The sequence below is a fragment of the Myotis myotis genome, unplaced genomic scaffold (genome assembly GCF_014108235.1).
Source record: "Myotis myotis isolate mMyoMyo1 unplaced genomic scaffold, mMyoMyo1.p scaffold_m19_p_3, whole genome shotgun sequence".
NCBI lineage: Eukaryota > Metazoa > Chordata > Mammalia > Chiroptera > Vespertilionidae > Myotis > Myotis myotis.
Window position 1 is genome coordinate 46,164,551 of NW_023416335.1, and position 288,358 is coordinate 46,452,908.

A 288,358-nucleotide genomic window follows, 5' to 3' on the forward strand; every position below is an offset into this window, starting at 1 on the left:
AGAAGACGGGGGGGGGGGGGGAGGGTCCACATTCCCAACATGTCATATCCTTTCAAAGAATACTCAATATTCATTTTTATTACAATTCTCCATATAGTCACTATCAAATGATAGCACTTAAAAAATATTTAGCTTTTTCATCTAAATACTTTTGTCCATACCTTATCTCATGTGGTATTTTACACAAATCAATAGAAAGATATTATAAACTGAAGGGAATAAAAAAGAGTAAAAATCAGGTACAATGTACATACATAGTAAATAAAATAAATATATTTGGATAAGTCCAAGTTGATTAGATTTGAATGTTTTAAAGAGTACTTTTCCAGTAGAAGGCCTAGAAAATGTTCTCTTTAAATAAATAACATAGCTCTTTTTGTTTGTTTGTTTTTTAATCCTTACCCGAGGTTATTTTTCTATTGATTTTTAGAGAGAGTGGAAGAGAGAGGGACAGAGAGAAACATCGATGTAAGAGAAACACACCAATTGGTTGCCTCCTGCTGTAGCCCTGACCAGGGTCCGAGCCAGGGAGGAGCCTGCAACCAAAGTATGTGCCCTTGACCAGAATCCAACCTGAGACCCTTTTGTCCACAGGCTGCCATTCTATCCACTGAGCCAAACTGGCCAGGGCTAAAAAATATAACAACTCTTCTCAGCATTCTTCTTCTATTCTCCACCAACACCAACACCTTCTAATACTATGGATTAAATTTTTAGGTCAGATGTTCTATAAAAATATAGCCATGAGAAAGATAAAATAGCAGCAATATCATCACTACCATTAATTAACTTTGAGCTGCACAAAGATGACAAAGTAATTTCTCATCTAAAACTCAATTTTAATTTATTAAAAATTGTTTCAACAGCTGATAAAATATTTTGTAAAATAACTCAAAAGGAAATTATAATAATACTAATAATGTTTAAAATGACATATTCTTTGGTTTCCAGAAACAAGATATAGAACATAGACACTGGATTGTCAATAGACTCCTCCAATAAAAACACCAAACCAATCTGTTGATTTAGGAAAAATCAGTAAGAAAGAAATTAGAAAGAAGAATACTAATAGGCTGAGTAATTTTACAGTGGCACTGCAAGGTGGGCAACTAGTTGGTATTGGGCTGTTATGGCATGCTAGCTTTGGATTCCTGGAAACAAGGAAGACTGTTGATGGACAAGCTCTAAGTCTTGACAAAGCATGTATTTCAGTTGATTCACAGTCTTCCAGGAACAAGCACATTCTAGAGCTAACAGCTAACTTATTTTTGCTTGTTCTTAGCTCTCTGTAGCTCCTGTTGTGTGGTCCCAGGCAGTGGCTGACTTTGTACCTCCTTGGAGATCCAAGAGCCAGTGTACCCAGTGGTCAGTGTGAGACCATGCCAGATTACAACTCTTCACATCCATAAGCGACACACTCAAGCGGCAGACTCAGTGACCACCAAAGCCCTACTGAAGCAAGTCCTGTACCATAAAAGGTGTCTCCTGCACAGCAGCTCTTCCATTAAAGACACAGCTGGTTCTCACAGCCAATTGGCTTGGAGGTCAATTCCTCCCAGTGATAACAATAGCAATCAAGGCTTAACTACAACAAGACTGCACACAACCCACAAAGGGATGCACCAAGAGTGTCCACCTCAGGTGATTGGGGAGGCTGAGTCACTGGGCCCTATAGGACACCTACCACACAAGGACTCTCTATCATCACAGGTAAGCAGCCAAAATGCGGAGACAAAGAAACATGTCACAAATGAAAGAAATGGAAGAAAGCAAAATACTGGATATAGAGGTCAAAACCACAGTTATACGGTTACTCAAGAATCTTCTAGAAACCTCTGAGGAACTTAGTGAGACCTTCAAGGATCTTAGTGAGAATGCCAAACAAATGGAAAAGGACCAGTCAGAAATTAAGCATACACTGACTGAAATAAAGAATTCAACAGTAGACTAGAGGATCCCAAGAATCAAGTCAAAGATTTAAAATACAAAGAAGAAAAAAACACCCAACTGGAAAACCAAAAAGCAAAAAGAATCCAAAAATATGAAGATAGTGTAAGGAGCCTCTGGGACAGCTTCAAGCGTATCCACATCTGAATTATAGGGGGAGGGGGGGACACAAGAAGAAAGAGAGCAAGATATTGAAAACCTATTTGAAGAAATAATGACAGAAAACTTCCCCTACCTGGTGAAAGAAATAGACTTACAAGTCCAGGAAGTACAGAGAACCCCAAACAAGAGGAATCCAAAGAGGACCACACCAACACATATCATAATTAAAATGCCAAGGGCAAAAGACAAAGAGAGAATCTTAAAAGCAGCAAGAGAAAAACAGTTAGTTACCTATAAGGGAGTACCCATACGAATGTCAGCTGATTTCTCAACAGAAACTATACAGGCCAGAAGGGAGTGGCAAGAAATATTTAAAGTGATCAATAGCAAGAACCTACAACCAAGATTACTCTACCCAGCAAAGTTATCATTTAGAATTGAAGGTCAGATAAAGAGCTTCACAGACAAGAAAAAGCTAAAGGAGTTCATCACCACCAAACCAGTATTATATGAAATGCTGACGGGTATTCTTTATGAAGAGGAAGAAGAAGAAAAAGGTAAAGATAAAAAAATTATGAACAAAGTGACAACAAATACATATCTATCAACAAGTGAATCTAAAAACCAAATGAATAAAAAATCTGATGAACAGAATAAACTGGTGAATGTAATAGAATCAGGGGCATGGAAAGGGAGCAGACTGAAATTCTCCGGGGGACAGAGATGTGTGGATGTGGGAAGAGATTGGGCAAAAATCTTACACCTATGGAAGAGGACAGTATAGGGCGAGGGCCTGGGGTGGGTGGGAACCAGGTGGAAGAGAGCTATGGGGGGAAAAAAGAGGAACATCTGTAATAATCAGCACAATGAAGATTAAAAAAAACAACTTATGTGCATATATTCATAACCCATGGTCATAGATAATAGTGTGGTGAAAGCCTAGGGCAGGAGATGGGTGGCTAGGAGGGGTCAATGGAGGGAAAAAAAGGGCCATATGTAATACTTTCAACAATATAGATAAATTTAAAAATAAATAAATCAAAGTTATGGAAGGCAGATGGCAAAATGTGGCAGGTAGACTGAGGAAAGAGGTGAAAGTAACTGACAAATTAGTTCATAGTTTATTGTATAGTGATTGTAAAATCATTAAAACCTTAAACTTAACATACTCTACAGATGTGTTATCAAAATTCAGTGTCTTCTCACAATGTTATACCTATATTATTTCTCATTGATTTCAAGGTAAATAATTTAAAAACTTAAAATGGCATCCCACTGGATATCTTTCCAAATAAAAGGAAGCTCTTTATCTTATCTAACCTAAATATCACTTCCAATGATTCAGTCAACTCCTTTGTACTTTGTTGGTGAGAGAGTTGAATAACAGATCACTATCTTTCTATAAAGTAATTGGAACTGAAGTTAGATATGATCTTAAGATTGTTCTGAAGTTGAGAGGTTGAAAATGATGAAATTCTCACTGACATATATTGAAGCTAGAGTTCCTGCATCAATATAGATTTATTTGAAGATATAACAACAGAGAAATATGAAGTAAATGAAAGGGCAGCAGATGTCTGATACAGTGCAAAGATCTTTGAGAAACTTTTTCTGGTTAGCAATTTTTTCGTTTTAAATATTCACTTTTAAAATTAATAGTAATAAACTAATTCTGTGGTTTAATGATAATATCACTTTTGACCACAAAGTGTTCATAAGTCATGCATGGGTAGACTTATTCTCAATTATGTTTCTGTTTAATATTAAAAAATATAAAATTAACCATTTATAAATGATGATTTGCTATAGAAAATTTGACAACTGAACCAATTAATTTTTCAAAGCTGGAGTTAGTATTTTCCATGTTGTTAAAAAGCATTGACAAAGGGTGAGGTCTCAGTACAGAACTATCAACCCCATAGATTAATCTATTAATCCCATTAAACAATAATGAGGTCTATGTGATAATATGGTTGTAACATTGGATTTTTAGATGTCAAGGAAAAAACATTATCTTAGTCTTTTTTTAAACCCTTCTAAACAATAAATTTATTTTAGCTGCTGAGGGAAGACTCTTCCATCTCTTTACTGCTAAACTGCTCCTCCATGTAGAAGAAGGTGTGAATTCATTTGGTCCTTTGGTAGGTCAGTATCTTGTTGATATTGTTCAAAACCGTCTGTCATCAGGAGGTGCATTCATTTTTCCCCTCTCCTTTTTGAATGAAGCCCAATGAACCTTGAAGAGCAGATGTGTGAATGAGGGAATAGGTTCATTTCACTGGCTGTAGAGTAGGAAGGTTGCCTTTGCCCTCCATCAAAGTTGTATTCTCCAAACCAGTCTTTATAATGATAATATTTTAAATATTTTATCCCACACATGTAAAGCACTCACATTCTATGGAATGTTAGTCAGGCAGAATAAACATGCCCCAAATGGCCTCTGTATAATCTCCTTCCCTGTGTAACTTTCTTCTAACCAGTAGAACATGGTAATGTTGTGGGAATATGATTTACATGTTAGATTACAAAAGACTGATTTCCATCTTGCTAGCCAGCACTCTCTAAAGAACAATTTCATAATTAATATTGATTATATACTTTGAGTAATTACTTGAAGAATGTGCAGGTTCTAAAGGAATCTAACATGCTGTATATGATGTTGCGGTTTCTAGCTTGGGTCACTGGGTTGTTTTTGGTGGAATTTTCAGAGATGTGGGATGCAAAACGTAGTTCAAATTTGGGGAAACTTTAACAATTTTGGCTTTATAATTATTGAGTGTGATGTAGCTTCAGGATTTTTAAGTATACACATTAACATTAGAGACATGTATTTGTAAGGTAACTGTATGTTAAAATGATAAGAATATGCAGGATTTCTGCAGGAGAGTGAAAGGAAGCATGAGAATAAATTTGCAAGTGTTGGTACTAGAAAATAGACTCACGTAGGTACTTAATATGTTGAGGTAAAAAAGAGAAAGAAGGAAGAAAGAAAGACAGAAAGACAGAAAGACGAAAGAAAGAAAGAAAGAAAGAAAGAAAGAAAGAAAGAAAGAAAGAAGGAAGGAAGGAAGGAAGGAAGGAAGGAAGGAGGAGGAGGGAGGGAGGGAGGGAGGGAGGGAGGGAGGGAGGAGGAAGGAAGGAAGGAAGGAAGGAAGAAAGAAGGAAAAAAGAAAGAAAGAAAGAAGAAAGAAAGAAAAGAAAGAAAGAAAAGAAAGAAAGAAAGAACGAAAGAAGAAACAAAAAGACAGAAAGAAAGAAAAAGAAAAGAGAAAGAAAAAGACAAGAACGAAAGAAAAACGAAAGAGAAAGAACGAAAGAAGAAAAAAGAAAAACGAAAACTCAGAAAACCTCCAAAGAACCCTTCCTCCCTCCCAAAGACGGATATAGCTCCCCCTCGAAGCACCTCCCTAACTCCCATCCGATACAGGAAGAATGAAAGCTGAAAGAAAACCCATCTCCGATCCCGACCTCACTCACTCGCACTCCATACCTCCCTCCCTCCCTCCCTCCAACTCCGCGGATACGCGACTCTCTCTCACTCGCCCTCTTACTCCCTCCCTCCGCCCCTCCTCCCCCCTCCATCTCCCTCCTCCCTCCCTCCTCCCTCCGCCCTATCCCCTCCCTCCCTACTCTGCCCTCCCTCTTCTCCCGCCTCCCTCCACTCCCTCCTCCCGCATCATCCCTCGCTCGCCCTCTCTCCTTCTCGCTCCTCTCATTCCCTCTATCTCTCTCTTTGCTCCCTTCCTTCCTCCTCTGCCCTCCGCCCTCACCATGCCCGCACTCCCTCCACCCCCTCCCGCCCTCCCTGCACCTCGCCTTCTCACCTCTCGCTCTCTCTCTCCTCTCGTCGTCTCTCATCATCTCTACTCCTCTCCTCCGTTTCCGGCCTCCCGCCTCCCGTCCCTCACAGCCCTCCAGTCCCCTCCCTCCCAGAATCGCTCACTCCCCTCCCTCCCTCGCCTCCTCCCCTACCCTCCCATCCCCTCCCTCCCTCCCTCCGGCCCTCACTCTACTTCCGCCCTCATCTCGAGTCATCGCTCTATCGACCTCCCTCAGCCCTCCCTCTCTTCTGCACTCTCGCTCGCTATCGCTCTCTACATTACCTTCCTCCCATCCCTCATGCCCCTCCCTCCCTCCCTCCGCGTCCCTCCCTCCCGTCCCGTCCCTCCCTCCCTGCGCTCTCTCCTCTCTCTGCTCTCTCCTCTCTCTCTCTGCCTCACTCCTCTCTCCCGCTCTACAATCTCCCTCCCTCCTCTATCCACAACTCCCTCCCTCACACTCCCCTCCCTCCGCTCACCTACCTCCCCCATCCCTCGCGCCTACCCTCCGACTACTACCCTCCCTGCCCTCCCTACCTCCCGCCCTCCCTCCCTCCTCGCTCCTCTCATCGCTCTCGTCTCCCTCTCGCCTCTCTCTTCTCTTCTGCCTCCTCTCTCTCCTCTGCTCTCTCTCGCTACTCTCTCCGCTATCTCTCCTTCCATCAGCCTTCACCTTCCATCCCTCCATCCTCCCTCCCTCCCCTACCCTTCTTCTCTCTCTCTCCCTTACTTCGTCCTTCCATGGTGCCTTAGTCAGCCTGACTCAAATTGTGGAAACAAGATAGTACCATGTATCTTTCAAAAATCCATATAATAAAAGCCCAGTGACCTTTACGGTGGAACGACCAGAATGACCAGTTGCTATGACACACCAGTCACAAGGGCCACCACCAGTGCCGCTGCCGAGCCCGAGGCCCCCGTGGCCAATTGCACGATCACTGCTCAGGCATTGGTAAAACAGGTGGCCAGCATGAGCGTGCAGCTTGAGATGAAGGCTCTGTGGGATGAATTCAATCAGCTGGGCACTGAGATGATCGTCACCAAGCCTGGCAGGTCAGGGCACCCCTCTCCCTGCTGCGACCCTCCCCACATGGCACCAGTCTCGGGCAGCAGGCTTTGGCCCGATCCACGCGAGCAAGACTGAGAAGCGGGGTGGGGGGTGCGGCCTGGCCATCTGCGGGCAAGCTCCTTCACTCTCAGAGTCCCGGCTCTTGCAACAGCCGCCTGGCACGCCAGGCCAGAGGGTGCTGCTCCCGAGGTCAGGAAGGCGGCGGAGGGAAACCCTGTGGACCTGCCGCCTGACCAGAAGCCCAGGACCTGGCACCGCTAGAAACATACCAGCTCCGAGCACACTGAGCTTGGGGGGAAGGCAGCTGCCTGTGAGGGGCCTTGCCCCAGCCAGCTCCGGGTGGCTCCCACCTCAAAGGAAACTTGGTCTTTGGTTCCTCAGTTCAGTCTATCCCACCTAAAGAGCAGCTGGGCACATTTTAGGGGAGAATTAAGACTCTAAAACAGTGTGTTCTGTTCCGTGGCAATTGCTATCCTGTTGTCTTAGGCCTAAATTCCAGGTGATTGTGGGGCCTAGCTCTGCCACTGGGGCCTGCGTCCTCCAATTGGCCTGTATTTGTTGTAAGGGCCCAAAGAGAAGAAGGGGAACCAGTTTTGTTTTGTTTTTTTATGCAATGGATTTGATCAACAGACAAAGGCGAGTGCCGGTCTGTGTCTAATGTACACACAGAGACAACAGCTCTGAGTCCGCCTGGCCAAAGGGAGCTCAGGGCCTGTTTGCAGGGCCTTCTGGTGGTTTCTGTTTCCTTGCTGAGGCCGTCCTCTCTGGGAAGCCTGAGGGCCATGCTCAGCTCCAGCTCAGTGGGTCTTCTCCAGGCCCCTCCCCCTGGCCGGCCCAGCCAATCGCCCCAATCAGGGTGGACAGACCCCACCCATGCACGAATTCATGCACCAGGCCTCTAGTTATTTTATAATTCTTGTCTGAGTTTCTGCATGATATATTACTGTCTGTATTTGTTTTTAAGATTTTTTTATATGAAAATTGACCTAAGTTTATTTTATAAATGATCTCCAATTTACTTGAGCATGATACTGAGTTAATAAATACAGTCTGAAAAGTAGCATCCTTTGAAACAATATTACCTTGGCAACATATAAGACTGAACATGTAATATGCTCAATAGAGCATAAATGTCTAATTATAAGAGGATTTTATATATATATATATATGTACATATATATTTAATTTCATAATATATATGAAAGATGTTGGCTTCCTTTAACTAGAAACTTTCACTAAAGAAAGAAGGCACAGTTTAGATTACACAAAACCAAGGAGCTAACTAGAAGGTAGTAAATAATGGCATCAGGAAAAATTGAGTTCCATAACCCACAATTTAAAGAAGATTGCAAAGATATAAAAGCTAATGAATGGTCATGTAGGGTTTTTATAAAATAGGAGAAACTTGAGCTGTTTATTCAGATGGAAAGGATCACAGACACTAAACACAATTAAAAAAAATCCACAGAAAAAGAATCCAATAGATGTAGAAAATACATCGGATAACAGAGACAACAGACTCCAGAAATTAATGGCAAGGATATTTTCAAGGTCACTGGCAGAGGGCATTGATTTGACAAAGTGAAGGAAACTGAAGAAAATGCAATAAACACACTGAAACTGAAGGAAAAATAATAAGCACAGTTAGTGATGCTGGACAGAGACAAATTCATTCTTCTTAAACCTAAGGCAAATTCATAAACATGCTGTAATTAATTAAATTTCTTGCACAAACAAAATATGCGTATAATACATTTTAAGCCACAGAGTATATAGTATAAGCAAAAATTAGATAAACAAGTGCTAAACATTTAGGCAGAAGGTTAATGTAAGAGCCCATAGGAATAAACCATTTTAAGTCTGATTTATCTGATTTATAGTAGGAGACACACCAGTCTCCTTTTTTCAGTGAAGGGGGAAAAACAAAAGCCGTGAAAGTTCCTAATTACCTGTCAACAGAGAGAAGAGAATATAAAGATAAGAAAGAAAATGTAACTTTATTTTCAACCTTATTTTCTCCTTCTGTTGGCAAGAGGCTGTTGACAATTATTTGATTTCAGTGGAAACTGCTTTGTCACTATTGATTCAAATGAACCGCGCCCCCCCCCCCATGTTTGAAGATAAAGCAGTATTATTCATCAAGAGCTAAATGTCCTCCAATAGTCATATTAGCCATACGTTCGTATCTGTGTTATCTATAGAAATTTTCTGGAACATTAAACATAATAAACCCTTCAAGCAAATTTGTGGTTATTCCATATTGATTTAGTAGAAAAATGAAAATAATAGTGCCTAACTCAGAAAAATTGACATAAGTACTCGATAATTGTTAAACTTCAGCTTTTGGCCAAAAATTAGAAACAGGGACAACATATAGTCTTCCACCTGAATAAAATAAAAACGTAAACAAAATAAGTAAGATAGTTTTCTGTTGATGATGCTTAAGATATTAAGCATCAGGCAATAACATCCAATTATTCCTGATAAACAGGAAACAAGTGAGATAAGCTCTATAATGACATCAGCACGTTGCCAGGAAAGAGTATGTAGGCCACGGCTAAGGCATGAGAAACTAAAGAGGAGTCCTATGTGAGGTTGATGTTGAGAGAACCAGGCCCAGTGAACCAAAATGAAAAGTGAGCCTGGTGGATGGTGCACACAGGCAGGCTAAATAGCCATCTCAGGCAGTGATTAAAGAAAATTGAATTTATTTAAGAGAAGGGGATGGGGATGGAATATCCAAAAGGAAGGGCTGCACAGCACTGAGCCAAGGGGACATTGGGTCGATGATGGCAGTACCCAGGAGCTTGAGTTTCATCCTGATATGCAGTCGCTGGCGGGAAACTTGTCCTTAGTGGGTTTGGGGCTGAGTCACTGGGCTTGGAATGCAGATGGGATGCAGGTGTGTGGTCAGGTGCCTTCAGGACAGTTACCATTCCTTGTATGGTCTGACTCCTGCTGTTCAGGGAATTGATCCTGGTCTTTCATTTTCCTATGGCAGGAAGCTTATAAATGACAGTTAAGAATTGTCTTGTCCTACAGTCCTAGACTTTTGAATTAGATGGTTATATACACAATTAATCTTAAATATCCCCTCCCTAACTAACAAAACAAAAGGTTACACTAATAAGTAAAAATAAAAAAAATAGAATAATAAAATAGCAAATATTAGAGTGATAGATTGAAACCAATATCAATAATCATATTAACTGCAAATGATTAAAAAACCATCATTAAACATAGGTTTTTTAAAAAAAGACAAAGAAAAAAATCTAACCATATATTTTCTACAAGAGATATATGTTCATTATAATGGCACAAATAAATTCAAGTAAAAGGATATTAAAAGATGCACCATAGCAATGAAACGTGGGGTGCGGGGAGCGGATCTCCCCCTTGCAGGTTCTTGCCTCATGAAGTTTGAAGAATAAAATTTATAGACTAAAAGGACTTGCTAGTAAAAGGGTGGAAATTTATTGGAAGCAAATACAGACTCCCACATATGGGGTGATCCACTAAGCTCCTTTTTTCTAAGGCTTATAAATGCTATAGTTATTTGTCTTTTCATGCCCCCTTCTAATTGGACCCTTTCCCCATTTTATGACCCTGTGCTTTGCTAATTGGTTACTCTTTTGCAGAATATCAGCTTCAATATCCAAAACCCAGGTGGTGTCCCCTTTCTCTCTCCCCTTTATCTTGCAACATTCCTCTGTCTCCTGTGAACATATGCTTCCCTCTTTCCAGCATCTGTCAACATTTCTCTGTCCTCTGTGAAAGTATGTTTCCTTCGTCCTCATACTCTGTGATTTTTCTTTATCCTCTGTGAATGTATGCCTTCCTCTCCCCTTACCCTGTGGCACTTTTCTATTCTCTGTGAATGTATGCCTTCTGGCAGCTCCAAGCTTCACCTATGCATTCCTCCTCAATGGACCTTATTTATTCCTAAGACTCCCTTAACCTGCCCATTTTTTCCCTAAAATTCCTTTCAGTAACACCAGTAAAAATATATCTGTGAAGCAAAAGTGATTCAAAAACAAGGAATACTTCCGGATACAAAAATGAAAATTTCTTAAAAACAAAGATGTCAATTAATTAATAATATAATAATCCCAAGCAATATGTACCTAACAAGAGAGTTTTAAGATGCATGGTGCAAAAACTGATAGCATTTCTAGGAGAGTAAATAAAGAATTGCATTAGGAATTTCAACATTTTTCTGTCAATAATTGAGAGGGCAAATAGGAATATTAACTAAGATGTAATAGATCTGAACAACATTATTAACACCAACATAATATTTATATAACACTCCACCCAACATTAGAAAATATATGTTGTTTTGTTTTGAATATATATGTAATTAATTGTTAAGCAAGTAGACTAAATTCTGGATCATAAATAAACTCTGAATAAATGAAAAAGGATTGAAGCAAAATAAATGATATTGTCTGACCACATGAAATTACATTAGAAACCAATAAAATAAAATCCTTTGAAATGATCCCCTTCCCTGCCCACCCTCAATATGTGGAAACTGAATATCCTATTTTTACATAACACATGGTCAAAAATAAATTAAAGGGAAATTGTAAAGTATTTTGAAATAGACTCAAATTAAAACATGGTATATCAGAATGTATGGGATACTGCTAAAATAGTAAGTAGTGGGAAATCTATAGATCTAAATGCCTATATGAAAAAATAAGGAAAACTCTAAATCAGTGATGCATGCTCCATTTTTAGAAACTAGAAACTGAAAAACAACATATAGACATAGTAATCAGAAGAAAAGAATAAATAAAGATCTAAGAGGAAATCTATGAATTAGAAAACAAAAACAATAAAGATGAACTAAACAAGAACCTGGATCTTTGAGAAGACCAATCAAATTAATTAATAAATTAGGAAAAACAGAAGGTGACTATGTATAATTTACCAGAAATCAGAGACAAATCATTCCTACGGAGTTGATAGATAGTAAAGGGATAATAAGAATTCCTTCTGAACAACATTATTTCTAACAATTTGACAACTTAGATGAAATAGATTCCTTGATGATAAAAATACCAAATCTCACTAAGGAGGACTATATTTAAAAAGACAAATAAAATAATAAAAGGCACCTCAGACACTGGGGAACAATATGTGTAAGTCATATGTCTGATAAGGGGCTTGAATATAGAATATATAAAGAACACTTACAACTGAAAATAAAGAAGACAAACACACCAATTTTAAATATGGGCAAGTAATTTTAACAGACACTTCTCCAAGGAGGTTGTACAGATGGCCAGTACGTACATGAATAAATGTTCAATGTCATTAGTCATTAGAACAGTGCAAGAAAAACCATTTCACATCTGCTAGAATTGCTCTGCTCAAAATAACAGACAATAGCATGTATTGGTGAGGATGTGGAGAAACTGGAATGCTTATATTGCTGGTAGAAATATAAAATGGTGTAGTAGCTTGGGAAAATTAGTTGGGCAGTTTTGAAAAATGTTAAACATAGAGTAACTATATAACCCAGAAATATATTGGCAGGTTTATACCTAAGAATAATGAAAACATATACCCGTACAAAAACTGGTACATGGATGTTCATAGCAGCATTACTTGTGATAGACAAATGTGGAACCAATCCAAATGTCAATCAACTGCTTAATGCATAAAAAATGATATCCTATCTAATAAAAGAGAAACATGGTAATTGGCGTATGACCACTACCCTTCCCATTGGCTAATCAGGGCGATATGCAAATTAACTGCCAGCCAAGATGGCGGCCAGCAGCCAGGCAGCTTAAACTGAACATGAGGCTTGCTTGCTTCAGTGGCGGAGGAAACCAACGTTCCCCGCCTGCCTTGCCAGCCTCTGAGCTTGCAGTTTAAAAAACATTGTAACAAATATAGAACCTAAACAAAACCCCAGAAACCAGCTTTCAGAGAGCTGGGATCTCAGAGCTGGAGTTGATAAAGAGTTTCGATTATAGAACTGAAACAAACCAGATACCTGTTTTCAACAGCTGAGGCCTCAGAGCTGGAGCCAAGCCTCAGAGCTAAAGCTGGCCCAGAATAAAAAAAAGAAAAAAGAAAAAAAGGAGCAGTTGGGAGCTTCAGTCACCCACAGCCTGAAAACAGCCCTCAGCCCCTCACCCAGACTGGCCAGGCACCCCAGTGAGGACCCCCACCCTGAAGGGTGTGTGACCAGCTGCAAACAGCCATCATCCCCTCATCCAGGCTGGCCAGGCACCCCAGTGGGGACCCCCACCCTGATCCAGGACACCCTTCAGGGCAAACCAGTTGCCCCCCACCCATGCACCAGGCCTCTATTCTATATAGTAAAAGGGTAATATGCCTCCCAGCACCGGGATCAGCGGAGCTGAGAGGCCTCCTGGCACCAGGATCAGCGTGACAGGGGGCAGAGCCCAAACCCCCTCATCGCCCTGCGGCTCTGTGTGTGACAGGGGGCGGGGCCACAACCTCCCTATCAGCCCTGCTCTGTTCGTGACAGGGGAAGGCGCCCCAACCCCCTGATCGGCCCTGCTCTGTGCCTGATAGGGGGGAGCTCCCCAACCCCCTGATCACCTTGTGGCTCTGTGTGTGACAGGGTGCGGCGCCCCAACCCCCCCCACCCCACGGACCCTGCTCTGTGTGTGACAGGGTAGAGCCATAACCTCCGCATCAGCCCTGCCCTGAGTGTGAGAGTGGTGGCACCCCAAACCCCTGATCGGCCCTGCTCTGTGGGTGATAGAGGCCGGTCACCTCTGCCCCTCCTGCCCCATGGGCCCTGCTCTGTGTTTGATGGGGTGGAGCCATAACCTCCCCATCGGCCCTGCCCTGAGTGTGACAGTGATGGCGCCCCAACCCCATGATTGGCCCTGCTCTGTGCTTGACAGGGGGGAGCTCCCCAACCCCCCAATCGGCCCTACCCTGAGCATGACTGAGGGTAGAATCACAACCTCCCGATCCACCCTGCTCTGTGCATGACAGGGGGCAGCGTCCCAACTCCCCAATCGGCCCTGCTCTGAGCCCGACCAGGGGCTGCACCTAGGGATTGGGCCTGCCCTCTGCCACCCGGGAGCAGGCCTAAGCCATCAGGTTGTTATCTCCCGAGGGGTCCCAGACTGGGAGAGGGCACAGGCCCGGCTCCCCCCGAGTGCACACATTTTTGTGCACCGGGCCTCTAGTACTCATATAATGAACTATTACTCAACAAGAAGAAAAGTAAAGTACCAATTTATGCTAAAACACAATACACCTCAAGAGTATCATAAGTGAAAAATATTATACAGAAAAGATAAAAAATGCCCAAGACCCTCACCATTACAAGATCCAATGATTCCACTCTAAGAGCTGTTCAACATTAGTTTACATGCTTACAACATATTTCTTATGTGTGGATTTCCCTTAGTTTCTGTAAGTTTAGTTCTGTATTAAATATTTTATCTTTTTTATACAATATACTATTAACTAATTAGAAAAAACCATAATCTTGCTTATCCAATTTGCCAGAGCTAGAAGTGAAAGTACTTTAAATTTCTCAGCATTTAGTCTCTGTAAAAAGATATCTTGTATTTGAAATCTGCCATGACAGATCTCTGAACGTTGGCTTCTTCCTGTCTGTGCCTTGTAGGCACTGGGGCACCAGCTACCTGCCTTTCCTCATAGGATATTCAGTTTCCAACTTTGTTTTTTTGCATATTTTTGTGAGCATTTGGTTAGACTATTAATATACCAGTCTTAAAAGATCATTTAGAGTAAAAAACTGTTCCCACCTATGAAGATTTTACTTTGCATCTGCATCTACCAGGTGTGGTATCTTTTTTTTCCTCTTCCACCAGGTGAGGAATAGGTCTTGATTTTTACCGGATACCTTTGTTATTCAAAAATAGCAAGTGATCCAGATGGTAATGAAATAAATGCATGAATCAGGTTACAAAACACTAGCTTCCCCTTGCGGGGGTGAACCACTTCTAATTGGCTCCAATAAGACAACTTGCACTGTGGCTTTCCATCTTATGCGAGAGACCTATAAGAGATTGTTTCATGGACTAAATTCGGGCTGTTATTGTTCAATTATATTTAGAATGAAGTTTCAATGTTTCCCACCACTGTAAGTAATGAAAAACTTTCAATAAAATATCTCATTTTCTGTAGTCTCTTTGATTTAGGTTATAACACTTAAATGACTGGTCTAGAGAGAGTGAGCAACATACTGAAGTCTTAGGACATCCTGTTCCCTTTAATTTCCTGTATTTGGGACCAATTTTCAACTAATTCCAATGCAAGATAGCTAGCCCCACTAATTGTCTCCTTTCCTATCAATGTGTGGGAAAAGTTTTGACCTTCATTAAGATCATGCTATTGGCAATGGTTCTGGGAAACAGTTTAACAGGATTCAACTCTATTTCGAGGATCCTGGAAGGACAAAATTACCTTCTCAAGCCTGATTTTCATAGACTTTTATTTTAAATGGCTCAAAAACACTTGACCTCTGCTTCCTACTTTCTTATTTATAACATAAATTTAATGTTTGTTTTATATTCTCTGCAACTTTCCAAGTTTGTTTTGGTTCCAGGGCAATTGATCCACTCTTTTTCTTTACTAACGCACAGAAGATGACAAATTGATTTTATGGTGGTGCCTGAATATAGTGAAAGTCAAGACTGCTGATTCCAAGAAAAGCTGTCACTACTTTTGTTTCCTCAAACTATCTCCATAATTTACCCTTATATAACTTTCATCCAGTTTATTTTTTCTTTTTTTAGAATGAGAGTCACTAGACTTAAAGTCTTAATTCTCATCTTTTGGGATAGGGATGGATTTTTCTAACAGTACAAACTGAATTAAAACATTGTGGGGTCTTGTATAGGTCTTCTCTTGTTTTTCCCTTTGAAGAATGTAATGAAGAGGCCGATTCATAATGCATCTTGTTCTTAAAGGAGGGTTCTGTGTAAACCCACCTTCCACTTGACTATGTGAAATTCTTTTAGTCAGGATGAATTTTAAATTGTAAGCAAGGCATTCTATAATTCTTCCATCCGCAGCACTTTTAGAGAGTGAGTTAAAAAGTCACTGACCTTTTGAGCTCAGGGTAGGACTATCATGGCTCTGATTACTTAATTATGCACTAAAGGAGAAGTGACTCCTGTGCTCTTTAAAAAAACACACACCACAAATGGGAAATGTTTTAAAAAGCCACTCTTTCGAAATAAAGCATATTATCGTTTGATAAAGTAACTACATGAAAAGTTCAGATTTGCATTTATTATTAAAGTGAGGGGATTATTATTCTACCACCTGATGGTGTCATAGGCAGAAATATCTACCTCCCTGTGAAGACCATTTCGATCAGCTCCAAAATGCAAACTTGGACTAGTTCAGTGTTGTTTGTCAGAAGCACGTACATGACTTAAACCTACTTTTTTTTTTTTTGAGAAGTATTCAGCCCCTGTCCCCTCTGTTAACTAATCTATTGTATCAATGTTATCTGAAATTGTCAGGTCTTTTTAAGGCATCTAATGAACTATGACTTAGGTTCAGTCCTTTCTTCAGAGAATTATTTGTAGATCCTTGGGAGAGAGAAACAGAATATGTTATAAATGAACTTTTACATGTTTTGGAATTTGGTTCTTTTTGAGGAGTTGATTCTTATTTTAATATTAGACATACAGTTTTAGTTCTTGATATGCCAGTCACCTGTAGTTTGTCATTTAGTTGGCTATATGCTATAACTTGGGAAACAATTTTAATAAATAATGAATTGCTTCCCATTTTTGAAACTGGGACTATTGTCCCCTTCTTCCTCTGGTCTAATAGCAAAGTCAGTGATAGGGTACGTGGTAGTAACCTCATTTTCTCAAGGATGGTAAATTTCATGAGCTACATGTGAGTCACATATTGCAGCACGAAACGTGAGAATACAAATGGAGTCAGAGTCTATGAATCCGGTATGTCACCATGAAAGAGCTATGATCAATTCTATAATCCAGGCTCCCACTTAATAAAACAGCTGTTAATTCACATAGGAAAGAAACTCCCGAAAGACCTAGCTTGAGTGTTAGGAAATCATTTTGGCTTCATTGTAGAGCTCTCATTACCATTTCTCATGTTATGGAGCATGATAGGCTTGTAGTAGTTATTATGGGTCCTAGGAAGTTTAGTGCCTTTGTGAAATTCACCATAGAGATTCAAACTTCCCTCTGAGCCAAATTGTGAGCACCACAGTTTTAGTACTTCTAGTAGAGGACCTCCACATTGTTGAGCAAGACGTCAAACTTTCTAAACTACATTCACATACTCAATGGAAGAGATGGCCTTAATACAGCTCTGTGGTTTTGATGTGGATTTATTTATTCCAGAGGAAGGCACAATTTCTAACATCAGACTTGGAGCATAACTGGGAGTAATTTTAAGCCTGTGCTTTTAGTTGGTGTGAAAAGTAGCATGTAAAAATACTACTTCCTAATGCCTGTCGTCTCTGTGAATAGCATGAACTTGTTTCAGCACTGCCTTCTTTAATATGTTCCGCTAACAAGACAGAATGCATGTCAACATCTTTACTTTAAAAGGTATCATGCGTATGAACATGCTCACGGAGAGCAACTGACAGCCCTGCTCTCCCTCAGCAACAGTTCTTCCCATATTCTTCATTTCATTTAAAACAATCAAACGTGGTCACGGATAAGGCCAGAATCATCTCTCCCAATATTCTTGTGGATATGACACAAAAGCAATCAGATAGTTCACTCTTTACTGTCTCTAAAATCACCTAGAATATTTTTAAACATCTCTATTATTCGGAAGAAAATAAATGCCCAGACAAATTTCAGTGGTCATAATGAGGAGGTTTATTTATTTTGATCTTTTAGAAAAATGTTTGATTCCTTATTTATAGTTTCAGAATGTCTAGGGAAAATATGTTTGGAAGTGACATCATTTAGTACAATGCATCAGAATAAGAGGTTGGTACAGGTACGAAATAACTTGATATCCTTTGTTTTCCTTTACTATTCTCTGTGACTGCAGCTACGTAACTTAGAGAAGTGAAAACTTCATAGACTCTTTCAGGGTTCTGGCTCAGGTACCTGAGAAAGTAGAGCTCTTCAGAAATTGTTCTGAAGTATAAACATCAGTCCTATCAGCCCGATCGCTGCTCCAAGTAATTTCCCGCCGGAACTTGAGGCATATTGTTTTAGAGGCGGCCAGGTGCCTCTTTTGACTACGGTTGTCACCATTATCTTTGAACCATCAAGTTGCGAATAGCCTCAGTAACCTTATAATTACATAGTTGGGGGGGGGGGGGGGAAGCACCTTTATTTTTGCAGATTTGGGTGAAATATTTTAATAGCTCTTAGTTTCTCTGGCTCTTTTAAAGCCTTTATTTTTCTTGCCATTAGTAGTGCTTTTAAAATATGACTCAAGCTCTCAAATTTTATTTTTAGTTGTATAAAGAAGCTATTGAGTTCAAAGATTGTATAAAAATTAAAATATGCTAGTTTTTTAGTTATATTTAAATTATTTCAGGTCTCTTAGATGCCAGTTTAATTGTGTGTTTTTTCTAAAATGTATATTTATTGTGCTAATCTGATATAAAATTGATCTTACTTTATATATGAGTGAAGAATATTTAAAAAAATTCAAGACACACTTTTTGGGCACTATTTAAATTTAAATAATGACAAAACCATAGTAACTTCATGAAAAAAATCCTATAGTGTAGTGAGAAAGATAAACACATGAATGAATGGGAAAAAATGTAGTAAGAACAAAGATAAAGTAAGAAAGAATTGCACCATTGTATCCAAGTAATTATAGACAGAATTGTTTTTAGATTTACTAATTACTCATAGCAAAGGTCATAACACTTGCTGTCCTGCTGAATAAATAATGGTATGAAATACATCAAATCCTATTTCTAGGAGTAAAACATTATTTGCATATAGAAACATTTAATTACTAATATTAGTTGTCTCTGGGTGACAGAATTAAGTGCTATAACTTTTTTTTATTTTTCACTCAAACATTACTTTTGAGGGGAAAAAAACCTACTCTTCCTTAGAAATATGTTTAAATTAATGATTCTTTATTAGTGAACACATTTGTTAGAAATGAATTAATTCCTCAATCAGAGAACTAACATATGCATAATATCCTCAAAATGAAGAGTATTCACTGGATTATGGGCAGATATTTTCATCACAGTATCATTTATAACAATAAAAAACTGAAAAATAATTTAGGATTTACTACCAGAAGACTAAGTAAATAAAAAAATAAATTTATAACATGAAAAATTGACCATCTATTAAAATTATTTTAAAAATAATGTTGTGAAGAATATTTATAAGATAATGTTCAATTAAAATTTATAAGCAAGTATAACTTCAGCTAAATATTATAGGCCACCTTTTGTTAGTGAGATTAAGAATACATTTGATTTTGTTACTTAAATCTTTGTTTTTCTTGTCAATTCATTATATTTTTAATAAGAAATGAAAAGTATTTTAGTTGCAAAAGTAAATGATTAAATAATCCAGGATCCAGGTGATTTTCTGTTATTGAAAAGTAATGCGCTTTTCTTTTCCTTCCCTGCTCCCTCCCTGCCCCCCTCCAATAATTTATTTGATTCACAACTGGCCATACTGTGATATATAAAATTATCCAGAATTACCATAATAGAAATATTTAAAAGGGGAGCAGTGTGGTAATCACATTATAAATTTTAAGACACAATATTAAAATTAGATTTTATCAAGAAAATGTAGTGATTTACAATTAGTTAAGAAATTTGATGTGTGAGCATATGTTGCTTTTCACAAGGCATCCTCAATAATGATTCACTGAATTATAAAATGCAATTTCCGTTCTTGAAATGGGAAATTTTTATGGACAAAAGCATTACCATTAATACCTTATTTTCTCTCACCATGTCCTTACATAATAGATATAAAAAAATAAAGAAAACACCTTTTTTCAGCATATTTGGTGTTTTGTTATCAAAATTGGAGGAATTTACTGTTCTCTCAATCCATATTTCTAACCTATTTTTCCATTCTTTATTGAGAATGCACTTGTTTTTGTGTGTGAAACTTTTACTTTTATTCATTGTATGCTTAGATTATTTTAAATTGCTCTTTTAAACTGGCTTCAAACATTAAATGAGCAAAAATTACAGGATTATTACTTGTTTTCATTAAATGACTATTTTATTTTCTATAGCAAGAGACAAATAACTAAATCCTATAGTTGTCATTACTATATAATTTTCTAGCAAAAAATAAAAACTCTATTTTTATATACTTGGGTGCAAAAATTTAATACAATGATTAAGATAGAATGCACCAGAAAGCAAATTCATCTCCTTCATTTTTCACAGTATTTTAATTATGCTGATAAAACATCCCTAGTGTTTGCAAATATATGGCACACTTCCCCAGCTCCTCATCCATTTCTTACCATGTAACTTGAAAACTCTTATCTTCAGAATGTTTTGGCAATCCCAATCAATATGTGAGTTGGCTTCTAAATGAACATTAACACATGGTTGTCCAAAAGTAGGTTTACAGTTGTGAGTACGCTAAACAAAGAGTTTATTCTTGTATTGTTATTTATTAATTATTGTATTATTTCCCATATGAACAACTGTAAACCTACTTTTGCCCCACCCTGAGCAATCCTATTGCTTCTCATAGAAAGGATGTTGAATTTAGTGTCTTTTTCTTTTATTCAGCTTGGAAATCAAATTTTAAGGAGGTGTTATGATCACTTCACTAGAATGCACTTTCTCTGTGATCCTCCCTAACTTTGGTAAGTGACAAGTGCTTCCTTAGTACTGACAAGATCCAGGCTATGCAAAATAGTGTTAATTGCTTGTTCAACTGCTCTCTCAGCAACTATAAAGATTAGTAAACAAAGGGATTTAGAAACATTTACAGTACATTAATATTGGGACTTTTTTCATCTCAGGTCAAGCTATGAAATTGTAGATATAACCTTGTTAAGCTTGTGTTCAATAAATATTTACTGAGCATCTGCAATGTATCAGGACACTTTCCTAGGCTTTGAGGACTCAGCAGTCAATAAGAAAGACAAGATTCAAGATTTCAGGTCTATATTGCTTATATAATGAGAGAGAGAGAGAGAAAGAGAGAGAGAGAGAGAGAGAGAGAGAGAGAGAGAGAGAGAGAGAGAGAGAGAAAGAAAGAGAGAGAGAGAGAAGTACAGGTCTTTTTTTTTTTCTTTTGCTTGTTTTTTGTTGTTGTTAATCCTCATCAGATATGAGACACATCACTTGGTTGCCTTCCACATGTGCCCCAACCAAGGCCAGGGATCAAGCCTGCAACCCAGGTGTGTGCCCTTGACCAGAATCAAACTTGGGACTCTTCAGTCCGTGGGGCCAATGCTCTATCCACTGAGCCAAACCAGCTAGAGCAAAAGAAGTAAGGTTTGAATATTATTATATATTAAATAATAGGGTGATAAGCAATGCTTTACTTTAGATAGAGATAGAGATGCTGCTTTTTAAAATGGTTGATAGAGAAGCCTGTCCAAGAAGAAAACATTTGAGTTGAAACCTGAGCAAGATGAGGAAGCAGCCATGTAAATAGAGAAAAGTATTTTTCTTACAATTATACTGCCAATAACACTGTCAATAACAAGACCAACAGCAGCATTTCAAGAACTTTTTGTATTTAATACATTATTTAAATTATCGTTATTACTAGAGGCCCCATGCATGAATTCATGCAAGGGTGGGATCTGGCTAGCCAGCCCTGATCAGGGCCAATGGGGCCAGGCCAGCCAGGATGATGGCCCAAAGGCAGTGGGCGGGCCAGTCCCACTCACAATTAGGGTGGGGGGCTGACTGGGGGTGGGACCAACCAGGGGGAGGGGCCGAGGGCTGTTTGCTGGCTGGCCTCGCTCCCTGGTCGAACTCTGGGTCGAGGGGACAATTTGCATATTAGCCTTTTATTAGATAGGACTAGTGGCCCTGCGCATGAATCCGTAGCTTGCTGCTGCTTGCCTCAGCTGGCCGCCACACCCACCGCCGCTGGTAGCTCTGCACTCCATGTAGCTTGCTGTCCCCCCTCCTGTAGCTCTCTTCCACTCATAGCTCGCTGCCCTGTCCTCATGCTGTTCGGCCATTATGTGATGGCGTCCTGGACCAATTTGTGTATTATCCTATTATAAGTATAGATTATTTTGCATTTAATACATTATGTTGTGACTGTAGAATGAGTTTCAGAAAACTTGACTTCTGTATGCCATACATTAGGTAAAAGGCATATTTGAGAAAATAAGCACAGATCTAATTGCGTTGAAAGCTCAAATTCCTAATTGCTCCTTCTCAACTCTGAATAGAAATTGGAATCCCCCAGAGAATTAAAATAAAACACTAATGCTCTTTTTTTCATCCCACACAACTGACTTACAAATGGGCAATTGAATCTCAGAGGGTTCTGGGCAATAGTATACTATAAAAATTTCCCAAGTAATTATTATACACCATCAAAATGGAAAAACCACTGCTTTACTCATTACCTTATTTTAGCATTACATTGGAAATTAATAAAAAATACTTATTGATCTTAAATCACATATATAATCTAGCACAAAGAACTTTAAAATCAACACAGAATTTATAACTTTATTCATTCTTGAATATTTATTAAGCATGATCTATTTTTCTGATTCTGGTGTAATCTGGGAATAAATGTATAAATAATAGATGTTCCTAATTATTTCCCCATCTTTAATGAAAACTCTTGCTCATGAGCATGAATCAATGATTCATTTTCAAGTATTATAACTGACAATAATTTCGGTTAAATGGATAATAATTATATCAAACACTTTTGGAAATGCAATCTGTAGGTCTATCATTTCTGTATATGCAACTGCTTAAAGTTAAGGTAGATGAAGTATGTTTCTAATTGCCTCGACAATACTGTCTTCCTCATAAAAAATCTGATATAATTTTATGTTTTGTCTTATTACAAGAATACCTATAAAAACTGAGTAGTTCTAAGAAATGACTTTGAAGTTTACTGGAAGTGTTCCTCGCATAAATCCCTATATTAGTACTTTAATTAAGAAGAGACACAAAGCACACAACCTTGTGTGGGGGGTATATTTCCCTTAATCCTCTTACTTTTACCCCCCTCTAGATGCTATTTTCTCGGATATTTATATCTAGTTTCAAATATTATTGATTTTGTCAGACTTCCCTTTTGGGTTTCAAGATGTAATTTATTTTCTGTATTTAGTGCTTCCAACTTAACACCTTCCAGTCTTAAGTGATTAACTATTTCAGAATAAAATACTCTCTCAGCAACATTAATTTTTAAACAAAAAATGAATTGGAATTTTATTCAATAATAATTATACTTTAAAATTATTTTGAGTAATTATACACTTCATACCAAAACCACGGCCTATTATTAACCTTATATCCATTGCGAAGAATTAAGAATTAATGACACTGGTTTTCAATCCATGGGCTATATTAGGCATTGAATATAAAATGGCCCAATATTTTTCTGACCAAGAACACATTTTAAAACAATATTATGCATCTCCTGGAGTACATAGAAATATAGTTATTGGAAAGTAATTTTATTACATGTGAGAACTCACAAGCCATGAGACCACATAGGAAAGTTTTAACTATTTGATATTTGTTAATTAATCATGATGTAGTAGTAGATCAATTAACATATCCAAACCTTAGTTTACCCTTCAGTGTATAGGGAATTCTAATTCTTACCTTTTTTTTTGGGGGGGGGGGAAGGTTGATATGTTACATTTTTATTCTTACTCTAGATTCTATTTGGCAATCACATAATTAAATGATTTATCTGCTACACATGTATAAATTTTAACTTTAGACAATCATCTCTGAAGTTCCAGATGTTGTACAGAACACACACTACATGGCAACTAGCTAGCAATCTACCCAAAAAGGCAAGGAGAATGATTGCATATTATGTAAAAACGGTTGAAGGGAATTTTACACACATCTCTCCCCCAAGATAATCTAGAATGCATATATGTAATTATTTTTTAAATGTATTGTCGAATACAGAACTTATTCAATTATATTTTTATTTGGATCATTTTTGGTTGCAAATGACAGAAAGTAATCTCAAGCTATCATAGAAAAAGAAAAAAAGTTTAAAAAGCGAAACCATGGAAAAAGATTATTCATTTTGAATTTAAGGACAACAGGAAGCAGACCTTTCTCAATTTGCTAATCTCTGTTATGATCTTTTGTTTGCTTGTTTGTTTGTTTGATCTTCCCATAATGGCTTCATTTTCATTTTCCTTTCATGCTGATATGCTTTCATTTTATATCTTGAGGCGCAAGAGAGCAATTTCCCTCTAGCTCTTTCTGTCTGGAAAAGATGAAGGAACTTCATCTAACTTGTATCAGAAGCCAAAAAGTTGAGGATTATGGTAAGCCACATATTTATAGGCAAATCATACATTCACTTTCACCTGAGATAATTGAGGTCTATGCCTATTTCATCATGTATTCATTAATGGCATCCCTTACACTCTCAAAAATATCAGGTTTGAACAATTAAATATAAAGTCACTCTACATATTTACCATGTGCTTAGGAAGAGAAAACAGGAAAAGAGGCACACTTCAAACCCACTGGGATAACCTAATGTAACGAGCAATTGTTAAGCAGCTACTGTATTCAATACTTTAAAAATTCCTTTTGACTTTTCTCTCTCAATTGGGATGAATTACCTATATTTTACTTTGCAGAGCCTTTTAATTGCCATCCTTCACCTTACCCCACTTTGCCTATCACACTCAATGCTTCGAAGAGTACTGAAATCATCCAATGTCAGGGAGTGGCAAAGCTTCTACTTTGACTAATGAGACGTACCAGATGCCACAGAACTTCTTTTTCTAACAGTGTTGTCATCCTTTACCATAACTTAGAACAGGAAATGGCATTATTCTACATAATTGTGCTGCAGCTCATTGGACTAAGGCTTACTGAAAAAAAATAATAAAATATAAATATTGCCATAAAGAGTACTGGCTTACATGAGTATGGAATAAGAAAAGCAACACTTGAACAGTAAGTTTCATTTTAAGGGCATTACAATGACAGACTTGCTTAGGAGTTCTTGATATTTGACTGGAATACTGGCTGAAACTCTATTCTCCAGCTACAAATCACTCACCCTAATTTCCTCCCCATTTATACTTGCCGTTCATTTCCTGCAAGGGCTATTGTAATTACAGTTCTAAGTGTCTCTAAGTGGCATGAATGTGCAGCCATGCATGGAAAAGCTCTTTGGAAGGGTCAGTAACTGTGGCTTATTTATCAGTTGTGATGGCTGAAAGAGAAGCAATGGAAGCCATGCAGGAAAAATGACTAGAAAATAGATCTGCTTTCTTGTAGGGATGAATCTACATTGCAGCCACTCAAGGCTGACTTCAAAAGTGTCTAAAGAGCAATTGGATAACAAGGAGTAATTGTAGATTAACATTGCCAGTATCATTCTGCCATCATGAACATCTCAACAAGCAAAATATACAAAGAGCAAACATACTGCCAAATAGCAAGCAGACAGCTTTTAACCCAAGTTGCAGCTCCTGGGAGATTTTTTTTTTTTTTTTTTTTTTTAGCAGGATATAGGAATACTTTTCAAGTTACAAAATAAAATCCTATGAGAGGGTTACATAATTCTGTGTTGATTGCTGGGCATCAGACAAGTGATTACTAGTAGCTTAATGAAAAAATGCTGTTAGAACTTTCTTTAACACATAATATATCATTTGTGATAGATTGTAAAATGGCTACAAAGCCTTCTCATCTTTTTGCATCCTCCTTTGCATTGTGACTTTGCATCTCCCCTCATCAAGAGATGGAGTAGCCTGCCAACCCCCTTGAGTCTATTTTGTGGAATGGAATATTTGGGATGTAACATAAGCTGAGACTAGACAATGCTTGTGCATTGAGGCTCTCCACCTTCCATTGAGTTTGAAATATGAGGCCACCTTCTGTACTACACTGGCTAAAATGCTGAAAAATTAGAGGTGAGATGGAGAAGAATCAAACTCTCAAGATGACAGTTTCTGACCCCAGACATACAAGTGGGGCTATCCTAGAAGTGATGAGAGACTCTAGACTAGAATGCTGAGCTAAATAATAACTGTTGTTTCCAGCCAATGAAACTAGAGGCATTTGTTGAATAGCAAAATTAACATATACATCATTTCTTATTAATTATTAGTAAGCCTCAAGCTTTTTAACTGAACCTTGATTTGTACATTTGAAATGTAATGTCAAATAATCTGTTACTTACCTTCGAATGATATATGTATTTTTGCATTGATTGATTAATTCAATATTAAAATTTAATCAAATGTGATTTACATATTCTTTTGAACACTGTAAAAAAAGTTTCCTGAGCCACCATAAATCACAGTACAGGTTATTGTCTGAATCTTATAGCACATAATAAGCAGATTATATGTGCTATATAACAACCAGAGGTCCGGTGCATGAAATTCACGCATGGGAGGGAGGGTCCCTCAGCCCAGTCTGCACTCTCTCCAATCTGGGACCCTTCGGGGATGCCCTGTGGCATCGGGATTAAACTGGCAGTAGGACATCCCTCTCACAATCCTGGACCACTGGCTCCTAACCACTTACTTGCCTGCCTGCCTGATCACCCATAACTCCCTCTGCCTGCTGGCCTGATGACCCCCAACTGCCCCCCTGCTGGCCTGGTCATCCCCTACTGAACCCCTTCTGGCCTGGTCACCCCAAACTGCTCCCCTGCCAGCCTGGTCACCCCTAACTGCTCCCCTGCCAGCCTGTTTGGGCCTAACTGCCCCCCCCCCCGGCCAACCTGATTATCCCTTATTGCCCCCCGCAGCCAACCTGGTCGCCCACAACGGCTCCCCTCTGTTGGCCTGGTCGCTCCTCACTGCCACCCCTGATGATGGCCTGGTCGCCTCACGCAGCCTGTTCTGTTGTCCATCCAGTTGTTTTGGTCATGACGGCCCCTGGCTTTTTATATATATGGACTAGTGGTCTGGTGCATGAAATTCATGCACAGGGGGGTTGGTGTCCCTCTGCCCGGCCTGCACCCTCTCCAATCTGGGACCCCCCACAGGGATTGGGCCTAAACCAGCGGTCGGACATCCCTATCGCAATCTGGGACACTGGCTCCTAACCGCTCACCTGCCTGCCTGGTTGCCTGATCAACCCCCCTTCTGGCCTGATCACCCCTAATTGTTCCCCCTGCTGGCCTGGTCGCCCCCAACTTACCCCCCTGCCAGCCTGCTTTCCCCCAACTGCCCCCCTGCCACCTGCTCACCCCTAATCACCTCTGCCTCGGCCCCACCACCGTGGCTTTGTCCAGAAGAACATCCGGAAGGTCTCCTAGAAGGTTTCCCAATCTAATTTGCATATTACCCTTTTATTAGTATAGATTACCTAGTAGAGTTTATTCTTGTTTTTATATTGCCAAGAAATAAGTAATCTTTAAGCAGTATATAACACATAGGAATATAGTATTAATGCTATGATTTATATTATTATCGTTGTTCCTCTTCTTTTCTTAGAAATTAAAATAAAAGTAAGATTCTCAAGATTCTGATATTAGAGATAAACCACATAAGTTACAGATGCTTTCTTGAAATATGTACTTTTAATAAAATATCTGAATGACCACATGACAAAGTTTTAGGGAAAAATAAGGGAAATACTGAGTTGTACCAGCCATGATCTCAAGAACTTTAGCGATAACAAATACGGTTTTCAAATGAGAGTTGAACTTTAAACTATACACATTTTGGATCAGAATGGTAATCTGTCCAGCCAGTATAAACCTTATGACTTGACTATAACCTAAAGTGAAGGTATTAATACTTTTTTTCAAATCTCACTCAGAAAAAGGGCTGCTCTCCTGCAGAGAAGGAAAATAGAGCCACACAGGGAAATATCAAGCATGTCTATGCAGACATTCAAAGGGGCCAGTGTACCTTGGCCTAAGAATAAAGACTTTCGTGCTACAGTGGCAGATGTGTTGATAATGTGGAGATGGATGTGCGAGGCTGCCTTGGCCTAATGCCAGAATACAGTATAGCACTCTAACACTGCTAGTTTTCATATCATGCTGACATAGCTCTGATGATCATCTGACTTCCCATGTAACATAATCACAGCAGGCTATGCTACTCTACAAATGGTGTGAGTGTCCAGGCTTTTGAGCAGTATTATTTATCCTTTAAACTAAAAAAAAAAATGGTTGTTCTGATGAGAACTGAACTTTTGATAGAAATCTTCTGTTATTTATATGACAGAATACTAATTTGACAGGTTTATCTCTCATTGGTTTATGTTGATATTGTGACTTTATACTTGATATTGCTATTATGACCCCCCGGGAGATGAGTAAATACTGAGTTTGCAGTCACATTGTGTTTCTGACCATATATGATTGACATTTTGAGCTGTACTGATTTGCCACAGTAATTTCCCACCAGGAGATGAGCATCCTACTCTCTGTAACATCCCATAGTCTGTTTTTGCCTAGTCCCTCCAAATTCTTTTATAAGTGAATTAAGATAATTCCGAACTTGGAGTTTTAAGAAATAATTTTGCTGTTTACTTCAGAAACTCTTTAAATGTCTACCTAGGGAGCCTCTCTGATTCAGAAGCAGGGTTAAGGAGGCATTTAAAATTTTAAATGCTTCACAGTTTGTTCTAATAGGAAAAAGACTAGTTGTTTGTATGGAATAAAGTAATTAAGAACTATCAGAAGTTTTAGCATGAATGTCTCATTAAAAATTTGCAAACTGATCTACATGGACAGGCAAATCCTCTGAACTCTTATGAGGATGAGGATGACAAGCTAGAAATCAAATACAGACTTCAGGGGAGAGGGAAGTAGCTTATGCTGACACTTTGGTTTCTTTTAAATATTACTTTCACAGCATGTTTACCAAGATTCTGTATCCAATGCTCCAAGTGGCTGTATCTCCTGGGAGACATTCTCAGTATAAGAAACATTAAATTTATCAGGATGTTGCTTCTTTGTTTGCCTGAGAAGCAACAGCAGCAAAGCTAGATGTCTACTTAAAATAAGAAATAGCTACAGGGAACCTTCAGGGAGAGGTGAACTTTGGGGGCAAAGCAATTTTGTTGTTTTATCTGGAATTTTACCTTTGTTCTAATTTAAAACGCAGGCTTCTAAAATGCAGCTTCAAATGTACCCAAACCTTTACAATAGCTTCTTTTTATTTTGTTTAAGAATCAGAGATCCTGTCTCTCTTTTAAATTCAATCTTGTAAAGGACTATAATCTTAAGAAAATTATTTTTACTGTTTAATTATAAAATAATTTTCTATTTTAGGTATTTAAGATATTAAAGTTCCAATGTATGAAAACCAATAGATACTGATGTAAAGTAATATCTAAGCACCTTTCCTTATTATGTATGTGAGTTTATAAATCACTAAATACAATGTGGCCATGCTATGTCTGGATGTGCAGAAGTGCATGGGGGGGATTCACAGGGACTTGGGGTATTACTGTAATGTACAGGGTAAAGATCTTTGACTTTGAGGTCATTTAGTGTGTGTCCAAATTATAGATTTCACATCTCCAGCTTGTATGACATTGAGTAATTTACTTAACCTCACAACTTTCATTTTTCTTACTTGTAATTTGGAAATAATACAATACATCTACATATATAAAAGGCTAAGCGACCATCTGACCATCCCACTGTCCAACTGGCTGGGAGGTATGATACACACTGACCACCAGGAGGCAGACGCTCAACACAGGAACTGCCAAGCTGTGGTGACTGAGCAGCAGCAGTTCTCAGGTGATGCAGCCAGGAACCAGAAAGGAGGGAGCCTGATTCCTTGTGGGGCCATGCGATCCCACCTTCGACTGTGGGTTATACTGTTGCTGGGGCACTGTCAACCCTGAATCTGGTTTACTACTGAGCTGCGGTGACTGCAGACGCCCTTCGAGCCACCGCGCTGCCCAGGTTGGTTCCAGGGCTTGTCTGGCCATCACGCCCAGTTCCACCCCCCTGGCCAATTTCTAATTAATTTCCCTTCAATGTGCACGAATCCATGCACCGGGCCACTAGTATATCCATAATATTTTGTGATAATTAAATGAGGTAATTTACATTAAAATCAACAGTGGGTTTTCTATTGCTTCATCATGATTAAATTAAGGTTATTTAGCAAACTCAGCATTTACTCATCTCCCGGGGGGGGGGGGGGGGGGTCATAATAGCAATATCAAGTATAAAGTCACAATATCAACATAAACCAATGAAAAATAAACCTGTAAAATCAATATTCTGTCATATGAATAACAGAATATTTCTATCAAAAGTTCAGTTCTCATCAGAACAAGCATTTTTTTTTTTTTTTTAAATTTAAAGGATAAATAATACTGCCCAAAAGCCTGGACACACACCCTTTGTAGAATAGCATTGCCTGCTGTGATAATGTTACATGGGAAGTCAGATGATCATCAAACATTTATTTATTTGCCAGTTCTACAACACTCAGAAAATTGCAGTATTGGTGAACCAATACAACTAGAAATAACAGACCCAATACTAATTGGATTTGCATCTCATTTTTCTTCTGAGCCATTATTTTATTTACTTAAAAGCAAGTTCATTTTATTCTTTCTCTTTTGAATATAAATGTTATGCTTAATAATTTTAATTTGAAATAAAACATTAGGATGTTTAACATATAATTTAAAATAACTTTATATACATATGCAAATATCTCATTATTTTAAAACATATTTATATATGTGTTATGAACAGTCAAATGTGACAAAAATTTAGTACAACTTTCTAAGATCGGTTTTTATAGTTCTCTGGAATGAACTATTATACAAATAATAGACTCTTAATTTTAAAATTTGTTACTCTTTGATCCTACCACACATTTCAGGAAAAGAAATTTTACTTGTACCAAACTGATTTTTGCAACATTTTGTTCTTACAAAATACAGATATTTTAAATTAAGACAAAATACTTCCATATAGCTGAATATGAACAGATGCATCTGATGAATATAACAAAAACAGAAAACAGATGGTATACTTCATATATCACATCTTAATTCATCCTTTTTTTTTAATATAACACAGCACATATACTATATTTATCTGGTTTTCTTAGAATATGCCAGGTCCCTAGAGAAATAAAATAGCCTTTTAAATGTACCACATACATATAAATATATACAATGTTTTGTTGCTATTGTTATTGGGATATACTAGCTTCCTCAAAAACACACACACATTATATTTTTTAAATTTAGATGAGGCAATACAGTTACTGATCTTCAACCGATGCAGGGGTCCTCAAACTATGGCCCGCAGGCCCCATGCAAATACAAATATTGTATTTGTTCCCGTTTTGTTTTTTTACTTCAAAATAAGATATGTGCAGTATGCATAGGAATTTGTCCATAGTTTTTCTTTTAAACTATAGTCCGGCCCTCCAACTGTCTGAGGGACAGTGAACTGACCCCCTGTTTAAAAAGTTTGAGGACCCCTGGTTAATGCAAGTGTTAAACAAAGTTTCATGGAAAAATGTTCTAATGCAAGTTTTAAAAGAGATTTATCTCCCTATCATTCTAAAAGGAACAGAAAATCCCTTCGCTTTTTTACTTCCTGCCTTCATGTACATGAACACCTTTTTATTTCTTAAATATCTTTTTATTGATTTTATGGAGAAAAGAAGGAAGAGGGAAAGAGAAACATCGATCTGCTGCCTCACGTACGCACCCCAACCAGAGATCAAACCTGCAACCTGGGTATATGCCTTGACTGGGTATAGAACTGGGGACCTTTTGGTGCATGAGACAACACTCAACCAACTGAGCCACGTTGGCAAGGGCTTATGCATATGATTTAAAAGTATTAATTTTACCACTTATTCCATGTCAGAACACCTTGTTACATACATTTAAAGAGCAGATTTCCATGCAGGATAATTTTGGCTTTGAATATGAAGAAAAAGTTAAAGAATTAAGGCAATCATGTAAAAAATGCAGATATTAAAAATCCTCTCAGGCTATTGAAGATCAAGAAGGATTTAGTCTTGGATCATCCAGATTGATGAAATTGACTAAATAATTCCTTTATTCTTGATTTGATTATTATTGTGTGACTAGAGACTTAAGTCAGTGTTCATGCCAAGGCTGGATAATTTGGGTTGCCAAATCCTCTTTTCATCCATTTACATTTTGTCAGTTTCTTCAAGTTGATTTTTCACATTTCTTGTTCTAAAGTATAAACATATGGATCACTTTGTAATATAGTCAAATGACTTTTTCCTACACAATATAAAGTACGTGTAGCCTTGAGAAAACCTAAATTATTTTCAACTTTTCATTAAGTTCACTGTCACATTATTGAGTAACTTATAGTCCCTACATTTAAGTAAAATTAACCTGTCTGCATTTAAACTTAAAGAATATAGATACTTTCAGCGGTATCATGCTTATAGAATCTCACTAAGGTAAATATTGTGAAAACATGCTCTTCAAACCCCTCTATGTATCTATTTATAGATCTATGTGAAAAATATCATTCATGACCTGGCCTGTGTTGCTAAGTGTTTAGAGCATTGGCTTGCTCACCTAAGAGTCCATGATTTGATTCCCTGTCAGAAGCATGTAACTGGTTTGCAGGTTCAATCCCTGCCATGATCAGGGCATGTGTGGGAGGCAGCCAGTCGATGTTTCTCCCCCCGCCCTCCCTCAATCTCTCTCTTCTCCCTCCTTTCCACTCTCTCTAAAAGTCAATGAAAAACATATCCTTGGGTGAGGGTTAACAACAGAAACAAACAAACAAACAAAAAATATGTATATATATATTTCATTCTTCTTACTATGAGGAGATTAAAATTTATAAGTAATATATATATATATATATATATATATGAATATATAAGAAAATATCATTTAGTACAAAGTAGTATTATATTTTCCTGATAGTATTATAATTTGGGTTATTAAAAGAAAAAAAAATTGAGTAGTAAGATTTTTTTTACATGGAGAGACATATAAAATTATTGCAATTATAAAATAATATCTGGGGAAATTTTTATGTAGTTAGATTTAATGCTTGGGAAATATGTTTAGTTTTTGGTCATTTTAATTAAAGTTTACCATAAAAATTTAAATTATGATATGTGCCGAGGCAGAAGGCTGTTGAGCCAGATTAAAAAGCAATCTAACTAATAATTAAATTATCTGCCTAACATTATCTGTTTCAATAAGAGTATTTCTTTAAATGTTCACTGACTAGTGTTAATAGCTCTCCCACTACACTGACACTTGCAATTACAGATATGCTCTGCAAACAGGATTGTACTCCAGTAAGGTCTTTAACCAGAAATAACGTGTAACTATCATTTTGCTTAAGAATATGGGTGCCATTAATTTAGTATTAATTTTAAGATATAGAAGTGATTAAAGTTATGACAACCTAGTAAATGAAACATAATTATAAAGACATCTATGCCGAAACCGGTTTGGCTCAGTGGATAGAGCGTCGGCCTGCGGACTGAAGGGTCCCAGGTTCGATTCTGGTCAAGGGCATGTACCTGGGTTGTGGGCACATCCCCAGTAGGAGATGTGCAGGAGGCAGCTGATCGATATTTCTCTCTCATCGATGTTTCTAACTCTCTATCTCTCTCCCTTCCTCTCTGTAAAAAATCAATAAAATATATATGAAAAAAAAAAAGACATCTAGCAAGCTAGTCTTTATCATGTTTGTATAACGCTTTCCTAAATTTAAGTACAGGGTGGGGCAAACATAGGTTTACAGTTGTGAGTATGCAAAACAGTTTATTCTTGTATTATTATTTATTAATCATTGTCTTATTTTCCATATAGAAATCTGTAAACCTACTTTTGCCCCACCCTGCATAATGGTTTTTGGAATGTGATTAAGATAACACAGGGAAAATAACAAACACACACGCACAAATGGTATTATTTGTGGATAAAGAATTCTCAATTTTAAAATGACAAAATGTAATTGTTTATAGAAACACTTTATTTAAGATAAAATGTTATGTCTGGTATGCTGTCTGCACTCATGGCAGAGTTGGAGATGAAGCAACACAAAATAAATTTCTCTGAGATATAAAATGTATGTGTTTGAATAAATTATTTAATCATACAAATTCAAATCAAATTATATTTTGTTTTGAGAACTAACTAGTACAAGGAAGTATGCTGGAGCTCTGATATACATTATCTAATTAAACGGGGGAATTCAGTCAGAGCCGGGAATTCAAATAAGCATAACAGTTGGAAAGACAATAATTATATTCCTTTACTCATCAAATATTTATTGGGCCCTGCTTGGTGCATGGCACTGAGCTCCACGCCATGGACGTTATAGTGAGATTCAGAGATAATTAAAACTGAACCTGTCACTGGGAAAGAATTTCATAGGTGACTGAAATGAGGCACATGTGAAGCAATTTGGGACAACAGAGGAGATAACTATAATTAAGGATTGGAAAGGACGAAGTGAAGCCAGAGGGGAGGCAAGCAGGAAAACCTGTACTAAGGCAAGAACATTTTGCTACTTGAAGACTGGAGGTATTAGTACATTTGAATGAAGATGAAGGAGAAATGGGGATACATGCAAAAGGAAATATAAAAGTTAAGATGCAGAGGTAAAATAGAAAGTATAAAATTAATAAAAATAAAGAATATTTTGTATTATTATTGATTAAAGTTTGTTTTAAAAATATGGGGTTTTGTCCTGGCCAGTGTATCTTAATGGTTAGAGCATCTGACCTCACACCGAAGGGTTGCAGGTTTAATCCCCAGCCCAGATTGGTTGTATGCAGCTAATTGATGTGTTTCTCTTCTCTCTCTCTCTCTCTCTCTCTCTCTCTCTCTCTCTCTCTCTCTCCCCCACCCCCGCCCCCTACTCTCTTGATCTAAAGAAAAAAAAGGGAAAAAAATCTTCAGGTGAGCATTAACAAAAAATTTTTAAATAAAAAATAAATATAGTTTTATGAGCACATGGCCTGAGTAGCACAAGGTCCCATGCTTAAAAGAGCCTTGTGCTTGGTTTAATGCTCTGTTGTCGCTGTCTTGAAATCCTTCATATTTTTTGAACAAGGGATCCTGCAATTTCATTTTGCAATGGATAGTACTAACTGTTAACTATTCCTGACAGGACACGACTTTTGAGCAGGCCCTGACTTAACTCGGGCTGCCAGCACAGTCATATTCCCTCTGAATTGGGGGTTCACAGGAACGTCAGCCTGAGCCATGGCAGTGAAAGTCAGGCCCCAGACGGTTGTCAAACCGTTCAGTGTTCTGAGGCCTCTGAGGTTTCTCTTCTCCGTTGAATGAGACGCTAAGGGGATGTTAGTAGAACCCGTTGTCTTGAAGTCATTGTGAAAAAGCCTGTCCGAGGTGCAGGCTGGCCCAAAAAGGAGAGGAGAGCTTAGCTGGATCTTGCGCTGCTTCCTGATGCAGCCTTTGAGACCTGAAGGTGCTGCATTTGAAGCCTGTCAAATTCCTGTACAGTTTAAATTGAGGTAATGAACTTTCTTTTCTCTTCAGCCAAGTTTGATTGAAATTCTCTGTCTCTTGCAATGGTAAGAATCCTAAAAATGCATGAAACAGAAATATGATAGACCAAAGTTCCTTTTTTAATGTTATTTTTTTACAAAAAATTTAACCTACACATTAGAATCACAGCCACTCAAATAATAATAATAATAATAATAATAATAATAATAATAATAATAGAAATCCCAGTGATTAAAATACAACATGAAAAAGAACTGCTGTGGTTGGAACAGGTAGTGGCCCCGTTACCCATTCCACATTGTATCTTCTCACTCACTGGTCCCAAGACTATACCTTGGCTATGTTAGGCAACCACAGAGCACAGTTATGAAAATCTCCATTCATCCATGATGTTTGTATCAAGTAAGGTACATGAAATTTTATAAGCTGAAAATCTATTCAAAATTTCTCTTTACCTTTCTTTCTCTATATTTTAAAATATTGTTTATTTTCTCTTCTGATAGGTATAAAGATTCTGTTTTTAATTGTTTAATCATCTGCGTTCTTCCTTCCTTACAAAATGCATTTATTACATCCCTGCTAGATTGACAGTGATTTATTGTGACCATTTATAAGTATAGCATTACAGTTTGGACACCTATTTAATAATTGTCTTTACTAGACTAAACATAATTGATTTGTTGATTGATTAACATCATAAAAATATAAGAGAAAAAATGTTTTACTACAGTGGAGGGATAACATGCATCACTTTTAAATAGATGTCAATCATTCCTGAAAGGCAGGTATTTTTTATTTCCATGTCATGCCTGTAGTTATCTTATTCTATTTTTACTAATATGACTATTGTAGTTTGTCAAAAATGGCATGTGCTAGTAAAAAGTTTTAAGTAAGCCTTGAAAGTGGAAGAAAAAATACTGTGACTTAAAATTCACATATCTTCAAATTTATTGCCAAATTAGGACTTCCAGTATTACGTTGAATAAGAGTTGTGAAAGCAGACATTGTTCCTGTTCTTAGGGGAAATGGTTTTCGTTCTTCTTCTTCAATATTGTGTTGGTTATTCTGGATCATTTCCCCCTCCATATAAACTTTAGAATCAGATTGTCAATATCCATTAAATAACTTGGTGATATTTTGATTAGGATTGCATAGAAAAACAGGTTTTTCATATTAATATAACTAAATTTGTTCATCTTTTTTTTTTTAAATCTTCACCTGAGGATTTTTCCTATTGATTTTTAGACAAAATGGAAGGGAGGGGAAGAAATAGACAGAGAGAAACAACAATGTGAGAGAGACACAGGGATTGGTTGCCTCCCACAAGCACCCATATCATGGCTAGGGATATAGCCTACAACTAAGGTACATGTCCTTGACTAAAATTGAACTCAGGACCTGTCAGACCTCAGGCTGATGCTCTAAACCGGCCAGGGAAATCTTTTATTTATGGTTTTACTTCTGTGTTCTATTTAATAAATGCTTCCTTATTCTAATGATATTAAAACATTCTCTTAAATAAAAATATTTAATGTATTTGAATTTAAGTAATTAATCTATCTTTTATTATTTTGTGTTTATATGTGTGTGATGTGATGTGGGGATTTATTTCTTTTCCTATATGAATATATCAGTCATCCTATAGCCATTTGTTGATTGAATTATCATTCTCCATTAGTATGCCACTCACCACTGTTATAAAATAAAGTATTTATTACATTTATGGATCTGCTATTTGCCTTCTACCTATTCCATTACATCAATTATTATTTTCTATTTCAAAAGGTATTTTGGTAGCTTTATAGTAATCTTATGTAGTAGGGAAAGTTTCTTCATGTCGGTTCATTACAGAATTAGATTTTGGAGCTTCTTGGCTCTTGTACTTTCCTGTATGTATCAAGTACATAATCAGCAATTGTGGATTTTTTTTATTTACTTTTTTTTTTAGTTAGCAGATCAACCTGGAAAGAATAGATATCTTTTTAAGATATTGAGTTTTATTTTTCATTAATTTTATAACCACATTGATTTAATATGTTTTAATAAAATTTATATTTCTCTTAAAATAAGGTATTTATAAATATCGTTTCTACATACCTTGAAAGTTTTAATGTATACATTTTTAAGTGTAAATATTTGTAAAAAATGTTTGAGCAATTGTTTAAAATATTTTATTTCTAGTGTGTAGAAATTTAATGGATTTATGCATGATCTTATAACCATCCATCATGCAAAATTATATTAATGTTAATCGTTTAAAAATTCTTTTTTGATTTTGTATGTGAACAATATTATTTTATAAGAAAAAAACATGCAAGGATTATATTTTCAGTATTTTACAACTAACCATACATGTGGCTTCAAGCCTCAAGTCTAATTAGTGGGGAAATATATCTTAGCCATTCCTGCGGTCCACATGCTCTCCATCAAAGCCCAGGAAGTTTAAATATTTTTTAGAAAAAGAAGGGTCTTAAATTCCTAGTCCATTATAAATGCCACTTTTACTGTCCCAGCACATATGAATCCTTGAAATCTGTTTCTGTGCCAGGGTGGTTTGCAAACTGCCAAGCCTCAAAAGTTCTAGCACTGGATCGCAGCCTTCCCAGGGATGCCAGAGCCTTTCCCTGAGGACAGCTGTTTAATTCTCAAGACGCTTCCGGGAACCATGTGAGTGCTTTCAACATCTTCAGACACCTTTCTTCTCTGTTGGATCCCACAATCTTTCCTCTTTGCTGTCCTCAGGCCCTATATTTCCTATTCCACACAGTATCCCCAATGCTGTTTGTACTAGCACAATCACATTAATGAACTCAGGTTTTATGGAAGAATTTTCTAAACTACCTATTTCAAGTAACTGCTGTTTTGTTTTTGTCTTTGCCAAAAGTACAGTAGGGAAGGAGGGGCTTGAAAGAAAACGTATTTCTTATAAATCATATGGTTTTTAAGGAACTTAAATTTGTATCTAAAACTGTACTAGTCCATTTGTAATAATTTTTTTTTTTTTTTTTTTTTTTTTTTTTTTTGTAAAGGGACAAAGGGATTGAGATGTGAATCACCTGTATCTCCCAGTTGCCAAGACATGTGCTCAGGTTCACACATATATATTCATCTGCTGAATTAGTTTCCTATTTCTTGCTGTAACAAATGACCACAAACATATTGACTCAAAATGTTTTACCTTATATTTCTAGAGGTCAACAAGCCACAATCAGTCTCACTGGGTTAAAATCAAGCTGGTGGTAGAGCTGGCTCCTTCTGGAACAATTTTTAGAAGCTTTCTGTATTCCCTGGTTCATGGCTCCTTCCTTGCCTCACACTAACCTTTGCTTCTATTGTCACAACTTTTTCTACTCCTCTGATATCCTGTCTCACTCTTATAAGAATACTGTGGCAACATCAGGGTTACCCAGATAATATGAAATAATATACCCATCTTAAGATCTTTAACATGATCCCATCTGCAAATTCTCTTTTATGGTATAAATTATCTTTCACATGTGCTGAGGGGTTAGGGCATAGATATTTTTGGAGGGTCATAATTTGGCTTACCACAATTGACTATTAAATATAACTATTTGTATAACACATTGGAATTAGAAAAAATTCAATGTTTAATTTTAATATTCTTGTGGATTCTCTTTTCATATAGCTCAGTTGATGGAAGCAGTTTGCTCAATTACATGCCTATTAATCATTCTATATTCTTCTGTTTTCCCTACATCCAATAATTTTCTAAATCAGTTGTTATTTTTAATTAAATATTTTCTGAATCCACCCCTTATTTTAATTCTTGAGTTTTATTTTTAATTTTTGTCTCATCTCTCAATCATTTCCCATATTTTTTTTTAGTCTTTCTGCTATCATATTTACTTTCCCCAATCATTTAACCCTACTGCCATCCAAGAGCCTTCTCTAAAGTCTCATAATCTGATCACTTCACTTCTCTTCCCAACACAAAATCTTAAGATATAAAGTTGAATTATGTGATAGCTTCCTGTTGTTTACAGGATAAAAACTAAGTCCCTGTAATTGGTTGGCAAGGCCTTGCCTAGACTCCATAGGCTATAATAATACTTACCACAGGGATGGTGTGATTAAACTTCAGGTTCCCCGCAGGACTAAATGCTCCACAACACAGATACCACAGCTTTTTTTGCTTACTATTAAATTTCTCGTGTCTGGCACAGTATGTGACAAGCACATGCTCAATTTGTTGGCTAAAGGATTGAAGGCCTTTTACATTTTGGGATTTCTCTTTTAAGTTTTTGCTCGCACACACACACACACATCCAAAAGTCATGTTGTACTGAATTGATTGTTGTTTCGCCAAAAAATTTCCCATTGCTTTTCTTATTCTTCGGTTTCTTTTCCTCCTTTACTGGAGGTTTCTAGTGATTTCAGTCTGAAGTGTCACTTCTTTGTAAAAATTAAATTAAAAATGAGTATTTTTTAAAAATGTACATCAATTGTCTTCAAACTATTCTGTTTCATCTGCCCACAATCTCCCATCTTGTTGAGTGAATGAACAATTATATTTACATCTACAAATATTAAGTTTAGTAGACATGGCTTAGGGGCTCAAATAGTTTCCAGAGAGTAACTGTAGAAATTTGATTCCTGCATTGAATTTACATTGCCACCATAAAAAAATGACCCCTAACTTAGTGCCTTCAGATAACAAGTATATTATCTACTAATTCTGTAAGTCAGATGTACAGGTTGGCAAACCGGTTTCTTGCTCTGGGTTTCACAAAGCTGGAATCAAGGTAGCAGCGGCTGTGCTTTTACCAGAAGACGCTGGAGAGAATCTGTTCCTGAGCTCATTCAGGTTGTGGACCAGATTGTTGTTGACCTTGCATTTATCGGTGAGGTTTCCATTTTCAGCTGAGGCTTGCTACAAAAGACTGGCTGCTTTTCTTCTCATGGTTTCCATGTGTCTACTGTCACCAACTGTAGCTGCCCTTCTAAACCATCTCCAGATGTCTTCAATGGCCCCACTTCCAACTGACTCTCCGGACCTGCTGCTCTGCTTTTCAAAGGCACTTCTGGTTACAGTAAGTCCACCCAGATTATCTATTAATAATAAAAGCATAATATGCTAATTAGACCAGGCAGCCAAACGACCTTCCAGATGTCCTTCCAGATGATCTTCCAGATGAAGCCGGGGCTTCGAGCGAAGCCCAGGTTCCCGGTGCCAGAGGGAAGCCGGTTCTGGCAGCCGGGGAAAAGAAGGCCTACTCTTGCATGAATTTTGTGCATCGGGCCTCCAGTTTGAAATTATATCCCTATTTCATTGTCAGCTGACTAATAAACTTAATTCCATCTGCACAGTCACTAACAGCATTTAGATTAGTGTTTGCTTGAATAACAAAGACACAGCAATCTTGTAAAGTGGGGGATATCTTTATAATTCTGCTTACATAGTACTGAAGAGGGAGAAAGAAATTCTAACCTATTTTTAAGGAATGGTCTCAGGAAATATTTTAAACTTTCAGGTTACTGTCTATCAAGGGAGGGAAGGACTAGAAGCTACAGAAAGAAGCAGGTTGTGTTATATATTAGGGATTTTTAAAATGTCCTTTTATACTTTTTATACTTCAAGCTAATTTATCTCCTCTCGGGAATTAATAGTAAACTAGTTTTAACTAAAAGTGTCTGTGTGTTATCTTTACAAACCAACAAGAAATAGAAAAGCTGAAGATACAGCATTCTAGTCTGCTGTAGGCTTAAGCAAAACAGGAAGCCAGGTGGGAGCAGCATGGTTCGTGGGCTAGGGAGAAAGAAGAGAGCAGATGTGTGCCTGAGGCCTGCAGGAACCAAGTGAGAGCCTCACTGGCAGGCCAGCCATTAGAAAAATATTCAAGGGTAGGAGCAATATTTTCTTTTTAAGATTTAATTACTTCTAACCAAAAATTTCAAGTTGTGATATCGGTTCTTTAATATATAATATATAATATATATATTTATATTCTGATTTATTTCTTCACAAGCCCACTGTATAGATTATCCAAAGAAATTTGAAGCTTGCTTGATTTTTATATAGATGAATGGATTTACTAGTAGATATAAATATGGAGTATAACATATTTTTTAAGTATTATCTGAAATTTGGTATTTATATGTGAAAAGAAAACAGAAGTTTTAAAGTTTCTTTTTATATTTGTTTGAAATTTCTAAATTTTCATAATTAGGATTTTTATAATAAATATTAAAAGAAAGATGGATTTACATTAATAGTTAACTACTAAAATGTTACCTTTTTGCATTATTGGTAGAGTCTATTATTATTTTTCCTTTTCCTACTTCATTTTGTACTTTATTCTCTCATTCAATGAAAATTATATCTGGAGGTCCTAAAATTTGCCACATGCTGCAATATAAAAATGAATGAGGCAGTCCCAGTCTTTGAAAAGATCAATCTGCTCTGAAAAGACAGGCAAAAAAAAAAAAATCAATTCACTGAGTACAAAAAAAAATGCTACAAATGGAGAAGCTTCTAAAAGAGGAGTGTTTTAGAATGTGAAGTAACTGCCCCGCAGCTGGACTGGCTTGTGGAGAAGGTTTATTTTATAGATCACCCTTTGAAGGGTAATTTATACATTTTTGAGGTTGAATTTTGACACATTCTCTTTGGAGAGATTCATTCTGATTAGCTACTTAATTCCTGCAATATTAACATAGGTTTGCACCAGCAGAGGAAGTGCTCACTCCTTGATGCAGGTTATTTATCCACCTGATCAGGACCATCCTATTGTCCAAAAATACTCTCTCTTGGTGTTTATTCTATTTCTCTGCTCCTGGTAAGAATAGCCCAAAATACCTTAGATTAGTGCCAACCCCTCCTCTCTAGTAACCTGAATCTACACTCTTTGAAATAAGTAATGTAAATAAAAGCATTGTGATTGTTATGCAAAAATGGATTCAATGTAATCTTCTCTCCCCATCATAACACACCAACATGCAAAGTCCAAAGTAAAATAAGGATTTCATGCAAACATCTCCCCTACCCCTCCTGCTCCTTTTAATCATAATACTTTCATAGAGAAGTTGTGGAGCAGCCACTACTATTACAAAAGATTGAACAATATTCCTAGACCTAAGTGGGATGACCCTGAATTTATTTTGGTTGAGGGTGCCGATTTGGGGTGATTCTGATATACAAAGTGCTAAACTCTTAGTGCTTTTATGTGTTCTTTTACTTTTTTTCTTAAATGGTGAAAGAGGAGGATGCAGAGAAATATACAAAGAAATTCATCTTCTAAAAAATGTTCCTAGTTAACTGTAGTGATGGGTTTTATCCATTAAATGGTTTTGAAACATGCATCTATTATCAAAATGATAAAGTTTGACCGATCACTCACAGTGAGATTTTTGAATAAGATAGTTCTGAGTGATGTTGCCTTAAGAACACTGTAGTTAAACCCATAATAATTTATGATATAAATTCTACAATTTAAATGATACCTTGTCAAATGAATTGTTCCATTATGAATTTAAGGGATTTTATCATAAAAAAATACAAATTAGACACATAGCTCAAAGATAAGCTCAACCAAAACCAGCATCAGTGCATATTGAATAACTGTGGTTGTTGCCTAAGTAATAGATATATGACAGAAGTGAATTTGTAATAGTCTTTTGAGGTTAATGACAGTAGGAAGAATGAGTGGCATTTCCTTAGTTTTACTTTTCCTTTGAACTAATTCTTACCTGTTTATTCAGATTTTAAAGGTAGTACATATTCTGAGCTGCAGAATGGTTGCTTAACCTATCAGTTTTTAGGAGTAAAAACAAATATTTAGCCATTCATGAACGAGTTAAGAAACATAATTTTCTCTTTATCACCATATGACAATGTGGTCTGAAAGGGAATGTGTATCTAGATAAGGAGGAATATGTTGAAGTACCTGAAATCTGAAACACTATTTGTATAAATATGAAATGGCCTGATGGAAAATTTTCCTGACTTTGTCTCTTGCTCTGTGTCTGATCCTGGGATTGAAGTCATTTTTTTTACTTGTCTGAAGGGTAGAATGGCCCTGATCTATGTTTTCCATTTGCATTCTGAGACACTATGCATCTCCTTTGTATATAGGGCTATTGTAATCTTATAATTACGATGCTTTGAAAAGGGAAAGAAGAAAATTCCATTTCTCACTTAACTCTTCAAAACTTTCATGTGTGGGTAAATAGATACGATGAGGAGTATCACAAACACTTAAAATGTCATTCTGACCATTCCAGAACTCCATAAATAACTGGAAGTTTCATGAATTTTATAATCAGACAGAGATCATGTCACACTTGTTAGAGAGCGTGGTGTATACCAAATAGAAATTATTTTGAGAAAACATTAAAAATCATTATAAGAAACAGCATGACTGTTTTGAGTGCTTTGTCTCTCAGAATCACACTGAAGGTGGCTGTTTCAAAATCATACTATTAAGCATTATTCAGATATCATAATATAACTGATTACAGATCTTAGCCATTTGTCAATATGAGGCAGAAAAATAGGAATGGGGAACAAAGGCCTCAAGCTGTCCCTCTCCCCTCTCCATCTTGGCTGGAACATCACAGAAATGACCTTCACTCAACACCCTTGTTTTCCCATCCCCAATTTCCTATAAAAATTTCCAGAAAATAGTAGCTATCTGGAGAGGGGAGACATAGGCAAGCCACTTTGACACTCACTCCACCAGGGTCAGAAGCAGAGGCCCTTGCCCATGTGGTTAATAAAAACCGTCCACCCAGACCCCACTGACACATCTCATTCTCCCAGGTCATCTGCTCTCACTTCTTAAGTGGTTACTATCACTTTAATAGACATACTGTGCTTAGCAAAATTGAATTCCTTCTTGTTCTGTGAAGAGGGCATGGTTGGGGTTTAGGCCTCCCATGGCCTTCTCAGTACTGCTCAACATCAAGTTCTTGAGAATTTGGTTTTTTATATATTCCTTAGAGGTCTGTAGTAGTTCATAAACACAAGCAGATGTAAACTATTAAATGACTCATGATTTGATGTTAGTTACTAAACTATCTGAGCCTCATTTTACTCTTCTGTGAAACAGAGATAATAAGAATTGAATATTCCAAAGTTTAACACAATGATACATCACAAAACTTAGCAAATGACTTGTGTGTGGTATTTGAACATTATTAGCCATAATGATGAGAAGATGGCCATGATTATCATTGATATAGAAAGCACAAGAGAGACTCTCACTGATATATCTCTAGCATTTGTGCACAAAAAATGTATTTTCTTCTTATTCCTATGTATGAACAATATATTGATTAGGTTATTATTTATTGATATTAATATTTCTTCTCTATAACTCTTAAGACTTTATTACCATAAAGGAGATAATTTGCGTCATTGCTCCTTCTAGGCTCTGTCAGCAAATAGGTCTTGGAAGTATATGTAAATAAATATACAGGCTTCCCCCACTTTCCAAGAGGTCACACACCAGGCCATTTTGCTTTTACAAAAGACCTACATTTGTACCTGTTTTAAAAACTGAAAGAAATCCAAAGGGCACTTTTCACCATTATGAAATAAAGGCACAAAGTGAAAATAGCATTTGGCACCTGCTTTGCAGCGAGCCTTTACAGAAGCGGAATGCAGCTCATGTAGGCAGAGTGGCACCACCACGCTCTCCCTCAAGCACTGCACTGGGCATCTCAGCATCAAGCAACCACAGCTCTGAACTGTGTGTGAGCTTCTGTGCTTTATCTCTGTTTATTTTGTGCACTCCTGCTTTTACTATGTGTTAGTCTCATTTTAGATTTTATGTGACGTGGTATGATTTGTAGGCTATTTTTTTTTTTTTGGTCTGGGAACACTCCAGTTCTCCTACATACATTAATAGTAATTGCTTCTTTGCTTTACACCATTTTGACTTGTGGAAGTTTGCATAGGAACACTGGTTTTGTATAGCATGGGAAACACACTAATATGTGTGTGTATTAATATATATAAGTATATTAAATATATTAAACTCTACTCATGTTCCCAACTGTTCACCCTATGTGTTGCTGCTGCCATATTATTAATGAATGTATACTAGATAGGAAATGCTACTACTTATTTATTCTATTACCGATGAATATCTCTACTGCCTCTACAACCACACATCCAACAAATAGGGCAATGGTGAATATTCTAGTAAGTATTCCTTTATTTAGCTGTGTAAAATTTATTTTGGATATTTACCTAGGGTAAGAATTGCTAGCTATGGAACTTATTTAATTTTACTTATTACCAACATTCTGTTCTCCAGAATATCTACATCAATCTACACTTATTTCAGTAACCCATGGGGATTCAGCATCCTATATTCTCACCAAAAATTATTTACCCTGTGAAATTGTACTTCTGTCCATTGTGATGTGCATTAAAGCTTCTATAATTTATACTAAGCATTCTTTTCCCTAACAATAAGAAAAGTGCGAATATTCAAACTATATTCCAAAAAAAGAGAGACCAGTATGGATAAAAGCAACCATATAAAATCCACATAGCCTACTGAAACATTATTGTAATTAAATTTAAAAAGGATCCAAACCATATTTAATGATTTATGAGCACAGAAAACAAATTAGAAAGTTTCTATATACTGAGGAATTGTAGTAATAACAATGACAAACAAAACAAAAACTTGTTATGAACCTATAACAATAAGCATTCATATTGCTCATGAGTCTATGGATCATCTGGGTAGCTTTTCCAATTTGGGCCGGACTCACCCATATGTTTGCATTTGGCTATGGATCAAGTAAACAATTCTGCTAAATTTGTTTGGGTGTTTTGCTTGTTTATTTATTTTTTATCCATTTGAGACTTGGCTGGCAGTAGGCTGGCCTAGACGGTCCTCGGCTGAAACAAATGGGCTCTTCTCCAAAGGGTCTCTCATTTTCCTTCAGACTAGATTACTTTCTTCCCAGTAGGGAGACAGGTACCAATGAGAGATAACAGAAGTGAGCAGTGCACTGAGGCATAGCCTCAAAGTTCCACACCACCACTTCAGACATATTTTAAGGTAAAGGAAATCCTAGGACCTGTCCAGATGCAAAGTGTGGAGAAATAGTGATTCTTCCCAGAGAGAGAAGCTGCAGTCACATTGCAAAGAGTATGAAGGCAGGGCTTGAGTACAAAGTGTGGAGAAATAGTGATTCTTCCCAGAGAGAGAAGCTGCAGTCACATTGCAAAGAGTATGAAGGCAGGGCTTGAGTACAAAGTGTGGATCACTTTTGCTGTCAAGACAAACCTAAGCTCATGTGTGTGTTTAAGATACATATATATATATATACACACACTGTGTCCCATAAAAGGTATACATACTTTAATTTCAAAATTTCAATTTTGAAAATGAAATGTATTTTAGTAAACACTGCCTTTATAATTATTCAGTGTTTGTATACATTTTTGGGGGGATACCCTTTATATGAAAGACCATAGGTTATGGTATAAAGAGCAGGGAAAAGTTCAAAAGATAACAGAAGCCTAATGGCACAGAATTTGTGGGCTGTTGTCATACTTCAGGGCTTTTAATTGGAGTAAAAAGAAAAACCATTGGAGGATTTTTAATAAAAGAGTGATAACTACCTGGAATAAATAGGAGGCAATTAAGAACACAAATTTGAAGTCAAAGGAAAGGTCTGAACTGGAATAGACATATAATATAATCTTTAAAATTATAAACTTATATTTATATTACATGGAAATATAATAAATATAATTAAATTATGTATAGGTACATATATACTATTATTATAAATCATTAAATAATATGGAATCTGATTTTTGTAAAAATATGGGAGGAAGTTATACCATTTACAAATTTGGTAAATATGGTTTTTACATCTATACCCAAGTTTAGCATGCAAAAAAAGGAGCTCAATTATTTGTTTTTTTCATCTCCTAATCAGTGGTTATTTGAAAATGAATAAGTTTGTAATCTTGATGATTTTTTCTATGTTATTATATAGCTTAAGTGTTATCTCTTTCCTTTTGGCATTTCCATGATTCTCCTCTAGATTGGTCCATTTCTCACTCTCCTAAATGGTAATGGCACCAATCAATAATTTTTTTGTCTTTTACAAAAGAACATTTTCAAATTAGTAATTAAATAAATTCATGCAATTCAGGGAGAGTCAATGTAGAACTAAAAAAAAAAAAAAAAAAGCTATGACTTCCAAAAGAAAAGGCACATGGTTGTGGTCTTTCTTATTTATAGGAAGCCAGCACAATCGACCAAACTCAGAAATTCCAATGAACTAGACATCTGTTGAAAATACAGCAGAACAGAATACAATCTGTTTCAAATGTTTTTGCATAACGTGTCTGACAGTTTAGAAAAGCAAACAATAAGAAGAATAAGGTTAATATTTATTACCAATTAAGTATGAGTAGTTGATACTTGTAAGTAAAGGCAATTCAAGAAATCATGAAAAACAGAGAGTAGGAATTTAGAATTTTAATGAAAAAATAAAAAAATAATAATTTACTTCAGGGAAATATAGCATTTGATTAATGACATTACAAAATATTTATTAATATATCTTATAAGAGAGTTACAAAAATGAGTCAATATGATTATTTAAAATGATTATATATTCTTATTATATCATCTTATTATTAAATATTATGACTTACTTTGTTGTGGTAGTTGTGGTTTTTAACAATTTACTGATAATTGAGATATAATATACATGAGATAGAATGTTCCCATTTATGAGTAGAGCTCATTAGGTTTTAGTTTAGAAAGTTATGTAATTGCCACTACAATGCAACCTATATTTGGAATATACATGGAATACATCCATCACCCCTACGCCTTCCCTGTTGCCCATTTTCAGTCAATTCCTATTCCTATATCTTGCCCTGAGAAACCACTGATCTATTTTTCTATCTATAAGCTTATTGTTTTAATTGAGTAATACAATGTTTTTTGTCTTTGTCTTCTTTCCTTTATCATGATGTTTGGAGATGCATCATGTGTTAATATTTTTTATCGCTAAATAGTAGTGCCATTTTTTTCATAGATACATAGCAAGAATCAGATAGATAGACTGAAAAGTCTCAAGAGTTAAGTCTTACTCTCAAATTTTACAAATAACGTATTTGATATTTCAAAGAGTTAAGTGTCTACACAAAATGCAAAGGGCTAGTTAATGACCAAGTCTTCTAATACTAGATGCTAGTTCTTCTAATTTTTCAATAAATGTCTCCAAGACACCACTCTTTCTTAATTTCTTCCTTCCTGTGTCCTTAACCTTGTTTTCACCCTCTTTCTTTGAATCAATTTCTTAGTTATTGAAAACAACTTTACTGAAACTGAGTCACATCAGTGTTTATGTAACTCAATTATTTTCTTCTTACTGTTGTTTTATGTTTAAGCTATTTTGTGTTACCAGCAGCCCCCCAGAAAATCATATATCTTTAACATGTCCATCTTCTCCATGAAACTATGGTGATTTTCATTATATATTTCTCATAATTTGTATTTAAGTTTCTGATTTATTTTGCTGTTTTATTATCATTTACATTTTAAACCCTAATGCTCTACTTACTACCTTTATTGATGAAATTTATTTTCTCTTCATCTATTAAGTTTGACCTGCCACTCTTCATCATTTAAACCCTCTACTTTATCTTCATAATCTTCATTTTACGGACTAAATTTCTTTCTTCAAGGATATACCCTTTATCAAAAAATCTACTGACATCAATAACTCTCGATATACCATTAATACACAAATCACAACTGGCAACTGATAGTCTGAAATAAGGATGCTGACAGGTTTGATTCATCTATAGAGTGTTCTTATTTTATTAAAGCAAACATATAAAAGATTGATAGATTGCCTGTGTTAATAACAAATCTGACAGCACTTGGAGAAAAAATACCTACGCAACAAGTGTAATAGTGCCTGGCTTCAGTTTTTAATGTTTGGGTGGGGTCAGTTGTCAAGCTTCACCATCCCTCTCCCCCTGCTGCTCCACATTGGAGCCGGCTGAGAACACTCTAGGAGACAGAGCCTCACTTGGTGCTGGTGTAAGGTTCAGACCCCTGCAACACAATAAAAATCCCAAGCCAGTCACCTTTCTCTACTCTTTCAAACAACTTCAGAGCAACGTGGAAGGCCTACTCCGCTCTCCCCTGAACCTCATCTTTTGTGACTAACAAACTTTTCAATTTTTTGTTGGTGTGTGTCTGGCACCATCATTTTCAAGACACAAACAAAATTTTGATTTGATTCCATCCTGACTTTGCAGAATGTTGCCAAGAACAAGAAACTAGGAGCCTGCAGAAACTGGCAGGCTGATCCTTTAGTGCAGTAGATTCATGGGTACTTATGAGTCTTCTCTTGTATTTATTGCTTGCAGACCACAATGGATATTTAATTTGACAGCAGACTATTTTGAAACCTGTGGTAGGTACCTTTTTAATATTATATCTGTCATGACTTATTGAAAACGACCCATGTATTTTCCAATGATATCATACGGAACTACAAATCTTTAATCAAAATGTAATGTGTGGGAGAGATGGTGGTGGCAGTGATTAAAATTAAGTGAAATAAAAAATTCTTCTCTAAATTGATGAGTGTAATTGATATTTTGTTTTTAAAAAATTTGAGGGTTCTGGGTTTTGTTTTAGTTACGTTTGGGTTTTTTGTTTTGTTTTGTTTTTAATTCAAAGCCCAACTCATTGAGAAAGGCCCAGTTCAGCATTTACATAAGATTTTAATTTATAACTAGGGGCCCAGTGCATGAAATTCGTGCACTGGGGAGGGTCCCTCAACCCAGCCTGCCCCCTCTTACATACTGGGAGCCTACAGGGGATGTCCTACTGATGGCTTAGGCCCACTCCCTGCTCCCCTTGGGGAGTGGGCCTAAGCTGCAGTCCGGCCTCCCTTTGTGGGAGGTGACCGGGCTGATCAGGGGAAGGCACCAGCCCCATCACCCTACTGCTGCAGCCACTGCCAATCACCGCAGCCACCAAGGTGTTTTCATCAACACGGACTCCAGTCCCTTCACCATGAAAAAATGACAACATTCTTTAGGCATTTTCAAGATGTGTCTTTCATAGGATATGACATTTCTTTCTTCTTTTTCTTTTTTTTTATCCTCACCTGAGGCTATGTTTTCATTGATTTTTAGAGAATGTGGAAGAGAAGGGGAAAGACAGAGAGAAACATCAAAGTGAGAGGAACATTTTAATTGGTTGCCTCCTGCATGAGCCCTGACCTGGACCCCTGCCAGGGAGGAGCCTGCTACCTAGGTACATGCCCTTGATCAGAATTGAACCCAGACCCTGTGGTCGGCAGGCCGAGGCATTATCCACTGAGCAAAACCAGATAGGACAGGATATGACATTTCTTAGCCCTCCAGCAGCAGACCTTCGTTTTTTTCTCCAGGAGTGTGGTGGAAAAACCCTACATCACCTTTTTGGATTCTTATTACCCAAGTTACTAAGAATATTACCAGTGGCATACAGGGAGCTTAACCAATGAGCTGTCAGAAAAGGTGTTTCCTCTGTAGTTCACACCGATCCCCAGTTCAGCCCCTGCTCAGGCCTGCAGCTTCTGGTCAAGGCTGCAGGCCTGGGCAGGGGGCCCCCAGCCCCCTCTGATCACCAACTCTGCCCCTCACCCCACCTGCCTCCCCTGCCACCTGCCTGGCCAACAGACCTGGACACTTCAGCGCTGGAGCTGAGAGGACTGGGCGCCGCCATCTTGTGGCTATGGATGTGGCCATGTTGGTGATGGAGTGATGGCTAATTTGCATATTAATCTTTTATTAGATAGGATTGGCATATTTTATATCAGTATTTTTTACTCTAATTCTTCAAAAGAACTAAGAATTTTTTCATTGAAGTATGTGTACTTTTAAAATCAGGAGAGGATAAGCCAATATTCTAGTATATAAAAGTGATTGAAAAGAGTAAGTATTTGAAATATTGGATAAACTTAAACTCCAAGTATTTTTCTGGAAAAAAATTATAAATATTTCAGCATTGCATAATTTTTTAGTTATTAACCTTTTATGAATTGTGATAGATCTGATTTTTTTTCTCTTGAAAGAGATGGGATGAAAATATAAAGTAATTATAAAGGAAAGATATATGCATAAGAACAGAATGAAATAGGGACCAATAAAAAACTTTATGATACCCTAGGTCAGTGATGGCGAACCTTTTGAGCTCAGCATGTCAGCATTTTGAAAAACCCTAACTTAACTCTGGTGTCATGTCACATAAAGAAATTTTTTTGATATTTGCAACCATAGTAAAACAAAGACTTATATTTTTGATATTTATTTTATATATTTAAATGCCATTTAACAAAGAAAAGTCAACCAAAAAAATGAGTTCGCATGTCATCTCTGATACGCGTGTCATAGATTCGCCCTCACTGTCCTAGGTTATTATGAGAATGAACCAATGAGTTAATACATGGGGAGGACACAGAATAGTACCTGGCCCACAATAAACATTCAATGTTGCCTAATATTATTAGCATTGTTATTGCTATTATTGCAAAAAGCATGGGAATAGACATCACACACCTAATATTCCAGTCCTATTGTTCAGTTTGATTTGAAATGTGGGGAAAGGCTTTTACATTTTCTGGATTATTTAAAACTCAAAACCTATATAATCTTACTAACCAGTGTTGCTTCAATAAATTTAATTCAATAAATAAATAAATACATTTAAAATATAAAAAATAAAACAAATTGTTATTGAAGTATAAAGCAATATTCACTGACAATTTTTGTGCAAGCAAAAATTTTCCAGACTATTTGCTTCTGCAAGGAGCTACTAATTATATATTTAAAATAATGACATTGTACACAGAAATGAAATGATATTTAAATGAATAATCTTAAGTCTTATTTTGATACTTGGAAGATTGTTATAAATAGCAACCTTCCCCAGTCTTTAACTTAAATTACTGCATAAATACTTTGGAAAATTCCTTTTCTTTCACATCAAAAACCACTTTCATTCACCAATATTTATGAGATCAGACATTTGTTTGAACCTCTACTATCAGGCACTTCTTATGCACTTTAAAAGTATATATATGTATATATACATATGTATATATATCCGTATATATATGTATATATATGTATATATATACATATATATATACATATATATACATATATATATTTAATTCCTACAACATCTCTATGAGATATTATTTCTGTACCTGTTTTCCATATAAAGTCATAGAGGCAAAAGAAGATGAAGCGTAGCACAACCAGTAGGTCTCACAGCTGGGAGTAGAATCGTGGAAGTCTTACTTGAAATCCTGTATTCTAGCCCACTCCACAGTCCTGGCCTCTTTAAGATTTAAGTTGAATAATAAGATAAAATAATATTCACAGACAACAATCACTGTCATTATTTTATTTATGTATTTACATTATGGCATTTTAATTTAATAATCACAGTTATTTGCAGAGACCAATCATACACATTTCTTTGTAGAACTAAAAGATCTGATACTTGTCAGATGGTACTTGTATCATCACTGAAGACCTGAACTTTAACTTATGGCCTATTTAAAAGTAATGTTGAGCATTTCCACAAAAACAAACAGCACAATCTTCACACGATTCATATCCAGATACTTCCCTTATATCTCTTCTGTTCCCTCTACTTCCCTTGCATGATTCATTGACCATCATCACACTACGCATCTCAAAACCTGCTCTTATAGCATTCTTGTCCTCAGCTCTTCGTAGGGTATATTTCATAACCAATAATCTTTCCAACACTCAGATACAAAGGTACATTCACATCATAGCAGTGCCCACCTCCAATACCTACTGGCTAGCATTGCTTTCTGCGTTCTTTTTAAGGCACATTTTATAGCAGATACAACCCTCTCCCTCATACACACACACACACACACAGATGAAAAGGATGTCTTGAATTTCATAATTGATGTATTTTGCTGACATTTTCCTCTGGATTCAGGTTACTCTCCCCCAATTCCTTTTTTTCTGTTAGCATGTAAAAGCACATTCTCTGTTCACAAATGTCTCAGAAGCATCCACCCTGATTTAGAATGCAATTCTTAGTTTCTGCTCATTCCCTACCCTTTAGTGGTGAACTAATTCAACAAGTCCTGGGTTCCCAAACTACAGATTGTATCACAATTCATGTAGTTCATCAATGAGTTTTATTTAATGACCATTTTTATGTGGGAAGGGGGGTTATCCATGAAAACAAGACCTACTGGGTATTTTAAGTATTTACTAGGTTCTATGTCTTTATTAACAGCATGCTAATATTAACCAAATTGAAATACTAAAAATGAGACTTTTACAGAAGTAATATTTATTTCTAATTCATTCTTGTGGTATATAATGAATATGAGATAATTAAAATAATCTGCTTACATTCAATCCACCAAGTGTTTTCCCCCAGGTTAAAAAAGTCAAAAGAAACTAAAAATTTCACATTAAAAACATTGTGAATATTACAAGGAATTTAAATACTGTATTTCCTGGGAAGAATTTTAAATAAGTACATTTGCATTAAAACATTTTATATATATATATCATTGTCTTATTTTACACATTGATTCCAATGTACCATAAATGCAGAATTATTACTTTTGAAATTACATAAACATTGAATTTAATATTCAACATAAATGTATGTCCATGAATTATGTTATTTCTAAAAAGCTAGAAGAATCAATAAACTGCTACATGAAGATTTTTATTCTATTATTCTCTTAGTTACTAAAATATTTCATGACTGTATTATTTAAATCCAATCACATTCTTATAAAATTGGTGTGTGAATCCAGTTTTTTAAATTATACTTTGATATACCACTATCTTTAAAAATAAAATTAAAGAGGCAAAACAAATGGCATATTACAAAAAATAATAACAAAAGTTTCTTTTCTTTTTTTTTTACCTGTAAAAGCAATATGGCATGCTTGTCAAATATCTGTTGACCTTAAATGCATGGATTTATTCAGGGGCACTGTATTCTGTTTCAATAGTCTGTATGCTTGTTTTCTACAAAAGTAATCTCTTAATCACTGTAGCTGTGTAATATATTTTGAGATCAAGTACTGTGGTGTCTCCAGCTCTGTTCTTCTTGGTCACTAAACTTCTTTAAGATTATTTAAAACTAGAGGCCCGGTGCACAAAAATTTGTGCACTTGGAGGAGAGGGGGTCCCTCAGCCCGGCCTGTGCCCTCTCACAGTCTGGGACCCCTCGGGGGATGACCACCTGCTGGCTTAGGCCTGCTCCCTGGGTGATTGGGCCTAAGCTGGCAATCAGACATCCCTCTGGCAGCCCGGCAGCCCTCGGGGGATGTCCACTTGCCAGCGAGGTGCAGACCTAAGCTGCAGTCGGACATCCTTAGCACTGCTGAGGAGGCAGGAGAGGCTCCCACCACCACTGCTATACTGGCAGCCATCAGCCTGGCTTGTGGCTGAGCAGAGCTCCCCCATGTGGGAGTGCACTGACCACCAGAGGGTGGTGGAATGACCACCAGCTCCTGCATTGAGCATCTGCCCCCTGGTGGTCAGTGTGTGTCATAATGACCAGTCATTCCCTGTCTTTCTGCTGTTAGGGTCAGTTTGCATATTACCCTTTTACTATATAGGATAGAGGCCTGGTGCACTGGTGGGGGCTGGCTGGTTTGCCCTGAAGGGTGTCCTGGATCAGGGTGGGGGTCTCGCTTGGGTGCCTGGCCAGCCTGGGTGAGGGGCTGATGGTTGTTTGGAGCTGGTCACACCCCCTTCAGGGTGGGGGTCCCCACTTTGGTAACAGGCCAGTCTAGGTGAGGGGCTGAGGGCCGTTTTCAGGCTGGCCAAGCCCCCTGGCAATGTAAGCTCCCAGCCTCTCCTTTTTTTCTTTTTTTTCTTTTTTTTGGGGGTACTTATTTACCTTCTATAATTGAAACTTTGTTCCGTCACTGGAGCTGAGAGCTGGCTCTTGCTTGCTCCAGCTCTGAGGCCATGGCCTGCTGAAAACAGGTATCTGGGGTTTGTTTAGCTTCTATAATTGAAACTTTGTTGCCGTCACTGGAGCTAAGAACCAGCTCCAGATCCGTGGCCACGACCTGTTGAAAGCAAGTATCTGGGGTATGTTTAGCTTCTGTAATTGAAACTTTGTTGCTTTCAGAGCTCAGAGCCAGGCGGCGGCAGGCGGGGAACCTTGGCTTCCTCCATCACTGGAGCAAGCAAGCCTCCTGCTTGTTTCAGCTGTGTGGCTGCCGGCCGCCATCTTTGTTGGCGGTTAATTTGCATATTGCCCTGATAAGCCAATGGAAGGCATAGCAAAGGTACAGTCAATTACCCTTTTTGTCTTTTATTAAATAGGATTTCATGGTCAAGTAATTTTAAAATCATCATTGCTTTGAGGTTTGTCACTAGAAATTTATTGTGTTTCTTTAATGATGCCATATTTCCTTGTGATTTGTTTTGTTGTTGTTGTTGTTGTTTTGTGTGGTTTTGTAGTCTTTCATTGATGTCTGTGTACTTGTGGCAGCCATTACCTCTTCTAGACTTTACAGACTGGTTTCTGTAGGGAAAGACCTTAACCTATGTGTGGATGGACAGACCTTCACTATGTGTGTGGAGGTATAGTGGTTCAAGTCCTGGGGAGCATGCAGTGGCATAGTCTTCATGTGGACCCTTCAGCTGAAATCAGCATTGGCATAGACCAGGGGTGGGCAAACTTTTCGACTCGAGGGCCACAATGGGTTCTTAAACTGGACCGGAGGGCCTGAACAAAAGCATGGATGGAGTGTTTGTGTAAACTAATATAAATTCAAAGTAAACATCATTACATAAAAGGGTACGGTCTATTTTTTTTTTTTATTTTTTTTTTTAGTTTTATTCATTTCAAATGGGCCGGATCCGGCCTGCGGGCCATAGTTTGCCCACGTCTGGCATAGACTACGGGGGTCCTCAGTGTCCAAAGATGCAGATGCCCAAGGTGAGGGCTATTGGGGTCTTCTGTGGTGAAGGCTGCTGAGGTCCTTTTGTTCTCATTATCCAACATTGGGAAAAGTCATGGCTAAGGGGATCCTTCTTGGCTTGGTGTGCAGACATGCTTACTATTGCAGGTGGCTATGGTGTTCAGTGAGCAGATGGGGCCGCTGAGGCAGTGGAACCAGAGTGTGAGGCAAGGGCACTCAAGAGCAGCCTTGGACCTGGGGTGCAGAGCGCAGGCCTGCACGGAGTGACTGTGGTTCCAAGGTCTGAGCACGGACCACCTGCTGAATCAGTGGCACCAGTATCCAGGATGCAGGCATGCCTCTGTGGTGATGTTCAAGGATTCAACACCAGCAGAGTGGTGGTGTATCTGGGGTCCAAAGCATAGCCATATGGGGAGAGACTATGGCTCCAGATTCCAAGGTACAGGCCTATGCAAAGTGGGAGTATCTCTAGTGTCTGAGGCACAGGTATGCCCATTGAGGCAGTAGCACCTGCTTCTGAGGCATGGGCACTTGTGAAGCAGCTGTGGAGCTGGGGTCTGGAGCACAGACATCCCTAGAGAAGTTGGGAGCAATGGAGGAAGTACAGGGTGACCCAAGATGGCACAGCAGCAGTTCCTTCTCCTAGGACACGCAGTGTGTCTCATTCTTTGCGAGTCTGTGGCAGCCATGATGGCTGTTGAGGTCCTGAGCAGTTAGAGCTGCTGGGGCCATCTGTAGGGCAGGCCCCTGCTGTGTGATTGTGAGCCCCCACCTTCTTCTTTGTTCCCAGCATTCTCCATGTCTCTCAGCTGTGGGAATCTCCCCAGCAATCTGAGTGAAGAGAATCCAGAGTGGGTCCTTCATGCCTGGGAAGCTGGTTGCTCGCTCTGATCTGCTTTTCCTCATAAAGGGTACTCATGTGTTGGGAGTTCCTCTGGGCATTGAGCTGTGCAGGCCTGGGGGATGGGTTGATGCGGGCCAAATAAAACTCTTCTCCCTACCCTTTCTGTGCATTTATTTTCTCTCCCTCCTCCCCGACTGTGTTGTTGCAGGTTCTTAACCAGATTGCTGAGCTCTCCCAAAGCTATCTTCATTTGTGGATAGCTGTTGAATTGTTAATTTTTGTGAGGGCATAACGGATGGGACCTCTTACTCCACTGCTTTGTTGATGTCACCATCCAGTGAATATATTCATTATTCAAAATCAGCATACATGCTATTGGGTGAAAAGAGGACTTTTAAAATTGTTGTATGAAGAATGCAAACCTATTATCTTCAATGGAAATATATATATATATTTATATATCTATATCTATATATATATATATATATATATATTATTTTGTATGAATAGTCTCTGCTGTTTGGTACTAATAGCAGGCATGTTTGAGGTGGTTATGAGACATTAACAAGATATGTGTTTTACTAACTTAACTATTTTGTACAAGAAAATCTCTTATAATAAAATTATTTCACTCTATTATCAAAATTTTATTACTCATCTCTGACCAGCACATTATAATTTTTGTATAATGTGAGTGATGGAAAAAATGTGTACTTTACTAATTGTACTTATATTAGAAAAAAATGATGAAAACCCAGTGTTAATTTTATCATAGGGAAGAAATAGGCAACACAAGATTGGTATGCTTTGACCAGGGAAACTCAGACACTTTGCAAGTTTTAAAGTAGGTAATATTTTGAGGTAATCATAATCTATATCATCTTAATTTTATACATTGAAAATTTTAGTTTCTGAGTATTTAACATATATAATGTTGCAGAAGTTAAAGTGATAAATATTATCGCAGTTCTTAGTTATATTTTTTAATCTTGCTTCGCTTAAATTGAGCAGCATAGAATAGAAAGTTTACTAGAATTATCTGTCAATAGATTTTATTATATCTTTTTTATTACCTCTAACATGTATTAATTCACACAATTTAAACTGTTGAAGTTAGTAGCAGGCATGGTATCATTATGCTTATCGAGGCACGGCAGCATAAAATAGGATGAATAACATCTGGTGGTAACATCCTGGATGAGAAACTTCTCTGGCACAGCACTTGGAGAATATTGGCTGCTGGACTAAATAATAGTAAGCTAAACTATGTTTAAAATGCCCTCTCAGTTAGTTGAATATTGCAGCACAACATCACATTTGGCCTTATTAAAATTTGCTAATACAGAACACTGGAAGGCATTGGCCACACATGGCATATTCTGAAAGTGGGTCAATTTAGTTTTTACTAGTCTGTTACACAAAATTTTTATGAAAATCAATGTTATAGTTGGTTGGATTCCAATTACTCATTATGTCCATGAAATAGATAGGACAACTTTCTGCCTAACTTTCTTCAGAATAATAGCAAGCTAGAGAGCACAATTATAATTTTCTTTAAAAAGTAATTTCCAGAGAGTTAATTTTGGATAATGTATTTCTTGAATCCATTAAAGTAAACACACACTCATACATACAATGTATATATCAATTTTAAGAAACCATAGAGAAATTGCTAAATATAAAAAAATTGTATAATAAAATGTGAATTATAATCTATTATTAAGTACAAGCAGGTCTCACTTTGCATGATATGGTATTAACTAAAACTTGTGCCCCTCACACTTGTGCCCTCACTTTTCACAGTTCTGTGGAAACAAATCCTACATAATAAAACCCTAATATGCAAATTGACTGAACGGCAGAATGACCAGTGGAATGACCAGTTGCTATGATGTGCACTAACCATCGGGGGGCAGATGCTCAATGCAGGAGCTGCAGGAGCTGGCAGCTCCTGCATTGAGCATCTGCCCTCCCAAGAGGGAGGCAACCAGTGGTGGTGACTGGGGGACGGGGTGACCAGAGGGCAGCACCAGGCCAATAGCCAAGGCGGGTGCCAGCGGAGGCCCCCTGATTGTCCTGCCAGTCTCCCCACAGATTGGCCCTGAGAATCAACCAGGCTTAGGGACCCTACCCTATATATTGGGAACAGTCTCTTAGATCTAAAAATTAAAACCTGGCAAGGCTACTCTAACACTGAAAAAACAGGATGACATGCATGGACTCTGGCTTGTACATTTTGTGATCAGCCCTGATTATGACACTTATAACTGTGACAAAGCCAATCACTTAACTTCTCTCTGCTTCAGTTTTTCCAACCATAAGATGGGGGAAATGTTATTACTGCCTCAGAAGGATCATGTTATGTACTACTGTGGTACATCTACACAATGGAATACTATGCTGCTGTAAAAAAGAAGGAATTCTTACCATTTGCAACAGCATGGATGGAACGGGAGAGCATTACGCTAAGTGAAATAAGCCAGTCAATGAAAGAAAAATACCACAAGATCTCACTCATTTATGGATAATTAAGACCATTATAAACTGATGAACAAAAATAGACACAGAAACAGAGCAACATCATATAGACTGTCAAACTACAGCAGGAAGGCCGGGGAGAGTTGGGGGGTGGGGGTAAGAGATCAACTGAAAGACTTGTATGCATGCATATGAGCATAACCAATGGGCACAAGACACTGGGGGGTAGGGGAGGCCAGGGGAAGGTCAAGGGGGAGAAAAAAAGGAGACATATGTAATACTCTTTGTAATACTTTAAGAAATAAAACAAAATTTAAAAATATAAAAATAAATAAAAATAAATAAAAAAATAGAGGGAGAAATATCACAAAGGGCATAAAAAGGTTACTAAAAATAAAAATGCAAGATGCATAAATCAGATAACCAATAAATTTATTATTTTAAAGTGTTCAATCTCAATACAGCAAAATAAAATAATGATCACAGATCATTCATCAAATTGGTAATACTTTGTTGCTCAATAAGTACAGTTTGTATGTTTGAAGCATAAACAGATATTTATGAAGTTGTTAGAAAATAATTTTGCATATATAGCCAGGACAATTTGAAAGCTAAAGTTAAACTAACAAATACTGAACAAAGCCAACCTACACATCTCTAAATTTCTCCTCTTAATTTCTATTTCTATAGATATATGCTGAAGAAATAATGGATATATGCATTGTATTCTTGAGAATGGATTTAACTGGAAAGTAAACAGATTTCAAATATGTTTAATTTAACTAAAAAATAAATATTATTCAGCTACTTGAGAAAATATTATGTAATTATTCATATAAAATATCAAAGGAATTTAATAGCATGAAAAATGTTTAATAGTAATTATTTTTTAAGTGTTACCTATGTTCACTAAGATTAACAATATTTAAAATGTGTTCTTTGTGTTCAAAGTTCCTAATTAAGACTATATTATTTTCATAAGATATTTATTATGAAATATTTTTATTCTGCAATCTTTTAAAAGAAGGTACAACCACTATGGAAACAGTATAGAGCAGTGGTTCTCAACCTTGGCTGCACATTAGAATCACCTGGGAATCTTTTTAAAATCCTGATTTCTGGGTCTCATCCCCCGGAAATTCTGTTTCTTTATTACTAATGTTGTGGCCCCACCCCATAACAAAGCAACAGAATTTCCAGAGGATGAAGCCCAGAAATCAGGATTTTAAAAAGATTCCCAGGTGATTCTAATGTGCAGCCAAGGTTGAGAACCACTGGTATAGAGTCTCCTCAAAAATTAAAAATAGAGTTTTCATATGAACAGCAACCCCTCTTCTGAGTATCTATCAGAACTGGAAGAATTCTGATGGTAATAGAAGATTCTGATTCAAATTTATGGACCAGTATATTAGGAGTAGGTCTTTAAACTTGAATATAATTATTTTCCATATACACATACAATCACATAAACATGATTTAGATAGCTTTCATTACAGTTTATTTTAGATATAGACTGCATGCAATGTTAACTCTCTTTTACTAGGTTATTGGGAAAGCATGGTAAAGCAAGCATGTTAGAGAACTAGAACTTGAAGAAAAATATGGCTTTAGACCATTTCCCAGGAGCGGAATTCGACTACTAAGGAAGATAAGACTACAGCAAAAGTCTTTAAGAACACAGGGAAACAGCAGATAGCAACAGTTAAAATGTATGTGCTATGGTGGTGTGGAGATGACCAAGAACTGAAGAGAGGGGGGAAGGAGGAAAAACAAATCAAGGAAAATAAAAGAGAAGATGATAGAGTGAGAGAAGATGGTGAGATAAATGACACCAGACAAAAAATATGTCCAGAAATCATTTTCTAGTTTTTGCAAAGTTCCTGTCTCCTAAGATCAAAGTTTTCTATTGAACTATTACATTTTAAGAGTTTCTTACTGTTCCAACATATCCTTCTTTGCTGGATGTGATGTGGGGAAGAAATAATAGAAAGACCCTTTGTTGTGTGTCTGAGTCAAGATCAAGGAGAAAGAGTAACTATGGGAGTCTAGAATGAATGTGACTTCAGTAAAAGCAGAAAATTGAGACAGAAATGGCTAAATGAATCTAAGACCTAAAAATCCTCAGTATCTTGAGGAAGACATTGAAGTTCTTATAAGACATTTTCTCAAAAGACTGGGACATCACCAAAATCTAAATAACATAAAATTTCACACTTGTCTTTGAATATGCCATTTATTTTTTAATACCATCCTTTTCATGTTCATCTTTTAATTCTACTTTTTTCACTTGCTGAATTTTGTTTTGCTTCTCCTTCACTTTGCTATATCACTTTTGGTCTTTAAAGTTCAGCTTAAAAATGACATCTTTGGCCGAAACCGGTTTGGCTCAGTGGATAGAGCGTTGGCCTGCGGACTGAGGGGTCCCAGGTTCGATTCCAGTCAGGGGCATGTGCCTGGGTTGCAGGCGCATCCCCAGTGGGAGATGTGCAGGAGGCAGCTGATCGATGTTTCTCTCTCTTCAGTGTTTCTAACTCTCTCTCTCCCTTCCTCTCTGTAAAAAAATCAATAAAATATATATATATAAAAAAATGACATCTTTGGCCATAACTGGTTTTGCTCAGTGGATAGAGCATTGGCCTATGGACTGAAAGGTCCCAGGTTCAATTCCAGTCAAGGACATGTACTTTGGTTGCGGACACATTCCCAGTGGGGGGTGTGCAGGAGGCAGCTGATTGATGTTTCTAACTCTCTATCCCTCTCCCTTCCTCTCTGTAAAAGAAATCAATAATATATATATATTTTTAATAATGACTTCTTCGATTGACCTCCCTGACTGAGAACATATTTTATGGAATAATAAATTTAGATTATTCATGTCATATTTTAAGTATAAGAATTCTTGGCAGTTAGGAATGCAGCACAGGCTTGTAATAAAGATCAAGACAAAATATACTGAGTGGAAAGATTTTACACAGAGGTGACAGTTGAAACTGCTCGTGTGCAAAAGATCTCTAAGAAAGTAAGACCTTCAGGAAATATCCAGAGTAGGAAGTCAATATTAAAAGAATCGTTTTGAGCCGAAGCCGGTTTGGCTCAGTGGATGGAGCGTCGGCCTGCGGACTGAGGGGTCCCGGGTTCGATTCCGGTCAGGGGCATGTACCTGGGTTGCGGGCACATTCCCAGTGGGAGATGTGCGGGAGGCGGCTGATCGATGTTTCTCTCCCATCTATGTTTCTGACTCTCTATCTCTCTCCCTTCCTCTCTGTAGAAAATCAATGGAATATATTTAAAAAAAAAAAAAAAAAGAATCGTTTTGAGATAAGCACCTTTTAAATCATTAAAAATAAAAAAAAATTCTGTGCATTCATATCTGATATAATATACTTTACAGCATTAAAGTTTTTGAAAATTAAGAATATACATGTGGTAACTAGAAGAAAACTATCAATATTCAAAAACTACCTTCCTCTAACAGGCTAGCTAACAAATATAATGCATTATTTTCAACTGGGATGTAATTTTGTTGATTACCACATGAGACAAAAATAAGAACAATCATAATAGGACATCTGGAACATTTCTATATGAAGAAAAACTATTATTTGTAATGTCTTTGCAGAAATAAAATTATCCAAATATTTCATAAAAACAAGGTTTTCAAAGGTATATCATTTGTGGATTAAATCATGGAATTCAAATATAGAAATAATTCTATTTTAAATAACTGACATAAACATATATGCAGTGATGTCTATTTCCATTGTTTTATTAGCATATTAGTTTTAATGCTATTTTAAAATAGTATATATTTGTATTTTCAATCTTATCTTTTACATTTCTCTTCTTTATTTTGTTCATCAGTAGAGAGAGTAATCATGCATATTATTTACAATCCATAGGGCATACTAAGGAGGTTGCAGAGTCCTGGTAGTGTTTAGGGCCCTGGTACATGCTTTGTTAAAGCTAGCATTGCTATGTGCTCCACTTCTACAAGTTGTAATTTTTATTTTTACAATGCTACCTGTTAATTTCCATGAAAGGAAATAAATCATTGTAATATATTATGTCAATACTTTTAATCCCAAAAGGGCTATGACTGTTTTCTCTGTTTTATGCAGCAATATCTTTATTGATTTCCAGAAATGATTTAGGAATCATTACATTTGCAGTAAAAGAAACACTTTTCTACTAATGCAATTTCATCAAGAATAAATCTCAACTAATAAACACAATTTGCTACTCTATACTTTTTATTTTCAAATTTATAAAATATACTAAGGATATTGCAGATGTACTATTTTAAAATTTTAACTTTGAAGTTCAGTGTGAATACTTTTTCTCCAAAATTGTTAGCATTTAAGTAAATAAAGCTATTAGTCACTCTAATAATTTTTATCACTAATATAATAAACTATTAGAATTAAATATTTGTATTATAATACTATTTAATATGTCCCAGATATAATATAAAAATAATAACACTATCAACAGGTAATATTTTACTTAATAATATAAATAGCATTGATAAATATTAGTGTCATATAAATATATTATAATTAAAATGTTAATAAAATGATTTAGATCAATATACTCTAATTATCTATACTTATAAATGGGTAATATGCTAATTAGAATGGATAGACCGGACATCTTCCAGACATCCTTCCTGACAAAGCCAGGGCCTGGGTGAAGCCGCCCAGAGGTCCCAGCACCATGGCCCCTTCCGCATAGGCAGCTGGAGAGGGGGCTGCGCGTCCCACCCCTTCCGCAGAGGCAGCCACAGAGGCAGCCACAGAGGCAGCGACATGGACCCAGTCCTGGTGCTGTGCCTCTACAGAGGTGGGGGGCGGGTGGTGACAGAAGGCGGCGCAGTCCCAGAGCCTCCTCAGAGGCTGGACGGGGTGAGATCATGATGCCTCATCCTCCCACAGCACTTCCCACAGCCAGCCTGGCCCCAGATCACCCCCCCACCAGTGGACAGGAGGCGGAGCCAGTGCTAAGAAGCATCGAGCCCAGTTTCTGATTGAGCCACACTCTACCCCTCCCCTCCCCCCCACCCCCAGTCCGTGCTCAGCCAGAAGCTGGGCTCATGGCTGGTGAGCACAGCAGAGGTGGTGTGAGCCTCTCCCGCCTCCACGGCAAACTGGCAGTAAGGAGCAAGGGGTCCCGGACTATGGGAGCCCCCGACTGCGTAAGGGATGTCTGAGTTCCAGCTTAGGCCTGATCCCTGGGGTGTCCTGGAGTGTGAGAGGGCACAGGCCAGGCTGAGGGCCCCCTCCAGTGCAAGACTTTTATGCACCGGGCCTCTAGTGTAATATAAACCATTTATAAAGCAGAATATAATATGAAACAACACTTAGTTTACATTTTGCAACTATAACCAAGACATTTTTTTAAAATTTTTGAATAGTTTCTATCCTTTTGTTAAGAAAATGAGCCAATCAAGTGAGAAATGTTAAGACACCAAGCAAATTGCTTTAACTTTTAAGGTGATTTATGGGCAATGATTTGTTCTGTCATCACTATTGAATAGTCCCCTTGCAACAGCTATAAAACACCTCTATTGCACAAGCTTTTGCTCTAAATACAATCTTAAGTCAAAGATTATTTTTGATGGTGAAGAAGGGGTCTAAAGAGAGGAACAAAAAAAATTAAAACAAATGTTAAAGATTATAGTTATTATTGATGTTATAGAATTAAACATTTATATTTTATATGGTTTTAAAATATAAATATATTTTTATTCTAAAGAATTGATATAAATTATTGATATATTTTTTGCTCTTTATTTAATTTATTTTTAGTTTATTTTATTAGGATTACATTGGTTAATAAAATTATATAGGTTTCAAATGTACAATTCTATTATATATATATTGTCATGGATTGCAAGTATATAGTAAACATATATTTTTACTATGTATATTAAGTATTTTAAAAAAGTATTTAAACATATAAAAAGTCTGTATTTTGAGTCTCTGGATCTCTAATTTATCTATCTACCTGTGTAAGCATTAGTAGATCCTCAATAATACCTACTGTTGTTATTATCATGCTACATTTCCATTAACAAAAATGAACTAGGACTCAGATTGAAAATGTTTTGAGTTATTACAATATTTTATTGTTTCAATGAAAATGACAATGATTTTGTGAATGCAATTAATGACATGGCATCATTTACATCAATAACAAAAAATGTGTATTCCCAATATCCCTTGGAATTATAATTTATAATAAATTCATATGTGTTTTCCAGAAATATAATATTTCACTTATTAATTATGTTATTTAGGCTCTAAAATTTTCCTATAGTGGTCACTGTCATTGGGGCAAGCCTCTGGTGGTTACTGAAAATTCTTTGCCCCATGTACCATGGTCCCGCCCAGCACTCGCACCTGCCGCTGGCGCTGGCCCCACTCACACCCGCTGCCCTGGGCCCAGTCACCCCTCAGGGCTTCTCCACCTCCCCCTACTCCTGAGGAGAGATTGGGGCAGGAGCTGCTGCTCACACCTGTTGATGGCACTGGCCCTGCTCACACCTGTTGATGGCACTGGCCCTGCTTACACCCACTGCTGGCGCCGGCCCCAATCGCTCTGTGCTGTCAGTGGGTGTGAGCAGAGCTGGCACCATCAGGGCGTGGGAGCAGCAGCAGCAGGATTGGGGCTGCCAACAGACAGGGGACTGGGGGCCATAGCAAGAGGGGCTGGGCAGGGGCATGGAGGATGAGCTGAGATGCACCCCTGTGCCCACAGCAACCTCGTGGCTGACAGTTCCTTTCAAGGTGCATGAATTCATGCACAGGGCCCTTAGCCTTGGTATAAATGTCATGCTATTTTTATTACATATAATAAAAATATAGATAAATACTAAATGCACAGATGTGATTTTCAATTTGATTAAATGGTACACGTTTCCATGGTAAGGGATGAAATAAGAATGTGTCCTGAAAGTTTATATCATGTAGTTTTAAGAAATCACAAAGAATGCAAAGCAGGAAGACAGTGGGAGAAGTTCAAATTACTTTTGCTCCTTGAAATTATTAGGTTGCATGCTTAGAAAGGTTTTAACCTCTTCGTAAATATGATTTCAGACCAACCCATGTTCCATCATAGAACATATACAGTGAAATAAGGGCAAGAAGAAATCATTAAAATATGATTAAGGTCACCGTTCAGCTTTGCATAATTAGTTTGAGTGTTGAATTTTGCTAATGCTCAGAATTTTTCTCTGTGTGATAATGCAGTTCACTGGAGGAATAATAGCTTCTGTTAAGACAGATTCTTATAGTTGGTAGGGTTTTTTTTTCCTATTCTTCCTGCCATGAAAAAGATTTTTAACTGCGAGTTTTACCAATGCTGATGCATAACTATGGCAACTATTTGAGTGCTCTTTAACCACCTAATTGAAAAAAGTTATACAGGTAAGCACTGATCATGGTTTGTAGTCTACCATGGGTCTTTAGCATCTCTGCACATGCTTGCTGAGTGTGTCTGATGGCCAGACTTCTTTTTCTTCTTATACTGAGTAGATTCTGTGGCTAGTCGCACAGGAAACCAATAGGTCAAGACAATTACAATATGACTTCCACATAGCTGCTTGCTCACCAGGGGAAGGCAGACAGGTTTATTTGCTGACTGCTCCAACCTTAGCTGCTTGGTCAAAAACAAGTGGGCATTTGAACCTGTGTTTCTCAGCTATTTCACAACTCACTGTTTTGGGGGCATTATTGAGGACAATCAAATAACTCCATGGACATTATGGATAGGGTAACCAGTGATATGCTGATTGTCTGACTATAGCTTTTTTGTGAGTAATTATGCCCTTCATTTCTGATGCAAGAGTTTCATGAATATCCATGAATTGTGCCAGTCTCACATGTTAGCTTGCAAGTAGGGTAAAATCTCAAACCTTTCACAAGTCTTAATATAATTGAACTCTTGGTCTTACATTTTATCAAAATTTAATTTGAGCATAAAATACACATACATGTCATTGTACAATGCTGAGCACAATGTCAAATGCCCCTTTTAATAAGTTTTTATGGACAGCTTTTCACCAGCCAGTGGTGCCAAGGCTCAAAAATATCCTCACGGCTCAAAAATGCCATCATCTGGATGGTACTATCTTCCTCATTATTCCAATTCTGTCAATCATTCTGTCCTTGATCCTTATCTTTTCCCATATCTAGCCCTGTGGAATTTTGCTTTCCTCCCAAATTTCTAAACTTTCAGACTTTTCACCTGCAAATACTTAAAAATTTATTTTAGCTATTCTGTACTACTTTTCTCCAAATCAACTATTCTATATGTTACTTTTCACATCTATAGTATATATCCTAAAACATATTTATCATTGCTTATTCCTATAGCTTCCCTATTTCAACTTTATTTTGGTTATGTTCTCTCTTTCATGGTAGATATTTTTTCAGGTTAGTCTTTTCTTCCTTGAAGCCAAAGCTAAAATCTAATCCACTATTTTGTAGAACCATGATCAAATTAACTCCCTTCCACATAAGATTCAATATGGGGAGTTGCTTTTTTCAAGTACAAAGATATTAAAACATCATAATAATTGTATATAACATGTATATGGTTCTTACCATGTATATTTTTGTTCTTATTGACTAATAGCATTTCCAAACATTATTAGTTGATTTTTCCAAGATTAGGCAGGTGGAGTTTGGCAAAATTATGATTTAAACTGGGGTAGACTGTCTTGAATATTTGATCTCTTAGTTATTAAGCTAAGTGACTCTCAATTGTATAGTGAATATGTTCAAAAGTTAAATTCCAAAGTCAGTACCCAATTTTCTTACTACTTCTTTGTTAGCAGCATCCAAATTAATAGTTTCAAAGCTGGGAACCTTTCTCCATATTTCCCTAACATGCTACCAACAAAATCACCATCAGCAATCTTCTTCTGACTACATATATAAAAATGGTTTTCATTATTATCTCTTGTGGTAGCATCTTAGAAAATAGCATTCCCCTTTAAAATGAAATAGAAAGCTGTAGTGGACAGATATCGACATCCAATAGATGATAGGAATTTACATCCATTTTGGCATTCCTTAAGGAACATGAACTAAGTTGCATTCCTTGGGTTTTAGTTTCTCTACTGAAAATTTGAGAAAATCATATTCTCTTTACAGGGTTGTTGTGAACTTTTTAATAACACTACTATTTGTATGGCACAGTGTAAGCATTCAATAATATTTCTTTTCTTTCTCTGCAAAGTATATCATGGATTGTCTTCAATATCCAACATCTGTTCAATTTCACATATCACTGCTTTTTGGTGTATAAAACGAGAGACCATAGTACATATTTATTAAATTACCACAAAAAAAGATTAAATTAAAGGCCAGATCCTATATTCCAGTGAATTTAAAGGTGAATTCTTTGTAAAGCAAACATTATTTTCTGACAAGAGAAACCTTTGTTTTCCTGTTCTATTTTTTTAAATTATTGAGTGAACTTTAGTAGGAGAAAGGCATACATAACAATAATAAGTTTTCAATATTTAAAATTGAATCAATGAAAGTAACTTATTTACCAATAAATCAAACATACTGTTCAAGTAAAACACGTAACTAAAATAAAGGATATGTTCTATATTTTTTATTAATCTCTTATATAAATGTTTCATCCTCTTTTACTAGACAATTTTAATGGTAACCTCTAAATGTCCTGGAACAAAAATTCATGTCTTCCTTTTAACTTTGGAGTTTCTATTGAAATTAAAGTAATCAAATAGACCAATGAAATTGGGATTTGACGACATAGAGCCAAATTAAGGCTCTGTTACACAGGCTAAATTATAGAGTGTTGTAGAGTGTTAATCTAAAGAATTAGATAATTATGTCCTCATGCTATGATTCTCCTCTCCCCAAATTCACAAAATGACTTCTCTATTATCAAGGTCTACCATTTCAAGAAAGTTTTAGTCTGGGCTTATTGGGGAAAAATAGTCTATGAAGTCAACTGAGTCCTATATAACTAGCATATCTCAATCTAAAATAGGAAATGAATTTTCAATAGGTCACAGAATAACTGCTTTCCTCCATCACAGATACTGTTCTTGGGACTGAGATCTCAAATTCTGTATAAGAACTAGTGACCTCCTAGATAGGTGAGTTGGACATTCACAAACTGGTCATCTATGTGTTAGTGCCAAACTGACATCAACAGATGGCAGAATGGCTCAGACCCGCTGTCTCCTGCTTCATTGCTGTCATTAGGTAATAGGTTAAGGTAATTAGCTTCAGAAGAAGTTTTCACTTATCCATTGCCATAGACAGTGGAGAAAGAAGGAGTGCAGACATGTTCCCAAGAGATTTGAGAAAATCTATGTTATTCCAACAGAATGTTGATGAAGAGTGGAAGGGCTCAGGATCTTGTGCCATATATATATATATGCCTAAGCGACCATGTGACCATTCAACCAGTAGCTATGACGTGCACTAACCAGAGGGCAGACGCTCAATGCACAGGCATGGATACATGGAACAGATTGATGAATCTCAGAGGGAAGGGGAGATGAGGAAGGGCAGAAAAGATTAGACAAAGATCTTATATGTATACTAGAGGCCTGGCCTGTGGGAAATGGGCCAAAACCAACTCTCAACCCCCAAGGGGTCCTGAATTGCAAGAGGGCGCAGGCCAGGCTGAGGGACCCAACTGGTGCATGAATCCGTGCACCGGGCCTCTAGTTTTACAATATTGAGCTTCCATTTGGGCTCTTTAGCTGTACAGGAAAGTTGCAATAATGTCACTAGGTTTCCATGTTAAGACACCCAAAAACTCCATTATTTAGTGGGTCACTGAATCCATCCCTACTGATATACAGCTCTCTTGGACATCTCCCAAGAAAAAGTCAAAGGGGAAAAAGCACATTTTTGCAGCTCATGATAGTAATATTACAAATGATTTATTACATATTATATTACATACTACAAATATTGTATAGTATGTATAATATATTGTATGTAACTGTTATATATTTTATACTTACATATAGATATATATACTATATATCATGCCTTTAGTGTATACAACATATTTCACATTACATACAATATGTTATGTTATATATTTTATACTATATATACTGAACACTTATGTAAGCATTTTTATTCTTACCATAATCTTACATTAGAAACTATTGTCTAGATCTTACAAATGAATATTAAAATAATCTATGCAAAGTATATTCTTCTTTCCTATTCTAAAGAAAGCTTAGAGCTAAAACACTGAGATAAGGCATATTGAAATGGAAAATGCTATTAGATAACCTGTAAATTTCCGTGATATTAATTGTGGCAGGAACAAGTGCTGCCAAGGTGCTAGTGGCACAGGTGACTTTGGCAGGGGTTTAGTTTTGCTGCCAATTCATCTTAATTTTCTGCCTCTTGGAGGCACTCCTGCACCATAGGACAGATCTTTCTGGCTTTGAACTTGGCTTCTTAAGAGCTTTAAAGCTTAGGACTGAAGCTTAAACCATAATCTATAAAATTTTCAAATGGCTCCTGGGTATACCTGAATCAATGATGTTGGTGACCAGAACCTGACTTTACTGGATTGGTGTTCCTACTTCAACTGTGTCCTAAACAAAGAAACAAGCGAAAGATCCTAAGTTCATCAGGTTAAGGAATTCTACCCATCTTCCTCTTCCACACAGGTGTAGGTTGCCTAGGCCCTGGAAACGGGGACTTGGGCTGAGTTTTGGATTTGGTGGGACCTGCCTTCAGACTATAGAGCCTGGAGTCGGGATGGCTCTGCATGCTAGGATGAAGTAAAGCAGATTTAAAAGACCAAACAAGGAATCACTCAGAAGGACCCGGTCTTAAATGCAGAAGCAATACTAATGAAAGAGGTCAGCAATCACTCACCTTATGGGGTTTTATGGGAGAGTGGGGAATTAAACCTTGTGAGCATCCTGGGAGGACTAAAGCTGCAGTACGTTTGATCAGGTCTCCCTAACTACAGATGAAGAGGTAACAGTCAAAGGAGCTAACCTAGCAGAAACTGAATTCGAACTATGACCCAGAACTGAGAAAGCGACCTAAAACATTATCTATATGTATATTATGCAAAAAATAATTTTAAAATATTATTCCTTATATGAATTCACTTTATATTTATATATAATTAACACTCAATAGTATATGTAGATGCACTCTTATTTTTTGTAAAAAGTTTTCTTATTAAAATTCATGTGAAATATCTAAGTGTAATCTGTAAAAGCACACTAAATAAGGTTCTTCCCTTCCTTATCTTGTCATCATTTTCCTGTGTGACCTTGAGTGGCCTAATTTGCCCCATTAAAAACTTTTTGTACTATACTAACTCTAGGTGCACTCAAGGATCTCTAACATACCTGTGTCTTCAATATACGCTATTCCTAAAAACAAGGCACACCCACAAAATACATTTTTAATTGAAGTGAGGCTGTATCTCCTCTAAATGAAATATAAGGAAGAGTGTTATTCTTAAATGTTTGATATAGTGATTTCTCTTAATTGCTTTTACTCCTGCTGTAAGAACATAGCTTAACAACTGTGATGTTTGATGAAAACTGATGATTTTTTAAGTCAAAAATAAATAACTTGGAGTGTATATTCAGAATTGCAACATCTGTGTTTTGATGTTTACAACCACAGATGTTAGACATTTCCAGATGGAAACAAGGTTGGCACTCTTCAATTTCCTTGAGAAAAAAAAACTATGTAATGATGGGTAGTTAAAAAACAGTTTCATAGTTTTTCAATATGCTAGTCATGAAAGTCTACAGTTTGGTTGAAATATACACTTAATGTTGGTTCAACCATTTCAAACATTCTTCTCATTTAATTTTATCCCACATCAAATACTGACAAGAATGTTCACTATAGTAGTTCAATTCAAGGTTATCATTTTTAAAAATTTTGAATATTACCTTATTATTTTGGCTATGGATTCTTAGAATGTCAAATAGCATAGTGAGACTATAAAAAATAAAATAAATTTATGCTTCGGAGTGATTATGTCATTCTCTGACTAGGCTGTTATAATAAATAATAATAATACTTAACACCTATTGCACGTTTACTCTATGCCTGATGCTGTGCTAAATACTTCATATAAATTTCTACTCTTTATGTAAACCTTGCAACAATTCTGTGAAGATTAGACTCTTATTATCTTTATTTTACAGGTAAATAACTGAGGGTTAGAGAAGTTATATAACTTGCCAAATTTCACACAAATAAGCAAATAATAAAGCCATGTTTCAGATCCAGAGACCCAATATTAGGCAATAAGTGAAGTGACTCTTTAATCTAGTCTGAGTATCATGAGTATCAAATGCTGAAAATGTTCTAGGAAAAGCTTAAATACTCTCCCTTTGAAGCTAACTCCATTCTTGTAGTAAACAACTTTTCAGTAACAATGGACACATATTTGAAGATATTTGAACTCACAGGCAAACTAGTCACCTCATAGTCTAGGTAAACAGCATCCTCTAAAATTGTGCCATTTTCAGTCTACACAGCTCCATGTGGCACCTCCACATGTAGAAATGTCAGGATAATTCAGATATTTGCGCTTGTCTGAACCACTAAGAGAGAAGGTAAAGAAAACTTTCCTTTTGTAGTAAAGTGGGAGACACTGTAACAGAAAATGGGATATAAGGAAAGAATGGTTCAAGGAAGCATTAATATCAAGAGCAATAGTCTTGAAAATCACACTTTATTAAAAACCAGTTACCTGGCCATAGACCCCCCCCTTTATGCTATTCATATTACAGAATGTAAAAGTAAAAAAAAACACAAACAAACAAAAAAAAAAACAAAAAAAAAAACAAACAAAACAAAAAAAAAAAAAAAGAAACACAAGCCAGAAAAGATAAGGTGACAACATGGGAGCTCTGATAATTTCTGCAAATATGGGAACAGAAATTGGTATTTCTTGTTCACATGTAAGTGAACATGTGTTGTGCACCTGTGTGTGTTTATGTACTCTGTCTCATATTATTTCCATTTCTTATTCTGTTAAGAATAACCAACCAACCTCCCAAAGTCAGGAGTTGAACATAACCCATACAAGGATAACTTATTCATTCTTCAAGATATCAACAGCTACAATTAGTGGGGAAGGTTTTACCTGACAGTCTATGAAATTGTTAGTGTGAATCCAGAACAACTGGCCATGTGTGCCTGGTGTAGATAGCTCTGACTGCCTTAGAATATAACTAAAATCATCTAGAAAAAAATCAGAGAAGACTGATGCAGAGATAATCCTGGAGACATTTAGTTTCCTGGTTCCACTCAACCCATTTCACTTTTGCTATGTGGACCAATAAATCCCATTTTAAGCTAGAGCTAGTTGAATTGACTTTCTGTCATGTATCACTAGAGAATAATGACTATTACAGAGGACTTATTACAGCAGTTGGAAACAGTAACCATGACTCTACAGGTTTTCAAGTAAAATACGTGTGTGTGTGTGTGTGTGTGTGGTTCATGACAAGGTTGCCAGCTTCAAGGCACAGAAAGCTGAAAAACGTGGCTCAGAGAACCAAAAGACTATATGCAAAAATATTAGAGCTATAAAGGAAACTGCGCCAATCTCCAGTCATTATAGAAAATTACTGAAAGCTCTGAGAAAGGTAAAGGGGCTTGGTGCTCACAAAAATAAATTTATGGCAGGTGAATATTCCAACTCTTTAGCCACATGATTTGGTGAAGCACATGGCAATAGTGTCATGTAGGATTGCTGGTTGATGACAATTCATTTTACTTCAAAACTCAGTTTGAGTGGAGAAATCTGTGTATTTCTTGCTTACATATTTATAAATTTGTGATTTTGTGAATCACTATTATAAATATGAATATATGGATATAAAGGAGCCCACACCTCACCCTAGATCAGAACCGGGATTTGATTCCAGACCCAAGTAGAATAAAATGGGGTGACCACACTGATAGCACAGCCCTGATATGTGTAAACGATTAGCTCAAACAAGTAGACATGAAGTTGGGACAGATCTTCTTAATCCACATATTTCATGTGGAAATGAAAATAGTGGTAGAGCACATTACCTATGTATTACATAGCCCTGAAATTGTTCTAACCAGTTGCTAATAAAAGTTAGAGCGCCAACACTTCTAGAATTCTCTCCAAATTATGTGGGATCTAAAATATTCTACATATAAGGAAGAGCAATTCTAAAATTCTCCAACACTCTCAAGAATCACCAGCTTGATAATTAAAAACATTTTTTTTTTTTTTTAGTTCAGTACTTATCATACTATAGCTTTGAAAATGTGCTGCAGGGTTACAAAGCCTTATAATGATTCTACTAAATATTTGTTGAGCACATTTTCCAGACTGAAAGACTAAGGAAAAGACAACATTCTAAGAATTAATGGCTGAGAAATTTTCAGAACTAAACAAAGACATGGCTTCTCAGATTGAAGTCACACATGGGATCCTGAGCAGAAACAATGAGCCAGGCTAATGTAAAAGCAACAAAAATGCTAAAGCATAAAATTATAAACACACATATTTATTTAAAACAAAATAAATATAATATATATAGCTATGTAGATAGCCTCATATATTTGGACAATTCTACCCTCCCCACATCCATCCACACATCTAGTTTTCAAGTCTTTCTTTCTATTATCTTAGTTCAAATTATCATCAGCCCTTGTCCAGTTTTCTACAACTGGTCTCTCTGCCTACACTCTTGCCAATCATAAACCTGCTTTCTACTCTACAACAAGACTGATCAAGCTAATACACAAATATAAGAGAGGTCACTGCTGTGATTCTAAATATCCTTAGAAAAATAAGGTCTAAGCTCTCTACACAGCCTATTAAATCGTCCATGCCTGTCCGTACTCAGGTACTTCAGCTATACATAAGTCCTATTGTTTCTCGATATCTAGACCTTGTAATTTCTAGCTGCTTACTATTTTCAAATACTTTTGTCTTTGCGAGAGACATACCTCTATACTTCACCCTATACACACACCGAGCTGACTCTGCTTAGATATAAAAATAAGCAAGATGCCAGTGGCAGCCTCGGAGGGGCTGTCTCTCATTGTTTTGATGCCACCATATGAACATCATCTTTATCACATTTATGAAAAACATGGCAGGACCTATGCCTTTATCTATGTGCCTCTCTCATCTGAAGGCCTCTAGGGAAAGAAATGTTATCATATATACTCTCATTCTTTTTAATATTTTTAGTGTTTAGCACATTCAAATACATGATCAATATTCATTTATAGCATGAATGGACAAAAATGAGCCTACTTTGTAGGTTTATGCATCCATATCGTTCTGAATTCACTCAGTAGACATCTTAAAATTGTGACATGAAAATGATCTCTATTAATGTTAGATCTGATACAGCAATATAAAAATATTCCAAATGATTTGTGAAAACTCATATTTAAAGCTCTTATAATATTCTGTTGATATTTATGCTGATAATATATTACATATGGAATAATTACTTAACATTCTAAGTCTCAATTTATCAAAATGCAACATACAAATGCTGATAGATATTTCACTTATTATTTTGTGAATTAAAGGTGAAACATATATAAAAGTTACTATGTTATTGGCTGCCAAATTCTAGGTGCAAATAAATAACCTTCTTCTTCCTTGGTTGAAATGAACATGGCCACCATCTTTCTCATCTCAGAAAAATAAAAATGTGAAGGAATGTGAGGAAGCGGTGTGGTAACACATTCCTAGCAGAGTCTACAGCAGTACAACAGCCTTACTGACCCTTAAAATTTGACTCAATCTTTTATTCACATTTTATATTGATTTCAAAGGAATGTAGAATAATAGCACAAATATTTAACATAGAAAAACATCAGTTTCTTCTAAAAAAGTTTAGTAATTTGTTGTAAACACTTGTCGCTCTCTTGCCTTCCTTGGCTAGAATGTTGGGGGGATGGAGGAGAATCTTGGTTAGAACCACTAAGTGCTTGGAGCTAGTCATGGTAAGCCCACTCTGCTCTGTCAGATGCTCACATTTCTAGCTTCCATTATAGACAGGGGTGGCAATTTGATGATGTTTTCCCATTTAGAGGGAAATCTTCAGAACTGAACAAAGACAGTGTACAGAGTGTACAGAGTCTTTAGTAGGAGACTTTTTGCTTTCTATGGGAGATATTTCATGAAGGTAACTAGCTTCTACTGTTAACTTTGTTTCTCCTCTTCGAACACTATTTAAGGATGTGATACCAGCAGGGAACTGCAACATTCATGTGATTATGAAATGGCAGGACAAAATGTCAAGTCTCTGAGGATTTCAGAATAAATGCATAGAGAATGTCTGGTAGAGTTACTACTTCATGGAACTGCCGCATCCAAACTAGAAAACACCTACTTGTAAACTTCACATGAGTGAAGAGTAGCATAATATGCCACCCGAAATATGCCAATTTGGTATATTGTTTTGAGCTGTAGGCACTGGGAAAGCAGCAGGAGCAAGAAGTGGCTTTTACTGAACTCCCCTTATCTGCTCTATCTGCCTTATCTGCCTCAGGACAGATACTCTCCCCTACGGGGCCTATATCCCACCCCTTTCCTTGTTAAATGGTATTTAGGCCTGAATTCTAAGCCACCTAGAAGAGTTAATCTTTTTTTTCCTGGGTATATCTAATTAATATAAGGGATTTACATGTTAATAAGGCTTCTTTTACATATGTTTTTATTTTTATTTTTAGAGAGAGAGGAAGGGGAGGATGAGAAAGAATCGTCCATGAGAGAAACATCTATCAATAGGCCATCTCCTGTACACCTCTTACTAGGGATGGAGCCTGCAATCAGGGCACATTCCCTGACCAGGAATCTAATCAGTCACCTTGAGGTGCATGGGACCAAGCTCAACCAACTGAGCCACACCGGCCAGGACTTTTACTTTCTTTTATTAATCTGTCTTTTATTACAGAGACCTCAGCTAAGAACTCAGAAATGGTAGAGGGAAATTTATTTTTTTGTTACATGAGAAAAGCTTAAGTTTCTCTTCACCAGTCTTTCCGTGACTTTAAGGCCTTCCTACTTGAGGTAACACCCAAATGCAGAAAATGCTGATGTAGAAAAAGACCTGGGTATGAAACCAATGTTGCAATACGGTTCTGAAGAATGCAGAGGTAACATGGATTGTAAACTCTATGACCTCTTAAAAATATCGCATGTGTATGGATTAAATTGGCATCCAAATTCTATTGTATGTTTTACATTCTGCTTTTTTTCTCCAGTGTTGACTTTTTCATTGCTCTAAAAAAATGGATTCTGGAGTGTAGGGGAACTAGAAAGCTTTAATAAAGCAATAATGATACTATCAAAACATTGTTCTTTATTATCCTGCTTATGTTTTTTAATCATTTCAATTAATTTCTTGTAGATTATGTTGTTGGCCTATTGGCAGGTCAATTTTCAAAGGCACACTTGACCTTAAAATAACTTCCAATCCCATTCTCCACATGTGCAGGGCCTTGAGATTCTTACAAAAGGTACATTTTCAGGAAAAAAAATACTCTCCCATCCTAGTGGATAAATGTGCCCTTCAGTCTTCATTTTTAGCTTTGTTTAATTTGAGTAAATGATTTAAGGGAATCTAAGCACTTGTCACAAGGCGTGGGATGGTTTGTGTTCTTAAATGAAGGTGGCCTGTCTGTTACCTTTCAAGTAATTCCTAGGTGGCAGGTTACTCCTAAGAAAAGCAATGCCTGGAGCAGGTGTCGAACTGCGTGATAAAGTAGCTGTCAAGGCAGGAGGATGAAAGATGGAAACTACTAAGCATTTTGGATAATGATCAAAAAATATGAAAAAGAACAGGCAATCCCAAAACATGAATCTTCTGAAAATAGTTTAAAAATGTACGAAACTGTTGCTTCTGCATAATTTCAACACCTTGTGAAGTAATACAATCAAAGGCACACAGTTCTTCTAGATTAAACAAATTTTATTGATTTTTATCTTCAGTGGAGTGAATGCTGTTGAGGTTTCATTCATACAAGTTTGAAACACTTGGTTTTAAATTGTATTTTGGCACTATGAACTCCCAAGCGTACATTGATCAAGTGCTTTTTTTCTTCTTTTGATTTGCTCTTTTTTTAAATAAAAAAGCATTCTTTAAATATGGGTACTATAAAAAAGTAGACTACTTTTTTTTTTGGCTTGCATCCTCAATAGCAAAATTTATCATGAATTTAAATAAAGTGAATTAACCCAAAGAAAAATGTGGAAAACCCAGATCTGACTGTAATAACAGGTTGAGGACTATAATGATCTGAAAAGAAACTAACAGTCATGTGACTCCAGTACCATTTCCGGCTGCATTTCACACATATATATCTTGAATAAGTTCCTACATGCATCTAAAAATGCTACTTTTCCATATGTAAAGTGGAAATAACATGCTCACAACTGAACTCTTTCTGGACAATAAAATGACAAAAATGTTATTTCTTAAATATGTTTTAATAATTATAGTTTTAAATACCTTTCGATAAGACTCCTCTCTTTTTATTTTAGAGAGAGAGGAAGGGGAGGATGAGAGAGAAACATCCATGAGAGAAACATCTATCAAATTTCTCCTTTGGTTAAAATTTCTTTAAATTTCTAAATAACCTTCTACTTACTAGTATTTAAAACTGAGATATTTCTCTAACTAATCACATCCCTATTGTAAAAGCTTTATTCTATTTTGGCCTTCCAATATTCTCTGGCTGTTTTCTTTTCATGACTCTCCCTTCTCCCCTTCCTCCCTTATTTTCTTCTGCTTTTTAAATTTTGAGTCACAGAAATCCATTATGAAATTTATAAAATCTTTGTATCCTCTTCCTAATGAAATACTTCCATTCATTCTTATGCATCCTTCAAAGTGATCATGGACTATCTGTAGCCTGCCCATGGAGACAAGATAAATCAGGTGTATTTTTTTTCTAAAAAAGTTAAAATAAAAAGAAAGAGGTCCAAGCATCTAATTTCAAATTGTATTGCTCCTAGTGGTTCTGCTTCTGCTGCTTCTCTTTCCCCTGGCACCCACAAGAACATTTTCCAGAGACACTGAACTTAATAAAAATAAGAAAAGGAAAAAATCTTGGTAAAACTGTTATATTGGTAGATAAGTTGGAAGATATATTAGAGTATGTAGCCAAACATGGTCAGGGGTGGGTACTGTCAAGCTACAAGGAAAAGAGGTCAATGTCAGGGCATGAGCTCCAGGGATTACAGTGGGGATGCCACACCATGGGAAAAAGTAAGTGTCCATATAGACAGCAGCTTCCTGAACATCAGACAATATCTGGGACTCAGCAATATCAACCAAGACCTTAGAAGCCTTCATTGGTTTTATTATACAGTAGTTTCCCCTTCATCCTTGGGGGATATGTTCCAAGAACCCAAGTGGATGCCTAAAACCACACATAGTACCAGACTCTATAGATGCTATGTTTTTCCTATAGTCGCATGCCTATGATAAAGTTAAATTATAAACTAAGCAGAATGAGAGATGAACAGCGGTAGTAAACATAACAATTGTAACAATATACTGAAATAAAAGTTGTGTGACTGTGGTTTCTCTCTCCTGGCAAACTAGCATGGATTTCTTTTTCCTTCACAATTTCACAGAGAAGATTCGTTCTTACCATGGAATTTAACACCTCAGCACATGATATACATTTTTTCCTCATTAAGTCTAGAACTTTCACCTTTTCACTGAAGCAATTTATGGCTTCTTTTTGGCATATCTGAATTGCCAGCATAATTACTCTTGGGCTTTGGGCCATTATTAAGTAAAGAAAGGGTTACCTGAACACAAGTAGTGTAATACCTGACCTCAACAGTCAGTCTGATTACGCAGATGGTTACTAAGTTCCTAGCAGTCGGGGTTTGTGGGTATGCTGAGCTAAGGGATGATTTATGTGCAGGCGGGAGGGAGTAGGGTGGCACGAGACTTCATCGTGCTACTCAGAATGGTGCACAATTTAAAACTCATGAATTTTCTACTTCTGAAATGTTCCTAATATTTTCAGACTGTGATTGATCATGGGTAACTGACACCATGGAAAGTAAACCTGTGGCTAACGGGGAACTACAAAAGATGATCAAGCGGTGCCTCTTATATCCATTTCTAACCATACTATTACCCCTTACCATGCCATTTAAGGTCTGGTAACATAATGTAGCCTTAATATATCCATTTTAATGAATTTCACTGTAAATCTACAGTATGCAGGTTATATGTGTGCCCTGGAGGTTCACTGTTGATCAAACAGATCATGCTTCCTGCAGGCCTTTGCATATATCTTTGTAGCTCTGACTCTGGTATAATTATTATTCCATAAGTCTGCTTTCTTCTGATAATGAACTCCATAAGTTTCCAGGCTTTTTTATGTGTTTGTTTTAAAGAAGTATGCCTATCATAATTGCTTGTATATAGAATACATGCAATGGAAATTAAGTTACTTAACTAAAAAACCTCTTGACTTTGATTCAGAGAACACAATATGTCATCAAAATCAGAATTTCCCCTAATAAAAGTGCTAGTTTTCTGATTTTTTAAAGATCCTACATAGTCGCTTAAATATGCCTCTTAAATAAGCTCTACCTCCTTCACTCATTGAAAATCATATCTCAAATTCATGAGGCTGGCTTAGACTCTTAAAGCAGTGCTCCCAGTCAATTAGTCTGGAAGCAGAGCACTGCAACAGTGAGAACTGTTCTCATAAGAGACCTACCTGTCCCAGGGACTCCTCAGAGCTTGTCCCTGTTCCCTGGTCTTGCATCATGCCCTGTCGATCATCTAAACTCAGCCCATGAGAACCAATTCCAAACCTGTGCTTTTTCTTCATCAGAAGAACTTGGAAGTACACAGATCCTTAGGAGACAGCCCTGTTCCCAATATGGAAGGGAGTTTGGAGAAGATGACAAATGACTCCATATTCCCTATTAGGGCCATGTCATTACATTAAATAAATTCCTGCTTAAAGAGACTATTTGTCACCAAGGATAATTTAATCAACCTCATACAGGGTGAGGAGAAAACTAGGAATTAGAACAAGTGCTGAGAACATGAATCAATTTTTTTCTTCATCCAGATGCAAATGTGCTTCAGGCTATTTCTGTCTTCTTACCTAACTACTGTAGTTACTAAAAACCTATTTGCAGTCATTTGCATCCATTAGCTAAAGCAATTTATTACATTTAGACATTCATGGTTATAAAATAATAATTTTTATATTTCTGGCTGGGTTATTCTAAAATAATAGCAAATGAATTATTTTCAAAAGTTGTGCTTCCAGTAGTGGTTTGTTTTGTTTTTTTCATTGAAATTCCTAAATAAAAAGCATACAAATAAATTCACAAATTACCCAAATATTAATTCAATTTTATTCATACTTAATGAGTTCAAATTCTTTATGACTAAAATAAAACCTTGTGATAAAATAATGGTGATATTTCTAATTAATGGGTAATGAAATAGAGAACTAATATTTTAATTGTCATTATTAAACATATAAAGTCCACATGTAATTCTAAAGAATATAACTGTCAAACATGCAACAAACCACTCAACAGAAAATGTTAAGAGAACAAGTAAGTGGCCCACTTAACAGGAAATGTATGTTCTCTGCAAATAACTCTTCATAAATGAAGTACATATACAGCTACAATGCCCACGTTTCAGGAACAAGAGTTGATTTCAAGGATACAAAGAATAAACATTTGTGATGTAAAATTAGTGGTGCACGTGTTTAAGTAGATGAGTCAATTACTGAATAAATAAGGTCTGTCTAGTGGTTATTATCATGGAACTATTGTGTTAGTTAGTGGTCTAGATTCACAATCCAGAGTGTATTTCCAAAGCCCACTCCTATAGTGAAACACCAGATTTGGGGAGTTTTATTTTATTTTGCCTCTGAAAATGTAGAATTTAATATTTTTGTTAAGTGTTGTAATCTTTTTAAAGATTTACAAAATAAGCATATTTTTAAGTGGATTGTTTTTACAGAATTTGGATAAAGTAATTCCAATTAAACTGAGAAAGAAAATTGTATATTACCTTAAAAGAAACACCTTTATTTGCATTCCAAAGCAAGAAACAATATAAATCACCATTTAGATGCCACTTTTCTAGGGGAGCCTTCCCTGGAACTAAGACTAAGCCAGGTGTTACTTCTATACATTTTCTAAGAATTTTGTACTTGTTCTTTATAGAACTTATTTCAATTTCAACTGATTGTTTAAGTATTTGCCTTTTTTTTCTTTCTTTCTTTTTTTTTTCTTTCAGTGGAAACTTTGGGTTAAAATTTAGGTTAGGGAGTAAGTTTCATTCATTGTTCTATTCCTAGTAGTTAGCCATGTGCCTAATTTATAGAAGATATGCGACAAATATACTTATCAATCTATTTATTTATTTTGCTTTCTTTTTTAACATGTATTTTCACTGCTGGGAGTGTTATTGTTGATGCAACATATATATTTAAATGAATGGGTATTAAACAAACATTATATTTTAGCCAACATGCAGTAATAAAACCCCCTCCAAGCCACCATTAAGAGGAAGGGGAAGATGTACTCTGATTGATGAATCTGTGGCTTCATTGAAATATGGATAAGTTTACTGTTACAATGTAGACATTTATCTTTCCTTCCATTGAGCTCCCATACAAACATGCTAAAATTAAAAATAATAATAATAATAATAATAAGTTTAAGAAGTGTGACAGCCTTTAAAACCAAACTAGGTAACATGCATAGGAGAAAACTACAGTGCTGTGTGAAGAACTTTAATTATCATAAAGATAGATCTTTATAAAAAGAATAAGTTGGAGGGGATGAGTGAAAAAGGTAAAAGAATTAGAAGTACAAATTGACAGATATAAAATAGTAAAGTGGATGTAAAGCAATGACTAGGGAATATAGTCAATAATATTTAATAATTATGTATGGTGTCAGGTGGGTTCTAGACTTATGGGAGGATCACTTTGTAAATTATATAAATGTCTAACCAATATGCTGTACACCTGAAAATAACATAATAATGAATGTCAAACCCTAACCGGTTTGGCTCAGTGGATAGAGCATCGGCCTGCAGACTCAAAGGTCCCGGGTTCGATTCCAGTCAGGGGCATGTACCTTGGTTGCGGGCACATCCCCAGTGGGAGGTGTGCAGGAGGCAGCTGTTCTATGTTTCTAACTCTCTATCCCTCTCCCTTCCTCTCTGTAAAAAAATCAATAAAATATATTTTAAAAAATAATGGATGTCAAATGTGATTGAAATAATTTTTTCATTAAAATAAACAGTAAAATAAGTGCTTGACTCCTCTTATGTAAAAAAGTTGTCTAAGTAAAGTCACAAATAAAAAGTTAAGCAGATTATTTCAGGAATTAAAATATTAGATTGCTTATAAAATGTACTAAATAACAACTTGGGAGAGTCTTAATACTGTAATTGATGTGGACTTATTAAAACTATAGATAATGCCATCAAAGATATCACAGCCATGATGAGAAATGTGGGGAAAGATATAAAACTAATTAGTTTTAAAATTACCTTTTGAACCTCAGGCAAACATTCAAAGAACTGCCTAACAAGCATATCATATTTTTATAAATAACTATATCCAGAAATATACCAGGCAACATAGTTGGTGAACAATTTTTAAACAACAATTTTTAAAAGAAAATTTGTAAAACATATAAATATAATTATTCTATTCAATGAACAATTAAGATTTTTATTTTATTTTATTTTAAGCTTTACTTTTAACAATACTCAAATTGAGTATTTTCTCTCAGTTTTCAGAGCTTTATGTTAATAAAGGAACTTTATACATATGACTGTTGAAACAGGAAAGACAGGGTAGAACTTTTAAAAATTAATGAGCTACATTTTAGAAATGAAGAAACTTAGATTCAAATCACTATGTGAGTTGCCCAATGTCACACAGTTAATAATATTCAGGAGTGAAACCATCCTAATTCTTTTTTTTTCTAATTTTACATAATGATATATCTCTCAAATGAACTCTCTAGAGGAAAGAATGGAAAATTTAATACACAGAATAATCTTTACAGATTTTAAAATGTATTCATAATACTTTATAAATTCAACCAATAAAATACTGCCTTAACAGAAATTTTAGACTAGTATTCCAAGTAAAGTTGCATTTATATTAAGATTACATGAATAAGTTCTAAATAATAAACACTTTTAGAAATATAATCTAGAATGCACATTTGAATTTGAAAGAGATAGATATGTCTCAGAGTGGTAAATATATATATCCTATATAATAAAAGTATAATATGCTAAAGCCACTCAGCCACTCGCTATGATGTGCACTAACCACTTGGGGGCAGACACTCTGACCTGTAGGTTAGCTTGCTGCTGGGATCCAGCCGATCAGGACTGAGCAAGATGGGCTGGACATGCCCTGGAGCCCTCCCGCAGTCCCTCGTCAGCTCGCCAACCTCCCACATCCCTCCTCAGCCCTGACTGTGCACCAGTGGGGTCCCTTGGCCTGGCCTGCACTCTCTTGCAATCCAGGCTGAGGGACCCCACCACCCTGAATGCATGGATTTTGTGCACGGGGCCTCTAATATATATATATATATACTAGAGGCCCGGTGCACAAAAATCTGTGCACTTGGGGGGATCCCTCAGCCCAGCCTATGCTCTCTCACAGTCTGGGACCCCTTGGGGGATGACCACCTGCTGTCTTAGGCCTGCTCCCAGAGGATTGGGCCTAAGCTGGCAATCAGACATCCCTCTGGCAGCCCGGCAGCCCTCAGGAGATGTCCACTTGCCAGCGGCGAGCAGACCTAAGCAGCAGTCAGACATCCTTAGCGCTGCTGAGGAGGCAGGAGAGGCTCCCACCACCACCGCTGTACTGGCAGCCATCAGCCTGGCTTGTGGCTGAGCAGAGTTTCCCCATGTAGGGGCCCACTGACCACCAAAGGGCAGCTCCTGCATTGAGTGTCTGCCCCCTGGTGGTCAGTGTGTGTCATAGTGACCAGTCATTCCCAGTCATTCTGCTGTTAGAGTCAGTTTGCATATTACCTTTTTACTATATAGGATAGAGGACTGGTGCATGGGTGAGGGACGGCTGGTTTGCCCTGAAGGGTGTCCCGGATCAGGGTGAGGGTCCCACTTGTGTGCCTGGTCAGCCTGGATGAGGGGCTGATGGCTGTTTTCAGGCTGGCCACACCCCCTTTAAGGTGGGGGTCCCCACTGGGGTGCCTGGGCAGTCTGAGTGTGGGGCTGAGGGCCATTTTCAGGCTGACCAGCGACTGAAGCTCCCAGCCTCTCCTTTTTTTCTTTTTCTTTTTTATTCTGGGATTTATTTACCTTCTATAATTGAAACTTTGTTGCCGTCACTGGAGCTGAGAGCTGGGCTCCTGCTCGCTCCAGCTCTGAGGACATGGCCTGCTGAAAGCGGTATCTGGGGTTTGTTTAGCTTCTATAATTAAAACTTTGTTGCTTTCAGAGCTCAGAGCCAGGCGGCGGCAGGCGGGGAACCTTGGCTTCCTCCATCACTGGAGCAAGCAAGCCTCCTGCTCACTTCAGCTGCGTGGCTGCCAGCCGCCATCTTTGTTGGGTTAATTTGCATATCATGCTGATTAGCCAATGGGAGGCATAGCGAAGGTATGGTCAATTACCATGTTTGTCTATTATTAGATAATCTCCACATTTCTCTCTTTTTTTTTCTTTGTTCAATCCCTTCAACCCTGCTCTGAATATCACCCTTCACCCCTGCCATCAGAGGTGTCTTCCTGATAAATATATTTTAAATCACATCTCTTTCCTTATATAACAAAATATAAAAACACAGTATTTTATATTTAGTACAATCTATTTGCTGTTTTTATTTAGAGTAAGAATGCTTTCACAATTAGTTTTACAGATATATAATGAAATATACATTTGTTATAAAAGTTTTCATTTTTGTTATTCTTTATTTTAACTGCATACTTTAATTTTAATATACATTTTTAACTTCTATATTCTTATTCTTTTTTAAATTCTTTAGTGTTTAAAGTATTACATAAGTCCCTTTTTCCCCCATTGACCTCTCCCAGCCAACCCCACGCCCTAGCACATGCCCTCACCCCCCTACTGTCTGTGTTCTTTGGTTATGCTCATATACACGCATGCAAGTCTTTTGGTTGATCTTTTACCTTTGTCCCCTGCCTTCTCTCATAGGTTGGACAGTATGTCCAATGCTTCTATGACTCTGATTCTATTTTTGTTCATCAGTTTATGTTGTTCATTGTATTCCACAAATGAGTGAGATCATGTGATATTTATGTTTCTCTGACTGGCTTATTTCGCTTAGCATAATGCTCTCCAGTTCCATCCATGCTGTTGCAAATGGTAAAAGTTCCTTCTTTTTTACAGCTGCATAGTATTCCATTGTGTAGATATACCACTGTTTTCTAATCCATTCATCTGCTGATGGGCACTTAGGCTGTTTCCAAATCTTAGCTATTGTAAATTGTGCTGCTATGAACAATGGAGTGCATATATCCTTTCTGATTGGTGTTTCTGTTTCCTTGGGATATATTCCTAGAAGTAGGATTACTGGGTCAAATGGAAGTTCCATTTTTAATTTTTGAGGAAATGCCATACTGTTTTCCACAGTGGCTGCACCAGTCTGCATTTCTACCAGCAGCGCAAGAGGTTCCTTTTTCTCCGAATCCTCATCAACACTTGTCATTTGTTGATCTGTTGATGATAGCCATTCTGACAGGTGTGAGATGGTACCTCATTGCTGTTTTGATTTGCATCTCTCAGATAATTAGTGACTTTGAGCATGTTTTCATATGTGTCTTGCCTTCTGTATGTCCTCTTTTGAAAATTTAGGTCCTTTGCCCATTTTTTTATTGGATTATCTTCCTTTTGTTAAGGTTTAATATATTTTAATTTATTTCAGAGAAGTGAGAGGGAAAGAGAGATAGAAACATCAATGATGAGAGAGAATTATTGATCAGCTGCCTCCTGCATGCTCCCTTTTGGGAACTGAACTCACAACCTAAGCATGTGCCCATGAATGAAATCAAACTCAGGACCCTCCAGTCAGCAGGCCAACAATCTATCCACTGAGCCAATCCAGCAAGGGTCATCTTTGTTATTCTTATTTTTCCTTCTGGCTTTTTTCCTAAGTGTATATGATGGTGTTGTCACTAACAAGTTATTAATAACAGGAAGGGAGCAAAGAGAAGGGCAAATAATATTGGCATGCCATTGTGCAGCTTTGCCAGGATGCTGCAGCTTAACACTCCCCAGGAAGCTACTTTTCTATTCCCCACAGATCTCTGGAGGAAGGGTCTGGACAGGGGGAGAACAAACACATGCCTAGTAAAGTCTGGGTGGCATAGGGAAGGTATCTGACTGTCAGTCACACCTGAGAGCAGGTCAGTGGCCAGAGTAGGTGTGGCCACTGCCAGCACATGGAAATTTCAGATACTTAATTCCCTGAACAAAGAAGTTCACACTCTTGTGCTCTCGTGCTCTGGGACTCTTATGGCTAGGGGTGTGCTCTCCTGCATTCACCCACAGCAATGAGGACCCCACACACAATGGACTAATGGACTACTGCTGGGGTGACGCTGATCTGGACCCGGTTCCAACATGGAGAGTAAAATCTGGACACTGGCTTTGCTTCTAGCTCTACTGAAACCCCAGCTACACTTCTTCTGTAACTGGACTGAGGGACATGGAGCTTTGGAAGGGACTATAACTCCACACAGATAAAAATCACTCATCCTCCCGTGAGAGTCTCAGAGAATGCTTTTTTTAAAGATAGTATAAGGACCCCATCCCCAGCCCTCAGTGGGGAAAAGGACACCTCACTTTCTCTGATAACAGTTATAGATTATGCATTTTACAACTAAAACATTACTAGTATTTTGCTTTTCCCTCAGAAAAAAATTTTAGTGAATATAACTCCCTTCTGATTGTTTAAAATATAGATGATCAATATATTGGATGAGGACCAAAAATAATTTTGCAGCATATACATTTCTTAGAGTAAGCTATAACATATTTAGGGTAAAGATATAAATGTATTTATTCATTACAGGTTTTGCTTGTGGGGGAGGAGGAAACCCTTCTAAGGTTCTTTTGGCAGACTAATAATAGAATCAACATGGGACAGATTGACAAGAGAAAATAACCAAATTTAATTGCATATGTACATATAAGAACCCCATATACATGAGAGAGTCAGAGACACCATAGGAGTTTCAGAGACAGAGAGGGGAGATGAGGTTTGTGACATTCTGCACCAAAGACAATGTAAGGCACCTTGGGGCTTCAGAGAGTCACTACCGCATGATAAGAGCATCTGTTCAGCATGTGATAGTTTGCCCTCCCATAGTAAATAAGTCAAAAAAGATGATCTCTTAAAAGCTCTTATTATGAATAAGGCTTCTAGTACAATTTTTTCTTAGTAGTTAAGGAGGTGTTGGGTGGGTGGACAGAAATTTCTCTTGAGCCAACATTGCCTTTAGCTAAAAATAATCTGCATACTATACCACACAGGTACATTTTGGGGGTGACTTGTTTTGAACCCCTACATGCTCCTAGTTTGGAATTTAAAAACAGATATATTCTGTTATCAAAAATTAAAATAAAACCCAGAAAATGCCTACTTTACTGAAAAAATTTTCTCATGGCTGACAATAACTAGGTATTAAATTTTTTGAAAAATTTATTATGCTTGCCAGTGCAGGCTGACAATCTTTTCAGAGTAGATTCACTAGGCACTAGGTCATTTATAATGCTCTCCATTAGGTACCCAAAGGACAATTTTCTGATGTCCTTTCATATGTTTTAGTCTTTCTAACATAACTGACCCTTTGGAAGGCAACTCCCTCCATCTATGTGTGAAAAGTTCTGAATGTTTCCTTCAGTGAGATTTAAATTGCTTTTAGCAGGGCAGATCATCTCATTTAATGGTTTCACATTACTTTATTCAGCTTGCAACTCCTAGAAACACAAAGGTGTTTCACTCCAATTCTGCTTTTTAATGGAACTCAATACTGTATTTGTACAGTTAAAAAAATTACTCTCTGGCATATGTGTCTCCTCATATTCTTCACTGTCCCGAATTGAGTAAAATTTTAGAATTTTAGGTTTTAAATATAATTGATAGTGTAGAAGGGAAATAAGTCTCCCTCTATCTTTCTGAGTTCTTACCTGAGATCCTTGTGATAAAAGATAGTCTAACGAGAAAAACAAACAAAAGTTAGTTAACAGATATACTTCATATACGGGGAGATACACCTGAGTAACTTCCACAGGTGGCTTAGACTTCAGGCTTACATACCATCTTAATAGTGAAAGGGGTGGGGTGGGGTATTGGCCTCTTAGGTGAGAATAGGGGTATCCTCCCTTTTGGAAAGTTCACATTTTTCCACTTCACCTTTAAAAAACCCCTGTATTAGTACTTATTTTCAATAATCAAAAGAATTTCATACAGGATTTTTGTTTTAATGAATAAAAACAAAATTAGCACTCAACATTTGCTTTGCAGGGAGCCATTGTAGAGGCAGAGTACACACTGAGCAGCTAGAGTGGCACCACCAAGCTCTGCCCCTGGGAACCGCAGCTTACAGCTCAACATCAAGCTGCCATAGCTTTGAACTGTCTGTGAGCATCTAAGCATTGTTTCCATTTATTTTGAACATCCTTTAGCAAGATGTGGCCTGAGGTATCAGAAAAGCCTAAGAGAACTTGGAATGGTGTCATACTTAGTATAAAACTGGACATAAATAAGCATTTTGATTGCAATGAACAAACTAAAAACATTGCACATGTGTTGAATTTTGGGCCTATGAACACTCAAAATTTTTTCCATGTAAGTCAATGGTAACTGCTTCTTTACCAATTCAACTTGTGAAAGGTTTCATAGGAACACTCTGCTTTTGGATAGTAAGGGAAACCTGTAAATGATTTTTAGGAAAAAATGAATGGGCCCTTAGAAGAAGAGATGAAGTATGATAGATGATGTAGTCTTCTAGTCGCCTCTTCTGTAGTAAGAGTTAATCTTCCCTGGGTGATGTGCTCACCAAATACAAACAAAAGATTTAGGCTGTACTAAAAAAATAAAATAACTTATTTGAGAGAGAAAAAAAGAAAGGAAGTGGTGAAATATTGGAGTCCAGGAGGCACAGATTCAGGTAGCGTCTTAAATTGTGCAGCAGACAAAGAGAGGCAGGGTTTATAAAGGCAAAAACCAAAGGTGCAGTCCTCATTTAGGTCCTTTATGCAAATAACTATAATGACTAGGTTAATAGGGATTTTTAGATCCATTATGCAAACAAAGGAGGCAAAAGCTACAGCTACAGTCCCATTGGGAAGGGGTATAGATGGTCTGGTTGCAATAAGAGGAGGTAAACTCCATAGAAAGCAGTTGATATTACAGGGTGCTTATGGTTTGGCTATAAGCTGAGTTGAGTAACATGTCAGCGACTTACTAGTAGTAGCAGCTCTGAGAATTGAGGCCTGCCACTTGCATGGGCCCTACTCCTTCAGTGGCCTCCTGAGTCCATTTTAAGTGACTATCTTAGCAATGCATATTCCTTTTTTTTTTTTCCTCTCCATTATCCCATGAAACTGGTGGGGAGGGAATTTTTGACCACTTAGTTCATTTTGGAGCATGTGTCTTTAGGCAAATAAAGAGAGTTTGGAGAAAACCATTCCCTACATATGCTGCTTTTCAAGTAACTAGAGCTCAAAATAATCCTAAAAATATACCTAAATGGCACGTTTAAATTGCATGCCCTGAACTCTCACAGTCATATAGAGGTATCACTTTGGTGTGGCTTATTCTGCTATCTTTCAATGGCCAGACATCTCTTATCTTTTTCCTACATGTTGTGATATCCCACAGAGATTCTTTGGAATTCAATTATTGTAATCAATTAGAAGCATATATTAAACAATGATCAGGGTAGATTGTCTTGAATAACTTTAAAGTTTGAATTTCTTTACTGCCATCCACTAAGCCAACATTGTTTCCTACATTTTTACCTCTCCCATAGGGTTTTAGAGGTATTTGAGCCTAAATGCCTAACATTTTAGGCTTTTAAACACTGTTAAGTTTCATAGGAAAGTCCTTTGGGGAAGTACCACAGACCCGATATAAAAGCATACCTCTAGTGGCTCTCAACTTGAGCCTGCCTATGTTAAATTATATTTTCTGAAATCTCTCACTTTATGCATTTTTTGGACCTGACCTCAAGCACTGTTTACTTTCTACTTCCTATATTGATTGTCATCCTGAATCTTATCTGCTATCTCAAGATTGTGGGGCTTCTGCTATTAAAATCTATTTTATTAAGAAAAAGAAAGTGAATAGTAATGTAGTAATAATAGAATAGAATAATAAGTCATCTTTCATAATTTTATATTAACTGAATGTGACATGTACAGTTTTTCAAATTTGAACAATTCCTTTATATTTTTGTGTGTGAAAATTTTATCTGGTTTATAGTAAAAGAAAATTAGTAAGCATCTACCACATGCATTCTGAAAAGAAAGTCACACATATTTCATAACAATTTTTATTAATAAATGTAAAGTTAGTGGCGAGTCAGCCAGAAAGAAAGAAAAGGAAAGGTTCAATCTACATCCCTGGGCAAAAATCCATGAGCCCCAAAGTCAGGGCCAGTGAATTCACGCCAACAGGGAGGGGGGCATTTCTTTTTATACAGGTGTTTGGTGAGGGGCAGGGGGCATGAGTTGAGGAAGTTCCCGCTGCAGGGATTGGGGGAGGGGGGGTCCACATGTTGACCTGTTAGGAATTCCAGGGAAGGTCCATTATCTCCATCACCATCTGCCTTGCGGGGGGTCATGCATCCACTTCTGAGCTTCTCTTCGACCTAACAATAAATATGTAGACTAAAATTCTATTATTGCAACAGTGATTGGAATTTTTATTATTTCTATTGCTTTAAAAATAGTTGGTCCTTTCACATTTAAAGACTTTGTTTTTTACAACAGTTTTATGTTCACAGCAAAATTGAAGAAATGGTAGAGATTTTCCATCTACACCAGCCCCCACATGTTGTATAGCCTCTTCCATTATCAACATGCCTCACCAGAGTGGTGCATTTGTTATAATCAATGAACCTGCATTGACACTTCATTATCATCCCAAGTTCACAGTCTACGTTAAAGTTTACTTCCATTGTTTTACATTCTGTGTGTTTGGACAACTGTGTAATAACAAACACCCATCATTATAAGCCATACAATGTAGTTTTACTACGCTAAACATTCTCTGTGCTGCCTATTCATACCAGCCTCCACACTAACCTCTAGCAATCCTAGCTTTCTATTGTCTCCGTAATCTTCCTTTCCCAGAATGTCATATAGTTGGAATCATGTAGAATGGCTTTTTTAAAATTGGCTTACTTCACATAGCAATATGCATTTAGGATTCCTCCATGTTTTTTTCATTACTTGATAGCTCATTTCTTTTTAGCACTGAATAATATTCCATTATCTGGGTGTACCACAATTTATCCATAAACCTACTGGACATCTTGGCTGCTTCCAAGTTTTGGTAGTTATGAATAAAATTGCTGTAAACATTTGTGTTCAGGTTTTTGTGTGGAAATGATTTTCCAACTGTTTTTGGTAAATAGTAAAGAGTGTGATTGCTGCTTCGCAAAGGAAGAATACATTTAGTTTGTAAGAAACCACCCAACTGACTTCCAAAGCAGATGTACCAATTTCCATTCCCACCAGAAAAATTGTTTTTATATTCCCACTATTTATGTGAAAAATAATACCACATATATCCTAAAAAAAAAAGGAAAAAGTGAAGTGCTATGATATGGTAACATAGAAAACATAGTTGAGGAGGAAGATAACATTGACATGAAGTAGGTGTGAAAAAGGAAGGATCTAGGGCTGAGAAAGAGGACAGTGTATAAAAGGGATGAAGGAATGTCGAGAGAAGCAGGTAGAAAAGAAGATATATCAGATAAGTCCCAGAAAATGATATTTGTATTCAGAAATAGGAGAAATTTATACCTTTGTAATTAAAAGATGGGTTTGACCATCCATGCTATCACAAAGGTAATTTTTTCTTTTTTATGGCAGAGTAATATTCCATTGTGTAAATGTACCACTGTTTTTTTTATCCACTCATCTACTGACTAGAAGCCCATTGGATGAAGGTTCATGCAATAAGCCTTCCTTTCCCTGGCTGCCAGCACGGGTTTTCCTCCAGCACCTGGGACCCAGGCCTTCGGTCTGGCCGCAGCAGAGAAGCCAAGCCTCTTCAGTCTTCAGTCTTCAGTCTTCACTCTGACCGGAGCCTTCAGTCTTCGCTCTGTGCCTGCATATGCAAATTAACCGCCATCTTTATTGGGTTAATTTGTGTAGTTGCTCTGATTGGCTGCTGGGTGTAGCGGAGTGACATCAATTTGCATGTTTCTCTTTTATTCGTGTAGATGGACACTTTGGGTGCTACCAAATCTTGGCTATTGTGAATAATGCTGCAATGAATATAGGGGTGCATATATTCTTTTGAATTAATGTTTTGGGTTTCTTCAGATTCCACTAAGTCAAATAAACCAGTCAGAGAAAGAAAAATATCATATGATTTCACTTATATTTGGAATTTAATGAACAAACTGAACTACCACACAGAACAGAGACAGACTCAAAGATAGAGAGCAGGCTGGCAGCTCTGTTGTATGTGTGTTGGGGAGGCTATTGGGGTAGGGATGGAGGGGTTGAGAAAAACAGAAAAAAAGAAAGAGAACTCATGGGCATGGACAACTGTGTGGTGATGGCGGGGTTGATGGGGTGGGTGCAGGTGGAAGAGGGCATAGAGGGGATAAATGGTGTTGGAAAGAATAAAGTAGATTTTTTTAAAAAAGGATGGGCATGGGCTTATCATATACTTGGTCAAAAACTCAAAAAGTATCCTTCCTGTTACATTCTTTTAAACAAATATAACACTTTTCCATGTTTAACAAAAACATAGCTCCATGTTCGTTCACCTTCATTCCCCATTTATTATCAGGTTTATTTGTCTTTTAAGAGAGACCTTTGCAATTTTATTATTTGTGACTATAAAACCCTATGATATTACTGGTAAAAAAAATCAATTCTATACATTTTCTATACATTTTCCAACCACAACCTCCTTGTTCTCTTATTCAAAAAAAAAAAAAAATTATAGTGTTTTCTTGAAAGATAAAATTAAAGCCAGTCCATATCCTGATGTGGTTTATCAAATTTATTTTTGTTCTTAATCGATAATTTGGAAAAGTGTCTTTTGATTTTATAATGTGTAATTGGTAGTGCCATGTAAATTGTTGTGATTATTGATTTTATGGGAAAACATGCCAAGTTTCTTTCATATCATCTCCCTAGTAACAGGAATGGCAAGTGCAAAGACCTGAAACAAGGTTCACTTCAGTGGTGAAAGAGGAAGGAAGGGTTTAATCCTCCTGGCATGTTGAAGGAAAGGAACATGTCAGAGAAGAGGCGGTTAGAGAGGTAGAGGTCATGTGGGGCCTTGCAGGCCACCACTGAGTAACTGTTTTCACCTGAGCCAAATGTGAAGCCAGTGGAGGATTTTGAGCTAAGGCCACTCATACGCCTTTACTTAACATTTTAACATTGCTAGCTGCTGTGTTTAAAAGCACTGTCAAGGCCATGAGAGGAACAGGAAGAACAATGTAAAGGTAAGGACAAATAAATAATGGCAACACCCAAAAATATTATTAACATTTGCACCTGTTCTTTTGGGAACACAGTATAGGGAACATTTTAAATACACCACCAAATAAAAACTTTTTACTAACTGAAAATTATATCTGACCTTTGTCCATCTCCTTACCCTATGAAGGTAATCTCTATACCAGGGGTGGGCAAACTTTTTGACCCGAGGGCCATAATGGGTTCTTAAACTGGACCGGAACAAAAGCATGGATGGAGTGTTTGTGTGAACTAATATAAATTCAAAGTAAACATCATTACATAAAAAGGTACGGTCTTTTTTTTTTTTTTTTTAGTTTTATTCATTTCAAACGGGCCAAATCTGGCCTGCGGGCCGTAGTTTGCCCACGGCTACTCTATACCATCTCTAACTTGATACCTAGAATACTCTACAACTTATGGTGATAATGGAAGACATAACACTATTTCAATATCTCTGTAGAAATTTAGAGCTAACTTATCAAAAATGTAATAGTTGGATTTTCTTACGGAACAAAATACTCAGCTTGATACAATAAAATTGTTAACCGATACGGAAGTTTAAAAAAAAAAAAAGACATGATCATTTTATTTACTACAAAATTTGCAAATTTAAATTTTGGAAAGTGAAAACTTTCTTTGTGTAGAATAAACCTCAAGTATTTATCCTATATTTTTTACATCACTGGAATTATTTGTCTGCTCTTATCTACAGACTATGAAACCTTTAAGCAGAGAACCAACTTCATTCCACTATATTATTTTCAGTTTTTAGCAGAGTTACCGCTTATAGAAAATGTTTAATAAATATTTAAATAAAGGAGGAAGGGGTGATTTAGTCAGACATCTATCATTTATCAGAAAATGGGGAGAATGGGCCCACTGTGAGACAGAGTGGCATCAACCTCTCAGCCAACAAACCAATTCCCCAAATTGTTTACCCTCTCACCCTGCTGGCCATATCTCAGAGGGATTACACTTTAAACAGAAAGAGTAACATAAGAATCTTTCCCTCTAGCAGTGGTTGGCAAACTCATTAGTCAACAGAGCCAAATATCAACACCACTTCTTCAAAATAGACTCGCCCAGGCCGAAAACCGACTTCTGCACATGGGCCACGAAGTTTCAATCGCATTGTACGCGTGCCCGCACGTGGTATTTTGTGGAAGAGCCACACTCAAGGGGCCAAAGAACCGCATTTGGCTCACGAGCCGCAGTTTGCCGCCCATGGCTCTAGGGCAAGATTTCCCTCAAAAGGGCAATTTTACAATCAATGAAAACTACTATAGTCCAAGAAGTTCTTTAAGCAAGTAGTTCATGCCGAAGTGAGTCTAGTAAGCTGAATTGTTCATTTAATAATGGTCTCCAGAGCATTCCACTGGGAGGCAAAAAGCAAAAATATTGCAAGTTTCTTTACTACGCTGCTGAGAGGTTGCAGAGAATAATAATTTCAAGCACTAGGTTTAGATTTAGATTGACCTCTATTTGAATCCTGGCTCTTCCACTGACAAACAGCTTACTAATTGCTTTAAATGTTCTGGAAGAAACAAAGGCAATCAGTCAGTCAGTGTTTATTTTACATCTGGAAGATTGCTGAGCTACCAGAAACTTTGAGAGATTAGGAAATTGTCTTGGTCTTAAGAAACATTTTTGTTTTACGTTATATCAAATTTTAATATTATGAATAATACTTATTAAGGTATATGCTTACCAAAGTAAAAAAGTTTGTTCTAAGTGTTTTATGGAGACCAATCTTTAGTTCTGGAACATGAATTTCTATGAAGAGCTTTTAAAAATAACTGAATGAATCAGTAACAAAATAAACTTATTAAATAAGTAAGTCAAATGTGAAAAACAATCATATAACAAAGATCCCTCCATATTTCCCATTAACATTGAAACTTTTTTTCCCCTTAGAGGGAAATGGGGAGTTAAACCATCTATGCAGAAACAACCTGTGATCAAGATGAATAGAGCAATAGGAATAAACACCTGAACTCTCTTCTCATGTGTTCATTCAATTGAATCAGATCCTATTTAAGAGCATAAATACTAATAAGAAATAAAACAAAACAAAAATCAATGTCACATCTTCACAGACAAATGTTAGAGAACTATACACCCAAGGATTTAATTCTCAGAAACATATTGTTGAAAACAGAATAAAAATATTCTCCACTGATTTACCTTATATGAGTAAATATGGCAAGAACAGTATAGGATCAAATAGAAGCCAATAACTTTGAAAAGAGAGTTTTTAACTTAATACAGTGATGATAGTCATAATTTAATTATTTTTTATGAAGAATCCTTGAAAATTTCAAATTGGACTAGCTTAGCTGAATTCTAATTACTTAAAAAAGAGCAATTTTGTCTATTGGAATACAAATAAGCTAACACTTTCATGCTGAGAATAGGGGTTGAGTTTTTACAAATTAGAAATATTTGGGGAAGGATAAATAGATTTATATAAACCATTATCAGCATAGATGATGGTAATAAAATTAGAAATTATAACCTTCATGAGACTTTAAGCCAAAAAATAAAACAGCAAAAACAATCTTTGTTTGGAATTTTAAATGTACAAGATATGAAAATTTTATCTCAAAGACACGCACACACACACACACACTCACACACACACACACGCACACACACAAATAATTAGTGAGTCATCAGGTCTCATAATATGGTTCAAACAACCCTGGAGCTCCCTGAGATACTTTCAGGGGTTTACAAGGTCATGATCATTTTCACACTAACAATAAGACAATATTTTTTTTTCACCTTTAACTCTTGCAAAGTTGTGAAATACAATGTGGATAAAACTGTTTCCATCTTGACATTAATAAAGGCAGTCTTTCCAAACTAGATTGGTAGATTATATTCTACACTACCATGAACTTGCTGACGAGAGGGTTGGGAGGAGCCAGTTTCACTTAAGTATGTAGTTGATGAAGAAGTGAAATTATTAATTTTCTTACATTTTGAATCTGGAGGACCTTACAAAAATATTCGGTGTGACAAAAAGAGAAGAATTTACAATGTTGCAATAGGTGTTTTCAGTAAAAATATATGTTTTGAGTTACAAGCTCAAATAGCTGCTTTTAAAAAAAGAGTATATATATTATTGATTTCAGAGAGGAATGGGGACAGAGAGATAGAAACATCAGTGTTGAGAAGCATTGATCAGCTGCCTCCTGCACTACCCCTAATAGGAACCAAGGTTGCAACAGGGCATATGCCCTTGACCTGAATCAAACCCTGAACCCTTCAGTCCACAGGCCAATGCTCTATCCATGGAGTCAAACCATCTAGGACTCAAATAGCTGTTTTTTTTTTCACCGAATACCAGTTTTACTTAAAAGAATCTGTGACAGCCCTAACTGGTTTGGCTCAGTGGATAGAGTGTTGGCTTGCAGACTGAAGGGTCCTAGGTTCGATTTCAGTCAAGGGCATGTACCTTGGTTGCAGGTACATCCCCAGTAGGGGGTGTGCAGGAGACAGCTGATCAATATTTCTCTCTCATTGATATTTCTAACTCTCTATCCCTCACCCTTATTCTCTGTAAAAAATCAATAGAATATATATACATTTTAAAAAGAATGTGTGACAAATTACACCTATCAGATTTGGGTGCTGGGCAATTTCTGAAAAATAAACAAAATAAAAAATCCACTTCAAGAAAGCTGACAGTATTTGCCACCAATTATAAAATCCAATATTTGAAAAAGAATATGATCTTATAAAATTTGTAACTGCCACTATGACTTTGACAAATGTGCAATACTTAAGAATATTCTAATGAGATTGGCAATATTTTTATTAAGTAATTAAATGTGTCAACTTTTACAGCATCTCTATAACTCAGTGAGCCAATATATTCCAAATGACCAATGCATGAAGATACAAAAGCATGTATGGGCAAATAATATTTTCAAAATTCAAATTAGATCAGTAGATTTTAATGTATAAGAATAAAAACGGTTGTTGCTATATTCTCTAGTTTCATATTCTACATAAATTTTAAGAAACTACCATCTGTCACACTTTTGGTGTAAGCAGCAAAGAGAAATATCACCAATTACCTGAAAATTACTTAATTCTCTTACCTTTTAATCTCTAGCTGCTATGTATTTGTCAAACATTTAAAAAATCTGCAAAAATCTAGAGCAACATCATTCTCTTAATTTTTTTTTTGTTTAGAAAATGCAATATTAATATAATTATTTTTGATGTGTTTTTGTTACTATCTAATAGTTTTATTGTTTAAGTGAATAATTTTTAAAGTTTTATTTTAATACAGTAAACATCTATTCTAATAAAAGAGAAACATGCAAATTGACTGTACCTCCACTACACTCAAAAGCTGCGCCCACCAGCCAATCAGAGCGACTATATGCAAATTAACCCAACCAAGATGGCGGCCGGTGGCCACGGAGCTGGAGCAAGCAGGCGGCTTGGTTGCCCCAGGGATGGAGGAAGCCAACCTTCTCGCCTGCCCTGGCAGGCTGTGGCCTCCACTCAAAGCAACAAAGTTTCAATTATAGAAGATAAATAAATCCCAAATGCCTGCCATCAGCCACTCACCCAGACTGGCCAGGCACCCCAGCAGGACCCCCCACTCTGAAGGGGCTGTGGCCAGCCTGAAAATGACCCTCAGCTCCTTACCCAGGCTGGCCAGACACCCCAGTTGGGATCCCCAACCTGAAGGGGCTGTGGCCAGCCTGCAAACAGCCATCAATCACTCACCCAGGCTGGCCAGGCACCCCAGCAGGGACCTCCACCTCAAGGGGGTGTGGCCAGTCTGAAAACGACCCTCAGCTCCTGACCCAGGCTGGCCAGGCACCCCAGGGGGACCCCCACCTTGACCCGGGACACCCTTCAGGGCAAACTATCCGGCCCCGACCAGTGCACCAGGCCTCTATCTTATATAATAAAAGAGTAATATGCAAATTGACCCTAACAGCAGAATGACTGGGAATGACTGGTCACTATGACACACACTGACCACCAGGGGGCAGACGCTCAATGCAGGAGCTGCCCCCTGGTGGTCAGTGTGCTCCCAGAGGGGGAGCTCTGCTCAGCCACAAGCCAGGCTGACAGCTGCCAGTTCAGTGGAGCCTCTCCTGCCTTCCCAGAAGCGCTAAGGATGACCAACTGCAGCTTAGGCCTGCTCCCGCTGGCAAGTGCACATCCCCAAGGGCTCCCGGTCTGACAGAGGGATGTCTGACTGCCAGCTTAGGCCCAATCCCCTGGGGAGCAGGCCTAAGCCAGCAGGTGGACATCCCCTGAAGGGTCCCAGACTGTGAGAGGGCACAGGCCAGGATGAGGGACCGCCCCCCCAAGTGCACAAATTTTTGTGCACCAGGCCTCTAGTAATATAAATAACTTGTCAAAACAAAGCTCAACATCTTCAAAACTTTTTAAAGGACCAATGCATTTACAAAACCCAATGTTTGAGAATTTGTATATATACATGAATATTAGAGGGTTATCAATTGATCAGTGCATTAATAGATAACTCCTTAAATATTTAACATGATTTTTGGTTGTTGTTGTTGTTTTTCGTTTGTTTATTTTTGTTTTGTTTTGTTTTGTTTTGTTTTGTTTTATGGAGTCCATGATAAAATTTTCAAGCAATATATTCTCTTGGAAGCAGGCTTTTAAAACTGAAAATTTTGGGCAAGTTACCTTGTAGGTTTACATATGAGAGTAGTAGTAATTTAATTATCATAAAAATGCAATTCTTGTAGTGTTAGCTCATGGCAAGCCAAGGAAAAACATTTACACAATTTATCACATATTAATTCCCTTTAGAAAAACATGTATATCTATATTTTTGTATATAGTTTTACAGATATAGATGTTCTAAATTTGATAAATAATAAAATGCATTTACACACATTGATGATAATGACACACACACATATTAAAATTTTAATAATTATATTAAAATATTAAATTGTAATGTTAATATATATTTTAATTTTTAAATTATAATTATTTTAAAAGTAATTAATTGTTATTTATCTATAGTATTTAAAATAATTAAATTTTTCATTGTGAGTATCACTATATAGGAAAGCAAAAGAGAAACTAATAAAAATGGTTTCCTAATGGTGTTTTATTTTAAATAACTTTTTACTTTTCAAGAAGAGTTGACATGCAATGTTATATTTGCTTTAGGTCTATAACCCTGTGATTATACATTATATAACTTACTAAGTGATCACCCTGATAGTCTACTAGTAAAACCCATCTGACACCATACACAGTTATCACAATACTAGAGGTCCAGTGCACAGAATTTGTGCATGGGGGCGGGGGGGGAGGGAGGATCGATCCCTTATCCCAGCCTACACCCTCTTCCAATCCAGGACCCCTCGAGGGATGTCTGACTGGCAGTCAGACACGGGATCTGGCCAAAACCGGCAGTTAGACATCCCTTTTGGAATCCTCGACCATTGGCTCCTAACTACTCACTTGCCTGCCTGCCTGCCTGATCACCCCTAACCCCTCTGCCTGCCTGCCTGATTGCCCCTAACTACTTGCCTGCCTGCCTGATCACTCCTAACTGCTCGCCTGCCTTTCTGATTGCCCCTAACCACCTCTGCCTCGGTCACCGCTGCTACGGCTTCATCTGGAAGGACGTCTGGAATGATTTCCAGTCATTCAGCTGTCCAGTCTAATTAGCATATTATGCTTTTATTATTATAAATTATTTACTATATTCTATATGTTATACTTAACATTCTTGTGAGTATTCTGTAACTTCTAATTTATACTTCTGAACCCCTTCACATTTGTCACCCATTTCCCCAAACCCTTCTCCTCTGACAACCACCAATTCTCTGTCTGTGCCAATGAGTTCATTCCAATTTTATCTATTTTTAAAATTTTGTTTCTTAGATTCCACATGTAGATGAAATTATATGGTACGTGTCTTTCTCTGACTGACTTATTTCACTGAGAATAATACCCTCTATTGCAAATAGTAAGATTTCATTCTTTCTTATTACTGAGTAATATTTTATTGTATTTATGTGCCACAACTATTTTACCCACTTGTCTATTAATGGGCACTTAGGTTGCTTCAATACTTGGCTTTTGTAAATAAATCTATAATAACATATGGGTCATATATTCTTTTGACTTCATGTTTTGGTTTTATTTGGATAAATCCACGGAACTGGAAACCCTGGGTCATAACACATCTATTTTTAATCTTTTGGAGATTTTCTATACTATTTTCAATAGTGGCTGCACCAATGTGCAACCCTACTAAGTGCATACGTGTTTTCTTTTCTCCACACCTTCCCCAACACTTGATGTTTGTGGACTTACTGATGGCCATTCTGACAGGTGTGAGGTGAATGCTCATTGTGGTAAATTTGCATTTCTCTGGCAATTAGTGACATTGAGCATCTTTTCATATGTCTATTGGCCTTCTGTATGGCTCTTTGGAGAAGTGCCTATTCAGGTCCTCTGCCATTTTTTAATTGCATTCTTTCTTTTTTGGTGTTGAGTAGTTTGGATTTTTCTTTGTTTTGTTTTTTACTATTTTTATCCTTTAAAATTTATTTTTATTGTTGAGGATATTACAGATGCCCCCCATTTTACCCTCTGCCCTTCACTCTTTATCAGATGTATCATTGGAGAATATGTTTACATATTTGAAAGTGGGTTGTCTTTTTATTTTGTTGATTTCCTTTGTTGTTCCAAAACTTTTAGGAAGAAGAAGGAGAAGGAGGAGGAGGAGGAGGAGGAGGAGGAGGAGGAGGAGGAGGAGGAGGAGGAGGAGGAGAAACAGGGAAACAAAATGGCAATAAATACATACCTATCAATAGTCAATTTAAATGTAAATAAATAATAAAAACCACATTATCATATCGATAAATGCATTTGATAACATTCAGCATCCAATTATGATGAAAGCTCTCAGCCAAGTAGGAATAAAGGGAACATATCTCAACCTAATAAAGGTCATATATGACACATCCACAGCCAACATCATACTCAATGAACAAAAACTAAAAGTATTACTCTTAAGATCTGGAACAAGATAGGGATGTCCACTTTTACCACTGCTATTCAGCATAGTACTGAAAGTCCTAGACACAATAATCAGAAAAGAAGAAAAAATAAAGGCATCTAAATTAGAAGGGAAGAAGTAAAACTGTCATTTTTTGCAGATGACATGATACTGTATATTTAGAGAACCCTGAAGACTCCATCAAAAAAAAAATTTACTAGAATTGATAAATGAATTTCATAAAGTAGCAGGATATAAGATAAATATCCAGAAATCAGTTGTATTTTTATACACCAATAATGAACTGTCAAAAGCGGAAACTAGGAAAATAATCCCATTTACAATTGCATAAAAAACATACCTAGGAATTAATTTAACCAAGAATGCAAAAGACCTGCACTCAAAAAATTATAAGACACTGAAGACATCAATTGAAGAAGATACAAATAAATAGGAGCACATACCATGTTCATGGATAGGAAGAATTAACATCATTAAAATGTCCACACTACCCAAAACAATCTATAGATTCAATGCAGTTTCTATCAAGATACCAATAGCATATTTCACAGGACTAGACCAAACATTCCAAAAATTTATAGGGAACCACAAAAAACCCTGAATAGCCACAGCAATCTTGAGAAAGATAAACCAAGTTGGAGGAATCATGCTGAGGCAGGTGAGTAAGAAGCTAGATAAATTCCTTGGCAAGTGGGATAGGCAAACTGAAACAGATGGCTGGACAAACTGGCTAAGCAATTTCTAGCTAGAGACAGAACATCACTTACCTAAAGATAGCATCTAGGTCTCAGTTGTATTTCAGCTCCAGGAGACATCAAGGCCTATCTCAGGACCAGGTGCATTAATTAATAAATCCTGGCACCAACCAATCAGTAAAGACCAGGATCCTGAAACAACCATCCTAGAAAACTGATGAATATTCTAGAGACCCTCCTCTGACACCTCCTGTAAGATCTCCACCCATAAGAAACTTTTAGGACAAAGAACCATGTGCTTTCCCCATCCCAGGAGCATGTCCTCGCCTCCCCCTTCCTTTTTCCTTTCCCACAGGCATGCACTCTATGGGACTCCACCAAAGCTTGCAACCAAGACAGCAATGGGCAGTGGTAGTTCATCCTGGGAAACCCCTCTGAGTCTGTAACCAAGTCCCTTTTTCTCTGACTCCTTGATGAGCCAAAGCAGGCCAGCCCAGGCTCATTTCCCCAAACCTTTCTTGTTTCATTGTCTTCAGCTTTAATCAATTTCTTCTAAAATTGGACTCGTGCTGTGAAAATTTTCTTGCACAAAGTCAAGAACCTACAACTACTGGCTAGTCCTAGGCAGACCTATTCAGGATCAGGTCCTTTTTCCCATAATAAAGCTGTCTGATATCAAACTATACTACAAGGCCATGTGACCAGAACAGCACAGTACTGGCATAAAAAACAACACTTAGATCAGTGGAACAGAATAGAGCCCAGAAATAAACCCACCCCTTATGGTCAATTAATATTTGCCAAAGGAAGCAAAAGCATAGAATGTGGTAAAGATAGTCTATTTAATGAGTGGTGTTGGGAAAATTGGACAGATATGTGCAGAAAATGAAAGTAGACCACCACCTTCTTACATCATACACAAAAATAAACTCAAAATGGGTTAAAGACTTACATGTTAGACTGAAAAAACACAAAAATCCTAGAAAAATACATAGGCAATACAATCTCAGGCATTTTTCACAGCAATATGTTTGCTGATATATTGCCTTCAGCAAGGGAAACAAAAGAAAAAGAAATGAACAAATGGGACTATAGCAAATGTTTCATTCTTATAATACTTAGAAAGTTTCATTAGCTTGAGAGGGTTCATGAGGCACCACCTTAAATCTTTCTGTAACCTGAGCACAGATTTGCATTCCAACTTTGACTGTTTCTTTACTTTAAACTATATCTTAATGTTCTAGATCTGATATTTGTAAATACTTAAAAATAATACCGATGGAAAAATTATTTATACACACTTCAAATAATTACAAAAGCAATGTTTATTAAAATACATTTCATTTAAAAATGTAATAGAATCACAGTTAAAGTGTGTATAAATTTTGGGGAGACACTGTATAACTACAAGCAATAGATATAAATAATGTTCACAGAAAGTTAATTTCCACTTATATGATTCTTAAGTCAAAATGTGAACGTTATTTTTAACTTAATGTGATGATTTAATCTTTGTTAAGTCATGTTAGCTGTCAGAGCTTTGAGTTATTCAATTATGTAGAGAAAATCCTTAGTTAATAAAAGTTTATACAATTTAAGCTTACCAAGACTATTAAATCTCAGAATCATAATGTATTAAAATACATGTCACTGTTAGATATTCAAAGGTAATCTGTAGGCATTCTACAGTAATAATGAATGCAAATCTCTGTAGGCATAAAAGGTAATACAAAAATCAGGGACAGCACATTATACGCTAGGATGTCCAAAGTTTATCTTCACAGAGCAGCTTCACTGCAACTAAAATAATACCAAAAATAAATTAAATGGACATACTGTCTAAGCACTCGCTTCCAAATGGGTGATAACAAGGAGCTTATTCAGATAAGAAAGGAATATGCTAAAAGAATTGTTGGGCAGTTTAAATAGTTGACAAAACGTCTCTACTGTAATTTTAGGATGTGTTTGAAGATAAATTTGGTTATTCATATTTGAATATGCATTGACAATGACATAATAGAAATTTGTTGCATTATACTAAATGTCATTAAATAAAAATAAGGTGTAATCTACTTAAACCATATAATGGTTTTATCATTAATTAAATTTCTGAAAAGTATCTATTCATTCATCTTATAAAATATTTACATTCTTTAAAGTACTGATGAGTAAATTAATATTGGCCATCTTAAAACATATTTTGATGTTAGAAAAGTTATAAAAATTTCAAAATATAACCTATGGCACAGTCATATAACAAATAGAATAACAAATTTGTAAGAATTGATAATACATATATTAATTGAAAACATATTTGAGTTGTGATGTACTGAAATATTTAATTTGAAATTGTAGATATTTCATTATGTAAAAAGTTAATAGTAAAGTTATTTGACAAAAATGAAGGGGGACTTAATAAGCCTTTTAATTAAATTTAAAAAAAATAATGAAAATTCTTAGGATCTATCCCCAGAAGTGGGAATGCTGGGTTAAATAGCAATTCCATTTTTATTTTTTTGAGGGAACTCCATACTCTTTTCCATAGTTATAAGTCCGCATTCCCAGCAGCCTTGTATGAAGGTTCCTATATCTCCACATCCTCACCAGCACTTGTTGTTTATTGATTTATTGATGGTAGCCATTCTGGCAGGTATGAGGTAATAGTTCATTGTAATTTTAATTTGCATCTCTTTGATGATTAGTGATGTTGAGCATTTTTTCATATGTCTGTTGGTCATCTGTATGTCCTCTTTAGAGAATTGTCTATTCAGTTCCTTTGCCAATTTTTTACTTGAATTGTTTGAAGTCCTGGAGTTAAGTTGTATTAATTATTTGTATATTTTGGAAATTAACCCCTTATCAGGTTAATATATGCACCCTTATGTTCATCCAAGCATTATTTATAATAGCTAAGATCTGGAAACAGCCCAAGGGCCCATCAGTAGATGAGTGGATTAAAAAGCTATGGTACATTTACACAGTGTCATACTGTGTGACTGTAAAAAAAAGAGCTCTTACCTTTTGCAATACCATGGATGGAACTAGAGTGGAGATTATTATGGTAAACAGAATAAGACAGTGAGAAAGATATAAATATTATATCATCTCATTTATATGTGTACTATAATGAACAAAATAAATAACAAGTAAAATATGACCAGAGACATGGATGCATGGAACCAAATGACAGATTTCAGAGAGGAGAGGTGTGGAGAGGGGCCAGAAAGAGATTAACCAAAGATCATATATGCATATACACATAGCCCATGGACATAGACAATAGTATGAGGAATGCCTGGGTGGGGTGGGGGCTGGGTAGAGCAGGACAGAGGAGGGGTAATGGGGAACATCTCTAATACTGTAGACAATTTTTAAAAAGTGTAAAAAATAATGAAAATTGCAGTATTGCTACCACAGCATATCCACACTTCTAAAGAGATTGTATTTCATAACAATTGAAGAGGTAAATGTTTTTCAGTCTTGTTACAAATAAAGGACTGAGACAGAAGTTGAGAGTGAAGAAGGAAAAGGAGAGGAAGGAAAGAAGGAAGGAGGAAGGAAGGAAGGAAGGAAGAAAGGAAGGAAGGAAGGAAGCTGATAAGAGGATGGGGAGGAAGAAAGTGAAAGCAAATTTTAACATTGCAATGTAACATTGTGTATAAACAAAGCCTTTAAAAAAATATAAACTTGAATTTGAATTATAGGTCAACATTGCTCTATGTGACTTTAACAAAGAAACAAACAAAAATACTTTCCTCATGTAAAAAAGCTCAAAGTTGCTTGTGAGAATTTTAAAATATTATACAAATAAATACATGTAGCATATAACACTATCTCAAGAAGTGGAAGCAGTAATACTGATAGTAATACAATTTTTATAACTAGAAAGTTGTGTTTCAGCACTGTAAAATAAAGATAAAAATCTTTGTTCTCAAAGACCTTATACTGTGTTATTGGTGTTCTTAGGCCTGCGAGAAGAAGGTACATAAATTGTGTAGCTTAAAACAATGAACATATATTCTTTCCCAGCTCTGCAGGACAGAAATATGAAATCAAGATGTTGGCAGAGTCGATTCCTTTTGGGGGTCTCAGAGGAATACTGTGCTCCATTCCTCTTTCCTAGCTTCCAGTGTTTTTCAGCAGTTTTTAGCAGGGCCTTGGCCTATGGCAATATAACTTCAATCTCTGCCTCCTTCTTTACATGGCGTTCTACTTGTGTCTTTTCTCTTCTTCTTACAAGATATTGGAATGATGATCCAGCTTACTCCAGTGTAACCTAATCTTGACTTAACTAATTACATCTGTAATAATTCTAAGTAAGTTCACACTCTAATGTCCCAAGAAAGATATAAATTTCAGGGGGTGCTATGCAACCCACAAAAACTCTGTAGTGGGTATAAAGAAATAATGCACAAGATATTTGAAATATATAGTATATTAGATAATTCTAATTACTGTGAAGAGAATAAAACATGGAGGGGAAAAGGTTGTCAGCTTAAATGGAGTGAAGGCAAATTATACTTAAGGAAAGCCATACAGGATGTGAGAGATGTTTTGATACCTTTCAAAATGAGATCATTCACCTTCACACATCAAATCCCAATCAAATACAGACAGGAGTTTGCAGCTTAGAAAGTAAATGGTTATTAATTAAGGAAATGGCTCCACGACCAGAGGTGAGCTCGTGCTCAAAGATTTTGTCTTGATGAATTCTAGGGGGATGGGTTATTATATAGAGGACTAAGGGAATTAGGGCCACAGCTAGGATTGTGGTCTTTATTGACTGGTCAGCATTGGGGTAGGGAATCATTATTCATTGTATTTGATTCACATGTTAGCCATGGCTCATTCTGTCTGGTTTTGCAAGGGTGTGGCTGGTGGGGTTCTTCAGCTTTTCTAGGTCTACAGCTGAAACACAACTGAGGCCTACATGTTATCTCTAGTTTGACTGAAACTCTTTTTGCGGTGAACAGACCCGAGCTTTGTACTAAGATTCTTTGATGTTGACCAGAAAGAACCTCACTGTCCTGAGAGGTTAAGGAGTAAATGACTGGACATCCAAGGGAGAAGAAGGTAAGTGAGTCAGGGTGCTAGAAGATATTTAAATCAAAAGAAAAGAAAGGATTAAAGGTCACATTAAAGCAATGAACGTTTGCGTGGTTACAATCTGTATACAGTGAATCCATATAAAAACCACATGATATATCAATAAGTGTTAGAAATCAAACTGTTGCTGCCATGTTCATAATAGCAAACCCTAACTACCCTAGACTCTAATTTGTTGCCTTTGCAGTTTAATCACCTAAATCTTTGAAGAGGAAAATGATACTGAAAATCAGGCTTACTTCTCTGCATTCTGTTACCTTCAATATATTGGTCAATCAAGGTACTGGCTGCTCTGGAAAACTTAACCTGTAACTTTTATATCTCCATGGATGGCCTAAAGCTATTGAGGCTTTTGTCTTCCAGAAGCCTTATTTGTCTAGAGTGTCATCGGTCCCTTTCTCCATAAGAGAAACAGCAAATACCCAAGAGGAAGAGCGCCATGCAAAAAAAAAAATGTGCTTGGCTTAATGAGCTTCTGTTCTCATTGGCATCTGGCTGCCTTGAAGCTGTATGTTGCATTCAAATAGTTTGTTCTCTATTTAAAATCTGCTTCAATGGTTGAAACTTTAGTCTTCTCTGACTTTCCTATTAAGTAAAAGCTGGAGTGCTAATGGACTTTGAAAAAAATTCTTTCTAATGGTATTGTTATCATCTAAGTCTCTCTGTGTTTTTTTAAAATAATTCTTCCTACTAACCTGCATGATCATCTCAACTGATGAAAAAGTCACTTGAAAAAAAGTCCAACAACGTTTCATGATAAAAACACTCAGAAATCTAAGGATATAGGAAACTTTCCCACAATATCCTGGTTTTACCACAATCACTCTAGCCATGGTTCTTTACTTGATTTCCTTTCCTTTCCCAAAGCATACATTATTGCATAGCCTAAAGCTCAATACTTAGACCTTTCGTATTTTCTACTTATATTCAGTTCCTAGTTTATATCATTCACTTCTGTGGTTCTAATAGTGTCTCTATAGTAGTGACTCCCAAATGTTAACATAGAGCCCCAATCTCTTTTCTAGGTGCAGACAAAGATACTTGACATCTCCATTTGGAAATTTTTAAAATGTCAGCCTAAAAGCAAAAGGTTGACATGAGAGGCAATAAGTGTTTATTTGGAATCACAGAATTGCAATTTTGGAGCATATAATTGATTTTACAGAGAGGAAGGGAGACGGATAGAGAGTTAGAAACATCGATGAGAGAGAAACATTGATCAGCTGCCCTCTGCACATCCCTACTGGGGATGTGCCCGCAACCAAGGTACATGCCCTTGACCGGAATCGAACCTTCAGTCCACAGGCTGACGCTCTATCCACTGAACCAAACCAGTTAGGGCGGGGAAGGGATTCTTATGAGAAAAGAAAAGGAGTAAGCACATGAATATAAGGAAAAAAATTCGTATTGGTGCTAACAGGCTAAATTACTCAGATAAAGAATCCATAATTACCAGTCATTGTGGCACAGAAGTGGGTTTTACAAATAGTTGTTTGAAAGAAAATATTGGTTAGGCCCAATCCAAAGGTTTGGTACAAATCAAACAGCCTGAACTTTCAAGGAGCAAAACTCCAAGACAGTTCCTCTCATTTTAAAATGGCTCCACTTATGTCAACTTTCACAAAAGTCTATCAAAATTAATGTGTCCAAAGAAAACTCTTGATTTCAACCACCTCCACCCTGCCAGCCATACACCTATTCATTTTTAAATATTTTTGTCTTAGTTATAACACTATTCATGGAATTGTTTGAACTCTTACTATTTCTTTACAACTCTCATATTTATATGCAATTTATTTGTAACTCTTTTCAACTCTATCTTCAAAAATCTATCTGCAGTATGACTTCTAATCACTTTTATCATCATCAGTATAGTCCATGTTGGTAAACCCATCATCTGTCATCTGAACTACTGCCAGAGCTTTCTTGTTAGTCTTTCTGTTTTATCCTTATCTCCTAAAATCTATATTCCTTACGACAACAAATAAATATGCTTTCATTTCTTGAATTCAACCCTTCATGACTTCTTACTGTACTCAAAATTAAAACTGTTTATAACACAGGGCTTTACATATCTAACTCTTTAAGTAATTTTCCAACTTTATTTACCTCATTCAGTTGAAATAAAAATTACATTAATGTTCTCAGCTGCTCTGTGTTTTGTTTTTTTTTTTTATCTCCCTTAGAACATCTACAGGTGCTGATCTCTCTGCCTAGAAGGCATTTCCACTAGTTATTCACAGAGCTAACCCTCTCCTTTTACTCTGGTTTTGGCTCAAATGTCACCTCTTCAAAAATACCTATCCTGAACAAGCCACATAAAAGAAAAGTGACTCACCAGTATTTATCCGCTTAGCTGCGTCATTTATGATCACCTTTAACTTACTGAAAATTCATTTTTTATTTCAATTTGTTTAGTGTACATCTTCTGCAATAAAATGTGCATTCTGCAATGGGAGAGAATTCTCTTGGCGCTATTATATCTCCAGTGTCTTCAAAAAAGGCTGGTAAGTATTTAGGATGCAATACATTTGCTGTTGTATACTGCAATTGCTATCTTTTAGTCTACCCAAAACACAAATAAAGGTAACAAAAGGATTTAGGCATTTATTGTGTACATAAAGAGTTTTAAAAATCAGAGCTCATATCCTATATTAAAACTCCTTTAGTAACTAATACATGTAATTTGTAACTATTTAATTTTTTTACTAAAAAAATCCATTGGCACTTTGAGTATGCATTTAGTCAAAATGGATGACTTTAAGAATAATAAACTCATAAATATAATTAATCTAACAATATTTTAGTTAATAATATTAGTGTCCAAAAGTATGACTGACTGATTCAATAACTATTTATTCAATGTTTCTCATCTTTAGATACTATTCTAGGTAAAGGGACACAGCAGGGATCACAACTCAAGAATTTGCCTTAAGGGACTTATGTTCTATTGGGAGGAGAAAGACAAAAGCCTAGTTAAAATAAAGTGAGCATATCTGGTACTTTAGACTTATGAAAAGAAAAAAAAAATAACTATGGAGAAAAATCAAACAAGGAAGGGAGGTGCTGGAGAATTGAGAAAGTCAGGTGTACATCTGGGGGAAGAAATTCTTATGGATCCTTTACTATAAGAGTCAATATGCCTAGTACTTTGGATGCACCATCTAATTTTATGTGCTAGTCCTTATAATTATCTTAATGCATATCCTTTTTATTTCAGCTTGCATATGAGATAACGGAAGCTTAGTGAAAACAGGTGGCTGGTTCAAAGTCAGTTTCTATGTAGCAGAGCAGTGTGCAATAGTAATTGGCCTGAATTCAAATCCTATGTGAGATCACTATTTTTTTAAATCTGTGCAATATTTAGTAAGACTATAAAATATATGGTTTATGTTAAAAGTTCTTTCATAGAACACTAGAAAATATTCACACTGAAAAAAATGACTTTTTTATTTTAATAATCTTTCTTTACTGACTTCAGCTATAGTAAGCCAAAACAGGGATGCATATTGATAAATATCCTATATAATAAAAGGTTAATATGCAAATCGACCAAACAGCGGAACACCCAGTAGCAATGATGTGCACTAACCACCAGGGGGCAGACGCTCAATGCAGGAGCTGGTGGTTAGCGCACTCCCTCTGCGGCAGTGCTAAGGATGTCTGACTGTGGGGGAGTGGACCTAAGCTGTCAGTTGAACATCCCCTGAGGGCTTCCTGACTGTGAGAGGGCATAGGCCAGGCTGAGGGACAGTGCCTCCCCCCCTTCCCGAGTACACGAATGTCGTGCACTGGGCCTCTAGTGTAATAATAATACTAGTTGACACTTATTTTACACTTATAAATAGACACTTTCCTAAATGTGGTAGGTGCATTATCTGATATAAATCTCTTAATGCATTATAAGGAAGTAATGTGACTTGCTGGACATCTTATGTTTGTTCACAGCCTGTTGAATTCCCTTAATTGCAATATATATAGATAATGATGAGCAGCACCATGAGATTTGATTGATGGGTTTCTGGAAAAAGTCACTGTATCAATTGTCAGACAAGGATTCTCTTTTATACAGGTCTAATTCTTAACTTTAAACAGAAGAGATAACAGAATTAAATTTAAAAACGCCGTGCAACAGATTGGTTGATTTTCAAAAAGTACCATTTTCTCAATGCACCATTAGGGAGTATATACATCAGGTCTCCCTACTTAACTTCCAAGGAATAAAACTGATATTAAAGGAAATTGGAATTCATGGAGCTTGCTGGCTCTGGGCTGCCTAGCCTAATCAGCTTTGCAGGAATGGTAAATTATAATGACTATGAGTAGCAGAAGAAACTGAAATTAGCAAATTTAATAAAGTGATTTTTCTCCTCTTTAAACAGAGGCGGAATGACTTAGAGAAATCTTGAAACATTATTTTCAGTATCAGAAATTTGTCTTAGCTCTTGGCAGCAATAAAAACCTTTCCTTGGAATGGTAATTGGATGTTTTCCCTTTTGCAGCAATACAGTGACCAAAATACCTATTGTTTGACAATTGCTGTGCTAAGAGATAACAGATAAACATGCCTGACAGAGCACTGACTTCAAAGTAAACTGCACTAGACTTCCACTAATTTGATCTTATAAACACATCTTATGGAACTCCATGCCTAATGTTCAATCTCAAAAAATTTATCTCAAAGTATTCTCAATGTAGTTCATTTTTTTCAAGAAAATATTAGACAAAAGCCTAAAACATTGGCATCATCCAATTTATTAGTCAGGTAGTCAGGTAGGACACCATAGCATGTGCGTATTGCTGACAAGAATCACACAGTAATTGGATATGGTGAGATTTAAAAATGTTTTATTGTGGGTTTGCTTCTTTTTTTTGTAAGATCTTGTTAGGTACAGAAAGGAGGTGTTTAAAACCTAAGATAGGCCTCTCGGAGTATGAGGGCAGTGATTGTGGTTTTTACAGAGCATCATAGAGATTATAAATGAATTCAGAGCACCCTAGAGGACACTGATAGAAATTATTTGTGAACTATGATTTTTTTTTTGCATCATTATTAATGTGGCTCAGTTACTCTTGCCTAATATCCCAGTACTATTTAGTAGTTTCTCTCATTATATCTTAATTAAAATTCCCAAGAAAGAGATGTTTTTTGTTTGTTTTTTGTTTTTTTGTGTGTGAGTGGTTATATAGATTTTTTTAAAGCAATCTTTTAAATAAATCACAGGCTATTCTCATAGCTGTCAGTCTAACCCATAAATTATGGAAGGTCAAGTTTATGTAAAATGAAAGATGCAACAAAATTTGTAACTGAGGGATATAGTACAAATAATTGGTCTTTAGAGTTCAGATTGCCACTCAGTATATCATTTTGAACCAAAAACAGTCTTTTGAATTAATGATTCAAAGAATAATATATCAGAAAATAACTAATTCACTGGTTCAAAACTATGGGAAATATCTTTACATCAGATATAATGTAATATACATTAATGTGCTAAAATTATTACTACTGTAGGTTTTATATTAATATGGTAACTACCTAAGAGATAACCATTAATATCTCACTGTGTTGTTAGTTCAGATTTCCTCCAAGTAATTAAATATTAGGATATAATTTGATAAAGTTACCACCAACCTCAGAAAGATATCAAAACATTCTCAATGAGGCCAATATTTTATAAAATATGGAAGAGATAACCTGAAGGAAATTCAGTAAGTTCTCCTGGCCAAAGCTATCTTTTACCTATTGTAGTGTCTGAAAATTCTTACTCAATAATATATTTGTTTTTTAAAAGTCAATACCTTTCTATTCCTAAGAGATGGTTATGGTTAATGTCGAAGATATAATTTTGCATTCAAATGTCATGACTTACCCTGAATAGCCTACTTTTCCTAAGATGCCAATCTGGAGCTCTGGACTGTATGCAAAAAAAAAAAATATTTGATTATTAAAAACAAAATATCCCATTGGATCCTTAGCTCCACTAAAAGGAAATTCAGTCATTGACAAATGTTCTGAATTTAAACACAAACAAAAATTATCAATGACCTGTTTGTTGCTTCTGTTAAAAAATAAATCAAATTTACCAATACATTGTAAAACTTAAGAAAAAAAAATAATACATAGCGTTGAAAACCATTTATATGTGCTTCAATTTTAGGGTTGACTGGACATAATTATAGCTGTAAAATTGATCTAATTTTTCCATAACTACTTATAATGGCCACCCATTCTTCTTCTAGTTCCTTCATACCTTTTTCAGTATTTTAACTTTTCTTTTGTTTTTATTAAGTTTACTGGGGTGACTGGTTAACATGATTATATAGGCTCCACGTGTACATTTCTATGATACATGTTCTTCATATCGCATTGTGTGTGCCCACCACACAAAGTCACCATATTATTTTCTGTCACCATATATTTGACCTCCTTTACCATTTACTACTTCCCTCTGATAAACAGCTTATTGTTATCTGTGTCTATGACCTTTTTTTACAGATTTTTTAATTTGTTCGTTGGTTACTTTCATGTTTTATATCTCACATGTGAGTGAAATCATATGGTTCTTAAGTTTTTCTGACTTATTTCACTTAACATGATATTCTCAAGATCCATCCATTTTGTCACAAGTGGCAGTATTTCATCTTTTTATAACTGAGTAGTATTGCACTGTGCATAACTATCAAAGGACACTTCAGTTGTTTTCATGTCTTGGCCACTGTGAATAATACTGCAATGAACAGGGCTACATATATCTTTGTGAATAATTTTTTTCAAAATTTTCAGGTAAATATCCAGAAGAGGGGTTGCTGGGTTAAATGGTAACTCTAATCTTAATTTTTTGAGGAGCCTCCATACCGTTTTCCACAGTGGCTGTGCCAGTTTACTTTCCTACCAGTAGTGAATGAGGGTTCCTCTCCAACATTTGATATTACTTGTTTTGTGGTAATAATCATCCACATGGGTGGGAAGTGGTAAATCATTGTAGTTTTGATTTGTATTTTCCTGATAGCTAGTGGAGCTGAGCATCTTTTCACATATCTGTTGGCCATTTGAATGAGTTCTTTATATATTTTCATATTAATCCTTTGTTGGAGCTGTTGTCTAAAAATATCTTCTCTAATTCAGTGTGTTGGCTTTTTGTTTTGTTGGCAGTTTCTTTTGCTATGCAAAAGCTTTTTAGTTTGATATATATAGTCCCCCTCTTTTTTTTTTTTTTGGCCTTTTTAATACAAAGAGTAAAATACTTAAGAACAAACTTAACAAAAGATATGCAGGGCCTATATACTGAAAAATGCAAAGCATTGTTCCAAGACATTGAAAAAGACACAATGAAACGGAAAGATAATCTGTGTTCATGGATTAGAAGAATAAACATAGTTAAGATGTCCATATAACCCAAAGTAATATACAGATTTAATGCAATTTCCATCAAAATCTCAATGTTGCTCTAGCCGGTTTGGCTCAGAGGGTAGAGCATCGGCCTGCAGGCTGAAAGGTCCCAGGTTTGATTCTGGTCAAGGGCATGTACCTTGGTTGCAGACACATCCCCAGTAGGGGGTGTGCAGGAGGCAGCTGACTGATGTTTCTTTCTCATTGATGTTTCTAACTCTCTATCTCCCTTCCTCTCTGTAAAAAATCAATAAAATATATTTAAAATAATATATCAATGTCAACTTTTAAAGAAATAGAACAAAAAATCATCAGATTTGTATGAAACCACAAAGAACCCCAAATAGCCAAAGCAATTCTGAGAGAAAATAACAAAGCTAGAAGAATCCACTCCCTTACTGCAAAGTATACTATAAAAGGACAATAATCAAAACATCATGGTAAAAGCATAGCATACACACAAACCAGAGGAACGGAATTGATTGACTTCAGTTGTTCCAGAAATAAATCCACATTTATATGGGAAAATAATTTTTGACAAAGCAGCTAAAAACATACAATAGAGAAAAGAAATCCTCTTCAGTAAATGGTGCTGGGAAAATTGGAAAGCAACACACAAAAGAATATAACTAGACTGCTATTTGTCCTCACATACAAATATTATCTACAAAAGGATAAAAGACCTAGATATAAGACTTGAAAGAATAAATGATATAGAAAAAAAAAAAAACATAGGTTCTAACCTTATGCACCTTAGTCTTAGAAAAGATTTTATGAATTTGACCCCAAAGGCAAGGGAAGTAAAGGTAATAATTGTTTTCTTAATATTTTGCCTCTTCACAAAACATCATGATGTAATAATCAATTCTAAGCCATATTATAATACATATATGATTTTTATTTATTTATGTGAGAAAATCTCAAATATATCAAAACTCAGAAAGGTTTAATATTATTAAATTGAATAAATGAAGATATTATAAAATCTGTTATTTTAAATATGTGCATAGACTTTGAGCTGAATTTTTCCATATTAGGCCTATTTTATACAATAGCTAAAACAGCATATTTTACTGAATCCTCTATTTTTAATCCCAAATTTATTAAAATATTTTGTTGCACTATAGGAATGCTGTTGTAGGAATATTTAGATTGATCTTCAAAATATATATCTACACTAATAAAAGAGAAAGATGCAAATTGACTGTACCTTTATGATGCCCACCAGCCAATCAAGAGTGAGTATGCAAATTAACCCAACAAAGATGGTGGTATAATTTGCATATGCAGGTGCTGAGTGGCCGGGGGTGGGGCAGGACACTTGCATTGTCACCATGGTGACGACGCAGGCATTCCACACCACCCCAGCCACTCTGGGCCCCTGGGCAGCGTGGGAAGGAGGAAAGGCGGCTCTGGCCGGAGCAAAGGCAGTGCTGGTTGCCAAGTGAAGGAAGGCCCATTCTTGCATGAATCTTCGTGCATCGGGCCTCTAGTATATATATACATATACATGTGAAAATACATTAAATTATATTTTTATCATCAATATTTTAAAGTCTACACACATGCAATATATTTCATATCTCAATTGGATATAGGTGGCCTTCATTAAATGTCATCAATTACAAATGTTTATAGTTTTTTTGTTGTTTTTTTTGTTAATACTCACCCTAGGCTATTTATTTTCCCACTGATATCTAGAGAGAGTGAAAGGGAGGTGGGGAGGCAGGGAGAGAGGGAGAGAGAGAGAGAGCGAAAGAGAGAGAGAGATGTGAAAGAGACACATTGATTGGTTGCCTCAACTAGGCCAGGGATTGAACCTGCAACCCAGGTATGTGCGCTTGACTGGAAATCGAACCCTTGACCCTTCGGTGCATGAACCAACATTCTAATTACTGAACCACACTGGCCAGGGCTATATACTTATTATATACTAGTAACCTAAATGACCATGATAATGAAACTGTCTTGTTGGTTTTGTATTCAATTAGGCAAACAATATAATACAATTTTAAAAAATATTTTCTAGAAATTTTTGAAAGTAGTTATATATTTATCTAGAAAAAAACGATTCTCCAGAAGTATTTGGGGGAACTATAGCTATATGGAATATTAGGTGTTTTGTGAGAAAGCTTATCCTAATCAAATAAGTTTGAGATACTAATCTTCATAGTAGTTTATCCTTCTTTAGTCATAGTCAAGACTTACAGAGGCATGAAGTTAAAACAAATACATACTTTAACAACAAAATTGTCAATAACAAATAATCAAATACACAAACAGAAACAGTTTAACCTAGTCTTTACCAAATGTGTTTGATCAAGTGTATCTTTTGATGTGTGGATTAAAAAGGGGTTGTGTGGAAAGTAACCTCACAGGATGATCTGATCATAAATTTCTAACTGGGGCAAGACATGGTAGGTAGTCATACCTGAGGCATATAACTTCTTTAGTAAAAGGTTTAACTTTCCCTTCAACAAACCCTCCCCATTGTTTCTGTGCATCTAAGTTAAACCCCATTTGAAATGTTCCTTTTCAGACCCTTCCTACTAACACATGACCACCCTGAATAGAACACACAATCTCAACTACCCTGCTCCAATCCCAACCGTGCTTTATCCCACCTTCATGTAACCTCCCTATGTTCTCCTCCTTAATCTCAAATGCATAAAAGCAGCTACTGTTGTCCTTGCAAGAATTTATCTCAGTCTGTTGAGATTTTGCTTCCAGGCACATCCTCTGTTTGACATAGGGTTCAGAATTTTTAATAATTCCATTATTAATTTTACTTAATTTCAATAACTACAAATTAAATTCTTCATTGGACTGGACATTAAATTAACTTGAATTGCACAAAGAAAATAATAATAAGGTCAAAGATATAATATTTTGTGATAATATTCACACTTATACCTGTATTTCCCCAAATGACTGTGTTTATTTTTTAAGGGCAAAGAACATGCTAGCATTCCTTTCATTGCTGTCAAAATAGCTGATTCCTATTTTGTCCTGTGAAGAAATAATGGGAATTTTGTCCTGTGAGGAGTTTGCAACCTATAATATCATAAACTTGGGTATGATACGATTTTACAATATGTACCACTTTTACTATATAATAATTTATTTACTCATGGTAACTTATTTATTTACTGCATTAACTTAATACATTCTTCTAAAGATGATTCTCTTCAAAATTGCTCTTTTTCTAGTGCGTTTACAAATCTCCATATCCTCATGTATTGGTTTTATATTGCCATTTGACAAATCACCAAAAATTTAACATCTTAAAACATCAGGAACAAGCACGGGATTTCTTTTGAACCTAATACATACACATTTAAGCATAACAACTTTGATTATACTTATGTTTGAATAAAGCAAAATTTAACACTATTACTTTATTCCAACATAGATGCATAATGTGTGGATGACTTCCATAAACAGCTGACAAGAACTTCATAAACATGAGACTTAAGGAAAGTGGTTATATTGTGTTTGTTGTCAGTGATTTAATATTTCTAATAAAAAGCTCATTTTAAAAGGGTGTCAAAAACAATTTTGTAATCATTTTAACACCTGATTATGACCAAAAATGGTTGTAATACCTAAAATTCTTCTGCAATGCAGTGTTTAGGAAATAAAAAGCTACAACAAGAAGAGGTCTATTACATTAGTTTTAATAAGAGTAGCCAGAAAAGAAATGACCGTATAGCACTTGCAACTAAACATAGATATATTGCAGTGCATTTAAATTTGCTGAAGAAAAATTACTTGTGCAAAGGAGAGTCTGAGTCCAATGACAAGGAGAAGAAAGCTGTAAGCATATAGCACCACTTACGTTATTAATCTGAATGACAAGGAGGAAGGAAAAAAAGATAACAATAGATGCTGACAATGCATAGAGTGAGCCATGAATTAATTTGTTCTGACAATGACACCTTTCAAAGGGCACTCTTTAGCCACAAGTGGTAGCATTTTGCTCAGAATAGAAAATGCAAATATAATAGAACAATTTATTTTAAAAAAACACAGGATCATGTTAGAAATATTTCTTTTTCTATGATGTTTAGTATATATGTGACATTGTTGATAATTATAATTTCCAATTCCTTATTTTCTTACTATTATAGATTAAAAACATCTAGTTACACTGACCTCTAAAAGAGGAATGCAATGCTAAGAAAGCCATAATTATAAAATAGAGCCTGAACAGCTTTATTTGATGTTTGTTTTTTAAAAACGTTTAAGAAATCCCCAAGGATTACAGGAGATTCTATATTTATAAAGCAGAATGTAAATATGTAAATAAACATAATGGATTTAGGAACAAATGTGTTCCAACCAAAGTTAAACAATAACATACATTGGGAAGCCAACAATGGGTTACACATCTCCTTTATATGTAAAACTACCTTAGGAGGTTTAGGTTGGCTCAAATCATCTTTTTAAAAAAAAAAAAATACATATATTTATTGATTTCAGAGAGGAAAGGAGAGAGCGATAGAGATAGAAACATCAATGATGAGAGAGAATCATTGATCAGTTGCCTCCTGCACACCCCCTACTGGGGATCGAGCCTGCAACCCAAGCATATGCCCTTGACTGGAATTGAACCTGGGACTCTCGAGTCTGCAGGCCAACACTCTATCCACTGAGTCAAACCACCTAGGGCTCAAATCATCTCCTGTTCTACACCTACATAGGTATAGATGCAAATAGTGATATACTGATTCTTACTGAATATAAAATTATGTTATCTTATTTCTTCCTGATAATTATTATTAAAGCAAGTTTATACAATTTTCCACTTAAATAAGTAAGTGTAGTCTTTAAAATATGTCCATGCTTTTTTATTTTCAATCAATTTTAATAGTTATTTAATTTTTCAACACACAACTAAATTATCAAACAATTAGCAAGTACAATACATCATAAAAAACGTAAAACGTTTTAATATAAATGTAACATGAAAAAATATTAAAATATTACCTATGAAATAATCTAAGCCTTAGATTAATTACTTGTAAATGGGGATTATAATAATCTTACCTACCTTGCAAGGTATCCTTGAGAATTTCATAAGATATTGATTCCAAAGTATCATTTGGTATAGCCTATGCACCCAATATGTTATAATTAGTATTATAATTACAAACCTTAAAGCAAACACTGGAATTCCCTGGCATCCAAATGCATTAAATACACCTTGGTTTGGCTACTAACTTAGTTTCAAATTTATCTTCTATTGAAGTCATATTTATATACAAGAAAATTCCTATAGCAGCTATTTCACAAATATATGAATAAAATGGCGGTATAGCCAACTTAAAAGTAAAAATTGACAGTGCACCCTAACCATCATTGTTTGTTTTTTCTCCATTAATGTAGAATATTAATTCAGGGCACTCAGAGCCTTGGTTTATGTCACTTAATGGCAGGGCTTCAGAGGAGAATCTTCATGAACTTCTTAAGATCCTTAGAACAGGCCTGGTTCCTGATCTTCTATGGTATGATTCATCAATCTGGCCTTAGATCATTCAGCTGTTCCAGAACCTTTCCATTATAATTGTTGGTGCTTTTGCAGCTCTCATTTCTATTTTATTCATTGACTGACTTTATTCCTTATAGAAATACTGAACTATTTTCTCTTATTTAAAATGAATGGTAACTAACTAGTAGTGTAGATCTTATATTCAACACAAACTTATTATATTTCATAAAATATATTATGGTTTTTACTCTTGTGTAGCTTAGGGTCTAACTTGGTGGAGAAGGAAATGCTATAAAAATAATTTTAACTGAAAGATTGCTACTATAGAGCTCAACTCAGATTTTATTATGTTATATAACATGACATCTATGAGAGAAAATGGGGGAGAAAATTTAGGAAAAAAAATAAAAATGGGACATAATAAGAAGACAAAGGATATTTTAAGAAATATTGATTAAATGCATGCCTAATTTTTTCTAGTCATTCAGCTGCCCAGATTTTTTTTTTAAATTATGAAAAAATAATATGAATATGTAGGTAAAATAATGATCAGTGGTATAATGGTGTAAAGTCAAGAATGATGTGTTTTAGGAAGAGTAGAAACTAAATGTAAGATCCTTATTTACATCAACCTTTATTCAAAAGTACACTAAGTAAAGCAGATTTGCCGAAGGTGCCAACAAAATAGTTTATATAATTTTTATGAAAAATATTAGGTTTCAAATGTGCTGGTTTGATTAAACATATAAATATATTAAACAAAATTAAGAGAAAAACTTAAAGGCCATGTTTTCCATATGACTATGAAATGAAGACAAATATGTATTCAGGAAACTATTACAATTAACTCAATAAATTTCCAATACTTTTTATATGCTGACTAGAGGCCCAGTGCATGAAAGTCGTGCATTGGTAGGGTCCCTAGCGGCTGCCAGCTGTCAGCCGGAACCTCTTTCCCTTCCCCTTGCAGACTGCTGCTGCTACTGCTGGCCGGGGCCTCCCTCCCTTCCCCTGGCTGGCCCCGCCCCCTGGTCAAACTCCCGGAGGAACTCCCAGTTGAGGGGACAATTTGCATACTATGTTTTTATTATATTAGATTTATCAAATGACAAATATGGTCAGAAGTATCTATATTACTTAATGACCATAGATATCCTATATAATAAAAGGCTAATATGCAAATCAACCAAACGGTGGAACGATCGGTCAATATAATGCGCACTGACCTCCAGAGGACTAATGCTCAATGCAGGAGCTGCCCCCTGGTGGTCAGTGCACTCCTACAGGGGGAGCGCCATTCAGCCAGAAGCCCGGCTTATGGCTAGCGAGTGCAGCAGTGGTGGCAGGAGCCTCTCTCACTTCCACGGCAGCGTTAAGGATAGCTGACTGATGGCTTAGTAGCAGGCCTAAGCCGGCAGTCAGGCATCCCCTGAGGCTCCCAGACTGCAAGAGGGCACAGGCCAAGCTGAGGGACGCCACCCCAAATGCACAAATTTCATTCACCGGGGCCTCTAGCTTTAAATAAAAATGTAGGTTGTATTTCTGGTGAAATAGGTAACAAAAATGAAATCTGTGTTGTTAGCCACTGTACAATTGATGGGGAACCACGCAGGGACCTAATTACTATAATACAAAACCCACAATGAGAGTCCAAAAACTCACCATTCCATGTATCACTATTAACAGGGGTTTCATAAACAGTGAAAAATAAATTGAAAATAAGCATCTAAAATAATACTGCAGTATTTGTAACTCAAAATATGCAAAACAAATCCCTTTTTAAAGTTTGATAGTTTGGTAATAAATAATTAGAGATACATAAGTAAAATTAAGGCACTATTTTGAAGGACAATCTGATGCTGGTCAGCCTTTACAATGACATTTTTTTTTGCTTACATTTATTATAGGGATGTTATTACAAATGCATATTTATTTATATGGGTGAAGATGTTCATTGTAGCATTGTGTATAATACAGAAGAAAATCTGGAAGAAAACCAAGTTCCAACAACAGCATACTGTTTACATAAAGAATGTAATATTTACATAATGGAATGTTATTGTCAGCCTTAAAAATGAATAAGATCAAGCTAAATATGATAATGTACATTCAGCAGCACGGTATATTTTGCATGTTAAAAAGGGAAACAGAGAGAGCAATAACTTACAATTCTATTGATGTCCTTGTCGTGCCAATTTTTGATTGTAGAAAAATCAGTGTTGATCCTGTAGTTAAAAGAATGGGCACATTCTAATACCTGAACATTTGACTTATAGAAGACACAAAGATTGCTTATTTTATTTTAAAAATTACTTCTTATATAAATTTGTTTCTAATGAAGCAAGCAAAGTTTTCTTTAAAAAAATTTATACACTGAGTGTCCAGATTATTATGACCACCTGACATTTGTAGGCAAATTAGCTCTAATTTCTCACTGAAGTTGCTAGAGGGCCAGACCATTATAAGTAGGGAAGCAGGTTGTTTGCCATGACAGTAGAAGTGATTTTTTTTTCTGAAGATATGGGTAAACAATGCAATTTAACAGCCTGAACATGGGATACCTATATTATTATGAGTGGCCAGATTATTATGACCACCTGACGTTTATAGGCAAATTAGCCGTACACTGCATTGTATGGGATATGGAAGCTGAAAGCCTGTTCGAACACCTTTGCTGTCTGCAGTTACCAAGATAAAACATCTCCAATTCACACAGGAACATAAGGATTGGACAGTGGAGCATTGGAAAAAAGTCATGTGGTCCGATGAATCACGTTTTCAGTTGCATCATGCAGGAGGCAGAGAATTTGGCGGAAACAGCATGAAAGCATGCACCCCACATGCATGAGTACAACCCTTCAAGCTGGTGAGGGCAGTGTTATGGTTTGGGGCATGTTTTCCTGGCATGATTTGGGCCCTTTAATTCGTGTGGAACAACGTCTGAATAGCACAACATACCTAAGTGTCATTGCTGATCAAGTTCATCCTATCATGTTGATGGTGTATCCCAATGGAGATGGCTTCTTCCAACAAGACAATGTGCCATGCCACGGTGCTCATATTGTGCAGGAGTGGTTTCAAGAACACGAGGGAGACTTTACCTTGCTTGGGTGGTCCCACAATCACCAGATCTCAATCCAATTGAGCATTTGTGGGACGAAGTTAAAAGAGCCATCAGGCAGCTGGTTCCACAACCATCAAATCTCACAGAACTGGACAGTGCTATTCATCAGGCATGGTGTCAGATTCCTCGCATCACCTTTCAACATCTCGTGAAGTCAATGCTAAGAAGAATCGCCGCAGTATTGAAGGCAAAAGGTGGCCCAACGAAGTACTGATGGGGTGGTTATAATAATCTGGACACTCAGTGAATAAATATATATATATATATCCCATGTTTAAAGGCTGTTAAATCACATTGTTTACTCATATATTCAGAAAAAAAATCACTTCTACTGTCGTGGTAAACAACCTGCTTCCCTATTTATAATGGTCTGGCCCTCTAGCAATTTCAGCGTGAAATTATAGCTAATTTACCTACAAACATCAGGTGGTCATAATAATCTGGCCACTCAGTATAAATCTGTTATTCTCACTCAACTGAAATGACCAATTAATCTCCTAGTGTGTTTCTTCAACTTATATTTCCATTGAATCATAGAAAACTGTATGCACAGAGATTTTAATGTTGTTCCTTTGTTTTGTTTTGTTTTGGTCTTTGCTATTCTTTGCTTAAATCTTACTGTTATAAGTAATGATAGAATGTCCCATGAATTGATGATAGACTTGTGTATTTAGCGCCTGACTTTTAGAGTTTGATACCAATCTCAATAAAAATATTCATTTTAGTAAAGCAACACTTGTACATTTTAAATTAGAGAAATTTTTAACAATGAGGATTCTACTTTCTGAAATGATAATGCAAGAAAAAATTTATTTTCTTACTTACACACCTCTTAATAGGATAAACTCCTTTGCCATTTAGTGGGAGCTACCAAACAAAACAAAACAAAGAAACATACCTAGTCTAAAAAAAAAAATAAACAAAAAATAACTTCTTAAAATGCCTGCGCCCAGTTGTCAATATTATTTCTATATTTTAAATTTATAGAGCACCACATTATTATAACAGCATAATCAAATTAAAATAGGAAGCAGATCTGAATGTTAATAATTTTATCTAAAAAAAAAATAAAGTATAAAGGGGACAAGAGACAGTGCATGATGATTAAATATACAAATACATGAAGTAAATATATATATACTAGAGGCCCAGTGCACAAATTCATGCTTCAGTGGGGTCCCTAAACCTGGCCTGTACCCTATCTCAATCTGGGACCCCTCAGGAGATGTCAGACAGCGAGTTTCAACCTGATCCCCCAGACCAGGCTGAGGGACCCTACTGGTGCACAAATCCATGCACCTGACCTCTAGTATGCATATAAGATCTTTGGTTAATCTCTTCCCACTCTCCCCTCTCCCTTCTACCCTCTGAGATTCACCAGTCTGTTCTGTGTTTCCATGCCTGTGCATTAGCGTCTGCCCACTGGTGGTCAATGTGTGTCATAGCTAATGGCCCAACAGTCGCTTAGGCATACTAGTTATATAAGCAATTTTCCAATTTGCCTCAGAGAGTTTTTTAAATATATGAAGGTTCTGAATGATCAGTAATTTCTGAAATGTGTGAGGTTTAAGAAAACTTTTAAATTTAATTTGCAAAAATTCAATAAAGCTGTAAATTTAGTGTATAATGTGTGTTCTTAATGCAATGTTGTACCAGATTATAAATAATGGAGCAGAATTCATCTTCCCCACATTATTTCATTACCTCCCAAAGTATCTTTTTTTTTTTACAATGTTTTCTCATATGGAATCATTGCATAATGTAAGACATATTATAGATTCTGGTTGTAGAGTATATTCTTAAAAATATTGACAAGGTTTAAAGTGTATTTCTCCAAATGTTAAAACACTAAGAAAAATATTCTATTACACTATCTAAGTGATGGTTTTTAAGAGTTTTGAAACTTTGAATATAATAAAGTAGTTGGCTTATGTTAGTTGTCATAAAGCTAAAATCTGGACTTAGGATGTGGTTACCAGATAAAATAAATAGTTAAATGAGTATGCATGTGTAATCTGCATGTGTGCATGTGTGTGTGTGCATGCTCTTGCACAAATAAATGGACTTGAATTTCTAGAACTTTGTTTTTGTTAAAACAATAATTACATTGATATATTTTATTTTCTTTTGCCTATTTAAGAAATCATAATTGCATTTTTGTTGCTTTTTAAAATAATCAACAGTAATATTTGGTAAAGGAGGGGAGGTCACAAACTTGTGATTTGATCAAATGTGATCCATAGTACATCAAATAAGTAGTAGGTGCTTCCTAGTTACTGTATTAATTGATTTAAAAATATCAAGCTTATAAATGGTCATTTAAAACGTATAATCATGTATACTTAACCCATATGAATCAAGTTCATTATTTTCTTTGCCTTGGATGTAATTTTATGTCCCTTCATCATTATGACCCTTTGAACAACAATAACTGAGAATTTACTTCAGAATATTCCACATTTTAATGCAGTGGTTCACAAATACGAATAACCTTTCATTTTTCAAACTTCACTAATTTCTAATCTATTATAATTTTTGGGTAGTTTTGAGATGAGTTATTAGACCAGATTTGTTGATATTGTTAACAAAAATCAAAATTAATGTTTCTTTGAAGCTCTTTTTAAGCACACACAAGAAATACAATTATGTCTAAATTGTTCATAGAAACTTGAATTTGAAAGGTATTAATAATATAAAATGGTCTCTGTTAATCATCTACCATCTTATTCATAAATGACTTCAGCTCAGAGAGAGTAAGATCATCAATGTCAACACCAAAAACTAAACCCTGGAATATTTAATCTATTACATAGAGTGAGAGTTTTCAGACTTTTTAGCAACATATTGTAGTTGATTTGGTTATAACCACTTAAAAGTATTAAAACATTATGAAAATGCTTAAAATATATATAATTAAGACACATAATAGGCAACTATACATCTAACTTTATAATATTCAATTTATTTTACATTCTTATAACTCCTAAAAAAACAGGGCTAATACACTACTTAAAATCTATTTTAAGTGTATATATTTCTCCCTTTGTAAAACAAAAACTATGGATTTTTTAAGTGGTGTATTATTATTTAATAATAAAATTCATATTGCATATTCATTCCATTTAGTGTATATTTTATACCTCCAAATCTAATTGTAAACACATTTAGTGTATCTTCCAATAATATGCCATTTCTGTCCAATATGTTTACTAAGCGAATCATTTTTAGGGTAAATTTCAATTGAATTCAAAAAAATGCTAATTTTTAGATAAAATTTCCTTGAATTATTATAAAGACATACACATAAAAATTCTTATGCTTTGTAAATTATTCTGATTTTGAACACATTCACTGTATTGACTATTTGTTTTGTAAAATATTCATAAGCTTAATGTATCCTAAATCTAAATATATTTGTTTCTATATTGGGGTTTTTATTTAAGTACACAACTCAAAATTTAGTCTCTCATATTATTCAAAATAGCTATTGGATTATTAATATAGAGGCTAATTTTCCAAAGTATTTTAGTCCTACTTTTTTCTTTTTTAAAAATATATTTTTATTCATTTCAGAGAGGAAGGAAAAGGGAGAGAGAGACTGAAGCATCAATGATGAGAATCATTGATTGGCTCCTCCTGCACACCCCCTACTGGGGATCGAGCCTACAACCGGAGCAGGTACCTGGATATGGAATCAAACCTTGACCTCCTGGTTCATAGGTCGACACTCAACCACTGAGTCACCATGGCTGGGTTCTCCTAAATTTTTCTTAATGAAAAACCATGGCCCCCATATACTAGTAAAAATAGGTTGCATTATTTTATAGATATTATTATTATTTAAAAGTTGAAGAAATCTTATTCCTATTCTTCACAAAATTGTATTTTTACAGTTTACATATTACATGATCTCTAACAAGTTCCAGAAAACCCTAATTGAACTTTAGTTTTAAAATTTTCACAAAATGAAAGACATAATTTTATACTTTAGGAAAGGCTGATTCTAGTTTATTGTCAATTTTCTTTTTGTAAAACATTTTAAGATCCATATAGGTGAACCATTTAATGTTAAAACACTCAGCCTCTTGAGTTTCTCTCTTATAATGATCTTTATTTCTACCCTTCCTTAATTTCAAACTCCCATAGTCTACCTTCTCATTATCAATACTTCAGAACCTCCATAGCTTCAAATTGCAAAAAGCTCACTCTTTATTCACTGCCTCCTCTTATACTTCAACTTTGACAACTCTTGTCAAGTGGGTTCTTTCAATGGGTTCTTTAATTCACTGAGCTTGCTGTTTTCACTCTCAATCAACCCAATGAGTTCTCTGAGCTTAAATCCTTTGCTAAGTTATTGGAATAATTCTATTGCATACAATACTTTGCTATCATCCCACATAAAGTCAAAATTTTCACTGAATCCATGCCTACAACAACGCTGGTGAATGTCACTGAAGACATACTTGAAATATAGGATGACCATCATGCATGAACCTTTTCTGCTCCCATGTCCTGATGCTAATATCTCCTAGCTCAATCTTTTTTCTTGCATAACTGCTTTCTTCTTTCTCAGCAAAACTTTCACACTACTACCCTATTACTCACCTTGAAATGGCAGCCTTACTTTTTTTTTTCCCTCCACTGAGGATTTTTAATAATCTGAGTTCCTGTGATTATGTGAAATAGATTTCCTGCTATGCAGTGAGAATTGAAGAATGTCTACAACCAGTTTATTTACTAATCAATATTCTCTTGTGTGAAATAAAAAATGATTTATTTTACATTTGCAAAATACCTACAGTATCATCACTTTTGTTTTTATTCATTATATTTTATTTTTGTTGTTATTTTGATTTTTTTTTTTATCATCTCCAATGCTTAATATTGTGCTGGATGTAAGTGATTCAAAAATAATTAAAATACCACTTCAAATTCAAAAAGTTTACTTTAATTAGAAGGTAATTGACCTCAAATATAATTTATTTTTAGTGGCTTTGAGAGAAATGATGGGTAAATATATATCTATGTATCTTGTATGTGTGTTTATTGGGGAGGCAGGTGCATAATCTATATCTATCTTTCTATCATCATTATCTCTATATAGCCAATCTATCTGCTCAAGAAAGAATTTGAGGCAGGTGTTAACAAAAGAGAAGAGAAGCTAGCAATACAAATGATTTTAACCTTCATAAGGTGCATAAAAGTTTAATGGGCTCTGGGAATTCCCTGGGGGTTAGGACATCTGTTAGTGCTGAATGCCAGTGATTTCTGAAATCTCAGACCAACAGGAATACAAATCAAAACTGTTCAAAGACTATTTTTTTCTCATTGCCACTTACCAGGAGTTTTACAGAATATTTAGTGACTATTAAGTCTGAAATGCCATGGGAAAAAATCGGTTGCTTTCTATCCACATCTGGTGATAGGTAAGGTCGCAATGCAGTCCAGATGCCATTCATTGCTGCTTATTTCTGTCTGACATCTGCAACTCCTTCAACACGGCACAACACATACAAAAGAGAAAGAGAGAGCAAGAAAGTATTGCAGCCATGTTGAATAAAGTAAAAACAATCTATTTTCAATCAAATAAACATTTCCCAGGATCTGAAAAATTGAGCACATACCCTTCCTCTCCCTAATCTGCCCAAAATTTGGCTGAATTTACTTTATTGTTCCCTTAAGAATAAATCAGTGATTTGACATTCATTTCTGGTACTGCATGAAGACCTTTTAAGATGATGTCATTCTAAAATTAGCAAGACCAATACTAGATTTAGTAATTCAAGTGGATATTAACTAATTTCTAAAACAGCGATTCTCCTGTCTTTTTAAAAACATTACCTTTTTTATCAATTTGATTGATTCTTACTTGCCTTTTAAATGTAGATATACATTTTGCAAGATACTTTTATTATTTATTTTTAAATAATAACACAAATCTCAATTCTTAGAGTATATATTGCCCTACAAAATCCAACTCATATTTCTTGCTTCTTGTTGTTTCCTGAAGCATGCCCTTCAGTATTTATAAGCTTTTTATTTTCTGTTTCTTACAAGATTAATATTCTATATTTTTCTGATTTTTTCAGAGTATACTGTGAACACATTTTTATTTTCTTCCTAATTGAAAAAAAAAAAAAGACCCAAAGGGAAATTTGCTTTTGATGTCCCTTTCTTTCTCTTTTTTCCTTGTAAATACTTGTATGAGGCATTAAGTTTGGAACTTACAGTTTCTTGAATCCATGAGAAAAATTATAAGGACAATAAGCAAATGTACTACAGGAAATGGTAGGGAAAGTTAGCTAGAGACTGTGTCTTGCAGTATGAAATAAAATTTCAAGCAGGGGGGTGGAGTGGCAATGGGGGGATAAAGACACATATGTAATATCTTAATCAATGAAGAAAATAAGTAAAAATAAATAAATAAATAAATAAATAAATAAATAGATTTCATTCATCATCCCAGACTTGTTTTGATGTGACCTACTATTAGTCATGTTAGTTATTAACAGCCATAAAACAATGTCAATGTAAAAAATATTAAACTAAATGAAGACTGAAATGTTAAAATTTGGAAGAGGGTGTTCCTAAAGGTCTGACTATAAGTATTGCTGTCCTTACTTAAAATGTGGGCACTGAGTGATTCACACATGTTTTTTAATATGGCACAGATGTAATACAGCGATAGGTTTCAAAATGTAGAATAAATAAATATTGCTTATATATGCATAACATTGGGTACCCAGGCCATTCTCATGTCTACTGACATCTACACTTGTATTTTTACACAAGTTTAATTCACTTGAACTTGATCTTAAGCTTCTTTGAAGGTTTCCCCTTCTCTCTCCCCCATTTTTCATTACCATCCCCTTCTTTTAACTCCTTTGACATTTATAATGAATTAAAAATTAACAAGATGGCTATCTTAGGAAGGGGGTTGGAGGGTAAAACAGACATTTTCACATTCTTCTTTCTTATTAGAAAGTAAATATTATTCAGCCTATACCCAGGCAAAGTAACAGAGTAACTTATTAACTTGTAAGTGGGTCACAATGAAATGTCAGAAACTTCAGTCCTAAGAGTTTTGGCAGAAGACACAACATTTATGGGTCAGAGATATGGGCCTTTTAAACTCATGGCACAGCAAGTGCAGGAGCATCAGAACTTGCATTGATCCTCTTAGCCCCAGTCCCATGGATGATGCAGTGCGGGCCCTGATGAATGCTACACATGCTCTGTGTTTGCCTGAAAACTGAAGATCATCACTGAGTTTAGAAAAGCAAGTCTGCTCTTTATTACCTCATCCCCTCAAGATTGATTCCTTAAAAAAAAATAATTTAAAAACAAAAAACAAAACCTGGAAAATGGCCCAAGTGCACCCAAAGCCCTTGATGGTTTCCTGACATGATAAAAACAGGTCTCTCCTGTATCTTATTGGTCTGTATTGGATAACCTTGCATTGTGCTAACTTATAGGCTTAGATCATAAGTCATAGAATGGAGGGCCATATTGCTGTTTAAAAAATACTGGGTTCCATTAGCAAAGAAGTTGGAAAAAGTAACTTCAAATGTCCCAACTCATTCAGATGGTGAAATGGTTTTAGGTTTTTTGTTTTGTTTTTGTTAGTCGAAAAGTTACTAATTGGAATGAAGTATATTCTATTGAAATATATGAGTGTATAATATGCAAATAGACATCAGTGGACTTAAGTTGGAGTCAATTTGCTTAATCAGACAATTTTCCTCTTAAATTTTAGCCTTGACCATTTATATTGAGAACGTTTTCTTGATTGAGTAGGAAGACATGAGAAGGGAGCTGGAAGGAGGACTGGCTTGGTTGAAGGCAAGAATGGAAGGGAGAAAAATGAGTGATAAAAAAAATTATAAAGAGCATAAGAGAAAAAAGAAAAAAATGAGTATGAGACAGATGAGAGCAACTTTATCATGTAATATACTTTTATAATCCATATTTAATTCCTAATATCAGCCACTTAAAGTGCTTTTTATCTGTATATATTCAATTATATGATTTTTAAGTGGGCAATATTAAAAGGAATATTGAAAAATAAAGAAATAAAATTGTAACTTAATGTATTACAATCTGTAGGATATCCTATATAATAAAGATGTAATATGCAAATGGTGGTTACGCCGTGAAGCGTAACGACCGACCACATAATGACCAGATCACAGATCAGCAGGAGGGTGGGTCAGTGAGCTACAACCGGGCAGCAGAGAGCTACAGGAGGAGGCAGGGCAGCAAGATATGATGGGAGGGTTGAGGGGGGGCGGGGGGAGCTATAAGAGGTCGGGGCAGCAGGTGGAGAGCTACTGGAGGGTGGCAGCGAGCTACTGGTGCACAGATTCGTGTGCAGGGTTACTAGTAGTTTAATAAACCACAAAAGGGGATCATTACTGAGAGAAAACTTTCAAGTAATATAATCATTGAGCATATAACTGGTATCCAGATGACTGTTTCTGGAGAAAAAAGGAAGGCTAAGCTGATCGTTTGTGTAATATCCACCTGAGGCAGAGAACGATGAATTTATTTTATGTCTGTTGTGGTGCGTGATGATATACTTTGTGATGATGGATTTTACTAGTTTTGGCATTTCAGAGGAGTCGTTGGCATTACTTTATTTAATTTTGATACTAAATTAGCAAGTACAACATTCAAAGACTGAAAGGTGAATAGTTATCAGGGACCCAGATCCCTTAAGATTGAGAAAAATTCTGAGTGTCCCCACCAGGCAAGTCTCTTACCTGACGATAGAAATTGTAATGAGTGAAAGAAGAGACACTGAGCGTCCATTGCAGCCTCCAGTTTGTTTTTACTGACTGTCCACATGTAAGTTTCCTCTCAGGCTTGTACAAGGGATACAGAGTAAAGCAGTGAGGAGTGGATTAGAGAGCATGTTACATGCAGCGTGCTATTAAGATCCACTCCTGGAAACTGTAGCACTTCCACTGCTGGGAGCAATGCCAGGGGAGAGCTCAGCTGAGAAGATCTCCAGGAATTGCCTTTGGCTAAAGAGTCTCCTTATGCAAGCTTATCCTATGGCCCTGGGACAGTGCACCTTCCAAGAGCGGATGCTTTGCCTGAAGGGTAATACCAGCTCCAGAGCATCCCACGGGATTAACTGGCTGGCCCCTTTGCTATGACCTCATTGCCCTTCAAGTCTCCCCTCTGAGCCGTTCTAGGTCCTTCATGCTCCAATGAACTACCTGCAGGCAAACTTCCCTCCCAGACTCTGTTTTTGGGGAAGCCAAACTCAGACAACTAATTTTAAATAATATTAAATTAGGCTATTTGGTTAGTTTTAGTTCAGAAGTCTTATTACATACAATCATTATTTGTAGTTGATCGCTATTGTAAATTTCCTCTGCAAAATGCTTTTCTGTGGAAAAGCTATCAGAGATGTTATCCTTTATGTTTTAGGACCGATGCTAGTTCTGTGGCATTTGTTCTGCATTTCTACTTACATAATGAATGGTTAACCTGCCTTTGGGGGTATAGTACACTTTATCTCAATTTCTGTTCCCCTGCATAGTTTAAATTCTAATTGTGATTCCGATGGATAAATGAAGTTGGTTGCTTGAAAGTAAAGATTACTGTAGTTCTTATTACTTTTACCGTTACCAGACATAGGCAGGATGAATTATCCTTGACTTTAAGTTGATCACTTAATTACTCTTCCAGGTGTTCATATTATGGTAAACTATGGATTCAGGGCAAGGAATTCTTGAAAAGTATTCATTTATCAGTTTGGGATCCTACTTACAAGCAAAGAAAATAGCTTTGTACAAATAATCAGATAGGGAATTATTCAGAAAGCATCAAACACCGCACACACACACACACACACACACACACACACACACACACACTATTCTGAAGTAAATACCTCTAAAAACGGGATCCACAACTTTTTTTTTTATATATAAAGATCCACATTTAAATATTTTATGTTAACCTTTGTGGGCCATACAATCTATCACACTTGTTCAAATCTGCCTTTGTAGCCCAAAAGTAGTAAAGACAACATATAAAAGAATTAGCATAGCTTTGTTCCAATAAAACTTTATTTACAAAAATAGGTGGCAATCTGGATTTGTCCTAAGTCCTATTTTATTGACCTCTACCTAAAGGAATTTGTAAATTTTTTCAACTCTCCATGTATTCTCATTCTCTCCAAACTCCTCATAATTTTAAATAATTGTATCAAATTTCCATTGTCAGAACATGAATCAATTGCATATCCTTCAGTCACCAGTAATGTCTCCTTTTTGTTGGAATTTTAAAATATTTACATAGTACCCTCTATTTCTCTTGATAAAGATTCTTCAATCATATGATGGTTCCCTGAGTTTCCATGTTATCCTAAAGGTTGTTCTGTGGCCTTTATATTTGACGGTCTATTTGATTACACACAATATACCTGGTTCATATTTACTTTCTTTTGATACAACATGTTGCCATCAAAGTTTATGACACTAATTTGACTTTCTATCTGTGAAAAGTGACTTTTTTGACTGTGTGGCCAAATCATTTATTTATTTTTGTTCCTTATTTTTAATTAAAAAGTAAAAAGTACTTTTCTTTAGTTAAATAATGTGCCCTTTTAAATAGTTGTTCTACGTTTTCTTTCACTTAAATTTGTGAGGGGATTATGGTTTTTAGTAGTGTTGTTAGCTTGTCTCCTATATCTAAGCTTGTCTCTATCTAAAATCTTCCCTCAAAAACTCTTATATCTATCTCCTTTAAGTTTCTTGTTGGAATTAAAATTTTCTTTAAATATTACACTATTCTGCTCAAACTGCCATAACAAAATACCACGCACTGGGTAGCTTAAGCAACAGAAATTGCTTTCTCACAGTTCTGGAGGCTGGACATCCAAGTTGAAGGTCCTCTCACAGCTGGTCTCTCTGGAGGCCTCTCCTGGGCTTGCAGATGGTAACTTTCTTATTATGTCCTCACAGCAGGGCCTTTCCTCCGTGTACCCGCACTCCTGGGGTCCCTTTTTCTTCTTATAAGGGCACCAGTCCTATTTGGATTAAAGACCTACCTTTATGACTTCATTTAACCTTAATTACTTCCTTAAATGCCCTTTCTCTGAATACAGTCACATTGGGTTTAAGGTGTCAAAGTATGAATTTTCAGGGAGCACAATTCAATGCATAACAAACACTTGTAAAGATGTCTGTTTATTCTTGTGTTACTTTTAGTTTAGTCTTGATATCTGAAATCTTTTCCTGGTATTACTGATTTTCCTTGAGCAAACAAACTGCATTTTAATGTCCTCCTATTGAACAGGTGTCTTATTTCTAAGTGTTACTAATTCTGATTTATTTTTTTCATGTTTGTTATCATTGTCCTAATATCATGCAGCTTATTTTGCAGTTTGCTTCTAGTCTGTTGCCCTGTTCTTCTTTAACATATGCCTTCCTCCTGCCATTGGTAGTCTGGCTCCACTTGCATTACTTATGAGACTTGTGGTATTCTGTTATTTTTGCTGGAGGATTTTTTTTTTCCATCCTATATTCTATTTTATCCCTGAGGAGATTAGGGAAGATTCAAAAAGTACCACAATGTTGCCTTCTTGCCATTATCTCATCCTATATAATAAAAGCCTAATATGCTAATTGTCCCCTTGGGTGGTTGGTTGTTTGACCGGAAGATGGGGAGTTCGACCACTTGCTATGATGTGCACTGACCACCAGGGGGCAGCGCAGAACATGGCGGGTGTCAGTGATGGGGCACTGGCAGCAGGCGGCAGTGGAGGCACTGCTAGCCCCAATGGGCCAGAGCGAGACTATGGCAGGATGGTGGAGCAGGTGAGCAGGCAGTGCCAGGCCAAGGCATGCGTGAGTGGGGGCCCGATCACCCCACTGATAGCCCCACAGATGGCAACCAGCTGCATCAATGGGAGAGAGGGGCTGCAGCCTGGCTCCCAGGCACTGAGGGAGCCAGGTAGCGAGGGCGAGGGCCTGGCCCTGATTGATCACCCCTCAGGCAGGATGGTGGAGCAGGTGAGGGGGTGGCACCAGACCAAGGTGGGGTATCAAGAGGGGCTGCGAAGCTGGGGGTGTGAACTGGGACCTGATCTCCACAGGCCACCCCAGGGACCCCACCCATGCATGAATTCGTGCACTGGGCCTCTAGTTTGTTTAATAGTTACCATGTGGTATTGAATAATTGAACAAGATGGCCTTAGTATTACTGAAGACTAAGCTTTAGACAGGCTTCTTCTTGACAGAATATTCTGTCATTTATATTGCCCCAAATACTCCATGGCTCTTGATGTAGAAATGCATTCATTTTTAATGTGTAAATACCATTGTTTGTCATAACTTCTTGTTTAAGAGAGACTTACCCTTTTACCATTGTATAGCCTTAGAAAAGGGTACTTCTCTCTCTGGAGAAATAGGCATTTTTCTTTTCTACTCTCCATTTATTAGCAACAAAAGTCCACAACCACCTATATTCATGAGAATACATGAATTCAGAATACATTTCCAATAGGATTGCTACACTTGTTAAATCAAGCGGAAAAAAGCAGCATCATTATTTAATTGGGAACACTTTAGTATTTTTTTAATGTAGCTTTTTCGTGGATGCTGTTCAGAGTAAGATGTGTGACATATCAATTGCTCAGAACCTGCTGTTACTTGTGATTAAGAGACAGACACTGTTCAAAGGAAATTGTCTTGTAATTACTACAAAAAGCAGGCAATCAACACAAGTATTGTCTTTTTATATTGTAAAGAGAGAGAAAACTAAATTTAACCAGAACCTTTATTTGAAGAGCACAACTCATTTAGCTTAAAACTGTTTTCACAATATATCTACCACCCATGGTGATGTCTCTCAGCTCTTCTTGTGTTTATGAGTAGCTAACTTGACCTTTTAAAACTTATATTCTGAAAAATTGAAAGAAAAAGAATAAGGGGGATTTAAGACCTTATCATCAATTGCAGGATTAATATGATTTTCACTAATTAGCATATTAGTAGATTTAATCATCTTCAGTGTTGAGTTTTTAATTCTTGGTTTTGTTTTCCTAAATCTGCTAAATTTTTATCTATATAGTTAAATCTTTGAAAGAGTGGTAGAAGTCACTCTCAGAACCCAAACATAAATCTTATGAAAATAAAGAAAAATAATTATAAGAATTATTTCTATGTATTTTTATATGCTAACTGAGAGAAATTGGGTGGCAGGAGGAAGGAATCAGGGAAACCATGTTTGTTTCTTTTATTTTTTAATGTGTATACTAAAGATAAAAGTAATATGTTATTCCTTTCATTGTGGGTAAGGTGTACAATTGTTTAATCTAGCAACAATAGAATAAGAGGCTGTATTTTATATACAGATAGGTGGACAAGTGAGTAGATTCGATTCAAGCATTCAATTACTGTACATTCAATATTAATTAACTATTATTTTTATTATTTTAGGCTCTGGAACTATGCATATAAACAAGATTTTTTTTTTCAAGGATCAGTCAGTGAGCAGAAGCAGAGTTAAGCTAGTAACTGCAATGCAACATAGGGAATGTCACAATGAAAGAATATAAGGGAAAGTCATAATTGTATGAATTAGTAATTAAAGATTCTGCCTAGGAGAATCAAGATAGGCATCACTGCAAAAATTCCACCTTAGTGCAATAAAACATTTTAAAGAATTAGCTTGATCTCACTAGAGTCATTAGTTGGTACTTAAATTTCAATATATTTAGGAAGGAACATATAAAATCTAATTTTGCCTATTTAGAGATAAAAATACATGGAATGATTTTTAAATTAGCATTCTTTTTTGATTAGTTGAATGACTGGGTACCAATTTATGATATGTTTTCATATGTATTTTAAAACTTGACGTCACTTTATATCTGCTATACAATTTTCAGAATAATATAATTTAAAAATTTACATACTCATGCTAACACACTATAGGAGAAGAAAAAGTTTTCCTTCACTCTCTAGATTCCCTGGCTGGGTATGAAAATTTAATAAACAGAAGCTTCATTGTAAATGAAGTTGCAAGGCTAGACTAGAGAGTTCCCACACATGTCACCCAAAGCACACTATTGACTCCAACAGGCAGAATCCCACCTTGCATCTTTGACAGGAAGTGATACTATTATACTACCTCAGCAGGATGAAGGAAATACTCCTCCTGGCCCATAAAGTTCACCCAGTGGGAAACTGTCACAACTCAGTCAATGAAAAGTCACAGCATTCCAAACTTTTAGTTTCTTGCCAATATCCATAAAAGAGTGCCTCTCCTTTGTTTCTCTGGACATGGCATGTTTTGCTATCAGACCACACGTCCTGAACTGCAGTTCTTTGTTGTTCCCAAAAAGCCCATTTTGCTGGAGAAAAGTGAAATAAACCAGTCAGAGAAAGACATGTACCATATGATTTCACTCATATGTGGAATCCAAGGAACTGATGAACTAACAAGCAACATGATAGACTCTATAGATAGAGAGCAGCTGGCAGCTCATGGGGGCAGGGGGAACGAATGACTTGGAAGGATTGAGCAAAAAAGAAAAAAAAAAGAGTAAGAACTCATAGACATGGAAAGCAGTGTGGTGAGAGGCTATAGGGGGATAAATGGTGATGGAAAAAAATAATGAACTCAACATTATTTATACATATTATGTATAATACTAGAGGCCCAGTACATGAAATTCACAATGGGGGGAGGGGGGTGTCCCTTAGCCCAGCCTGCACCCTCTTCAATCTGGGACCCTTCAAAGGATGTCTGACTGCTGGTTTAGGCCAGATCCCTGTTGGACATTCCTCTCACAATTCGGGACTGCTGGCTACCAACTGCTCCCCTGCTTGCCTGCCTGATTGCCACTAACCGCTTTTGCCTGCCAACCTGATCACCCCCTAACCACTCCCCTGCCAGCCTGATCCACACCTAACTACTCCCCTGATGGCCCGGTCACCCACAACTGCCTTCCTCTGCCCGCCCAGTTGCCCCTAATTGCCCTCCCCTGCAGGCCTGGTTGCCCCTAACTGCCCTCCCCTGCTGTCCTGATTGCCCACAACTTCCCTCCCCTGATGGCCATCTTGTGGCTGTGGGTGCCGCCATCTTTGAGGGTAGGGCAATTAGCATATTCCCTCTTTATTGGCTGTGAGCACCACCATCTTTGCGATGGTGTGAGGGTCAATTAGCATATTCCCTCTTTACTAGGTAGGATTGTGGAATCCACAATATTCTAGAGACCTTTAAAATATGTATATTTGAAAGAAAAGATTAAGTATCTTGTCAATGTCATGCAAACAGGAAGTGGAAAGTTTGGGTGTGAATTTTTCTAACTCTAGACTTAATTGTGTTTCTTTGAGGTCTTCCAAATCATTACTTTCCTTGCTTGAAATTATATATGTAGTTAGTGATAATAATTGCAATGACAAGTAATTTATATTTTTGGTAAATCCTAACTAATGACTTCTCTTTTTTCATTGGAACTGTATATGGGAATGTAACTGTGGTGGAGGGGTTTGGAGATCTGTTGGTGAGGGGGAAAATGAATCAAGGATGACATGTAAGTTTTTAGCTTGAGGAGCAGGTTGGATGGTGACGACACTTACTGAAATGGCAAAGACTAAGAGAGGAAAAGTTTTGAGGGGTTGGGAATCAAGAGTTATGTTATCTAAGTGAGAGAAGGTTGGTAGGCAGTTATGTCTGTGGGTCTGGAACTCAGGGGAGATGACAAGGTAGGAAGGTGAAGCTCCTGAATCCTATAGTGTGAAAAGCAGAGACCTTCACAAATGTGATGTTTGTGTGGTAGGTCCCCAGCCAAAAAGAAAAAGTCCTCTGAGAGAAGAAGCACGTCTCCTCAGAGTGACAGAAACCAAAGTCCTCAACACTCAACGGTCAAAGTGATGCAAGAGCATGAGGATCATCTGTCCCGGGGAGAATGGGAGGATTGGCAGCACTGGGAGGCATCTGGCAGGAACACAGGCGAGCTAGGAACAGTGACCCAGACAGGCACAGGGGCCGCCCCCATCAGAGGAGAAGCTCTAATGAGAGCCCTGGGAGTGGGACCTGATGGAACCCTTCAGAACCTGCGGGGCCAGGAGGCAGAGCAGGAGCCTTATAATGCCCCATAGGGGAGGGAGCATCACCAAAGGATTGAAGTCAGTACCAGCGGTAATGAGTCTCAGGAGCTGGTTTCTCACCTGGTGGCAGCAACCAAAACAAAGAGGTGCCTGTTAAGGAACAGCCAATCATCAACTTTCTGGGGGCATTTCTTGAGGACACTAACCTTCTGAGGTGTAGTCATTCAAAGTGACTCCCCAAAGCACTTATCCCTATAAAATGGTGGCGTCTCTACCCCTTAAAAATTCAAGAGGTGCTTCCAATCATGCACATCCATGGACAAATCGCTTACCTCCTGGTTAGACACGGCCCAATCGCAGACATTCCAATCGATTATCCCTCTGGTTCAAACCAGCATTCGATCTTCCAGCAGAGGCTTGTGGAATACACCTGTGCTGATGGGACAGGTGGCCGCAGGGTGAAGCCCTACCTCAATGGCCTTGGCTCAATGGAAAGTTCTTGAATAACAAGTGCATTGAACCAAAGAGATACTATGAACTGAAAGAAAAAGATGTACTTAAATTTGGGTTCAGCAGCAGAGAGTATGTTCTGTTTCATGAGTCCTCTGACACCTCTGAAGTAGACAGCAAGAAGGAGGAGGGGGAGGAGGAGGGGGAGGAGGGGGAGAGGGAAGAGGAGGGGTGGGAGGAGGAGGAGGAGAGGGGGGGAGGAGGAGAAAAAGAAGAAGGAGGTATCTGAAACCTAACAAACTAACCAACAACCCAAAGCCTTGAGAGACCTTTCCTTCCTGCCAAGGTTTTGTGATTGACACAAGAGCTCCTGGGGCTCTTTGTAATGCCTCTTATTGCTTTAAGTCTTTCCTGGGTTGCTGACCAGCTTATGTTATAATAGAAGAAAACTGACTTGTGTTTGTTTGAACTTTTTTCTGTGGCACATCTGCCACTTGCTTGTGGGCAAATGTTCTCAGAGCAGCCTTACCAACACATCCTGTTCTCCTAAAAACATCATGTTCTCCTAGAAGCATTGTGGCTTTAGTTGGTGCTTTCAGAACTGCTGCCTAAGAAACTATAAACCCTTGTCTAAAGAGGAACTGTGGCTTGTTCTCTTTATTTATAGGCTTTGTGGATTTGTTTTGTTTTCCTTTCTGGGGCAAATCCCTTAACAGAGAATCTTTCTAAACTTTGGTTATCATGAAAACAGCCTCTGGTATATACCAAAGCTTTGACCTGGTTGAGCTCTTGAGTCACAGAGGTTGACTTTGCACTTCTTTTTTGGGGAGTGGGAATTTACCACATGACCTCATTATTGGCTGTTGGAATTAAACAGATGCTGCATGGAGCCTGCTTAAGCATTTGACTGTACAGGAAGATCATGACTGCTGCCAGGGAGGGCTGATTTAATGTTAGAAGAGGCTGAGATGCATCGAGGATCTGTTTCCTGTGAGACAATTCCTATTTCTCCATGGAGCATGTACATAACAACTTTGATCCTCTTATGTTCTTCAACTTTGCATTTTTTAAAATATATTTTAGTGATTTTTTTACAGAGAGGAAGGGAGAGGGATAGAGAGTTAGAAACATCGATGAGAGAGAAACATTGATCAGCTGCCTCCTGCACACTCCCTACTGGGGATGTGCCCACAGCCAAGGTACATGCCCTTTACTGGAATCAAACCTGGGACCCTTGAGTCCGCAGGCTGACGCTCTATCCACTGAGCCAAACTGGCTAGGGCCAACTTTGCATTTTTATTCAAATGCTATCTCTTTCTCTTTTGAGAAACACTATCATTTATGTGGCAGGGTCCTTGCTTTCTTCTAACAACATGTGTACATGTCTTAAGGAGGATGTGTAGTTTACATGTTTCATCTTTTTAAAAACATTTAGAGAGGTTGTATTTACCTTCCCAAGACTGAAAAGTATGGGAATTGCCCACTTTCCTAATTTTCCACTACAGGAATCTTAGTAAGTAGACAATTCATAACTCCTTGAATATATATAGGGTGTGTATATATCTAATTGTGTGTAAAAGAGCTGCATGCTGATTTTCATAGGAGAATGTTTTGTGCTGTAAATGTAATGGTACATTATAGGGAAAGCCTCCAAGCATTTGAAGAGTAGGTTTTCATTTATATTTATTTTGGGGATAAAAAAAAATAAAATTTATAAACATAGCTCCCCCACCCCCCAAAAAGAACTGTGTATGGTTAAAAATAATCAAATTCATATATATATATAAATATATATATATATATATATATATATATATATATATATATATATATATATATATTAGAGGCCCGGTGCACAAAAATTTGTGCACTGGTTGGGGGGTGTCCCTCAGCTCCACTTGTGCCCTCTCACAGTCTGGGACCCCTCGGGAGATAACAACCTGCTGGCTTAGGCCTGCTCCTAGGTGGCAGAGGGCAGGCCCAATCCCTAGGTGCAGCCCCTGGTCAGGCTCAGAGCAGGGCCGATTGGGGAGTTGGGGCGCCACCCCCTTTCACACTCAAGGCAGGGTCGATAGGGAGGTTGCGGCGCCACTCCCTGTCACACACAGAGCAGGGCCCATAGGGGAGTTGGGGCACCGCCCCCTGACACACACAGAGCAGGGCCGATCAGGGGGTTGGGGATCTCCCCCTTATCAGGCACAGAGCAGGGCCAATCAGGGGTTGGGGTGCCTTCCCCTGTCACGAACAGAGCAGGGCAGATAGGGAGGTTGTGGCCCTGTCCCCTGTCACACACAGAGCCGCAAGGCGATCAGGGGGTTTGGGCGCTGCCCCCTGTCACGCTGCTCCAGGGGCCAAGAGGCCTTGCGGCTCCACTGATCCCAGTGCTGGGAGGCCTCGTGGCTCCGCTGATCCTGGGGCGTGAGGCCTCGTGGCTCCACTGATCCCGGTGCTGGGAGGCATATTACCCTTTTACTATATAGGATAGAGGCCTGGTGTACGGGTGGGGGCTGGCTGGTTTCCCCTTAAGGGTGTCCCAGATCAGGGTGGGGGTCCCGCTTGGGTGACTGGCCAGCCTGGATGAGGCGATGATGGCTGTTTGCAGCTGGTCACACCCCCTTCAGGGTGGGGGTCCCCACTGGGGTGCCTGCCCAGTCTGGGTGAGGGGCTGAAGGCCGTTTTCAGGCTGGTGGGTGACTGAAGCTCCCAACCTCTCCTTTTTTTCTTTTTTTTTTATTCTGGGATTTATTTACCTTCTATGGCTGTCACTGGAGCTGAGAGCCGGCTTTTGCTCTGAGGCTCGGCTCCAGCTCTGAGACCTCGGCTGCTGAAAGCAGGTCTCTGGGTTTGTTTCACTTCTATAATTGAAACACTGTTTCAACTCCAGCTCTGAGGCCTGGCTTGCTGAAAGCAGTTTTCTCGGGATTGTTTAGCTTCTATATTTGCAACATTGTTTCTTAGAGTGCAGCTCAGAGGCCGGCAGTGGCAGGCAGGGAACCTTGGCTTCCTCCATCACTGGAGCAAGCAAGCCTCCTGTTCGCTTCAGCTGCCTGGCTGCCGGCTGCCATCTTGGTTGGCAGTTAATTTGCATATCTTGCTGATTAGCCAATGGGAAGGGTAGCGAAGTTATGGTTAATAACATGTTTCTCAATTATTAGATAGGATATATATAATGTTTTACATATAAACCAATTCCTAGATAACATTATATTGGTGCTAGTTCAGTGCAATTAGTCTGATTAAAAAGAAAAGCATTTTAAACTTTTCTGTCTGGCTTATTTCTCTTAGCATGATATTCTCAAGATCCATCCATGCTCTTGCAAAAAATGGCATTTCTTTTTTTTTCATGCCTGAGTAGTGTTCCATTGTATACATGGACCTCATCTTGCTTATCCAACTATTTATCAAAGGACACTTCAGTTTTTTTTTTTTCTATGTCTATGCTGCAATGAACCTGGGGTACATATATTTTTGCAAATAAACATTTTCAAAATTTTCAGGTAGATACTCAGAAGAAGAATTATTATGTCCCATGGTTACTCTATTCTTAATTTTTGAGGAGCCTCCACACTGTTTTTCATGGTGGCTGTACCAGTTTACATTCCCACCAGCAGTGAATGAAGGTTCTGTTATCTCTGAAACCTCTGCAACACTTGCTATTACTTGTCTGGTTGCTAATAGCCATTCTAACCAGTGTGAGGGGGTATCTCATTGCAGTTTTGGTTTGCATTTCTCTAACGGCTAGTAAAGTTGAGCAGCTTTTCATATATCTGTTATCCATTTATATGTATTCTTGGGAGAAGTATCTGTTTGGTATTGTTTTTGTTTGTATTTTAATTAGAGTGGTTGGTGTTGAATTGCATGATTTCTTCTGATTTTGCTCATATGTGGGATATAAAACTGAAGGCAACAAATGAATAAACAAGAAAACAAACAAAAACTCATAGACACAGAGGAGTATGGTGCTAACCAGAGGGTGGCAGGAAGTGGGAGAGGGTAAAAAAAGGATAAAAGGTGATTGAAGGAGACTTGACTAGGGGTAATGAACACACAATACAATGTACAGATGATGTATTGCACAATTGTACCCATGAAACATGTATAATTTTCTTAACCAATGTCATCCCAATAAATTCAATAAAATTTTTTTGAAGTATTTTTAGTTAAAATGTAGAGTGAATTAAATAAAAGTAAACAAAAATAACATGACACATGAAAAAAAGAAAGAAAACAACTACTATTAAGAAAACTAGAAAGATATTTTATTATGTAAGAAGTATACAGCTTACCATAACAATGTAATTTAGACCATGATATCAATTTTGATCCAAAATCATTAGCTAGTTTCCCATAAAAGTTAGCTGAAACGTTTGAAAAGCAGATTTGTGACCAATATTTAACTTAGATGAAGTGAGGATTAAATGCTCAGGGAGAGGAAGACTCTTTCTCTCCCATAGTATTTACCATTTAAAGACATTATATCCTAAGAATCCTGAAACACCTATATTCTGAGCGGCTCTATCTTCAATAGGGAAGATCTGGAAACAGCCCAAGTGCCCATCAATAGATGAGTGGATAAAAAAAAAAAAAGCACATTTACACCATGGGATACTACACAGCATTAAAAAGAAAGATCTCTTAACCTTTGAGACTGCATGGGGTCCTAGAGAGTATTATGCTAAGTGAAATAAGCCAGGCAGAGAAGGACAAGTGTCACATCATCTCACTCAAATGTGGAATCTAATGAACAAAATAAACTGAAGAACAAAATAGATCCAGAAACATAGATGACATGGCACAGACTGATGAACCTTAAAGGAAAAGGGAGAGGCGGGTGGGAAGAGATTAACCGAATAATTTATCTGCATATATGCATAACCCATGAACATAGACAATAGTGAGGTGAAGGCCTGGAGGGGGACAGATGCCAGGTGGAGGGGATCATCTGTAATATTTTCAACAATAAAGATACATTTTTAATAATAAAGACATTCAAAAGAATTTTTAACACATTTTACATTGGGTCAGATAATCCAAGTTTTGAACATTTTAATATGTTTTAGAAAAAAAAAATCAAGAATGTCAATGTTTAAGAAACACTAATAGGAAAACACATAATTTAAAACTCTTTAGACTTGTACTTTAAAATATCTTCTGCAGAGAATTCACCCAATATAAACTTTCATGGTGCATTGTGTATATTCTGTTTACACATGCTAAATATTTGTTTTAAAATTATCTAAGTTTACTTTCTTTTACATGATGTTTATGAACAAAACTTGGTCTTTGATGTACAGAATGCATTTATAGATTTGAAAGCCTGATTTATGATGTATTTTTTATTGGTTCAATAATATTCATTATTAAAAACTAAGACAAAAGGAGCAGTTCATCTATTCTTACTAATAAAAGCCTAAGTAGTCATCATGCCATGATGCCCTCACACCGTCACAAGATGGCTGCACGCACAGCAGACACGTGCAGGTGGGTGGGGCTGGGCTTGACACTGCATGCATAGCACAGAGCCTGCCTAGGAGTCCTGCCTGGGAGTCCGGCTTCCTCCTGGCTCCACACGTGTATATAGTGTATATTTTATATACACTAGAGGCCCGGAGCACAAAATTCGTGCACTCAGGAGGCGGGTCCCCTGGCTCTGCAAGGCGAGGCCTGCCTTGGGGTCCAGAGAGGCCTGCCTGGGGTCCCTCAGCTCCGCGTGGCAAGGCCTGACTGGGGGTCCCGCCTCCCGGCTCCATGCAGCGTGGAGGTGGGACTTCCAGCTCCAGCCTACCTCTTTGGGGCAATTCATCGAGGAGCTCCAGATGGGTGGGCAGGGCCTACCTCTTTGAGGTGATCGATTGCAGGGCTCCCACACTGTGACAGGGCACAAGCCAGGCTGGGGGACCAACCCCCCTGAGTGCACGAATTTCGTGCTCCGGGGCTCTAGTATATATAAAAGCCTAAGGACTGTTACGACCAAACGACTGGAATGACCAGAACGACAGTTCAACCAGTCATTATGATGCATACTGACCACGAGGGGGGAGATGCTCAATGCAGGAGCTGCCCCCTGGTAGTCAGTGTGCTCCCACAGACAACATCCCGCAGTCCCTCCACCTGGTCAGTCGTGGTCCCTTCCTCCTTGCTGGCCGTGGTCCCTCCCTCTGGATGGCCCCTCCCCCATGGCCAGTGGGCAACCTCCCACAGTCCCTTCTGCACCCCTCACCCCACCAGCTGCAGGGCCAATCAAGGGAGCCCACCCCTGCACAAATTCATGCACTGGGCCTCTAGTCCTATCTAATAAAAGAGAAACATGGTAATTGGCATATGACTGCTACCCTTCCCATTGGCTAATCAGGGCTATATGCAAATTAACTGCCAGCCAAGATGGCTGCCGGCAGCCAGGCAGCTTGAAACTAACATGAGGCTTGCTTGCTTCAGTGACGGAGGAAACCAACGTTCCCCACCTGCCGCTGCCGGCCTCTGAGCTTACAGTATAAGAAACATTGTAGCAAATATAGAAGCTAAACAAAACCCCAGAAACCAGCTTTCAGTGAGCCCGGGATCTCAGAGCTGGAGTTGATACAGTGTCTTGATTATAGAACCTAAACAAACCAGATACCTTCTTTCAGCAGCAGAGGCCTCAGAGCTAGAGCCAGAGCTAAAGCTGGCCCAGAATAAAAAGTAAAAAAGAAAAAAAGGAGCAGTTGGAAGCTTCAGTCACCTCTATCCTATATAATAAAAGGGTAATATGCCTCCCAGCACCGGGATCAGTGGAGCCACGAGACCTCCCAGTACCGGGATCAGCGTGACAGGGGGCAGCACCCAAACACCCTGATCTCCCTTTGGCTGTGTGTGACAGGGGGCGGGGCCACAACCTCCCTATCCGCCCTGCTCTGTTCGTGACAGGGGAAGGCACCCCAACCCCCTGATCAGCCCTGCTCTGTGCCTGATAGGGGGCAGTGCCCCAACCCCCTGATCGGCCCTGCTCTGTGTGTGACAGGGTGCAGTGCTCCAACCCCCCCCCCCCCCCCCCGCCCCAGGCCCTGCTCTGTGTGTGACAGTGTAGAGCCATAACCTCCCCATTGGCCCTGCCCTGAGTGTGACAGTGGCGGCGCCCCAACCCCATGATCGGCCCTGCTCTGTGGGTGATAGAGGGCGGTGCCCCAACTCCCCTATCGGCCCTACTCTGTGAGTGACAGGGGGGAGCTCCCCAACCCCCTGATCGACCCTGCTCTGTGCGTGACAGGGTACAGAGCCCCAACCCCCTTGATGGGCCCTGCTCTGTGAGTGACAGGGGGTGGCGCCACAACCTCCCCATCGACCCTGCCTTGAGTGTGACAGGAGGCGGTGCCCCAACCCCCCAATCAGCCCTACCCTGAGTGTGACTGAGGGCGGCATCGCAACCTCCGGATCCGCCCTGCTCTGTGCATGACAGGGAGCAGCGCCCCAACTCCCCAATCGGCCCTGCTCTGTGGGTTCACTTAGGGATTGGGCCTACCCTCTGCCACCCGGGAGCAGGCCTAAGCCAGCAGGGTGTTATCTCCCGAGGGGTCCCAGACTGAGAGAGGGAACAGGCCGTGCTGAGGGACCCCCCTCCTCCCCGAGTGCACAAATTTTTGTGCACCGGGCCTCTAGTATTTTAATAAAAAGTAATATTTTCAGTAACAAGCATTCTATACACATAAACTTATATCAAAATTTATTTTGAAATGTTGTCAGGGGCAGGAATCAGAAATATTTAAGCTAAAATGTTAGTCAATTTTAGAAATAATTTTAAAAAGTAAGCATTTATATTGTGCATGACAACTAAAAAAATTCAAAGCAAAGAAACTTTTTGAATAGGCATTATTATATACATAGCTAAGAGTTTATATTCTAGTACTTCAGCCATTCATGTGTAAAATAATTTCCTTAAAGTGCTTCAAATATTGAAAATAGATGAATATATTTAACAAAATAAGGATTCTCTATTTATAATTTCCACCCCGTCCCTTTGAGGGGGGTGTTGTAGGACTACAAAAGTGTTTTTCAGTTCAGCTTGAATATCATGCATTGAAATGAGCAGCTCTGAATTAATGAGGTCATGAGGTCTAAGTAAAATATAAGTTTTTCTATGAATTTAAAACTGTATGTGTCAATTTTTTCTTCTTAACACACATTTGCTGGCATAGGCTTGTAAAATCTAGATGATTTTTTTAACAGACCTTATTTCTTAGAGCAGTTTAAGGTTCACAGAAAAGTTGAGTATAAGTTACAAAGGTTTTCCCTATGCCCCTATTACCCACTTTTCCGACCCAGCCTGCCTTACTGTCAATGTCCTACACTAGAGTGGAACATTGGTTTCAACTGATGAGTCTACAATGACCTGTCATTATCATACAAAGACTATAGTTCATATTAAAGTTCACTCTTGGCGTGGTACATTCCGTGAGTTTGGGCAAAAGTATAATGACATGTACCACCATTATAGCATCATATAGAACAGCTTTTACTGCCCTAAAAATCCTCTGTGCTCTATTTTTATCTTCCCCCAACCTAATCCCTGGCAACTAATGCTTTTATATTGTCTCTGTAGTTTCACCTTTTCCAGAATGTCATACAATTGGAATCATATAGTATGTAGCCTTTTCAGATTGGTTTATTTCCACTTAATAATATGCATTTAAGGTTGTTCCATGTCTTCTCATTGCTTGATAGTTCATGTCTTTTGAGCACTGAATAATATTCTATTATCTGATATACAATAATAGTTCATTTATCCATTTTTCTGCTGAAAGATATCTTTGTAGTTATGAATAAAGTTGTTACAAACATTCATGTGTAGATTTTTATGTGGATATAAATTTTCAGCTTATTTGCATAAAACCAAGGAGCATCGTTGCTGGGTCATATGGTAAGAGTATCTCGAGTTTTGTAAGAAACTGCCAAATGGTTTCAAATGTGGCTGTACTATTTTACATTCCTACCGGTCACGCATGAGAATTTCTGTTGCTCCACATCCTGGCCAGCATTTTGTCAGTGTTTGGATTTTGGTCATTCTTGTAGGTGTGTAATAGTATCTCATTGTTCTAATTTGCATTTCTCTGATAAGATATGTAGAGCATCTTTCCATTTGCTTATTTGTCAGTTGTATATTTTCATTGTTGTGGTCTTTTGCCCATTTTTTAAAAATATGTCTTTATTGATTTTAGAGCGAGAGGAAGGAAGAGGGAGAGAGAGAGAGAATCATTGAGGATAGAATCATCAATCAGCTGCCTCCTACATGCCATCTACTGGGGATCAAACCTGCAAGCCTTGCATGTGCACTGACTGGATTTGAACCTGTGACCTCCCAGTGTATGAGATGATGTTCGACCAGCTGAGCCACACCAGCCAAGGCTCTTTTGTCCATTTTTTAAATTGAATTGTTCATTTTCTTGTTTCTGAGTTTGAATATTTTGATAGAAGTCCTTTAGCAGATCTGTCTTTTGCAAATAGTTTCTCCTTGATTGTCAGCCCTTCATTTTTAACAGCAACAAAGCTTCATAAGCTGATGTTTTCTCTCTGTAGACAACTCATTCTAGCTCTGGGCATGACATATGTTATATGTCACAGCATCTAACTCCTTAACCTATTCAAAAACAAATCTATGTGCACCATGAGGACTCACAATTACTATTGTGGCAATTACTTTATGTTTTACAAGTCCTATTTGTTAATGTCCTTAAACAATGGCCTGTGCAAGTCCTAGGGACATTAATAGGTTTTCATTTGCACATTGAATAAGTGGAGATCTTTCTCTAGGTTAATAGGTTAAAAAACATGTGACCAGTTCTTCAGGGACTCTAATAGACTGTTAAACTAGGTAATCTGCTACACTAAATTTCTAAGGAGAAATTTAGTGTAGCAGAAAAAGACATCCTGAAATATTTACTATGGACATGTCAAATATGTGGCACAGAAACTGTCACTCATTTGACACTATCCCTTACTCAAAACTCAAAGGCAGGTTTTGTTTTTTAGATATTTTTATTGATTTCAGAGTGGAAGGAAGAGGAAGAGAGAGAGATAGAAGCATCAATGATGTGAGAGAATCATTGATTGGCTGTTTCTTGCACGCTCCCCTCTTCCCTGTGTCCTTGACCAGAATCAAACCCAGGACCCTCCAGTCTGCAAGATGACGCTCTATCCACTGAGCCAAACCAGTGAAGACAATATTTTTTATTAAAGTCTTTGTGTCTTGGCCAGGATGGAAAAAAATCTCATCAGCATAATGCCCCAGGAAGCATCTATCAGGAGTGAAGACAGCATGACAAAAATAACATCTGTCATTTTTGCTCGGCCCTCAAAATCTCTATGCTCTCTTTAATTAACATCCTTCACTTTCACCTCATAAACATATAAAAACAAAAGGGGGCAGTTACTTTAAGAATAGATTTATTTTACCATTTAATAATAAAAATTATCATCCATATAGCATTTATTTATTTATGAAAAATATCAAGCATTTACTCTGTCACTGACACTACTGTAGACATTGGGTTCTGGTAGTCAACAAATACATAAAAATTTACTCCTTTCATGGAGTTTACATTCAAATTGGAGAGACAGCAAACTCAGTGAATAAGTTAAACATCAAAATGCTATAGAGAAGCAAATTCTAAAATAACAAGAAATAATGAAAGGAAAGGAGGATAGAGTGTGTGTGTGTGGAGGGAGGTGAGGGGGGGTGGTGGATAAAATCTTAGAGTGACCAAGTGAATGACTTGGAGAAAAGAGGTCTTTACTCCAAATGTGTAGTTTGCACATTTTTTCAAGGCAGATGGAAAACCAAGTACCAAAGCCCTGTTGTCTGTTGCCTGGGATATTCAAGGTTCACTAAGGAGACTGGTGTGATTGCAGAAGAGTAAATAAGAAAATGATTTGAAACATAGGAGGTAGCATTTTGAATTTCCTGCATGCCTTATATAATAATTTTATTGATTTTTTTCCATAGTCTTTCAACACAATAGATATTAATACATTGTTTTACACAGGTAAAGGCAGAATCAAAAAGTTATATGATTTACCTAATGTCTGCTATTTAGTAAATTGCACCATTCTCCCTGAGATCCAGTTCTATGAAATACAAATACATCACAGATTCTGTTAATTAAAGAAATAGCTAATGTCTGAAATGCAAACGATCCTGCCACAGAGTATCCTTGGCACCTGACTCAAAACAGCATGCAGACCATGTCTTGCCAGTAAAATCACTATTTCAGCAGCTTAAATCAAGCTGGGCATCTTATTTGTGGTTTGTTCATCCATGACAATGTTCTGCTTGATATGTATGTCAATGAACTAGAGTCAAAATTTTACTTGTATTCACAAGATATTACTAAAAATACATTTAAAAAATGGAATGAGTGCTTGTCAAATTGTAGATGTTCTTTCTCTAAGGGATATTTGAATCACAGAGAGTCACAATTACAATTACTTATCACTGGAATTTACAGTTTAGGTATTGTCTTTTATTTTTATCTTTCTTAATAATTGAATATAAAGCAGATGAGATGAGGTCCCATGCATACTTCATTTGGAGGTATCAATTCACAGCTTTTTTTCACCTTTAATTATTTGCAGATTTGTTTCAACTGAATTAGATAGTTAATCCTTATTTTCTCTCCAACAGAATCAGTAATTTTAATTTTCTACTTATTTAAAGAAAGTAACTGAGTATCCTTCTTTAGGATTTCTATTTGGGAATTGTGGGGGCTGATCAGCAACCCCTGAGCGATGGATGAATAGATTACTCAGCCACAGTTTGACTGTGAAAGAAAGGGCTAAGGGCCTCCTGGCTCTAGTGGCCAGAGCAACCTCGATTGCTTGCCTCCTTGGGCCTTTATTGAAATTTTTATCTTTAGATACAGTCAGTAGGGTGAGTAATCTTGGGAGGACACATGTGTTTACATCATCCTCTAGGCAAGGGCATCCAGAAATTAAGCATAAGGATTCCAAACCTGGGGGTCTGCATATTTACAGACTTGTTTGGAAAGGTCAAGGAATAATTAGGGGTGTCACCTTTGACACTCCCCTAAGTCTCCCCTAAGTCGGAATTCCAATAAAGAGGGTAAGTGGGCTTCCACTCACTTCACTTTTATCAGAATGTCCTCCTTATTACTTTCCAACCAAGTTTCTTGTGCTCCCCAACATCTCTCCCTTTTTTGTTTTCCTGAATGTAAAAGACAGAGGGAGGTGAACTTTCTGTTTTGGAATGTCAGGGTCCGTAAAGCATGTTTACTGCTCCAGTTTTGATTTTACAGACTATAAAAAAAATAAAAAGAGCAATGGTGCTGGGATCCAACCCCAGAGGGTCCAGGGGTCCCCAAGGTGTGGATGGAGTCGGTGAAGAAGGAATGACACGGAGACAGCATTCAGTTGATCAGCAGCCTTGCCAGGATCTCTAGCCACAATCTCCAGCCAAGTTCTGTCTAGGATCTCCAGCGAAGTTCTGGTTAGGATCTCCAGAGAAGGTTCTGTGTCCATGTTCTCTTGCTAGGTTCTCCAGGTTCTCCAGCCAGGTTCAGTCACCAGGTTCTAGTCAGGTTCTCTTGCCAATTTCTGTAGTCAGGTTCAGTCCAGGATCTTTTGCCATGTTCTCTCCAGAGAAGTTCTTCCGTCTCTAGGTTCTGTGTAGGTTCTGTCTTCTTGGTTCTGTCTTCTAAGTTCTGTCTTCTTACATCTGTATTTATACCAGTTGATTCCAATCCTATCAATCTCTATTCCAAAGGTTAGGGTGTTTCTTATCTCCATTCCAGGGAGTAAAGATTATGTAGCTTAACCATGATTGTTCATAGTTAAAGTGATTAATTACCCGCCTGGCACTGAGTTAAGAGGTTTTATTCCCTCCCTAACTTCAGGGGAAAATCCCTACCTGGGGAAACAATCTTTCTCAGAGGTGACTTTGGTTAAAACACATAGTGCCAAGAAGGTGAGCAAACATATTAAGAACAGTATGCCATTTATGCCAGGTCCCTTGAAACAGCAAGCATGGACAGGCTCCCAGCAAATTCCCCCTTTTTTATTTTTTCAAAGCAGGCATTAAAAAGAAAAACCCCAAATGCTCTCTTGTATCCATTTTAAGAGTAGGATTGGCGCTTTCCGCTATCAACTGAGTCCTGATCTATCACCCCAGGGAGAGCTTGCCAATCCTGCACTTTCCCGGGGTGGAAAGGCTGCAGTGGGGTTAAGGATAAGGCTCCTTGGGCCTACCTTCTCCCATGCCTTTACATTTACCTTTCCTTCCTCAGAAAAGCATGGACATACTTCTTGTATAAAATGTTCCGTCTGACTGGGCGTAACCTTAACTCCTCTGCTAGCAAGCATATGTGTTAAAAGACCAATACAGAGTCTTCTTTCTTTGGACTCAGTATGGCACATCTTCTCAATCTAAGTTCTGTACTATCCACCTTCTTACCCTACTTATCCTCTATAGGGGGGTCTGCAGTACCCTGGTGGAGCCCTATCCGTCCCGAGTGTGGGGTTCTCAATGGGGGGGGGGGGGGGCTTACCTAGGGGAATCCTGTTCCAGGGATTCCCAAAGGTGTGGACGGGGTCGGCGAAGACTATCCACCCTCTTCCTACGGTGGAGTTCTATCCATCCCGAGAGTGGGGCTTACCTAGGGGTCCCTGTTCGGTCGCCAGATGCTGGGGTCCAACCCCAGCAGGTCCAGGGGTCCCCAAAGGTGTGGACGGAGTCGGCGAAGAAGGAATGACATGGAGACAGCGTTCAGTTGATCAGCAGCCTAGCCAGGATCTCTAGCCAAGTTCTGATCAGGATCTCCAGCGAAGTTCTAGTTCAGGATCTCCAGCCAGGTTCTGTGTCCAGTTGTCTTGCTAGGTTCTCCAGCCAGGTTCTCCAGGTTTTCCAGCCAGGTTCTGTCCAGGCTCTCCAGCCAGGTTCTCTCGCTAGGTTCTGTCTCTAGGTTCTGTTGCCAGTTTCTGTCCAGGATCTTTTGCCATGTTCTCTCCAGTGAAGTTCTTCTGTCTCTAGGTTCTGTGTAGGTTCTGTCTTCTTTGGTTCTGTCTTCTTAGTTCTGTGTCTTGCTGTCTTGTTATATCTGTATTTATACCAGTTGATTCAATCCTATCAATCTCTATTACAAAGGTTAGGGCGTTTCTTATCTCCATTCCAGGGAGTAAAGATTATGTAGCTTAAGCATGATTGTTCGTAGTTAAAGTGATTAATTGCCCGCCTGGCACTTAGTTGAGGGGTTTTATTCCCTCCCTAACTTCAGGGGAAAATCCCTACCTGGGGAAACAATCTTTCTCAGAGAGGAGACCTTGGTTAAAACACATAGTGCCAAGAAGGTGAGCAAACATTTTAAGAACAGTATGCCATATATGCTAGGTCCTTTGAAACAGCAAGGATGGACCGGCTCCCAGCACAATGGTTAATTATCTGGAATGTGTAGAGTATGAGTACACTCCAATAATTGCTCAGCTTCTGCCTTCAGCTTCATCATCATCCACCAGGTTATTCTGGGGGGAATCTGGGTCTGGAGAAAGTGCATCATTCGGCCCCAGGACCAAATTCTCCATTTCTGGAAGAACACTGGTCCCATGCCATGGCATGGCAGGGTTTAATCCAGTGAGCTGGAATCTACAGCATCCCTATGGGGATAGAAACACACACATATCCTCTCCCCCATGTTCATAATTCACTGGGTTCCCCCCAGTTATTAGTGTCTACATCTCACCACAAAACTTGTGGTTTCTGACATAAGGCTATTGAGGTAAAGTGCTGTTCTACTGAGGATTGAAAATGATCATTCAAATTCAAAAAATTAAGGGAAAAGAGTGCTTTTGATAGAATCATAGCAGTGTCCTTGAGTCCCATATTCCCCCTTTTTTGTTTTATTACCATACCTTTCAGGGTAGTATGGGCACGTTCAACAATAACCTGTCCTTGTGGATTGTAAGGGATTCTTGTAGAATGCTGGATGGACCAAGTTCTGCAAAAGGTGGTGAAGCCATGGCTGCTATAAGCAGGTCCATTATCAGTTTATCTTGGTTAATATGGCTACAATCAGAAACATGTCTTATTGAATTCATGCAAAGAAATGTATTGCCACTTATTAAGAATTGCCAAAATACTGGAGGGACAGATAGGGAGGAAAATATATAATTTACCAAATTGCTTTAAAAATTCTTCCTCATATCTGAAAAACAAAAAGTTTAAAAATCAGCAATACTTTCAAATGAAATGGAAACTTTTCCTTTCTGCAAAACACAATATTCCAGAATAACAATTAGAGCTATAAATGAAAGCATAATATAGTTATTTATTATTTGACAAAGATTCCCATGTACCTCAAGCAGAAAAATTTCCTTCATGAGAGAGAACAAATCCTTAAGAAATTCCAGAGCCTATTGGAGTGATCTAAAGCCAATTCTAGGTCAAGAAAAAGTTTCTTAAAATTAAAACCCTGGAAGAATTGTCAAATTTATTTTGCCAAAAAATCATATATCAAAGTGTATTAGACATAAACATGGGCTATCAAACTTCAGTTTCCATGATTAAAAGAGGACGCCCTTTTTAAAAAATAATACCTGATTAATATGACATATAACCAATTTAATTTATAGAACTTTTGCTTCCTGGGTAGAAAAACAGAACAGATATTTTCCCTTTTATCAGACTAGAAAAAGACTAACCAAAATAAAATAAGGTTTATTCTCTAACTTCATTTGTCCTTGGGTGTGGTCAGCAAATGACACTAATTGGATTTCTGCTATCAGTCTCCCTGAGTACATTGATATAAGCTATTTGCCATCTGGTTATACCCTCTGGTTAGGGAGGCAAAATGCAAATCATTGACTCTTAAGTGTCCTTGGTTTAGGAAAGATAGGATTTACTAGATGGCTCCAAATTGCTGTTTAACCATCTCAGTTTCCCTTTGCCCTGGCTTACTAGCCTGTGTCATTTACATAACTTCCTTTCAACATTTCTCTTCACAAAATTCTACAACTTTCACAAATTTTCTTCAGAAACCTTATAATTTTCAGAAATAACCAGCTTTAGAATCCACTTTCTTATTCCTTCAAAATCCATCTCCATGCCTCATGCTTTATTGCACCAAAGTCATACTTTCTTTCCAATTAGTTAGATTTCTTGACCTTCAGAAACCTTAATTTTTAGATGGCATGTAAGCAATGAACATTCCTCAGATTAACAATACAGTCACATTTTAAGAGATATTTCAATTAAAATATAAGACTTATTCATGAACAGATTCAAATCCATCCTCTTGATTATTAAGCAGACTCAGATTAATATTCAGTAGCCTGTTATTTAAAAATACCTAGATATTTAATAATTTTTACTGTTTAATCCAGCAAACTCCAAAGTTTTAAGTTATGAAACACTTTGAAAAACTATGTTTAGGCATATATAATTACCACTGAAAAAGCTTTATCATATACCCTTCATTTTAGTTATATCTATTTTGCCTTAAAAACTTTGAGATTTTTAACTTAAAGCCAATTATTATTACCCAAGGCATTTTCTTGGCAAATTTTGTAACAAAGATAACTCACTAGCCTTCAGTGGCTTTAATGTTAAAGTACTATTATTGTTATTAATTACTAGAGGCCCGATGCACAAAATTCATGTGGGGCGGGGGGAGGGGGGTGGTGAGTGTTCCTCAGCCCTGCCTGCAATCTCTTGCAATCTGGGACTGCTGGCTCCTAGGCTCGCCTGCCTGCTTGCTCCTAACTGCTCACCTGACTGCCTGCCTGATTGCCCCTAACTGCCTCTACCTCAGCCCCCTGCTGCAAGGCTTTGTCCGGAATGACTTCTGGAAAGTTGTTTGGCTGTCCAGTCTAATTAGCCTATTATGCTTTTATTATTATAGATTATTTTATAAAAATGGGAGAGGCCCCCACACTGCCATTTCTGTAGCCTAATGGAGGGCACGTCTATAGGTCTAATCCTTCTAGGAAAAAGACCTGGGGGGGGGGGGGTTAAATTATTATTCCCCATATTTTTTCTTTCTGATTAGACTAACAACATGAAATCTCACATATAAGAAGATATCTTAAAAACAGAAATGGAAAAATCCCTATAGTAAGTAGATGAGTACTCATAAAAGGGTGGACTGGGACATTAGCCTTGGAAACTTCAAACTAAGTCCCCCAAAGACAAGAAGGCAAGCAAAGAACACCAATCAGCAACCCAGTTACATTACAGACAGATAAGAACTTTCACTAGCTATGGGTTTCCAGTGGCTGATGACCTGAGAGGGGGAGCAGGAATGATCCCCAAGATTAATTCTTGGCAGCTCCTGGGAAGTTCCTGAAATCCCTGCCATCTGTTCAGCCCACCACAAATACCTGGGGCCTCTAGCAAAGTGAAATATGCTTCATCTTTAAACAAATTAAACTAGGATTGGGTTAGTTATCACTCTATGTATTCCTTTAAGAATCTGTGGGCAAGCACATGTCAAAGCAGTCATCTAATTAAAAATTACTGATTTTTCTGATTCAACCACCAGATTTTTGTAACTGGTTTCTTATTCAACAAGATAGTCCTATTCAAAAACAATCTTTAATATGTAGTAGGTTTTTGAAAAAAAAAATTTAATCAAATAACATAAATTAAAAGCTATGCTATCTTGGTAGATGATTTCAGGTGAAATAAATAAATAAAATGCCTTTTCTGGATTTGACATTATAAAATGTCATTAGTAATACACCATATTGCATGGTACCTTGTAGCATACAAAAACATTGATGTAAAAATGGGCCACATTTCTTTGTTTTTAAAATAAACTTGAATGCATACATTTAAATGGGTTTTTGTTTTCTTATTTAAAATAATTTTAAATTATTTTAAGAATGCAAATTTTAAGCATTCCTCTATACATCTTCCTAAATAGTAGAAATACATGTTAATATTTACTTTAATGCAATTATAATTACATCATATGTATGATTTATTATAGATTCCTTTAAACACATGCTACATGATAGGTAATCTTCTTAAAGATCAATTATTTTTCCCTGGCAAAGGTAGCTCAGAGCATTGTCTCAATAGGCTAAGTTTTGGGTTTGGATTTCCAGTCATAGATGAGATTGTCTTTTAACAAACATCTGCTTTCTACATTAAACCCGAACAGATAAGCTCCCACATTATACTTCCTCTATATAGAAAAATGTGAAAAGTCATAAAAACATAATATTCAAAAAGTTAAAGACATGACCCTATAAAAACAGAAAATTTAAAATGAACACATGTCAAATATTTTATTCACCCCAGAAAAATAAATAAATGCATTTTAATGCAGTAATTAAGACATCATATATCTTTGTCTTGAGATATTTTACTAAGGATGAGTCCTTATTTGTTTCTTAATTGGCATAACCTTTAGCCCAAATCAGTTTAATTCCTTTATATTCAATATGCATGCTATGTGAGAGGAAGGGAAAGGGAAAGAGAGAGAGAAGCATCAATGATGAGAGAGGATCATTGTTCAGCTGCCTCTTGCACGCCCCCTACTGAGGATTGAGCCCAAAAACCTGGAATTGAACCAGAACCTTCATGTTCATAGGTCCATGCTCACCCCTGAGTCACACCGACCAGGCATATGCCTTTCTTTTCCTGTTTTCTGAACTATTGAAATGCCCTTTTTTAATGTCTCTAAAACTTTTCTTGAAGTTTTATGAAAATACAATATTAGAAATATTTTCTGACTCTGTATATGACAATGCTATTTCTTCTGACCTCCTAATACAGTCAGTTGTGCTATAAGGCAACATATGCATTCCTAAATAGCACTGCACTGTGCAAAACTATCCAATAAATCCAAAGGCAAAAAGTAGGGTTGGAACAAAACAAACATTTTCTCAATGACAGAAACACAATAAGAGAGAAGAGCTTAAAAATGGTAGCACAATTTTACAAGTATCAGATGATTAAGCAATAGCTACTCGGCTAGCACTTTATCTGAAAAATACCCTAAATTTGCTGGACACTGGGCATGTGAAAGGTGGTGGGAAGAGTTATATGAAATAGGAATGGTTGCATGGAGGTAGTTCCTAGATTTCTGAAGTGTGTACTTGTGTATATTCTGTGCATTTTGTATATTCCTACATTTTGTATATTGCCTTGATTCAATTAGTTGAAATTTTCTGCATTCACCTAGTATTGAATATGGACAAAATCACACAAGCATTATTTTTAAATTTGTATTCTGCTCAAATTATTCCCTCATATGTCAATCATGTTGGAAAAAGTCCACATTTTCAAAACAAGCTGAACTGACAGCAGTATATCTTTATTTTCAGAAACATAATTTTGAACTCCTGTTATATCTCTTAAGTACATATTTTATTTGTCCTAGTAGACTACATATTTGATATGCTATATATTTAGTATAGTATATTTACTTAGGAAATACTTTACCTATCACTCATAATTATGCTTCCCATGGCCTTTAGACTTTTAGGTAACTACGGAAGTTCCTTTAATTGAAGTTGCTTACTCTTATTCCATGAGCCACAAGACAATTTTCAATCTATATTTAAAAATGTAACTACTTCACATAAATATTTCTAAAGAGATAAATAAATGAAAAGGACAAATCATATGTGCTATGGTAACTGATTCTTTAAGGATAATAATACTATAAAAAAGTAGGGAGCATCTGCATAAAATCATTATATAAATTCCCAAATTTCTTATTTTATGTATTTAAGAACCCTTAGCCAAAGGTGTCTTTTGTATTCTTGGCTGGCCTCCTTTTACTCATTCTTATTCTAAGGATATTTTTCAGTAAATCTTGTGCTTCTTTTTATCCCAAACCATTCTCATCTGTGTCACCTTCTTAGGCTAAAAGCTTGTTAAAACTGAAAAAAAAAAAAAGATTCTTAATCTGTGCATAAGATCAGGTTAAAGGTAATTTTCTCTCCCAGGTCTTCGTTGATGAAGGTTTCTCAAGGAAATGTTTTCCTCCAACATGGTAATCAACCTCCTTACAACTTGTGAATATCATCTCCCTTTATTTTCTTGGCACTGCTGACTTTTTGTTTTGTTTTGTTTGTTTGTTTTTGATTTATTTTTTTTCTTTATTGATTAAGGTATTACATATGTGTCCTTATCCCCCCATTGCCTCCCCACCCCCTCTCACTCATGCCCTCACCCCCCTGGTGTCTGTGTCCATTGGTTAGGCTTATATGCATGAATACAAGTCCTTTGGTTGATCTCTCCCCCTCACCCCCACCCTCCCCTACCTTCCCTCTGAGGTTTTGAAGGTCTGATTGATTACTTTTTGTTTTGTTGCCTGCTATTTTTGTATTTTGTTCTTATTATTTATTTTGCATCTGAATGGGATTATATACAGGAGTTTATGATTTTTGTTGGAAAGAACTTTTTTACCAGTTTGGAACTTCTTTCCTTCCCTCTCTCCCTCCCTCCCTCTTTCTTTCTTTCTTTCTTTCTTTCTTTCTTTCTTTCTTTCTTTCTTTCTTTCTTTCTTTCTTTCTTTCTTCTTCTTTCTTTCTTTCTTTCTTTCCTTCTTTCCTTCCTTCCTTCCTTCTTTCCTTCTTCTTCCTTTCTTTCTTTCTTTCTTTCTTTCTTTCTTTCTTTCTTTCTTTCTTTCTTTCTTTCTTTCTTTCTTTCTTTCTTTCTTTCTTTCTTTCTTATCCTTACCAAGGACATGCTTTTATTGAATTTAGAAAGAGAGAGGAAGGGAGAGGAAAAGAGAGAGTGAAGAAACATCAAAGTGCAAGTGAAATCAGTGGGTTGTCTCCTGCACAGTCCCAACAGGATCAAATCTGTGACCTTTCTGTGCACAGGATGACAATTGAGTGACACTGGCCATGACGGGAACATATTTCTTTATTGACATAAAAATATATACCATTTAATTTCTCCTGTAAAATTCTGTTTTAAGTGCATTTTATGTAAATAATGTGAGTGATTCTATTCTAGAAAATAGTAAGAACAAATATTAGAAATTACGTTCTTTTGATAAAATTGTTTTTTATGGAATAATGTAATGATATAAATGATTTGTAATACAAGTCTGCTTTTTTTCTGAATTCTAAAAAAAATGAGTATCATTGCTATAATTGAACTAATTGTTTTGAGAGAGGAATATGAGAAAGCAAAAAGATTAATATTGTTTTAAGATCTATAATGTATAAGGTGTGGGCTAGCTGACTATATCTATTTGGTCAGTCTATTGTCCCCCAAATTTCTCAAGGCAGGGATTTTTGTCTAATTTTTTTTAAATGTCTTATTTTATAAATAATGCCTTGTTACAGTACTTCATTCTCCAAACATAAGCTTATGTCAAAAATCAGGTAGATTTGGGGAGGAGGGAATAACCCACTTAGTTCTCTGCTATCCTCTAACTGTGTCAGCTAAAAACATATTTTTATATACATATTATCTAGGTGGTGCTGTTTTTTGAGAAAATTTATACCATTATAAAGCATGAATGCTTACATTCTCTTTGGCATTAGGTTTAGTTAATTCATAAATAATAATTGAAGTCTACTAATAAATTACAGAAAATGCCACTTACCTTCTTAAGTCAACAATGCTGGATTGTTTTATGAGTTTTGAAACTCATCTTTACATTTGGAACTGCATTAGTCAACAAAAGCATCCACTTCTCAAGATACCTTAGGTTGGCAAGAAGTGTTCATTATTTGCATTTCTAAGAGCTCAGCTTCTTTGCAAGTTCCTGACAAACCAAATAAGGCAGCTATTCCTCATGCAAGAGAGTGTGCGAGAATGGCTTTTGTTCTTTCAATTGCAAGAGATAAATGGAAAAAAGGAAGAATTCTTGAAAGCTTTGTTGAGGTACAGGTTTTATTTGATAATCAGACAGCATCTTAGCTGAATAAAATAAAACTGTACAGCACTTTACATCCTTTTGCGATGAGAATATTTTTGCCTTCCTAATCCTGAAATGGCTAGTCAAGTTAATTAAGGAATTCATAAAGTTAGCTAAGGAATTTATAAGGATGAAATGGCATTAGCCCTTTCATTTTATCTCTTTTAAATTCTGTTGTAATAAGTAATTCTACCATACTGAACAATGTTTTAGTGGTGATCATTATTGGTACTTATGTATGTTCTCAGAGTTTATTTTTCATGTTTGTTGGCTAGGTTATAGGGCATGTTTTTGTCAGTGATCATAAGTTTATAGAGTGCTGGGAACTAGGTGATATATTTTGGCTTATGGAATACCAGCATGGTATCACATATTTATAGAAGCTCAATGTGCTCTTGTGTTGACAGATATTACAATGATGGCTGATGTCTTTTTTATTATCTATACAGCAATAATCATCTCTTACTGCTTTGATTTCTCAATACAACAAAATGAATTTAACAGCAAACCATATGTAATATATGCACTTGCTCAACATGAATGTTTATTATATTGTGTAGCTTGTAAGCAAAAATATTTATTAATTATATTCAGAGATTAAATATAATAGTACAAAACATTACTCTGGCAATACACCAAAATATATTGCCTTAGCCTGAACTTTATGTTTTTAAATATATTTATTAACAGAATATCTGTCTCTTGGTTCACAGAGAATCTGCTTTGATTAAATATTAAGTGAAAGAAAATGAGTAGCATATAATTAACTTTTTCAAATAAACCTAATTAGAAATAAAATAGCCACAAATTGATGCATATGAGCATTGTAATTAAGAAAGAATAGTGCAGATAATCCTACAAAAGTGGCAGAGAGATTTATTCTTGATGAAATCATTGGCAGCTGTGGCTAATTTCAATTCCTGAGTCTAATAACAGAAGAATGATTATATACATTTTTTTTAATTTTTAGCATTTAAAAATCAGTACACAAATATGTACATTAAATGCTTAATGGTTCCAAAAATATGTATAATGAAATTATTAATAATTTGCTCTACTTGAGTAAGGATACAAAATTATCTTTATTAATAAAAAATAAAGCGGATCAGACAGTGGTTTTTCAAAACAACTAATATCATACCTAAGCTAATAACCACATTTTATGCAATGAATACTTACTAATATTCATTCTCAGCATTTTGACTCTGCAGTATTGATAGCCTTTGGCAAACTTGGAAGTGCATAAGAAGAGATAAAGCATAAAGATCTCTTCCTTGAGAACCTCTAAACTGAGGACCTCAGATGCTAAAGGTTTATTTTTGATAATTTAGGGAGAAAGTATAGGGAAGTAACTGTGTTTCACCTGCAGAAACCTCCTGGTTATTGTGCCAGAAAGTAGTTTAGACCTTGCACTGCTGTCTGTACCTGTGACTTCATTTCACAGCTCCCTGTATCTGATCTGTCAATGTGTAAGCATAACTAACTGTAAGTAATATATTAAACATAATCCTTTTCTTACATATGCATATATCTAATGCTTTCTAGTAATTTTGCACTTCTAGATCAACTTTTAATGTTTTCTTTTATTCTTTTGTCTTTTATTGATAGTTTATACCATTTTATTATTATTAATATATTTATTGATTTCAGAGAAGAAGGGAGAGATAGAAACATCAATGATGAGAGAGAATCATCCATCGGCTGCCTCCTGCAGGCCCCACACCTGGGATAGAGCCCACAAACTGGGCATGTTCCCTGACTGGGATTCATACCATGACCTCCTGGTTCATAGGTCGACACTCAACCACTGAGCCATGCCAGCTGGGCTATACTTTTAAATTATTTACAGGAGGCCTGGTGCACGAATTCATGCATAGGTGGGGTCCCTCAGCCTGACCTGCAATCGAGGCCAATCAGGGCCAGCCAGCAGCGGGGAGGGACTGTGAGAGGTTGACCTGTTGGCCCCCTGAGTTGGGCCCCGGGGGGAGGGACCATGGGAATTTGGCTGTGATAGAAGAAAAATAGTATATATTGCACATGGGATAGAGATTGTGCCTGCTCAGGGCATGTTTTTAGCCATAAATCATCTTTCCATAAAGTAGGAAAAAGAGTTCTCTTTCTGGATGTATGCAGCCCTGCAGCTAGATGACTTGGTGAGTAGATAGTACTCTGTGTCAGGAAAATGGTCCTGGGGGCTTGAGTCATAGTGCAGTGCATAGTCCTATCTCTTGTATCCCCTTGGCCTGGAATCTCTGTGTAATACACAAATGGCATAGACTGCATGAACCTCCTGCTTGCAGCACTTCATCTATCCACTAGCACAAAATAAATTTCTTTCTCAGAGACACCTCCTTCCCTGTCAAACTCTAAGCAGAATCTAAAAGTATAGTCTAGCAATGATGTTATTAAATCACATGGACTGCAAAATACATTAATTTATCAGGTTAAAATTTCTACCCAAATTTAAATTCTATATGTGCCTTCCTGAGAGTTTCCTTTCCAATTGCAAGATAGCTATGTTTCTCTTGGTAGTAGTACCTCTGGATTTGTTTTCTTCAAAATACTGAACATTATGTTTTCAAATATTTGAACCTTCTTTGTGTGGAATCTGAGGGAAAATGCTAGAGTAGAGCATAATGGAAACTAAGATTTTGTCTGTAATTTGAGAAATTCCCTTTCATCTGGGCCCTTTTCTTTTACTAATGAAAAGTTTGGTTCATTTCCAACAAAACAAATTAAGAAAAAATTCCCCTAAATTTTGCCTCATTTTGGCCGATAAATCATTTCCAAAACCTAAGACATCTTTTAGAGCAGATGTGTAGGCTTTAACTTACATGTTGCCGCGCTTGGAACTCCATAGCTTCCTATGATCCTCACTATAAACTCAATACATTCCTCTCATACTGTTAGCCTTTTCTCAGGCTTCCAAAGAACCTCAACACATTCTGTTCCTACTCTTCTAAGAATGTGATGCATCATTTGTCCTGACTTCATTGACACACTTTGAAATTTCTCTCTCTATAGCTGCCTTCTGCCAGAATGTAATATTAGTCGAATAACATTTATGGAGAACTTACAATGTAGAAGTTTTATGATAAATTCTTTTCCAACTTTAACAACAAAAACAACCTCAACAACACAGGGTGGGGCAAAAGTAGGTTTATCGTTGTATGAATGAAAAATAATACAACAATGAATAAATAATAATGCAAAAATAAACTCTGTGTTTTACATGTTCACAACTCTAAACCTACTTTTGCTCCACCCTGTAAATATTATTGTTTATTTTTATTCTTCTTCCAGGTAATGTCCTAGGCCAAATTTATTGAAAGAGAAATTAACTCTGTCAACAGTCATGGAGCAGAAAAAATTCTGTATTCTCTATTTGTACATTTTAAAAGGTAAAAATAATCATAGCTTAATGCAACATAGTAATTTTTACTTTATTGATTAAATTTGAAATGTTTAATAAGAATCATTTAAAATGATACCACACATCTTATGCCTTTGAGACTTTATAAAGGAATGAAACTAACTCAGAGGCTTATTAAAAGGATTACATTTCTCTAATTTTTAATGAGTTCTTGTCTTCCCTGCCAGTTCTACTGGCAGTAACTAATTTGAATTCCCATATTAAACACAGATTGAGTATTCAAAAAGAAAATGCTTAGGATCTCAAATATTGGCCACTGACCCTTAGGCACTCATTTCTTTTCTGCTTCTTCAGATTACTGAATTGGCTAATTACCTACCAAACATTGTGTCAAGAATTCATTTCTGTTAAAAGCTGATAATGTCCAAGTAGGAATAAATATTTACCTATAACATGTTTTTGTAGACTCAAATTACCCTGTATGTTGTTTTATATATATATATATATATATATATATATATATATATATATACAGAAAAAAGTAATAAAAATCCTAAAAAAAGGCTCTTAGTGACAGTATGAGTTTCTTCTGCCTTGCTAATAACAGCATGGATTTATAATCACCAAAGTGAATTGCATCTGTTGAAATAAAATGAGTTGGCTTGTGAATGTAATATATACATTAATTGAATGGATGGCATTTTCTAGATAAGAAAAAGTCAACATTTTTACTTTTTCTTTGCTTCAAGAAAAAATAAACAAAAATTATCTAAAAACAATTCTGCAAAACACTGGCATTAGCACAAGACAATTGCTTGGAAACGGGGTGACGTGTTTGTCAATGACTTCACTATATTTACTTCATTTTTGCAGGTTTAATTAATGCTTGTATAAAGTTCAAAGTTAGATAGCACTCTTACAAGTGTATTTGAAGCCTGTGAGGCCAAAAGAAGTCAGTCATACACTGCCTTCAGTGGCATATGTTGTCTTTTTGAACTAGGGAGGAATGAGAATATAATGGTCTGTTATTGTAGTTTATGCACAAAGACTCAAATAAGAAAGATATCAGTGTGTGGAGGGGGAGGGACATTTAGAAAATTTGGTATATTTTTTATCAATATTAAGGAATTATATTATTGGAATTTTGTATTTCTGAATGCAATTTAAGGGATAGATGTATTTCTACACACTACAGGATTGATTGAAATACAGTTAAACAAAAGAACAAAGCAAAAGGAATCAATAAGAAACAATGCTGTTTTTCTAATGAAGTCACAATAATATTCTCTTATTTTTCAAATACCTAAGCATTTTATTATGGGTTACTGAGGTCAGTAACAAGTACATGTAAAATACATCTGGAGGTAGTTTCAGGTTCACAAGAGTGAGGAATCTTTCTATTTTTTTTTAATTTGCTACTCCAAACAAGAGTTACATGAAAGAACAAAGCTATCTTATTTCATTCAATGCTAATATCTAAATATTTCCTCAAAGACCAAAGATCTATCTTTCGCAGCATACATGTGGAGTTGAACTGCTATTGTCCCTAATCCTGTAATCATTATTTCTGCAGCAATATGCCACATGCAGTAAAAAAGCTAGAAAATCAGGATAACTATAAATAATGTTGCTTTTCTGGAACATTATTATTGATTGGAAATCTGTGGACCTCACCAAACTAGTTTTTAATTCTAAACATCTGAATAGATGCATATATGACAATGCAGTTGTCCAGTTAGACTTGGAGCAATGGCCATTCGTAGTGGTGACAAATACAAGGGTAGAGCTATGAGCTTCTCTTCAGGGGAGGTATGTTGAGGGATGTTTAATGAACCGAAGATGCAGAGATAAGACGAGCACACAGGCGACTGATGCCAGACAGAGGGCTACAGCTCGCTCAGGCATGTAGCAACTCTGTAACCTTAACCACTGCTTTTATTGGGGTTTGGCACAAGGTTAGTGCGTCAGCAGTTAATCAACAAAATCTTGTTTTGTTCTATGTTATTACAATAGCGCATCGAAGACAACTTGCAGCTGTGCACTTCCTTTTCAGCTCTACCCACGACTTTTTAATCTTATCCTTTCTTAGGGAGGTAAATGTTCTGGGAACTCAAGATTGTGTGCAATCTTGACCCAGCGTGACTCGCTTGCAAGTCACGCGGTTGTTCCTGATAGAACATTCACCTCTTCTTGGCAGGACTTCAGATCTTTGTTTACAAATGTCCAGCGACAGAGGTATACTACAGTTCTAACAAAGATGGAAGGAAGCACAAAAATTTATCTTGGGAAACCATTTCTAGATGTTGCCATCATTATACCAGCTTCCTTTAATGACTCCCTCCAGCTAGAATTCCAAAAATGTAAAAAACATTGCTAGTTTTAATGTGCTCAGAATCATCAATGAGCCAAGTAACACTAATATCCTTTATGGCTTGGTGCCTAAAGAAATGTGTGCTATATTTGATATGTAAATTCCTACTATTGAAGAGCTTTTTAAGTCAAACCTACAGCTGGGGAGATATCCACACTGATGTAGGAAAACATTTATAAATAAAGCTCCTTATTTATCAAAATATAAAACAAGTGACATCAGTGAGAACAATAGGACTGTCCATCTTCTCTACATTGCCTGTGAACTTGCTAAACTCACTGTTTCTTATAGCATCTAGTCCAGAATTGCTATTGAGTCCCTCAGTGAAAGGATTTACTTCTAAAGCTTTATCCACTCCTATGTAATTATCCCACTTTACCTCAGTATCTGTTAAAATATGCTTGCTTTGGTAGCAATTTCACTAAAAAAAAACCACTATATTTAACTTTCCTCACATTCTAAATATAGGTTGCATAAAAATAACTTCACATAGAAGAATAAAATAGAGATTCATTTTCTCTTTAAATTAGCCAGAGTTATTTTCTATGGCTAGCAATTAATAATGTTGAGAAATACATCGTTTTATAATTAGATATCCATGAGAAAATGTAATATATTGTCCTCACAAAAATACACTATTCCCCAAATCCAGATATAGTGTGGACATTTAATATAAATGCATATAAGAATTAACAGAAGTAAATGCAATGATATTTCTTGAAGGTTTCTCCATACTGCTCTCTCTATGATGTGTATGAGGAATGGCACAGAATATCTTTTCTAGGGCTACATTGGACGATCTACCCTCATATGGTTTTCCAACACCAACTTCATAAGAGACTTTTTTTATGTTGAGAAATTCTCTGACAAAGTGCCTCAAATAACCACTATCTACTAAACACTTTTAATTTTCTTTGCATTCATGTGTGAGAATACAAACTATGGGGGGCATATTTTTTTCTGAATGTTCTTCAAGGTTGGTTGGGCTTATTGTTTCAATAAGATATGACAAAATTGAAAATTAATTAAGTGCCTCATTAGAAACTACTTTTCCCCAAATTCATTGATCTTACTTTTCCAAACCCTTTTAAATTAAGTTGTCAAGATATATCTTCAGATCTAGGTAATTCATACTCCTGAATATAATGGCACATCTTCAAACATCAGTGCTTGCAAGGATGCAAGGGATCTTGGAATTAAAAAACAATATCCCATTGGCCAGATAAATGTATTTATTCACTTTCCTAAAATGTAAGTATATTATCATCTGAAACTAAACTATCTAGCTACTAAGCAATCTAGGGCCTTTGTACACAGCAGAATTTATTTTAACTGTTTTTTTTGTAATAATCTTCACACATATTAATTTTCTCTGATTTCTTCTGCCTTACAACAATGCACAATTAACATGGGCTTGAGATAATGCTATTAATTAGTAATTTTAATCAAGTCCTTCAAATAATTGACTTTTCTTGACAAAAATAATTATAGTAGAACACTGCCAAATTATTCTGGGGCCTTGCAAATATTAGATGTAATTCTCATTCTAGTATAGTTTACATCACATCACAATAATAAAGGATAAAAATGGCTCTCGGCTAAAATTTTGTAGGCATTGAAAAATCTTAAGCGCTAAAGCTGTTCAAATCAGCACTGTTGTGTTTTACCTGGGAGGCTTAACCAGCTGGTGTAAGAGTGAAGTTGTCTCATTCTGGCCTGCAGCCTCTTATCTCTTGGTTTGTCAGCATGTCCTGAATGTGTAGCTCAATTTGAAGTAGTTACCAATCTCTGGCTTATAGAACGTAATATTGGAACAAAACTTTAGGTAAACTGATGGTAGATCCATTAAATCTGACTACTTTTGGTAGACCTGTAGGATTGAGTCATAATATAGTGTAATGTCCACAAATTTTCTCACCTATAAAACCACTCTAGGGAATTCCAATTTACCACCACCTGTTCTGTGACTAGATGAGCCTTTCTTTTAAACCTGTGTGTTCCCAATTCTATCAGATTACACAATGCAGTGTATGTACAAGTCATTTCATGTCAGAGCTCCCGAAAGCAGTCTTCCAAGGTGGTAGTAGTATTTCCTTCACTGTAGTTCATTGGGGGAAACCTAAGTCCACAGTAACTCCTCTATCTCTAAAACAACTCCTCAGAATTTTTTCAAAATTTGAAGTTCTGTACCTTCAGCTAATACCCCATTTGGACTTTTTCTCCTTTGCTAATCTTATTTTTTCATTCACTCTACACAGTTCTATTCCTCCCTTCCCCACTCTATTCAATGTTACCCTGCTAATAAAATAAAAAATAAAAATAAAAATAAAAACTAAATCCCAAACAAAACTTGCTAGGTATCCTTCAGAACTCAGCAATTTCCCAGATTCCTTCTTGGTCTTATAAATTATATGGGAGTGGCCATCTCCCATGAATTTACTCTTGACAGATTCTGTTCCAAGAAAGAAAAGGAAATAGTAAGTTTAGGTCCCAGAGGTGTACAAAACCGAAAACTCTGAGTTGCAGTTTGCCATTTTTCCCAAAACACTGAGTCAAATACACTTATCACTATTAAGTACATTTTGGGGGCCTAGTTCTTCAAGGCTTCACACACACACACACAAGATGACTTATATTTCTCTTTAAGATTATCCCTAATCTTAAAGTTATACCCCCAAAAAGGCTATCACCCTTTCTACCAAGATCCCATTGAAGAATGGTGTGTTAATTGGCACTCTCCAGTTACAAAATTTACCTTTGAATTGCAAGGTTAGGGAAAAGATCAGGGAAGTTCAGTTCCTCACTAAAAATGAGAGGGGTATTAGTGATTGTAGAAAACGTTATTGGGATGGAAAACCAAAAACTTGTCTTTATTTATAGGTGTCTAGTATGTCAGTATTTTGCACTTGTTAAAAGAAAAAAGAAATACCCAACAACTAAAGTTCAGATTTTTTTCAGATGAGTGATTTTTTCCATTTTCTTTGACTATGTCTAGCTTATTTATTATATTGTGTTTTCATTTCTATCCTGCTGTGTGGCAGGACTCAAAACTAATAGACTTCCTCAAATGTATTTTCTCTGACTAGAGAGAAGACATAACATTTTAGCTTACACAGGAATTCAGTGCTATGAGATTTAAAAACAATAACAATGTGAATATAGACAGTTTCTAAATAGGATATATTGAATTCAGTCATTGGATTCTATCCAAACTAAAGATGAGGTCATTAACCAACTAACAGATTTCTTAAGTGAGGTCAGATTTATAAGCAGTTATAAGTGTACAAGAGCATAATTGGTTGTGTTTTTAATTAAACTATTTAATTTATCCTAAGAATTATTTTCATTACATATGTATTATTTTTAAGCTGTTTCAATCTCTTGTGAATGTTAGTGGGTCAAGACTAAAATTATTTCTTTTCTAGGATTAAACTCATCATAAAGTGCCTTCAGTAAGCAAACAGGAAGTACAATCATAGTAGGTTATTTTTAGTAAACAAACAAAAATATAAACATTTTAACATATATTCTAAGCTAAAAGTGTAAATGTGTAACTATAATAATAATGTATATGCTTTTTGTCTATTCATTTTTTATCATCATAGATGCATTACATACACATTGACTTCTACCTGCTAGCTTCCTGCATGTTTCTGTGATAATAAAAATATTTATGTTCATTAATTATTAAAAATTATCATCATCAGTAGAAAAAGAACTGGAACTCAGAATCAAATGCATATATTTTATTAGATAAAATTGCTTCCCATGGAAATATGGGTTAACATTTCTGAAATCATTATACATATATTCTGGAAGTAAACAATTGAATAAATGAATGGCAGATAGTGTGAACCAGGATTTTTCACTGTGGATTGGGGGGTTATAGATAAGCTAAAATTATCCATTTGTTGATGTATTAGAGTTGGAGACATCATTATGAAGTAGTGTTACCTTAACACACACAGAGGGTTATGCATAGAAGTATTTGTATATATGTTATGTACTTGTATTAGCACACTCATATACCTTCATACTCCTTGTTGTATCACTTAAGATGACCTAGATGCAAAGGAACTCCAGCACCAATGAGCAAACCTAGAGTCCAAATATTGGTTTTTATTACTATTTTCTGATGCCTTATTTAATCTACTACCATCATCAAAATAATAAAAAACAAATCACTATTAAATAAATTATAACAAATGAAAGTTATATGTCAGTGTTACAAGTTTTGCTTACCTGAGTATCGGGTGCAATTAAAACAGATAGCTGAGATTGAGCTTTGTATTAATGTAATGTAAAGCAGAGTGAGTGTGTGTGTGTGTGTGTGTGTGTGTGTGTGTGTGTGGTGGGGGAGGGGCAAAACAAAGCAGGAAGATTGAATTCTCCTTAAAAATATATAAACTTGGGAAATCACCAGGATTAGTTAGGGCTTGGGGGTTTCCACAGGGTGGAAACAGGGTTTCAATTCAATTATATTTGGATCTTAGTAGATTGACACCTCAAGGGTTTATTTAAATCAGTCCTTTATTATAAAGATGAGAAACCAAAGTTTCTTGTGGAAGTAAACCTAAGGTGGTCTATACAGGATAAGTAGGAGTCGGCCATACTAATAAAACGAAAAGTAATTTTGGAAATAGAAGGGCCTCGCGTTGGAAAGAAATGGAGGTGTGAAAGAGTATGTTGCATATAAATAACTACAAAGAGCTCGCATTGCCAAGGCTGAGTCATTGTTTCACCCCCACCCTCTTTGCCAATTTGGTCTCTAAACGCTTGGTGACTCAAGACTGTTAGCCTGGCAGGTCCTAGGATGATCCCTCTCTCTTGGGAGGGAAGCTCTTGGAGCAGGTGGGATGCCTACTGATACTTTCAGCTACATCCTCACTCACCCTCCTTGCTGGCGTTATTGGGCATGTCTGCCTCTCCAGGATTGTATTTTTAAAGCCTTGTCCTGTATTATTTTGTTTGATGCTCACATCTATTGCTCTTTGTCTGATGCTCATATCTATTGCTCTCTGAATTGAATTTGAAGGAAGAATTGAATTATCTGAGTGGTGGCATATTGGCAGGCCTGGACTTAACTGTTTCAAATTTCTGGAAATTATGTTAGTGTATATGTGTACTAGACAGGAACAGGAGGCTGTGGCTTTCCATTAAAAATAAATACTTGCCTGGATGGTGTTGCTCAGTAGTTGAGTGTTGACCCATGAACCAGGAGGTCACAATTTCATTCCTGGTCAAGGCACATGCCTGGGTTTCAGGCTCAATCCCCAGTAGGGGGGTGTGCAGGAGGCAGCCAATCGTGATTATCTCTCATCATTGATGTTTCTTTCTCTCTTTACCACTCCCTTCCTCCACATTAGAAATAAAGGCTTAATTCCTGATTCAAGTTGGAATTTTTAGTATGAATGTGAGATTTTTCTTCTTATGTCAGCAAGAATAAAAACTCACACACTGTGACCTGTAGTAAAAAATAACAAATTACACATTATCAAGAAATAAGACTCAAATCAACAATTAGACATAATCTAGATGTAATTTTACATAACTATCCTATCTAATAAAGAGGGAATATGCTAATTAACCCTCACACCATCACAAAGATGGTGGCGCCCACAGCCAATAAGACGGGAATATGCTAATTGTCTGTCACACCCTCAAAGATGGAAGCGCCCACAGCCACAAGATGGTCAGTAGGGGAAGGCAGTTGGGGGTGACCAGGCCTGCAGGGGAGGGTAGTTAGGGGCGACCAGGATGGGAGTGGAGGGCAATTGGGGGCTAGTAGGCCAACAGGGGAGGGCAGTTGGTGGCTATCGGGCCTGCAAGAGAGCAGTTAGGTGTCAATCAGGCTGACAGAGGAGTGGTTAGGGGGTTATCAGGCTTGCAGGCAGAAGCAGTTAGGGGCAATCAGGCAGGCAGGCAGCAAGTGGTTGGGAACTAGCAGTCCCGGATTGTGAGAGGGATGTCTGACTGACAGTTTAGGTCTGATCCCACAGGGCCCCCAAAGGGTCCCAGGTTGGAAAGGGTGCAGGCTGGGCTGAGGAACAGCCCCCTCAGTGCACTAATTTTGTGCACTGGGCCTCTAGTGCTTAATATGTTAAACATTTCAGTAAAAAAAAAAAATTAAACATGAAGAAAAGATAGAATCTTCCAGCATAAAAATGAAACTATAAAAAATATAGAAATGCTCAGAAAAAGAAAAAATAATATTGTCACTGCATTAGTTTTCTGTTGCTACCTAACATATTAGCACAAATTTACTGGTTTAAAACAACGGCCACATACTATCTCATGGTTTCCATGGGTCAGGTGTCAGCACAGTATAGGAGGTCATCTACTCAGGGTCTCACAGCTGTAATCAAGACGTGAGTTGGACTGCATTCTCATCAGAGGGTCAACTGGGGAAAGATGTGTTCCCAAGATATTGTTGGTTGCTGTTAGAACACACTCAGTCACAGCTGCAGAATTCAGTAACTGGTTTCCTTTGGCTCAGCAGGAAAGAGAGTTTCTCACCACAGGAAGGGGCCCAGTCCCTCATTTAAAGGCTTTCTCCTGATTGACTGAGGCTCATCTTAATAATCTTTCTTTTGTTTAATTCAATAACAACTCATTCAGATCTTAACTACTAGCATGTCTGCCAAAACCCTTGATCTTTTCCCATAAAGTCAACTAGAAAAAGTGTTCTTCCTGTGGTCAATGGAAGGGAACTCTAGAAGAATCTGACTCATTAGGGTTTACAGTATGTTTCTAAGCTAGTGAACAATCTGAATCCAAGAGATTTTTTATGCCCTTCTTATATGTAAGACACATTCACCTCATCCCAAAGTCTCCAAAGTCTCATCCCATTACAGCATCTGCCCTAAGTTCAAAAATCTCAGGTTCAGATTCAGATGAGATTCCTAAATGTAATATATTACTTACAACTCCTGGAACATTATCTCACCATCTTTTAACTCATGAAATTAAGGTTATGTACTTCCACCCCACCCAACATAAGAAGGTGGGACAGGAATAGTTTAATTGCTAAAGGCCTTTTGACTCAAAAAGCAAGAAAATATCATTGGTCCAAGGCAGTTCTGAAATCCAGCCTGGCAAACTCCAGCCAGATCTTGATTTGGTTTTTAGGTCTGGCAATAATACCCTGTGACTTCCTGTTCTACCCTGTGGTCTATTGGTTTACATCACTGAGTCATCCTTTTTTTGTTATCATGGAAGATATCACATGTTTATATCTGAGTAGTTTTCTCAGCCTACTTTATTTTTATTCATTTATTTATTTACTTTATTAAAAATGTTTAATGTTGCTGTAATGGCAGGTGTTTCCTTTGCCCCACCCTTTGCCCACCTCCATCCACTTATTTTTCTGCTGGTAGAATGTTGAAGGTCTAACAGCCTCCTTTTATTTTGTATTCTTTCTGACATATATGGCATTCCAGATAATTTATTGCATTTTATCTTTATCACTGCTATATTCTATAATCTTAGAAAAAAATAAATTTATTTGAAGATGATACTGATGGTGGAATATTCTTAAACTCTTCCATCAAGAAGATACACTCTAGAATTTTATATTAATTTTTCCTTTTCTTAGATTTGAGTTATTTTCCTACAAGCAATTAATAAGCAAATGTACAGAAGATGAAATGAATAAAGCCCAGATATCAGCTATGAGCTTCAGTATTTTTATGCATAACACCTGTATATAATGCTTCTTGAAGTATTTTTCCAAGCACACATATTCTGTAACTTAGGTTTTAAATGCTATCTTTAGAACCAAATGGAGAATATATATATATATTTTACTATCCAGTTTTCCAGACCATGTAGCTTAAATGTGATGAGGAAGTTTATAATGGGACATCACATCACACTGCCAGCAATGAAAAATAACAGCTGACAGACTGATAGCCCAGAGGGAGAATGACAAATACCCTCAAAAACTCACGACTAAGAAGTTGAGAAAATTTAGCATAGTGAGCTATCTATATACTTACTTGGGTTTTGAGGATGTATTATATCAAAAGAGGTTGTAAAACTGACATTCTCAATGGTTATGTAAAATTATTAAAGTAACTTAAATCTATTTTGAATATTGTCTTACATCATGGTGAATTTTGCCCTTGCCTATTTTTCATCCTGGGTCAGCTATTGTAAATGATCATTTATAATACAAAATGTAAAAGGTCACTGTATTAAAGGACATTAATCATTAATACTATGCATTCCATTAAATAATAATAGAGGAGTATGTATTCAATAGGGTGCAACATCCTTCTTTGCCTTAACTCCTATAGAGAAACATTATCGATTTATTAGAGATATTTAGACAAATTTTCTAATACAAGGGGTCTGACACACGGGCAGTTCACTAATTTTATATTTATTATTTCTATAATTAGATAGAAGAAGATTGTAACAGTGAGCCTTGATCTATATTTCTTAAGCATATATAAATTTGTCAGCTTATAGTAAAGGATATTTATTCCTCAGATAATTCTCTAATATATCTTCTTAGATATAGTATATTACAGGAAGGTCTCTCCCATATTTTTTATGAGGATCATGTTTAAAACCAATATAATTGCATCATCTTTAGAACTGCTATTAGTAGCTGGAAAGAACAAATCTATTCTATAAAAATCAATAAGGTAAGAAATATAAGATCACTTTATAAGAGGTGAAATTATCAGCAACTAGCACATTAGTCTTGACTTGCTCATGCCATAAGATAATTGAAATTATTATTTCCTGGTTAGACCCTGTAAAAGGGATTCATAAGACTCAATTAATGATTTAATAATATTAACAAATGATGCGTAAACTAACAACTATTTCCGTTATAAGTAGTATGACTGAAACATAAAAAAATGGGACGTGGCTTGGAATGGAAGAATAAGGAGCCATAAATATAGTAAATATCTATTTTTTCTTTTAATTTTCTTCATACTTCTATTAGAATGACATGCTAAACATAATTAGCCTATACAAATGCATAAACTAGAAATAAAATTGCATTGTTACAGTTCTTCAATTCACTAAAAGCAATGTAGAAGACAAAAGAGATGATGCAAATAATATTTTTTTAATTTTTAAATGTTCTTAACTATTACATTTCTATCAAGTTAAATCTCCTAAAGCTCTACATTCGGTTTAGTAATCTCCAGTATACTATAGCAATTTGTTGGCATAGCTGACTCCATATATGTTATATGCTTTTGAATTGATGGAGTACATTATAAAGCAAGTCTATATTATTTATGCACTGCAGACATAATGGTAAGGAGCATTTTTTATTATGTTGTTTATGACTCTTATAAAGTGGCCATTTGTACTACATTTTTATAAGAATATAATGCTAGGAAAAACTTTGTGTCTACAGAAAAACAAAACAAATAAAAAACACAGTTAAAATATTAAAACATTTTTCTTTATAACAAAAACTCAGCATATTTTCAAGTTTTTTAATATCTTGGCTTTCATAAAATAAAGCTTCTAACTTGATTAGCTTTGAAAAATTTTACCTGTTAAATAAATTATTTATACAATTATGACACTGTACTTTATATTTATTAAATACATACATCTGTGTATTTTATGTTACTTTACCTAATGTTTTATGTGCCAGAGAAACTTGATTTATATGGATGTAATCTGTATTCTATGGAAATATGAATCTTTTCATCAAATAACAAATATGTATTAGCTATTAAAGCCATATTTTATATTCTTGGATTTTTACATTGCCTTGATAGCTTATTCAATGATCCACAACTATTCCGTAATAGGCTTCTTTTTTTTTACTTCTTGGCTCATTTATCTTTATTTTAATATTTTCTTGTTTGTAGAAATACAATTTGAAGACATTACTGTATATTAAAACATTTAAAGCATACTTTAAGAATCCATTTATTTATTAATGCATTTAAGAAATATTTTATTTTTTCTAAAAACTATAGTTCATTCCATATCTCACATGATACTTAAAAATTCACATCTTGATTGACAAAAAAGGTTTTTTTTTGTGTTTATTTAGATAAGTTATAGGCAATTTATCTTTTACTATATTTGTACAAGATAGCCATCTAAACTTGCATACATGCACACACACACACACACACACACACACAGTTTTATTTGCAGAAAATAGTGCAATTACTTAAATTTTAAATAAGAAACTTCCCCTACTTTAAACAAATGTATTTTATAGAAAAAATTTAAAAATAAAAATGCAATCACTTGATTGAAACCTATTAAATTATCAATTTGATAGAAAATAGTTGATATATGAAATTTCAATTAGACCCAATCTAATACAAAATCTTTGCACAGCTAGATTTTTCCTTTCTTGCTGATAAAGTTTGCATAACTAGGAAATTAAATAAAAATCTCCAGTTAATCTGAAATATTAAAGAGCTCAACTATAATTAAGATAGAAAACTCTTAAGCATTTAATCTTAAATAATGCCTGTATTCCAGCTGAGTGGTTCCTTTGTTCACACCCCTCCTGTGAACATTGAAATAGTTCTTAACCTGCTGTGCTTTATGTATTTGAGGATAGTTTCATCACAGCAATAAATTATTTGAGCAAAAAGATTATTAGTATTTTATAAAATGCAATTATAATAAATTCATACATTGAGATTAGACAAAATAAAGCCTGATTTTTTATTTGTAGCAATCATTTCTATACCTACCAAGAAATTCACATGCATAATCCAATATGACATTGCTTTCTTCAAGGTGTGCTACTATATTTTAAAAAGAGAAATGAAGTAAATGAATTAATGCTAGAATTAATTCATCCATTCATGAGTAAGATTGACAGTTATCAATCTTTATCTTAATAATAGGAGGCAATTGAACATCAAGAATTTTAAAACAAATATTATTTTGGTTTTTGTTTAGCTCCCATAACTAAAATGTCCAGGGCAGTGTGGATTATTCTATTTTTGTGACCAAAATCAATTACTTGACTCTGTGCCCTATCAATTTGTTTCCTACCCAGACTCTACACTGAGAGGTCCCAAATGCTAAATACTCTCTATCTGTTTGCAAGAGTTCTTGGCCTTATAATCTCATAATATCATTACACATGTCTCTGACAATTAAGTGATGCAAAGACTGTACAAGTGTTTGAAAGCTATAAAAAATAATGATAGATCATTGATTTTTTTTTTTCTGCTTGTATTATTTTGGAAAAACCACACTCCCTTATTTTATATTATGGTCCTACTTGAATTAACACATTATAAATATTTAACATATATGCAAATAAGCTTCAGTATTACTATGACTATGCTTTTATAATGGTTGTTAAAAACAGACCATGAATAGTCCTCGCCGGTTTGGTTCAGTGGATAGATCATTGACCTGGGGACTGAAGAGTCCTGTGTTCAATTCTGGTCAAGGGCACATGCCTGGCTTGTGGGCTCAATCCCCAGTAAGGGGCATGCAGGAAGCAGCTGATCAATCATTCTTTCTCATCATTAATGTTTCCATTTCTCTCTCACTCTCCCTTCTTCTCTGAAATCAAAAAATATATATTTTTAAAAAATAGACCACAGATATATTTCCAATTTATATCCTATATAATAAAAGCCTAATATGCTAACTGTCCGATCTTTCGTTCAACCATTCTACCAGTTTCTATGATGTGCACTGACCACCAGGGGGCAGATGCTCCAACCAGTAGGTTAGCTTGCTGCTGGGGTCCGCCGATCAGGACTGAGTGAGATGGGCTGGACATGCCCTGGAGCCCTCCATGGTCTGGTCAACCTCCCACATCTGTCCCCAGCCCCAATCATGCACCTTTGGGGTCCCTTGATCTGGCCTACACCCTTTTCCATCCCAGGACCCCTCGGGGGATGTCGGAGAGTCATTTTTGGCCCAATCCTGCAGTCCAGGCTGAGGGACCCCACTGGTGCATGAATTCATGCACCGGTCCTCTAGTGTATATATAATCTGCAATATGTATATGGAAGATTGTTGTATGGGGTTTCTCCATCTGGAATTTTGTTAAACTGAATTTATTTTGGTTAAATGGGATCATTACAATGCTTTTGTGCTGCAATTTGGGAAGTGTGCCCCTCTTTGTTTAGGGAAGTAATTCCTCAACATGAAATATTTCTCAAAGAAAAGTCACCCTAAATTTAGGCTTTTACTTTGATTAATTTCTTCCCATCTCAAGCCCAGGTGATTCTAACCTGGCACAAAAATATTTATAAATGGAGGAAGCATTTTTCTCAATCTGTTGAGGTCTTGCTTACAGGTATGTTCTTTGTTTGGCTCAAATAAATTCTTATTTTAAAAAAGTATTTATAAGTGGAAAAATTTAGTTGCTCGTTAGTCACTGTTGCCTTCTGCATGGCACTTTGGATGGTAAAAGTGTCTTCCATGACCTGAGAATCAGGTGACGAATCTCCTGTGACACCCAGGAACTTTGCTTGATGTGAGTTTTTGGATCTCTTGGGTCCAGAGTCACAATGATGAATACTATTGACATGAAGCAGCGTAAGTGAGTCCAACTTAAAATATCTCTGTTTTCCCAATAGCCTTATTATCTTCAACCCTTACAACTCCAAGTTATACAAATTCACTGTGCTTATTCAGGATTGCCTAAAATTATTCCCACAGTATTGTATTAATATTTGTGAAGGGAAATTAGTCAGACATTGATGCTTTCTTTCCATCAGGGTGGTTCTGCATCTAAATTAAAACCCTGAAACCTTCGTAAGGCTTAAAGGTTTCCAATGTTATATTCCATTATGTCACTGGCTTTATTTCCTACTGCCAATTCTTCCTCATTTACTTGAGCTGTTTTGGCCAATTATTATGCAAAATATATTCCATCTTAGGGCACTTTCGCTTAACATTCTCTCAGGCAAATTTGTCCATCAGTTGTTCACAAAAGTTGTTCCTGCACTTTAAGTGAAGTCTCATCAACCTGAAATGTCACTCCAGTTCTCTTTACCTTATTATAATTTTATGCACATCACTAAACACTATCCAACATTTTATATGTGGCTACATTTATATATGAGTGTTTGCTAGCATGTACATGTATACCTACACATGTGTATGTGTGTGAGTCTATTCTTTTTATTCAGAGAGAATGTAAAATTCATCTGTTTAATATTGTCTTTCAATCCTGTTGGTCTTGTCCATCACTTCATCCTTAATATACATAACAATAACTGGACTATAGTTAGACTTCGATAAATATTCTTTTAATAAATGAACTACAGATTGAACGGATCTGTATCTAAGAATTATTTCTCATAAGTTCTGAAAAGTGGTTGGCATCATCCTTAGCTTGCTACAATGATGTAGATTGTCCAGTCCTGCTTATTTTTATAAACTCAGTTCATTTATTTTTGGTTGTCCTACTACCATTGTTTCAGAAATCTTGAGATATACTGAAATAGCAGTCAGTGTTAATAGGATTTCTGTGACTTATGTGTAATTACACAGACCTTATATATTGCAGTTTGTTTAACTTTACATAATATATTTCATATTTGTGTTCAAATATTTTAATAATATGGAGACATAATATAAAGGATATAATAGCTTTTACTTTTAAATGTATTCTTTTAAATAATTCTTCCCATTTAGTAGGTGCCAAACAGACCCAGTCTTTCGTGTCCTAAACTGAGTCTTCTCCCTCTGTGTTTGTGTGTCTCCAAAGAATATGCATATACATATATGTACATATGAAATGGAAAATTATGTTTATTGTTGAGTGTAATAGAAGTACCATCACTGTTTTTGCAGGATACAAATTACAGTCAATCATCATTATACCATTGCCATAATTATATTTCTACTAAAGTTACACCACTGCTTTTTGCCTAAGAAATTCCCATTGCTTAATCTGGGATAATCATTAAAAGAGAATGCTAAAAAAAAGAAAGAGAGAAGGCTAAATTCTGATTGGTCTACTTTTTATAGTCTTTTTAATGAAATGCAAAAATATTACATTTTGAATTGTATATTATAGAAGTCCTATTAACAAGACATATATACAAATGTGAATCTTTTGAATAATATTTAACATTCAATCAATATAAAATAAATTGAAGGCAACAGGCTATACTTGATAAAAAATAGAACCTGCAAACTATTAAAATATTTTATGGTCAAATCACATGCCACTTAAGGAACAGGAAATAAATCAATTTTTTGTTATTGTAAAAGTTTTTCCCCCCATATTATTTTATTTGTTGGGTGTTTGAGTTTCTGCTCTGCACTTGCTTTATGGGACATGATTGAGGTAGGATTGGCCTGACCTATGCTCTTTGTTAAGTTAGATTTAGGTATTTGCGTTCTAAGAAAATGGAAGAGGACTAGATGACTCAGACAAGGGTTAGCTCAGGAAATATTTCTTGTCCCATAAATCAAACTTAGAGTTACAGAACCAAAGAACCTGGATTATGCAATAAAGGTCAAATAAAAAAGGGTTGGGTATAGATAGAAAATACAGGGTACCCTGTGGGACTTGTTTGAATCCTACTTCTGGGTATGCACAGATCCACATGAGTCTATTGTCATTTCAAGATTGAAGACTTGCAGGTGGCACTTGCATGTATAGCATTTTTTTTAGGTAATGTTTCATTATATTCTGTGAGTTTTATCAGTCTAATTTGAAATAATTCCAAATGCAAATGCAAATGCTATTTGGTTAACTAACCACATTATTAACTAGTGTTATCAATTATTATAATTGCTTTTGAAACAGTAAAATAAAATTAGTGAGAAGAATAATAATGATAATAGCAAACGCTATGCTTCCTATGTGATATTCACTATCCTGAGTGATTTATATTCAGTTTAATTTTCTTTTTCATTCTCAAAGTAATCATAGAGATGAGGAAAATTTTCATTTTTATAGACAGAGAAGGTGTGACTTAGTGAGTTCAATGCCTGCCTAGTAAGTGATGGAACTGCGTTCATATTCATGTTTACAGTACTTGGAAGCACATGTCTTTCACAAATACACTCTAATTCTTTAAATAATAGATTTTATTTTGATTAAAATATACTCTCTGATAAAACAATGATTGACCTTTGCAACACAAACTGAGAATATAGTCTATTAAGGTCTTAAAATTAGTTTAAATTCACCTAATGTGTTCTTTTTATGAATTTCTACATTACCAGGGTGCTTCTTTAAATTGTTTTCATGTTCCTAATTGAAAAATTTTAGTAGTTTTGTATATATACTCAAACTTAGTGCTTTGTTTTTATTTTCTTTACTTGTTTTAAATTTCTTTAAAGTCTCCTATTAATCAAAACTAAATATGTTTTGGCTTAATATCTAGATTTAGCCACCTACTAGTTGATGTTGTAACTACTTTAAGACTTCTTCCCCACCTTCTTAGAAATACTGAACGATGAATGTATCTTTTTAGGAATAGCTCTCATCTTGTTTTCTAACAGTTAAAACTTAATAGATATTTCTTCCATATGACCCAGAACCTTGAATCTGTTCCCTTTTTGCTTCAAATAATGTTGTCATTTCCTAAACCATTTTTGTTTTTGAAAGGAAAACCAATGAAGAGAGTATGGATTCCTCCGACAGGCACTGAAATTCCCAGTTTGATTGTCTCTACTGGCAATTCTAATTCTTAAAATAATTTGCTTAACCTTATTTCTGCATGTCCAGGGTATCCCTGGAGCTGACAAAATTTGATTTTTATTAAAGATATAGTATTCCCTTTCTCACTTTTTCCAGAGGTAAAGTTGTTTGTAGACCCCTTCTGGGTGTAGAATTAAAATTGAAAAGAGTCAAATGTCAGCACTACTATACAGTAGAGAATAACACACCTGAGCTACCAGGCTGTTCATCGGTAAAATGTAAAAAACCCAGTGCCTATGTGATTCTTTTATGACATATGGTCTGAATTTTTTAAAAATATATTTTAATTTACTTCAGAGAGGAAAAAAGAGGGAAAGAGAGGTAGAAACATCAATGATGAGAAAGAATCATTTATCGGCTGCCTCCTGCATGCTCCCTACTGCGAATTGAGCCAGCAACCCGGACATGTGCTCTGCCCAGGAATCAAACTGTGACCTTCTGGTTCATAGGTCAATGATCAACCACTGAGCCACACTGGCCAGGCTGCATTTTTTTATAGTCTTATATGTAGGCAAGGGGCTAAGTGATAAAATCAACACAGGAAGATAAGATAGACTTCATGTACCATGCTAATAGGTGTATACATTTTGGCATTGTCTCTCTGACACAATCTTCTGATACTCTGAAGATTATTAACATGAAAATTAGGGCCTTTTTTTCACATGTATGTAAACTGCTATCTAAGGATATTCTGTTCAAGGTGATTATTTTATTTTGTTTCAATTCATTTGAAAGCCTTCTTATTTTAAATTGAGGTAAAGGTAAAATTGATATATAACTTCATATTAGTTTCAGGTGTACAACATGTTAATTTGATATTTGGATGCCCTGAGAAGTAATGACAATAAGTTAGCTACCCTCATCACCATAACAAGTTACGATTTTTTTCATCCTGTTTTGAGGACTTTTAAACTTTATTCTCTTGCCAACTTTCAAATATGCAACATGGCATTATCTATAGTTGTCATGCTCTACATTTCACGTGTTACATTTCATCCTCATTGTTTACTTATTGTACACTGGCATGTGCTGCACAATGTTTCAGTCAACCTGTAACAGCGGTCTCATGAGATTATCATGGCTGAAAAATTCCTATCACTTGGTGATGCTGTAGCCCTCCTAATGCTGTAGTGCAATGCAGAAACAGTCCTACACCGCTGCCAATGGCATAAAAGTATACATGCAGTTATGTATAGTATGTAATACCTGATAATAAACAGCTATGTTACTGGTTTATGTAGTTGCTATACTACTAGTATACTTTTCACCATTTTAGAGTAGACTCTCTCACTTATTAAAAAACAAAACAAGCCAAAACCGGTTTGGCTCAGTGGATAGAACGTCGGCCTGCAGACTGAAGGGTCCCAGGTTCGATTCCGGTCAAGGGCATATACCTGGGTTGCAGGCACATCCCCGGTAGGAGATGTGCAGGAGGTGGCTGATCGATGTTTCTCTCTCATCGATGTTTCTAGCTCTCTATCTCTCTCCCTTCCTCTCTGTAAAAAATCAATAAAATATATTTTAAAAAATTTGCTATAAATGTAACATAGTATTCTGTGTTATGCCAGCAGCAGCCTCATACATCTCCTGTTTACTGGGTCTTCTTTTGATTGCGTGTTTAAATCTCGTGTTGTTTGGCACAGTAACATGTTTTATGGGCTTGTGACCTGGGAGCAATAGGCTGCATCATGTAGCCCAGATGTGTAGTAATCAATTCCACCTATGTCTGTGTGCGTACAGTGTATGATGTTTACACAACAATGAGATCACAATGCATTTCTCAGAAAGTACCCCTGCCATTAAGCAGAACAGGACATATCTGGAACCCTTCCCCCATTTTGCCTACCCACAACATTCTTCCCTCCTGGCAACTTCCAATCTGTTCTCTGTCTCTATGAGTTTTGTTTGTTTTGTTAGTATGTCCTACCATCATAAGCAAGGTGTGGTATAAGCCAAAAACAAGTTTCATTTACTACCCTATTGGGCAAAGTGGCCATTACATATATCAGCAAGCAACAAAGCGGTCACTTTGTTTTACCTTGCATGTTACACTTATGGTATACATACATTTATAAATGTGCTCAATATTAAATAAAAATAAAAAAAGGTTTCTAAAATCATATATGTAAAAGAAATTTTGGAATTATTTGAGCATTTAGAGTTTTAATGGAATACATCTTTTGTTTTATGAGATGAATGAAAAAAACTTTCAGCTGTCTAATTATGTTATACTATTTTAAATTACCTGGTCACTTTCCAACTATTCCTCCTAGAAACACTGGAAAGGAAGAGGTAAAATAAATATTTATTGCAGAACTACTATGTGTCAGCGTCTGTTTTAAAATCTTTATATATTTCAAAAATATCACTGGAAGTTTTACAAATGATAAAACTTATTTTTTAAATATATTTTTATTGATTTTTTACAGAGAGGAAGGGAGAGGGATAGAGAGTTAGAAACATCGATGAGAGAGAAACATCTATCAGCTGCCTCCTGCACACCCCCTACTGGGGATGTGCCTGCAACCAAGGTACATGCCCTTGACCGGAATCAAACCTGGGACCCTTCAGTCCACAGGCTGATGCTCCATCCACTGAACCAAACCGGTCAGGGCATGATAAAACATATTTATTAAAAATATTTTTCATCGACGGAACCACTTTTTCCCATTTTTTATCTTTAACCACTGAGAATATAGTCTTTATCTGTGTATAGTAATTGCACCCACTATTTTTATCTCTTTATAAAAGATATGAAATTATATTCTATTTTGTAAATATATAGTCTGTTTCCAAACCTGGAATTGTTCTCAAGGTTTTGGATCACTTCTAAATCTGCAACTACATTTTGACATCATTTCATTACTGTGACATTTTAAGTTTTATATGGCCAGATTATAAAATATTTGAGATTTAGGGATGTAAGTTATTTATATCATAATGCTTTGTAACTTATTTGTATTTCTTGCAGCTTATAACATTTCCTCTTCTGTTTGCTAAAACTTTTATTAATTAAAAGGAAATTAATGAAATATACTATTAGAAATGTGAAAACTAGAACCCAATTATTTTGCACCTCTATGCCATGCTGTGCAATTATAGAAATTATTTTTATATATAGTGAAAAGATTGTTTTGTCTTTAAATATTATATTTAATTATATATTATTTCTGTTTTGTGGTCTTAAAAATGATTCTTTATATCCCAAACTATAGTGTGTTTAAAAAGTATAGTATATTACTGCTTGAAAACTTATTCTAAAACAAGTCAGATTCTAAATGAATATATTAAAATATGCACATTTGAATATATATCCCACTATGCATAAAACAAATAAGAACCTTAATTTTAACAACTTTCTATGACAAACTTACTTCCTAGGTATTGATTTTTCAATCAATTTTTGGGAATATTAGACAGATACAAGCAAAAAAATGAAACTAGACCACCTTCTTACACCATACATAAGAATGAACTAAAAATGGATTAAATATTTAATTTCATATAAGTTCATTTTAAGTTCATAAAAATCCTAGAAGAAAACATAGACAGTAAAATCTAATACCTTTCTCTTGCCATTTTTTTCTGATATATCACCCTAGGCAAGAGAAAAAATGAATAAATGTGACTGTATCCAACTGAAAAGTTTTTGTGCAGCAAAGGAAAACATGAACACAATGAAAAACAGTCCACTGAATGGAAGAACGCATTTGCCAATGGTGTTGTCTGATAAGGGTTTAATATCCAAAATTTATAAAGAACTTATAAAAATTCAACACAAAAAAAAAACACACCCAACCCCACAAACAATCAAATTTAAAAATATGCAGGGGACCTGAATAGACACTTCTCCAAAGAGGACACACAGATGGCCAATAGATGTATGAAAAAGTGCTAAATGTCACTAATCCTCAGAGAAATGCAAATTAAAACCACAATGAGATATTATCTCATAACTGTCAGAATGGCTATCATCAATAAATCAACAAACAAGTGTTGGCAAGGAGGTGGAGAAAAGGGAAACCTGGTGTATTGTTGGAGGAAGTGCAGATTGATGCAGCCACTGTGGAAAGCAACATGTAATTACCTCAAAAATAAAAAATGTAACTGCCTTACAACCCAGCAATTCTACTTCTGGAAATATGTTCTGAGAATCACAAAACACTAATTTGAAAGAATATATGCGTCCTTGTGTTCATTGCCATGTTATTTACAATAGCCACGATTTGGAAGCAGTCCAAGTGGCCATCATATATCTATAATAATAAAAGCATAATATGCTAATTAGACCAGACGTCCTCCCAGACCTTCTGGACAAAGCCAGGGCTGTGAGGGCTGAGCCCCTTGCATGAATTTCTTGCATCAGGCCTCTAGTGAATAGATAAAAATACAGAGGTACATTTACACAATGGAATACTACTTGGCTGTAAAAAGGAAGGAAATCTTATCCTTTGTGATAGCATTCATGGACCTGGAGAGCGTTATGCTCAGTGCAATAAGTCAGTCAGAGAAAGACAAAAGTAGCATTTGATTTCATTCATATGTGCAATCTAATGAAAAAAATGAACTAACAAATAAAATAGAAACAGACCCATAGACAGAGAGCAGGCTGACGACCACTGTAGGTGGGTGGTGTGTTGGGGGCTAGGGTGGGGTGGTTGGTGGAAGGGTTGATTAAAAAAGACAAAAATAAAGGGGGAAAAACTCATGACATGAATAACAATGTGGAGATTGCTGGGGATAGGGGAAGATGGAGGAGGTTACAGGGGGGATAAATGGTGATGGAAAAAAACTAGACTTGGGATAATAAACACACAATACAGTGCACAGGTGATGTGTTATGCAATTGAGCACCTGAAACCTGTATAATTTTGTTAATGTGTCATCTCAATAAATTCAATAAAAAGGGTGAAAAAAGGGAGATGCAACATACATTTCAACCAAATGCAAACAAATTACCAGTCCTGGTTAGCGTCACCGATCCCCTGTATCATTAGATATCTACATAAAACTTTGACTCCCTCAAGATTTTTTTAATAGCCTACTGTTGACCAGAAGCTTTACCAATAACATAGTTATATGTGTACTATATACTGTACTCTTAAAATAAAGTTATCTAGAGAAGAGAAAGTATTATTAAAAAATAATAATGAAAAGAAAATACATTTATAGTATTTAGTGAAAAAAATCATATATAAATGTCTTCAGGCAGTTCAAACTCATGTTGTTCAAGGATCAACTGCATTTGTAAAAAGGAACTTCAAACATTCACAAAATAGATGGTTAAGTAATCTTTATATTTTGGAAATAAAATATTATAAAGTTATATGACAAAAAAAAGCTTGATACAATGTCACACTAAAACATGAGCAAAAGAAATAGAACACCCAGATGCCTTAAATGTTTGTGGAAGGTTTTACTATTTAGCTACTCAAAGTATTAAATATTGGTAACATTGGCATTTCTTCTACAAAACTAGTTTTTCGGAGAGAATTTGGAAGTTAAAAAATCAATTAATTAAGGAACACCTTTGCAAGTGCCTAGTCTTAACGTTTGATAGTAGTGACAATAAAATTTCGGCCTCTAACTAAACAAAGTCTGAAGTCTTGTTGCAGGTAAATAAAGAAGCTATGTCCCTCTGGATAGCTGCTTTGGTTGAATGGTTTTGCACTTCATTTATCATAACAATGGAGATAAGGATAATAAAAATTGGTACTGCTAATGGTGATGATAAGAAAAAGACAGGACATTTCTCTTGAGTATATCTAGATATAATAAAATTCTAGAGTGGGTCATTGTTGCCAGGTAAGCTGTCCACTTTAAGCACAATGAAAGATAAAAGGAAAACAAACCCTTAATATAGAATATATTTAGAGAAAATGACTTGAGAGTCTGAAAATCTCTAGTTCCTTATCTACTTTTGTACATTGAACCATTATTTTCAACATGTGATTTTGATCATATAAGTTTTTCTTGTGAGTCTGACAGCAAATATTTACTGATCACCTTGTGTTTATGTGCAAATACAAAGGACTTCGCATAGAATCAGAGACATTAGACATTATGGAGCAATGAAATGTTATGGGGAGGGAAGGATATTCTAACAACATAAATAAAGTGCTGGTTGAGTGCAAAGAATCACATCTTCAAAAAGGAGTTGATATTTGAAGGCTGAGTAGATTCACTAAATGGGCAGTATAAGAATATTCCAGTAGAGGAAACAGAAACACAAAGGCAGGTGTGAAAAAGAATGGTGTGTTGAACTGCAAGCTAAATGTTACATAAGTGGAATGTTGGGGTATAGGGTAGAAATGGTAACTCTTGGATAAGTTACATTAAATTCTAGTGGATGATGTGGAAGTAAGTCTCTTTTTTTAAAAAAAATATTTTTATTGATGTCAGAGAGGAAGGGAGAGGGAGAGAGATAGAAACATCAATGATAGAAAAAAAACATATATCAGCTCCTTCCTGCAAGTTTCCTACTGGGGATTGAGCCTGCAACTCAGGCATGTGCCCTGACAGGAATCAAACCCGGACCTCCTGGTTCAGAGGTTGACCCTCAACCATCTGAGCCACACCAGCCTGGCTGGATGTAAGTCTTCATCCAAGAATTTGATATCCTGTAGTCTAAAGAACAGCTGCATCAGAGACCCCTAAGGGACTTGTTAAATTTTCAGAATCCAAGTCTGCCAGAGTTTTACTCCATCATACTCCCTCTGGATGTAATAAAGAAATCTGCACGTTAGTAAACCCCTTGATCTATGCCCAATAAACTCGAAGTTCAATTTTCTATTGATAAAATGTAAGGTGAAATGATACAATGGTGAATGACAAGAACATATTAAAAATTTGTTATTGTTTATCGAGAAGAGGAGTTGAGAAAGAGATGATTTATTGGTGAGTCTAATGTGTGGGTAGTTAGAGTATTTTTTATTCGGCCTATATATCACAGTTTCATGTCTAAGATATCTTCAAACAAGAGATTGCCCTCCAACACCTATGTGCTTTCAGTGTGCTAGAATATATTGTATTTTAGGTATGCTGGGTTAAATTGTTTTATTTACTTATTTTTTTAAATCTCAGTTTAATAAACCTTCAGTCAAGCCTATAGTTAAGTCTTCCATTTGAAACCACATGTATTGTGAATTGTTTCTTTATGAAATAAGTGTCAAGAGAATTGACTTTAGCACTCCTTCAAATTGCTAAAAAAGTAACTTTAAAAAGATAAATATGTTGATACTAGAGGCTCAGTGCATGAAATTCATGCACTTGGAGGGTTTCCTCAGCCCGGCCTGCACCCTCTCGCAGTCCGGGAGCCCTTGGGGGATTTCTGACTGAGGGGGATGTCCACTATGCAGGGAACGGGCCTAAGCCAGCAGTTGGACATCCTTAGGGTTGCTGCGGTGGCAGGAGAGACTCCCGCCACCACTGTTGCACTCGCCAGCCTTGAGCCCAGCTTAGGGCTTCTGGCTGATCGGCACTTCCCCTATGGGGGTGCACTGAACACCAGGGGGCAGCTCTTGCTTTGAGCATCTGCCCCCTGGTGGTCTGTGCACATCATAGCAACCGGTCGTTCCACCGTTTGGTTGATTTGCATATTAGCCTTTTATTATATAGGACTATTACTATATATATTGAAATTAAAATGATGGAATTATATCCTACTATTATATGGGGGTTGATAGAGCTTTAGTTTTGTAGCCAACAAAAATGAAAGCATAGAAAATAACCTTGAAGGCAGATAATTCTAAAATACAAATTATCATCTTGCTTAAGAATTTTAATCTCTCCCATTACCTGTGACAGTGACCTTCAATTCTTTTTAAATCATAAAACTTTTCATGAATAATTTTGAGCCCAAACTTAGTGATTATTTATCTATTTTTATTTCTGTATTTTCCATCCTACATAGTTCTATTATAAATGGTACACAATATTTCAAAAATAGAAATGAAGAAATAAAGATAAAAAGATCAATGTTTTAAAACAATGCTGGTAGTACTAATTTCTTAAGCTTATGTTAAGTATTAAATAGGTCTTACATGTGAAAAATCAGGGCAATGGATAGAATATGGTAAGCACTTAATAAAAGTTAACCACATTATCATTACTGCTATCAGTGTTGAAGTTCTTACTGTATCAAATGTCTCTTTGGTGTAGTTGCATGACCCAGGAAATTTTATTTTTTACTCTCAAAATTTCTCGAGCCTGGGCTTCTGATTTTGTGACCAAGTAAGTGCTATTGTAAACTAATTTCATACTTTAAATAGTATATTTAATGTAGAGGATAGTTTTATTCTAATGGATATATTTAATGTAAGTCAATGTTACAGATGAATAAGTTTCAGAATGCTTTGGACATTCTGGGTTTATTTTGTTATCATACACTTTGTGTTAGAATGCAGTTTTCCATACCTCAGCACTTCATTTCAAAATATAAAAGGAAATTCTGATTCTGTCAGTTTCACTATACATGAATTTAGGGCTTAAAGCCACCAAGTAGTTTAAGCTGTACCTGTCATTTTTCTTGTGTTTAATGAAAAGAAATTTATGTTGTGTTTGCATCTTTCCCTAAAGTTGCATTTAACGTCACTGATACTATAAAAGTTTTTCTTTCAAAAAAGGCAGTGATAGTTTTCTTTTTCTTCATTGACAGTTTAACATGTCTTTAATAAATAATAAAATAATGATGAGATAAATATAATTTTTACAATAAATCTTTACATATATAGACATGTCTATAATACTGTATAAGTATACAGTATCCTTACTCAATATAGTTTTTGCATTTCTTTTATAAATTCATGAGCATGCATTCTGTGAGAGCAGATTAACATCATAGTATTATTTACATTTTAGAGTAATATATAAATATATAAGCATATATTCAGATATTGAGTTTGCACACCCTTCACTTACTTTTAAAAATAGCAATTAATACTTGAAAAATAAGTAAAACAATTTATTTTTCTGATAATTAGTGATGAAGATGAGCATCCTTTCGTATGTCGATTGACCATCTGTATGTCCTCTTTGGAGAAGTGTCTATTCAGTTCGTTTACCCATTTCTTAATTGGGTTGTTTGTTGTTGGTTTTTGGTGTTGAGATGTATAAGTTCCTTTAAATTTTGGATATTAAGCCCTTATATTCTCCCATTCAGTAGGTTATCTTTTCATTTGTTGATGGTTCCCTTTGCTGTGCAAAAACTTTTCAGTTAGATATAGTCCCATTTGTTTATTTTTTTGTTTCCTTTGCCTACGTGATATATCAGAAAAATATATGGCTAGGATAAATGTCTGAGATTTTGTTGAATGTTTTCTTCTAGGATTTTTATGGTTTCACCATTTAAGTCTTTAATCCATTTTGAGTTTATTTTTGTGTACGGAGTAAGAAAGTGGTCTAGTTATTTATTTTATAAATATTTCATTATCTTATAAAATTGTATTAACACTTATTTATAACATATTTATTTTATAAACTTTTTATAAATATTTTATAATAATTTTTTATTATATAAATAAGTAGGAAAAAGTTTGAAGCAAAAATATAGTCTATTTCTGGGTTATTTTCCAGAAACTTTTAAGTGTTATGAATAATGCTACTATAAACATTCTTGTACAGGTCCTTTGATGTAAATACCTTTTGTAACCATTTATAACCATAATTTGAGTTGCTAATATTTTGTTTAGAATAGTTTTGCTTAATTTTCAGGAATGAGATCAGTATATACTTTGTGCTTTGTAAAGTAATTGTTTCATTTTAATCAAGATAATGTTGAACTCATTAACATTATGTATTCTCTGGAACAGTACTAGTATGTGTAATGTTAGTCAAGTTTCCAATCAATTATCTTGTCTTTTTACTCCATTATTTGGTTCATGTGTGAATCTGTATCTCTTGTTAGTTGTTTCTTTTATTTTTAGTTTTATGGTCCTTGCATACCTAGTAATTGTTGAATTAATGCTCTATATTATTTCCGGGGAAATAAAAATTATTAGTATTTTATTTCCTCCAAAGAGCATTTCATGTCTTTATGGCTAGCAGTTACAGAACCTTAATTCTGTCCAGGTTTGTCATGTTTCAAAGCTATTCTTCACTGTGATGAACTAAGACTCAGTGGAGAAATGGTTGATTTGATGGCTGAGGCAGTAAGAAATAAGCCTAAAATAACTTGTGCCAGAAAGAAATGTACTGCTTAAAAATATGATTTTATTTTATTTTCAGATCAACTCTATAAAAGTGATTATTCCCATTAATGGGAGCTGGGGGTCCAGTTCCTCCTATAATGACTGGTTTAATCCCTGGTCTGATTTAAAATTTAGATTTTTTTCCTCCACCCATTTACTCATCCATTTATTCAATAACATGTTTTGAGTATTTTTAGTGTGCCAGGAACGATATGGTACTTTGAAAATGTAGAAGGTTAGGCTGCTCTAGAGATATTTAGAGGCAATTTGTTCATTTGAAATTTCTTACAATATATTACCATGAGTAACTCTGGTTTGGGACAGGACACAAGACATCCATAATATCAGGATAGCAAAAAAATAGAGTTAGATATTAGCTGTGATGTTATAGGGCTGTTATATCTTGAGTTTTTATTGTGTAGGTGGGTATTCTATTAGAGAATACATGCTGTGTCAAAGAAGTCTAATATGTTTGATGCGGGTCTCAATCAATACCACACTGGAAGACCTCAGCCCTCGGAGCCTGGCCAGGAGGCAAGGGGCAGGGCCTTGCCCCTGGGGCTAGCAGGCTGAATCTGTCCTGCTGGACTGCCTGAGGCGGTGTGGAGGTATGCACTAGGTGCACCTGTCCGCATCCACTAGTAGCGGGCCTTGTGCTAGCCTTGCCCATTGGTGGCTGGGTTCCTATGCCCACCAAAGCCCACCACCCACCCGTGGTCGCCTGTAAAGAATTGTTGGCCTTAGTTGCCTCGAGGTAGGATACAAAAATAAAATAAAATCACCACAAAAGGTTATTGTAATAACCTTATGTTAGTTATTTTTGTTTTTTGTTTTTAGAGATAAAACTTAGATGTGTCTTAGGGGCTTATGTTACCTATTAGTAAGCATTTAGATGATTTTAAAATATGTTGTCCAGCCTCCAAAAAGCTTCATGATGAATTCTACAGGAGGTTAAAAGGTATACTTATATCTAGCTAGAAATAAGAGATAAACTGGCAACACTTCAGGAATTAGTATATAGTCTGTCAACTGTAAAATTCATTAAACATAAAAAATATTGTGCTGTTGAATCCAGGCTTTATCTGAAATAATTCTAGACTCCACCGAAAGTAATTCTAATAAAATCCTATTATGAACAATAAAATATCAGTTTACTATAAATCACCAAATTTTTTTCTTTATTTTATACTCTTTAAAGTTAACAGTGCCAGTTCAATATTGCTGAAGAAGTATTTCTAACAAACATAAATATTTCTACAGTTTAATTTATGAGAGATAGTTTGTTCATTCCATGCATGTTTTATACTTTCTGAGGAAAGTTACTAGCCTGTGACTTCTGCTTTTCTGATGTTATACATGCCTTCAACAGGTCTACACTCTGACTCATACATTTACATATATTATAGGATCCAAGTCTCAGACCAAAGTTGACTGCACCATAAATGGACATTCATCTAAGTCAGAACAATCAGATTCTTTTTGTCAGAATTTAGAATTGGAAAAAATAATTAATTTTAATCATTTACTAGCAGATTTACTTGAATTAAGGACTTAGAATTATTTTTACAGATGTTCATAACAACTTTATTTATAATTGTTCAAAACTGGAAACAATCAAAATGTCCATCAATTGCTGAAGGGATAAACATTCTATCACATATCCATGGAATGGAATGCTACTCAGCAAAAAAAGTTGAAACAAATGATTTCTACATGCAGCAAGGAGCTAAACAAATAAACAAACAGAAAAGAGCATGCTATATTTTTTGTTATAGATGGTTTACTTATTCTTTTAAAATTATATTTCACTTTTATTGTTAACACTAGAGGCCCGGTGCACAAAAATTTGTGCACTGGCGGGGGGGGGGTGTCCCTCAGACCCACTTGTGCCCTCTCACAGTCTGGGTTGTGGCCCCGCCCCCTGTCACACACAGAGCCACAGAGCGATCGGGGGTTTGGGCGCTGCCCCCTGTCACTCTGATCCTGGTGCCGGGAAGCCTCGCAGCTCAACTGATCCTGGTGCTGGGAGGCATATTACCCTTTTACTATAAAGGATAGAGGCCTGGTGCATGGGTGGGGGCTGGCTGGTCTGCCCTGAAGGGTGTCCTGGATCAGGGTAGGGGTCCCGCTTGGGTGTCTGGTCCGCCTGGATGAGGCGATGATGGCTGTTTTCAGCTGGTCACACCCCCTTCAGGGTGGGGGTCCTCACTGAGGTGCCTGGCCAGTCTGGGTGAGGGGTTGAGGGCCATTTTCAGGCTGGCAGGTGACTGAAGCTCCCAACCCCTTCTTTTTTTCCTTTTTTTTAATTCTGGGATTTATTTCCCCGCTATGGCTGTCACTGGAACTGAAAGCCAGCTTTAGCTCTGAGGCTCAGCTCCAGCTCTGAGACCTCGGCTGCTGAAAGCAGGTATCTGGTTTGTTTGGCTTCTATAATCAAAACTCTGTTGCAACTCCAGCTCGGCCAGCTGGCTGAAAGCATGGGGTTTGTTTAGCGCCTATAATTGCAACATAGTTGCTTAGCGTGCAAGCTCAGAGCCCAGCAGCTGCAGGGCAGGTGGGGAACCCTGGCTTCCTCCTTCACTGGAGCAAACAAGCCTCCTGTTCACTTCAGCTGCCTGGCTGCCAGTCGCCATCTTGGTTGGCAGTTAATTTGCATATCACCCTGATTAGCCAATGGGAAGCGTGTCGGAGGTACGGTTAATTACCATGTTTGTCTATTATTACATAGGATCATTATAGATGTCCCCCCATCCTCTCCCTTCCCCCCTCCACCAAGCTCCCACTTCCCCTCCCTCTTGCTCTCAACCACATTATTGTCTGTGTACATGGGCTATGCATATATGTTCTTTGGCTAATCCTTTCACCTTCTGACTATCAAATGAGAGACTAGTAAAGGAAATGAAAGGAATGTTATCTGATAAAGAGTCCTAAAAATAATGAGTATATTCTTAGCATGGATAATAATGGATTAAAGGTACTCTAAATAATTTTTATTTTAATCAAAGTATATTGTTTGAAGTCAGACATTATACTCTATCACTTAATTTCAAAATCATCATTTAGGTAGTTTTGATTATATTTCTCTGATGACTAGTGACCAAAAGCATCCTTTCACATGCTGATTGGCCATATGTATGTCCTCTTTGGAGAAGTGTTAGTTCTTTTACCCATTTCTTAATTGGATTGTTTGGTTAGTGTTAAGTTTTATCATTTGCTTATGTTTTGAATATTAAGCAGTTATCATTCTCCCATTCAGTAGGTTGTCTTTTGATCTTGTTGATGGTTTCCTTTCCTGTGCAAAAAGTTCTAGGTGTGATGTAGTCCAATTTGTTTATTTTTTCTTTTGTTTCCTTGCCATGGCGGAACATAAGAGAAAAACATGGCTATAAGAAATGTCTGAGATATTTTATCTTCTAATATTTTTATTAAATATTTTTTCCCCCATAACTCCCCTCCTCCCAGTTCCCGCCCCACCCTCTGCCCTCACTCCCCACCCACTGTCCTCATCCATAGGTGCACGATTTTTGTCCAGTCTCTTCCCACATCTCCCACACCCCTTCCCCCCCAAGAATAGTCAGTTCATTCCCTTTCTATGTCCCTGATTCTATTATAATCACCAGTTCATTCTGTTCATGAAATTATTTATTCACTTGATTCTTAGATTCACTTGTTGATAGATGCATATTTGTTGTTCATAATTTGTATCTTTACCTTTTTCTTCCTCTTCCTCTTCTTAAAGGATACCTTTCAGCATTTCATATAATACTGGTTTGGTGGTGATGAACTCCTTTAGCTTTTCCTGATCTGTGAAGCTCTTTATCTGACCTTCAATTCTGAATGATAGCTTTGCTGGATAAAGTAATCTTGGTTGTAGGTTCTTGGCATTCATCACTTTGAATATTTCTTGCCACTCCCTTCTGGCCTGCAAAGTTTCTGTTGAGAAATCAGCTGACAGTCATATGGGTATTCCCTTGTAGGTAACTGAGTTTCTTTCTCTTGCTGCTTTTAAGATTTTCTCTTTGTCTTTTGCTCTTGGCATTTTAATTATGATGTGTCTTGGTGTGGTCCTCTTTGGATTCCTTTTGTTTGGGGTTCTCTGGGCTTCTTGGACCTGTAAGTCTATTTCTTTCACCAGGAAGGGGAAGTTTTCTGTCATTATTTCTTCAAATACGTTTTCAATATCTTGCTCTCTCTCATCTTCTGGCACCCCTATAATTCTGATGTTGGTACGCTTGAAGCTGTCCCAGATGCTCCTTACACTGTCTTTGTATTTTAGGATTCTTTTTTCATTTTGCTTTCCCGGTTGGATGTTTTTTGCTTCTTCACATTTCAATTATTTGACTTGATTCTTGCGCTTCTCTGGTCTGCTGTTGGGTGTCTGTATAATATTCTTTATTTCAGTCAGTGTATGCTTAATTTCTAGTTGGTTCTTTATCACAACATCGAGGGTCTCATTAGATTTCTTGAGGATCTCACTACATTTATCGGCAGTTTTTAGAAAATTATTGAAAGACCTTAAAAGTGTGGTTTTGAGCTCTATATCTTCCATTTCTGACATCTGTGTCCTGTTTCTTTGTCTCCACATTTTTTATGCTTTCTTGGTGCAACTCCTAGTGGTCTTTATGCGCAGTCTTGTTGTAGTTAACCCTAGATTGTTGTAGGTAATACTGGTGGGGATTTGACCTCCAGGCCAACTGGCTGTGAGCTAAATATTTTTTAATGTTTATATTATTGCAGGAGCTCCCCTCTCCCAACATACCCCTTTGCCCACCTCCACCCTCCCTGGCCTCCCTCTACCTTAGCCTTTACCAAATTACTGTCCATGTCCATGGGGTATGCATATATGCTCTTTAGCTATTTTCTCCACTTTTTTTTTTATCCAGTCCCCTCCCAAACCCCTCTCCTTGAGCATTGGCCAGTCTGTTCCATATATTCATGCTAAGATTTTACGGCCTATGTTTTCTTCTAGGATTTTTGTTTGTTTGTTTCTAGTACAATGTTTAAGTCTTTAATCAATTTTGAGTTTATTCTTGTGTATGGTATAAGAAGGTAGTCTACTTTCATTTTTTTTGCACACATCTATCCAATTTTCACACCATATCTTAAATAGACTATCTTTATCCCATTATATACTGTTGTCTACTTTGTCAAATATTAATTGGCTATAAAGTTGTGGGTTTATTTCTGGGCTCTATTTTCTGTTCCATTGATCTATGTCTGTTTTAATGCCAATACCATGCTGTTTTGATTACTATGGCCATATAGTATAGTTTGATATCAGGTAGCATAATTCTTTCAACTTGTTCTTCTTTCTCACAATCACTCTGGCTATTCAGGATCTTTGTGGTTCCATATACATTTTTGGAATATTTGTTCTAGTTCTGTGAAATATACTGTTGGTATTTTGATAGGAATTGCATTCACTCTATAGATTGCTTTGGGTAGTATGGACATTTTAATGATGTTAATGTTTCCTATATGACATCATCTTATACCTTACAAGTGTTGATGAGAATTTGGAGAAAAAGGAACACTTGGGTACTGTTGATGAGAATGCAGATTGGTGCAGCCACTGAGGAAAAGAGTATGAAATTACCTCAAAAAATAAATAAATATGGAACTGTCTATAACCCAGAAGTTCCACTTCTGGGAATGTATCAAAAAAAAAAAAATGAAGACACTAAATCAAAAGAATCTATGCACCACTATTTTCATTCCAGCATTATTTACAATAGCCAAGATTTGAAAGCAGCCTTAATTCACATTACTAGAAAAGTGGATAAAAAAAGCTGTGGTCCATTTACACAATGGAATGCTACTCAGCCATGAAAAAAAAGGAAATCCTACCCTTTGGGACTGCACAGATGGACCTGGACAACATTATGCTAAGTGAAATAAGCCAGTCAGAGAAAGGCAAATAACATGATTTTACTTATATGTGGAATCTAATGAACAAAATAAACTAACAGACAGAATGGAGACAGACTCATGAATACAGAGAACAGACTGAGAGCTCTCAGAGAAGATGGTGTTGGGAGCTGGGTGAGAAGGGTGAAGCTGTTAAATGAAGAAAAAAAAGAAAGCCTCGTGGACACAGACAACAGTGTGGTGATTGCAAGAGGGGTTGGTGGGGAGGGTAAAAGGGGGATAAATGGTGATAGAAGACTAAATTTGGGGTAGTAAACACACAATACAATAGACATATGATGTGTTATAGAATTGTATACCTAAAACTATAATTTTATTAACTAATGTCACCCAAATAAATTCAATAATAGCATAAATAAAATAGCACATAAATAAATAAATATATAAATCATTTTGATTACAGCAACTCTTTTTTTAATAAATCTTTATTGTTCAGATTATTACAGTTGTTCCTCTTTTTCCCCCCAATAGCTCCCCTCCACCTGGTTCCCACCCCACCCCATGCCCTTACCCGCCTCCCACTGTCCTCATCCATAGGTATAATATTTTTGTCCAATCTCTTCCCTCACCCACCACACCCTATTCCCCCTAAGAACTGTTAGTCCACTCCCTTTCTATGCCCATGATTCTATTATACTCACCAGTTTATTCTGTTCATTAGACTTTTTATTCACTTGATGTTTAGATTCACTTGTTGATAGATATGTATTGTTGTCACTTTGTTGTTCATAATTTTTATATTTAACTTTTTCTTCTTCTTCCTCTTCTTAAAGAATACCCTTCAGCATTTCATATAATACTGGTTTGGTGGTGATGAACTCCTTTAGCTTTTCTTTATCTGTGAAGCTCTTTATCTGACCTTCAATTCTAAATGATAGCTTTGCTGGGTAGAGTAATCTTGGTTGTAGGTTCTTGCTATTCATCACTTTGAATATTTCTTGCCACTCCCTTCTGGCCTGCATAGTTTCTGTTGATAAATCAGCTGACAGTTGTATAGGTACTCCCTTGTAGGTAACTAACTGTTTTTCTCTTGCTGCGTTTAAGATTCCCTCTTTGCCTTTTGCTCTTGGCATTTTAATTATGATGTGCCTTGGTGTGGTCCTCTTTGGATTCCTCTTGTTTGGGGTTCTCTGTACTTCCTGGACTTGTAAGTCTATTTCTTTCACCAGGTAGGGGAAGTTTTCTGTCATTATTTCTTCAATTAGGTTTTTAATATCTTGCTCTCTCTCTTCTTCTGGCATCCCCATAATTCAGATGTTGGTATGCTTAAAGTTGACCCAGAGGCTCCTTACACTATCTTCATATTTTTGGATTCTTTTTTCTTTTCGCGTTTCGGTGTTTTTTGCTTCTTTGTATTTCAAATCTTTGACTTGATTATTGGGATCCTCTAGTCTGCTGTTGAATCTCTGTATCTTATTCTTTATTTCAGTCCGTGTATACCCTTGATTTCTGCTTGGTCCTTTTTCATATCCTTGAGGCCTCAGTAAATTTCTCGGAGGTTTCTAGAAACTTCTTGAGTAACCTTATAACCATGGCTTTGAACTCTATATCCAGTAGTTTGCTTTTCTCCATTTCTTTCATTTGTGACATGTTTCTCTGTCTCTGCATTTTGGCTGCTTCCCTGTGTTGATAGAGTGGCCTTTTGTGCTAGGTGTCCTATAGGGCCCAGTGGCTCAACCAGTTATCTGAGGTGGACACTCTTGGTGCACCCCTTTGTGGGCTATGTGCAGTCTTGTTGTAGTTAAGCCTTGATGGCTGTTGGTATCACTGGGAGGAATTGACCTCCAGGCCAATTGTCTGTGAGGACCAGCTGTGTCTACAGTGGGAGAACTGCTGTACTGGAAACACCCTTATGGGGCAGGACTTGCTTCAGTGGGGCTGTAATGTTCACTGAGTCTTCCCTTGATTGTGTCGCTTATATGAAGAGTTGTATGTGAAGAGTTGTAATCTGGTATGGTCTCACACTGACTACTGGGTACACTGGCTCTTGGATCTCCAAGGAGGTGCAAAGTCAGCCACTGCCTGCAGCCACCCAGCAGGAGCTACAGAGAGATCTTCAGATTCCTCCTCTTGTTTGGGGGGTATGGAAGTGCTCAGATGAGGCCCAGCTGTGAAGCAAAGCAGGCTGCTGCTGCTGTGTCTTAGGCCTTCTTTTGGAAGCTTTTGAGCTCTCTGACCCAGCTGTAGTTTCTTAGTTTTTAGGTTGCAAAAGGAAAGACCATTCATATGCAAAAGTCGCTGTGTATAGCTTGGATGGGGTTGTAAATTGAATGGGGCAGGGACTCAGGGAATCACCAGGGCAGAGCAAACAGCTATGGCTGCCAGTCAGCCCTGCCCCAGAGAGGTCCCTGGTTCTCTTTGTCCCGCGGCCCCGTGCAGGAACAATGATCGCTGCGAGCACCTCTGAGAGAAAGCCACCTTCATGTCCCGGCCCGATGCTAGACAATCTAGTTTCTTCCTGTATGAGTCTGGGTCCCCAGAGTCTCGCCCAGAACTGGAGTTCAGCACAATCAGGAACTTGTACCTCCCTCCTGATTGGAAAAAAACAACAGTGCACCCAGTTGCCAGCCCATTTTGCACGAGCCTCCTTACCTCTGCACCTCTGCACCTCTGCACCCCCTACCAGTCTCAATGCGCTTTTTTCTTTCCTTCTAGTTGTAGAATTTCCACTCAGCTAGCTTTCCCATGGTTCTGGATGATATTTGTTTTGTCTTTTAGTTGTAGTTTTGATGTGGTTGTGAGAAGGAGCAAGTACAGGTGTTTACCTATGCCGCCATCTTGGTTGTCTTCCTGATTACAGCAACTCTTTACAGATAAGGACATTTTCAAAATAAAATTATCCAGATAAATTATTAATGGAGTGATACATGTATAATGAAAATTTATGTTCAAATAAGTAAAATTATGAAATAAATTCCAGACATACAAAATTTTGGGCAGTAACATAGAAGATACATTTGCATTTCTTTGTAAAACCAATACAATCTATATATATAAAGAGCCAGTGTCCATAACATCAAAACAGCCAAACATATGACCAGACACTGGGAGTCAGTCCTGCAGTTGCTGTGGGCACAACGACTGAGCACTGACTGCCGAGGGGACTATGGAACTGGACCAGATAGAGGCCTGGAGAGAGAAGCAGGGTTTGATCTGTAGCCTCTGTGGCAGCTGCTGATCAACCCTTGCCTCTCTCTTTCTCTCTGGCCCTCACAAGCAGCCAGGCCTCTCTTTCTCTCCAGGCCTTGCCAGCAGGCGTGGGGACTGCTGGTCAGCCCCACCTCTCTGATCAGGCCTAGAGATAGGTCCAGAGACGCTGATGGGCATAGAAACTGACCAATCAGAACCTAATCTGGGTGAACTGCGAGGAGCCAATGGCTGCCTAGGAGGCAGAGCTTTTGATGCTGACTGGCTTAGACACTGCCCAATCAGATCTTAATCTGAGTGAACTGTGAAGACAGAACCTAAGGTGGGGGCTGAGAAGGAGTTTTAAGGGCAACAGCTGTTTGGTGTAAGGTAGAAGAAAGTGGTTCAATTTTTTAATGACCAATTTGGCAGTATAGTGCATATGGCTGGCTATTAGTCCAGATATAGGGATTATGTATTTTTGTCTGCCAAGAGCATCTCCTCCCGCTGAAAAAGGCTTTTCCCCCACCCCATTTAAGCAATCCTATCCTATATAATTTATCTATACTAATAAAAGGGTAATATGCTAATTAGACTGGGTCGACCGGCCATCTTCTGGATGTCTGACTTCCTTCTGGACAAAGCCATGGTGATGGGGGCTGAGGCAGAGGCAGTTAGGGGCACTCAGGCCAGCAGGGGAGGGCAGTTGGGGGCGAGATCAGATCGGTAGGGAAGAACAGTTAGGGGAGAGATCAGACCAGCATGAGAGGGCAGTTAGGGGTGATCAGGTAGGCAGGAAGAGGGGTTAGGGGCAATCAGGCAGGCAGGCAGAGGCAGTTAGGGGCGATCAGGCAGGCAGGCAGGTGATTGGTTAGGAGCCAGCAGTCCCAGATTGTGAGAGGGATGTCCGACTCCAGGTTTAAGCCATATCCCTGTGGCCTAAATGGAAGCTAGACATCCCCCAAGGAGTCCCTTAATGGAGAGGTTTCAGGCTGGGCTGAGGGAACCCCCCACCCCCAGTGCATGACTTTCATGCACTGGGCCACTAGTCTAATTAAAAGAAAAGATGAATTACATAAGTTCTGAGATATAAAAGTAAAATAAAACATATATTTAGAAGGGAATAATACATACTAATCCTCATGAGAAATATTATAATGATTAAATGAAGTATATGATTTGTATATTTCCCTTTAATATTGTGGATAAAGCTTCTGTTTATTATTTTTTAATAAAATCATTGCATGAATAATTTCTTCACACTTTGGCAGTTTCTCAAACCCTCCATTTTAATCAGAGTTCTATAACCATTAATACTACTTCCTAATTAAGAAATCCATTAAGTCTCTATAATAGTTGCTTTAGAAATGATGTTAAATTTACTAGAGTTTTAAATAATAAATTCATGTGATGGGATTTTAATGTGCAATTTAAGAAGTTATTAATATTTGAAAGAAGCAGTCATTGCTTCTGTGTTCAATCAATACTAAGGTTTTGTCATATACTTAGTTATCGATTTTACAATTTCTAATATCTCATAAATATTCTTAAGTGTTCTTCATGGAAATGGATATCTTACTTTTGTGAAATTTCATTGCTTAGAAATTAAGTATTTATATTCATTTATCTCAATAAAAAAAATGTGGCTGAGATAGGTTAGTTCTACTTCTTTGTGAAATGTGACCTCCTATGACTTTTACTTTGTCAATACTTTTTCATGCCTTAGGCCCCAAATGCAAAATTTGCATAATATATAGCTCCCACTTATAAAGAAGATGATATTTAAAAGAAACAGGAAACCTGTGTGTCATAAACTATCTTGACAATTGAGAGAGCTAAACATAAGCCCTGAGACTCCTACAAATTTCCTGTGTTATATTATCCATTCCTGCCATAAGCTCTCTTTGGGAATCTGTTTTTTCATCTGTAAAATAAAGAGTCACTGTACACTGAGCTACCTTTCATCAATTGAAATATGAAAACTTATTTTAAATAAGCTACGTGAGTAAAATTTTAAATTGTTCCAAAAGGCACATATAGTCATTCAGTTCAGTCATGTTCTGAATTAGGTTTGTAAGCTATCACAAACACATATTTAACATTAAAATTCAAAAATATTTTTAATTAAATTGATTATATACTAATTTTGGGGTGCAAATGACAACTTAGGAAGGGTAATTGAATGTTGATACATAAAATGTTCAATTGATTTTTAAAATTCAGTTGGTTCATTTGTAATTTTATCACTTAAACAAGATTTGCCAGAAAAAAAAAAACAAGGGTGGGGGTGACATTTGTAATACTTTCAACAATAAAGATAAATTTAAAAAAATAAAAATGAAAAACTATTCTAAAAGGATAGGGAAGAAAATATATAGATGTTGTCATAAGGCAGAGGACTCAACAGATAATTTCTATTCAAAAAATTTCTATGCAAGAAAGTTCTTGCAACTAGTGTAAGCAAGGAAAGGAGCTAAATTTGATAATATCTGGGCCAGAAACTCAAAGGCTACTTGGGCCAAAATAGAGAGTTTGGAAGTCATTATGAATGTAATGGGGCAGTTTTCAAAGAGAGCATTGTTATTATTATTAATATTATTTTAATTTTGTATTTGATCTACCGAAAAGTTATACAATAGAGGAACTTCTATATTTCCTTCACCCAGTTTCTCCTAATAACATTTATACTAATAAAAGGGTAATATGCTAATTAGACTGGACATCTTCTGAACAACCTTCCGGACATCCTTCCAGACAAAGCCACGGTGGCAGGGCCGAGGCAGAGGCAGTTAGGGGAAATCAGGTTGTCAGGGGAGAGCAGTTATGGGGATCAGGCAGGCAGGTAGGAGAGTGGTTAGGAACCAGCAGACTCAGATTGCAAGAGGAATGCCCGAATGCCGGTTTAGGCCCGATCCCACAGGCAGTTAGACATCCCCAGAGGGGCCCCAGGTTGGAGAAGGTGCAGGCCAGGCTGAAGGACACCTCCTCCCCCTAGGCACAAATTTCATGCATCGAGCCTCTAGTCTTATATAACAGTGCTACATTGAAAAAAATTAAGAAATAAACATAGCTACAATGTTATTCAATGATTACTTAAGATTCAAAAATGTTTCCACTTCTGTCCTTTTCTGTTTAAGTTTCCAATTCAAGATGCCAGGTCTTCATGACTCCTAAGTTTTCTTCAGTCTATTAACAGTTCTTATCTTCTCTTGATGTACGTGACTGCTTAGCTATTCCTGCTTATGAATTGTTCCTTAGTTTGGATTTGTTCGATATTTTATCTTGATTGGACTGGGTTTATTGATTTGGGGGAAGAATACCAGAGAAATAACATGCTCTTCTTATAGGATCATATGGAGAGAAATGCCATCTATCAGCATGCTTACTACTGGTGATGTTAACCTTGATTACATGGATAAGATGGTGTTGGGTTTCCCCAACAGAATTTCTCTCCATTTAATAATATAGTTAACAGAAGCAAATCACTAAGTCCCGACCATGGTAAAAGGGAATAAAATTGGACTCCACATCTCTGGAGGGAGGAATATCAATGAATTTTGAGTACATAAATACCACTACAGTATTAAATGAATATTTTGGGGTGATACATTTTGGCTGTGTAAATATCCTGTTTTTCCTTAAAGCTTTGCCTACTGATATTAATATTTTCCAGTGGATATTGCCTGTAGCAAATACTACTGTATTTTTATAATTCCACTAGAGGCCCAGTGCACAAAAATTTGTGCACTCGGGGGGGAGGGGGGATCCCTCAGCCCGGCCTGTGCCCTCTCGCAGTCTGGGACCCCTCGGGAGATAAGGACCTGCTGGCTTAGGCCTGCTCCCGGGTGGCAGAGGGCAGGCCCAATCCCTAGGTGCAGCCCCTGGTTGGGCTCAGAGCAGGGCTGATTGGGGAGTTGGGGCGCCGCCCCCTGTCACACTCAAGGCAGGGTCGATGGGGAGGTTGCGGCGCCACCCCCTCTCACGCACAGAGCAGGGCCAATTAGGGGGTTGGGGAGCTCCCCCCTGTCACTCACAGAGTAGGGCTGATAGGGGAGTTGGGGCACCGCCCCCTGTCACACACAGAGCAGGGCGGATTAGGGGGTTGGAGCACCACCACTGTCACACTCAGGGCAAGGCCGATGGGGAGGTTATGGCTCTACCCCGTCACACACAGAGCAGGGCCCGTGGGGGGCAGGGGGGGTTGGGGCGCCGCACCCTGTCACACACAGAGCAGGGCCGAACAGGGGGTTGGGGCGCTGTACCCTGTCACACACAGAGCCGCAGGGCAATCAGGGGTTTTGGGCGCTGCCCCCTGTCACGCTGATCCCATTGCCAGGAGGTCTCACGGCTCCCCTGATCCCGGTGCTGGGAGGCATATTACCCTTTTACTATATAGGATAGATGCCTGGTGCGTGGGTGGGGGCTGGCTGGTTTGCCCTGAAGGGTGTCCTGGATCAGGGTGGGGGTCCCCACTGGGGTGCCTGGCCAGTCTGGTTGAGTGGCTGAGGGCTATTTTCAGGCTGTCGGGTGACTGAAGCTCCCAACCACTCCTTTTTTTCTTTTTTTTTTATTCTGGGCCAGCTTTAGCTCTGGTTCCAGCTCTGAGGCCTCTGCTGCTGAAAGCAGGTATCTGGTTTGTTTGGGTTCTATAATTGAGACACTGTATCAACTCCAGCTCTGAGATCCTGGCTGGCTGAAAGCAGGTGTCTGGGGTTTTGTTTAGCTTCTATATTTGTTACAATGTTTCAAACTGCAAGCTCAGAGGCCGGCAAGGCAGGTGGGGAACGTTGGAGTTTTCCGTCACTGAAGCAAGCAAGCCTCATGTTAGCTTCAAGCTGCCTGGCTGCCGGCCGCCATCTTGGCTGGCAGTTAATTTGCATATCGCCCTGATTAGCCAATGGGAAGGGTAGCGGTCATACGCTAATTACCATGTTTCTCTTTTATTAGATAGGATGTATATACAAAGATAGTTATAATTTTTTCTATTTCTACCTATTTATATTTGTATCAATATAAACATAAGTTCACAGTGATAGGTCCATCCACAATCTAGTACCTTTATTGGATAATCAAGTATCATAGGGTTTGTTCACTATATTAAAACTTCTCTCTCAGACAGTGCAAAACTTTGGTTTCCATTATCAACCATTTATTTATTTGTGTAATTCCAATATTCATGTAAAGCAGTTTGAGAATTGCTAACCCCTATTCCTGTGAGAAACAACTTAACCAATTATAGTCTTTATGTTCTTTTGGTTTTTAACTTTACAGTAGCCTGTCAAAATGTTTTATTCCAAAGTTACCTAAATTAATTATTTTCTTCTTTCTCCCACCTCTTTGGATGAGATTATGTCACACATATGTAATGCAGGTAGATTCATTTGTCATTTTCTGCATTCCTTCTGTGATTTCCTAATATTTTGGTTGATTTTCTTTTAATATGTGTAATGTTCACTGTTTATGATATACAGTTCTATAGGTTTCAAGGAATGCATAGGAATTGTTATTATTTTCTCTATTATTGTAGCTCTATTCACAAATCATTTGAAGCAAGGGAAGAGTGTGGGCAAAATTAGCAGCAGCGAGAACAGTTATAAAGTTATTGCTATAGTCTGTGAGAGAAGTCATGGTGATGTTAACAATACGATGGAATTTTTCTAGATTTTCTATATGATTAATATTGTATTCTCTTTCAGATAATTACAATGTGAATATGAAATATAGTTTTTTGAGATAGTTTTTTTTGAAAATTCAATAAAAAGATTTTATTTTTTAGTTTGAATATAAAACATCTTAAGAGAAATATGCTAGCTATAAACTCATGCTATGTGTTAAGACTTGTGGTGTATATGAAAGTACAGCTAATATGCTTAACAGATTAATTGAGTGCTGGACCCTAGGTAAAAAGATAATTTAAGAATTACTTTGAGGTTTTTATCCTACATAAGTAAACAACTACATAGGATACCTTGAGTAAATAACTTTGTAAATTTAGTGAACAGATTTTCTTTCCTAAAAAACAAAAATAATATAGATTAAATAATTTTAATTTAAATGTGTATTCTTCTAAGTAGATGTTAAAAAAATGAAAAACATACCTATTTTGTAAATACTTATTATCTCATAAAGTTTCTTATATCAATATAGGATAATGAATTTGCATACAATACATTCCATTAAATCATTTTTATCAGTGGAGTGTTCTTTTATATGCACTGCTTGCAAACCTTGCTTTTATAAGGCATGGGAAATAAAAATCACCTGTGAATTCTGCCACTTTATCAAAGAACATTAAAGGTACTAATACAATACTTTTAAAATACAATGAGATTCTCTTAAGATTTTTTGCTTCAAAGGCTAAACAACTAGTATTGTGATCTATTTTTTCTTCTTTCTCTCTCTCACTTTTTTTTTTAATCTTCATCTGAGACTATTTTTCCATTGATTTTTAGAGAAAGTAGAAAGGAGTGGGTGGGGGGAGGTTACAGAGAAACATTGATGTGGGAGAGACACATCGATTGGGTGCCTCCTGCATATGCCCTGACTTGGCATTGGATCTAGCTTGCTGCAGCAGGGTACATGCCCTTGACCGGAATCAAACCCGGGACCCTTCAGGTCAATGCTCTATCCACTGAGCTAAATAGGCCAGACCTATTTTTTCTTCTCATTTAAACCAAGACTGAATCTGAGATAACTGAGTTAATAATTTCCCCTTCTAAATATTAACTGTAAAGGCATCAGACATAAATGGAGTATCAGAGATCTGTTTTTAATCTAGTACCCACCATTCCCAGGTCCTTGTACACTATTGCCTGTTTTTCCATTCCCTTATTATCAACCTGTACTTTTTAGATTGCCTACATGATAGGAAACTTCAAGATAAAAATAAAATGTCATATTGTAACTTGCCTTATTTTTTAACTACTCATTTTATAAATTTAATATCTGTTAATGGTATTAAATCATTATATCATAAAGATTTATTAAGTTTTTCTTCATTTGATTCTTTCTTGAAATAGCTCATTTTAATCTAACCGGAAGAAAAATCCAAGAGGTGTATATTACATTAAAATATTAAAAAAACATATTTGAAAATAAATTAAAAAGCTTTCAGTTCAACAAAGCTTTTGAATGATCTAAACTGCTTGATTTTTATTTAAAAATATTTTGGCTCTGTAATTCAATGAGCTCTATCCGCCAGCAAAGGATAAAATGGAGAGAGGTATAAATGACTATAGTTTTAAAGTTTTGGAGCTCTGGGAAAATGGTTTGATGTCAGTAAATTAAATTAATAGCTAAAGGTTAACACTCTGTTAATGTAGATAAAGCCTGCATAGATCCTTTTGAAATAAAAATCATGAGAGAATTTACTTTCATGATAAACATACATCTCTGGCTAAGTGTAGAGATCACTTGTCATCATTATCATTTGTGAGGAAAGAGGTTCAAATTTAGAAAGAACAATAAATTGTTCCAAATAAGAGAATCATGCCTTAGTAAATGTAATGGAGAAAATAGGAAAATAGAGAAACTAGAGAGGATTTTTAAAAATTATTCTATGCTATAAGCAGGAGCATTCTAAATATCTTTTTTAAGAGGAATATTTCCCCCGCTAAGTAAGTACAAAACAGAGATATATTCCTAAAAAATAAGTCGTGTTTTCTGCCAGTAATTCAATTAAAACACAGTACTTTTAATGGAAAAACTAATGGTAAGATGAGGATATATCTAGTATATTACTCTTAAGATTATTTATATTCAAACTGGAAAATATATGTGTTCTATATTTCATTTTTTAATTGCCTCATGAAATTAAAACATAACTGTTTGAAAGAGAATATATTAATCATATGAAAAACCAGAAATTAATAAGCATAATAAGTTTTCAAATAAATTATTAGATCATAAATAAATGCCTCCAAGAATAATTCATCAGTGTAGAGAATTTAATTTTTTCCTTCACTGCTTCATTTTAGTCATAAACATTTTTTTAGAAAATAAAGTAACACACGATATATTTAAACACAGCATTATGATTTTATATTTCAATTTCATGTTTAATGAACTAAATTGTCTATCTAAAATTTTTCTATATACTTTGAAAACAAAATGACTCATGAATATTTGATATTTTATTCAGCTTAAAATTGACATTGTTATTATTATCTATAATTTTTTTAGATGCAACATACTTTAAACATTTGAAGTGTACATTCAAACTATGATGTGTGGAGGATATTTTAAGTTTGCATTAACTAATTACCTTTATTGTCCATAATGTCCCATGACTGTGCCAATATTCTACACATTTATTGACTTATTAAATTTGTAGGAAAAAAACTTTTGATATAGATATTATATTTTAAAATTGACATATTTACAAGTTAAATTGATTAAATATTTATATCTGATGATAAAGCAGACAATGAATAAATTATCAAGCCAGAACAGCAAAACAAAACAAATCAGATAGTACAATTTCAACTAAGCAGTACTGTCTCCAAGTGAAAGCCAAGCAGTGTATCTGGAAGGATTTAAAGCAATACAGAGAGTGTGATATTTTGCAGGCCAAGAATGGCCATTCCAGGCTGATGGTGAGTGTCAGTGTAACCCTCTGGGGAGCACAACACTGCCAACATGTGAGGGTGCTCCATCAAAAACCTGTGTCTGCCATGTTTTCTTCTTGGGATTGTAGGCATATTAAAAATCATGAGGAGAGAAACACAGAAACAACTAGGGTTTTTGAAAGCTGAGCTGGATTTGAACTTAACTAAGTGTCGAACATTTGGGGAATTTTCCCCCCTTCACTCCAACTTCTTAGTGGTGCTAACTCCTCTATTAGCACAGAAGCTAGTTTTCAATTCAAGCCATTTCACTATTTGGAGACTAAACCCTGTTCTGCAACACAAGCTTGTTTTAAGTATTGTGCAAGGATAACAAAAATTTTGTCTCTGTTTTGGCTTAACATATTACAAGAAAGAGAAATATGAAAAATAAAAATGCCCTGGGATAGTAAAAATAGAAATTCAAAACGCAATTGAAGGTTCAAAGGGAGCAGAGCTTAACTCACCTAAATATTTATAAGAAAGTTGGACAAGGCAGGTTACACATATGCTGAATCTTGAATCATGAGCAGACAGCTTGCACATAGCACAGTGCAAATGGACATAGTAGTTAATATAAAAGATGTCTTTGTGGGGCAAATAGACAAGAAAGAACTCTCACCATTGGCAACAGCATGGATGGACCTAGAGAGCATTATGCTAAACGAAATAAGCCACTCAGAGAAAGATAAGTATCACATGATCTCACTCATATATGGAATCCAATGAACAACATAAACTGATGAACTAAAATAGACACAGAGACACAGAAACATCGAACAGCCTGTCAAACCTCAGAGGGAAGGCAGGGCAGGGTGGAGGGCGGGGGAGGAGAGATCAACCAATGAACTCATATGCGTATATGCATAATCCATAAACAGACAATAGGTTGGAGAGGGGAAGGGGGTGAAAAAAAAGGACATAGGTAATACTTTGAACAATTAAGATTTATTTAAAAAAGAAAAAAAAAGAGGTAACCGGAGTTCAAATATTATTTGATAGTCAATACTATCATAGGAGTTTGGTTATTAATCTCAATTTATTAAACAGTGTTAAATAGTAGAACAATGAAATCAGGTTTATGTTTAACTATGGTATTTTAAAAATTCACTTTTACTAATTATTTTTTGAGTGACTATAATATTGGTCATAAAAATATTGGAAACCTTTGTTATTTTTTTTGTCTAAAGTTTTACATATGTCTTCTTTTTCCCCAATTGACCCCCTGCCCCAGCCATTCCCACCCTGGACAAGTCCCCACTGCCCCAGTGCCTGTGTCCATTGGTTATGCCAATATGCATGCACACATGTCCTTTGGTTGCTCTCTAACCCCCCTCCCCTACCATTTGTCTCTGGATCTATTCTTGTTCATCAAATTATATTGATCATTATATCCCACATAGAGTGAGATCATGTGATATTTATCTTTCTCCGACTGGCTTATTTCGCTTAGCGTGGAAACCTTTGTTATTTATTTCCTATCTAACGTCTACATAAGTCTCCTAGTTAAACAAGTTTTATTAATACATGTGATATTGTAAGAAATATACAATCATTTTGAAACAGTGCTAGGTCATAATTGCCAACAGAATAGATTTATTGCACCCAAATAAGAAAGGATAAAATTGTTTGCTTTTCATTTTTGGCTAATTTTGTTTCTCTGCCTCTAGAGTTCTGTCCCAGATGCAAAATTTTTCTAAATTGTTTCTTTCCTAATAGCTGATTTCCTTTTATACATGAAAGACATACATTTTATAATATAACATATATTGTAAAGTACCAAGGAAATGTTTAACATCTCTTCCTTGTTCTCTTATTTATTCAACATTATGTAAACTAGACTTAGTACTCCTCACTCTGGGTAATATAATGAGCAGGACAGATGGATACTTGACAAAGAGGAATTATACTTTAGTGTAGGAAACAAAATAATACAACAAATGACTCGAATAAATATCGAGAATTTAAGTGCTATGAAGACAATACTATGATTCTGTGATACAGAATAGCAAGGAGAATGGCTTCCGGAAGGGATGACATTTCAGCTGAGACCTGCAGGATACTCAGGGCCAGGAATGCCAGGTGGCAGGGGAAACAAACGAATAATAAATGCAAAGGCTTTGAAACGGAGAATGTGGCATGTGTGTTCTCAGAGTTGCCAAAAGCTATTGTGATCATAGGAGAGTGAATGTGTTAGGGAGTTTCTAAGAGATGAAATCAGCAAAGTGGGCTAGTCAGGATTGATAGGTTCTGGGAAAAGGTTTTAATTGATTTCTAAGTAGAATGAGAAATCATTGACTTTAACCTGGGAATAGCATACTTTGGTTTTTTAAAAAGTTTTCTTCCATCTGCTAAATGGAGAGGCTGAAGAAAGAAAGCCGGGAAACCAGATAGAAAGCCAGTTCACTCACCTAAACAATAAATACATTGTGGCGATAGAAAAATGATCAGAAATGTAGTTTGGAGATGACAGGAACAAGATTTGAAGGTTAATGAATCCTGAGTGTCTATGGATTTGAGGATAAGTTCTAAGAGATCTGGTTATACTGATTTCACGTACAGAATCCTCTTTTCCCTACTTTATATAAGTAATTTTACTATATCCACAATGTAGGTTTTTCTGGGAAGGACAACAGCAATAGCATAGGGATAATTCATGTCTACCACCAAATCCTAAGCAACTGTTACAACCAAACGACTGGTCATTCCAGTTGACCAGTGCTATGACACGCACTGACAACCAGGGTGCAGATGCTCAATGCAGGAGCTGGCCCCTGGTGGTCAGTGTGTTCCCACAGCCACCCTCCCATGGCCAGCCAGCCAACCTCCTGTGGCCCCTTCCCGCTTTCCCCCATTAACCTCAATCACTGGCCAGGCCAAGGGACCCCACCCATGCAAGAATTTGTGCACCAGGCCTCTAGTATATTAATAAACACAAAAGACCAATGATAACATGAAACACTGTAATTGAAAGTAGGAATTAGAGCAAAGTACTAGTATATCATCAAAGGAATACAGATGGTTGTTTTGGCTGTAATACTAAATGAGCAAATCAGAAAAGTTAGCAAGAGTTAAAGAAAATTTTCTTGCCCGAAATAACAATGGCCTCTCTCAGGAAGAAAATAGAGAAATTCTGACACACCCTATTGATATCCTATCAAATTTCAAAATCAAATCTGTGGGCCAGCTATGGAAAATTGGGAATATCTCTTCTGGGAATCTCATTCCTCACTGCATAGCATCATATTACAATTGCTCAATGGAAGGTTTTTTGTATTATTTTGAAAAAAAAAATTATTTTTTAAAAATATATTTTATTGATTTTTTACAGAGAGGAAGGGAGAGGGATAGAGAGTTAGAAACATCGATGAGAGAGAAACATTGATCAGCTGCCTCCTGCACACTCCCTACCAGGGATGTTCCCGCAACCAAGGTACATGCCCTTGACCAGAATCTAACCCGGGACTCTTGAGTCCGCAGGCCGACGCTCTATCCACTGAGCCAAACCGGTTAGGGCAATGGAAAAAAAATTCTTAATATTAGCATGAAGTCTATTCAATTAAAAAAAGAGTCTTATATTCTCCTATATGTCTTCTCATTTATGAATTTCTTCCTTTTTTTTCTGATTTTTGTCTGCGTTAATTTTTCTTCTTTTCCTAGATTTCCTTGGTTACTATTATAACTTGAAGCATTTTGAGTGAAATGATTAGCATTTTTTTAAGTATTTATTTTTATTAATGGAATTATAAAGCAATGTGCTATCTTTCAAGTCTTACAGACCAGGGGCCAGCCCAGAGCTGGTCTGCCTCAGGCTGGTCTGTTGTGTGTGGGTACGGGAAAGATTTCCAAACAGGAGTCCTGATGGGTTTGAAGGTATGTTTACTAATACTGGGGACAATGAATCAAAGGAAGAAATTAGAGTAAAAGTAAGAACAAGGGAGAGCCTACATGGTGCTCTGCTTTGGCTCTGTAGAAATGCTACAGGGAAGAAGTGAGCCAAGGCGGGGCTGCTTTAGCTCACTGGGAAGTCAGATAGAAGAGGGCCTTGGAGACAGGATGGTCGGTGGGGGTGGGGGGCGATCCCTGGTGAAGCTGCCGCTCTATCACTGCCCACCGTCCCCCAGGCTGCAAGTCTCTCAGGGACCCTTAGAAATAAGAAGTTCACCCCTGGAAAGGGGCATGGGCATGAAGAGTGATTCCGCACTGGGTATTTGTTCTGAGGGCTTTTGATCTTTTTTTTTTTTTCCTGCAGGCGCGAATCTTAGGGGACGGTTTCAGTAGAAAATTCATGAGCTTTCCAGGTGCATTTTTTAATATGCTGATGCATCAAAATGAGTGTATAGGGGAGTTCTGGATTGTCCTTTGGTCTGTTTTACTGTTTTATTTGTTCTGGCATTAATGAGGTTTTTGTTATTTGTTCCCCGACTTCACCTGTCCTTGGATTCAGCTGCACAGCTGGCATTAATTGGTTAGGAAGGAGAGTGTAAAGCAGTGGTTCTCAAACTTCTGGCCCTTTAAATACAGTTCCTCATGTTGTGACCCAACCATAAAATTATTTTCGTTGCTAATTCATAACTGTAATGTTGCTACTGTTATGAACCATAATGTAAGTATGATATGCAGGATGGTCTTAGGCAACCCCTGTGAAAGGGTTGTTCGACCTGCAAAAGTGTCACGACCCATATGTTGAGAACCGCTGGACTATAAAGCATTTGCTCTCAAGTGCCTTTGGTTGGGGAAGATAAAGTCTTATAATTCACAAGCTGGCTGCAAGCTGCCCAACCTGTTTGGCTGTAATTTTCTTGTCTCAAATTCCCCATTCCACTTGCCCAGAGATTTTCCTAACTTATTATTCTGCTACACAATACAGATTTGGCCAATCATACAGATTTTTCTGTGTACTTTTCTCATGATCGGTATTTTCAAAATTACATTAAAACCACTTTTATTTTCCCGTTGAATCTAAAGGTATCTCTGGGAATGTGTATTTTTTTAAATTTCTAAATATTTGTGAATAGATAATTTTTAAATTTATTTAAATACTTTATAAGATTTCTTTTTACTATTTTTGGTATTAAAATTTTTTAAGTATTTCCTGTGTCTTTATAGATAATTTTTACATAAAAAAAGATTGAAGGTGTAGAATCCATGATTATTTAATATTGCTTTAGTTCTGTGAATATTCTAGAAATATGAAACTATCATTTAAAATATATTTAAAAGTCATACAATTATACATTTTTTCCTACTTCCTCTGCCATTTTCTCCTACTCTCAAAGTTGCTGGTGTACTCTGATTTTTTTTCTTCCATGATTTATGGCCTAAGATAGCTTACTTTTAAATTTTATTTTCTACCTCCATATTAGATGTTAAGAAATCTAAGAGTGTCATCAAATAGTTTTTTAACATTTTGTTAGATAACCAATTAATATGCATTATATATCTCCAGAAATGAATAAAATTGAGGACAGGATAATAGTAGTATTAACAATAGCAGAAAAATTAAAACCAACAGTTTTTATCTCTATAAACATATATTGTCTGTTTATCTCTGATAAATTTTACAATACATGTAAATAACTGACTTGGCACCAGTGCATGTCATACCATGGTTGTCCAGGAGGTCGTCTGGACGGTCGTTCTGCTGTTCAGTCATTCAGTCAATTTGCATATTATACTTTTATTATTATTGATAATATACTATTGTATCTAGACAGCACATTTCTTTACCAATTTATCTGTCAATGAACACTTAGGTTACTTAATAGTTTGGCTATTGTGAATAAGACTGTAAGGAACATGAAGGTTCAGATATCTGTTAGAGGTATTTATTTTATTTCCTTTGAATAAATAGCCAGGATTGTTTGATTATATGGTAATTCTATGTTTAATCTTTCAGGAGCCTTCGCACTGTTTTGCAAAGCATCTCCACAATTTAACAATCTCACCAACAGTGTACAAATGTTCCCTTTCTCCACATCCTGGCCCACACTTGTTATCTTTTGTATTTTTTACCATAATCATCATAACAGGTGTGAGATGATATCTTATGGTGGTTCTGATTAGTATTTCCCTGATGATTAGTGATGTTGATCACCTTTTCATGAATTTGTTGACCATTTATATATGCTTTCCCTGAAAAAAATGTCTGTTCAGGTTTCTTTGTCCATGTCTAAATCAGCTTCTGTGTGTGTGTGTGTGTGTGTGTGTGCGTGTGTTTTGTTTGTTTGTTTTTGTTGTTGTTTTTGCTACTCACTTGTATTTATTTCTTTATATATTTTGTATATTAACCACTTTTCAGAGTTATGGGTTGGGGCAAAAGTAGATTTACAGTTGTGAATATGTGATACACAGTTTACCTTTGTATTATTGTTTATTAATTATTGTATTATTTTCCATTTGTACAACTGTAAACCTACTTTTGGCCCACTCTGTATGGTTTTCAAATATTTTCTCCCAGTCCATAGGTCATCTATCTTTTCATTTAGTTGATTGTTTCTTTTACTTTGCGGAAGATTTTTAGTTAGATGTAGCCCCATTTATTTTTACTTTTGCTTTTGTTGTTGAGCTTTTTGTGTCATATCAGTCATTGCTCGGGCCATGGCAAGGAGCTTTCCACCAGTGTTTTCTTCTAGGTATAGTTTCCTTTGTTAATCAGCTTTTACTATATTGTGTATGTCTGTGTGTTTGTATAAATCCTCACCTATGGATATTTTTCCCATTGATATTTTTAGAGAGAGTGGAAGGAAAGGAGGGAGAGATAGAGAAAGAGAGAGAAAGAGATATATGAAAGAGGCACATCAATTGGTTGTCTTCTGTGTGTGCCTTGACTGAGCCGGGATCATACCTGCCACTCATGTATCTTGTCCAGGAATCAAACCCTTCCATGCACAAGACAACATTCTAACAACTGAGAACACTGGCCAGTGCTTTTCTAGATTTTTGTGTATGGTGTAAAATATAGTTACAGTTTTATTCTTTTTCATGTGTATATCCAGTTTTCTCAACACTGATCATTGAATATCCTTTCCCTATTGTGTATTCTTGGTGCCCTTGTTTAAGTTAATGGACCTTATGTATTTGGATTCTTTCTGGGCTCTCTATTCTGTTTCATTGATCTATGTGTTTAGTACCATACTGTTTTGATTACTATAGCTTTGTGACATAATTTGATATAAGTAAATGTGAGTCTTCTAGCTCTGTTTTTCTTTCTTTTTTTAAATATATTTGTTATTGATTTCAGAGAGGAAGGGAGAGGAAGAGAGAGATAGAAACATCAATGATGAGAGGAAATCATTGATTGGCTGTCTCCTGCACGCCCCACACTGGGGATTGAGCCTGCAACCTGGGCATATGCCCTTGACCTGAATCGAACCCGGGACCCTTGAGTCCACAGACCAACACTCCATCCACTGAGCCAAACCAGCTAGGGCCATTTTTCTTTTTTAATATTGCTTTGACTATTCAAAGTCTATTGTGGTTACATATGGATTTTGAAATTATTTTTTGCACTTATTAGAAAAAAATAACTTTTTCAAATAAAAACTTCTGAATGTATGAATACCAGTTCTATAGTAGCCCTATATGTTTAAATAGTCTTCAGCTTTAATAATTTAAAAGTATAAATACTAAAAAGTAACAAAAAAGTCATTTGAAAACTTCTTAATGCTTTTTAGAAATTAAAAAGAATCTAAAAGCATTTAGTTTTGAAAAATAAATTAATTTTAATTTTAATCAATTTTTGCCATCTTCACCAAGGCACTATGAAGTTTAAAATTTAGCATTTATTATTCTAACTCCAGAAAATCAAATATTTCTCTATGTTATTTGTATGGGTTAGAAACATACGATAAAAACCATCTTTTTTACAGAGTTTATTTATGAACTTTTTAAAAATCAAAGGCAATTTCTTTTATTAAGGGATTTTTATTTAAATTTATTCAATATAATAAATATTAAATTTATTTTCTACACAAATGAGCAGGATTCTAAAATAATTCCATCAGTTACTATGTAGAGTGGTCATAGCACAATACTTTCATCAGTAATCTTGGTTAAAGATGTGCCAACAAAAGAGTAATGCAAATAGAATTTTTAAGATGTCAGCACATGTGCATACATTGCAAGGCAAATCATGCACCGAATAGACAGTCATCCATAAGGTTTTATTTATAACTATAGGCCTGGTGCATGAATTCATGCACGGGTGGGGTCCCTCTTCCTGGCCAGCGATTGAGGCTGATCGTAGCCATCTTGCCCAGTTCCAATAGGGTACAATGGGGGCCAGCCGGCCACGGGGACAGACAGTGGGAGGTTGACTGTGGGAGCTCACTGACCACCAGGGGGCAGCTCCTGAGTTGAGCATCTGCCCCCTGGTCAGTGTGTATCATAGAGACCAGCTGGTTGTCCGGTTGTCCAGTTGTCTGGTTGTAACGGTCGCTTAAGCTTTTATTTATACAGATTACTAAGAATCTCCCCAAACTGTGTCATATCTCCAGCATCCTGATATATTGCTTAAAATCCTTTCACTGATCATTTCTTCTTTTTGTTAAGTTGTTACAGACAACAAGGAAGTATTTATTATACTCATTAAACTCAGTATGAATTAGATGCCTAAAAGATTTCCCAACCATTGCATATTTTCCCCTTCCATTTAAAATACTTTCAAATTTAATAGCCAAAGGAACCAAAAGAACACAAATAGGAAGCATAGAGAAAGGGGATTCTCTCTTCTGAAATATCTCAGTACCTTAATATTCTCCAGTGAAAATAAATCTCCTACCACTCTTCAGTTAAGAAACTGGAGATCTTGAAAGTTGTGCTGTAGCATTTGAATTAAACTCTATTTCCACAAGAAAGGGTTCAGTGCTACTTTATGTACATTAGCAATTTAAAAAGATTTATGTTGATCACCTCCATTTTTTCAAATTCACCTAACACTCTTTTAAACCTTTTTTTTGTTTACACTATTAAAGATGTCCTCATCACATAAAAATTTTTAACATTAATTTAGTATTGTGAACAATTGGGCTGTAGACGTTTCTATTGTTTCATTGCAATTGCAACCCTAAAACATATTATTTAACAGAAATCTTAGTTCTTCATTATATAGCTGAATCAATGGATGTAGTAGATAAGCTGTGCTCTATGCTTTTAATCAATAACAGGAATATTAATGAACATCAAGAGACATGCTGAGGTGATAAAGGGTTTAATTAGTTCATGGACAGAAAGCCACTTTTTTAAATTTGAAGCAAGTTGCTTTCACAAAGCTTTGAAAAGGATCATCAGTATAATTACAGCATTGTCCCTAAGAAACGTGCTTAAATTCTAGAAAATATAAATTTATTAAGTAATTAAATGGGAAACATACAAATAGTTTTACAACTAAAATGATATGGCTATGCATAGCAAACTACAAAATGACAATAATTACAATATGCACAATATCTAATAGCTTGATAAAAATGAGTTAAAGCATTTTTAAGCAATCAAAATTGTTGTCTAGAGCCTGTGAAATAATGTGTCTCCTTCACTCTGTAAGCAAGAATTAGCAATCCTTCTCAAATTAGGACTTTTTGTATGACCATAATATCTATAGAACTTTCATTGGAAAACACCTGGAACATCTGGGGAAAATAAATTGCATTTATTTCTGGAAAACAATGCAATTTGATCTATTTAACATCAAGAAGATTTGTAGAGGATATAATTAGATGTATATTTATCACTTGGTAGTCATAATCTCTCTATATATAAAAGCCTAAGCGACCGTTATGACCCAACAACCAGAATGACTAGTCGACCAGTTGCTATGAGTGGGAAGGAGGACAGGGGAAGGCGGGAACCATGCGGTGGTGGGGCACCAACGTGGCATCCACGTCCGGCATCCATTCCTTCCGTGCCTGGCCCAGCAACTGCCGCCTCCTCTCCTGACCCTGCCAGGGCCTTTGGGCCCCAGGCTGGGACAGGGAACTGGGGGTGGGTGGTGGCAGACACAGCCCCTTTCCCTGGGGGCCGAGGGCTGGCTTCCTCTTTAGGGGCCAGTGGCCAACATCCTGCAGTCCCTCCCCTCATTCCTCCCCCCGGCTGGCAGGCCCAATCAGCTGGCCCTGATCTGCCCAGCCCTTATTGGCCTGGCCCGATCAGCCTGGCCCCAATTGGCCCTGATTGCTGGCCAGGCCTAGGGACCCCACCCATGCATGAATTTGTGCACCAGGCCTCTAGTATGATATGATTACAATTTAATTTACATATATAATGAATCTTATCTTATGTCATTATTTCTCTTAATAAATACATCATATTTAAAATGTGATGTTTTAGGATGAATAATGTCTCCTCCATCCCAAGCTATATATATTCTAAACCTCAAACCTGTAAAATGGTTATCTTCTACAGCAAAAGGACTTTGCCAATGTGATGATTTTAAATATCTTGAGGTTTGGAGATGAGTCAGATAATCCAGGGGGACACCATATAATCATAATTATACTTACAAAAAAAGGGCAGTAGAGTTAGAAGCAGAGAGAGAAGATAATGTGATGATGGAAGGAAGGAGAGGGAGCAAAGGCTGAGTGGAGGGGATAAAGAGGAGAAATGGGAGACATCTGTAATACTATCAACAAATCCTATCTAATAAAAGAGAAACATGGTAATTAGCCATACCTCTGCTACCCTTCCCATTGGCTAATCAGGGCGATATGCAAATTAACTGCCAGCCAAGATGGCAGCCGGCAGCCAGGCAGCTTGAAGCGAACATGAGGCTTGCTTGTTTCAGTGACGGAGGAAGCCAGTGACATTCCCCACCTGCCTTGCCGGCCTCTGAGCTTGCAGTTTGAAACATTGTTACAAATATAGAAGCTAAACAAAACCCCAGAAACCTGTTTTCAGTCAGCCGGGATCTCAGAGCTGGAGTCACAACAAAGTTTCAAATACAAAAGGTAAAAAAAGTCCAGAAACCTGCTTTCAGCAGCCGAGGTCTGGGCTAAAGCCAGGTCTCAGCTCCAATGACAGCCACAGAAGTAAATAAATACAAGAATAATAATAATAAAAAAAAAAGAATAAAAGTAGAGGTTGGGAGCTTCAGGCACCCGCCAGCCTGAAAACTGCCCTCATCCCCTCACCCTGACTGGCCAGGCACACCAGTGGGGAACCCCACCCTGATCCAGGACACCGTTCAGGGCAAACCAGCCAGCCCCCACCCATGCACCAGGCCTCTATCCTATATAGTAAAAGGGTAATATGCCTCCCAGCACCGGGATCAGCGGAGCAGCGAGGCCTCCTAGCCCCTGGAGCAGCGTGACAGGGGGTAGCGTCCAAACCTCCTGATCACCCTGCGGCTCTGTGTGTGACAGGGGGCAGGGCCACAACCTCCCTATTCGCCCTGCTCTGTTCATGAAAGGGAAAGGCGCCCCAACCCCCTGATCGGCCCTGCTCTGTGCCTAATAGTGGGGAGCTCCCCAACCCCCTGATCAGCCCTGCTTAGTGTGTGACAGGGTGCGACACCCAACCCCACAATGGGCCCTGCTCTGTGTGTGACGGGGGGAGGCGCCCCAACCCTCTGATCGGCCCTGTTCTGTGGGTGACAGGGGGTGGTGCCCAAATCTCCCCATCAACCCTGCCTTGAGTGTGACAGGGGGCAGCGCCCCAACCCCCCAATCAGCCCTACCCTGAGCATGACTGAGGGTGGCAACACAATCTCCTCATCGACCCTGCTCTGTGCATGACAGGGGGTGGCGCCTCAACCTCCCCATCGACCCTGCCTTGAGTGTGACAGGGGGTGGCACCCAAACCCCCCAATAGGCCCAACCTGAGCTTGACTGAGGGTGGCATCGCAACCTCCTGATCCGCTCTGCTCTGTGCATGACAGGGGGTAGCGCCTCAACTCCCTAATCGGCCCTGCTCTGAGCCTGACCAGTAGCTGCGGGGAAGGCACCTAGGGATTGTTAGCTGCCCTCTGCCACCCGGGAGCGGGCCTAAGCCAGCAGGTCATTATCTCCCGAGGGGTCCCAGACTGTGAGAGGGCACAAGTGGGGCTGAGGGACACCCCCCGACCCCGCCCGCCAGTGCACAAATTTTTGTGCACCGGGCCTCTAGCATATATATATAAACATATGAGATTTTGGAATTGAGTTGATTCTATAATAAGTTGAGACTTCTGGGAACCTTGTGGTGACTGCATTTTGAGTATGAAATTAACTAGAGTCCCGGTGCACAAAAATTTGTGCACTCGGGGGGGAGAGGGGGTCCCTCAGCCCGGCCTGTGCCCTCTCGCAGTCTGGGACCCCTCGGGAGGTAATAACCTGCTGGCTTAGGCCTGCTCCCGGGTGGCAGAGGGCAGGCCCAATCCCTAGGTGCAGGCCCTGGTAGGGCTCAGAGCAGGGCCGATTGGGGAGTTGGGGCGCCACCCTCTGTCATGCACAGAGCAGGGTGGATTGGGAGGTTGTGATGCCACCCCCTGCCAGGCTCAGGGTAGGGCCGATTGGGGGGTTGTGGCACCGCCCCCTGTCACACTCAAGGCAGGGTCGATGGGAGGTTGCGGCGCCACCACCTGTCATGCACAGAGCAGGCCCCATCAGGGGTTTGGGGAGCTCCCCCGTCATGCACAGATCAGGGCCGATCAGGGGGTTGAGGAGCTCCCCCCTGTCACTCACAGAGTAGGGCCAATAGGGGAGTTGGGGCACTGCCCCCTGTCACACACAGAGCAGGGCAGAGCAGGGGGTTGGTGTGCCGCCACTGTCACACCCAGATCAGGGTCCGTGGGAGGCGGTTGGGGCGCCGCCCTCTATCACCCACAGAGCAGGGCCGATGAGGGGGTTGGGGTGCTGCCACTCTCACACTCAGGGCAGGGCTGATGAGGAGGTTATGATTCTACCCCATCACACACAGAGCAGGGCCTGGTGGGGGGAGTTGGGGTGCCGCACCCTGTCACACACAGAGCCGAAGGGTGATCAGGGAGTTGCGGAGCTCCTCCCTATCAGGCACAGAGCAGGGCTGATCAGGGGGTTAGGGCGCCTTCCCCTGTCCTGAACAGAGCAGGACAGATAGGGAGGTTGTGGCCCCGCCCCCTGTCACACACAGAGCCACAGGGCGATCAGGGGGTTTGGGCGCTGCCCCCTGTCACACTGATCTCGGTGCTGGGAGGCATATTACCCTTTTACTATATAGGATAGAGGCCTGGTGCATGGGTAGGGCCCAGCTGGTTTGCCCTGAAGAGTGTCCTTGATCAGGGAGGGGGGTCCCCACTGGGGTGCCTGGCCAGCCTGGGTGAAGGGATGATGGCTATTTGCAGCTGGTCACACACCCTTCAGGGTGGGGGTCCCCACTGGGGTGCCTGGCCTGTCTGGGTGAGGGGCTGAAGGCTGTTTTCAGGCTGGCGGGTGACGGATGCTCCCAACCGCTCCTTTTTTTCTTTTTTCTTTTTTTTTATTCTGGGCCAGCTTTAGCTCTGAGGCTTGGCTCCAGCTCTTAGGCCTCAGCTGCTGAAAGCAGGTATCTGGTTTGTTTGGGTTCTATAATCGAAACATTGTTTCAACTCCAGCTCTGAGATCCCAGCTGGCTGAAAGCAGGTTTCCGGGGTTTTGTTTAGCTTCTATATTTGTAACAATGTTTCAAACTGCAAGCTCAGAGGCCGGCAAGGCGGGCAAGGAACGTTGGAGTCCTCCGTCACTGAAGCAAGCAAACCTCATGTTCGCTTCAAGCTGCCTGGCTGCCGGCCGCCATCTTGGCTGGCAGTTAATTTGCATATTGCCCTGATTAGCCAATAGGAAGGGTAGAGGATGACACCAATTTGCATGTTTCTCTTTTATTAGTGTAGATATGAGTATCTGAGAGTCAGAGAGTGCACCTTGGTAGGTTAAGTAATGCTCACCCCTCTGTGCAAAGATATATACATCTAATCTTGAAACCTGAGAATATGTTACCTTACATGGAAAAAGTGCCTTGCAGATATGCTTAAATTAGGATATTGATATAATGAGATTATCCTGGATTATATCAATGGGACCAATTTTACCAGAACAATAGTATATTTTATACATGTGTCAACCTTTTCTCAAGGCACCCATCATGGTCATTATCAGTAACTTTTATTGAGTGTTTACTAACATATATAGAGAGTAACAGAGACTTTCTCAACATTCCCCTATGTCTTATTAAATTATTAACACTATCTTATTTAGATTACATTTTTAAGATGGATATTATCATCTTCATTTATAAATAAGAAGGAGCCAGGAACTCCAAATTACACATAGGTCTATACTACAGAGTAAGCTTAGAGAGGTGTTATGTTTATGTAAATGAATGAGGTTATCCTATATAATAAATGCCTATGACCCACACTCATGCCATAACAACCCATCACCAGGAGGCTGCGTGCAAAGAAGGCATGTGCGGGTGGGCGGGGCTGTGCGCTGAGGCCTGGGGTCTTGCGGGTGCTGGCAGGGGCTTGACGCTGCGAGACTCCCTCCCCACCTGAGTGCATGAATTTCAGGCACCGAGCCTCTAGTACAGTGATAAAGGAACAACTGGAGAACAATAAAATAAAAAGGCTAAATATAGATCTTAGAGAATAAGAATAATAAATGTTAGAGAATAAAGGTGAATCAACAAAGGAACTGAGTTATCAGAGGAAGAAAATAGTGTTAAAAAATCCCAAGGAAGGAGACAAGTTAAAGGAAAGGCCATTTAAAGTAACTCGGTATGGGATACCTATTTAAATTTGACAGTTAGAAATAATTGATCATATTATGTTTTTCAATAGAAATCCATTAAAATGTCCATCAGATGCTTAACTACAATAGTGAGGAAGTTTTGGATCAGTTTATACATGTAATTAAAAGAAAAGTCTCAGATATTATCTGCCCCATCTAGTAATTTATTTATTCTTCAAAGTAGTGTCCTTATTTATTAAAGTCTAGAGAAAATAGACTTAATCTTAAAAGCAAACAAAATATAAAATAAAACAAATGAGGTAAAATTTCTAATTTCCCTAATTTACTTTTTGTGTTATTTTCTCTCCAATATGTGATCTACTCTTCATCTGTTTTTAGGGTACAATAAAGGATGTGGAAGAACCTAACAATATAATTATGTTACATATCACAGCTTTTGTATGAAATATCTTGAGTCACACATATGACTTATTTGACAAAACTTGCTGAACTGCTACTAAGCATCAAGAACAGAAAGCAGATGCTCTGGCTAGTATGGCTCAGTGAGTTGAGCATCTTGTTTCATGCATTGAAAGGTTAAAGGTTGCCAGTTTGATTCCCAATCAGGGCATATGCCCTGGTTACAGGTTCAGTCCTGGGTATGGGATGTGTGTGTGTAGGAGGCAATCAATGGACATTTTTCTATCACATGAATGTCTTTCTCTCTCTTCATCTCTCTTCTCCTATCTTTCTCAAAGAAAACAAACAAAAAACAGAAAATATTATAACAAAAGTGGAGCTATTTGAAATCTTTATGTTTACTTAAGAATGTAGATATTGGGGGGTAAGGGCATGAGGGAGGGTGGGGAGTAATGCGGGGATAAGAACACATATGTAATAACTTAATCAATAAAGAAAATAAAAATAAAGAAAAATTTTAAAAAGAATATAGATATTAATTGTGTAGGTTCATCAAATAAATATAGAATTACCACTGTGATAAATAACTTGCAATGAAGTAAACACATCTAAATTTGGGAGATGAAAACATTCTATTATCTAAACTTGTTAGTGGTTTCATGACTAACTGCATTTGTCAAAATATAGAAATCTGTTAAAAAAGACCAAATTTGCCCTAGCCAGTTTGGCTCAATGGATAGAGCGTCAGCCTGTGGACCGAATGGTACCCTGTTCAATTTTGGTCAAGGGCACATATCTCTGTTGCAGGCTCCTCCCCAGCAGGGGACTTGGTTGGGGTGCATACAGGAGGCAACCAATTGATGTATTTCTCTCACATCGATGTTTCTCTCTTTCTTTACCTCTCTCTTCCACTCTCTCTAAAAATCAATGGAAAAATATCCTCAGGTGAAGATTTAAAAAAAAAAAAAAAAGACCAAATTTTACCATGGGTAAATTATACCTCAATACAACTTTTGTTAAAAGAAAAGGTTGCAAATATTTTACTCCAGTGTTTGGAAGTTCAAATCAGCATATAAAAACAAATAAGATAGGAAGTAAGATGAAAAGTAGTATAAATTAATTAACTTTAAAAATGTAGATGCAATCAAAAGTTATCTAGAACCAAGCAGAATTTTGGAAATGCTAATTAAACAGACAATGTCTGGCAAGATTAATTTAAGAAGAAGAAGAAGATATACAAATATTAAAAAAATCAAAATCCATGATTTAGCTGCAGGACCTGTAGAAATTTTAACAGTGAGAGTTTTATGAAAAATAATATGTCAATCCCTTGTGAGCTTATAAAAATGAATGAAAAGAAACACTTTCTAAACAAATGACCTGCCCTTCTATAATACCCTCAACTTGAGAACCGGAAAACCTATGTTTGGCAAAGATGATGGGACAGTATTGCCATGATAAGGTTACGTTATATACAAAGGTAAAGAGATTTTGAAGATGTAATCCGTACCTCCTCAATTTATTTTAAGTAACTAGAAAAAGAGGTTATTCTACATCGGTCTGACCTATTTAAGCAAGCACTTTATAAGTGGGTCCATTGGTCTTGGAATTGCTGCAGCAAACCTGTTACCAGCTTTTAAGAAGCAAACTGTCATAAATTCTACATCAATAAAAGAATCAATTCTCCCACCAACCTGATGGAGCTTAAAAGCAAGTCTTTCTCTAGTTGAGTCTCCTGATGAGAATGCAGCATGGCCTCCCCTTTGATTGCAGTCTTATGAAACTTTGAACAGAAAACCCAGCTAGATGTTTGGTCTTGTGACCTGGACACTGTGAGATAATAAATGGTTGTTGTTTTAAACCATTCTGTAGGATAAATTGCTATGCAGCATATAAAACTAGGATAGATTTTGGTACCACGATTATCTTCATTTCTCTAAGTATCTATTTCCCATAAATCTACATTTACTTACAATAATTAATTAAAACTAACTAGACGTATTGTCTTAACTTTTTTAGATAGATATCTCATTACATTTCTGCTAAATATCATCACCTCTTCCCTTTTTTGTTCTGCTTTCCTATAGGGCATTTTATGTTAAAACATTTCTCATTCTATAAACCCACCTAGGCATTATACCTTTTAATGTATAGAAAGGGAAGGTCAAAGTCAATCATTTACCAGGGGTTCCCTAAGTATAACATGATTGGCCATATAAATACATCAGTGTAAAAAATATCTACTGACTGAAAAGCAATACCAGATATAGACAACTGTATTTGATTTCAAATACAATTTAAAGAATCACAGTCCCTTCTTATACAGAGAGTTCTAAAAATAACAGAACAAAATGCCCTGGCTGGTGTGGCTGAGTTGGTTGAGCAGCATCCCATGCACCAAGAGGTCTCTGGTTTGATTTCTGGTCAGGGAACATGCCCAGGTTCCAGATTTGATCCCCAGTTGTGGTGCGGGGTGTGTGTGGGAGGCAACGGATCAGATTTTTCTTCTCATGTTGATGCTTCACTCTTGCATTAATGTTTCTCTCACTTTTCTCTCTCTAAATTAAATAAATAAGCAAATAAATAAATAAGATCCACGAAAAATACATATTAAAAATTTAAAAAACAGAATGAAAAGTAAGGAAAGTACTCCAATAGAATGTATGAAGAAAAATTTAACTATGATATTTAAAACAGTGTAAAGATTAAAAATTATGTCTTTAGCCCTGATTGGTTTGGCTCAGTGGATAGAGTGTCAGCCTGCGGACTGAAGGGTCCTGGGTTCGATTCCCATCAAGGGGCATGTACCTTGATTGCGGGCGCATCCCTGGTGGGGAGTGTGCAGGAGGCAGCTGAATCCATGTTTCTCTCATCGATGTTTCTACCTTTCTATCCCTCTCTTTCTCCCTTCCTCTCTGTAAAAAAATCAATAAAATATATTTTAAAAAATTATGTCTTTGTATCTACAATGTAAGCAATCCAAAATTTAAAAATATGTGTATTTTCTGCTAGGTAGCTAATAAGTTATAGCACTGAGGAGCCCAAGACCTAAAATTTCTCTAAGTGTATCATTTGCATATATGTCCTTCCAAACCCATCTGTTAATCTGATTTACAAATGTATCCAAACCCTGGAGAAAGGGACAATTTTGGAGGGAGCTGAATCTCACAGACTCAGTGCCCTCCATCTAGGAACACTTCATCTACGCCTAGTTCTTACCCATATATTTTGAATCGTTAGTAAGTAAATTGAGTGTAGGTAAGACCTATGCATTAATTTTCTATTGCTGCCATAAAAAATTATCAGGAATTTAGCAGATTGAACAACATGAATTTTATGAATTTACATTTCTGTAGATCAGAAGTCTGACATGCATCTAATCGGGCTGAAACCAAGCTGTGGGCAGGACATGATCCTTCCTGACAAGGGAGAACCAATTTCTGTCCACATTCTGGTAGTTGGTAGAATTCAGTTCCTTGTAGTTATAGCACTGAAGTCCCATTTCCTTTCTGTCTTTCAGCTGAGTGAGAGTTGTTCCCATTTCCAGAGCCATCCCACATTTTCAAAGTCAGGAATGGATTCCACTCTCTTTGGATCTCTCTGGCCACTTTCTGACCTCTCCTTTGCCTTTTCTTTCATTTCTAAGGGCCCATGTAATTGCTGATCCCACCCAGTTAACTTAGAATAATCTCCCTATTGCAAAATCTATAACCTGATTTTATTTGCAAAGTGTTTTTATGTATTATGTAACATGCCCACAGGCTCCAGGGACGATGGCTGGATGTCTTTAGGGGCCATTATTCTGCCTACCACGATCTATAATCCAGCGGAGGCTGTCTTGGTAATTAATTACATGGTGTGAACACAGTACAGGGATAGTACATAATTTTATTTTATTTTTTTTACCATAACCTCCAAGTTTCTACCTAATCTGACCTTCAACTGCTTCCTCGACCTCATTTCAGGCATATTTTCCTCACCCCCTGTCTTTGAAACAGCAAATATATGTGTACTCTGCAGTTTTTACACTGTTCTTCCCTTTACCTCAAACATTTTCCTCATCTTTGCACAAATAAACATTCCCATCACTATATAATGGTCTTAATATAAGTAGGATTATCTACCCAATCTTTCCCCATTCACTATCACCTTATCCTAATATTATCTCAGTATATTGTGTTCATGTATTTATTACTTTTCAAAATTACTAATATACAAATTAATCTAGTGAATACAATTATTTTCAGGGAATAAACAACATCAATTATAATGCATAAAGTTCTTATTGGACTTGAACAAACAAGAAAGCTATTTGGTAGTCTTAGAGAAGATGGAACAGAAAAGGGTTTCACGAAAAAAACCAATCCATGTGAAAAAACAAAATCCAATATAAAATGTGTTACACTGGCAATATATTGTAAAAAATGCATAATACCATAGTAATGCTAATGGACTTATGTTAGAAGAGACATATAATTAACAGGATGTCTGCTTTTAAAAATGTAATTGGAATAGCAGTTCCATATATTCTCTTTTATGGTGTTACCGTAAGCAAAGAGCAGTGGAAATTTTCTACTGATAATCCTTTTAATTTCAACTGTTTGATTTTATCCTTTAACTAAATGAATTAGACACATTTAATTCTAATTTTCCAAATTTATATTTTAAGAAAAATATAAATTTTTCTTTTATATGTAAAAGAAGAAGGTACATTGTGAGTAAAATGTTCTATGCCCCTAAGGCTAAGTGGAAATTTTCCTTGAGTCTGTGGCTCCCAGAAGTCCTTTGCTCCTTACACTAGGCTATGTAGAGCATTGAATAATTAGTTAAATATACATCTATACTAATAAAAAGGTAATATGCTAACTAGACCAAACAACTTTTGGATGACCTTCCAGACATCCTTTCGGACAAAGCCATGGTGGTGGGGCCGAAGAAGAGGTGGTTAGAGGTGATCAGGCTGGCAGGGGAGAACAGTTAGGGAGATCAAGCTGGCAGGAAGGTGAGCAGTTAGGAACTAGCAGTCCCAGATTGCGAGAGGGATGTCCGACTGCCTAAACAGCCATTCAGACGTTCCCCAAGGGGTCCCCAATTGGAGAGGGAACACCCCCCTCCCGTACAAGAATTTCGTGCACCAGGCCACTAGTATGTATGTATACACACACACACACACACACACACACACACACACACACAAGTATATATGCATATTGAGGACTATGTCATCCTAGTTCCATAGAGGAAAAAAATAAATGCTAGCCAAACAAGATACCGTCAATTTATTAATTGACAGTTATCAACTATTTAATATTTTAGAAAATAATATTGTTAAATGTTATTTTAATAAACATGTATAAATGTGTTTTTATAATACATGTTATTCCATCACTTAAATTTTAAAAGAAAAAAATATACCCAATGTTTTTAGTTTTTACACTGAATAAGAAAAATTTTTACTTTATAATTTAAATTTAAATTCAAATCTCCATAAAATGAATCTGAATGTTTGATGTATATTTGAAATAAACCATGCTATATCTAGTAACCATTTTTGAAGACTATAGGATGTACTAGTTGGATGATTAATTACTGACCACAATTAAATTTTTAAAAATAATGCTCTAGTGGCACTATTTGAATTCCTATGCATATATTTCATAACCAAAAGGCTTGTCCATTTGTTAATACTTTGATTAAATGTAATCACATCATGATTGATCTTGATTTACTCCATTCTAATATCTAACCTCCTTGGGTTTCACATTTAATTTAAACCATTGATCTGAAAAATAATATTTAGAATAGTTTTTAATATTAAAATTCAATAAAATGTTTTTGTAAATAACATTTTAATATAGAAACCTCTGGTATTTAAAAATTTGAATATAAAAATAGAATCAAGTAAAACTTAGAAATATTCAGCAATAGAAAGCAAAAATATGTGAGACTGGTAACAGCTGACAAGTAACTGGGAATTTTTTTCTATGTATCCATTAGATGTTCTCACAGACAATTTATACGCTGAACGATTTCAAGCACTAAAAGAGTTCATGGTCAAATGTTTAATATATAGTCACCAATGTTTCAGAAGAGTCTCAACTGATATAATCAAATATCTTGAATTACAATAAAACCATCACCACTAAAATCACTGCCACGATCACAAAACCTTTTTTGGTAGTTTAGGGTGTTCAATTTGTGCCTGTGGTCTTGTAAGTACCTTCATATTTCCCTGCTCCCTATACCGAGAGGCTCAGAAGCTCCTGGCTACATTCTCAATGCATTTTCCCTAGACAACTGTCTTGTATTAATTGGCTTGTACCTTGCTTATGTTACTGTCTTTCATGCCTTCCATCCCTGATCTCTGTGCATTTTTAAAATTTCCAATTTTAATTTAAAAATTTATACACATATCCATATGTATATATACACACATACGTGTATATGTATATATACAATATATGTGTTTACATATATATGTAAATAAAGTACTCCAACTTATCTATGAAGCAAAATTTAACTTTATATATCCATACACACAAATATTGTTTTGGGTTGTCATTACTTTTTAAATGTCTAAAGAAGTTCTAAGACCAAGCTTGAGAACAGATACTCTGCTGCATATGTCTTGTTTGTAAGTCTTACAAAATTTATAAGTTGTGTTTTATTCCCTCCATCAGTTTAGGTGTCAAGAATGATATATGTAGTAATTTGTAGAGTAGTAGACCAAACATTGATGAGCTGACAGGTGTTAGATATATGCTACCTTTTTAAAGATGCTGTATTGCATCTGATTAAATTCACATCTCTGCTTTAGCAGGTATCTGTCTGTACAAACAGGAATGGGGAAAAAAATGTTTGTAATGAGAATGTTAAGTCTGGTACCCTGAAGCTGTTGCTGAAGAGCTGGAATAAGATTGGTTTTAAAAACTAGCTTATAGATATCTGAGCTTCTAATCAGCAGTGCCATAGTTACAAAGTTTAATGCTGGTATATGTAAATCGGAAAGTAACATATATTATTTTCCATGCTTCCAATCAAAATCACTGACATATTATTTACTGTAAGAATTATCTGTGAATAAATCAGGATGTGGAAGGTGCTCAAGGTGATTGTAACTTACTATGGATCAGTGCTCTCCTGATGCCTTCAGCTGGTGCCCTCAGCACAGAACCCCATCTCCCTTTCCAGGTAATGGCATGAGAGACAACTAATTGTTATAAGTAAACCAGAGGCCTGGTGCATGAAATTCATGCACGGGAAGGGCGCTTAGGCCTGGCGGAGATCAGGGCCAATCTGCAGGGTGACCGGCAGAGCAATTGGGGGGTCCCCCACTGGCACCTGCCTTGGTCAACCTGGTGCCACCCGCTCTACAGCCCCGCCCCCCGCTCCACTGCCAGTTGCCTCCCTCTGAGGCGCAATTGTCAGGACAATCAGGGGGCCCTCTCTGGCACCTGTCTTGGTTGGCCTGGAGCCAGCAGGCTGGGGGTATCTTCTGCATTGAGCATCTGCCCCCTGGTGGTCAGTGTGTGTCATAGCAACCGGTAGTTCCGCTGGTCATTCTGCCATTCGGTCGATTTGCATATTAGGCTTTTATTATATAGGATGAAATGATTTTATCTCCCACTGCCCAGGTTTCAGAAACTTCTCTCTCTTACTGTACACTACTTATTGTGCTAAGAACTCCTTCACGTCTTGTATTTGAGATTGGAATTGTAATCTGCTCACTAATATCTCCCAGAATAATACATTCAGTCTTGCAGTTATTTAGTGTGATGTGAGCATTGATTACCAGATGGTCAGAAAGACCACAGAGATGAAATTAGTATTATTAATTTGGTATAAACAATAAATACATGTTAAAAAATGAATATGAAACACAAACTATTTGAGTTTTGTCTCATCAGTTAGATATAGATTCCTTGATGACTGATTAAAATTCATATATTTCTCTTCTATTATATGATGTTAACAGTATTTAATGGCTTTTAAGTATTTAAACTTTATTTGGGATTTATTTAATTTTAGGATTTATGAGTTTTCCTGAAGTTTTGTCCTTAAATTGGTGGTAAGCATGTGAATAAAATATATTTTAATTTGTACAGATAGATAGATATAAATATATGTGGCTAGTTAGTTAGTTAATTCAGTATTTAGAAAAACAATGGCCTACCTTCCACTTCAGATAAATCTGCCTGGAGTTCTTACTAGCTTTATTATCATTATTTAACTTCCAGATTCAACTTTTAAGCCAGACCCCAGATTTCAAAACAAATAGCTCAAAAAGCCATAACTGAAAGTAAGTATAATTTTCTTTTTGATACAGTTCAACAGTAATGATGTGTCCCCTTTATTAAATATATTAGAGGCCCGGTGCACAAAAATTTGTGCACTCGGGGGGCAGAGGGGGTCCCTCAGCCCGGCCTGTGCCCTCTCCCAGTCTGGGACCCCTTGGGAGATAACGACCTGCTGGCTTAGGCCTGCTCCCGGGTGGCAGAGGGCAGGCCCAATCCCTAGGTGCAGCCCCTGGTCAGGCTCAGAGCAGGGCCGATTGGGGAGTTGGGGCGCCGCCCCCTGTCATGCACAGAGCAGGGCGGATCTGGAGGTTGCGATGTCACCCCTAGTCATGCTCAGGGTAGGGCCAATTGGGGGTTTGGGGCACCGCCCCCTGTCACATTCAAGGCAGGGTCGATAGGGAAGTTGCGGCGCCTCCCCCTGTCATGCACAGAGCAGGGCCCATCAGGGGGGTTGGGTCACTGTACCCTGTCACACACACAGCAGGGTCAATCAGGGGATTGGGGAGCTCCCCCCTGTCATGCACAGAGCAGGGCCGATCAGGGGGTTGAGGAGTTACCCCCTGTCAGGCACAGAGTAGGGCCAATAGGGGAGCTGGGGCTCCATACCCTGTCACACACAGAGCAGGGCCAATCAGGTGGTTGAGGAGCTCCCTACTGTCACTCACAGAGCAGGGCCCATTAGGGGGTTTGGGGGACTGCCCCCCGTCACACACAGAGCAGGGCAGATCAGGGGGTTGGGGCGCCGCCCTCTATCACCCACAGAGCAGACCAATCAGGGGGTTGGGGCACAACCACTGTCACCCTCAGGGCAGGGCCGATGGGGAGGTTATGGCTCTACCCCATCACACATAGAGCAGGGCCCATGGGTGGGGGGGTGGGGACGCCGCCCTCTATCACCCACAGAGCAGGGCCGATCAGGGGGTTGGGGCGCCGCACCCTGTCACACACAGAGCCGCAGGGCGATCAGGAGGTTGGGGAGCTCCCCCCTATCAGGCACAGAGCAGGGCCAATCAGGGGGTTGGGGTGCCTTCCCCTGTCAGGAACAGAGCAGGGCCGATAGGGAGGTTGTGGTCCCGCCTCCTGTCACACACAGAGCCACAGGGCGATCAGGGGGTTTGGGCGCTGCCCCCTGTCATGCTGATCCTTGTGCCTGGAGACCTCGCGGCTCCGCTGATCCCGGTGCTGGGAGGCATATTACCCTTTTACTATATAGGATAGAGGCCTGGTGCACGGGTGGGTGCCGGCTGGTTTGTCCTGAAGGGTGTCCTGGATCTGGGTGGGGGTCACCACTGGGGTGCCTGGTCAGCCTGGGTGAGGGGATGATGGCTGTTTGCAGCCGGTCACACACCCTTTAGGGTGGGGGTCCCCACTGGTGTGCCTGGCCAGCCTGGGTGAGGGGATGATGACTGTTTGCAGCCAGTCACCAACCCTTTAGGGTGGGGGTCCCCACTGGGGTGCCTGGCCACCCTGAGTGAGGTGCTGAGGGCCATTTTCAGGCTAGCGGGTGACTGAAGCTCCCAACCTGTCCTTTTTTCCTTTTTTTTATTCTGGGCCAGCTTTAGTTCTGAGGCTCAGCTCCAGCTATGAGACCTCTGCTGCTGAAAGCAGGTTTCTGGCCTTTGTTTACCCTTCTGTATTTGAAACAATGTTGCGGTCCTGCTGGCTGAAGCCGGGGGTTTTGTTTAGCTTCTATATTTGTTACAATGTTGCTTAGAGTGCAACTGAGAGGCCGGCAAGGCAGGCGGGGAAGCTTGGCACCCTCCGTCACTGAAGCAAGCAAGCCTCCGTGTTTGTGTCAGCTGCCTGGCTGCCGGCCGCCATCTTGGCTGGCAGTTAATTTGCATATCTCCCTGATTAGACAATGGGAAGGGTAGCGGTCGTACGCCAATTACCATGTTTCTCTTTTATTAGATAGGATATCCTATATAGCATTATTAATACATGCATATTATCCCCTTATGTTGTATGACAAAATTATTTACCTATACCAACCATTTCATTTGGACATTTACTCTTCTAATTTGTTGCAATTTTAAATAATACATAAGAATTGTAAAAGATATCCATTTTTGTTGTTTTCCCTAATGTTAACTTGCAGTTGCAGAATTACAGGGTTGTAAAGTATTTCTTCAGACCAAATCCATGCAAGTGAAGTTCTTTTGTCAAAAAAACTTAAACTGTAAAACTTACCTCAAGAAAAGTGATGGCAATTTATAAATGTGAAAGAACAATATTATAACCTTAGTATAGTAATATTATTTAATGCATATTTCAATAATTATTATTATTTTGTTTAATTTTTTACTTTTTGTTTTTTGAGTACTTTGTTCTGCAGATATTTTGAATTATATATTGTTACTTCTGACATTTTCCATCATATATATTCTTCTCATTTATATTTAAAGTGTCATAAAATAACAACCCAGATCAAAAATGACAATAATTATACTTATATTATCACATTTGATACATGTAATAATAGCAAAAATATAAAATGAGAAACTAGCAACAACCTTTATATTTATACACAAATTCTTCTGACTAGTTCAATGACAATTAACCCAAGTAAGTTTTAGTGTATTATTTTAAATACAGGAAAAGTCCAAACGATATTGTATACAGTAATTTACATGCCATAAAAATTTGTTGTATCACATGCAGCAATTTGAATGCAGTAACAGTCCACAAAATAATTTAAATGCAGTAATTTAAATAAAGTAAAATTAAATTAAATTTAAAAGGGTTGACAGGAAAAATATGACCAGACTCCAAATAAGAGAAGAGGAGAAGTAGAGAAGAGACACAGAAGATTAAGAAAGGAATTTGAGATTGAGCTCCATGGTCCCAGGAGTTCTATTTTTCCAGAAGGGGCTTCAACTCTTACATGAGAAAAAATAAGTGAGAACAGGCTCCAGATATGGAAGGAGAATCAGATAGATCGTCAAGCCTTTTTTTCTGAGACCCAATGCTAGGAAAGAAAACCAGCACTTCATACAGTTGGGACTTAACCAAAAAGCCCAGATATGTAGGAGAGGCTGCTTAAGTCAGAGAAGCAATCCCATAATACTGTAGCCTTGTAATATACTCAGCTAGTGGTCAACTAAAGAAGCAGGGCCAAAATAATACCAGGAAGACTAAGAATTCACAAAGATTTATGTCTTTAGAGGGAGACTGTCTTCCCATGACAAGCAATTGGAGACATGCTTATCAGGTGAGGAGGTAACAAGATAAGTTCTTGGTTATCCATAGTCTCACCAGTGTTCAGAGGAGCCAACAAAAGTCCAGATATAGGGGAAAAGAGAAAGCCAAGTATGACTCCACCATTGTTCTATGTTCTAGTAAGACATGGAATTAATGTTTGTTATTCTGTATATTTTTAAAGTCATCTTTTTTTACTACTGTTTAGAGAATATTCTCTCATAAATTTATCATAAATATGTAAATAAATCTATGTCTTTTTATAGAGGAGAAGTTGAAAATGAGGAAACAGGAAGAGAGAGAGAGAAGAAGAATGAGAAGAAAAATTCTCATAAAAATGAATAAAGGAAAAGTGAAGCAGAACTGGACTTCATTGGCTTAATTTTGAGCGATACATGCATCTCAAGAGTATACTTTTTTTTTTTTTGTTATCCTCACCTGAGGATATTTTCCCATTGATTTTTACAGAGAGTGGAAGGGAGGGAGAAAGACAAAGGAAGAGAAAAACATCGATTGCTTGCCTCCCTCACAGGGGCTGACACTCCATTCACTGAGCCAAACCATCCAGGGCTCAAGAGTACACATTTTAAGTGACACAATGAATTCACAAAAATGAATATGTACATTTAAACACATTATTTTTGCTAAACAATGGGGAAAAGGCAGTGAGGAATGGATATTGTAATATAGAGGAAAAATGTTGAACTTAAAGATAATTTTCAATGATACTATTCCTAACAAACGTATTACTTATAAGTTGTTGACCATAACTGAAATCCACAGCATATTATATTATTTTCATCATTAATATACATCTTGAATATACATACAGAGAGAGAAAGAAAGAGACAGAAGGCTTAATTACCATTCTGATTATGGATCACAATATCTCTTTTTTTATTGTTGACAGTATTATAGATGTCCCCCAATATCCCCTTGTTGGCCCCATCAACACCACTACTGTCTCAGGCCTTCACTGCACTATTGTCTGTGTCCATGAGCTATGCATATTTTCATATAAGGTCTCTGAGTAATCTCTGCCTTCATACCCTCCTCCCACCCCCACCCCCTTCCATCTGAGATCTGTCAGTCTGTTCCATGCTTCCATATCTCTGAATCTGTTTAGTTCCTCCATTTATTTGATCATCAGATTCCACATATAAGCGAGATCATGTATTATTTGTCTTTCTCTGACTGGCAGCATCTTTTTCAGAAATAATTCTATTCCTTACTCACAGCATGAGCTTCTTGCTCATATTGAGTTGCTCAGTATGAGGCACCAGCAAGACTGCATGGGATGTTGGAAGGTCTCACTTCTCCTCAGTAGGGAGTCATGTTTTACTGCTTCCCACTGTGCTTCACTGTGTCCTCAATACTTTTCTTTAGGTTCCGCATTTGCATCAGTCTCACTTTCATCTTTCTGTGTTTTTTTCACTTTTATTATTCCTTCCCCACACCCAAGCCAGATCAACTGTTTCAAGGGCTTCTTTGATAGCAATCAATTGAACACGATAGAAGCAATCTAGAGGTAGTCCTTTACATTTATTCATTAATAGAAATTAGCATAACTCTTTCAGAAAACTTTGGGATTTTAATCATATCCTCAAAGGAATATGATGAAAACAAGATAAACTTACTCTGTCATTTTATCCATGACCATTTTCAATTCTATCAGTTTTACTTCCTAATTTGGTTTTGCACATGGCTTCTTCCTAAAACATTTTAAGAGGTTGTAACAAATGATCATCTTAGGAAAAGAACGTAAATAGTGTTTCCTAGAGCTGTTGGATCCTGGACTTGTACTAACTTGGCTTTGACTTCTGTCCCACACACGTGCTACTCTAGGTGGTCTTGATATTTGACCTGCCGGCCCATTGTGTATACCGAATGCGTGTGAATGTGGGTGATGAGTGTCTCCATAAGCAAATCATATTTCACTCATCTCTCTCCTCCTTTACAAGATAAAATTATTAATATCCCAAGTCCTCTGTACTCACATAGCTTCTATTTGTATTAAATTATTAACTGTGTGATCTTAGGCAAGTGATTAAATTTCTTATTTTCTCAAATTTATCATTTTTAAAATGCATCAAATAAGACTAATGATAATAGTAATAAAACAATTGATAATATGAAGTTGGAGTAAAAATTTACTTAAATAATTCTTTAAAATTCTGACATATGGTTAGTGCTCCAGCAATGACACATGGTGCTGACTGTATCCTTTTCCTCTGCCTATAGTATCAATATGTCTTCATGTTTTAGCCATTCTTCCTCTTTAGACCAACATCCTGGCTTTCTGCTTTCCTCAAAAAGCATATATCTTGAAATAACTCTCTACAGTGTATCTTCTTAACTCTGGATATTCTTCATAAACACTTTTAAGATGGCTTCAACATGTAAGCTAAAAATCAAACTTTACAAAATATTTGAAGTGTTTGATAAGGCCTTTTATCTAACCCTTACTAGTATATAAACATTGTCACCTCTGACTTCAACCTCAAGGCAGATAAAATTGCCTGATGAGATGACAAGCCAGGAGGCATACTTCTTTCAGAGATGGGATGTGGTTGAGCTCCCCAGCCTATGAAATGAGATCTCATATGAGATTCCACCAGAAACAGTAACATGTACTGCCTGTCTGAAAATGTGTTTACACCAAGGTGAAAGTCTTTACCTCCTCCCACACACCCTGGCAAACAAAACAAAACAGCAACAAGGAAAAATGCTGCATGGGGCAAAGAAAACCACATAGGCTGGTCATTTGGGATGATGACTAAACCTGTGCTGTTCTCCATGTTACCACAGGGCAGGAGTCTTGAGTTATAATAAATGATGTCTTTAGGATGGAGGAGCACATAATCTGCATAGAGATAACTTCAAAAAACCTACCAATGGAGAAGAATGATCAAAGGACAAAGATGGTAAAAGAGAAATTCAAATTAAAATAAGCTTATCAAACAGAAAAAATATAAAATGAAAATAAATAAGTGAATAAAAATTAAATCTATCTTCAGATGAATTTATTCCAGATGAAGTAAAAATAATTAACTTACAAAATGAGTATAAATGATGCCATGTAGAATATTTAAGAAAATAGAGAAGCAATGTCTCATTTTAAAATTATTTTTGAGACCCACAGGAGTTTTACTTCCTGACTGCTTGCCCCACAGGTTTCAAGGTCCAGCATCATATAAACTACAACAGTCTTAAAAACAGCCTTTATCTCGCTTTGCTTTTCTCACTGAACACAAACTTACAGATAATTTGCTACCAAAAATGTCTCCAGAAAAGAGAACCTTGGTGAATAAATTCTAATTGATTCTTAGTTATCTGGAGTTGTTTCTCTAATCTTATTAGATTTAAAGGTGTTACTAACTGTTTTATTTTTGTTTTGTTTTCTATTCAGAAACTCCAACACAATCATTTTACCTATTCAGTTTTTTTCAACAGGGAAACAAGTCAAAACAACAGACTGACGAAATTAGCATTGATTTTACTTAATCTTGATTTTACATTTGAACCACTGAGGAGCTTTTATAAATCCTGGTGCCCAGACCACGCCCTAGATCAGCGGTTCTCAACCTGTGGGTCGCGACCCCTTTAGGGGTCGAACAACCCTTTCACAGGGGTCGCCTAAGACCATCCTGCATATCAGATATTTACATTACAATTCATAACAGTAGCAACATTACAGTTATGAAGTAGCAATGAATATAATTTTATGGTTGGGTCACAACATGAGGAACTGTATTTAAAGGGCCAGAAGGTTGAGAACCGCTGCCCTAGATGAATTATGTAAGACTCTCTAGAGGTGAAATCCCTGAAGCAGTATTTTTAAAGCTCTCCTGGAAATTCCAAAGTGCTCATGCCTACACGTCCATAGTTTACACTTTATTATACATGCAGGGCCCACGTTCCACTGGTGAGCACTCAGGTGCTGACTCTGAGAAACTGGACATGCCTTGGCCTTGAATTGAAGACTTTTCATCTTTTCAACAAGACTTTTTAATGGGGCATTGAGTGGCAATATATTTATACAGATAAATGTTAATCAACTGAGAACATTTTTATTTTCCCACCCCTGCAATGTTGGGCTCTGGTAATGTAAGAGTTAATTTCAAATTAGGGATACTTTCATCAGGATGCACGGCGATGGTTCCATTCATATACATGTGAGACTGCCACCTAAGCACTACAGGTTCCTCGTTTCAGTGAGTCGACTGAGAAGGAAACAGGTTATTGTACTGGTGATTGATTTTGATAATTGGGGCAGAATTGGGGTTGCTACTATGCAGTAGCGGTAATGGTGAATGTGTTTGTTATATAGGAAAACCTTTGGGAATACTTAGTATTCACATGTCCTGTGATTAAAGTCAATAGAAAACTAAAATGGCCCAAGCAGACAGAGTGTGGCTCATACTCAGCCAGCGAGGTGCTTTCTAAAGTCAAAGATATATAGAATGGATAGTGAGAGAAGGTCGCTATCAATACCAGCTGTAGCTATGAGAACAGTTGCAGAAACAAAAACTGCAATATTTATCAGTAGTTCCTTCTTACTAGTTTATTGATATGAATACATTTGCTTGTGGCCGTATGTGTTATAGATTTGTTAAATTAACCTTTGTTAAGTACAGCCCTGGGTTGTTGATTGGTGAGCCATGGATTAACAAAAGGCCCAAGAGAAATTGAAATGGAGACATTTATTGCTCAGAGGTTCTGAAGGAATTATGTGGGACACCTCAAGAGGTTACACAGGGAGGTCAAGGCAGGGTCCAGGCAGAACAAGAGAAAGGATCTAGTAAAAACACAGTTTTTTGAGGTTCCCATGCTAAGGTTATATCCATCGATTCAAACCAAAAAGAGTAGGGTTTTTTCATGAGGGTCTTATCTAAGGGTCATATCAGGGGAAGACTCAGAGAGGTGGTAGGGGGACTGTTGATCACAGGGGCTATTGGGAAAGTCATTTCAGGAATTTACATTTAGTTGTGACTGTGGGCTTCTGTTTAGGGCATGTGCTTGCATGATGGGACCAATATCTGTTTAAGATCCAACAGGCCACTTTGCCAAACAAAATGGATGCTGAGGTGCCAATATCATAGAGTAACTTAGCTAAATGCTCAACAGCATGTATGAGAACTTCTCCCAAAACTTTCCCTCCAACTGTAATGAAGTATGCTTATAGGAGTTAACTTTATATCTCAGCATTTAAATTACAGAGTAGTGAGATTCAGTTAGAAAAACAATGAACTTCAACTAAAAGCGAAAGAGAGCTTTACAATCTTCTTTTGGAGAAAGAGTTAAGTTTGTATTCAGTTGCATGTGGGACAGTTTCATCAGGCCTGGTGGAACATAACTCCATTCTTATTTTATTTAGAAGCTGCATATGGTTTTAGGAGTTCTGTTTGCATGCTGGGTTTATGAGCTGTACTGTGGTGGCTTTATTATACATCCCCGTGGCTCTGCTAAATTATATTTCCAAAATTTCCTCCCCTATATATTCTGGTTAGGGTATGCCACAAGAGATACTTGGTGTGCAGTTTGATGCAGCATCCATATTGCTTTCATAATCAGAGGCCTGTGAAGAAGCACCAGGTGCTATTTCAGCGCACACATCTTGATATTTATCTGCTGGCTCACCTCATTGGCATGGGGCAGCAGCTTGCCAAAAGCTATTCCATCTTCCCCCAACTCTTGAGCTAGGTGCATATTTAGGTCTGTGATGAAGTTTGCCAACTTCTTCTGCAGGACACCAGCATCATCAAATTTTGAAATGGTGAGAGACTAACACAGTTAGTTTCCAGTTTATTGGCAGTTTGTTGCAATTTGTCCTTGCTCTTCCCCACTTTACATCCATCTTCTCTACTTGACTGCCTGCCCTTTTACTTCAAGGTTCAGCATCAAATAAAAAGATAAAGGGCGTACAGAGTCTTTTCACCCATCTCCCCCAGTTACATGCGGTCAAATTTCTGCCACACTGAATGTAAAAGTTCTGTTTCCCTGTTACAATCCTGACTGATATACAGGTCTACCAGATATTAAACCTTATTATAAAACTTTCGTACTTTATAATAATTTATTGGAATATTTATAGACATTAGTACATAATAGAAAATTTAGGTATGGACTCATTTTATAGAGGAATTTAATATAGGCTAAATGTGGCATCTCAAGTTAGAGGAAAAATGATGAACTTTTAACTATATGATGTTAAAATAACCGGACAACTATTTGGAAAAGATAAAATTGGATCCATGTCACACTTGTATACAAGACTGAGTCCAAAATGAATTAGGAATCTAAGTTCTAAAACAGGAATTGTACAAATAGTGAAAAAGAAAAGCGTACAAGCATTCACTATGTAATTTCTATCATAACATCACAGGAACAGGCAAAACCTTCATAACTCTGTGCTAAAAAATTCAAAATCTATGAAAGACTGTATAAATTCAACTATTATCAACTAACTATTCACTATGTGAATGTGGACAATTACAGTTCCACATATATAAACATAATTAATGTAATTATGATGAATACACATGTTATAAACATGAAACAAATGATTGCATGTCAAATATACATGGGCATAAAGCAGGGCCAAAACTTATGGACCTTGGTCGTAGAGAACATCTCATGAACTTGACCCCAAAGGCAAGGGAAGTAAGGGCAAAAATAAATGAATGGGATTAGATCAAACTAAAAAACTTCTGCACAGCAAAGGAAACTGACAATAAAACAAACAGACAGCAACCAGATGGAGATGATATTTGGCAACAGTAGCTCAGACAAAGGTTTAATTTCCAAAATATATAAAGAACTCATAAAGGTCAACACCAAGTAAACAACCCAATCAAAAAGTGGACAGAGGACCTGAAAATACACCTATCCCAGGAGGACATATGAAGAGTCAATAGATATATGAAAAGATATTCAACTTCAGTAGCAATTAGGGAAATGCAAATCAAAACTATAATGAGATAGCACCTCACGCTTGTTAGAGTGGCCATTATCAACAAGACAAACAATAACAAGTATCGGAGAGGTTGTGGAGAAAAGGGAACCTTCATCCACTGCTGGTGGGAATGTGGACTGGTATAGCCACTATGGAAAGCTGTCTGGCGATTCCTCAAAAAGTTAAGAATAGTGCTACCATACAACTCAGTAATCTCTCTCCTGAGTATATACTGGAAAAACTCAAAATCAGTATTCACAAAGATATATGCACCCCTACGTTCATTGCAGCATTATTCACGGTGGCCAAGAGATGGAAACAACCAGAATGTCCTGTGATATAGGACTGGATAAAGAAGAAGAGTTACATTTACACAATGGATTACTACTCAGCCATAAGAAAGGATGAAATAGCACCATTTGCAACAACATGGATGGACCTTGAGAATATTATGCTAAATGAAATAAGGCAGTCAGAAAAAGCTAAGAACCATATGATTTCACTCATATGTGGGATATAAAACTGAAACTCTTGGACACAAACAGCAGTGGTGGTTGCCAAAGGGAAGGGGATGGGGATATGGGGACCCTAATATAAGGTGACAGGAGAAGATTCGACTTTGGATGGTTGGCACACAGTGCAATATACAGATCTTGTAACATAGAAACCCACACCTAAAACCTATGTGATCATGTTGACCAATGTCACCCAATAAATGTAAAAATAAATAAATAAATAAATAAATAAATAAATAAATAAAGCATGGCCAGAGAAAGAATGGAAAATGCATCACTATTATTTTGATTATTATTATTATTGGTAGTAGTAATAACAGCACCATTAGCATTAGCATGGGTACAAATACCAGTAATGGATTATACTTTTGGAGGTTTAAAACAATTTCATTTAAGGAGAATTAATGACTGAGACCATGAATATGTACATGGAAAAAATATGGCTTAAAAACATGACTGTGAAATATATAAACATTTCTGAGTTAAAAGCTGAGCACTATCTGATTAGTCTGGATGGCTTGTCAAATAAAATTCAAAAGATTTAAAAGAAACTGTGATAACATTTTTAAAGGCACATTGAGCAGTTTTTATGAAAAGTAGGTAATTAAAATCACTCTTAATGGAAGATACAAAAATTTGAAAACATTATTAAAATTCTCTAGTAATAGCTCAGGCACTAATTAAAGCACCAGAGACATAAAAATCATTTTTGTATTTAACTCTCCTAACTGTTTAAAAGAAGCCAAACATAATTTTCCTCTACTAATTATAAAAGTTTCCTACCCATAACAGAACAAGTTAATATGCTTTACTGCTTTTCTTTCTAGCCTAACAATATGCTTACAAATTTGAAATCATTATGCTCTCCTCAGCAGTCTTTAATGAAGATATATCACTGCTAATCTCACATGAAGCTTTCTTCCATGTCATAAAATTGTGTCAAAGGCTGATACATGAGGCTTTGTCACTAAAGATGCTTGCATAGCTGTAGTTTGTTTCTGCCAAACATACCAATTATTATAGGCAAAATAAATATGCCTGATTTGATGAAATAATTTGTGAATTAGGCAAAATTTAGTTAAGAGCCATAACAAAATGTGGAAAAATGGCACTTTGAATTAAGATCAAAGTCTGAGTAAACAAATATTCTGATGCTATAATGAGGCACAGGACATAAGACTGCATTTATGGTCATCTCAGTTTAACAAAAAAATGTTTTACTTAGATTCTTATGATTCATATGTGTTTTTTTTTAAATAAAGGCACGTAATTTACTAGAACATGCAATATTATTAGTGTTTATTCTTTGAGGATATATCTTCTATCAAATATCAAACATTTCTGTGCATCAGAGAAAACTGGCATCAACTGAGTGGTAAGTTCAGGTCTTTGTTGGGCCAGGATAGATTTGAATTTCTGTACTGGGGCACTTTTCTCTTTGTGTCATCTACACTAATAAAAGACAAATGTGCTAATTGCCCATACCTTCACTACTCCCACCAGCCAATCAGAGCGACTATATGCAAATTAACCCAACCAATATGGCAGTTAATTTGCATATACTGACTGGGAGCGAAGACTGAAGACAACTTGGAAGCGAAGCACTACAGAAGGGAGTAAAGTAGAGGTGGCGGAGACAGGAACAGAGCCAAGGCAGCGGAGGCGGGAGGCAGGAGGCAGGAGGGAAACTAGCCGGGCGGAGGAGCTGGAGGGGGAACCCAGCTGGGCAGCAGAGTGGGAGGGGAAACCAACCAGCCGCGCAGCGGAGCAGGAGCAAAGCCTGCCTCAGCGGCTTTCACTCCCTTTTCTGCTTCGCTCCAGCCACAGGAAGCCCTATTCTTGCAGGAATCTTCCTGCAACAGGCCTCTAGTCCTATATGATAAAAGGCTAATATGTAAACTGAACAGCAGAACGACCGGTGGCTATGACACACCCTGACCACCCAGACGTTCAATGCAGGAGCTGCCTCCTGGTGGTTAGTACTCACCCACAGGAGGAGCACCACTCAGCCAGAAGCCAGGCTCATGGCTGGTGAGCACAGCAGCAGTGGCAGGAGCCTCTCCCGCCTCCACAGCAGTCAGACATCCCCCAAGGGCTCCCAGACTGCGAGAGGGTGCAGGCCAGGCTGAGGGACACCCCCCCTCCAGTGCACGAATTTTATGCACTGAGCCTCTAACATATATATATATATATATATATATATATATATATATATATATATATATATCAGAGTGGAAGGGAGCGGGAGAGAGAGAAACATCAATGATGAGAGAGAATCATTGATCAGCTGCTTCCTGCATGCCCCCTACTGGCATATGCCCTGACCAGAAATCGAATCATGACCTCATGATTCATAGGTCAAGGCTTCACCCCTGAGCCACATTGGTTGAGCTCTTTGTGATGTTTTTAAAATAGGATAAGCCTTGTCTGTAGGGAATATACAGGTAGCTTGACATTATGTTGTCTAGAATTGGTGTGCCAGCTCTTTATGGTACTGATCTGGGGGAGCTAGCTACCCTATACCTGGAAAACTTGAGAAGCATGTGAAGATGTAGATTTCCCTGATGGAGGAAGGATTTTGTCATTTTGGTAGGTAATTGAGATCAGGTGAAGTCCTCCCTCTCAAAAATGGAGAAAGCAAGTGCCAAATAGATCATTGTCCAGGAAAATCTGGGTGAGTCTCTGAATGTTTCTCAAATAATCATGCTTCCTTACCCATTGTCTATCTCAATCAACTCTGACCCACACCGCATGCCCTTCACAAAATAGTGCAATTATTTACCTTATGCTCTTTGTTGTATGGGCCAAGTCCTATTCCTCCATTTCTCTTGAGGTTTCTGTATGCCTTGATAAGCAGTGATTCTCCCAAAGCAAGGAAGCAAGGATGAGGGTGGACTGGTATATGTAACAGCCTACATAGAGGGAGTGTGCATAGTAATATGTCATTACTCAGACTCTACAGAAGGTTGTTATCATTTAATCCCACTCTTACCAGTAGTGTCTTCCTAAACTACTGTTTTCACACTATTAGAAAGATATCATTAACCCTTGTCTCATCATCACTTTATCTTATGGTAAATATCTCAATTGTCATCCTTCAAAAACAAGAATATTGCCATTTAAAAATAATAGAGTTTGAGCTATATAACAGAAAGGAACACAAACATTTATAAATCTAATTATATTAATTATAAATTGAATACCAGTTGGAGAGGAAAGTAGTTAATGTATATTAAGGCATTTTCTAATTTGAAAACATGCCAATTGTGTTGTAATCTCATATGTTTCTATTTTTTCAGTTAGTTTGTACATTTGTTTTATAAATGATGAGAAATGTTCAATTAAAATGTTATTTTTAATGCATCTCTGAATATTTGAGTCCTTAAAATATTCTTTTTTTAATATATATTTTTTATTGATTTCAGAGAGAGGAAGGGAGAGAGAGAAAGAGAAACATCAATGTTGAGAGAGAATCATTGATCAGCTGCCTCCTGCATGCCCCCTTCTGCAGATTGAGCCCACAGCCCTGGCATGTGCTCTGACCAGGAATTGAACTGTGACATGGATTGATGCTCAAGCACTGAACCACACCAGCCAGGCAAAATATTCTTATTTTACTATATCTTTTCCAAATCCACATCTCATTCTCCAAGCTATTTGATTTACTTTTCTTATCCTGTAATAAGCATAAGCTATATGAATTAAGATTTATATGTTATTATCTAAAGTAAGAAACAGAAGGCTTTGCTTATTTATATAATCTAAACATCTCCAGATGTTTTATGTCAGATGAGAACCATAATATTAAGCCTTGCTAAATATAGAACATCCATTTGATTATAATCACTTCTCTTGAAAAACAATTCCCCCCACTGTTAAAAATAAAAACAAAGCTGAAAACTAAAACATCTATGAGTCATCATTTCAATTTACAAACCTTCAACTAAAAACAGTATATAACCTCTTTCATTTATATAAATTTAAACAAATATAATTTAATTAAAATAGGAAATATAGTTTATATATTCTCTTTCAACATAAATTATTTTATCATATTTTATGTCTATAATTTTAAAAAATCTTAATTTTTTTATTTATAGGTTTTAATTTTTTCAAATGTTTTCCTAATATATCCTAGACTCTTATTAACATTTTCATTTAATATATAGCTACAGAAGTATTTCTTTTTGTTGATTTATTTTGGGACACGTAAATAATTTGTATTATATTTCTCCTCCAAGTAAAAGATCTATTGATTTTATGGGAACAACAATTCTGTAATTATAATTTTAGAAAAATAGAGAAAATAATGGTTAAATTGGTGAAAGCATTTACTATTTCCCTAGGTCACATTAACATGAATTGATATGTGCAGAATTGGCAGTATTAGTGGACAATCTTTCAGACTTGTTCTGAATCCAGGATGGCTATGCTTGCTGTTTCTGCCCCCTGGTTCTCCCTATTAAACTGCTTGCTCAGATTTTAGCTTGTTGTTCACATGGAGCTACTGGATTCTTCGTTGTTTGTCACCAAAATTTCCACTGTCTTTGAGAGCATCCTTAAGTTGGAACTTCTCTATACTCTGTCCTAAATAAAGTCAGGTCACTGGGAGAGCTTTAGTACCTCTCTATTGTGACGGCCTGCCTGTTCTCCAGGGAAATCTCTGAGGCACTACTCAGGAGCTGGGTGCAATGACAAGGCTCCACTTATCCATAGTGGTGTCCCTACTTTGTGAGCAATGAGCTGGCCAGGAGAGATGGTCTCTGTTCAGGGCTTGCTTCTCTGGGTGTGGCACCTTTACCCTACACATGAGCTGAAGAGAGGTAATTGGAATTTCAGTTTCATGGCCTGCTATGTGTGGTATAGTTTCCATCCTATGAGTGGGAGCTGAATGGAGGAAGAAAGTCCCTGAACCTTAGCTGGTCTTGCCTGTCATTCAGCATGGAGTGGAGTAGATTAGAAATGCGGGCTCCCTGCCTTGCCTGGGCAGATGATGCTGTCATCAACTGGGTCCCTTCTGTCAGAAGAGAGGGTTTTTTGGTTACTCCTTAGAATGTATCTTCCATCATATTGTGTGGCAGAGGGTCCTGCCTCAAATAACACAGACTCTTAGTTTTACTAGATTTCATAAATTTTCTTCAATACATGCATCTTAATCTGTTGTATGTCCTTAGGTCAATTTATAGGAACTTTAAAAGGTTGTTTGTTTACTTATTTGTCTAATTTCACCAGATAAGGCTGTTTCATTGGGGCAAAGGTCCACAGAGTTCTCCAAGCCACAATTCCAGAGGTCAACTGTTCCAAAGACTTTTGGAAAACATATTTTAAGTAAGTTTCAGAACTTAGGTAAAATAAAGGAGACTGGAAAGACACTGCAGGCAGATTAAAGAGCATAAAGCTAGTCCAATTTTGTAGCAACATTAGATATATAGGAGACTACTGAAAGAAGAGATCAAGGAAAATATTGAAATTACAGTTTCTGCTGAATTGTATAGAGAGATGTATATTTAATTTTGTAGACAATGTAGTACTATGTATTACTTTAACATAATAGAGTAACATTTTAACAGTCAAGATATTGGTAATTCCCATACGAAATAGAATAAATAAACTCCTTATTCTTTTTAAATATTAACACATACGAAATAGAATAAATAAACTCCTTATTCTTTTTAAATATTAACACATGTATACATATATATATATAATTATGTATTCTATGAATCCATATTGACTACAAGAAATCACCTTTTTTATAGCTGGCTGAGAATTTCAGTGTTAGTTAAAGTTTGAAATGAAAAGGGTTACAAACTTAAAACTCAAAGAGAACTCATACTCATGATATGAATTAAATTCTCTAGCGAACAATATTCTTTTAATTTTTTTCTCATCAGAGGTCTCATTTAACACATATGGGTGTGTGTAGTGTGTGCATGTGTAGCAGGGGTCCCCTTGGGAAGAAGTATGCCTGTGGTTGTCAACTTAATCCAGGAGTAGAAAAGCCAATATCTGCACTATCAATATATTCAACTCAATGGCTTCCAGTTCTCGTTAGGGAAGACTCTAATAACTAAATCCAAATGGGCCTATCAGAGTAGATGTCTGCCTCAGACCATAGCCTAAGAGTCTGTGAACTAATATTAAATGAGAAACTGCAGAGGGCCAGTCTTCAGACAATAATACAGGAGTTTTTCCATAGAAAAACATCATTAGCAATTAGAGACGCCTGAGTATAAGCAGCACATAGTTAAAATTTGTCACTGGTTGAGAGTGATGCAAATGTTCTCAAGAATAATTATTTATTCTGCTCACACCCTTTTTGACTTGGCCCTCTTGTGTAAGGACTGATGACATTCCTACTGGTAAAAATTTTACAACTTCATATGGTAGCATAGGAAAAAAGAACAAATAAATGTCAGATTGTCTGCTGTGCTGTCACTGTTGTCTTGCCTTACCCTGGTTGCTGACAGCCCAAATTGAAAACGTGCTGAGTATCCCCCAGTACCTGATGTTCCGTGGATACTGCATGTCAGAGGCAGAGATTCTGTGACAGGTTAGGAGATCGTGGCGAGGGAAATAGAAGGTTACAGAAACATCTGAGGCCAAGGCCACTTGTCTACTGCCAGGAAAATTGAGAAAACAGTGCTTAAGATTACTCCTCTCCCCTCTGTTAATACAGCATGGTCTCAGAATGTCTCCAAATTACTGTTATATCATATAGGAGGAAAGCACTTTCAAAGCATGAGAAGAGTAGATTTCTAATATGGAGGAGTTATTTCATTGTAAACTTACTGCAAATAATAATAATAATAATAATAATCATCATCATCATCATCATCCCCAGGAAGGTTTTTATAGACCATGAGTGATTCCAGATTTATGAAGACATGAAATAGACATTATGTTTTCATACATGTTTACTCTTACTGTACATTAATTCATACAATATTTTTATTTATTTTAAAAACAAATTATAATTTTTGGAAATATTTTGTGGTTCATGAATTTTGAGTAAATACATATAATAAATTCTGCTTAGTAAGGGTATTTGTTCATTGGGGTGATGGGGAGTCTTAAACTGCAATTGAAAAACTCATCCACCAATATACTTTATCAGGTCTTGACTGATACAAGGCACCAGGTATAAACATATCTTCAAACAAATAATAGAATGAAGATAGAAAGGATCAGAATCAAAAAGATCATAACAGGAGATAAACTGAAAACTATATAGCCAATCCCATGTTCCTGAACTTACTTAAGACGGTTGTCTTTCTTTATTTTTTTTCTTTTTTTTTTTTTGTCAGGGAAAACAAGAATTAACTTAGTTAAGATCAGTGACAGTTTGGAACTGGAAATATCCTTCAATACCCAAATTTGTCTATCCAGATTGTTTAATCAATTTCTGATTATTCTTTTATGTTTATATACTTGATTATTTGTATATTCTCATTGTGAAGGTTTTTAAGGTTAGATTGAAATTTCATTAGCAAATATTGCTTTTTTTTCCTATTTTAAAACACAAAAAGTCAACACATTTAATATCAACTCTTATAGGCTCTATTTTAATTTGAATTCACATAAATTTTTATTCACTCCTCACATTCATTGCTCATCCAAACCAGTTTTAGTGAATCTTTTTAATAGAATAATTTATCAAGTTTAGAAAGAAAATAATTCATTATTCACCTTAGATATTATAAACAATTAAAAAGTCAAATATTTACTGTTATTATATGTACTTAAGCCAATATTTACAATAAAAGTGATTTTTTATTTTTTGAAGTCACCTCTTTTAATATGTCTTCAGTAAATCAATAAAAAATAGTATTATAAAAAAAGAAAGGATTTAATATGGAATAATACTAAAGAATAAAATAGATGATTAAAATTAAACTGATAAATTAGAAATTTTGAGGCCTCTTATTTTAGTAATTAACCCACCTATGCTAGATATAATAAAAGTTCAAGTTGTTAGGTTTTCACTCTCCATTAATCCTATACTTAACTTCTTACAGAATCCTAATCATATTCTCCAGCTACGATCCAAACATTTGTGCTCGGTGAATCTAGAATCTGGGTAAGGCAATATTCAGTCCACAGAAAAAATGTGGCCAATCAGATGTTTTCATATGTCCCTTAAGCTAGGGAATTATTTTTTTACATTTTAAAACAATTGAAATAAGAAAAAATTACCACATGCGATCCACAAAATATTTGTAGCTGGTCCTTGACCAAAAAAAGTTTTCAAAACTTGGTTTAGACTTCTGGCTGTCCTGGTTATTTGGTTTTCTTTTTCATGAGGACAATCAAGGAAAACAGTGCTATACTCCCTCAATATGCTCCCTGCATCACCACATTTCTCCAGTTACTATATTAAATCGTTTTTCAATTTTAGGGTATCTTTTATAGCATGCATAGTCTGTAATGACTATATATATATATATATATATATATATATATGACATGCATAAATTATACTGACAATATGCATCTATGTAAAAATATATGCACACATAATTTTAAATAAGTGGAAGTTTATAGGCCGCTCTGATCAATTCCACTTCTCTATTAAGAACATGATCTTCAAATCTTCTACGGTTTGAAGATCAAAGAGCACAGATTATTTAGTAAATGTACAAGAAGAGTGATCTTTCAAAATTATTCCATATCTTTAAATGACATTTAGCATTCTTCACATGATAATGGTAATTTGGATATTATAAATTAACAAGCTTCTTATCTCCCTTCCCCCAAAGCTTTATAATATAATTCCTTCCTTTGTTAGCACATGAAAAGGTGCTTGGTTTTGCCAAAACAAACTCTGGAATAGTTTCTTTTGCATTTAGTAATTTTTTTCTTACATTCTGAAATTTTTCTGTCTTTATTTAGAAAAAGAAAACAATCCAACATGTGTCCAACTCTAATATTTTTACATAATATTTTTCTCAAATATGACAACCTGTCTAAACAACCAGAATTGTAATATGAAATATGTAATATGAAATACATTTTGTAATATAAAATAAGAAGATGTAATTTTTTATTAGTTTCTGAGCAATCTGATATATTTTCTTGTATAGAAATGCCTACTGATAAAAATTAGGAAAATTTATAATAAGAATCAATTTTAATTAGAGGTCATTATATTGTAGAAATTGTTCTAGTGTTTTTTAATACTATCTCTAATCTTCAAAAATGAAAATTTGACATTATCTGTTTTATTATAGAAATGGGTATTCAAATTCACACAATTAATATATTTAATAGCCAGACTTTTTGTCTCTGGAAAACCACATATTCCCCCTTAAATCTTTATCAAGATCTAGAGGCCCGGTGCACAAAATTTGTACACTTGGGGGGGTCCCTCAGCCAGGCCTGCGCCCTCTCACAGTCTGTGAGCCCTTGGGCGATGTCCAGCTGATGGGTTAGGCCCACTCCCCAGCAGTCGGTCATCTTTAGCACTGCTGCAGAGGTGGGAGAGGCTCCTGCCACCGCCGCTGTGCTTGCCAGCTGTGAGCCCAGCTTTTGGCTGAGCGGCGCTCCCCCTGTGGAATCAGGCTGAAACCGCTCTCTGACATCCCCCGAGGGGTCCCGGATTGTGAGAGGGCGCAGGCCAGGCCGAGGGACCCCACTAGTGCATGATCAGAGAAATGCAGGAGGTTGGCCAACCAGTGAGGAACCACAGGAGGGCTCCAGGGTGTGTCAGGCCCATCTCACTCAGTCCTGATGGGCCAGACTCCAACAGCAAGCTAAGCAACTGGTCAAAGCATCTGCCCCCTGGTGGTCAGTGCACATCATAGCAAGAAGTTGAGTGGCCTTAGCATATCATTAGCATATTACACTTGAATTGGTTGAATGGCCAACCGGTGGACTGGACACTTAGCATATTAGGCTTTTATTATATAAGACTAGAGACCTGGTGCACAAAAATTTGTGCACTTGGTGGGGAGAGGGGGTCTCTCAGCCCGGCCTGTGCCCTCTCGCAGTCTGGGACCCCTCGGGAGATAACGAACGGCTGGCTTAGGCCTGCTCCCGGGTGGCAGAGAGCAGGTCCAATGCCTAGATGCAGCCCCTGGTCGGGCTCAGAACAGGGCTGATTGGGGAGTTGAGGCGCCGCCCCCTGTCATGCACAGAGCAGGGAGGATCGGGAGGTTGCGATGCCACCCTCAGTCATGCTCAGGGTAGGGCCGATTGGGGGGTTGGGGCACCGCCCCTTGTCACACTCAAGGCAGGGTCGATGGGGAGGTTGCGGCCCCACCCCCTGTCACACACAGAGCAGCAGGGCAATCAGGGGGTTTGGGCGCTGCCTCCTGTCACACTGATCCCAGTGCTGGGAGGCATATTACCCTTTTACTATATAGGATAGAGGCCTGGTGCATGGGTGGGGGCCGGCTGGTTTGCCCTGAAGGGTGTCCTGGATCAGGGTCGGGGTCCCCACTGGGGTGCCTTGCCAGTCTAGGTGAGGGGCTGAGGGCTGTTTTCAGGCTGGTGGGTGACTGAAGCTCCCAACTGCTCCTTTTTTTCTTTTTTTTTTATTCTGGGCCAGCTTTAGCTCTGAGGTTTGGGTCCAGCTCTGAGGCCAGAAAGCAGGTATCTGGTTTGTTTGGGTTCTATAATCGAAACACTGTTTCAACTCCAGCTCTGAGATCCCAGCTGGCTGAAAGCAGGTTTCTGGGGTTTTGCTTAGCTTCTATATTTGTAACAATGTTTCAAACTACAAGCTCAGAGGCCGGCAGTGGCAGGCGGGGAACATTAGCTTCTTCCGTCACTGAAGCAAGCAAGCCTCATGTTTGCTTCAAGCTGCCTGGCTGCCAGCCGCCATCTTGTCTGGCAGTTAATTTGCATATCGCCCTGATTAGCCAATGGGAAGGGTAGCGGAGGTACGGCTGATTACCATGTTTCTCTTTTATTAGATAGAATAACTGGCATACAACACTGTGCAAGTGTGAGGTATAAAATATGTTGATTTGATCCACATATATTGCAAAATGATTATGACCATAGCATTAGATAGCACCTGCATCATTTATTTTTTGTATTTAGAACATTTAACATCTACTCTCTAAGCAACTTTCAAACACAGAGTACAGTATTTTTAACAATAAGAAGCACTATTCTGTACATTAGATACTTAGAATTTATTCATCTAATAATTAGAAGTTATACCCTTTGACAATCACCTTCCCCATTCCCCAGCTTTTGGCAACCACCATTTTACTGTTTCTATTACTTTGGTTTTTTGGTTTTTAAGATTTTACATATAAGAAAGGTCATACAGTATTTATCTTTCTCTATCTGACTTTATTTTGCATAATATCGTCAAGGTCCATCCATGTTGTTGTAAATGTCAGGATTCCCTTATTTCTTGTGGAAGTGATATTTCATCTTCTTTATCCATTAACCTGCAGATGAACATTTGGGTTGTTTCCATATCTTGGCTATTGTGAATAATGCTGTAAAGAGCATGGGAGTGCAGAGATCCTGATTTCATTTCCTTTGGACATGGATCCAGAATTGGGATTGCTGAATTATATGGTGATTTTACTTTTAATTTTTGAGGGAGCTCCATACAATTTTCCACAGTGATTGTATCAATCTACATTCCCATCAACAGTGCACAAAGGTTCCCTTTCTCCACATCTGAACAGGTATGAGGTGATATTAGCATTTCCCTGATGATTAGTGATGGTGAACATCTTTTCAAGTATCTGTTGACCATTTAGACACCTTCCCAGAGAATCTATCCAGTTCCTCTGCTATCTTTTAAATAGAATTGTTTATTTTATATATATAAAAGCCTAAGAGGCTAAAAGACCAAACGACCAGTTGACTGTTTGCTATGATGCACACTGACAACCAGGGGGCAGACGCTTAATGCAGGAACTGCCCTCTAGTGGTCAGTGTGCTCCCACAGCAAACCTTCCATGGCCAGCCAACCTCCTGCAGTCCCTTCTCCTGGCTGACCGATAAGCCCTGATCACCGGCCAAGCCAAGGGATCCCACCCATGCACGAATTCGTGCATGGGCCTCTAGTTAAGTATAAATTCCTTATATATTTTGGATACGAACCTCCTTTTAGATAGACTATATACTTTATATTTGATCAATATTATCAGATAGTTAATATTAAATTATTATCTCTACCATCTCTCCCACTGAACAAATATTTCCTTTCTTCATTTAATCTTTTATTTTTCACTCACCCTCCCATCCTCCATCACTCCCTCCAATAAATATTCACAGAACACTTATTTCTGTACATTATAATATAGTAGCTACTGTTCACATGTGTCAGCTAAGCAATTGAAGTGTGGCTAGCCCAAATTTTGAGGTGCCATAAATATAATATGCATATTATATTTCCAGGACTTAATATAAAAAAATAGAATGTGAAATATAACATAAATACTTTTAAAATACTAAGCTCCAAGTCAATGTTTTCCAGATAGATGTAACAGTTTTTCCTCTGTCCCCCCCTTTTCTTCCTCCATATATTTCAACTTTTAAAAAATAAACTGGTCAGCCCTGGCCAGGTAGCTCAGTTGATTAGAGCATCATCTTCATTCAGCAAGGTTGTGGGTTCAATCTATGGTCTGGGCACATACAAGAATCAACCACTGAATGAATAAATAAATGGAAGTAGAACAATAAATCATTGTTTCTTCTCTGTCTCTCTCTTTCTTCTTCCCCCTCTCTCTCTCACAAATCAATCAATAAATTAAAACTTTAAAAAATAAAAATAAACTGGTAAGGCAGTGTAAGAAAAAATATAGACAGATCCTATGTACAATTTATCCAGATTTCCATAATGCTAACATATTAATAAACTTTAATGTAATATCAAAATCAGAATATTAACACAGTCAAGATACTATACCACCATAATGTTTTTGCCTTTTTAAAGTTACATGTATTTCTCTTCCCACACTTCTCCCACTTAATTCCTGACAACTACTAGCATTGTATTTCTATAATTTATCATTTCAAGATGATTATATAAGTGGAATTATAGATTATGTAATCTTTGGAGGATTGGCTTTATTTCACTCAACATAATTCTTTGGAGATTTTTCCAGGTTGTTGGAACTATCAATAGATCATTCATTTTTATTATTAAGCAGTACTCCATGCTATGGATATATCAGTTTATCTAATGATTAACTCAGTCAAGTACATCTGAGTTACTTTCAAGGTTTGGTCTTACTGTAAAACTGCTATAAACATTTGTGAGCAGGCTTTCATTTGAATATAGTCTTCATTTATCTGAGATAAATGCTCAGGAGTACAGTTGCTGTGCTATGTGGTAGGTCCATGTTTAGCTTAATGAACAAAGAAAGAAATCCTATAAAATTATTTTTGGGATGGACTTTCCCATTTTTATATTCCGTATGTAAGATATGAGTGATCCGACTTTGAAAATACGCAAAAGCAATTAGAGGTGTCAGGATTTTTTGCTTTTTGCCATACATATAGGAGTATAATGCTAATTCACTGTGGCTCTAATTTGCATTTCCAAATGGTTAATGATGTAGAAGATTTTCTTTCCTGAGTGAGTTTGCTGTTTATTCTGTTTATTCTATTCAGTAAGATGGCTACCTTTTGCTCATTTTAAAATTGAATTGCTTTTTACTATTGGGTTTTAAGAATCCCAAATTATATAATTTAGATACAAATATGTTGTTGGATATGTGATTTGCAAATACGTTCTCTCACTCTGTAACTTGTCTTTCTTTTTTTAAAAAAACATGCTCACCTGAGGATATTTTTCCATTGGTTTTTAGAGAGAATGTAAGAAAGAGGGAAAAACAATGAGAAATATCGATGTGAGAGAAACACATTGATTGGTTGCTTCCTGCATGCGCCATGACCAGGGCCTGGGCTGGGAAGGAGCCTGCAACCAGACTGGAATCAAACCCGGGACTCTTTGGTCCACAGGCTGACTCTATCCATTGAGCCAAACTGGCTACGGCTGTAGCTTATCTTTTCATTTTCTTAATAACATCTTTCAAAAAGCAGGATTTTAAATTTGTTTTTTTAATTATTATTTTGGGGTCTCATAACATTTATTTTATTTTTTTAAGCTTATTGTTAATCTCCCCCTATTTTTTACCCCATTGCCCCTCTCCACCCCAGCCTTCACCACTCTGTTGTCTGTTCATGGACAACACATACATGCATATAAGTTCTTTGATTAATCTCTTCTCTCCCCACCCCCCCTTCCCTCTGAGATTCATCAGTCTGTTCCATGTTTCCATGCATCTGGTTCTATTTACTCATCAATTTATTTTGTTCATTAGATTTCACATATAAGTGAGATCATGTGATATTTGTCTTTCTCTGACTGGCTTATCTTGCTTACCGTAATAATTCCCAGGTCCCTCCATGTTGTCTCAAAGGGTAATGGATCCTTCTTTTTTATAGCAGCATAGTATTCCACTGGTTAAATGTAACACAGCTGTTTTTATCCACTCATCTACTGATGGGCCCTTGGGTTGTTTCCAGATATCAGCTATTGTAAATAATACTTATATGAACATAGGAGTGCATATATTCTTTCTGATTGCTGTTTAGGGACTCTTAGGATATATTCCTAGAAGTGGGATCACTGGGTCAAATTTTGGTACAGTCCAACTTAACAATTTTTCCTTTTATGGTTAGTGTTTTTGGTATCAATTGAAAAATCTTTATCTACCTCTAGATTTTCTCCTACATTCATTTTTAAAACTTTTGTATCCCTGGCCAGAGTGGCTCAATGGTAGAGGATCAGCCTACACATCAAAGTGTCTTGGGTTCAATTCCTGGTCAAGGGCAGGTACCTGTGTTGCAGGTTTGTTCCCTGCCCCTGGTCAGAGTGCTTGTCTCTCTCATAATGTTGTTTCTCTCTCTCTCTCTCCCCTTCCCTCCCTTCTACTATCTAAAAAACCAATGGAAAAAAATATTTTCAGGTAAGGATTAATAACAACAGCAACAACAAAAATACTTTTATAATTTATGATTTGTATTTAAGTTAATGATCCATTTTGAGTTAATTTTTGTTTAAGGCATGAGACTTACTTAGACTTAGGTCAAAATTTATTAATTGATTAGTGGATTGACTGAGAAAAATTTGGCTCCAGATTATTTGGTGTAAATTGCTATATCTTATAAGTGGTTTGGCTCCTTTATTGTTATATAATGTTCCTCTTTGTTTCTGGTCATTTTATTTGCTATGAAGTCTATCTTATATAACTTCTAACTTACTTAATTTTTGTGATTTATATTTTTCCATGTTTTACTTTCAAACTGTTTATATCACTATTTTAAAGTGAGTTTCTTATAGACGGCATATAGCTGGGTCAAAATTCTTAATTTCTTCTGTCAATTTCTGTCTTTTAATTGTATATACACCAAGGCATTTCACAATGCATTAAGGCTTATGTCTCCAATTTATTTTTGTCCTTTTTGTGTTCTTCCTATGCATTTTTTTCTGTTTTCATTGTCCTGCCTTCCTGGGGTTACTCAAACATATTTAGGATTTCATTTTACTTATAGGGTTTTCTGTGGTTATTCTAAATGTGAACTACACATAACTTACCCACTGTTGTCACCATGTTATCAGGGTATAAAAATGTCATCTCATTTTATATCACTTCAGTCTCCTTCCCCATTTTAGAATATAATTGTCTTAAATGTTTCTACATATGTTTAAAACTACATCACACGGTGTTAAAATTTTACTTCATCCGTCAGCCATAATTTAGAACCTTAAGGGAGGGAAATCTCATTGCACTTACCCACATTTTTGCCCACCGTGTTTGTTTTCTCCTTCTGACATACCAATGTACTTAAAAACAATAAAAGACAACAACAATAATTTCATTTTGTTTTAGAGAACTTCTTCCTTAAGTCATTCTTTTGGGGTAGATCTGCTGATGACAAATTCTTCATCTGCAGAGATATAGATTTTCCCTTCATTTCTGCAGTACATTTTTGCTGAGTATGAGGTTCTTGGTGTACAGTTCTTATTCTTCAGCCCTTAAAAGAGTTTGTTCCTAGTCCTTCTGGCTTTCTTGATTTCTAATGAGCGATCTGCTGTCATTCACATTGTAAGGTGTCATTTTGCACTAGCTGCTTTCCAGATTTTTTCCTTTGTCTTTAGATTTCAAAAGTTTGACTAAAATGCGTCTTGATATAATTTATGTGGTTTTAGTGATTGGGATTCTCTTAGTTTCTCGAATATGTAGGTTTATATCATTTCCAAATTTAGGGAGGTTTCAGCCATTATTTCTTCAAGTACTTTTTAAACTTGCCCTTTTTCTCTTCCCTTTATGGGACTCCAGTAACATGAATGCCAGGTATTTTGTTATATTCTCACAGCTTTCTGAAGCTGTATTCATGTATTTTCATTCTCTTTTCAGCCAGTTGTTCATATTGTGAAATTTATTCTGTTATATTTTCCCATTCACTAATTCCTTTCTCTGTGCCCTCTCATTTCCTATTCGTCCCATTCATGGAGGTTTTAAAAATAATAATTATTATTATTAATTTGATAATTATATCTTTCAGTTTGAAATTTTCTATTTGGTACTACTTAATATCCTTTATTTCTTTGCTGATAATTTCTAATTTTTGCTGTTTCAAGTACCTACATAATTGCTCATTGAAGCATTTTTACCATGACTGCTTTAATTTTCTAACAAGTCTGTCATCTCAGGTTTTGCATATATTGATTGTCCTTTTTCATTTTCTCATTGGCTTTGAGATCTCCCTGGTACTTGGTATGACAAATGATTTTAATTGAAACCTGGACATCTTCATGTTATGTCATGAGACACTGGGTCTTATTTACAGCAAAGCTTCCGTTTTCGCTGGTTTTCTCTGTTGTCATTCCTCTTGAGATACGGGGAGTTTGCTGCCTCACTAATGCCAGGTGGAGGGGGCATCCTAGCTTCCCCCCAGGAATGTAATCGGTGGTGGTGGTTCTGGTTGCCTGCATCATCGTACCTGTCACCAGGGTAGGGCTTGCCTTTTTGTTCAATAACAACATTCTTGACTGTCTAGTGAGCTTCCCTTGACTCTAACCCATATGGGAAAAGGAGGGTCACAGAGGGACCTCATTATGGTGGGAAGGGGAGATAAGTCCAGGCTACCCTGGAGGTTTGCATTGGTGCAAAAGCAGGACTTGTTAGCAGCGTGGCCTTCTTAACACTAACATGATAGAGGTGCTGGAGTGAATGGTTACGGCTTTGCAAGGGTGAATCCCAAGGCTCCCCTCCTTGGCATTTTCTGACATGGGTAAGAGTGGGACCAATGGTGTTTCTGTGGGTTGGGGCGGCAGTAGATCATGTATTGCCTGTCGATGACTTCTTGGCAGAAGCAGAGGTTCCGGTGTCATTAGATTTTTTAAGGCCCTCAGTTAGGCCGAGGGCACAGCATGCAGAACATCATGTCCACGTGAAGCGTTTGGCTTTAATGTGAGTGTAATTAGAGGCGTCCAGGAACATTCCCATGACACTACCGTGCGGTATGTATATTATTGAGAGTGTAAGGGCGATGATGAAGTCTATGCATCATATGAGATCATTTTTCAAATTATTGTGTGAGAAAGAAAGCCCAGAATGGAACAGTAGCTAGAATAAAGGTAGATGAGTTTTCAAGGCAGTTTAAAGTGTGCAGACTATGTGTTAGTGGAGAGTATGGACTGAGAGTGTTAAATCCAAGACAAAGTAGGAGAAATCTAATTTCAAGCACTAGGAGCACAAGCCTTTGGCAGGAGAAACCATTTTCCTGCTTTAACAGGAAGGAATTAGAAGATAACATAGGAATGTTGGATATTTAATTATGGAGAAATATACAGTTTTCCAATTGATATACTTTGTTTTCTAAACAAACAATAAGGAAGTTCATTTCCTAAAAGAAAGAGCAAAGTACTAAGTATATTAGAAGTACTGATGAAAATTTTAAAAAAGTATGAAATGGAGCATACAGATACTAGTAAATGACAATGAGGTTATTAAACAAACACTAAGGTATGGTGAGGTCCATTTTTACCTCAAAACTTTTGGGAAAAGTTATTGACTATGATTTATGAATCTTATAGTCAGAGCTTATAAATATTTTAAACTTATTTTTATTATATGCTTTTCTTTTATTTCTTGTCTCTTTCTTGCTGAAGGTATTCTGACCATATAAAGGAAGATCACAAAATAGTAAATGAATTCCTTATTTCAATATTCAAACATAGTTACAATTTTATATGTTTGGAACAGATACAAGTAAGTAACAAAATATCTGAATATAGATTTTTTTTTAAAAAACCCTTTACTCAGCCTGAGATTATTATAGCATCTGGTTCATGGTTCATAAACATTATCAATAGAAAAATAAAAATAATATGCTACTTTGAACCATAAGTCGTATTTTGTGTGTCTCTAAATATCAGTTTAGAAATCTTTGTGTGCATAAAATTATACTGTCCTAAACAATTTCTCCTTCTCAGAGAGTAGTAGCATGTTCTAAGATTTATAAAAAATCTGGCTTGGATTTAGAAAGTTTGTTGTTTTAAGATCTTGCTTGACCACCTACAACATGTGTTTGTAAATCTCAGTTTATAGCTTTGTGTTTTTTACGAGGCCTTCTATTCCAGCAAGAACAGCTGCTGAAATTAAGGTTACTGTCCTAAATTTCAATTAGAAGCCATTGGTGAAAAGCTATTTTCAGGATCATTTACTTGGCTCTGAAATAAACTCCTTTTAGTTGTTAGAAATATAATTTCATATCACTAATGTTCAAATCGGGATGGAGATCATCACAAAGTTCTGAAAAATCATTTTATATAGTGAATAAAATGTAATCTTTTAAAATCAGTTTATATGGTGGATAAAATGTAATTTTTTTAAATTCTTACTGAGAACATTTTTTCCATTTATTCCCTTGATTTTTTAGAGAAAGAGGAAGGGAGACAGGAGAGAGAGAGAGAAAAAGAGAGGTGACAGAGACACGGATTGGTTGCTTCCCACACATGCCCCTACCAGGACCTGGGAATGAACTGACAACCCAGGTAAATGCCCTTGACCTTTGACAGGGAATGGAACCCACAACCCTTCCGTGTGAGGGTTGAGGATCTACCACAGAGTCACACCAGCCATGGCCAGTACAGTAGATTTTTACAAATTAATTTGGCCCATACAATTTATTACATCAATAACTTTGGTGGTGTTATCTGTTTAAATACAAATTTTTTAAAATTATTATATATTTATTTATTTACTTTTACTTGCAGTGGGTATTTGCTTTTGTGGGTTGTTTTTTCTTAAGAAATACTATATTGAGATTTATAGAGCGTGTTAGAATTTTATATAACCCCATCATGTTACAAATAAATTCATCAAAGACATATAGTCATAGAACATAAATACTGTGTGCCAAAAGTAACATGCCAAATAACAGACCCACATTTCTAATACTTGGTATTTTCCTTTTCCAATATAGTTCTATCCCTTTATTGTGTTCTAGTGGGATTATGTTGAGTGGTTGTACATTCTCACAGCAGAAGGAACAAGGAAAGATTTTTTTGTTCTAAAATGAAATACCATCTGTTAGCGTTTTGAGGGTTCAGTAAGTAACTTCTACTTCCTTTTTCTCCCACCAGGTTTGAAATGTAATGATAACTAGAAAAAAGAGTTGGAAATGGAAATGGCACCTTATGATAATAAAATATTTGGAAAATATGTCTTAGGTTTATGGATATCTTCAAATTAAAACTATACCCCCATCATTGATTACACATGTTTGGTGACTATAACCTGTAAAATTAGAGTATGGAACTGCAAAATTGTTTGCAGAAGACAAATTACAAAGAGAATCAGAAGGGCTTGAACATTAAGCCTCGGTTCATCTGATCAAATGCATCTATCAGATAATTTATTTCTTCCTCTTTGGAAGTCAGGGAAGAGACACGGCAAAGCCAGACATGAGGAAGCTTCGATCCATGCACAAGTGAGGAGTAGGAAATAAATATCTCAGAAAAACATAACAGATATAATGAAAAAATGGTATTATTAATTGAGCCCCCTTAAATCCCAACAATATTGTCCTAAACATAATTTGGATATATAATTTGTAAATATATTTTCTATATCTCTAGATTCTGGAAAACTATTAAGCTAGAAAGTTGAAAATTAAAGAAATCATCATATCCCCCCAAATCTCTTTCATCTCCCATATTTACCAGCATGAAATTTATTTTAGACATGATGGAAATTAGTCCATGATTAAAATGCTGTCAATATCAACTAACAATTTATTAAGTAATAAATATGAGCACTTTTAAAAATAATAATTATAAATAACAACTAATATTGTTGTTTTAAGTTGAAATATTCCAAACAATTATATCACGGACTGATTCTAAAATACATTATAAGATTAAAAATTGGAACAAAATCACTGACTAGTTTTAACCAATGATTAATTAATCATTTAATCAGTGATTAACTCAAAATAAACCTCTAGCTTTCTAAGAATAATTGAAAAATTTATAACCAGAATTCAGTTTGGTTTTTCAACTTCTAGATATGTTTACTTTGTATAGCCATCACCAAAGGGAACCATGATTCAAATCTTCATAGTCCATACATTTTTCTTTCTTTTAATGTAATTTATGAACTTCATAGCTTTCCAAAGAGGGTTTTAGAGTTATATTCATAAACACTTCTTCTTGGAAAATAAATACGTTATGAACTGAATATTTATGTGTTGTTTTTGTTTTATTTTTTAAAATTCTCATCCGAGGATATTTTTCCATTGATTTTAGAGAGAGTGGAATAGAGAATGAAAGACAAAGAGAAACATTGTTTGGTTACCTCCTGCATGCACCCTGATCAGGGCCAGGGCTAGGGAGGAGCCTGCAACCGAAGTTCATGCCCTTGACCAGAATTGAACCTGGGCCCCTTTGGTCCACAGGCCGACACTCTATTCACTGAGCCAAACTGGCTAGGGCTGGACTGAATATCTGTATGCTGTACTCAGTTCATATATTAAAACCCTATCCTCCAATGTGATATTAGGTGGAGGAGCCTTTGGGGAGTAGTTAAGATAGATAAAATCGTATGGGTGGAGCCCTCCAGAGTAGGATTAGTGCCCTTATAAGAAAGATTGCTTCTTCTCTTGGCTTCCACCATGTGAGGACATTGGGAGAAGTCCACAGTATGCAACCCAGAATAGGGCTCTCACCACGTGGCACCCTGATTTAGACATTCAGCTTCCAGATGTGAAAAACACATTTCTGTTGTTTAAAGCCACCCAATCTACAGTAGTTTGTTATGGCAACCCAAATTAAGATATAATGGCTAGTGGTTAAATAATAGGATACTGGATTTATATAGGCTTTTATAATTTAATCCTACATTTAATTTAGTTTAAAAAAACAAAAACATGCTATTAAGGACATTTCTGTCCCTAGCTGGTTTGGCTCAGTGAATAGAGCATTGGCCTGTGGACTGAAATGTTCCAGGTTCGATTCTGGTCAAGGGCACATGCCCAGGTTGCAGGCTCGATCCCCATTTGAGGGGGTGGGGGGTGGGAGGTGTGCAGGAGACAGCCAATCAATGATTCTCTATCATCATTGATGTTTCTATCTCTCTCCCTCTCCCTTCTTCTCTGAAATCAATAAAAATATATATTAAAAAAAGAACATTTCTGCCTTTTCTCATATTAAAAGAATCACACAGCTCTGCTAATATATAATGCTTTTTCTTCTTATATTTTTCACAACCACTGTTTTAGTACAGGCCCTTATCTTCCGCATTAATTCAATATGGCCAACAGAATTTTCTACCTGTGTTGTTTCCATTATTCAATCTACCAGAATCAGAATTTTCCCTATAATATTTCTAAAAGTTGACTGGGAGTTGTGTTCACACTTAACAATCTTCAAAGACTTTAACTTGAACAGTGTCCAATAGCAACAATTAAATTGATTCAAGTAATTCACTACAATTGATGCATGTACTTCTCTGGGGGCTGTACTGCCAGAGATTATTCTCCCGTGTTCATTCAACACATGTGTTGATATTGTTTGGGTTATAAATTGAAGACAGCTAGTCATAATGAAGATAATATAGGAACTTTAAATTAAGCACATCCCATCATATCCTAAAAAGACAGAAGATGTGAGAAAAAATACACACAAAAACACTAAATTAGGCCAGAAACTAAAATAAGAAAGTGAAAAACAAATGAACAACAATAACAAAAACCTTCCAGTACCCAATTAATAGAGAGCAAAGCAATACAAAATAAAGGAAAATATTATTTGTAAGCTCACAAATAAAAAAAACATAGCCAGGAAAAGTGAGAAAGCCATCATATCTTCTCTACTCCATCTCTCTACTCAAAGACATAGGCCCTGAACCAGATAATTAGATACTAGTCTTTCTGAAAACATCCAAAGGAGAGTGAAAGAATGAGGGAGGCAGTCATTCTAGCTGAGATTTCTATATTGGAAGATGACATCCCCATGAAAGACACAGGTAGTAATGAGAAAAGAAAGACAAAGCCTTTCAGCAGAACATACTGTCATTTTTTTTGCTCATGTTCTCCAAAGGTTCAAATTGCTTGATAAGAGAGCAGTGAGTTTGAGAAGCCATTATCTTTTTATTTTTATTTTTTGTGAGGACGCACAATGGGTAAAGGCCTCTGGAAGTTAAAAGTTTGAATGGAAGTCTTAGCCATCAATCCGACATCCACCTCAACTGGAAATGTTAACTACAAAACCATATGAAGTGTCAGGGCAGGGTAATCCAATTGGACAAGTCATTATAAAAAATTTGAAGTTGGACCAATATTAAAGGTTATAAGATGGTGGTTAAGGAAACAAATTAAACATAAGACATATGCTTGTTGAACTGAACACAGGAAAAGCCAATAAAGGAAAGACAGAAATATGAATACAAACAAACAAAGTATACATCTAAAAAGATGCAGAAGAAAAATCTACAAATCTTAAGCTTCAGCCATAGAATGTGAAAACAATTGGTCACTATAAAACAGGCATAAGAACAATGTTCAGATAACAAAATAGAATGATATAAAGAGAGAATACAGTTCACAATGAAAATAAAGTAAAAGGTCAATTAGTAAGATATGGCAGGTATGCAAGGGAATTAAATTTGTACTGCATGACACTGATTTAGTGAAATAGACAACAGTTTTAATTATTCTTAGAGAAAGGCAAAGGAATACAAAATATTAGATGTGAGCTGTTTGCAGAGATGACAGATAATAAAGAAAAAAATAGAGCCAAAACTAGTTTTCTTGAAAAAGAGCAGAAAAGTAGATCAGAAGTAAGAATTACATTAAGGAGGAAACTTCTGAGGGATTAAATACCAATGCGTATGGAGATGGAAAGCAACTGCCACATTGATGACAAAATTTAATTTTTCTAAATTGAGCTTATGAGGTTTTAAGGAAAGGTATTAGAAACTAAGAATAATATTTCTACTAAGTAATAAAAATTTCTCTTAGAGATTTACCTATTTTTTATTGATATCTACTTGTTTCTTACAGACAAGAAATTCTGGTGGAGCATATCTTAAAAGTTAAGTAAGTACACTATGAGCCGGTCATGGAGATGCATAAATCACTATAAGAGATTACTGGCATTTTCATTGATTTAGAATTTGTTAATTATATCAGAATTATTGTATCTGGATATACATTACATTTATAGAAAACCTATAAATGATGAACTATGTAATTCTTTATGAATATCACTGGAATAAGAAATATGGCACCTTTAAAATAAAACATTTCTAAAAGTAATTAAGATTTTAAGGTAAATAAAAATAAAAATATATTTTTGTTAAAATAAATTTAATTTATAAGTAATATTATTTTCCTGTCTGATTTCAGGTTACATTAAGGTCATTTATTGAATTATTTTTTTTCTACTGCTCTAGGCAAGGCTTACTCATAGGCATGCAACCTATTCAATCACTTAGGATTCAATTTTCTGTGGCTGCCATTGTGCAGTTCTTAATAAATTGGGGCCCTGTATTTTCACTGTGCACTCACTGGCCTTGTAAGTTATGTGATCAGTGCTTGTGCTGCATTTAGGTATTCTCTAATAATGTTTATTTCACTTCTCTTCTTTTCCTCCCTCTGTCCCTTCTTTATTTCCTTCCTTTCTGTAATGATAAAATTATCATAATTATCTGGGAAACCGAATATTTCAATCAACTGAAAAACTGAAAAACCAATAATAAGATGAACATCCATATACTAGTACTCACACCCTGCAAGTGTTGAATAACCACATACTCTAATGAAAGAACAAAGTAGAAAGGTAGTAAATGGGGTCTTATAAAAGACTAGAGGCCTGGTGCCTGAAATTTGTGCACAGGTAGGGCCTTAAGGCCTGGCCGGGGATCAGGGCTGATCTGTGGGGTGACTGGCAGGGCGATTCGGGGGGCGGGGGAGGGGTGCTTGCTGGCACCCGCCTTGGCTGGCCTGGGGCCTGTGGGCTGGGGGCAGCTCCTGTATTGAGCGTCTGCCCCCTGGTGGTCATAGTGACCAGTGGTTCCTCCATTCAGTCAATTTGCATAGTAGGCTTTTATTGTATAGGATTCTAATGTGAGAAGTTCTTCAAAAGCTATATGACAGAAATTCTCCAGTTTCTGTTCAAAATGCTGTGTATTTCTATCCTCTTTACCATAATGCAGAGAAGCTCTCCGCACCTCAAGCCCAGGAATAATGTTAAGAGATAAGCGATTATAGACTTTGACTGTGTCTATGCCACTTAAAAGACACAAATGTGGTGTCTTAACCTCATCTGAAAGGACAACAAATGAGACTGGCCTGAGCAGCCTTGTAACCACAAACAGAGAGGAAAGCATGCACTTGAGGTAAGTGGAGGTTTTTCTGTATGTTTAGTGATTCTGTAAAAGAATTTTACCCCCAATTTTTCTATCAGTGGTGAAACTACCCAACCAACAAGGCACATAAAACTAGAAAGGCAACAAAGTCACAGTGGATGGGGTAGCATGGTGGGAGCAGATCGCCTCACCATTGCCAGGGGGCGTAGCCATGGTCCCCAGCAGAAAGAGATCTCTGAAAAATCGGTTAATTTTTTCCACTCTTTAGTGGATATTTGAATAGGTTTCCAAATGTCTCCCTGTGCTTGCAACTTTTTGTAAGCATACAGTGGTCAGCAATACTACTTTCTTATGTTCCTAATTTATGTCTTTACTTATACATTTTGTGCTGTTGTCAATGAGTTTAGGAGGGAGGAACTCTTTGCCATCCCAGCCTCTGGCTTATAGCCCTCATTCCCCTCTCACAGGGAACAACATTGTAAACTTTACTCTGCAGCACTAAATTCCTAGCAGCAAATGCCTAACCTGGGACAGTCTCATTTACTGCACATACAGGGAAGGGGAAAGACCAAATATCCAAATAGCTGGCTATAAAAGAAGAAAAATAAAATAAAAAGACCAGGACATAAATGGATTTCAAGTGCACTGTTTTGATGTCCTAAAATCATACTTTTAAAAAAAAAAATTATCTTTGTTGTTGAAAATATTACAAATGTCCCATTTTTTTCCCCCCCATTAATCCCATCCACCCTGAACCCACCCCTCCGCTATTGTCTGTGTCCTGTGTCCGTGGACTATGCATATGTGCATATAAGTTCCTCTGGTTAATCATTCCCCACCCACTCACCCATTCCTGCCTTCCCTCTGAAATTTGTCTGTCTGTTCCATGCTTCTATGTCTCTGGATCTATTTTGTTCATCAGTTTATTTTGTTCATTAGATTCCACATATGAGTGAGATCATGTGATACTTATCTTTCTCTGACTGGCTTATTTCGCTTAACATAATGCCCTCCAGGTCTATCTATGCTGTTGCAAATGTTAAGAATTGTGTTTTGTTTTATTTTTTTAATTCTCCTGAGGCAAACAATTGAAGGGCAAGGCTATGTATGCTTTCTAGACTGCATGCATGAGTATGTTTTTCAAGACTGTAGAGTCACGGTTTACCTCCCATCCAAACTACTATGTGGTAAAGATGATGATGATGATGATGATGATACATGTTAAATTCACTGGTTCCATGACGTCCCCCCTCCCAGCCCTGAAATTATATTTTGTTTTATATCTTTCAATCTATTTCTCAAAGGCTCTATTCTCACCTTTCTCTCCATCACTATATTCTCTCTACTAACTTCACTCTTCCGCTACCATTATATGGCCTCTAGCCTCTCCTCTGGTGTTCGAGGGTTCGACATTTTTTGAAGGAAGGTATGCTTTTTATACTGCTTGTTGTTGAGTCAGTTCAACAAATTGAAAAGGATCAGAGTAAAATACCAAGTGGCTAAGTTCAGTAAATTTGAACCTAAGGGAGCTGATGCATGCATGAACAAAGATGAAGTAAGGCTGTTATTTTGTGGGGTTGTTTTTTGTTTGTTTGTTTGTTTGTTTTTTCTGAACCGGGCATTCTAGGTTAAAAGTTACAAGAAGCAAAGAATATGTAGCAAATCCCCATTTCTCAGCCTTAATTCTTATGCATATTGCTTTTACTTTTTAAATCACAGAAACATATTACATCATATTTTCATCTTCTAAGTAAAGTACTTTTTTCTCCAAAAGAATTGTTTGCAAAGGTGATATTTATACACATCTGAAAAGGTATTTTATTGAAACTGGATAACATGTTTCAATAGAAATATTTTATTACAAATACTCTAGTTTTTTAAAAAAAAACTTTCTTAAACTCAGTGATTCTCATTTACTGCTCACTTTGCAGCTGGCAACCCTGTTAAAGAAAAATTATTCTGCCACTTGTTAAAGATTTTCAGACATTATTTGGGATGACTTCTACGGGGCGGGGGCGGGGGGGGGGTGTTTCTAGTAGGAGACGACTTCTAGTAAGGGAGTAGAACTGAATGTCTTTCCCTTATGACAAAATCCGGTTGTAGGAATCTCTATAAAGGGCAGTGTAGCCACCTTTGGCCTAGAACCACATTAGAGGGGACTTCCCAGATCAGTAATTCAAGAGCCTTTCAGTCCTCAATTTTAAAAAATCCATAGGATTTCAAGTTCCTATGATTTTAAAGAAATGAGTCTCTGTTCTTTTTTTAAAGGTAGTAGATATTTCAAGATGAATTCTGGCCTGAACCTCAAAATTATCATAATGTTATCATTTTATTGTTCCTTCTTTTATATTCAGCAGTACTTAAATTATTATCATGAGGATAATCTTTATTGTCCCTTTTACAGTAGATAATATTTTCTTATGCAGCAATTATTACTACGAATGCTTCTAATACCACTTTATAATTACTACTCTTAATAATTATTAGTACTAATAGTAGCTAATAATATCTATATATGTAGAAAATTATAACTCATTCTCAAAAATACTAAGGCTGTAACAGTCAGTCATTTGTTTTATACTCTTAGCTACAAGATAAATTTTCTAGATGTGTAATTGTTGTGCCACAATGAAAAAAGAAAAGAAAAAGAAATCCCTCCCAGAAAACAAAAAAAAATGTTGCTTAAAAATTATCAGTTATTTCAATAAAATATTATCTGACAATCTTTACATTTTGGTTTGGAATTTTATGTCAATAATTCATCTTTTAGTCCACAAATGTATTCATTTTAAACTTTGGAAATGGTAATTCATCTATAAATTGTGTAAATATTTATTTTTTTAAGTGATTTCTCACCAGCCACTTAATCTACTGAGAAGATTGTACTGTGATTTCAACACCTTAAAAAGAATACACAAATCAATACAATTGCCATCCAGAAGGACTAATAAAAATTAATGTAATGATTCATCATACATTCCCACCACACCTTCTGGCTTACCTGTGGTTATTCTGGATTTTACCATGCATTGAGTCAAAATGACTAAAGCAAACATATATAATAAATAGCAGCCTAATGCACAAGATGGGAAATTAGATTTGCATTGCCCAGCATAATCATTTAATATGAGGATTAACCTCAACATGAAAATTGGTTTGTTACTATATAAATGGATTTTTAAAATATTTTTCTCTATAAATTTTACTAGTTCATTAGAATTATAATGCATTTTTATCACAACATTTTCCAATATAAATAAAACAACATGATAAAAATAATTAAAAACAGGAAGATATAACACCTTATATTTTAAAATATATTAAGTATTTATGAGACTAATCTCTTTATATCATGTGAAATAGTATATATGAATATTAATAAAATTAAATTTATTTCAATCCCCCATGTACTAAATAATACCTGGCTGTTATCACTGAGACACATTATTTCTGGCCCTGGTATGATATAATTTTTGTGGTAATCCTGCCTGAGAAGGAATTTACATTTTAAATATCATCACAAATTCAAGGAACCTGTACGTTAGTCTTGCTGCTACTCTGGACTCCACTTTGGGGATAAGCATTAGGCTCCACACACCTAAGGATTAGCAGCCAACAGTGGATAAACCTATTCAACATAATCTATATGCTGTTCTTTTTCTTAGCACATAGTCCCATTTACAGTTGTGTTTCACCATGTTACAAAATCATAGCCAAGAGAATGTGGCATATGTTGTATGAAATATGCAGGCCAATGTGTTGAAGAAGCTATAAATGTTCTCTTCCTTTCTCTGAACTGATAAATCTCAGAGCAAATCCACAATGACTGACAGGGTCATAAAATGAATAGAGCCTCAGCACCTGAGCCACCCAACCACCCTCTCATGGAGAAGTCCACCAGCTACCCTACAGCACGATTATCTATCACCAGCTGCCCTACAGCACAATTGTCTATCACCAGCTGCCCTACAGCACGATTATCACCAGCTACCCTACAGCACGATTATCTATCACCAGCTACCCTACAGCACGATTATCTATCACCAGCTACCCTCTAGCACAATTGTCTACCACCAGCTGCCCTACAGCACGATTACTTATCACCAGCTACCCTGCAGCACGATTACCTATCACCAGCTACCCTACAGCACGATTATCTATCACCAGCTACCCTAGAGCACAATTGTCTATCACCAGCTACCCTACAGCACGATTATCTATCACCAGCTACCCTGCAGCACGATTACCTATCACCAGCTACCCTAGAGCACGATTGTCTATCACCAGCTACCCTACAGCACGATTATCTATCACCAGCTGCCCTACAGCACGATTACTTATCACCAGCTACCCTACAGCACGATTACCTATCACCAGCTACCCTACAGCACGATTACCTATCACCAGCTACCCTGCAGCACGATTACTTATCACCAGCTACCCTGCAGCACGATTACCTATCACCAGCTACCCTACAGCACGATTATCTATCACCAGCTGCCCTACAGCACGATTACCTATCACCAGCTACCCTACAGCACGATTACCTATCACCAGCTACCCTAAGCACGATTACCTATCACCAGCTACCTTGCAGCACGATTATCTATCACCAGCTACCCTAGAGCACAATTGTCTATCACCAGCTACCCTACAGCACGATTATCTATCACCAGCTACCCTGCAGCACGATTATCTATCACCAGCTACCCTAGAGCACGATTGTCTATCACCAGCTACCCTACAGCACGATTATCTATCACCAGCTACCCTACAGCACGATTACTTATCACCAGCTACCCTACAGCACGATTACCTATCACCAGCTACCCTGCAGCACGATTACTTATCACCAGCTACCCTGCAGCACGATTACCTATCACCAGCTACCCTGCAGCACGATTATCTATCACCAGCTACCCTACAGCACGATTACCTATCACCAGCTACCCTGCAGCACGATTACTTATCACCAGCTACCCTGCAGCACGATTACCTATCACCAGCTACCCTGCAGCACGATTGTCTATCACCAGCTACCCTACAGCACGATTATCTATCACCAGCTGCCCTAGAGCATGATTGTCTATCACCAGCTACCCTACAGCACGATTATCTATCACCAGCTACCCTACAGTACGATTATCTATCACCAGCTACCCTAGAGCACAATTGTCTATCACCAGCTACCCTACAGCACGATTATCTATCACCAGCTACCCTACAGCACGATTATCTATCACCAGCTACCCTAGAGCACGATTGTCTATCACCAGCTACCCTACAGCACGATTATCTATCACCAGCTGCCCTACAGCACGATTACTTATCACCAGCTACCCTACAGCACGATTACCTATCACCAGCTACCCTAAGCACGATTAGCTATCACCAGCTACCTTGCAGCACAATTATCTATCACCAGCTACCCTAGAGCACAATTGTCTATCACCAGCTACCCTGCAGCACGATTATCTATCACCAGCTGCCCTACAGCACGATTACTTATCACCAGCTACCCTACAGCACGATTATCTATCACCAGCTACCCTGCAGCACGATTACCTATCATCAGCTACCCTGCAGCACGATTACCTATCACCAGCTACCCTGCAGCACGATTACCTATCACCAGCTACCCTACAGCACGATTATCTATCACCAGCTGCCCTACAGCACGATTATCTATCACCAGCTACCCTGCAGCACAATTATCTATCACCAGCTACCCTACAGCACGATTATCTATCAGTTGAATTGAAACACACTTCATCATGTTTAATGTTTATACTATTTAGGTCTATTTGGCACTGGAGCCTATTTTATTCTAGCTATGCACAGCCGAATTTATTTCCTTTAAGGTTAAATTTTAATTTTCTTTTTTAATATTCAAATGTATTCTCCTATTGAAATGGACCACAGTGTGTTTTTCTGAGATTATATTAAAACAAAGTAAAAATAAACATTTCAAGTGTAAGCAATATGCACTGTAAAAATATAGTATTAAGTAATTAATATTTTTATCTTCCAATTGCATAAACTTGTGAACATATGTTAATGCTGCTAATTTAATGTGAGAAAAAGAGCCTGGCTCCATTTTGATGTTTGATTGCTGACAGCTTTAAAGCCTACCCTTCCCTTTTCTCTGTTGTTCCACATTTGGGCAAGTCAATAAGAGAGTCCATGTCCTCCCTGCTTTGACACCGGAAGTTCAAGCCACACAGCCATGGCCAGCTGGTTAATTAGCACCATAGCCCTCCTCCATAAACAAATAAAAGCCAAAGCCAATTGTTCCTCTTGAGTCTTTCCAGCTTTTATAGACCCTCTTGAGATCTGCCTTGCTTTCTCCAGAAAAAATTCACGATATGAGTCATACAAAATTCTCTTGTGTTTGAGTATTGTTATCGGCCTCAAATCCAATGTACTGATTGGAAGGAGGTCCATTTCATATCCATGGGGTAACCATATAGCAATGTGTGTTTCATTTATTCATAAACAGGTACCCATATATCAAATAGTCCCTACATCAATTGTACCCTTTGGCTACTAGCTTACATGGCATTCCCAAATCTCCTTATTCTCATTTTGCCTGTTCTCTCAGTAATGTAAAATTTTACCTACCATCTTGTACAACATAAGTAAAATATAACTTATTTTGAAATGACTAAGCACAATATTTAATTTTTATTATTGTGTCTATTTATTATCAATTTTCTAAGTATGTTAAAAGACTACACCAACATGTACTTCTTTCACCAAATTAGACATACTTTTTCTGTCATATAAAAAAAATTGGCACTACCAGCCTGCCTACTCTTAAGTAAGTAATGAATGCCCTTTATCTGTCAGCTCTTTAGGACTACATAAAGTAGATCTAATACTTTCAAGGATCTCAATGAGTTCTGAAGCCATTTTGCAACGAAAAGTTTTCCATATAAATGAAACTCAAAGCAAGATTTATTGCTTTATCAAAGGAAAAATAAACAAATGATAGCTTTTTTACTACTATTATTCTGGCTAAATTGTTATATATACTTTGGATAAGAAATAATCTTAATGTCTTATATTTGGGTGATGGTATATTTCTTTCTCTAAAATAAGACAGTTTGAATAATGAAAGGTAACATTAACTTTTATGCCAAGATTATATGTATAAACTAGGACTTTTTTTTATGAAATATAACTCCTACATTCACTTTATGTGTAGTAACAGTAAGTACAAAGTGGTCAACAGAGCTGCAACTATATCTAAATATAAAACCTACCATTATAAAGCTTCTAGGGGAAAAAAAAAACACAATAGAAAATTAATTAGATACCCACCAATAGGAAATGTAATAAATACAAGATATATCTACATGATGGAATAAATCACTTTTCTTCAGATGATTAAAGAGAGCTAAATGTATCTTCAAAGATAGATCTTAAAAGCATAACATCAAGTGAATTAGCAGGTTGAATACTGACAGTACATATACTTTATGGCACCATAACCTCAAATTTTAAAAGTATCTGAAAAATAAGTATATAAATTCATTTGGAAAACATGCATTTTGGTAATTGTCAAAAATAAGCTTGGAGATGATAAACACCAACCTGAGTTACACTGGTTAGTGTTGACAGCCACTGCCTGGTTAGTTAGAAAAAAGACTTTACTACATGGCTTGCAATAATAAAGATCAATATTAGGTGGAAATTAGTTTCATGACCTAGTGGTAAACTCACTTTCCCACATAGACTTTAAAGCTCTTTGTAATTATTTGAACATGACACTCTGTGTTTATGTATCTGAGAATTTGCACTTATTTTTACCCAACCTAGAGTCACATTCACAGTCTCGATCACCTGATAGAACAGGTGAGGCTCTAACATCACCTCATCTGTTAATACTTCTAAAGTCTTTGCTGACTGGCTCTTCCTAGCATCTATAATATTTGATGCATTGTAATTACTCAGATTTTCTTCCAAAACCAGGGATTTTTTAGAGAAGAAATGCCTTTTTTATGAGCTGGCTCAAAATGTAGAACAGAGAAGTGCCGGAAACCAATTCCAGCATGTTCAGCAGGGCTGAATCATCTGGAGTGGCAAGGGCATTTCCCCAAACCTGAACAGGATACAATAAATTGATTGTTTGCTGCCAGGACAGCTCAGGGCATCTTAATATACATGTCATTGCCTCCTACTGGCCAAACACCTGAACAGCCGTAGGCTAATTCTTCCATTCTGACAATGCCTCTGTATAGGAAACCCTGACCCTTTGAAGTGTGTATCTCTGCCTTGACTCAGGACAAATTATGTTAATAAAAAAGCATGGGGTCCTGAGATGAGGAGAATTTAGAACTTAGATCTTAGTTTCCTTTAAACTAGGCTCCTCTGACCCCCTAATGCCTTTCAAAATTATGCTTCATCCCTGGACTCCTATTTAATCTACGCACAGCCTTCTTAATGCTGGAACAAGAACCCCAGCAGAGAAGTACTGAGAATAATAAATTACAGTATTTAATGAGATAAATCTGAAAATGATCCAGATGAAAGATTTTATGTACATCCCAACCACTAGATCCTAGTAAAATTAGTTAGTCAGAATCAGAAGGGAATCAGAATCATGCTTCAATATACTAGTTATTTTTTGTGGAAAATGCTCTTTAAGTAAACTGTAAATTAGCTGTCAATGTTTTTTCATTGTACAACTTATAATTCTCTACGAACTATTAAAAAGAGGATCCACAATGCTCAGATAAGGCAGCCAAGAATGCATATTCTATGAATCTGAAAAAAAGAAATGTTTCTTTCTTTTTTAAAAAAATTTATGTAATTTTATAACTGCTCATACAGTACAACTGCAGAACAGAATAGTTGCAATTGAGACCATATTGCTTGCACAGCCTAAAATATCAGCCCTATAGAGAAATAAGTTTGCTAAAACTACTCTAAACTATGAACATGCATAGTTGATTAAAAAGAATTAGAAACACAGTGGTGCTGAATACATTATAAACAATGAATGCTTCTGTGCACTAGGATGATGAGTTAAGCAAAATTGAGGGGGTTAAAAAGAGATGTTTCTTTTTTTCTTTTTTTATTGATTTTTTACAGAGAGGGAGAGAGATAGAGAGTTAAAAACATTGATGAGAGAGAAACATCGATCAGCTGCCTCCTGCACATTTCCCACTGGGGATGTGCCCGCAACCCAGGCACATGCTCCTGACCGGAATCGAACCTGGGACCTTTCAGTCCGCAGGCCAACGCTCTATCCACTGAGCCAAACCGGTTTCGGGGAGATGTTTCTTTCTAAGGATGTAAAATTTTACCGTTTCAGGAAATGGTCTTTCTACTCATCCTTATAATAACTGCATGAATAGAGCTTATTCCAAATTTTAATTATTTAGAAAAAATAATTAAAATAATTATTTAATAATTATTTGGAAAAAATAATTTAAAATAACTATTTTAATTATTTGGAAGTGATTTAAAGTAATATTTATACTAAATTACAAGTGTTGAAAGTGAGGTACAAAAAGATTAAGACCTGCCCCAAACCACATATTAAATAGATGTATGTGAGACTAAGAAACAGGGTGAATGATTTTAATTAGGGTCAGTTTGTGCTTCAAATATATAGCATTGCTTCTATTACTTTAATATAGCAAATGTAAATGTGTACAAGAAAGTTTATATACATGCTTAAAAACTGAATAATAATACTACTGATAGTTATTGAGCAAGTGCCATGTGGCAGTGCACATACATTCAGTTCTTTCTAAAGTTTTATGATATATAGATAGAACTATAGGTATGCAATTTAACCAATAGTTACTGTCTACAACTCTCTTCTGAGTTGCCTATTGTTTTCTTCAATGAAGTTAGCATACTAGAACCTCAATACTGTATTTAGCATAGGGTCTAATTTTTAGTTCCCTGATTTTATTTATTGAAAAAGAGCACATATGAGAGCTTATTTGGTCTCTAGTTGAGGTAAGGAAGATGCACATTTGGGAAATCCCTGTCTTCCCATGGAATTTAGAGTTCTTGTATCTCATTTGCTTTTGCTCTTTTGGCCAACATGACCTCTGTGCATAAGGAGCAAGGGCTGTTGGTAAGGGTCATCAGTGGAAGACAATTAAGTAAGAGAAAGCCAAATAGCAGTCTAGAGATTTTGTTATTGTTTTCTTGTGCAAGTGCATGCCCTATTGCTAACTATCATAGTAGCCTTGCCTTACAATTTCACAGTACAGTAATTTCTCCTACATCTATAGGAGGATATCATTACAGCATCCGCTTTGCCTACACATTTACTTATGCAAAATGTGTGCTGTCTCGGGATCAGGTTGCTCAAATAGGAAGAAGGGAAAGCTCCAAGGAGTCAGAGTGTTATACTCCTGCTGATATGGCAAGTAGTGTCTTCACTATAGCTCATTTGGAAATTTTGCAATCTGGACAGCATAGGTCAAGTAAATCAGAGTGTATAAAAGAGCCCCAGAATTTGCTTCATCTAATGTATATATTCATTGGTATGTTAAGTTAAATGTGTATAAAGCAAAACTAATGGTTGCAAGTTATAAAATGGGCATAATCATTAATACAACATTAAGTGTACAGAGAAGATAACACAAGAATCAAAAGTTATATATCCTAGGATCATAAAAAAAATGTAGAGCAAATAAAGTAGAAAATTCTTAAATCAACGTGATACCAAAAAGACAACAAAATTTCATGAACTTCCAAAAAATAAAAAGAACTGTTCACATGGAAATGAACATAAATCTCAATAATGATACTGGGGGGAAGAAGTTATCAAATTAATAATTGTTTTCCATATTAAAGATCAAAACACAAACCTAAAAGTTTATATTTAGATGCAATTAAATTTAAAAGGAAGGGTATAATATTTTCAAACATATAATGCTTAAGAAATATTACACCACAAAAATACACATTGAAAATATCCTTACGAAGGAAAATAATCATCTAAATAGATGATGCAAGAGACATGGGAAGCAAAAGTTATCAAATAACTTAATGTAAAAATAAAAGAGGGGGATCTATTCATAACAACCTAGAATTAAAATAATAAAAAATAGAAATCCAGTTTATATGTGTATGGTTAAAACACACCTGCCGGGAGCCAGTCCATGCTTGCTGTTTCAAGGGACCTGGCATATATGGCATACTGTTCTTAATATGTTTGCTCACCTTCTTGGCACTATGTGTTTTAACCAAGGTCTCTGAGAAAGGTTGTTTCCCCAGGTAGGGATTTTCCCCTGAAGTTAGGGAGGGAATAAAACCTCTTAACTAAGTGCCAGGCGGGTAATTAATCACTTTAACTATGAACAATCATGCTTAAGCTACATAATCTTTACTCCCTGGAATGGAAATAAGAAACGCCCTAACCTTTGTAATAGAGATTGATAAGATTGAATCAACTGGTATAAATACAGATGTAATAAGACAGCAACACACAGAACTCAGAAGACAGAACCAAGAGAGACAGAACCTAGACACAGAACCTACACAGAACGTTCTCTAGAGACAGAAGAACTTCGCTGGAGAGAACATGGCAAAAGTTCCTGGACAGAACCTGGCAACAGAACCTGGCTGAAGAACCTAGCGAGGGAACATGGCTACAGAACCTGGCTGGAGATCCTGGAGAACCGAGCAAGAGAACATGGACACAGAACCTGGCTGGAGATCCAGACCAGAACTTCGCTGGAGATCCAGACCAGAACTTGGCTGGAGATCCTGGCTAGGCTGCTGATCAACTGAACACTGTCTCTGTGTCATTCCTTCTTCGCCGACTCCGTCCACACCTTTGGGGACCCCTGGACCTGCTGGCGTTGGACCCCAGCACACACCAATGAGAAACAGAGGTTCTCTGATTTAATTAACACACACACTATCACACAGACACACACACACACAGAGGGTATCAACAGAAAAAGTCCTACGTGGGTAGGGGGGAGGGGCAGTGAAAAGTTGAAAGCCAAAGGCTGGAAAAGATATATCAAGCAAATAAAAAATAAAAAAGAAGAAGAAGAAGAAGAAGAAGAAGAAGAAGAAGAAGAAGAAGAAGTGGAGGAGGAGGAAGAAGAAGGCTGGGCTGGAAATGTTATGTAACAACAATAAAACCAACAAAGACAAAGAGAACATTTGAACCAGAAAATACCAAAGAAACAAAGTAGAATGCTATCTACTTATACAAGGAATAACATAATGGGAAGCTATACTCATCATAAACATAGATGTTCCTGGTTTTATAGCTTCAAAATAAATAGTTAACAAAAGTACTGGGAGAAATGTGCATATCCACTGTGCCTGCACATCCCACAAGGAAACATCTGTGGGACTCTTCTAAATCCATGTCTAGAAGGATGCTTACAACTTTAAGTATAATGACTACAGTATCAGAAAGGCTGAAAAAAAGCTAAAGGTTTAACACACACACAAACAAAAAAATAGTTGAATAAAGACCCACAGAGCAAATCTAAACAAACAAACAATACGGAAGCAAATAATAAGGGCAGAATTACAAAACAGGATGAAGCAAACCAAGTCTTTTAAAATATTAGGATAGAAAATGTTAAGGTCTTTGTTTCAGACCGGCCAAGAAATGAATGTGCAAATAAAATACAGGTGAAAATAGATTTTAAAAATCATTTTTAACTATTAGAAACACACATTAAAATATTTGAAAACCTAAATTAAATGTATAAATTTGTGGAAAAATTTAAAACATGTGTAGGTCAATAAGCAATATAAATGGATATGGCAAGTAAAGATGATAATCATCACAAAAGATGCAGGCAAGGTAGTTTGATAGGTAGGTTCTATCAGACTTTCAAGGAATAATTCACTATCTTCTAGTCGTTATAGAATGTAGAAAGAGTACAAGCCTTGTTTTATGAGGTTGATGTTTCTGGTCCCAATTACTCTAAAATCAGTTTCCTGGAAACAAACTGTTATGGAAAATACCATGCAGGAGCTTTATTGAAGAGTACTCTTAGCAGATATACCTAAAAGGACGTTCGGAATGCAGGATGGGATGGGAAGAGAAACTGTCACATAGTGCAGTGCTAACTGAACAGTGCAGCCTCAGTGGGTCTTCAGAGTTTATCCAAATTGAAGGTAAAGAGACAGACCTTTGTCTCTGTCCTTGGCCACTGGCTGTCACAGTCGCCCCTACAATAGTGATACTTATGACTTTAATTTTCATTTCCATATTCATTTATGATTGTAGAAACTTAACAGAAATTTACATCAAAATAAGAAGCTTCTGCACAACAAAAGAAACTATCAACAAGAAAGGCCACTTCATGGGAGAACATATTTGTCAACTCTTTCTCCCATAAGGGTTTAATCTCCAACATTTACAGGGAACTCATACAACTTAACAAAAGGAAGATAAACAACCCAGTCAAAAAACTGGCAACTGACCTAAATAGATACTTTTTGAAAAAAGACATAAGGAAGGCCAAGGGACATATGAAAACATGCTCAAAGTCACCAATCATCTGAGAGATGGAAATCAAAATGACGACAATGCGGTACCATCTCACTCCTGTCAGAATGGCTATCATCAACAGATCAACAAAGGAAAAGTGCTGGTGAGGATGCGGGGGTGGGAGGCGGGGGGAGAACCCTTAGCACTTCTGGTGGGATTGCAGAGTGGTGCAGCCACTGTGGAGAACAGTATGGAGTTTCCTAAAAAACTAAAAATGGAACTTCCATTTGACCCAGTGATCCCATTTCTAAGAATATATCCCAAGAAACTAGAAACATTGTGTTTTTAATATTTTCTATATGCTAATTGGTTTGTCTCCTTTTTTCTATCACCTGTATTAGAGATGAATAAAAGAATTAAACTATGATTATGGATTAATTATTCCATAATTCTATTACAGTTTGCATCATATAATTTCAAGTTATGTTTTAAGTACATTTTAGGATTGTTAATATTCTAGTTAAACTGATTTTTTTAAATTTATTAATACCATATAGCTACACTTATCCATGGCCAGCAGTTTGATTTGTTTTTTGCTATACAAATGTTTCCAATTATGTTGTATGTATTTTGAAGCAGAAAAGAAAATGACAAACATCTGGTCAACATTGATGAACTCCTAGTACTGAGTCAATCATTTAAGGTGCTTTAAATTATAGTTGACCATGAGAGAGAGATTGGGCATTGATATATTATGCAACAAATATCCAATATATTTTACATTAATTAAATAATTTATTTAACATCAAATTACTGAAACATATTATGTAGTGATCATTTAGAGAACGGTGATTTGGAAACGTTTATTACTTATATTAAATAGTAGTTGAGAGTAATCTAAATTTACTTTTGAATTGATTTTTACCCTGTAGAGCTATACTGTATATGCAGAGGGAAATGAAGCTGGGCAGGCTTCATATTAATTTGAACAGCGAGCTTTAATTTTGAAAGTATAAATGTGAATTTCATATCTAGGTCAAGCAATTCAAACACTAAGTAGAACACTGGTGGAAAGGGGAAATGTGCAATCCCAACAGTTACATTTAAGTGATGTAAAAACACCAAAAAAAGGAAGAAAAAAAAAAGTACTCCCTTTTGCCTTCTGCCAGCAGTTAAGTTTAAATTGTCGCAAGTTTTTTAAAATGCACAAAAGGGAAAAAAATGTTGACTGGAGAACAAGTAAATAGGAAAAATTCTACATCCTAATTTAGAAACTAAGCATCTTTACCTATATTTTAGCAATAGGCAGGTACTGGTTCAAAGGAGGTAATTTTATATTCTCTAAGTGAATAGCCAATGAGGGAAAACATAGGCTAGAAATGTTCGGTCAGTGTTTAAATTAGAATGGAGGGGAACTATGACTTTTATCAGTGTTCATTTGAATTATCATCTTGTTCAAAAAATCAGCACTATACCACTAACTTCGAATGTTTCATTTTTCTTCTGTTGGAAGCACATTAGAAAAAAAAATTTCTATTCTCAATATCTTTTAGATCCCATACAAAAATTTAATCTTAATAAGGAGAGTAAAACCTCTGACATTAATTGGGTTAGAGTTCCAAATAGCTGGTTATATAAGTAATCTATTTCATGGGACTTGAGACCAAATCAACTCATTTTAAATGTCTCCATCTTACATATTTGTTATATTTAACACACTTTATACGTGTCAAGTATTTACCCTTCTCTCTTTAAAAGAGTGATAGAAACAGTTTTACACTATTAAACATTTAGTCTGCTTGAAACCCCTTCAATAGTCAATAACATTTGAAGAAATTCTGAAATGTATTGTGGAGTTTATTGCTCAGATCACCCTTTAAGGGAGATCTTTAAGGAAGCAGTAAAGAGAATTAGCTGCCATTTTAGCTGCTATGCCTTGGTGATTCATTACAGCACTCAAGCCAAGGCCATGCCATTCCCAGCATTCTCCAGGTCAATGACTGATAGTGGCACAGGCTCTAGAGCTGAGTCCTTCCTGTCCAATGCAAGATTCCACTAATAGGTAATCTTTGTTTTGGACTTCACCATTAGCCTGGCTAAACTTCTTCAGAGCTACACTGTCGTCTGAGCCTTTCCATAAGTTCTCCTTCTTCCTTTCCAATTTCTCTTCAGTGAAGCCAGACCTGAATCACATTCAGAGCCTCTCCTTGCCAATGTCTAATTTACACTTTGCAGGAATGCCCAATAGACCTTTCATAATTCTGATTCAGCCTTGGTACCTGTTTTCTGGAGAACCCAAGCTCTCACATACACACACATATATCAAATTTAAATCAAAATTGGAAAGACCTGTAAAGCTCACAATGGACTCAGACATAAGACAGAACCAACAACAACAACAAAGCCCTAGCTGGTTTGGCTCAGTGGATAGAGCGTTGGCCTGTAGACTGAAGGGACCCAGATTCGATTCTGGTCAAGGGCACATGCCTGTGTTGCGGGCTCGATCCCCAGTTGAGGGCGTGCGGGAGGCAGCCGATCAATGTTTCTCTCTCATCATTGATGTTTCTATCTCTCTCTCCCTCTCCTCTCTTCTCTGAAATTAAATATATAAAAAATATATATATATATATTTATATATTTATATAATATATATATTTTATATATATAAAATATATATATTATATAAATATATATATAAATATATTCAATAACAACAATGAAAAACTTATATGGAAGCTGTGAGTGAGGAATCTAAATTTAGCTTTAAGGGAGGCAGGATATTCTTGTGTTTCAGTTCCTCAGTTGCAAATTGTTTGCCTTGTGCAGTTTAACTTGGACTAATACTGATAACAGTTTGGTAAACAAATAGGACAATTGTCCTGGATGCTGTCAAGTGAATTTTCAATTCTGAAGGAGAACTAGGAGAGAGTTCTTAAGTGAGGTTTAA

The 288,358-nt window shown here is 36.8% G+C and overlaps 1 pseudogene; it reads left to right on the forward strand.

The window, feature by feature from the left end:
• Window positions 1-6,717: 6,717 nt before the first annotated feature.
• LOC118649906 lies at window positions 6,718-142,188 on the forward strand (annotated as a pseudogene).
• Window positions 142,189-288,358: the final 146,170 nt, after the last annotated feature.